The sequence below is a fragment of the Dromiciops gliroides genome, chromosome 1 (genome assembly GCF_019393635.1).
Source record: "Dromiciops gliroides isolate mDroGli1 chromosome 1, mDroGli1.pri, whole genome shotgun sequence".
Classification (NCBI taxonomy): domain Eukaryota; kingdom Metazoa; phylum Chordata; class Mammalia; order Microbiotheria; family Microbiotheriidae; genus Dromiciops; species Dromiciops gliroides.
In genome coordinates, this window is record NC_057861.1 from 597,632,682 (window position 1) to 597,882,168 (window position 249,487).

The 249,487-nt window shown below is 41.4% G+C and overlaps 6 protein-coding genes across 9 annotated transcripts; 4 read left to right on the top strand and 2 right to left on the bottom strand.

Moving 5' to 3' along the window:
• Positions 1-19,494: 19,494 nt before the first annotated feature.
• On the top strand, positions 19,495-40,563 carry PLK1 (polo like kinase 1). Its single transcript, XM_043979814.1, has 10 exons — positions 19,495-20,196; positions 20,689-20,857; positions 21,684-21,828; positions 23,154-23,247; positions 28,380-28,599; positions 38,120-38,275; positions 38,683-38,760; positions 39,216-39,370; positions 39,619-39,801; positions 40,064-40,563. Exons 1-10 carry the CDS (start codon positions 19,717-19,719, stop codon positions 40,268-40,270), a joined length of 1,887 nt encoding a protein of 628 aa, XP_043835749.1. The 5' UTR covers positions 19,495-19,716; the 3' UTR covers positions 40,271-40,563.
• Positions 40,564-40,843: 280 nt separating this feature from the next.
• On the bottom strand, positions 40,844-69,554 carry ERN2 (endoplasmic reticulum to nucleus signaling 2). The gene is made up of 22 exons (XM_043979813.1): positions 69,377-69,554; positions 67,065-67,173; positions 66,594-66,627; positions 66,043-66,115; positions 65,740-65,812; positions 65,251-65,373; positions 62,548-62,649; positions 61,994-62,264; positions 61,406-61,484; positions 61,161-61,311; positions 58,059-58,183; positions 57,715-57,882; positions 56,855-57,038; positions 48,271-48,361; positions 47,868-48,057; positions 46,163-46,262; positions 45,789-45,988; positions 45,044-45,191; positions 44,744-44,871; positions 42,074-42,197; positions 41,762-41,829; positions 40,844-41,636 (listed from the first exon to the last, which is right to left on the bottom strand). The coding sequence occupies exons 1-22, from the start codon at positions 69,434-69,436 to the stop codon at positions 41,412-41,414; spliced, it is 2,826 nt and encodes a 941-aa protein (XP_043835748.1). The 5' UTR covers positions 69,437-69,554; the 3' UTR covers positions 40,844-41,411.
• An 8,700-nt stretch (positions 69,555-78,254) lies between these two features.
• UBFD1 (ubiquitin family domain containing 1) lies at positions 78,255-92,291 on the bottom strand. Of its 4 annotated transcripts, none has more exons than XM_043979031.1 (7): positions 92,105-92,291; positions 91,347-91,661; positions 90,047-90,255; positions 87,811-87,876; positions 87,497-87,602; positions 84,817-84,899; positions 78,255-82,856 (listed from the first exon to the last, which is right to left on the bottom strand). In XM_043979031.1, exons 1-7 carry the CDS (start codon positions 92,127-92,129, stop codon positions 82,746-82,748), a joined length of 915 nt encoding a protein of 304 aa, XP_043834966.1. In that variant the 5' UTR covers positions 92,130-92,291; the 3' UTR covers positions 78,255-82,745. The 4 variants fall into 4 exon arrangements, 3 of the variants coding, with proteins under 3 accessions (XP_043834966.1, XP_043834965.1, XP_043834964.1); XM_043979030.1 differs by lacking the exon at positions 92,105-92,291 and adding an exon at positions 85,571-85,605 and having other exon boundaries at positions 91,347-91,947; XM_043979029.1 differs by lacking the exon at positions 92,105-92,291 and having other exon boundaries at positions 91,347-91,935.
• A 73-nt stretch (positions 92,292-92,364) lies between these two features.
• Positions 92,365-112,528, top strand: EARS2 (glutamyl-tRNA synthetase 2, mitochondrial). The gene is given in 9 exon segments (XM_043979028.1): positions 92,365-92,722; positions 99,141-99,296; positions 100,237-100,426; positions 101,608-102,080; positions 102,342-102,450; positions 104,060-104,213; positions 104,643-104,773; positions 110,576-110,711; positions 110,870-112,528. Coding segments are annotated over 9 exon segments (1,791 nt in total). The 3' UTR covers positions 110,954-112,528.
• A 10,476-nt stretch (positions 112,529-123,004) lies between these two features.
• On the top strand, positions 123,005-167,205 carry GGA2 (golgi associated, gamma adaptin ear containing, ARF binding protein 2). The gene is given in 19 exon segments (XM_043999288.1): positions 123,005-123,157; positions 135,834-135,918; positions 136,931-137,006; positions 143,206-143,268; positions 143,270-143,323; positions 144,919-144,954; positions 144,956-145,043; positions 145,599-145,702; positions 146,801-146,881; positions 148,341-148,478; positions 150,759-150,840; positions 151,972-152,109; positions 152,777-152,914; positions 153,355-153,410; positions 154,198-154,376; positions 159,515-159,678; positions 161,030-161,199; positions 165,432-165,542; positions 166,198-167,205. Coding segments are annotated over 19 exon segments (1,935 nt in total). The 5' UTR covers positions 123,005-123,096; the 3' UTR covers positions 166,309-167,205.
• Positions 167,206-170,332: 3,127 nt separating this feature from the next.
• COG7 (component of oligomeric golgi complex 7) lies at positions 170,333-240,909 on the top strand. Its single transcript, XM_043976024.1, is given in 21 exon segments — positions 170,333-170,901; positions 192,871-193,019; positions 197,980-198,096; positions 198,794-198,962; positions 204,004-204,086; positions 205,085-205,207; positions 211,645-211,843; positions 214,311-214,354; positions 214,356-214,389; positions 214,392-214,418; positions 214,421-214,437; positions 216,195-216,216; positions 216,219-216,348; positions 221,002-221,118; positions 225,310-225,375; positions 228,888-229,074; positions 230,339-230,479; positions 231,940-232,023; positions 234,851-234,965; positions 237,042-237,185; positions 240,470-240,909. Coding segments are annotated over 21 exon segments (2,646 nt in total). The 5' UTR covers positions 170,333-170,390; the 3' UTR covers positions 240,637-240,909.
• The last annotated feature ends 8,578 nt before the right edge of the window (positions 240,910-249,487 follow it).

A 249,487-nucleotide genomic window follows, 5' to 3' on the forward strand; every position in this document is an offset into this window, starting at 1 on the left:
GCCAACTTGAGCCAGACAGTGGCCCCTGATGCTCTTACCCCTTCCATTGGCCCTTCATGGCATGAAGGGCAAAATAGCCAGAATGAAGCAGTTTTCCTTGCTCAGATTGCCGAGAGTGGCTGGCATCTCATGACCAGGCCTTGCTATCTTATACTACCTGCTCTCCCTCTCCTCCTGAAAGTATAAGGACCTTTTTCATGGGTCTCTGGGTTTGGAAATCCATTGTGCTCTACACTCATGGGCCATCCCCCAGGGTGGCAGGTTTGCTACCCTGTTATCTCAGTTAAAGATGCTTTCTTCCTCCACTTATAACTTCAGTTTATTTCAGGATGACATTAAATAGTGGTAGTAGTGGAATTCATTGAAAATTAAATCTTTCGCAGTGCAGAGAGTGAGCTTCTAGAGACCCTGGTACCAGCATGGGTCCCTTATGTCCAGTCCTCAAGCCTCCTCCCCATTGCACCAGTAAGTACCTAATCTTGATTGAATTCAGACTCCCCATCTTTAATTGAGAATTGGCAAAAAGACCCATGGGCTTTAATTTGGGGTTCACTTTATCTGACTCCCCAAAAGGGACTGCATTCAGTCAAATGGCTTTGAAGTATTATTTGGATACTTGCAAGTTTTTGGAAATCATTCACAAAATCTGATCTGTAAAACTGTAGGCACCAATGGGGTTCATTTGATAGAGATAAAATTATCTACTTAAAAATGTTGCTGGAGAAGTCGGGGTCAAAAATCAAACACTCTGCAGCAGCTCGGTGGCAAAATAGATAAAGGACCAACCCTGGATTCAGGAGGACCTGAGTTCAAATCCAGCCTCAGACACCTGGCACTTAACTAGCTGTGTGACCCTGGGCAAGTCATTTAACCCTCATTGCCCTGCCAAAATAAATAAATAAATAAAACACTCTAAGAGAGACTCATTTAAACAATTGTTGTTAGAATCCATTAAGAGGAAAGCAGAATCTAGGCTTTCATCCCTCCAAGAAAACATTGAAAAAAATTCAAAATTGAAAAAGAGACTGACTCTAAAATATTTCTACTCCAGGAAAGATTAGATCAATTGGAATCTCAAGAGAAAGAAAATGAAAACCAAAATAGAATCTCTTGGGTGATATGAAGGATCTGAGGGAGATGCTTAAGAATTTGTATAATAGCCTAACATATGTGTGATATATATAATATAATATAACATGTATGGGCTACATATATCAACATATAAAAGTATACACACATTGATACATGTGTGTGTTTGTCCCAGAATTTGACCCAAAAAAGGACTATTTTGGGGGGGAGGGGTGGGCAATGAGGGTTAAATGACTTGCCTAGGGTCACACAGCTAGTAAGTGTCAAGTATCTGAGGCCGGATTTGAACTCAGGTCATCCTGAATTCAGGGCCAGTGCTTTATCCACTGTACCACCTAGCTGCCCCCATATACTAAATTTTTTTAAGGAAGGTGAAGCCTTTTGTTCATCTTTGTGGCATGTTAAGTTAAATTTGTATTTATATGTGTGTGACCAGAGACAGCTAGTAACCTAAAGTGAGATCAGAAGCCTGCCTATTATCAGCCCTAAGTTTGTTGATGTGTGTTTTCTCAAATACCTGTTTCAGCAGAGAGCCTCACAGAATAACATTTTAAATTCAAGCACTTCTGTGTTCTTTTCGTCATGTCATCTATGTTTAAACTCAAAGTAGCCTTTTCCTGAAGCCCCTATGATAAACCATTGAATGTTTTCTGTTTGTTTGTCCTTTAATCTGTAGGTCTGTTTGTGTGTTTCTCGGTGGGTTTGATAAAGAGCCTTTGTCAGTGTAATTGTGGCCACCCCCTGGGGAGCTCTGAACTTTCAAAAAGATCTTTCCTTTCACTCATCAAGTGAACTGAACTGGTCAACTTTGAAAATGTAAGGATTTGATTGATGAGAAAAATAAGCTTGTAAGGAAATGTTAGACATATTTATTGTATGCTTAGGAGTTTTGCAAATTAAAGAGTAGGGATCAATTTAGGAATAACTTTTGAATTGGTGTATTTTGAAGTTAGACATTTTGCTGTGAATTATATGAGAGTCCTACCCACTTTTATAACAGATTCAGATTTATTATTTTATAACTAAGAATAAAGGAGACTTCCAGATGTAGCCTCAATGTTTTGTGTCCTGTACCTTTAATTTTTAGTCTTAATTGATAACCTCCCACCCATCCTAAGCCATGGTGGCCCCCCTCAGGGAAAATTTCAGTTAAATTTAAACTAAATTGAAAGATTTACTAACAATTTTAATTGGAAAATAATCTTGAATACTAAAAGTTTACAAATCCAGGTTTAATTGAATCCCTAAACAAAAGAAATTGGAGAAGTCAGAACCCCACTCCTGTGTTTCAAAAAGACCATAAGCCACTGCATGCCTCCTAAGAGTCTTTGTAACTAAAAACATCTTAATGATTTTAACTTTAAAAGAGAATTTGTCCCACAAACTATGTCTGGGACTAGGGAAGAGGCAAGTACAGTGGAGGTCTTTTGATCCCCTAGATCAAGCCTGAATTGCAACCATAAAGCAACAGAGTATAATTATGATAGGTAAATTAATGAAGAAAATCTCCTAAATTGAAATTAACTATACACATTGGGAAAGGTTAGCAGCAGTATGTGCTAAAGTTATGAAGGAAATGTTTAGTAGAAAGAATAGTTTGAGATATATTTGAAATACAAAGGAAAGTTGGTAAGTTTGAGTAATGGATTTGGAAGATTTGGAAAGAGAAATAAAGACTTGAGGAAAAATATGGAAAACATAAGAAGGTTTGGGTCTTTGAACCATAAGAGAGAGAGGGTGGGAAAACGTTTGACTTTAAGTAGAAAGATTGAGAAGGAAATTTTTGTCGATTGATTTGAAAGTCAATAGTCAATGTTATAGAGGGTTAGGAGAAATTTGATAAGCAAGGTGTTCCTAAATGTAATAATTAGGGTAGATTATTGTTGCTTTTAAAATATTTGGCAGGGGCAGCTGGGTGGTGCAGTGGATAGAGCACCGGCCCTGGAGTCAGGAGTACCTGGGTTCAAATCCGACCTCAGACACTTAACACTTACTAGCTATGTGACCCTGGGCAAGTCACTTAACCCCGATTGCCTCACTAAAAAAAAAAAATATATATGTATATATATTTGGCAGTGGATTAGCTAGAAATAGTGAATCCCATAATATGAAATGCTTGGAATAAATAGCCTTGTATAAAATACAATATGAAATAATTGATATTATAAATTGAGATTCTGCAAAGCTATCTTTAGTCATATGAAAAAATCCTCTAAATCATTATTGATCAGAGAAATGCAACTTAAAACAACTCTGAGGAATCACCTCACACCTATCAGAATGCAAATATATATGTTGGAGGGGATGTGAAAAACTGGGACACTAATTTACTGTTGGTGAAGTTATGAAAGGATCCAACCATTCTGGAGAACAATTTGCTATCAAACTGTGCATACTGGGGGCAGCTAGGTGGCACAGTGGATAAAGCACCGGCCCTGGATTCAGGAGGACCTGAGTTCAAATCCAGCCTCAGACACTTGAGCCTTACTAGCTGTGTGACCCTGGGCAAGTCACTTAACCCCCATTGTCCTGCAAAAAAACAACAACAAAAAACCTGATAAAAGCAACTTTTAAAGAAACTGTGCATACTTTTTGATCCAACAATACCACTACTAGGTTTATATCCCAAAGACATCCCCCCAAAAGAGAAAAAGACCTATTTGTACAAAAATATTTATAGCAGCTCTTTTTGTGGTGGCTAAGAATTGGAAATCAAAGGAATGCCCATCAATTGGGAAATAGCTAAACAAAGTGTGGTATATTATGGTGATAGAATATTGTTGTGCTATAAGAAATCACAAGCAGGATGATCTCAGAAAGGCCTGGAAAGACTTCTATGAACTGATTGAATTGAGCAGAACTAGGAGAACACTATGCACAGTGACAGCAATATTGTTTGATGAAGAACAGTGAATCATTTAACTATTCTCAGCAATACAATTATCCAGGATAATCCCAAAGGACTAATGATGAAGCATATTATCTACCTCCAAAGAATGAACTGATATTGATTGAACACAGACTGAAGAATGCTGTTTTTCACTTTCATTTTTTTTTATTCGAGTTTTCTTATATAAAATGACTAATATAGTAATGTTTTACATGATTGTACATGTATAACCTCTATCTGATTGCTTACTGCCTCAGGGAGGGGGAAGGAGAGGGAGGGAAGGAGGGATAAAATTTGGAATTCAAAACTTAAAATAAAAATATTTATGATTAGAGAAAAAAATTTAAAGACTTTTATTCCTCAAAAAAAATAAAACAAACAAACAAAAAATATCATTGAACCACACTGTCCTAAAATTTAATGCAGTTTTGGCTTTAGTCTTCTATGAGTAAGGTTAGCTAAGCATCTGCCAGTTGTGTCTGCCCATCTTTCAGGATGGTGTGTAGGAAGCCAATATTATAAATCTAACGCCATATATAATTTTAGTTACAGTAAAAATATTGAGGAGGCAGCTAGGTGGTGCAGTGAATAAAATATTGGCCCTGGGTTCAGAAGGACTAAGTTCAAATCCAGCTTCAGACACTTACTAGCTATGAGAGAGAGAGAGAGAGAGAGAGAGAGAGAGAGAGACTGAACTTTATATATATATATATGTATGTATGTATATATGTATATGCCTATATGTATATCTATACACACACATATTGTGATCTGTGACTATTACATAGGACCATAAATGTTTCATTGTATTGTTCAAATTGAGAATTATTTAATTAACTCCTGTGAAAACTCAAAGGTTTCTGCTTGTGGAAAACGGATCATTCTCTGCCCAAGTCAAATCAAATTCCTTAGGTTTTTTTTGCCTTGGCCAAAATCCAGTTCTTCAACTAGAATTGCATATTTTAGCCCAAAACACTTTAAAACAACCTAATTATCACAGGTGTGAATTCAAATAGAGAAAGCTTTACATGTATTTCTTTTTCTTTTTTTTTTTTTGCGGGGCAATGGGGGTTAAGTGACTTACCCAGGGTCACACAGCTAGTAAGTGTCAAGTGTCTGAGGCCGGATTTGAACTCAGGTACTCCTGAATCCAGGACCGGTGCTTTATCCACTGTGCCACCTAGCCGCCCCCATGTATTTCTTAGTATTGTTAATGTAAAATTAAATATATGTCTAAATTGTGAAATTCGGTAACAACAACATAGGTAGAAAAATAGATTCTCTTTTAATTTGGATATTGTTACATCATACTTTCAGTGTAAAAAGTATTTTATTTTATATGGATTATAATAATGAAAAAAATTTCTGTGTTGTTTTTATCTGGTAAGATGTTTGAATGGTTATGTGTTTCAACTTTGCTGGTGACGTTATAAATTCTATAATAGTTAAACCTAAGAGCTACTGAGGTGAAAATACCTACTACCCCCAATTAAAATGGGAAAGTTTACAGATCAGTTGTATATAAGTTCCACTAAAATTTCTTCAGAACGATTTTCTATTCCAAGTAATTTAGAGGTACATTCATCTGAATTGAGATAACTAGAAAAGGGTTTTATGTTTCAAATCCATATTCTCATGTGTGATATTGTAAAGATATACTATTATGATAATAGTTTCTTTCTAATCTGGATGTTGCTACATTATGAGCAGAACTGTTAAAGGAAACAAAAATGTTTAAAAACTGTTAATATTCTGAAGCACTTGCCTAAAGTAAAAAGGATGTTTCACCTAAAATCATTTGGCTATCATTTATAAAAAAAATTGTAATATTAAGGGTTAATATAATAAAGCCAATCTAATTGGGTATATTTTTGGAATTGCTTCATGTAGAAAAGTGAATCCCTTCCTACATTGCAAACACTTTTTGAAGAGAGGGGGTAGTAATTTGGAATTTGTAGTATAAGACTTTATTGTGAATTGTGGAGTCTACACTGGAATTACATTTTAACCAACTTAGTCTTAACATCAAGGCTCGAATGAGAGATAGATATCTGTCAGATTAGAGGTTTCCAGCTATATTATTTCATAAAAATCTAATTATCTTTTTTTTTTTTTTTGGTGAGGCAATTGGGGTTGTGACTTGCCCAGGGTCACACAGCTAGTAAGTATCAAGAGTCTGAGGCTGGATTTGAACTCAGGTCCTCCTGAATCCAGGGCCGGTGCTCCATCCACTGTGCTACCTAGCTGCCCCTATCTTTTTATATCAGGATAAATTTTAAGTTGTTTTTGAGAAAGACAAATACTAGTAGAAAGGAATGTTAAGCAAAAATATTTTGTGTAATTGTTAGAAGGTCTGATAAATTTAATTTGTTATCCAATTTATTGCAACGGTCTAAGGCCGCATTTGAACTCAGGTACTCCTGAATCCAGTGCTGGTGCTTTATCCACTGTACCACCTACCTGCCCCCTGGGCCAACCCTTTTTTTTTTTTTTAGTGAGGCAATTGGGGTTAAGTGACTTGCCCAGGGTCACACAGCTAGTAAGTGTTAAGTGTCTGAGGCCGGATTTGAACTCAGGTACTCCTGACTCCAGAGCCAGTGCTCTATCCACTGCGCCATCTAGCTGCCCCTGGGCCAACCCTTAATGATGTGATGATTAAAAAATTTGAGAGACATGGTTTCTGGGTAATTTAATCATTTTATTAATAAGGCTAGCAGATTATTAATAAAAAGATGGTCATTTTGCTGTCTCTCTCAGAACAAAGACAGTCATGGTGGTAGGACTTATAGCATATATACCCTTAAAATAGAAAGTGGTTCATCAAACAGCAATCAGATCTAATTGGTTAATATAATTGGAAGTGGATTATATTAAAATGAAGGGCTATAATAGACCACCTATAGCTTTAGGCTGTCATTTCAAAGAATGTATGTCCTTTTCAGTGGGTGAACTGAGTGACCCCTGGATGGAGAAACTTTGCTATCTAGATACAAGGATCTGTCTCCACCAAAGCTTGAGTAGAACACATTGAGCTTCACCACCCTAGTAATATTAAATTCCTTGTGTGGTTGACCAAGATAAATAGAATTAATGCAATTTTATTATCAAGGGGAAACTGGGCTTTTAAAAAAACAGGAAGAAGAAGGGTAACTCTGAATCTCCTTAAGATATTGATTATTAATCATTTCTCACATTCCCTCATTTGATTCTTTAGAGGCATGACCTCCTCAATGAATTACTAACTGACATTACAAACACTTCATCAAGGGTTTCTGACTATGGAACTTAAGAGGGGGAGACAATGTGAGGGAGGAAAGGGAAAAGAGGAAAGATGGACTGTGCTTTGACAAAATCAAAGGGGGCAATTTCCTTTGATAACATTTTGATAAAATAAAAATAAAAATCTTTGATAAATAGACCTTACAGATGAATGGCACAAAGGGAAGAAGTAAACAGCAAAATAAAAAGTATAGATGTGTGGGGCAGCTAGATGGCACAGTGGATAAAGCACAGGCCATAGATTCAGGAGGACCTGAATTCAAATTTGGCCTCAAAAACTTGACACTTACTAGCTGTGTGACCCTGGGCAAGTCACTTAACCCTCATTGCCCCACCAAAAAAAAAATAGATAGATAGATAGATATAGATATATATAGATGTGTCTCCTGTTCTCTGGAAACCTCTAATGCAATCCTGTGGGTTCTGCTGTGATCTCAGAGCAATTCTCCAGCTCTCTGTCTTTTTAGACTCACTTCACTTGTAGAGATCCTCTTCCTCTGAAAATTAACTCATACCTTAAGTCTCTATTACTGGAAAATGAAATTTGGAACCTTTCAGACCAGGGAATTTACAACTTTAGGTTGTCCAATTATCATGTTGAAATATATATGAAACAGATACAAATTAGAACCCAATTTAAAAAAATGTATTTATTCCTTTTTTGTGGGGCAATGGGAGTTAAGTGACTTGCCCAGGGTCACACAGCTTGTAAGTATCAAGTATCTGAAACTGGATTTGAACTCAGGTCCTCCTGAATCCAGGGCCAGTGCTCTATCCACTGTACCACCTAGCTGGCCCCCAGAACCCAATTTTTATACTTGGCATTGAGCACTTCAAGAAAAATGCCAGTAGCTCAATGGGAATGATATTTGAGATCTAAGGCCACTGGATATCTGTACCTGGGAATAAAGTTGGGAGGGCAACCTTGGGAAAGCTAAAATTGGACTCTCTTAATTTATTTTCCAAACAAGAAAGCCATATTCTTGGCTGCCTATAGGCAGTCTGAGTCTTGGGCATAGGCTTTTAGGACCAGTATTGATGTGTTATATTCATATTGTAATGATTGGAATGACACCACCTACTGGAGACTTGCTGTGGGAAAGCTCCACCATGAGGAAAATGCCTCAGAGGCATTGTGGCTTTTCCTTGGCGTCAGGAAATGACGTTTGTTCATGGGTGCTGTCTATCAAGGCTACCAGCCAATCAACTTGAGGAGCCTCCTATGGTCTGGGAGGAGACAGGAAGGAGGAAAGGGAGCCTACGCAGAGAGCGCTGGGCCTTTTGGCTTCCTGACTTGATGGTGGTGGTGGTAGAGGACTTGACAGGAAATTTGAGGAAAGATAGGAATGCCAGGTTGTTAGAATTCTGTTCTCAATCTTTTTCTTTCTATTTTCCAATAAACCCTTAAAAACCTAAACTCGTTTTATCAGTGATTTTTAGTCAGTTTCCCCCAAACTGGGGGAACAGATTAGAATCCACATTTAGAATCTTAAATTACACAATATCCATGCTTCTTTCTCTAATAGCAAATATCTCTGAGGGCAAGATAAGTTGCGATTTTTTTTATGATGACTCTCTTGTTTTCAGTCTGATGCTATAGTCAATACTTGTTCTCAATGATATGTGACCCTCAATAACTGAATCCATCCAAACCTATGTTTATTGGAATTTGCTATTTGAGACCTTATGGGATGATAATTGATATTATTCTGAGACTGATTCCAGGTATGATCATCAAGAAATGCTATTGGGCCAACAATGCCAAGAACCCTATGGGTTGATATCTATGAACTGAAGTTCTCATGGGAGTAAGACTCTTGTCATGAACTGAGGTAGGATTCTCCTGATTTCCCAGTATAACATTTCCTTTTTGGCTGACTTTAAGCCTGGCTATGCTACCTATATGACTCTTGCCTGGGATTGACAATGTTAGGGAAGCATTTTTCCTTTATTATAGCTATGTCTCTATTCTCCTTTTATGGAAAATTTCTATAATCATAGCAGGTGATCAGTATAAAACACATTATTAGATCTTTATCTCATGGACTAATACTGGAACATATCTGAGCTACTATAATAAGATTCAGGTATAAGATTTGAGCTATTTAGCCTAGAATTTTAGTCCTTTCTATATTCTAAACAACTAAGTAGATGAGCATTTGGGCTTGTCATCTGCCTGTTACTAGTTATAGATATTTGTGTATAAATAAAGTTCTTAAATGTTTCAAAATAATGTAAAAATAATTGGGTATCAATGCAACAGTTTATGGGACCAAGCTGTTATTCTATTAATTATTATGACTAAATAAAAAACCAAGAAATTTTTAAAAGACTAAATCAACACCTTACATCTATCAGAGTGGCAAATATAACAAAAAATGGAAAATATTGGATGTTGGAGGGGATGTGGGAAAGCTAGGACACTAATCCATTGTTGGTGGAGTTGTGAAAAGATCCAACCCTTCTGGAGAGCAATTTGGAACTATGCTCAAAGGCCTATAGAACAGTGGCTTAAAATCATAGCCATTGGGGGCAGGTAGGTGGTGCAGTGGATGGAGCACCAGCCCTAGATTCAGGACTACCTGAGTTCAAATCTGGCCTCAGGCGCTTGACACTTACTAGCTGTGTGACCTTGGGCAAATCACTTAATCCCCATTGCCCCACAAAAAAAAAAAAAAAAAAGCAATTTTGTAAGAGATTTTAATAGAGAAAGGGATTCCTGAAAGTGACCTGAACTGGAGAATTAAATCTGTTAGAATCTTCTCTGAAACCCCCCCCCCCATTCCAGAATGTATAAGAGGAGAGATTTCCAGAGGACCAGAGGATTGTATTAGATGAATGAAACCAGATGCCTTTATGAGATGTCTAAGACCTAAGATACAATGGACTAATGAAATGGACAATGAGAATGGATTACCATTCCCCAATTGATGGGCATCCTCTCAATTTCCAATTTTTTGCCACCACAAAAAGAGAGGCTATAAATATTTTTGAACATGTAGGTCCTTTTTCCTTTTTTATGATCCCTTTGAGATACAGATCTAGTAGTGGTATTGCTGGATCAAAAGGTATGCACAATTTGATTACCCCTTTGGGCATAGTCCCAAATTGCTCTCCAGAATGGTTGAATCAGTTCACAACTACCCACAGTGCTTTAGTGTCCCAATTTTCCCACACAAAGAAGATTATTTTATGGTAAGTAAGAAGCAGAAGATGGTAGAATGTCAGCTACTAAAAGAAATTCCATGATGATTTCCAGGATGATTCCAGAGTTATGATTTTGAAGTTCAGAAGATTAAGAACAGATCTGGAAAGGGAGGAGGGATAGAAGTAGAAAATAAGCAATCCTGGGCAAGTAACTTGACCCTTTTTGCCTCAGTTTCTTCATCTGTAAAATGAGCTAGAGAAGGAAATGGCACAAACCATTCCAGTATTTTTCCCAAGAAAACCCTCAAAAGGGGTCACAGTCAGACATTTTTGTAAATGACTAAACAACAACCTTGTTTTGGGAACTTCTCCAACCACCTTCAGACCACAAATCAAAATACTTTTCTTTCAACAAATCGGAAAATTAGATTAGTGTGGACCTGGGTGCTTGTTGATCCATTCACATCTTATTGACTAGGAGGTATTGTCTCAGATAGAGTAAAAATATTGTAATCTTAAACTGCCCAGGCTTACCCCTCTATTCAAATAAATTCAAACATTTTTTTGTAGAGGATGCTGTACTTAGGGGATGGAGCTTCAGCCTAGCTAACCAACAACTTGGAAGTACGTAATACTTAATAGAACTATAGGGCAGAATATTGTCACAGTCTTTGATATGGGATGGATTTAGAGTCAAACTGATTGTGAGTCGAGTTGTCTCAAAAGAATTACAAGACTCAGTGATACTGTGAGTGAACACAGGGAGAGAACCAGAAAAGTGGAAAGGTATCTCTCAAATAGGGAAAGGAAAGACAGTTATATTTATAGTATGGATAAAGTGGTTATCAGTCTCATTATAATAATCTCCTCCTTAGGGATGTACAGGGGAGGGTTTATCCTAATTTGGAGTTCCTGGAGGCTTAAGCCAACCCCCGAGGTGGGTACCTTTTTCCATGGAGGTGTGTTTTGGGGGTTTACCCATCATAAGGTGAATATGGGGACAAATTTGGCCTTTTCTGCGCATTTCACCTTTTCATTCCCATGCCTAGTTTCAAAATATTTTCATTTATCAGTTAGAATTTCTATACCCTGTCTGTGTATCATTGTTATAGTTAAGGTCTCTATGACCTGCCTCTTTATGTTCTTGTTATGAGTGCTGATTAATGTGAGTGGCAAGAACCTAAGCCCTGACTTGTATTTTTTTTTTTTTTTTAGTGAGGCAATTGGGGTTAAGTGACTTGCCCAGGGTCACACATCTAGTAAGTATTAAGTGTCTGAGGCCAGATTTGAACTCAGGTCCTCCTGACTCCAGGGGTGGTGCTCTATCCACTGCGCCACCTAGCCGCCCCCCCCACTTGTATTAATGAAGATATAAGTCTTAAGTTATTCATTAACTGGGGTCTGAATGCCTCTTAGAGCTCAGATCTAAATTAGAGCTCAGGTCTTAGGTTTTTCTGTTAACCGCTTTTTTGCTTCCTACATCATCTTCATAGTACCAGCTAAGTAGTAGAGTAGAGATAGTTGTTGCAATAAATTAGTTAAGAAATAAAACTTATCACACAAAAGATTTTAACTTAACATTCCTTTCTACTAATATTTGTCTTTCTCAAAAATAGTTTAAAATTTATACTGATGTAAAAAGATAATCGTTAGACTTTCACGAAGTAATATAGCTGGAAACCTCTAACCTGACAGATATCTCTTATTCAACCCTTAATGTTAAGAACAAGTTGGGGGACACCTAGGTGACACAGTGGATAAAGCACCAGCCCTGCATTCAGGAGGACATGTGTTCAAATCTGCCCTCAGACACTTGACACTTACTAGCTGTGTGACCCTGGGCAAGTCATTTAATCCTCATTGCCCTGCAAAAAAAACAAAACAAAACAAAAAACAAGAACAAGTTGGTTAAAATGCAATTTCCATATAGAGTATTTTAGATATAACTTCATAATTCACAATAGTCACCATATATTCACTATATATTCCTAATTACCATAAATTCCCAAGTACCACAAATAAATTTCTAATTGTCACCACCCTCTTATCAAAAAGTGTTTGCGGGGGGCAGCTAGGTGGAGCAGTGGATGAAGCACTGGCCCTGGATTCAGGAGGACCTGAGTTCAAATCTGGCCTCAGATACTTGACACTTACTAGCTTTGTGACCCTGGCAAGTCACTTAACCCTCATTGACCAGCAAAAAAAGAAAAAGAAAAAAAAGTTTGCAATGGGGATGGAGATACATTTTTCTAAGTCAAGCAATGCCAAAAGTAGACCCAATTGGATTAGCTTTGTTATAATAACCCCTAATAATTTAACCAATAATCTTATAATTTCCCAAGTGATAGCTAAATAATTTTAGATGAAACTTCCTCTTTACTATAGATAAGGACTTCAGAATATTAATCGTTTGTAAACATTTTCTTTTTTTTTTAAGCTCATAATGTAGCAATATCCAGATTAAAAAACAACAACTGTGTTCCCAAAAGCATATCTGGACAGTATAATAAACAGTGTTATATATTTGAAACAAAACAAAATCCATTTCTGGTTGTTATCTGAATTCAGTTGAATGAATCTTTAAATTACTTTAAAGAGAAAATCATTCTGAACAAATTTAAGTGGAACCTACATAATTTGATGTCTAAGTTTCCTCATTCAAATGAGGAAATTAGGTGTGGTAGCTCTTAGGTTTAAGCATTATAGAATTCATAGCATGTCATCAGAAGAGTTGAAACAAACTTACAACCATGTAAGACAAACATCTTATCAGATACAAACAACCAAAAAAGTTATGTTTGTTATTGTAATCTATATAAAATAAGGGAGTTCCTGGAGGCATGCTTTTTTTGGCTATGGTTGGCTCCCACTATGCAGCGAAAAAAAAAATCTTTAGGCATGTTTTTCCTTTTTTTCGCCTACTATATATTACTTTAAATTTTAAGTACTTGATGTACATTTTAATTTAAATTTAATATTTATTTTCCCCAATTACATGTAAAAACAATTGATTAAAAATTTTTTATTTTATTTGTTTTGTAAAAACAATTTTAACATTAATTTGAAAAAATATTTGAGTTCCGAATTCTCTCCTTTCCTCCCTCTTCTTCCTCCCTTGTTGAGAAGGCAAATAATTTGATATAGATTATACATGTTCAGTCATGCAAAACATATTTCCATGTTAGTCGTGTTGTAAAAGAAAACACAAACAAAAAATCCCAAGAAAAATAAAGAAAGCATAGAAAAATTTTGCTTTGATCTTTATTCAGAATCCATAAGTTCTTTCCCAGGAGATGGATAGCATTTTTCATCATAAGTTCTTCAGAATTATTTTGGATCATTGTATTGCTGATGATAGCACAGTCATCCACAGTTGATTATCATAGAATATTGCCATTATGATGTACAACATTCTCCTGGTTATGATGTACAACATTCTCCTGGTTCTGCTCATTTCACTTTGTATCAGTTCATGTAAGTCTCCTCAGGCTTTTCTGAGAGCATCCTGCTCATCATTTCTTGTAGCACAAAATGGTATTCCATCATAACCAAGTATAACAACTTGTTCAGTCATTCCCCAACTGATGGACAATGGATGTCCTTTGTTAGTGTTTCAAGAATCCTTCCTGTGGGCCAGCTGGCTTAAGTGGCTATTAACTAATCTCATTTGAGATGGTAATTTACTCTAGAGTCTAAGATTAGGGGATGCTATGAATATACTTTATAAGTTTTGTTAAAATCTGGGTAAAATATTTAATGCTATTGCTGTGGAGAAATGTGAACTAGAAAAATTATACAATTAGATGGCTTTGGAAGTTATCAAATGACTATGCTCAAAGAGAAGTCATTAATTATTATTATTAAAAAAAATAGGGGGGGGGAGGCAATTGGGGATAAGTGACTTGCCCAAGGTCACACAGCTAGTAAGTGTCAAGTGTCTGAGGCTGGACTTGAACTTAGGTCCTCCTGACTCCTGGGCCAGTACTCTACCCACTGTGCCACCTAGCTGCCCCTAGTCATTAATTATTTGATGTCAATTTGCTAGTGGAGTGCCCAAGGGATCTGTGCTTGACCACAGTCTGTTTAATACTTTTATCAGTGATTTGCATAAAAGCATAGATGTTGTATTTATCAAATCTGCAGATTACAAAACTTGGAGGACTAGCAGTCATTTGAAAGACAGGGTCAAGATCTACAATTTCAAAAAGCCAGAATTCATTTAATAAAGTTAAATTTTAAAAGGACAAGTATAAAGACTGATACTTAGATTTCTTTAAAAATCAAAGGTAGGGGGGGGCATCTAGGTGGCGCAGTGGATAAAGCACCAGCCCTGGATTTAGGAGGACCTGAGTTCAAATCCGACCTCAGGCACTTGACACATACTAGCTGCGTGACCCTGGGCAAGTCACTTAACCCCCATTGCCCCGCAAAAAACCCCAAAAAACAAAAAACAAATCAAAGGTAGGGGGGCAGCTAGGTGGTGCAGTGGCTAGAGCACTGGCCCTGGAGTCAGGAGTACCTGAATTCAAATCCGGCCTCAGACACTTCTTAACACTTACTAGCTGTGTGACCCTGGGCAAGTCACTTAACCCCAACTGCCTCACTAAAAAAAAAGAAAAAGAAAAAAAAATCAAAAGTAGAAGTATAGGATGGAGAGACAAGATAAAACAGCTATTCCATCTGAAATATTCAATTCAATTTATCAACATGTTGAAGGGACAACATGATTCTCTGAGCAAAAGACTGACTTCAAGGTAGTGATCCCTGGCTTTAGAGAAGGAGAGCCATCCTTTACACAATTCTTGTCTTTGTTTAGACTTTGAGGCATTAATTATCTCTGGTATCTCTTAATATCCTTTTTTCTTCTCTTGGAGTCCTCACTCAACTCTACCCTTTTCAGCCCCATTTTCATCTATCTCTCCCATCCCCAGGTTTAAGAATCCCAAGACATTCAAAGCTGAGTCTTGAACAGTTGGACTATTTTTCAAGGGCCACCTGATATGGAGACAATTTTCTGATTGCCAATGACTTTGTCCCTCCCAATTATATCAAAGAAAACTTATTCTTCTTTGATAAAGGGATTACTAGGAATGGCTGGATCTTTAATATTTTACATATTATTATTGACCCCTTACTTTATTTTTTAAAAATAATATTTTACATGTAAAGACAATTTTTCACATTCTTTTTTTTTGGGGGGGGGTAAGCAATGAGGGTTAACTAACTTGCCCAGGGTCACACAGCTACTATGTGTCAAATGTCTGAGACTGGATTTGAACTCAGGTCCTCCTGAATCTAGGGCTAGTGCTTTATCTACTGTACCACCTAGCTGCCCCCACATTAATTTAAATTTTTTTTTTTTGGTGAAGCAATTGGGGTTAAGTGACTTGTTCAGGGTCACACAACTAGTAAGTGTCAAGGGTCTGAGGCCAGATTTGAACTCCGGTCCTCCTGAATCCAGGGCTGGTGCTCTATCCACTGTGCCACCTAGCTGCCCCCCACATTCATCTTTAATAATATTTTGAGTTCCAAATTTTCTCCCTCTCTTTCTCCCCCCTCTTTAAGTACAGTTAGCAATTTGATATAGGTTATATATGTGTGATCACGTAAAACATATTTCCCTATCAGTCACAACTGTGAAAGAAATGAACCAAAAGGGAAGAAAAAAAACGTGAAAAAAATGAAGTGAAAATAGTATGCTTCAAGCTGCATTCAGACTCCATCAGTGCTCTTTCTGCATATGGATAGAATTTTCCATCCTGAGTCCTTTGTAAATTGTCTGGGATCATTGCATTACTGAGAAGAGCATCATATAATATTGCTGTTACTATGTTAAATGTTCTTCTGGTTCTGCTGATTTCACTTTGCATCAGTTCATATAAATCTTTTCAGGTTTTTCTAAAATTCACCTGTCATTTCTGATAGCACATTCATTACATTCATATACCACAACTTGTTCAGTCATTCCCCAATTGTCAGGCATCCATATCTTCAATTTCCAATTCTTTGCCACCATGAAAAGAGCTTCTATAAATATTTTTGTATATGTAGATCCTTTTCCCTTTTTAAATATTTCTTTGGCACACAGGCCTAATAGTGGTATTGCTGGACCAAAAGGTATGCACAGTTTGATTGACCTTTGGGCATAGCTCCAAATTGCTTTCCAGAATTTTTGGATAGTTCACAACTCCACCAACAGTGCATTAGTGTCCCAATTTTCCCACATCCTCTCCAACATTTATCATTTTCCTTTTCTGTCATATTAGCCAATCTGATAGGTATGAGGTGGTACCTTGGGGTTGTTTTAATTTGCATTTCTCTAATCAATAGTGATTTAGAGCATTCCTTCATATGATTATAGATAGCTTTGATTTCTTCATCTGAAAACTGCCTGTTCATATCCTTTGACCATTTCTCAGTTGGGGAATTATTCTTATAAATTTGACTCCGTTCTCCATATATTTGAGAAATAATTGATATGATGGTCCTTTACTTTTTGTGATTAGATTCTAGAATTGGTCTCCAACTCTCCTATTGTCAGTCAACAAAAATTTATTAAGTGCCCTACCGTATGCCAGGCACTGTACTAAGTGCTATTTAGTTTACTGACAGCATATAAGATGTATACAAGCAAGGCAAGGCAAATACAAAGTATGTCTATAGAAAACAATATAAAGTAATTATTTGGGTGGGAGTCAAAAAAAAGATAAACATCCTCGGCTTTCAAGAAGCTTATATTCCAATGTAAATTAGACTCAGGGATGTGCTAGTAAATGTTTTTTGTTTTTTAGTGAGGCAGTTGGGGTTAAGTGACTTGCCCAGGGTCACACAGCTAGTAAGTCTGAGACGGGATTTGAACTCAGGTACTCCTGACTCCAGGGCCGGTGCTCTATCCACTGCGCCATCTAGCTGCCACTTTTTTTTTTTTTTTGGCTAGTAAATGTTTTTAACAACCAGCTCTCTGTGCAGGATATAAGCATGACACATTTTTCTTTATTAAAAAATTAAAATACTATTTTCCCCCCACACTTACATGTAAAAACAATTTTTAGTATTCTGTATTTTTAAAACTTTGAGTTCCAAATTCTATCTTTCCCTCCCTCCCTTCTCTCCTTGAGACGGTAAGCAACCTGATATAGGTTATACATGTGCAGTCATGTAAAACATATTTCCATATTAGTCATTTTATGGAAGAAAACTCCAACCAAGAAAAATGAAAGTGAAAAATAGTACCCTTCCTTCTTTATCAGATGCTATCAGTTCTTTTTCTGGAGGTGGATAGCATTTTTCATGATGAATTTTTTGGGATTGCATGACACATTTCTTAGTCTAATATGTATTATTATTTTCATCATCCCTTTTTAAATCAAGCTGCTCCGATTTGTAGCAATTGGGGATTTCTGAGGTGTAACTTCTCACACAGAAAATTTTAAATGTCTCTCTCTCTAGCAAATGTGAGCTGGCTCCAATATCTCAAGGATTAAATTATAAGTATATACTTGAAAATTTAAGGCAGGAGAAATCAGTAACAACCATGGGGATTCAAAAAAAGGTTTCTGGTAGGAGGCAGCACCTAAACTGAGTCAAATTAAGGATTATAACAGAGTTGAAGAGGCAGTGCAATCCGGGTATGTGGGATGAATTTATACGATTGCCCACACAAAAGCACTGAGGACTCGAAATGGGACCCCAGTCTGGGGAACTGCAAGTAGACCAATTTGGCTGGACTCTTTAAGTGCAATAAGTTTGTAGCGGGTTATGAAGGGTTTTTCTATATTCCATACCCAATACTAGAGTTACTAGGGAACCCCTGAAGGTTCTTTTTTTTTTTTTTTGGTGAGGCAATTGGGGTTAAGTGACTTGCCCAGGGTCACACAGGTATTCCTGAATCCAGGGCCGGTGCCTTATCCACTGCGCCACCTAGCTGCACCCCCCACCCCCCAGGTTCTTAAAACAAAGGGGCAACATTTTAAGAAGGACAAGCCGGGGAGGGTTCCAAAGGTGTCTGGGTTAGTGAAAGGACTGGTCTTTGTCCTACAAAGATGAATTTAAGGAACTGGGGGATATTTAGGGATTTAGAATGATCAACGGAAGCGAGTGGAAGGGAGTGGACGAAGAAAACTACTGCCTTCAAGTATTTGAAGGACTGTCTTAGCAAAAAGGCATTATTAGATTGTTCTGCTTGGTCCCAGAGGACAGAATTAGGACCAGAGAGGCAGATTTACTCCTGGTCTTAGGAAAGACTTCCCAGCAAATAGAGCTACACAAAAGTAGTACTGTTTTGCCTCCGGAGTTGGATATGTATGTGGATATATATGGAGGTGGATATGTAAATATGCATGTGTATATATATGTATTTTGTTGTTTAATCCTTTTTCAGTCGTGTTCGGCTCTTTGGGACCCCGTTTGAGCCTTTCTTGGTGGAGATACTGAAGATATTGGTTCGCCATTTCCTTCTCCAGCTCATTTTACAAATGAGGAAACTGAGGTAAGTAGGGTTCAGTGACTTGCTCAGGGTCACATAGTATCTGCGGCTAGATTACGTACCCATATACACATATATACCTATACACACTCACATAAGCACACGCAAATACACACACACACATATATATATATGTGTGTGTGTATATATATATATATATACACACACACACACAGTCTTCAAGCAACGACTATGGTAACACTAAATAGGAGATTCTTGTTCAGTACAGATTGAACTAACGATACGCAGCTCCTAGACAGTTCCTGGCCAATCATCCATTTATTTCCTCCCTCCTTGGATTCCTTCCTGGGCAGTCACAACCATAGATTGCTCCCCGTCTCGCTTTTCCACCCCTCCTTCCTCCTCTGCAGCGGAGCAGGCTCAGCCTCGGGGTTTCTCTAGGGGACCAAGCTCGTCTTCCTGCCCGCTGTCAATAAAGTTTGTTGAAAGCTTGGCTTGCCTTCGGAGTTGGGGCGGGGACGGAGGTGGGGGGTGGGGGGTCAGGGTAGAGGCGAGGGCTTTCCCATAGTGCCCCGCGGTAGGCGGGTTTGGATTTTAAATCGCTGCAGCCAATCGGCAGCGCGGACCGCTCGGTAACGTTCCCGGCGCTGGGTTTGAATTCTGGGCTATTTGCACTGATCCTGCAGCAGCGCCGCTTGGGGCTGGGCAGAGCCGTAGCCGAGCTGTAGCCGAGCTGTAGCCGAGCAGAGCCGAGCCGAGCCGAGCCGGAGCCGGAACCGCTGCACCGCGAAGCAGGAGGAGAACGGAGCGGCAGCCAGCGGAGCAGGGAGAGGCGCTAGGTCCGGCTGGGGACGGCGGCGGCACCATGAGCGCGGCGCCCGGGAAGTTGACCCTGCGGCAGCCCGGCGTGGGCTCCTCAGAGTCCCGGAGCAAGCCCGCCGTCGGTGGCGGCGGGGCCGGGGCCGGGGCCGGGGCCGGGGCCGGGGCCGGAGTCGGGGCCGGAGCCGGGGCCGGCGGCGGGACCACAGCCGCCCCTCCTACGGCCGCCCCGGAGATCCCCGAGGTGCTGGTGGACCCACGCACCCGGCGGCGCTACCTGCGGGGCCGTTTCTTGGGCAAGGGCGGCTTCGCCAAGTGCTTCGAGCTCTCGGACCTGGAGAGCAAGGAGGTGTTCGCGGGCAAGATCGTGCCCAAGTCCCTGCTGCTGAAGCCGCACCAGAAGGAGAAGATGTCCATGGAGATCAATATCCACAAGAGCCTGGTCCACCAGCACGTCGTCGGTTTCCACGGCTTCTTCGAGGACAGTGACTTCGTCTTTGTGGTGCTGGAGCTGTGCCGGAGGCGGGTGAGCACGGACGTGCGGGGTGGGGGAGACGTTGGGACCCCCCGGATGGCTATCAGAGGGGTGGAGGGCCCCAGCTTCCCTAGAGGGCCTGCAGGAAGGAAGAGAGGGTTGGGGGTGGGGCATGCTTTCTTTCCGATCTCCCCACCAAGCGGTCACCATAGAACCAGCATGGGCACTTAGCCCATGGGGTTGGGCCGGGCCACGGTAAACGCAGAAACTGACCCAAGGTTCTATCGTGTCCTCGAGTTCCCCGGTTCAAGGCCTCAATGGGCGTCTGAATCTTCCAAGTGCCTTCCAGGGCCCAGGCCTTGGTCAGGGTGGGCCACCAGTGACTTCTTACTTAAACAGGATCAGGGTGGAGTACCCCTCTGCCTGCATTTTTCCTCTCAAGATATGAATAGAGGCCTAAACCCAGACAACCCCCCCTACCCCTCTAAGAGAGTCTGAAACCCTTTGACTTGAGCGCTTATTTCTTCTCCCTGCCTTCCATAGTCCCTGCTGGAGTTACATAAAAGAAGGAAAGCAGTGACTGAGCCTGAGGCCAGGTATTACCTTCGCCAGATTGTCCTAGGCTGTCAGTATCTCCACGAAAATAAAGTTATTCACAGAGACCTCAAGTTGGGTAACCTCTTCCTCAATGATGACATGGAGGTGAAGATAGGTAAGACTGAGAATCTCTCATACCCGTAAAAGTGGACATAATTGCATGCCGAACATGCTGTATGGTCGCCTAGGACCCTTAAGCAAAAGTACCTGGGAATGAGTTACCACCTCTTTCTGGAGGCTTATTCTGAAATCTTTGGAGCCAGGGCCTTTTCCAACAAGCTAAAGGACTTAAGACAGTTTATAGGCATCTGTTTAGCTTTACTGTCAAGTAAGTTCTCTTGGCTGAAGTACATAGCTGAGCTTAAATGCACAACCTCATGGAAGTGAGCTATAGATTGGGGAAGATTTAGTTCTAAAATGCTTGCAAGAACAGTCTTTACCCAGAGTCATTTTCTCTTTCAGAGCTCCATGTTTTTTAGAAATGGGGGGTGGGGGGTGGGGACAGGAGGGGAGGGCAGCCTCAGGTTGGTCGCAGAACAGGTTCTGTAGAAACAATCAACAAACCATGCTTTTCTTTGTTTTTCCTGTGCAACAAAACTGGGGAACTGGGGGGAAAGACGTGGTCCTGGGTTTACTGTAAAAACCAAAAGGAAATCTGGATCTTGTTTCAAAAAAATTTGTAGATAGGCACCTAATATAGAAGGGAGGACATAACTCCTCCCCACACACACAGTGGGAGGAGGCAGAGGAAATTCTCTCTAGTCTGGGGAGATGGGATGGAAAAATTAGATTTTATTATTGTAGGCTACCATGGGCCAACTTTTTTGAAAGAAAGGGCCCCAGGCCAGAAGTGGTTATCAATATCAACCTAAATGGCAATATGGGTCAAACCAATCTTGATTCCTGAGAAGAAGAATGATTTGCTTCCTGACTTATTACAGGGGACTTTGGATTAGCAACCAGAGTAGAATATGATGGTGAGCGGAAGAGGACCCTCTGCGGAACACCCAACTACATAGCCCCTGAGGTGCTAAGTAAGAAGGGTCACAGCTTTGAGGTGGATGTCTGGTCCATTGGGTGTATCATGTGAGTAGTGGGCTAACTCAGTTTTTTTTAGGAACCCAACAGATTAGAATGGCAGAAGCCATCTTCCTTTAATGAATATGCATTGCTGGACTTTCCTTTTTTTTTTTTAAGCTGTTATCCTAAGGATTATTTTTGTCTCAAGGAAGAACAGAATATAAGTAAAGTTGATACAAGGAAGATGGGATTCTAGTGGCAGTTAGACATTCATGAACCCTGGGCTTTGGGGACAGCGAGAACGTGGGCAAGACACAAGGAAGGGTTGACTCCTGCTTTTAGTTGATGGTGGTTATCAGAAAAAAGAGCCTTAGAGAGCAGGAGGAATGGAAACTTGTCTCTTTTGATACCAACATCCCACTGAGTGCCTCTCCCAACCAAAGGGTAGTTTCCTACCTTTTGCTATTGGTTTGGCCTCAGGACCTGAAGGATGTTTTTCTGGATCACTCAACGTTCACACTTGCAAAAAATTGGCTTCAGTAGTACTAGACGATGGAGGCATGGTTCCAAAGTTTGTTTGAAAAAGCTCTCTTGGTATATTAATAGAACGCAAATTCAGTATTAGTCATTGGTATAATATGGGAGCCAAAACTAATGTGGTCTTGGGCTGCACTCCAAGACAACGCTTCCAGTGGGTAAGGAAGAAGGAGGTAATTATCTTGCAGTACTCAGGCTCCATCTGGGGTATTGTCTTTAGTTCTGGACAAAACCATTTAGAAATGACACTATTAATATGCTGGAGGGTATCCAGGGAAAGGCAACCTGGACTGTGAAGGGAAGGACCTGGAGTCCATGTAATATGAGGATCATTTGAAGGAATGGGGATATGGTTAGTCTGGAGAAGAGGAGAGCTGACTTTGAGTTTGGGGGCGGTGTGTTTTATGGGAGAGAAGGACTGTTCCTCTTGTTTGGCTTCAGAGGGAAGAATCAGGAACAATGGGTAGAAGTTGCAGAGGCAAATTTATGCTCAATGTTAGAAAAAAAGTGGAATGGGCAGCTTTGGCAGGAAATTAGTTCCTGATTAAAGATCATGGGTTTAGAACTGAAAGGAGAGGAGAGGTTAAATTATTTGCCCAGGGTTATACAACTAATAAGTATTTGAGGTGGTGTTTGCATGCAGGTCCTAAAGCCATGTTGCCTCTTGGTCTTTTAAGTAGTTTGGATGACCACTTGGAGATTGGGTTTGGACTGGACAGCAACTGTGGTTCCTTCCAACTCTTAATTCTGCTTTTGTGTTTTATTATTGGTTGTTTGGGATTAATTTGCATTTGAAGAAGGGAACTGAAGTCAGGCTCTCTCTTAGAAACAACTTCCCTTCTTTATCCTTGCAGGTATACCTTATTGGTAGGCAAACCACCCTTTGAAACCTCTTGCTTAAAGGAGACCTACATCAGGATCAAGAAAAATGAATACAGCATTCCCAAGGTAGGCTGAGCTTCCTGAGTATAACACTTAGCGAAGGGTCTTCTGAGCAAGCCATGGGGCAAGAGCTAATATGTGAAGGCTACATCTCTCATGTAGGAATGATCCCTTCATTCTTATAGCCACCACCTTACTTCAGACCTTTATCACTCCTTGCCTGTATTATTACACTAGCTTTTTAATTGGTTTCTTCTCATCCTGTCCTTCTTCTGTGTAATGCATTGTCTGCACAGCCACCAAATTGATATTCCTGAAGCATAGACATAACCATTTCACTTCCCTGTGAAATAAGCTTTAATAGCTCTGAATTCCTTTTAGAATAAAATATTACTAAGTCCTTTGGAATTTTAAAGCCCTTCAGTAGATACCTTATTGCATATTACACTCCAGACTGACCTGTTTGCTGTTCCCCTATCCAACAATATTCCATTTCTTGTCTCCATGTCTTTGCACAGGCTATGTCTGTCCCCCATCCATTCTCTCCTCACCTCCACCACCTAAAATCCCTAGCTTCCTTCAAGGCCCAGCTCAAGTGCGACTTCCTATATGAAGTTAGCCTTTATCTGCCAAGTTGCTTGTCCTCTTCACTCTGGAAATTAGCTCATTTTTACTTACATACATATTTATTTATTTAAGTTTACTTAGCTATGTTTGTGGTTTTCCCTCTCAGTAAATTGTAAGCTCCTAGAGAGCAGGAACTGTTCTTGGTAATTTTAGGCTCTAGCACAATGCCTAGCACAGAGTGGGTGTTCAATAAATGGCCATAAAATGAATGAGTTGATGCCAGTTATCAGGGAGGGAGGGAGGGAGGAAGAGAGAGAGAGAGAGAGAGAGAGAGAGAGAGAGAGAGAGAGGGAGGGAGAGGGAGAGAGAGAGGGAGAGAGAGAGAGAGTCTGTACACATGCACTGTCAACAGGCAATCACAATGTCATGAGACTTATGTGACCAGGTTTATTACAAGAGAAATAAACATGCATGGAAACCCAGTGGGCTCAAAATTTTTACAGAAGTTTACACTTTTCTAACAGTAAGTCAAAGGGAGGAAGAGGAGAATATGAGAAGGGGGAACAGTGTATCAGAGGCATAGGTCACCAAAACCATTTCCCATGGGGAGGAGCAGGATGGCAGCAAAGCTACATTCTTTCCCTTGGAAACTGCTAAACTATGAAGATAGAAGGGTCCCTTCCTCTGCAGAAGACCCCAGCTACACAAGCAGTGTCCCAGCCTGGCACAGACTGACTGAATGAACGCCTGTCTTGCCTCCCAAGGACACATAGGGAGTGCAGCTTAGAGACAACAACACATTGTCAGTTCAAGGGGAGCTTCTTCCTCACCACACTCAGGGCCTCCTGCATACAATGTTTCTGAAAAATATGACAACTCAAAAAGACAAGTTCAGGGAATCCCCTCAAAAGCCTTCAACAATACATATATATGTGTATGTGCAAAAACATTTTGGGATTGAAGGAGGGCAGTTGGTTAAGGGTATAGCTTTCAGAGTTCAGGTGACTGTCTGGACCAGCTGAATAGATTTGGTTCTTAGCTCATTTATGGCTAAGAATCTATTTTTGAATTCCGTATTAAATTGTTTTACAATTATTAGAAAAGTTTTTGAGGTTTCTCTCCCCTCTGGACCCTGTTGTAAAATATATAATTGCACTAATAGGAAAATCCCATCCATGAACTCTTTTTTTTGTTGTTTTGTTTTGTTTTGTTTTTGTTTTTGTTTTTTGCAGGGCAATGAGGGTTAAGTGACTTGCCCAGGGTCACACAGCTAGTAAGTGACAAGTGTTTGAGGCCGGATTTGAACTCAGGTACTCCTGAATCCAGGGCCGGTGCTTTACCACTGCGCCATCTAGCTGCTCCCCATCCATGAACTCTTAATTGATGATTTAGGAATACTACTCTTCAGTTATGAGGAGCTATACAAAAAATTCATCTTAATCCTGAACTGAAAGATTTCCTCTCTAAAACCTGAGGAAACTTTTCCCCACTCCCACCCTCCTAAAAAACCCACAAACATCTATGGAGATGAAAGCACCTTATCTCTGTAGATATGAAAATGAAACTTTTTAGGGAAGGTGACCTGTGTGTGTGGCAGTGAAATGGATTTTTAAGCAAATATTAGCTAGGCCTAGCCCATACACTAATAATGTACCATTTCTCAGTGCAAGTCATTACTGCTCATGCTGCCTATATTCACCATGTATTTTCCATGTCTCTGACATCCTGGCAGTCAGTCCATGATTTGTTGCTATATAGCATTAGCCAGGGTAGTACATTGGGTGAGAGTGCTAAGCTTGAAGTCAGGTAGTGAAGATTGGGTTCAAATCCTGACTCAGACATTTAATAATCTATGTGACCTTGGGCAAATCATTTAACTCTTTCAGTCTCTTCATCTGTAAAATGAGGTTGGATTTCATGGCCTCTAAGGTCCCTTCAAGCTCTAAATCTATGATCTTATGAATTTTGATGTTAGAGATGATTTATTCCGCCCCATCTCTCTTCCAGAGTGAGCAGTTTAGGATTATTGAAAGGAATCATCTGGAAAATGCTGTCCACATCCAGAGAAAGAACTGATAGAGGCTGAATGCAGATCAAAGCATATTGTTTTCACTTTACTTTTTTTCATAGTTTTTTTCTTTTTCTTCTGTTTCTCCTTATACAAGATGACAAATATAGAAATGTTTTACATGATTGCACATATGTAACCTACATAAGATTGCTTACCCTCCTAGGGAGGAGGGAGGTAGGGACAGGAAGGGAAAAAATTTGGAACTCAAAATTTTATTTTAAAAAATTAATGTTAGGGGCAGCTAGGTAGCACAGTAGATAGAGCACCCGGCTCTGGATTCAGGAGTACCTGAGTTCAAATCCGGCCTCAGACACTTAACACTTACTAGCTGTGTGACCCTGGGCAAGTCACTTAACCCCAGTTGCCTCCCCGCCCCCCCCCCCCAAAGAATGTTAAAAATTGACTTTACATGTAATTGGAAAAAACAAAATACTATTTAAAAGGAAAAAAAAATGAAAGTAATCATGATTTCCCAAAGGCAGTCTCTTTTTGCTTAGTTGTGGCCCATCTATAGTACTTGTTCAAGGGATACATTTATATGTACACGCATTTATATAATAAATAACATTACAGGGTATCTCAAAAGTCTTAGTGCAGTTTTGACCTTTAATAGTTTGAAACTGCACCAAGACCTTAGGTGAGCATACACATGCACATGCACACCCGCACACATTAATTTGTTAACCATTCAATGGCAAACCCTAATCTGGCCAGTATGGGTTTTCTATTCACTTTGTTTTTTCAGTGTTGACCAGGAAAACATCTTTTATATTTATGTATAGGGTGGGCCAAAACACACTATTCTAGTGTGGGAAGAAGTGTTATTCACTGATTAGGGAGCATCTTAGGGTCTGTGAATCAGGAGCAATATTATCTAATTACTGTTTTTGTTGTTCAGTTGTTTCAGTTGTGTCTGAATCTTTGTGATCCCTTTTGGGATTTTCTTGGCAAAGATACTGGAGTGGTTTGCCATTTCCTTTTCTAGTGCATTTTATAGATGAGGAAACTGAGGCAAACAGGGTTTAGGTGACTTGCCCAGAGTCACAGTGAATAAGTGCCAAATTTGAACTCGGATCTTCCTGACTGCAGGTTAAGCCCTCTATCTGCTCTGCCTCCTAGCTGCCCCTACTTAGTCTATCTAGGAGACAAATTACTTGACCCTTTCTGGGCTTTAGTTTTCTCATCTGTAAAATAATAAGATTGGCTTAGGTGACCCCAAAAGTCCATTCTGACTCTATATCTGTGATATTCAAATGGAGCTGGGGTGATCTCCAATGGATTAGGGCCTCTGGTAAACACTTTATACTGCCTCTGGATGGAACTGGGTAAGTCATGGCCAGTGGGGCCATGTCTTTTCATGTGCACAGGAAGTAAAATTAAAAATTTCATGTCTCTTGGCAGAAGAGGATTTCCTCCATGAAACACTGGCTTGCCAGCCTTTCTGTCCTTATCTCAGGGAGGGGTGTCAGATTTCATTCTATAGATTCTAGGGGTTGGGTTTCCTCAATCTAGCTCCAAAGACCTTTGATTATATTCTGTTATACCTTCTGTTAGCAAGGACAGTGCTAAGGCAGGTATTAATGGTAGGCAAACCCTAGGCTGTTGAGGGAGTTTCAGCTCTAGAAAATATAGCAAGAGAAGAAGAGAAAGGTATCTAGAGACATAGTAGAAAGGCTCAGGCCTAACCTTGGGAAAGGGCGATCCTTTGTGATCACAGCTCTCTCCATTTCTTAGAAACTGTCTTACGTACATAGCTCATGGTCATAGCTAAAGTGTATAAAATGGCTAACTAAATCTGGTGATGATGTGCACAAGGCCATGATCCTTTCTAAGATGGAGGAGAGTTGTCCTGGCAGCACATCAAGGTTTCTGTATGCTGGTGACCTAGACAAAAGCTGGTCCAATGGTTGGTTGTCTGCTACTGCTAACCCATTAGGCAGAAAGGTTTATTGGAGTCAGCAAAACCTGAGTTCAAATCCTTCAGTAGCTGTGTGACTTTTGGCAAGTCATTTAACTTTTCTGGACTTCAGGCTTTTCATCTATTGTGGGAATCAAGGGCTAGGGACTAGACCTGTGATTTTATATGGGGCATCCCTATATGAGGGGACTCTCTATGTCAGTGCTGACCAACAACTTCTCTGCAGCTTTACATGCTTGAGCGCAGCTAAGTGGTACAGTGGATAAAGCACCAGCCCTGGATTCAGGAGTACCTGAGTTCAAATCCAGCCTCAGACACTTGACACTTACTAGCTGTGTGACCCTGGGCAAGTCACTTAACCCTCATTGCCCTGCAAAAAAAAAAAAAAAACAATTTACATGCTTGAGAGAGTGGCTTAAAGCACTAGAGATTAAGTGACTTAACATATAGCCCCTGTCTCAACACACAGCCTGGGTCTTCTTGTCTCCAAGGCCAACTTTCTATTTACTATGTCAACACTGCCTCTGAGCTTCAAGTGAAATAACAGGTGTAAAGTACTCCAGAAACCTTAAAGTGCTTTAAATGATAGTTGTCAATATTCTTTGCCTCCCATTCATGGTTGTCTTCTCCCTTGGGTTTTAGCACATCAACCCTGTAGCCGCCTCCCTCATCCAGAAGATGCTTCGCTCTGACCCTGCCTCCCGCCCTACCATTAATGATCTTCTCAATGACGAGTTCTTTTCTTCTGGCTACATCCCTTCCCGGCTTCCTACTACCTGCCTCACAGTCCCACCAAGGTTCTCCATTGCACCCAACAGTATGGATTCTGGAGGCCGGAAGCCTCTCTCAGCTCTCAATAAAGGTACAACTCAGTGGGTAGGCTGGTCACCCAACCCCTAGGGTGTTTGCTACTTCTCAAAGAAGGTACTAGATGAATGAAGTGTCTTGCAAATGAGCAGAATTTCTCAGCCCACAGACCTTTTTTGTTTTTATGAACCCAGCCCCACCCTAACCCTTAAGGTGAGTTAGGGTCTCATTGGAGTGTCTGAAGGGGGCAGAGGTGGGGAACAGCTGGTGGTGGCTAAGTAATCCCTTTGCTGTTTGCAAGAAGAGGAGACTGGCCTGAGGTTAACCTTGAGGTACAAGGCTACTGGTACTGAGCTCAGGTGGCAGGGTGCACTACAGCATCTAAATTGGCCCTTAATTCCAGGTCCTCAGAATGCCCTAGCCTAGAAAAGTCACTTTCCATTGACTCTAAGCTTGGATAAATCAGAGCATCTCTCACCATTCAGGGACAGCTGCTCAGTTAACCTGGAGAATTAGAAAAACGAGAGTAAGTCACTGTTTGGAAATGTAGCTACTATGAAAATGATGAAACTCCCTCTTCAAATTCAAATCTTTTTACAGTGCCTTCTAAAAAAAGGCTATGTATAACTACTTGTTGGGGAGTTACTAGAAAGAATTCCTATAAAGTAAGAGTTCTTAATGTTTTTTGTATCATGGACCCCTTGGTGAGTCTTGGTGAGGCCTGTGGGCATTTTTAAATGCATAAAATGAAATACATGAGATTACAAAGCAAACCATTTGTGTTGAAAAATAGTCCATCAAAATAGTTTCTTGAAAAAATATCAGAGAACCCAGGTTAGGAATCCCTGCTAGAAAAATAGAGTTTGGATTAATTTGACCCCTGGGGATTCTTCCAACTACAGGTTGGTAAAAAACACACTTTGGTTCAATCAGATACCCAGAATACCCCACTACTAGGAATTAAGTGAAATGATTAAAGCAAAAACTCATTTCAAGTATTTGATAATATCTTCATGAACATTCTTCATAACTCAGAATAGGGAAGTACATACTCAATATAGTTGAACACACTGATTTTGTTGACAACTTTTTTGACCATCTTCTGGAGTGGCTATACCTGAACTCTAAAGCAGTGGGGGAAAGAAGAAGGATTTTTATCAGCTGGTAGGTACTATGATAGCAACTAATAGCAGAGAGACCTTATCAAAAGCTTATTTAACTCATTTCCAATATACTATACAGGATTAATATGCTAAATATCTGATAGAATAACTATCAGGCCTTGGGAGTGTTTTTGGTGTTTTTGTTGTTGTTGTTGTTTTTTTTGTTTTTGTTTTTTTTAGTGAGGCAGTTGGGGTTGAGTAACTTGCCTAGGGTCACACAGCTAGTAAGTATTTAGTGTCTGAGGTCGGATTTTGAACTCAGGTACTCCTGACTCCAGGGCCGGTGCTCTATCTACTGTGCCACCTAGCTGCCCCGTGTTTTTGTTTTTTAAAGAAAAAATAAGGGGTAGCTAGGTGGCTTAGCAGATAAAGCACCTGCCCTGGATTCAGGAGGACCTGAGTTCAAATCTGGCCTCAGACACTTAACACTTAACTAGCTGTGTGACCCTGGACAAGTCACTTAATCCTCATTCCCCCCCCACACACACACAAAAAAAATAAATAATAATAATAATAATAATAATAATTTAGTCTGCTAACCTGAGCTTCCAAATCTTCAGTTTCAGTTGCTGTTAGCAAGAGGCAAGCCTTTTCTTTTTATTTGTAAGCTTTTTTAAGTGACTTAAGCTGGTTTTACACATGAATCATAAGTAATGCCATTTATATTTCCTCTTTCTCAGTAACTACATATCTCCCAAAAAGATAAAAAGATTCTTCTCTGGTCCTTAGTTTCTTCAACAATAAAAAGCATTGGATGGATTAATATTAATAACAATTAATTTTGTAGTTTTTTGAGGTTTATAAATCTTTTTACCTCACATCAACCCTGTGAATTAGGTAGGACAAGTATTCCTATTTTCTAGATGGGGAAACTAAATTTCAGATAAAGGAAGTGATTTGTGGAAATCCTTTTTTTTTTGGCACCTGGAATTGTGTCCCACCCCCTTTGATTTTTCTGGTCATATCACTTTTATTTTTTAAAAATTATTTCTTTAAATATCACCTATAAAAAACATTTTAACAATCATTTAAAATTTTTGTGTGTTTCAAATTCTTTCCTTCCCATCCCTCTTTCCTCGATAAGGCAAGCAATTTGATATAGATTATACTTGTGAAATCATGCAAAACATGTTTCCATATTGGCCATGTTGCATAAGAAAACACATACACGCAGTAAGAAAAAAGTATGCTTCAGAGCTCATTGTCTTGATCAGAGTAGTTAAGACTTTCACAGTGGATCATCCTTACAATATTGCTGTTAGTGTATACAATGTTATCCTGGTTCTGCTCACTTCACTTTGCATCAGTTCATATAAATCTTCCAAGGTTTTTCTGAAACCATTTTGCTCATCATTTCTTATAGCACAAAGGTATTCCATCACAATCATATACCACAGCTTGTTCAGCTATTCCCCACTTGATGGGTATCCCTTTGATTTCTAATTCTTTGCCATCAGAAAAAGAGCTGCTATAAATATTTGTGTAAAAATAGATCCTTTCTGGATTGTACATATATAACTTCTATCAGATTGGTTGCTGTCTTGTGGAGGGGGGAGGAAAGGGAGGGAGGGAGAAAAATTTGGAACTCTAAATCTTACGAAAATGAATGTTGAAAACTACCCTTACATGTAACTGGAAAAAATTAAAATATTTGTTGCATTGAAAAAAAAATGAAAGAGTGAAAAAAAATAGATCCTTTCCTCTTTTCTTTGATCTCTTTGGGATATTGTAGGGTAAAAGGATATGCACAATTTTATATCCTTTTGGGCATAGTTCCAAATTGTTTTCCAGAATTGTTGGACTAGTTCACAACTCCACAAACAGTATATTAAGGAACCAATTTTTCTATGTCCCCTCCAAACATCTGTCATTTTCCTTTTTTGTCATGTTAGTCAGGAAATTCACTATAAAACGTTTTTCCCCAGTTTTCTGTTTTCTTTCTAATTTGGGGTGCATTAGTTTTATTTGTGCAAAACCTTTATGTAATATAATCAAAATCATCCATTTTGCATCCTGTTATGTTCTTTACCTTGTTTGGTCACAAACTCTTCCCTTATCCATAGATCTGACAGGTACATTTTTCTTTGCTCACCTAATTTACTTTTTTTTTTTTTTAAACGGGGCAACGAGGGTTAAGTGACTGAGACTGGATTTCAGCTCAGGTCCTCCTGAATCCAGGGCCAGTGCTTTATCCATTGCGCCACCTAGCTGCCCCCTACCTAATTTACTTTTGATATTGCCCTTTACATCTAAATAATTTATCCATTTGGACCTTATCTGGGTATATGGTGTGAAATGGTGGTCCATGCCTGGTTTCTGCCAAACTACTTTCCTGTTTTTCCCATAATTTTTATCAAGTTGAAGGAAAAGAATGTAAAGTGTTGTCTCTTCAGGCCACAAGACCTGTGGAAAGCTCCTTCCTCTGCAGTGTAGCAACAGGAAGGATCAGGAAAGCCCTACTTGGTCTTCATCCAATCAGTATAGAGCAGGGACAGAACTGCAGACCACAAAATAGGAATGTGAGCCAAATTAGCAGAACCAGCCCCTAGAATTGCTACCCCTAGCCATTAACTCACACACCCCTAGGAGGAGATTTTATATTATAATGAGACATGCAACGTATGAAGTGGGAGTATTGGATGTGGAGTGTGGATTCATGAAGTAGGATGGTCGTGAAGATTGTGACTCTCTAGTACTCCACCAATGAGGAATGAGGGGAGTAACCTTATGACAGGAATTAGGGATTAAAAGCCTGCTGCTACAGGCAGGGGGGGCGGGGGGAGGGGGCACTTTTCTGAGGTGTTTGGCCACTCTGCAGACCGCTAAATAAATCTTGTTTTTCTCACTACTTCTGGTCTGGTGGTCCTGGGGATCATTGTGGGGATATTTTTCTCATAAAGTGGTGGGTTCTTACTCTAAAAGCTTGGATCTTTAGGCTTATCAAACATTAGATTGCTATGGTCATTTACTATTGTGTGTTGTGTGCCTAATTGATTCCACTGATTCACCACTCTATTTCTTAGCCAGTGCCAGATTGTTCTGATGATTATTGCTTTGTAATATAGTTTGAAATCTGGAACTAGTAGACTACCTTCCTTCTCATTTTTTCCATTGATTTCCCTTGATATTCTTGACCTTTTGTTCTTCCAGAAAAATGTTGCTACTATTTTTCATAGTTGTATAAAATAATTTTTTGGTAGTTTGATTGGTTATGGCATTGAATAAGTAAATTGATTTAAGTAGTATTGTCATGTTTGTTATACTGGCTTAGTCTATCCATGAACAATTAATATTTATTTATCCAATTGTTTAGATCTGTTTTTATTTCTGTGAAAAGTGTTTTGTAGTTGTGTTCATATAATCCTTGGGTTTGTCTTGGCAGGTAGACTCTCAAGTATTTTACATTTTCTGTCATTATTTTAAATGGAATTCATCTCTTGCTGCTGGATTTTGTATAGAAATGCTGATGATTTATGTGGGTTTATTTTATATCCTGCAACTTTGCTGAAGTTGTTGGTTGTTGTACCTGATTTTTAGTTGGTTCTCTAGGGTTATCTAAGTATACCATCATTATATCTACAAAGAGTGATAGTTTTGTTTCTTCATTGCCTATTTTTATTCCTTCTAATTATTTTTCTTATTGTTATAGCTAGCAGTTCTAGTATAATATTGAATAATAGTGATGATAATGGAATCATTGTTTCACTTTTGATCTCATTAAGAATTCTTCAGGTTTATCTCTGTGACAGATAAAGCTTGTTCTTGTTTTTAAATTGATACTATTTATCATTTTAACAAAGGTTTCATCAATATCTATGCTTTCTGGTGTTTTTAACAGGAATGGGTGTTATATTTTATCAAGTGCTTTTTCTGCATTTATTGAAATAGTCATATAATTTTTTGTTGTTTTTGTTATGGATATGACCAATTATACCAATAGTTTTACTAATGTTGAACCAGCCCTGTGTTCCTATTATAAATCCCAAATGGTCATAGTGTATGTTTTTTGTGATAAATTGCTATAATCTCCTTTTTTAACATTTTCACGTTGATATTCGTTAAAGAAATTGGTCTGAAGTTTTTGTTTTTGCTTTCCCTGGTTTAGGTGTCTTTTAGGTATATTTGTGACGTAAAAGGAATTTGACAGGGCTCCTCCTATATTTTTTTTTCAAATAATTTTTATAGTATTGGGATTAACTGTTCCTTAAATGTTTGGTAGAATTCACTTCTAAATCCATCTAGCCCTGGGAATATTTTTCTTAGGTAGTTCATTGATGGTTTATTTGATTTCTTTTTCTAAGTTAGCATTATTTAAATATTCGATTTAATCTGGGCAGTTTATATTTTTGTAAATATTCCTCCATTTCACTTAGATTGCCTGTTTTACTGGTATATAGTTGGGCAAAGGAACTTGTAATAATCCCTTTAATTTCTTCTTCATTTTTAATTTCAGCTTTTCATTTTTGATTCTGCTAATTTGATTTTTAAAATAAAATAAAATCAACCAATGGTTCGTCTATTTTATTTGTCATAAAATCAGCTCCTACTTTTCTTTATTAGTTCTGTAGTTTTTTTTCAAATTTATTAATTTCTCTTTTGATTTTCAAGATACTCATTTTGGTGTTCAGTTAAGGATTTTTAATTTTTTCTTTTTCTTTTAGTTTTAGTTGCATGCCCACTTCATTTATCTGTTATTTTTCTGTTTTATTGATGTAAGCATTTAGAGATATAAATTCCCCCAAGAACTGCTTTGGATGCATCCTATAAACTTTGGAATGTTGTCTCATTGTTGTGACTCTCTTTAATTAAATTATTGATTGTTTCTATGATTTGAAAATTTTTAGAATTTGTTTAAAATTTTTAAAAATTCTATGATTTGTTGTTTGACCCACCTATTCTTTAGGATTCAATTATTTAGCTTCCAGTCAGCTTTTAATTCATGCTTCTGTGGCCCTTTTTAAGTGTAATTTTTATTGCATTATGGCTTGAAAATGGTGCGTTTAATATTTCTGCTTTTCTGCATTTGGTTGTGATGTTTTTATGCCCTAATATAAGGTTAATTTTTGTGAAGGTACTATCCACAGCTGAGGAAAATGTATACTCCTTTCTATTCCCATTCAGTTTTCTCTATCATATCTAACTTTTCCAAAATTCTGTTCATCTCCTTGACGTCTTTCTTATTTATTTTTATGGTTATATTTATTTGGCTCTGAGAAGGAAAAGTTGAGGTGCCCTACTAGTATAGTTTTACTGTCTGTTTCCTCCTATAATTCATTTAACTTTTCCATTAAAAATTTAGGTACTCTCATCTAGAAAAAAGAACTGTGGATTCCGAATGCAGATTGAACCATATTGTTTCTACTTTTGTTTTTGTTTTTTCTTTTTTGAGGTTCTTCCCTTTTGTTCTGATTCTTCTTTCACAACATGACTAATGCAGAAATATGTTTAATGTGATTGTACAAATATAACCTATATCAGATTGCTTTTTGTCTTGTGGAGGGGGAAGGAAGGGAGGGAGGGAGAAAAATTTGGAACTAAAAATCTTATGAAAACATGTAAAACTATCTTTACATGTAACTGGAAAATAATAAAATACTTTTATGATTAAAAAATAATTTAAGTGCTATGCCATTTTGGTGCATATATGTTTAATATTGATATGACTTCATTGTTTATGGTTCCTTTTAGTAAGATGGCATTTCCCTGCTTATCTCTTTTAATTAGTCTGATTTTTCCTTTTGCTTTGTCTGAGATCATAATCTCAGACATGATTGCTACCCTTACCTTTTTACTTCAGCTGATGCATTATAGATTCTGCTCCAGCCCCTTATTTTAACTCTATGTGTATTTCTCTTCCTTTCTTTTCTTTTCAATAATGCTTTTGTTTTTCCCCAATTATTACATATGGCCAATTTTTAACATTAATTTGGGAAAAAATTTTGAGTTCCAAATTTTCTTTCTCCTTCCCTCACTTCCCTCCCTCCCTGAGACAGTAAGCAATTTTATATTATACATGTTCAATCATACAAAACATATTACCATATTAGTCATGTTATGAAAGAAGACATAGACCCAAAAGGGGTGGAGGGGGGGCGGGGGAAGAAAGCATGAAAAAAACATAGAGAAAGAAGAAAATAGTCTGCTTCAGTCAGCATTCAGACTCCATCAGTTCTTTCTCTGGAAGCATTTTTCATCATGTGTTTCTGGTAAATAACATTGTTGGATTCTGGTTTCTAATCTGTTCTGCTATCTCATTCCATTTTTTTATGGATAAGTTCATCCCGTTCATAGTTACAGTTATTAATTGTGCATTTCTCTCTGTCCTTATTTTCTTTTCTTTATCCTTTTCTCTCTTTTTATCTTGTCTCAAGTTTATTTTGATTTTTACCACTGCCTTTTATCTACCCTCCCTTTTATTACCCCTTTCCCCCCCTTGTCCCCTTTCCCTACTCCTTCTCTGTTGGTTAAGATGGATTTCTATTACCAACTGAACATGTATATATTTCCCCTCTTAACCAATTTAGATGTTAGTGGGGTCAAGCATTGCCCTCCCCCTTTCCCTCCACTGTAAGAGTTCTTCCTTGTGTGCCTCTTTTATGTGAGATAATTTCCCCCAACTCATTCCTTTATACCTTCTTTCTATGTTGAATCCTTTTACCTTTTAACTGCCTTGATAATGGTAAAGTTCTTAGAAAATACAGTCTCATCTTCCCATGTAGAAAGGTAAACAGTTTAACCTTATTGAGTCCCTTATAATTTCTCTTTCATGTTTACCTTTTTATGCTTCTTTCGAGTAGTCTTATATTTCAAAAATCGCATTTTCTATTCAGCTCTGGTCTTATCAGAATACTTGAAAGTTTTCTATTTCATTAAATGTTAATTTTTTTTTCCCCTTAATGTATTATACTCAGTTTTGCTGGGTAGGTTATTTTTAGTTGTAATCCCAGCTCTTTTGCCTTCCAGAATATCATATTCCACTCCTTTAATGTGGTAACTACTAAATCTTGTGTGATTCTGACTGTGGATTGTTTGAATTTTTTTTTTTTTTTGACCTGGGAGCTTTGGATTTTGGCTATAATATTCCTAAAAGTTTTCATTTTGGTGATCAGCGCATTCTTTCAATTTCTGTTTTATCTTCTTATAAACCTTCTGGTTTGTAGATATTGGGACAGTTTTCCTTTACAATTTATTGAAACTTTTTTTGATCATAGTTTTCAGGTAATCCAATAATTCTTAAATAATTTCTTGTACTATTTTCCGGCTCATTTATTTTTACCATGAAATATTTCACGTTTTCTTCTATTTTTTCATTCTTTTGACTTTGTTTTTTGATTAGTTTCCACATGTCCAATTCTAATTTTTAAAGAATTATTTTCTTCAGTGAGCTTTCCACCTCTTTTTCTATTTAACCAATTCTACTTTTTAAGGAGTGAATTTTTGTATCTTTTTTTCCATTTGGCCAATTTTGTTTTTTGAGGTTCTCCCCCCCCCCTATTTTTTTGGTGCCTCTTTTATCAAGCTGTTAATTGTCTTCATAATTTTCTTCCTTTGCTTTCATTTCTTTACCTACTTTTTTTCTTCTGCCACTTTTATTTGATTTTGAAAATAGTTTTTTAAGCTTTTCCCAGGAATTCTTGTTGGGCTTATGTCCAAATCACATTTTTCCTTGAAGCTTTGCTTTGGCTTCATTGTCTTCTTCTGGGTTTGTTTCTTAAATCTTCTGTCACCATAGTGGCTTTTTGTAGTCAGGTTTCTTTTTTGTTGCTGTTTCCACCCTATTTCTTGATTTGGAACTTAATGTTAGACTCTGTTCTGGGTGGGGATTTGGTGGAGAGAGGCACTGTCTCAAACTTTAGGCTTTTTCAAACTGCTGTTTTCAGAACTATTTCTGGAGGTTTGGAAATTTTTGTTGCTTCCAAGGTAGTGTGATAGTCTCTGGCTCCTGACACTTGCCGCTTCTGTTGCCACCACCTAGTCCCACCACTGGTGTTTCAACCATGTAGGTGCCATCACATCTGTTTCCAACCTTCTGTGTTGTCTTGGGCTGGAAGAATGTCTCATTCTGATCTCTTGGCTCTGCCACTCCAAAATTTGATCTGAGGCATTATTTTAAAGTTGTTTGTGGGGAATGTTGGGAGAGCTCAGCTGAGTTTTCTGCCATCTTAGTTTTCTTGGTCTTCCTTTTTGTGAAAGAGGTAAGTCAAATGGATGCCTCCTTTTGGCATGCTGGGAGAGGTGAGGGTCAGAAAAACTTGGCCTTTATCTCCTGCTCTAGCCAAGAAAAGAAGGCATAGATTCAGTGAAGCAGCAGCTGGTCCATGTTGCTGGGCCTCATCTGAGAACCCCCACCTGTCTTTTGAGCCTATCGCTAGTCTGGTAAACTCTTCTATCCCCATTCTGTTCTTTGCCCAGGAATGGATAGCCCTGCCCCTGAGCAGCCCCCTGAAAAAGAAAAAGTGATAGTTCAGGAACCCCATGGGCCTGCTGACTGCTACCTCTCTGATATGCTACAGCAACTACTCAGTGTCAATGCAGCAAAGCCTTCTGATCGGAGATTGGTGAGGCAAGGTGGGTATTATCTCAAGGCACGATATGGGTGCTGTGTGTTGGGAAAAAGGGAAGATTCCCTCCAAGCTTTCAGGACTTTTTTATTGTGTTTCCAAATTGGGAGGGAAACGGAATTGATCTCCATTTCAAGGGCTATAAAGTAAATAAGGTATTGGGCCTAATCTTAGGACTGAATGGATGAAATTCAGGGGGCACTTGGAGAACTTGGAGCTGTCCAGTAATAGGAGGTAGTAAGCTAACTGCATTTTGGAATTGTTCCAGCAGAGGCTGGGTAGCCACTTATAAGGATGTTTTTAAAGGTATTCATGTGTTGTTGGGGGAAGGATTTACACTAGAAGGTTTATAAATTCCCATTCACTTATTGAGATTCTGTGACTTAATAATTTAATATTCTGCTTCCCTTCCAGAGGAGGCAGAGGACCCTGCCTGCATTCCCATTTTCTGGGTCAGCAAATGGGTGGACTACTCAGACAAGTATGGCCTCGGTAGGTTCTAGCCATACTCCTTTTGGCTCAATCAGGGGCTGATAGAAACTTCCTCATCTGTAAAAAAACCAAAAGGGTTATACTTGATGAGGCTGAGGGCTACCTCTCTCAAGAGTAGAGGTTCCTGCGTTGGCTTCTCCTCTTGGGAGCCTTACATCACTATGAATTCTGGCCCCAAAGCTATTTTACTGAGTTGAGATAGGTTGATTTTCTATCCCAAATGGAAAGTAAATGAGATGCTAGCTTTGACTGGAGGGTCCCTCAGGGAGGGTCTTCCTCTTCTTCTATCATCAGGCTCATGCAGACTTGGGTGCCCTTGGCTGGGTAGGTGGGTGGGCATGGTGTAAAAGCTCCCATTATGTCATATGACACACAGAGAAAGGCCTCCAGAGTTCCATGCTGATCAGTTATCTACCTGGTCCAAGTCTATGTCTGACTGTCCCTTTCCCGCCCAGGATACCAGCTCTGTGATAACAGTGTGGGTGTGCTGTTCAATGACTCCACTCGGCTCATTCTGTATAATGATGGGGATAGCTTGCAATACATCGAGCAAAATGGCTCAGAATCCTACCTCACTGTGCGTTCCTATCCTTCCTCACTAACCAAAAAGGTGAGATCACAAGTAGGTTGGCTTTCCCAGAAGCTGCTAGGGCCTGAAACCTCGGGGTTTGGCTGGGTTAGGAGCTAGAGGGAGAAATGACCATTCTGGGGAAGATGGGTGACATTTTGTCTGGAGTGTCTCATTGTTCAGCTGTCTTTGAGGGATTCCCACTCCGGCCCATAGCCCAGGAAGAACCTGGCTCTCTGGAGATTTAGATTCTAGGCTTTAATGCATCGCTCCTTTCCTTCCCCCACTAGATTACTCTCCTCAAGTATTTCCGCAATTACATGAGTGAGCACTTGCTGAAGGCTGGTGCTAACATCACCCCAAGAGAAGGTGATGAGCTGGCTCGCCTTCCCTACTTGCGTACCTGGTTCCGCACACGCAGTGCCATTATCCTACATCTCAGCAACGGCACTGTACAAATCAACTTTTTCCAGGTGAGCTCTCAAGTACTAGGGTGGAACAGGAGACCTGGACGGGGAGTGGTGTGCCAGTACGAAGCCCCAAACCGGGTGGAGGCACCATGGGTCTAAAGGCAAAGAACCTTAGTTTAAATTTTGGCTTTGCTTTTCTCTACTCCTGTGACTGTGATCGAATTGCTTAACTTCTCCAGGCCTCAGTTTTCTCCTCTATAAAATGGGCTTTTCCAGCTCGAGTCATTGCTCCTCTGAGCTCACCCCATCTGCCCCACCTCTCTAGGACCATACAAAGCTGATACTCTGCCCATTGATGGCGGCTGTGACTTACATCGACGAGAAGCGGGACTTCCGGACATACAAGCTCAGCCTTCTGGAAGAGCACGGCTGCTGTAAGGAGCTGGCCAGCCGCCTGCGCTATGCACGTACCATGGTGGACAAACTGCTTAGTTCCAGGTCAGCCTCAGCCCGCCTTAAGTCTTCCACGTAGGCTGCCTGAGACTTTGTTTGCTTCCTACCCTGGGCTCCGTGGATGTCTCCCCCTGCCCCTAGCCTTATTACTTAATGTGTCCTTGCCTGGCCTGGATGGATCTGTCCCCATCCCACCTCCCCACTCCCCCCAAAAAAAAGGAGAAACAAGAAAAAACTTGGAATAGCAACCATGACTCCCTCTTTTCCCTGTCTTTGTCTGTAGAGGAGGGGAAGTTCATGTGTAAGTTATTTGTACATGGTGGTGTATCTTAGGACCCCTTGTTCTCCTCCTTGAACTGTACAGAAATTTTTTTAAAGGAACTCTGGCCCCTTTGGCTTTGTAAACATTAAACATTAATTTGCAAATATTCAGGTTCTGTATGTAATGTGCTCCGGGGGTTTCAGGGCTGCCCCTGAGGATGTGGGCTGGGGGTGAGGGGGTGAGCCTGGGGAGCTCTCACTGTGGACAGCCTCAGATGACCGAGTCCAGTGGGTCCGTTCATGTGGGTCTGTGCTCATTCAGTCCTGTCCATGTCCCACTGCTTCCCCTGTAGTCACTCCACACCATGGGCCAGGCTGTGGCCTAGTGTTTTATTTGTAGCTGGACACCAGTCACTGGACCAGAAGTGGAGAGTAGGGGGTCTGGACTAAGGATATCCATGACAGACCAGCTCCCAGTACCTCAACCTCCCTGCCTGGGGAGGCAAAGTAGGTAGAGTATGAGTGAGTCAGGAAGATCTGAATTCTTTAAGTCATGTCTCTGACATGAACGGTACCTTTTTGAGCCTTAGCTTCTAATTTATAAAATGGAGATGCTACTTGTGATGCATAGTCTTCATCTCACAGTGGTGTTGTAAGGTTCAAATGAAAAGTCCCTTAGAATTATTAAGGGGCTGCTGAGAGGAAGCCAAGGGGGGGAGATAGATACACCTCAGCTAGGAAGAGACAGGTGAGGAATCCCCCAAGCCAACCTGAGGGAGGGGGTGTAGCTTGGCATGGATGGGCTCTGGCTCATGCATTTTGGATTTGGGAGAAACCCCCAGAATGAGAGTGATTTAGTGCCTTGGTGTTGTGGCTACTGGGCCACACCCTGGTGTGCGCCTCTCGCCCCATCCTCTTCCTTGGCACATGCCCTCCACAGGGCTGACTTCATCTGGGCCTTAGTCGGCTGCTTCCTCTGCAGTCTGGGGCCTTTTCTTTTTCGTCCCCATGCCCTCTGTCCTGTAGTAAGGCTGGAAAAGACTCTCAGATGCACAACTGCTCATGGCCTTGTGTGTGTGCAGGAGAAGCTGGGGAAAGCGAGATGTGAAGTATTGGACGAACTCCTCGGGCACCTGGCCAAGGGCCTGCCTCACCTCCATGGGCAGCTCCTGGTAGTGGTGCCTCTGTGGGGAAAGGAAAGGCAGACCCAGCCTCAGCCAGGGCCCTTGACTTGAGCAGAGGCCTTGAATCCGGCGACTAGTCTCCTCCATCCCTGGCCCCTTCCTAGGAATCCAGTGAAAACCCTTACCTTGTTCCTCATGGCCCGAAGAAGATCACGAACAGATGTCCCTTTGTATGATCGGAACTTTCTCAGGTCTGAGGGAGGTGAAAAGGAGACATGGGAGTTGATACGGTGTTCAGGTCTAAAGAAAAATAGAGGGTAGGAAGAAGGAGAAACAGCAAGAGAGGGATTAAGGCCTGTGTCAGCCTTAGCTGGGGGAGTGGGAAGAGAAGAGTCTTAAGGATAGGGCCTGGCCTCCAGGCCTTCGGTTCTCTGGATGAGAGAGGCAGGGCCAAGCAGCCTCTCTGTTCAGGCCTTCCTTATCCACCTCCTGCCCACCTGACTGCAGTGGTCCAGAGATGTGACTGTGCCAGTTTTGTCTGACCACCACCTTGCCTCTAGCTTCCAGGGCTGTCACCAAAGGCCCCTCTGCAGCCTCCTTCTCCACTCGGTCACTGACATCCTAGAGCCAACCAACAAGAAGTCATTGAACCCCTAGACTGGGACATAGAGTCCAATCCTCTTGCCTTTAAAGCATTTACTGTCTAGTTGGGGAGATAAGAAGACAATGTGAAGGCCAGTCTAAGACCAATACAGGACTGTAATGTTCTATTTGGGATTTGTTGCTATAGAAGTTAAGAGAGAAAGCAATGAGGCTTATAGAACTCAGGAGGTGAGACTGAGTTGAACTTTGTACAATTTGGATAGGAGTAGGAGGCAGAAGATGGCATCCCATAATGTGAGAAGTCACTTTAACCTAGTGATTACACTGCTAGACATATAACCCCAGAAGATCAATACAGAAAGATCTTAGGTGCGATGAAATATTCATAGCAGTATTAGGCTTAGTAGTAAAAAGCAGAGGGAGAAACGGGCATAAATCAATTGGGCCAAACCAATTGTGGTGTATCCATATTGAAATACAGGATGATAATAAGCTGAGGAATTTGGAAAACTATGGGAAGATTTGTATGAACTAGTGCAGAGTGAAGAAAGAACCAAGAGAATAGCATGCATGATAACTACGAAAATATAAATGATGATAAAAAGCAGTTGTAATGGCCCATTTCCTGGAGAACTAAGGAACGGCACCTTCCTCTTAGTGGAGAGGTGGGTACTATGGAAGTGGAATGTATTATCCACTACCAGATGGGTCAGCTGAGTTGGCCTTGTGTAAATGCTTTACTTTGTGGTTCATAGATCAAGATAAAAAGGAAATGATGTCTGAGAAGAAAGGATGAAAACAACAATAACAAAATACTTAAAAGGTCATTTGCACCAGAGAACCCTGAATAGAGATAAGGATTTATGTAGGGAGGTAGTGGGAATTTAATTCACCTAAAGTGGGACTAAATTGTGGAGGGCCTTAGCATTTAATGGCTGGGAAAAGCTTTCAGGGTTCACAGCCAGCCTCATTGTCCTGGCTTCTCTCCCTCTGTAGCACTAACTGACCTCTCTGTCTAGACCAAGGTGTGGAAAATGCATTTTCTCCATTTTCTTTCCTTCTGTCCTTCCCTACTTCCCTTCCCTCCCCTCCTCTTTCCTTCCCCTTCCTTCCTCCCTCTCTTCCTTTCCTCCCTCCCTCTTCCCTTCCTCCCTCCCTCCTTCCCTTCCCTTCCTTCCTTCCTTTTCTCCTTTACTCCTTCCCTCCCTCCCAGGATCACACAGCTAGTAAGTATCTGCGACTGAATTTGAACTCAGGTCCAACTCCAGGGCTGGTGTGCCACCTACCTGCCCCTCCCTTTAATGGAGAATGTTTAGCCACAGAGATTACTTTTCCTTTGCTCCAACCTGTTGTATGAGCTCCCCTCTAACTATAAATCATGATCTCCTACTTTGAGATATCTATCTGTCTATATATATATATGTATGTATGTGTGTATATATCTTGTAGGGGTGAGAAAACAGACCAATGTCACACAGGGTCAATTGAGATCAGACTTTGGCATAGTCCATTGTTATGTTCAGAATGGGTTTTTAGGCTGCTTACTTGGGTGGGAGGGTAGAAACTAGGCAATTAACAACCATACAGTGATGAGCTGAGTAGAAGCATCATGGGATAGTGGATAGAGAGCCCCAGAATTGGAGTCAAGAAGACCTGGGTTCCAATCTCACCTCTGACATTTAACTGATTTTGTGACAATTCCCCCCCCCCACCACTTAACCTTTCCTTCTCTTGGAAAATGGGGATAAAAACTGGGGTCTTCATGAGGATCAAATAACACGAGGGGGATATAATGCATTGCAAATTACTTAAAGTCCTAATAGAAATTGCAGCTGTCCTTGTGCCTGCTCCTGTTGCCTCTGGCTCTTCATCCCCACAGCCATCAACTTCTAAGCTCCTGGGCCCACAGGCCTGTGAAAGCTGGCATCCCAGTGATTGACCTTTTGTAACTAATGGGAGAGGGAGAGGGCTATATTCTGGGTAGTGGGGAATGAGACCTCACTTGAACCTTTCTTAACCACTAAAGGCAAATCAGAGCAGCCTTGAGGGGCAAAAACAATCACAAAAGAACATCAGTTGGGGAACTAGTCACGGAAGCTGTCCTAACCTTGTCCAAGTTGGCTTTTGTTGGCTGTGCGTCAGCCTCAGGGCTTTTTAGCACTGGGGCCCATCACTGGATTTTCTGGTAGGCTTTCCCCCCAAATCCTGGCCTCAAACGATACTCATCTTGAAGTGGATTTGAAAGTGGGAATATGGGGGCAGCTAGGTGGCACAGTGGATAAAGCTCCAGCCCTGGATTCAGGAGGACCTGAGTTCAAATCTGGCCTCAGACCCTTGACACTTACTAGCTGTGTGACCCTGGGCAAGTCACTTAACCCTCATTGCCTCACCCAAAAACAAAAAAAGAAAGTGGGAGGATGTCAGCCATTGCTGCTGATAGGAACTGTGACAGACCAGAGGCTCTTGGAGAACCAGGTCTAGGAAAATCCCAGGCCTCCAAAACTATAAAGACCTCCTTCCCCCAAGGATTCTTCTCTTCTCTTGGGAGTGGCCACCTCTTTTACCTGGAAGAATTGAAGCTCCTTGGCTCTGCTCCAAAAGAAGGGATGGGCCAGCACAGACTGGGCCGAAGGCCGGAGCTGGGGCCGAGGGCTCAACATGGCTTCCACCAGTTCTTTGGCAACTACCTTTTCTGCAGAAGGAATGGTTGTCAGAGCCCAGCGTGTTGGTCTTTCATCACTCTCCTTCCCTATCATCCATCCTCCACTCTCCACCTCAGATTCTCCATCCCCAGATCAAGAGGAGGGAGGAAAAGGGTACCATGGCTCTGGATGCAGTCTCCTCCCCTCCTGACCTTTCCTCACCATGTGTCTCCTCCTCAAAGTGGACCATGTGAGCAGCCCCAGCAAGAATGTTGGCTTGCTGATGCAGGCTGTCCCCAAATGGGTGCCCCCCGCCTGAGAGGACGTAGTAGAACAGCAAGCCTGCTGAGAAGATGTCCACAGCACAGGTCTGAAGAAAACAAAGCAAGGATGAGAGAAGACGAGCCCTAGCCCAAGAAAACCTTTCTGAGCTAATTCCACCACTGGTCCACACAGGGTAACATCTGTGGTTTCCTCACTTCAAGGCTCTGGACTTGCCCCAAAGCCTAATTCTGGATCAAGTATAGGATGCAGAAAAGACCGGACATATTTTTCGGTTATCTTTGAGGGAGAAAAGATAGAAAAGTTAGGAAGGATTGGAAGGACACGGTGGGGAAAGGTGTGGGAGGGATCCAGGAACCAGAGAGAAAATATAGCCTCTTTCCCTAACCCCCTTCATGTTAATACTTTCCCTTTTAGAGGTTTGTCCTGCACATATCTTAGTTGTAAAGAGTTGTTTGCACATTATCTCCCCATCAGACTGTGAGCTCCTTGAAAGGAACTGTATTTTGTCTCTCCATCCCCAGAGCTTAGCACAGTGCCTGGAACATAGGAGGGAAGACTCGTGACCCTGAGGCCAAAGGGGCCTTGGCTGAGTCCAGGACTCAAGCGTCCAGCAGTACAACCTGGGGTGCTTTGGGGGTGTCTGCCCTCCCTCTTGACTGTATCCAGGGTCAATTCCACTTACAGGACTTTCTGGGGGTTCATCCTGGAGGAGCTCTGGGGCAATCCAGCCCTCAGTGCCTGGGATGCCAGAGCAGAGACTGAAGGTGTGTCGTCCGGCTGGCAGCTTCTTGCAGAGGCCAAAGTCTGAGAGGACTGCCCGGCTCCGGCCCTGGCTGTCTGGTCCCGTGATGAGGATGTTACAGGGCTTCAAGTCTCGGTGGACTGGGGAACACAGGAAGGTACGATAGGAGTGAGGGGAACTGGTGAGGGCTGGTGATGTTGGACTGAGGTGAAGACAGGGCAGTTCCACTGGGGTTCAGAGGGCAGAGAATATTGATTCAGGTGGGGAGTGAGCATTGGGGCATTAATGCCCCCCTAACCCTTCTACCGCCATACCTATGTTCAGAGAGTGTAGGTGGACCAAGCCGGACGTCAGCTGGTATAACAGGGCCACTGGCTCAAGGCCCAAACGGTCTAGGGCAGGATTTTCAACATACTGAGGAGAGAGACATCAAAATCTTAAAACTATTATCATCCTCCATATTTTTATTTTCTTTTAAAAGAAATTTTACTGCACATTTCCCCTTACATCCACCTTCCGTTAGAAGAAGCCCTCTGGAACAAAGGAAAACATTGAAGCAAAATCATCAGACCCAGTGACCAAGACTCAGTGTTTACCGCATTCAGCATAGCTAGACCCCCACCTCCCAAGCTTCTCCCCTCCCTTCCCCACTTAAAACAAAACCAGAAACTGATTCTCCTGCTAATTGTGATCTCATTTAAATCATAGAGAGGTTCCCTTTCATTGCCGAGCTTCCTCATAGAGATTATGGGTATGAAATGTTCTTTTTTTTTTTTTAATGTTTCCTTGTATCCTCCTCTCTCTCTCTCTCTCTCTCTCTCTCTCTCTCTCTCTCTCTCTCTCTCTCTCTCTCTCAAGCAATGGGGTTAAGTGACTTGCCTAGGGTCACACAGCTAATAAGTATCAAGTGTCTTAAGCCAGATTTGTTCCAGAGGGCTTCTTCCCATGGAAGCAAGCTATGTAGCTATGCACAGGATAATTATGAAAAAACTAAACAGCGAAAGCACATGGTATCCTTTCAACGAAGTGTTAGCTTCTTCAGGCTAGAGACTTAAATAAAGTCTTATTTCTGTATCCTCGGTGTCTAGAATAGTACTTGACACATAGCAAGCCAGATCCAGACCCTTCCATCTCTATTCAAGTCATCATTTCCACCTTCTCCCCAGGAGAACTTTGGACTCCACTCCTGGGCTCTGAGAGGTCTACAGCTTTCACATAGTCTTACTCATATCCAGACCTCCACCTCACACCTTAGCCATCTCTACTCTGGGTGATTCCCCTTTCCAAGGCTTCCCTTTATGTGTTCTTTTCCATCATTAGAATATAAACTCCTTCAAAGCTTTTCATGCATGTGTGTCCCTAGCATTTAGCTCAGTGCCTGGCTCATAGTTCAATGCTTAGGAAATCAGCATCGTATCTTTTGTCTCCTCCCTGGGTCCAATCTGTGCCACCAAGTCTTATCTTCCTTCAAAATGGCTCTCATGAATTTCTTCCTTTCTCTCCATTCTTGCTAGCACCAGCCCTGGCACTCAATTTTCCATTCCTGAATTACCGTAAGAGCCTCTCAGTTTTTTTCTTTTTCCTTGCTGCTAGTATCTCCTTCAATCCTTCCTGGTGTGGGGGAATGATCTTTCTGTCCCTCAGGGGCAAGAAAGAACTATGCGGTGAAGCAGTTTAGTAGTCTGGGTAGAGAAGTGTAGAAAAAACCGAGAAGGGTGGGGTTCCAGTCTTGACTTCCACTTTCCACCCATGAAATCAAAGGCAAGTCAGTTAACCTATCTGTGCCTCAGTTTTCACAACTGTACAATAGGAGAATATCATGTCTTCTCCACCTTTCAGGGTTGTTGTAAGGGGCTGAATGAAATCTATGAAGGTGCTTTATCAACACAAAGCACTGCATCTGTGTCAGCTGATAGGGAAGCCCATCTTCCTAAACCCAACCTAACCTAAATCACTGGGGAGCTGTTTGGTCACCTGGAAAGGAGAAAAGGCTACAGGCCCTATTAGTGTCAGGCTCACCTCCTTCAGGGTGGCTATGCAGAGCTCCAAAGCAATGTAATGGAACTGGGGTCCCCGCTCAGTGCAGAAGTACCGTAACACTCCTGGGTGTGCGTCCGACTCCTGGAGCAGCTGCACCTCACGCTGCACCAGGCTGAAACATTCCCGAAGCAGCCGCTTTACAGCGACTGCCCGACCTTCAAACTGGCCCCTGGACAGAACACAAGCACAGACTTGGGGATGGGGAGGGATGGGGGGAGCAGGGAACTGTATGATCTCCAAGTGAGGGCTGGCCAGTACTCCTGCATACCCCAAGGACTACTCTTATCACCGCCTGAAGTAGGTTGGCCTCATTCTGGGCCCCGGATTAGAGTGAGGGCTGATGGGTAGGAAGTCCAGGGCTGGCCACCTAGCCCTGGCTCACCTGAACACAAAGGTGCCACCTGTGCCACGGCCCAGGACATCTTTAGGGTTGAAGGAGATCTTTCCCACCACAGTGAGCTCATCATCTGGGACTAGAAAAGACGGGGCAGGGTCTTAGGTAACACCTCCCGGTAGGTTCCTGCCTTCTGTGAACATAGTTTTCCCTTTCCCCTCCTTCTCTTGCTATAATCCTCACATTCTCTCCTCCTTCTCCCTCCTCTCTTTTTGTTCTCTTCACTCAACTGGGACCCTCTTCGTTTCCTTTTTTCTTACTTTTCTACTCCAAATATGTTTCCTTGTATTATTTTCCTCTCTCTCTCTCTCTCTCTCTCTCTCTCTCTCTCTCTCTCTCTCTCTCTCTCTCTCTGGCAATGGGGTTAAGTGACTTGCCCAATAAGTGACTTGCTAGTAAGTATCAGAGGCCTGATTTGAAATTCTGACTCCAAGTCCAGTGCTCTATCCATTGTGCCACCTAAACTGCCCCCTATCTTCTTCTTTTCAAGTTCTTTTTTACCAACCCAAATCTCTGGAATGTCTTCCTTTTTTTCCTTTCCCCTATGGCTCTCTCCATCACTTTCCTTTCTCCGTTCCCTTCCAATATCCCAAATAAAAAGAAATAAATTTAAGAAAATATTCAATTAGGTATTATTTATTACCTTGTGAGGTAAAGAAAATATTATTTCTATTTTACAAATTATGAAACTGAGGCTGAGAAAAATTAAGTGATCTGCCTTGGGTTGTCACATAGCTAGTAGAGTTATAGAGTGGTAATTTAACTAAGGTCCTCTCTTTCCAAACCCCAGTCCTCTTTCTACTCTAGCATATGAGATGAAAAGGAATCTGGAATAGAAGGAAAGGAAAGAGTAATCCAGAGAATGAAGGCCCTTTTATAATCCAAGAAGAATGGATTATTCCTAAAGTAAACCATTCTCCTCAAGTTAAATTGAAAGTTGACTGATTCTGCGAGCTAACAGGGCATTCGATATGTCAGAGTCCTCAAGAAGAGATCACTAGAAAAAAAAAACAAAAAACATTTCTGTGGGTTTGTGATTTCTAAGAGCAAAGGAGCAAGCCATAAGGGTAAGAAAAGAAGTTGTACTAGATCCCAAGGCCTCCCAGCTATGGAGAATGTAAACCTGTGAAGTGTCTAGCACTTTTATGTCTTAAAAATAGCTAAGTGGGAAGGGTGAATACAGTACTCCAAATACTGGTTCCCAAAATGATCCGAAATAGAGGCTATTTTTTTTTTTTTTTGCTTACCTGAAATCAGAGAATGAAGATGGGGCATACATAGCATACAAATTGTGTATCCTAGAGGGAGAAACTGAGCGGGATGGCCTAGAGGCTTCCTTTCCTGAAGAAAAGAGAAGCTCAAAGAGTTCTCTGCTCAGTTAATTGGGACAATGATGGAGAAGCAAATAGGAGGAACAATTCCCAGTCATGATTGTGTGGGGTCCTGGGGGGAGGGGAAAAGGAGTGTGTGAAACTAATAACGCTGGCAAACTTTCAGCCCCCCCAGGACCTGAATATGAATGGTAAAACAATCACCTTTTCTTCTATTGATGGAACACTTCAGTTTTTTTTTTAATGACCTTGAAAACTGTGCATTATGTCTCACTCTGGGGGAAGGCAAGAGTGGGAATTGAGAATACAGAGAGACAGTGAGTGGGTTTAAATGTATGGGAAATGCAGTAATGCTAAGCATATAACTACTGTTTATTGATCAGTAAATATTTTAAAGCACCTACTATGTGTGAGCCACTTCATTAGGTGTTGGGGATGCAATATAATGAATAAAACGTTCCCTACCTATAAGGAATTTACTATTGTTTTAACATCCATAAAGTAGACAAATTTAATCTTATGCTGAAGGGAACGGTTAGGATGCTTTTGGTTAATCACTATCATGATTTGAAGATTATCACCTTTATTATTTGTATATAGGAAAACTCCTGGGCCAACAATAGATCTCAGAGATAGGACTGTAAGTCAGGATTGAAAAAAAATCAAGGCAAAGGCTGGGAATGAAACATAAAGACATGTTGAGAAGATGGCATGGACCCAAAGGAACAAAGCAGCAAGTCAATTCCAAGCTAATATCAAGAGACAATATGGTGGAGACTGCCTCAGAGAGGAAGCCTTTTTTACTCTTCTATTAAAACTATTGGGGGGCAACTAGGTGGCACAATGGATAAAGCACCAGCCCTGGAGTCAGGAGTACCTGAGTTCAAATCTGACCTCAGACACTTAACACTTACTAGTTGTGTGACCCTGGGCAAGTCACTTAACCCCAATTGCCTCACCAAAAAAACCCAACAAACAACAACAAAAAAAAATATTGCATCTTATTTTGTTATATATGTCCACTGTCTGGTATGGGTAGCTAGATTAGAAGGATGCTTTGTGAACCCTTACCCATGACCACACTGACATATTTGTGATAGCTGGGGATAATAAATCCAAAGGACACCAATAAAAAGGCCCAAACTTTGGAGAATCAAGTGAATCCAGTTAGCTCTCTCATACTCGATGTTGGCTTCCTAATTTCATTCTGCTTTCCTAATTTCTTTTCTTTCTTTTTTTTTTTTTTAGGCAGGGCAATGAGGATTAAGTGACTTGCCCAAGGTCACACAGCTAATAAGTGTCACGTGTCAGAGGCCCGATTTGAACTCAGGTCCTCCTGAATCCAGGGCTGGTGCTTTATCCACTGTGCCACCTAGCTGCCCTGCTTTCCTAATTTCATACAGAGTCTTTCAGCTGTGACTCTCTACCTGATCAAAAATTCTGAATCTAGCCTTTCCACTCATTTCACCTCTGGATTTCAGGGCTCTGTAGACATCTTGTTATGAACAGTATGGCTTTTCAATTTAGGCTTACTCTTTTTTTTTTCACTTGGGCCCTGCATCCTTGGCTCTGGGTGAGGATTCTTCCTTCTCCCAGCCTCCTGGATCTTGTTCACCTGAACACAAAAGGTGCCACTTGTGCCATGGCCCAGGACATCTTTAAGGTTAAAGGAGAAGGCAGCTCCCCCATCCAACCTCATGGTCTACCTAATCACTGGAACATATTGGCTCTGCCTGGAGCGGGTGGAACAGTAACGGTAGAAGATCATCCAAGGCCATCAGGTGGCTGTGCAGGCAAGCTGGAACTTCATGGCTACGTTTAAGTCCAGCAGAATTGGAACCACTGCACCATTTCTGTTGCCCATCAGACAGGAAGACTTGGCAGTATATGGACACATGGGTCACCTGCCCAAACACAGCACACTAGCCCTCTGTACTATGTAGGTCTGGATGGAATCCTCTAAACACTAATGATAGCCCATAGATCAAAGTCCGTGGCACTTCCACAGTAACATCACCTTCTGATTCAGTGACACTGGCCATCCATCTCCTGACTGAGCACTTGCACTGGCTGTGTCCTCCATGTCCAGAATGTTCTTCCTTCTCATCTCTGCGTCCTGGCTTCCCTGACTTCATTCACATTCCAACTAAACTGCAGTTATCCCTTCCACATCACAGAGATTTTTGGCTTGGCACCCCTGTGATCTAGAAAAATCTCTGTATAAAATTTTTTGGCCCTCCCTTTATACCAGAGGAGAAGTCTGAATTTTTTTCTTTTTCTTTTATGGGGTGTTTACAGTACCTTATTTTTATTTATTTATTTATTTATTTATTTAGTGAGGCAATTGGGGTTGTGACTTCCCCAGAGTCACACAGCTAGTAGGTGTCAAGGGTCTGAGGCCAGATTTGAACTCAGGTCCTCCTGAATCCAGGGCTGGTGCTCTATCCACTGCACCACCTACCTGGCCTACAGTACCTTATTATAAAATTTGGGTTAAGTATTTGGTCATAGGTTCTGTGTCATCTGAGGGCATTTATGAGTAGCCTGCAGCTTCCACGACAACAAGAAGCTGCCTCCACAAACCCCCCCCACCAAATTCCCATTTAATTTCCTAATTCCCAATATATCAAAACTATGATGGGGCAAATGGCTATGTGGAAGGGATAACACCGATTGCTTGAATGCTGTTGTCTCCTTCATTATACTGTGAGCAATTTGAGATCAAGGAGTGGAATTTTTTTGTTTTACCTTTCTTTGTACCTCCAGCACTTAGCTGCACATCACCTGATGCATAGTAGGTGCTTGATAAATGCATGTCCACTTGACGTCCCAGTGTGACATTCTCTGCCTCCAGAAGTAGGAGAACTAGTTCCAGCTAGCCATTAGATAGAACTCTACTTATCATCAGGCACAATGATGGCTGAGTTCTGAAGGGAAAGTCTAGGGACACCACTGGCCCAGGAGTCAACACTGATTTTAGACTCTATCAAGTTTCTTAAGGTTGTCATCGATGTGTTCAAACCAGGGAACCACCAAAAGATCTATCAGGGATATAGTAGTAATAAAGGAACTGGTATCAGACTGTTGTCTGACCATTTCTATGATTATGGTACCTGCATGTCAGCCATAGGCAGACCTGCTGAGCTGGGTGAAGGTCAGATCCATATTAGCTTTTTTTTTTGGGGGGGGGTGAGGCAATCAGGGTTAAGTGACTTGCTCAGGGTCACACAGCTAGTAAGTGTCAAGTGTCTGAGGCTGGATTTGAACTCAGGTCCTGCTGAATCCAGGACCAGTACTCTATCCACTGAACCACCTAGCTGCCCCTCCTTCCTTCTTCCAAGATTAGGTGAGGTAGAGTGGAAAAAAATATGAGCATGGTTATCATATTTCTTGCCTTTTAAATTCAGTAGGGGAGGAAGGAGGCTAAGAATTTGGAACTGAAAAATTTAATTTTGAAAAATATAATCCTGCCATCCCAATGGGAGGGGGGAGTACCTGATGGGGCAGGAGGTCAAGAAATCTTGGATCTAGTACCAATTCTGCCACTTAAGCAAATCACTTCAAACTCTCTGGGTCTCAGTTTCCTCATCTGTAAAATCTGTATTCCTTGGGGTCAGCCAGGTGGCGCAAAGGATAAAGCACTGGCCCTGGATTCAGAAGGACCTGAGTTCAAATCTGGCCTCAGACACTTGACACTAGCTGTGACCCTGGGCAAGTCACTTAACCCTTATTGCCCAGCAAAAAAAGAAAATTTTATAAAAAAATCTGTATTCCTCATCTATAAAATGAATGAAACCAAGACTAAATGATCTCTCAATCTAAAACTCTATGACCAAAAGACTTTGGATATGTAGATGCCAGAGATCAAAATGAGAAACAAGTAGCCAGACAAGTAGTTAGAAGAAAAGCAGATACAGCAAACCCAAGAACCCCTACCCACACTGAAGGTTCTGCAGAAATGAATTCTTGAATATTCTTCTTTGTTAGTAACACCAATAGTTGACTTCTCAGAGAGGCAAGATCAGTGAGGAGGTTTAAGTTTCTGGAGTGGAGCAATTTGCCTCCTGGTCAGATTCTCTTGTCAATTATTAATTAATTAACTGATTAGTTAATTATTGTGCTCTCACCATTCAAACGTTTCTATAAGGAAGGAAAGTGAGAGATCCCTGGAGCTTAATTGAAGAGTCCAAAGAAGGGGAATTAAGAGCAGTATAAAACATTAATAGTAGAGGGTATATTAAGTCTTAGAGAGATAATTGAGTGTTACAAGAAATCCTGGCAGAAGTTCAAGAAACTCAGTTCTTAGAATAGAAAACGGCAATTTTAGGCTTTTCAAAGCTTTAACTAGCGATTTTGGTGCCTGAGGCAAGTAGTATAAATTGGGCCCCTGGCTCAATTTTGGAAATACATGATATAAAAATAATACAAGAAATAATTAAGACAAATTAGATGAGTGAGAAGGTTAATTAGTTATTGAAGTGACTCATAAATAGGTATTATTAACAATGTCCTTGTACCTATGGTAACAATGTCCTATTTTTTAAAACTAATTATTCTTGCTAATTACATCTAAATTCAGTTATTTCCAGCTGCTTAAAAAATGCATATGTGGGGCAGCTAGGTGGCACAGTGGATAGAGCACCGGCCCTGGATTCAGGAGAACCTGTGTTCAAATTCGGCCTCAGACACTTGACACTTATTAGCTGTGTGACCCTGGGCAAGTCACTTAACCCCAATTGCCTCACCGAAAAAAAAAAAAAAGTAACAGAGAAAATGTTAACAATGCAGATTAAATTTAAAAGTGGGTTGTACTCTTTGGAGGGCTGGTTGTTAAATATTTACCAGCATACTTCTGGTTGGAAGCCAGAATGTACATAATGCCACAAAATACATAGATGACTTTGCTCCTTTCTGTCAGGGCATAGATGAGTCTCTGAAGCTTCTCTAGGGGGTGGCTAGGCACAATTTGTAAAGTTGGTTGGATGGGGAAACTTAGCAAATATCAATTTGAATTTTCAGAGGTCAAACATTTGGGACACAAAGTAAGAAATGGTCTGGTCACTTTCTGGCAGCAGGGGCTCATGTTCATTCCCAGAGAAAGCTGTTGGTACAATGGATAGGGTGCTAGATCTGGAGTCAGGAGACCTGAGTTCAAATTTGGCCTCAGACAGTTCCGAGCTATGTGACCCAAACAAATCACTTAACCTCTTCCTCACTTTCCCCATCTGTATAATGGGGATAATAATAGCACTTACCTCAAAAAGTCATTGTGAGGATCCAATGAAATAATAATTGTAAAGTGCTTAGCATGGTGCTTGGCATATAATAGTGTTTATTATTATTGGATAAAATTAAAATTATGAAGAAGCAGAGGTACCATGGTATAGTATAGTTGGAGCAGAAAACTGTTGGCTTTTGAGTCCAAGAACTTAAATGCTGAACCCAGTGCCACTGATCATTATTGTAAGTGGGTAAGTCACAACCTCTCTGGGCCTCAACTTCCTCCTTGGTAAAACCAGGTGGGATACATTAAAAAAAAAACAAAAAACCAGGTGGGGTTGGAGTAGTTAGCCTATAAGTCCCTTCTAAGTCTAGATCATGAGGCCATTACTCAACACCTACAATTAACAGACAAGTCCCATCCTTTTGGGGATTGGCAGGATGCTCTGGAAGTCTAGCCTTCTATTTTTAAAAATTATTTATTTATTTATTCTTTTTGGTTCAGGGCAATGAGGGTTAAGTGACTTGTCCAGGGTCACACAGCTAGTCAGTGTCAAGTGTCTGAGTCTGGATTTGAACTCAGGTCCTCCTGCATCCAGGGCCGGTGCTTTATCCACTGCGCCACCTAGCTGCCCCTAGCCTTCTATTTTGAAATAATAGCAGCATGGCAAAGCAAATGCCACAAAGTTATCTGAACTTCAGAATGCAAAGAAAGTTTTGAAATGTTGGCACTGTTTCTAATTTCTTTACCAGACTTTCCAAAACACAAGACCATGAAAATGCAAACTATCAGGTCATAGAATTTATTAGGACATTATTGTCAAGAGAGAGAAATATGTATTGGATAGAGCGCTGGGCCTGGAATCAAGAAGACTCATCTTTCTGAATTCAAATCTGGCCTCAGGGCACTTAACCCTATTTACCTCAGTTTCCTCATCTATCAAATGAGTTGGAGAAGGAAATTGCACACCACGCCATATCTTTGCCAAAAAACACCCCCAAAACCCCAACAATCCCCAAATGGGAAGAGTCTGGCAGGGCTGAAAGCAACTCAACAAAAATTCCCCCAAATTGAACAAAGCGAGGGAAACAAATCTACAGGGACTTAGATCCCAGAAATTCATGTACATTCTAGGAAGTCTTGTTAATGTTAAGAAATCAGGGTATATTATAAAGGAACATTCTAATTAAGGTCCTGTATAAGTTTAGGCTTAAAGGATAAGAGAACACCTAGAGATAAGGGAGAAATAAGGTACCCAAATAGTACCGAGGGGTGTTTCTTTTTTAAAGCTGCTTAAAAGTATTACCTGTTTTAAATGTTGTTCGAGTTAGATTTTTAAATGATAAAATGTTCTACCCTGACATATAAAAAGTGAGAAATTCCTGTTTAAATGATGCTCATGCCCAGAGCCATTATCTGGTATCAGACAAAATACAGGTTGGTTTTCCTACTTGGACCAAGTGCATATGGTACACTACTGCCCTCTCGTGGCAGTGTACATTATTACCTGTTCAAGCTTTTCTGAGACAAACCCTTTATGAAAGCTAAAACTATAAAATTTAAGTGTTGAAGAGAAGACAAAAGTCACGGTTTCCTCTCTGCCTCTCCTTTCTCTCCCCCTTCCTTTGTATCTGTCAGTATGTTTTGCCTTTCTCCTAGAGAGAGCTGGGTGGCACAGTGGTTAGAGTGCTGGGCCGGGAGTCAGGAGGACCTGAATTCAAATTCATCTACACTTACTAGCTGTGTGACCCTGGGCATGTCCCTTCACCACCTCTGTCTGCCTCAGTTTCCTCATCTGTAAAATGGGGATAATAATAACGGCTACCTCCAAGAGGTGTTGTGAGGATCAGATGAGATAAAAGGGCACTTAGCACAGTCTGTGCCTGGTATATAACAGGCACTTAATAAATGCCCATTTCTTTTCTCTGCTTGCCTCACTGTTCCTTTCTTCCTTCCATTACCCAGGCACACCAGTTCTCCACCCTCCCTCTCAGAGGATGAATGAGAGTTCAGGACTAACCTTCGGTGTCTCCAGGCTCCTGGGCACTCTGGATGGAATGGACCCTGCGCATGGGGTCTGTGGGACCAGGGGAGGATGGAGAGATGGCAGTAGATCTCCAAGGGCTCCCTTGGCTGCTCAAGGCTGCCCCCTGGGGGCAGGGGTTGGGAAGCCCCAGTGGACCTTGACGCTTCTCTTGTATGCACTGTTCAGATAGCAGACGAGGGCTCAGCAACAGGGGCTTTAAACCTTGAGAGAGGCCCACATGGGCCCTACTGGGTCCCACTACTCTGACTGAGGGCCCCTATGCCAGGTGCATGAAACCGAGCCAGGAATGCCAACTCTTCCTCCCCTTTCCCTCTTGGAGAGAACTGGGAGGCTCTGGGGTTCAGAAGGAAGGTGGGAAAAAACTATGGAAGCCTCAGACCAAGGCCAAGGGGGCAGAGCTGGTGGTGCTGGGGGGAAAGGATTAGGGGGGCCGACAGGGGGTCCTGAGAGAATGGGAGGGTATGGAGCTAGGATTGCTGCGGGGGGGGGGGGATGAGGAGCTACAGTTAGGGGCCCTGGAGGGTAGAACATGGGGCCAGTCTTGGGGAAAAGGATGAGGATGCAGAGCTGAGCATCCTGAGGAAGAGGTGGGGGAGTAGAGCGGGGGAAGCCAGTGTTGGGGGAGAGACAAAAGATCAAAGCTAAAGCTCTCTGGTGTAAACAGAACTGGGGAGCCTGAGGGTGGGGCTGGGATGAAGGAGAATAGAATATTGAAGGGGATCCTGGGAGGAGAAGGGATATAGGGACAGAGCTGCAGGTTCTAAGACCTTTGTAGAGGAGTCTGAGGGCAGAACTGGGGACTCCCAGTCCTGGGGAAGCACATGTGAGCTTACCTGACACAGCAGAAAGATGATCCAGCCACCGAGCAGGAGAGTGGTGAGACTGGCTACCAGGATGTCTTGAGACCCAGACCCTGGGTACAGATCTTGGGGTCCCTCCTCAGAACGGGGCCCTGGCAGCCTCTCCAGACCCCACACCACCTCCTGGCTCAGGCTAAGAAGCTGGAGGGGCAGAGAGTCTCTTACCTTATGTGTAGTGTCCTGTCTTCCTTCCACTCAGGGCCCAGTGCTGCTGCTGCTATTTACTGACCACTCGGTGCTAGGGAATGTCTCTAAAGACCCTCTGAGCTTTCTCCTCCCCTCCTCCCCTTCCCTTTTCTTCCCCTCCAAAAACTGACCTCTTGGAAGAGGGTATGGGGTGCAGCACTCTCTGGGGGGCTGATCTTAGCCATAGTCCTGGCCCCTGAGGTGGGGAAGACTCTCAGCATGGTGGTGTGTAGAATTGGGGGAAGCTCATGGTGGCCTGGGGGTAGGGGGGACAACAGAGGTCAGAGAGGTCAGCTAGGGTCAAGAAAAGTCTTTAATAAAGCCAGATAGGGGCAGCTAGGTAGGATGGTGGATAGAGCACCAGCCCTGGAGTCAGGAGGACCTGAGTTCAAATATAGCTTCAGACACTTGACACTTACTAGCTGTGTGACCCTGGGCAAGTCACTTAACCCCAATTGCCTCACCCCCCCCCAAAACAAAACAAAACAAAACAAATAAAGCCAGATAAACCTCTGGGTCTGGGAGGTGCTAAAAGATGAGGGTGGGGGGTTGGGGAGGAGAGGGGAGTAGAGTCAAGGAATTTAAAGTTCAGTCTGACTCAATAGTGTGACATGGTAGCCCAAAATGCTGGTGGATCTTTAAGTTAGTAAAAACAGAGTTCAGGGGCAGCTAGGTGGCTCAGTGAATAAAGCACCTGAGTTCAAATCTGATCTCAGACACTTGACACTAGCTGTATAACCCTGGGCAAGTCACTTAACCCTCATTGCCCTGCCGCCCCACCCAAAAAAAAAGTAAAAACAGTTCAAAAAAGGAGTTGTTAGGGGCAGCTAGGTGGTGAAGTGGATAGAGCACTGGCCCTGGATTCAGGAGGACCTGAGTTCAAATCCAGCCTCAGACCTTTGACACTTATTAGCTGTGTGACCCTGGGCAAGTCACTTAACCCCAATTGCCTCACAAAAAAACAAAAAACAAACAAACAAAAAATCCAGCTTCAGACCTTTGACACTTATTAGCTGTGTGACCCTGGGCAAGTCACTTAACCTCAATTGCCTCACCAAAAAAACAAACAAAAAAAGGAGTTGTTAGTCATAGGATAATAATCATTAATAATAATAGAATTTATACAGAACTTTAAGATTTGCAAAGCACTTTCTTTACCTATGTTATCTCATTTGATACAATAACCCTATGAGTTATATACTATCATAATACCCAGTTTTACAGATGAAGAAAACTGAGACTGAGATAGGGCAAGTGACTTGCCCAGAGTCACACAGTTGGAAAATGTCCGAGGCAGGATTTGAATTACAAGTCCAGTGTTCTATATACTGTACCACCTTATTGCTTCATAGGATCACAAATTTAGAGCTGGAAGGGACATCAGAGGTCATCTAGTCCAAGAGCCTCATTTTACAGAAGGTGAAACTGGGGTTCGGAGAAGTTAAGGAATTTCCCCCAAAGTCACATAAGTAGTAAATGGCAGAGTTGTGATTTGAACCCAGTATGATTCCAGATTTCCTTGGTCCTGGTATATCTGGATAAGTGGGCTCAGCTCTAGGTGCCACTTCTTAGAAAGGACAAAAATAAATGAGAATATCTAATTAGTGACGCGCATGAATGGATGAACGAGATTCCCACTGTCCCTACCTACTATCTAGCGAAACCACAGCCAAGGGAACGGGCTTGGCGGAATCAGCGGGGGAAAAAAAAAAAAAGAAAAAAAAAAAGAAAAAAAAAATGAGAATATCTAGTGGACCAGATAACTGGAATGTGAAGAAACAAGGGTTCATACTATTTATGGAGAGATGACCTAGAGAGCTCTGAATATGCAGCCAGGAAAGTCAAGGATTCAAACTCTGCCTCTGGCTGTGTTAAGCCTCGGTTTCCTCTTCTGTAAAATTGGGAAATTAAATACCTTCTGGCCATCTCAACATCATGCCTTCTTTCATTCCTGCCATCTTCATTCTCTCTCTCTCTCTCTCTCTCTCTCTCTCTGGTAGGGCAATGGGGGTCGCATAGCTAGTACATGTCAAGTGTCTGAGGTCGGATTTGAACTCAGGTCCTCCTGAATACAGGGTTGGTGCTTTATCCACTGCACTACCTAGCTGCCCCGCCCCCTTAATTCTTTCTAGCCAGTTTTGGATTCGCAGTTTCTGATGGAGCAGATTTTGCTTTATCTTGCCTGAATCAAACCCTCTGGACCATGTCCACACCATGCCACCTCCCTCCACCCTTTTGCAGCTCCTTTTCATGAACTGTCAACCCAGATTAGACTGTAAGCTCCCTGAAGGCAGGCGTTATCTTGCTGGCAAGACGAAAGGGAGGGCAGTTCATTGGCACATATCACTAGCACTTAGCCTGGCACATAGAAAAAATTAGTAAATCTTTTAATCTCTCTATCTCGTACCTACCATACCAGGCTATTATGAGGATCAAATGAAAGTGTGTATATAAAATGCTTGGCAAATCCGGAAGTACTACATAAATGCTAATTATCATCATCGTAAGAGGTTGGAGGTCCTGGGACTATCAGGATGGAGAAAAGAAGACTGAGAGCTAGCTGTCTTCATGTATTGAATGGTACATTTCACATGGAAGCAGGATTAGATTTGTTTCTCTTGGTCTCAAGGGGAAGAACTGGGAGCGACAGGGAGACAGATTTTGGCTCAATGTGAGGATCACAGAGATTTCACAGACTTAGAGCCAGAAGGAATGTTAGAGGTCATCTGGTCCAACTGAGGAAACAAAGGTGTGAGTAGTGGCAGAATTGGGATTGGAACCTACATCTTCAGGCACTAACGTGGAGTGTTCCTTCAGTCAATGGGCACTTTTTGTCAAGCACTGTGCCAAATGCTGAGGCTACAAATACAAGTGGAAAGAAAGACAGTGCCTGTCCTCAAGGAGCTTACATTCTAATTAGACATAGAAAAGGAATTGGTGGGGCAGCTAGGTGGCACAGTGGATAAAGCACCGGCTCTGGATTCAGGAGGATCTGAGTTCAAATCCAGCCTCAGACACTTGACACTTACTAGCTGTGTGACCCTGGGCAAGTCACTTAACCCTCATTGCCCTGCAAAAAAAAAAAAAAAAAGGAAAAAAAAAAAAGAAAAGGAATTGGTGCCCTACCTCCAGGGGGGAGTGAAAGGAACAAGAGAGGATTTAAGAAGGGAGGAAACATGATGATGTGTATCATCACTGCAGTGGTTCCTCTCATCCCCAGAGTGCCTCCTCACCAATGAGTAGCCATGAGCTGTGGAGAGCAGTTATACTGCCCGGAGGGTATCTGACAGCCGTGCTAGGGGTGACCTCCCGCTCTCCGGAGTCACTTAGAGTCACTTCCTCCGTGATGGGTCCTTCCACTGGGGCCAGGGTCACTCCCCGGGGCTGTAGGAGGAGGGGGAAGGCCATGAAGGAAGCCCTGCCCCAACCTAGTCATTTGCCCCTTCTCCCCACCCACATCAGGGTTCCCTCTTCTCACCACCAGTGCCACACCCGAGTGGACCAGCGCACAGGAGGCATAGAAACTGGCTGCATGCTTCCCCACATACAGTGTCAGCCTAGGAGAGGACAAGAGGGAAAAGAGGAATAGGAGGGAATAGGAGGGTGGCCCAATTCACTTTAGGGTGAAGGTCATGTGGGAGGGGACCCTCACTTGGCCCTGGGCAAGGGAAGATTCATGATGGAAGGAACAAAGGGATGAGATCAGGGCAGGAGAATGGATGGGGAAGAAGGGGAAGGCAAGATGAAATGGAGGGCAGTTTATTGGCACATCATGGGGCTCTGGGCTCCTGATGGGTCCTCTATATCCTTGTCCTGGGTCATGAAGGGGTTTGGCCATTTCTAGTAGAATACAAATTCTACTAGGGTAGAAGTCGAGGACTGATTGTCATGTCGTGTTTCTTCCCCGCACCTACTTGAATGGAATTCTCCAGATGGTATGATGTGGCCTATAGGGGCAGCTAGGATGTCCCTAGGGTTCTTTCTGGTCTTGCCCACCCTCCTGCAGGTGGTGGCTCCCTCTGAGCCCAGGCTGTGCTGACTCCCCTGGGGACCACTGGGCACCTACAGTAACTGGGTCTCAGGAGTAGAGAAGTCCCTGCTTGCCGTTCCAGGGGGTTGGGTCCAGCGTCTCAGGCGGATGTGGTTGGAGCGAAGGGTGAGGAAGCGAAGGGTGTCCAGGGCCATAGTGAAGTGGGGTAGCCGGTGTAGACTGTCTTGGTGCCAAGCATAAATACCCGCCACAGGTGATCCATAGTCATGTGTCCAGAGAACCGCTCCATTCTCCTTGTCCACGGTGACCACCAGGCCCTCCCCGCTGGATGCAAAATGGCCCATCTCTGCAGAAATAGATACTGGACTGCAAGCCCCACTCTGGGCACACCTCTTGACCAATGAGGCTCCTTCTGCCCTTCACTACTGGGAGCTGGTCCTGGATATTTTGGGTAAAACTTCTGGATAATGCTCAAGGGGTGGAGGATACTTGAAGGCAAATAAGGTCCCTCCCCATCTCCCACTCAGGCAACACCCCAGGGGAGCCTCAGTCACTGCAGGAGGCAGGACTCATTCCTGGTAGTCATGGAAAAGACAGTTCATGATCGTCCTGAGGCAGGCTTTACTTACGGTAGCCAGGCAAGTGGTCAAGGAGGGGTGCAGAGTAGCCTCTGTAGGTGGTGTTCCATCGAAGGGCCTGGGACCTGGGGTCATACATAGTGACCGTGTACTCTAGAAAGTGGTCAGTGGAGTCATCTCTTTTCCTATGGCCCCCAGAAATGTCTTTTCTCCATGAATTTCTCCTTCCAACCCTCACCTCCCAAGCCCCTGCAGAAGGAAGCCATGGATCAGAGATCTAAAACTGGAAGGGAATTCAGAGGTCATCTGGTCCAACCCCCTCAGAGACCCAGAGAGGCTAAGCCTCTTGTCCAAGGTCACACAAGTACTAAGTGCCAGTGGTGAGATTTGAACCAGGTCTTTCCATTGTGTCGGAGCACCTGTCTATATGGGGAATAAGTTCCTTTTTTTTTTTTCCCTGGTTCTTTATCCATTAATAGCAAGTGTCCCTCAAGGCTTTGTCCAATATCAATGACTTCCTTTTGGACATCTCAAATTAGATGTCCTGCAGGCATCTCAAATTCAATACGTCTAAAACAGAACTGATGATCTGTCTTCCCTCTCCCTCCAGATCCTCCCCTCTTCCCAGTTTCCCTATTTCTGTCCAGAGCACTGCCCTCCTCTTAGGTTCACCATCTAAATCTTGATCTTCAATCAAGCTCAACCCTCATATCCAATCTGCTGCCAAATCTATTTTGGGGGGTGGGTGGGTGAGGCAATTGGGTTAAGTGACTTGCTCAGGGTCATACAGCTAGTAAGTGATAAGTGTCTGAGGTCAGATTTGAACTCAGGTCCTTCTGACTCCAGGGCTGATGCTCTATCCACTGCATCAGCCGGCTGCCCCAAATCTAATTGTTTTCTACCATCACATCTCATACATGGTGTCCCAAAAATATGAAGTTCTAAGCTCTTGAGGTACTAAGACTTTTGGGACACCTGGAAAATAAATCCCCTTTTCTCAACTCACACAGCCACAAACCCTTGTTTATACCCTCATTACCTTTGACTTGGATCATTACAATAGCCTTCTAATTAATTGGTCTTCCTGCTTTGAGTCTCTCCATCCTCCAATCCATTTTCTGCTAAGTCACCAAAGTGATTCTTCTGATTTTTTTTTGGGGGGGGGCAGGGCAGTGAGGGTTAAGTGACTTGCCCAAGGTCACACAGCTAGTAAGTGTCAAGTGTCTGAGGCTGGATTTGAACTCAGGTCCTTCTGAATCCAAGGTCAGTGTTTCATCCACTGTGCCACCTAGCTGCCCCCCAAAGTGATTCTTCTAAAGCAGAAGTCTGGCTATTTCACCCTATGCCTTGATGAGCTCCCTATTACCTCCAGATCAACAATAAACTCCTTTTTGTTTTGCATTTAAAACTCTTAAATAACCTGACCCCTTCTTACCCCATCTTACTTTTTACTCCCCTCCACACCTTCAATAGTTTTGCTCCCTCATGCCGGGTACACTCTGCCTATTCACCTTTAGTTCTTAGTTCTCTGGGCTTCTTCCCTTCAAGACTCAGTTCCAATCAGATAAACCTGGAAAGACTTAACATGAGCTGATGCAAAGTGAAATGTACTGTATACAAAATAACAGCAATATTGTGAGATAATCTGCTGTGGATGACTTAGTTATTTTCAGCAATACAATGATCCAAGAAAACTCTGAAGGACTTATGAAAAATGCAATCCATCTCCAGAGAAAGAACTGATGGTATCTGAATACAGATGGAAGCATAATTTTTTTTGTTAGTTCCTTTTTCTAAAGTTTTTTTGTCTCTTTTCTTTCACAACCTGACAAATGTGGAAATGTTTTGCATGACTACACATGTATAACTTATATTGAATTGCTTGAGTTCTTAAGGAAGGGGGTGAAGAGGGAGGGAAGGAGGAAGAGAATTTGGAACACAAAGTTTTAAAAATCAATGTCAAAATTTGTTTTTATATGTAATTTGGGAAAATAAAATTCTAAATAAAAAAAATTAAGACAGCTCTAAATCCGCCTTCTCTGCAGGAGGTCTTTTCAATCCCCTTAATTGTTAGTGCCTTCCCCTCCCTCATTTTCCATCTATTTCTCATATAACTTGAATGTACCTAGTTATTTACATGTTGTTTCCACCATTAGAATGTAAGCTTCTTGGAGCAGCTAGGTGGCGCAGTGGATAGAGCACTGGCCTTGGATTCAGGAGTACCTGAGTTCAAATCCAGCCTCAGACACTTAACACTTACTAGCTGTGTGACCCTGGGCAAGTCACTTAACCCCAATTGCCTCACTAAAAAAAAAAAAAAAAAAAAGAATGTAAGCTTCTTGAGGGCAAGAATCCCCTCCCCCCTTTTTTTAACTTTCTCTGTATCCTCAGCACTTAGTACTGTTTTTTGGACAATTGTGTCCAAATATAGTAAGTGCTTAATAAATGGTCATCTGGTGACTAACTGGATACATGCCTATATCTAGGTAGGAAGTACACTGCAAGTACATTAACCTTTCTTGGGAAAGGGTCCATTCTTCAAGTGGGCTGGCAGCTAGGTGGCGCAGTGGATAAAGCACCAGCTCTGGATTCAGGAAGACCTGAGTTCAAATCCAGCCTAGGACACTTGACCCTTACTAGCTGTGTGACCCTGGGCAAGTTACTTAACCCTCATTGCCCCACAAAAAAAAAAAAAAAAAAGACAAAGGGTACCTGGGTCTGCTCTGTGGGTAGAAGATTAACATTCTCACTCACGTGTCCGGCCAATGTATAGAAGAGGGGCCGAGGGGTAGAGCCCATCCCACGCCTCTGTGGACAGCATGGTCTGTTTCTTGCCTGACTTGGGGTCCACCATGAACCATGTATCCTGCTTCCTTCCTAAATGAGGGAAGAACAGCGGCCTCCCTTGAAATATTCTGTCCTCTACATTTAAAAACCTCTGCTTCTACATCATTGACAGTTATGAAGTGCCCCTTTCCCATCCTCACAGATAGAACTCACCCCCCTCAGATAAGTTCCCCTACTCCCTGTCCCAAAGTCAGCAGGAGCAGCCAGGTATGGTTAGAACTGTGGAGTGTGCGTGTGCGAGTGCGTGTGCGTGTGCGTGTGCATGTGTGTGTGTGTGTGTGCGTGTGTGCGTGTGTGTGTGTGTGTGTGTGTGTGTGTGTGTGTGTGTTGGAGTGGGGGAGAGTAGAATGGGAGTGTTAAGGAGACAGATGAGAACTGGAGGAGGATTCCCCCTACCTGTGTAGAGGACGCCGTCTGAGCTGCGGCAGGGGGAGGCATGTACCAGCTCTGGGATGGTGAATGGGAGTTTCTGTGAGGGAATGGGAAAGAGGGGGATAGCTCAATGTGGGATGACCAGGAAGGATCCTAAGGCTTTCTGACTATGCACTCTGCCTCCCCTTCATGTTCCAGGGGGAGGTCCAGGTCCTTCCAGTGTGGGAGAGTCTGATACTTCCCCTCTGTTTCAGCTTCAGATCCGTGTACCTGTCACACCCATTCCCTGTCACTTCTCCAAACTTGGTCTTTGCTGAGGGCACCTACCATGAGGCCCTGTTTGCTCTCCTCTCCTAAGATGTACAAGCTGCCATCACTTGGGTCAGGAAGGAAGGCTGGTCTGGGGAAGTTGGAGGAGTGGATGTTAGAAGTGGGGAGGAGAGAGAGGAAGGCAGACCAAGAGGGTTGCCACCAACCAGACCAACCACCCGTCCACCTTGCCTGGGGAAGGACGTCCCTGGGAGATCATGCTTGTAGCACGGAGAGGTGGGAAGACTATTTGATCAAAGTCCCCTTCCTTTTGCCTCAAATCCAAACTCCCTCCTCCATTTTCCCTCCAAAATATCAGTCACTCCCATTTATTCATCAAGTAAGCCTGCTCTTTTCTCCTCTCCTCTCTCCCTTGCCTTAGAACTTTCTTCCCATATCCTCAACACCTGCACCCCCAAACCTTACTTTGCTTTCTTATCCTTTACTGTCTGGAATGCCAACATTCCCATCCCCAAATCCTAAAAATCATATCCTCTTCCATCCCAGAACCTTGTTCAGCACTCTTCCTCATCACTGACCTGTCTCAGGCCAGTCGTGAGGATACTTACTCTGTGGCATACACAGGACCCTGGATGATGGGATCTGCAGAAACAAGGACAGTAAGTGATAAAGTACTAAGAACTACTGTCCTTCCCCTCCCCTCCCCACCTCCCCAAGAATACATACTCATATGGACAACAACTCTACTCCAGCCCCAAATTTTGGAAGCTGAAGGCTGAGATGGGGCATGGGGCCTCCTAGACTTACTCAAGTCTAGACCTGGGAACCTTCATTTATTTATTTATTTGTTTGTTTGCTTATTTATTTATTTTTTGCAGGGCACTGAGGGTTAAGTGACTTGCCCAGGGTCACACAGCTAGTAAGGGTCAAGTGTCTGAGGCTGGATTTGAACTCAGGTCTTCCTGAATTCAGGGCTGGTGCTTTATCCACTTCGCCACCTAGCTGCCCCCCTGTTGACACCATTATTACCACCATTCTGGGAGCATCAGTGGGCACCTCTCCCCCAGGACCTGGCTCACCATCCTTCAGGGTCCATTGGATGTCACCAGTCTTCTTGCTAACAGCATGCAGACTACCATCAAGAGTGGATATGAAGAGCAGGGCTTCAGGGGTGCTTCCTGTCCTTCCCTACAGACCTCAGCATGAAGAACAAAATACAGAGTAGGACACCATAGGAACTTTGTCTCCCATCTAAACCCCAGTGGTTTGAGGCCCTCCCTGGACAGCCTTCCAGGATCTTATTTTCCTTGGATCATTATCAGCCCTGGTTGGTTGTGAATCTTGTTATGGAGTATGGTTTTGTCCAGGTAGGCCCTGCTTATGTTCTTTTCTTTCTTTCTTTCTTTCTTTCTTTCTTTCTTTCTTTCTTTCTTTCTTTCTTTCTTTCTTTCTTTCTTTCTTTCTTTCTTTCTTTCTTTCTTTCTTTCTTTCTTTCTTTTTGTGAGGCAATTGGGGTTAAGTGACTTGCCCAGGGTCACACAGCTAGTAAGTGTCAAGTATCTGAGGCTGGATTTTAACTCAGGTCCTCCTGACTCCAGGGCCAGTGCTCCATCCACTGTGCCACCTAGCTGTCCCCTGCTTATGTTCTAATGAGGGAGAAACTTGTAAATGAATTGGTGCAAGATAGATATAGGCTAGGAAGAAGCGAATCCTCTTCCCTGCTCCACAAGGAATCCAACAAGAATTCATACAACAGAAGGGAATGGGGAAGGATGAGGAAAAGGCAAGGGAGACGGAAGCCCAGAGACATCTCTAAACTGATGATGATTCAGCGGGGATACCTTTTCCTTCCCAATTCCTTCTGACTCTCCTCCCAGCCTGAGGACAAAGACTTCTCTCCCCCTTGACAACATCTCTCTCTCTCCCTCTTCAAACTGGCCAGGCTGGTTTTGGTGCCAGGGAGCTAGTGGGGCCACGAAACCAAAATGCATGGAGCTTGGGAGGGGTGAGCCCCCTGCAAAGGCTCCCATTACATCCGGCCAACCTCCTGGGCTCGCCCACCTGCTGCTGCCACCACTGCCACTGCCACTCCCTGGACAAACAGGGCAAGGCTGAGCAAACAGCACAAGGAAACACACAGCCCCTCAGGATTAGCACCCTGAGTCTCCTCCCTGGGAAGGAACTCCATCCATCTCCTTGCCATCCACTTCCTAAGGCTATAACTGTTTTTCACTCTCAAAGCCGATTTCCCTACCCCACCAAAGTCCTGCCCTGCTCTAGAGGTAGCAACATCCTACCTCAGTCAAGAAACCACATCCTTCCCCTTATAGGACAGGTTTCTCCCCTTCCTCTTTGGTTTCACTCCTTGGCTGGCCAGGGTGGGAAAATGTCTGGGCAAGATGGAAGCAGACTAGAATGGGAATATAGAGGACAAGACGGGCAGGTGACATTGAGGCCCATGACCCTTGGGAGTGGCATCACTGGTCCATTCCTCATTGGAGTTCAGGGCTGCTGGGGGTGAGGTGGGGGCAGGGAGAGTTTGGGGGAGTGGTTCTTGGACTTTCTCCTACATTCTGCCTTGGTTACCCTGAGAATTTACTTAGCATTTCCTTGACTTCAAACATTTTTTTGGTCCTCTCTCCATAGGAGGAGGAAGATAGCCCTTGCTAAATCCATCTCCCCTTGCCCATGTCTCCATTGCTGTTTGGCGTTCCTCTGCTATTGGCTAGAGTCAGCATTCTTTGCAGTAATGGAATGGTGACCAATGCCCTCAGCCCGGGGAAGCTTGTTCTAACACTAAAGTAGAAGTAACAGAGGCAGGGCCCGCCCCACCCCACCAGCAGCCTCCTGCCTACCCCACATTCCCACCTGTTTCCAGGCCCAAGGCTAGCTCTCGGGGAAAGTGTAAGCCTCTGAAGAGATGGGGAGCTTGTGCAGAAGCTGAAGTGCCCAAAGGGAGAATAGTCACACTCCGCCCCCCCCACCCCGCTTGCCCCGCAGCAGGAAGGGCCCTCAGGGGATCGCCTGGAGCTAGGCTAGAGGCTAAGTTCTAGAGCTTGGATCCCCTCTGTCCTCACTTGTCAGTGGGATAGGGATTTGGCCGTACCCTCCACGTCTCATGCACGAAGCCAGCTGTGTGGTGGGGATATGGATACCCTCACCACCTCCGGTAACTGGCCCCGGATTTCTCAGCGGGACTGGGGAGGGCTTACGCATTTCCTTCCCTCACTTTGGTGGAGGTAGAACAGGAGTTGGAGCTGATGCTCCCCCCCGCCCCCGACCTCCCCGCTCCCAAACCCATCCTAGTTCATCTCTAGAACAAAGGCATTGCTCCCTGCGTGGAGTTTTCCCCGGGCAAGGCGGGTGCCCGGGGGCCTCGGTTCCATCTCACCTGCGGCAGGCACGGCCAGAGCAGCGCCAGGAGGCAGAGCGGGAGGCCAGCCTTCTCCATCGCGTTGGGCACCACGGGTGGCGTTGGCAGCAGCTGCCTGCGTGCCCGGCTGGCATGCTGCCCACCGCCAAGGGGTGTGTTGGCAGGACCGGACGCGGAGAGCTTTGGGCTCCCAGTGCTAGACCTAGCGGCGAGAGGGGCGGTGAGCCACCTCCAGCGGGGCGGATCTTGCCTTTAGCGCCCGCCCTTCATTGCCAGGCCAGGCTCTGGGGCCACCGGCCCTTCCCTGGAGCGGGTTGAGGAAGTGGGACGGTGCGGAACGGAAAGGTAGGAGGGTGTATGTCAGTGTAGGGACCTGGTGAGCCAGGCACGGAGCTCCGCCTAGGCTGGGAGGCACCGGGAAGGCTTTGGCTGAGCAGTATGGCTCCCAGGGAGTAGAATGCGGGACTTCAGAGTAGGGAAGACGGCTTCGAATCCCGCTTCGGACACTTATTAGCTCAATAACTATGGGGGAAATCAGGGAACTTTTCGGGTGTAAGATGTGGATCCTACTTGCACTACACACCTCCCTACTTCACAGGGGAAGAGGGACACACACGTGGGTTATCATTATAATGATGTTGTGTGGGTGACGTTCACCCCTCAGGGCTGCACCAAGCACGATTGGTTTGAGCCATCTCCTTAGAAGCTTCTCTTCCAGACACACCTCTCATTGGCAAATCAAGGGTGAGGGAAGCGTGGGAAAGGTCAAGGCAGTTCTTCCAGTGCCTGATGCTAGGTGAATGTGATGAGCAGCACTTCTACCCAGATTTAGAATTTGAAATCCCACCGTTAGGGTCAGTTGTCACAAACATGTTACCTGCAAAAATACTGATGATTAGAGAGGAGGTAAAGCAAGGTAAGCCACTTGATCTCCTGGGGGAAGGAGGGAGATGGAGATTGCGAAGGGAAAGTTCAGAAAAAGAAGAGATGGGGGGGCTGCTTGGTGGAGAGGCAGATTAAGTACTGGCCCTGGATTCAGGAGGACCTGAGTTCAAATCCTCAGACACTTGATACTTACTAGCTGTGTGATCCTGGGCAAAGTCACTTAACCCTCATTGCCCCCCCCCATCCCCCGCCCCCTCAAAAAAAAGAACATGGCGCTTGGGAAACAGCAAGTAAACCCGTTGGCTGGGCCTGTGAGAAATAATGCAAATTAAGTCTGGGAAGGTGGACTGCAGTCAAATTGTAAATGGCTTTAAAAGTCAAGCAGAGGAGTTTATATTGTATCCTAGAGAGGCAAAAGGGAATCACTAAAGATGTGGTCAGATTTCTGTTTTAAGGTTATTTTAGGGGGCAGCTAGGTGGCGCAGTGAATAGAGCACCGGCCCTGGAGTCAGGAGTACCTGAGTTCAAATCCGGCCTCAGACACTTAACACTTACTAGCTGTGTGACCCTGGGCAAGTCACTTAACCCACATTGCCTCACTAAAAAACAAAACAAAAAGATGATTATTTTAGAAGGCGTTCAGAAGATACATTGGAAAAAGGAAAGGTAGGGAGCAGGGAGTCCAATTAGAAGGCTACTGCAATAGTGTAGTTGCTGAGGACCTAAAACTAGGGACGTGGGCCTGTGAGCTTACAGAAAGGAAAGTTATATAAGTTATTGTGGAGGTAGAATTAATAAGACTTGGTAATTTATTGGATATGGGGAGTGAGGGAGAGTGAAAATTTAAGGAAAGAGAATAGATTGTGAATCTAGATGATTAAAAGTAATGGTATTTTCAATAGGAAGGAAACTGGAGGAAGGGCAGTGGAGATAACACTGTAGATGCTAACAAAACACTGAAGTGACCTCCAATGAGCTGTTGGTGATGAAGGTCTAAATTTTAGAAAGGAGACTAAATATATATTATACACCTAGGAGTTTTATCTGGATAGGGATACTTGACGTTTAAAGGCTTTGTAGAGCATGAGGAACATGTTCGGTGTAGGGCAGGATATGGATGTCAACTCAGAGTGGTCATTACAAGTAGGTGAACCAAGAGATCATAAAGTTGGAGAAAGCATTTATTTAAAGAAGTCAGTGCCAAAAACCAAAGAGAGCAAAGGTAATGGGTGAGAGTAAAGGGCAGATTTAGCAATTAAGAGATAATTGATACATGTGGGTTCTTTTCCCTTTTTTATGATCTCTTTGGGAAAAAGACCCCAAAGTGGTATTGCCGGGTCAAAGGGTATGCAGTTTTATAGCCCTTTGGGCATAATTCCAAATTGCTCTCCAGAACAGTTGGATCAGTTCACAGCTCTACCAACAATGCATTGGTGTTCCGATTTTTCCAGAGCTTCTCCAACATGTTTTCCTTTTTTGTCATATTAGCCAATCTGATAGGTGTCAGGTGGTACCTCAGAGTCAATAGTGATTTAGAGCATTTTTTTCATATGGGAATAGATAGCTTTGATTTCTTCAGCAGAGAAAACTGCCTGTTTGTATCCTTTGACCATTTCTCAATTGGGGAATGACTTGGATTCTTATAAATTTTTTTTTGGGGGGGGTGTTATTTTTATTTTTGCAGGGCAATGGGGGTTAAGTGACTTGCCCAGGGTCACACAGCTATTCCTGAATCCAGGGCTGGTGCTTTATCCACTGCACCACCTAGCTGCCCCAGATTCTTATAAATTTTATTTAGTTCCCTATATATTTTAGAAATGAGGCCTTCATCAGAAGTACTAGCCATAAAAATTGTTCCCCAGCTTTCTGCATCCGTTCTAATTTTGGATGCATTGCTTCTGTTTGTACAAAAAATTTTTAATTTAATGTAATCAAAATCATCCATTTTGCATTTCATAATATTCTCTATCTCTTGTTTGACCATAAACTGTTCTCCTTTCCAAAGATCTGAAAAGCAAGACTATTTCTTCACTCCTAATTTACCTATGGTATCACCTCTTATGTCTAAATCATGTACCCATTTTGACCTTATTTTAGTATAAGATGTAAGATGTTGGTCTATGCCTAATTTCTGCCATACTATCTTCTAGTTTTTCCAGCAGTTTTTGTCAAATACAGAGTTCCTATCCCAGAAGCTGGAGTCTTTGGGTTTATCAAACAGTACATTACTAATGTCATTTACTACTGTGTCTCCTATGCCTAGCCTATTCCATTGATCCTCCACTCTATTTCTTAGCCAGTACCAGATAGTTTTGAGGACTGCCGCTTTATAGTAGAGCTTCAGATTTGTTATAGCTAACCCACCTTCCTGTGCTCTTTTTGTGGTGACAAGGAATTGGAAATTGAGGGGTTGCCCATCAATTGGGGAATGGCTGAACAAGATGTGGTATATGAATGTAATGGAACTCTATTATGCTGTAAGAAACAATGAGCAGGAGTTCAGAGAAACCTGGAAGGACGTGCATGAACTGATGAGTGAGATGAAGCAGAACCAGAATATTATACATAGTATCACCAACATTATGTGTTGATCAACTGTGATAGACTAGATTCTTCTCACCAATACAACAGTACAAGAAAGTTCCAAAGGACTCATGATGGAAAAGGCTCTCCAAATTCAGGGGAAAAAAAAGGGAACTGTGAAATATGGATGCTGATTGGATAGTACTATTTCTTTTGTTTTTGGTGCTGTTTTCTTTTTTGAGGTTTTTCCTTTTTGCTCTAATTCTTCTCGTGTAACATGACTAATACAGAAATGTGTTTGATGTTATTGTATATAATATATATAATATATATATACACATATATACCCTATATCAGATTACCTGCTGTCTATGAGAGGAGGGAGGGTGAAAAATTTGAAATTGGAAATCTCATATAAACAAATGTTGAGGGGCAGCTAGATGGCACAGTGGATAGAGCACTGGTCCTGGAGTCAGGAATACCTGAGTTCAAATCCGGCCTCAGACACTTAACACTTACTAGCTGTGTGACCCTGGGCAAGTCACTTAACCCCAATTGTCACCCCCCCCCAAAATAAACAAATGTTGAAAACTATCTCTACACGTAACTGGAAAATAATAATAAAAAGGAGAGAAAATTGGTAATTTTGGCCGATGATTGGTGGGGCAGGAAAATAGAAGTAAACGAGAAGTGAGGTAACAGGGTCAGCTAGGTGGCACAGTGAATAAAGCACCAGCCCTGGATTCAGGAGGACCTGAGTTCAAATCCGGCCTCAGACACTCGAAACTTACTAGCTGTGTGACCCTGGGCAAGTCACTTAACCCTCATTGCCCTGCCCCCCCCCCCAAAAGTGACATAACAGAAGCAGTGAGTTTAGGAATGTGGCTGTGGAAAAGAGGATTGTAATGTAAGGACACAAGATGGTCAAGTAAGGGTTTAAAGATGGGGAAAAACCTGAGCACATGTATAGGAAGGAACCTGTAGACAAGGAGATATTAAAAATAGGAAGGGATCTATAAAACAGGCTCCTGGAAAGAGATCAAAGGACACAAGGCAGGGGGCTGGCCTTGGCGAGGATCAGAGCTGCCTGCCGACAGAATTGAACTAAACAATGAGGTAGGCAGCTCTGGAGCGCAGTAGACAGGGCAATATGGGATCGCCCCCCCCCCATGAAGTATGTGGGGAGCTCTTCAGTTGAGGAGGGGAAGTTTGTAACAGCAACTTAGGGGGAATTTGATGGAAGTTAGGCACTGTCCGAGATAAACCAGTTATTCTGAGGTTAGGTCAGGTACTACCAAGAATCAAACAGAACAGTTTTGCCCACAAGTTCCAGTCTACTGGCAGGAATAGACCTCAGGGAGAAGTGAGCTCAGAACCAAGGGGCAGAGGGTTCAGGGTCTCTGTCACTCCTCAGTCCAACTACCAATGGTCACTGAAGAAGAGGTAGCAAGCAGAGCCTCGCTGTAAAGGATGGAGGACAAAGCTCTGAACCTTAGTGACTTAGTCATCTTCCCAGACACCAGCATCCACACAAGAGGCCAAAGGGAGGGAAGATTTCAGCTTTGGTCCCCAGGGGCTTTCACTGTTGTCTAAGTGTTCCTTGATCCTTCACCCCACCAAGTCTCCTCACTCACGAGCCTCCTTGGTTCTTTAGTGCAGATGCCCCATCTGAATCTTGATTACAGGCTCTCCCCACCTTGATACTATTACCCGACCAAATCCATTCCTCATTTCCTTTTCTCCTTTCTACTCTAACCATAATTTCAGACCACAAGAAGGTGTTTTCTAGGATTTATTTATAAGGGAAAAGAATACATCAAGATAATTATCAGTACATAAAAATGAAAACGGTCCCAGATTATGCAGTATCTAAGCTTTTTTAACCTCATCTTTAAAGGTCTCTAATATAAGAATCCTCTTTGAGGATTTGAGTACACTGACTGGCTATATTCATAGCCCCAAATATTTCACTTTGCTCACCTCGGGCCTTTATGATGTGATTATTGGTCTACTTTCCTACCTCCACTTCGGCCCAGGCTGAGTCAATTAGGAAGCCTGATAGAGGGGCTGGCTTCTTGTGCCCCAATGCTCTATAGTCCTGCCCCTTCCCCCCAATTAGTTATTAAATCTGCTCTCCCCTTTACCCAGGGAAGAGCAAGTAAATAGTGCTCAACTCAATACCAATCACCCTTAAAGTTCACAAAAGATCTCTTTATAGGGAGAAAAAAGATTCATTCTCTGGTAAGAGACAGAATTAGAGCCTCTTGTGTTCCCTGACATTAATCTCAAAAATTTTGAAGGCCCTCCAAACATCCAGAGCTTTCCTTAATAACCCCCTCCCAAATCTGCCTTTTTATGATAACCAAACCTTTTTTGGGGGGTGGGGGGCAGGATGATGAGGGTTAAGTGACTTGCCCAGGGTCACATAGCTAGTGTCAAGTGTCTGAGGCTGGATTTGAAAATCAGGTCCTACTGAATCCAGGGCTGGTGCTTTATCCACTGCATCACCTAGCTGCCCCCACTATTAAGCAAACCTTCTTTAACTTACTGACATTTTTCATTTGACCCACCTCTTTGGGAACTGAGTTGAAGAACTGTTTTGCACTTACCCTCCTCAACCCCTAGGTTGGGCTCTCATTCTAATGCCTAGGATTCAGATATCTTTGTTTCCCCTTTCTAGCCTCTTCATATTACAGACTCTCATCCTGTCCCTTCAACCCCTATGGCTATGCAAACTGAAGAGGTCTCATCCCTTGAGTCTGTCCTTGTCCAATATCCACCTCCCATCCCTTTCCCTGTTAGTCACATTCGGAGACTGCTTCTGGTAATAAAGTGCTGCTAGCCGGCTGGAAGGGGTCATGCTGACAGCTCTGACTGACCTGGAAAGGGGGAAGGAAAGTGATTTTATTACAATTTGCAGCTCAAACTGAGATCCTTTCTTAACCTTGCATAGAAGCAGGCTGGAATAGGAGAGAAATGGAGTGGTGAGATCTTTAAACTGAAAACTAGGTACTTTTATGTCATGTTGGTATTTTTATGAAACCAAAGGTACCAAACTTCAATAAGCCCCTGTGTTCAGATGACTATGGCAAACAGCTATTAGCTGGCACCACTTGTGATTTCATTTACCCTACTGGTCCACAGGGCTCCTTATAAGGAGGAGGGCAGATAGAGGAAAGGAATGTTGCATTTCCCTTCTACATATGCCATATTTCAAGAAGATATGGGAAAGTTTCCTAGTAGTTATAAAAATATATATGCACAGGGTAAATTGAAAAAAGAATGTATCTTATCTTGGGAGAGAAAAAGAGACAGAGAGAGAGAGAGAGAGAGAGAGAGAGAGAGAGAGAGAGAGAGAGAGTGTGTGTGTGTGTGTGTGTGTGTGTGTGTGTGTGTGTGTGTGTGTGTAGAGAAATGAAGAGGAAACAATGAAAATTGTGGTGAGGGTCAGACAAAGAGACAGTTTTTCCACTGTCACCAAGCACAGATTGATTAGTAGACAGAAGAAACTGGAAAGGCTGAAGACAAGTTGATGAAAGTCTTTAATATTGGTGCAGTGGATAAAGGAGTCAGAGAGACCAGAGTTCAAATCTGGCCTCAGACACTTACTAGTTGTGTGACCCTGGGGCAAGTCATTTAACCTCTATTTGCCTCAGTTTCCTCATCTGTAACCTGGAGATAATAATAGCACCTACCTTTCAGGGTTGTTGTGAGAATCAAAAGAGAGAATATTTTTAAAGCTCTTAGCATAATGCTGAGCACATAGAAAGTGCTATATTAATGTTAACTATTATTCTTATTGGTGTGAGGAGGTTATATTTAGAAGTATCGGAGTGGGAGGAATAGAGTATGGCTGACAAAATATGAGGCTAAAATATCACAAAAATCCTAGAGAAATTTACCTGCCCCTTTTCATTCTGCAACCCTTTTAATCTTCTGTTCATATCTGGTATTTGGCCACTTCCTCCTAATTAAAAAAAGTTTCATAGATGCCATTTTTTTATCAGCCATTTCTCCATCTATGCCTCCACCTACTTCAAATAAGCCTTGCAGCAAAGAAAAAAAAAAGTTAAGTAAAACCAACATTATCATCCATGTCTGGTAGCATATGCAACATTCCTTACCAGTAGTCCCATAGCACTTCACTAAAGCCTACCGATCTCCTCACAAGACATTTTCAGAGCCATTTAAGACAACTAGGATGTTGTCTAGGAAAAAAGTCACATTCTCTTATAAACTGTCCCATGGGGCCAAAGAGAGAATCCCAGAATATTCTTTAGGTTTACACAGTGCTTGAAACTCACCTGACCAAGGAAAATTTCCTGACTAATCCCACAATGGGCTCTTCTTTATTTTGCATTCCAGTTCTCTTGTAGGCAGTATTCCACCACAAACTATGAGGGAAGGAGGGACTGTCACCTGAATCCTGTATTTTCTTCCCTTCCCCCAATAATCATTTGGTACACACAGATGCTTCATAAATGGCTGAATTATATGTTACCTTATAGTTGTTTCACATACATACACATTAAACACATTTTGGTGATCTATGATTTTAATTTTTATGTCCACCAAAGAGTTATGCACACAGGAGATGCTCAAATACTTGTGGAAAGAATGAAATCACAGGTCAAAAGCCCAGCTCTTCAGGAAATGCTTCAAAGATTAACTCAACCACCTCCCTTCTCCAATCCACTCTTGCAATTACTAGGATTGGGCTAGCCAACTTCAGAAGACCATTAAAAGTTAGTCAAGGCCAAATGATGTAATGTCACACTTGGAAATAAAGACCTTTGGAAAGAACAAGGGGAAAAAAAAGTACAATTACCAGACATGTGTTAAGTATACACTACGAATAAAAGTAAATGAAATTTAGTTGAAAGTAGTTGTAAGATAGTTTGAAAACTTGACTGAATAAAATTGAGGAGGCAGACTATATCTAGGCAGGGAGTTATTTTTCCATCTTACCTGAAAATAAGAGTCAACAAACCAAATGGTGTTAAAAGGCCTTAAATATTTTTCTCAAACTAGACTGGGTTCAAGGTGAAGCCAATCTGAAGACAGGCTAGATTCTATACAAGGGCCCCAAACATTTGGTTGGTCTTATCTTTCTCCTCTTAGCATCTAGTCAGACTATAAATTCAACAAGAAGAACAGTATCAATTAACTAGGCATCCCAAGCATCTAGTAGACATATATTAAAGACAATAAATTATACAGTACCTATCATATGGATATAGCTATCCTATAGCCTAAATAACGATCATGCTCCCATATTTAGATATAGATATAGATATAGATATAGTGTATTTCTCTTACTAGAACATGGTTAGTCAAAGCTGGCAAAAAGATGGCTCTCGCCCCATTTGTCTCCCTTGATGACTTGAATTGGACTCATTCAGTTGCTGGGAGAGTTTGATTACCAACAGAAGTACATCCAGTTTATTCCTCATTGTGGAAGATAAACAAACAAATCAAAGACACAGAATTAATTATCAAACTTTAATTGGTAAGACTAATCTTACAGAATAAACAATGAGATAACCAGTAGAGATTACACTTAAAAAATCCAGCAGTGCAAATCTAATAGACTAAATATTTTTCATTTACCCCCAAACAGGCATTTGATTATTTAAAAATAAAATAAAAATACCATCCAAGTGGTACTTATGTCTATTTCATTTTCAAATAATTCTGCAGCGGAAGTTCTTTTTGAGAAATAAAAAATAAGTTGCTTAGAAAGTAAGAAAGCAGTCAGAAATCACAATCACTGAAGCCACACCTAGCCTAGAAGGTAAAGCCATCAAGTGCTGCATCACCACAGCTCTCCTGACCCCCTAACTTCAGAGGAACCAAACCTATCAGGAGATGAATTTCTGTAAGCCCCATGACACCAAGGGAAAAAAAAAATCTCTCTAAGACAAGATGGATGAATAAGACCAGAGTTGAAAACAACAACAAAAAGAAACAAATTGTGAATGATGTCTGCCCAAAGAAATCCTGCCCTGCACTGCTTAATTGGCACACCAAACAAGGGGGAAGGGAGTTAGGACATCACACTTGGGTTTGCTTCAATAGACACATTTTAGAACTAGAACAAGAAGAAAGAGTTCTTGTTGGAATATGGCAACTTTTTACAGATGTGGCAATGTGGGAAAGTTCATCTCTTTGGCCCTTTTAATGCAAAGCAGCAACTCCCTAAGAAGTCCATGTAATAACGGCACCATACTCATTAGAGAGAGAAGGCTTGGCCTTCTGCTAATCCACCTCTCTAAGACTGTGCCCAAGCATTACAACAAAGTGCATCCTTAGCTTAGTCCAATTTCATTTAAATTGTGCTACCAGGAGAAGTTCCAGATTGGAGTAAGAGATTTGCTTGATATCAAAAAGCTCCAAATTTTATAGATTTTCTTGTTTCTAGGATGACTGAGCAGGCCAAGTGAGATAGAAAGAATAACAAGTAGCCAGCCCTCAGCAGTGATCTCAGTATCTTGGCCTCTTATAAAATGCCAAGGTTTTATGCCTGTAAGAACATATAGGAACAGAGCGTCAGACATTAATATTCTGCAAAGAACACAAAGTCCAGGAAGCATGTAACAATCTTTGAAATGAATGAGACATCAAGCTAAGAGCATCCAGTCTCTCAAATGATAAATGTGCTCTCCTTTCATTTCCAAGGAAATCAACTTATACGCTATAACTTTCACTATCTTCCCCACAAATTAGGGGTGGGGGAGGGAAAGCAAAACAAAATTTGAAGCCTGGATAGATTAAACTATTCTCCTTTCCTTAGGCTATTATATGCACCTCATCACAGTCAGGGAAATCAACCAAACTCAGAAAAAAGAAATTTCTTTTCTCATACAGATTTGGGGATGTGGGGAGAAGATCTAAGAATTGACTATAGAAATAATACTAAGATAGCTGTGTGACCCTGGGCAAGTCACTTAACCCCCATTGCCCTGCAAAAAAAAAAAAAAAAAAAAGAAATAATACTAAGAAAGGAACCATTACCCTAGCCCTAAGAGGAACTGTGGTTCCACTTTGTATATAAATTTGATTAAAAAAAAAATCCACGAGGCTGAATAAACCTGTTGAGGTCAGTCACAGATGGTAACACTTATGAGAGAATGCCAAAAGGGGCACAGACTTAAATCAAACACCTTTTTCATAGCTTCCTTTAAATTCTATTTCTATTCTCCCTGAGACAGATCTTTCCCCAGAACTACCTACAAACCCCTCATCCATATAGTTAGACAATCCTACCATGTTCTCTAACAAATACAGGAAGCTTTGTAATAGGCATCCTAAAACCTCTGGCTCTTATGTACAGCTCTATATGAAAAAGGTGTAACTTACATTATTCTAAGATAATAGATAATTACTTCTGGAGGAAAAAGCACCATTTCACTTAAAAAAAAAAAAAAGACGCACACACATATACACACACACACCCTAAACAAAACCACTCATCCAAACTTAAATCCTACTTTAGTGTAGTGGCCATAGGCAGATAAGCAGTTTGGTTTTCAGGAACAGGGTAGAATTATAGAGAATAACTTGAACAATTTTAATACTATGGCTCAGCTGGATGGAGGTGATACACCAGAGCATGGGCTATCCAAAGTATAAAGGGAAACAACATAGGTGATGCCATGGTGGCTCTGAAAGCATTATTTTGGGCAAGCAGGGTGGAGAAAAGGATTACTTTTTTCCCAGAAGAGGCAAGTGGGGTGGGTTTAACAAGGAAATGGAGAATACTAGGCTTTATCTATGACCTGTGAGGACAAGGACCATATTTTATCAAAGCTCCATATCTTATCCAGTGCTTGGCACAGTGCTCTACACACAGCATGGTTTTAATAAATGTTTGTTCAAATGACATCACTAGATGAAGGAATGAATACAGCGAAGAGAGAGAGTGAAAACGAAGACCGTGCTAATGCCAGAATGCTAGCTGTGATGTTACTATTTGGTCTGCAGAGCTGTACAATGCAGCACTGATGGGCTGCTGAGAAGTAGGACATACAGACTTTCCTTCATATACCATAACTGTCTCCCTGCTAGGGAAACTGAACATTGATATACAATTTGATATACAAATGCTGCAGTTACTGCTACTTTCAAAGGATGGAAACAAAGTTTCTAAGAAACTTCCAACACATATACAATATTTATGCCCTTACTGACGATAAAATGATTTTCCTATACATTAAATAACTTAGGGAACAACTGCAATATAATAAGCAGCAGATTATTCTTCCTGTGTGAGCTGGACTCCCAAACTACACATTAGACATGAAGGGTACAGAACAGCTCTCACAACTGGCTTACACTGCATAGTCATTCTCAGTCAAAAACACACACTAAAATATATTCTACACATTGGGAAGGGAGCCACCTAAAACCTGCAGGTCAGGTGTGCCGCTGCTGACAGGTTAAGCTTGGAGACCTAGCCCAGAGGCCTGCATCTGAGAGGAGGGGATTTCAAAGACAACAGCAAAGAGAAAAAGCACAGGAGTTTTCCCTCTAGCTTCAGAAGTTATCAATCCATCAAAAAAAGCTGACCAAGTATACCAGGAGCACAAGGGACATAAGTGAGAAGGGCGATTCTTGTGATGCTGGTCCAATGGAGTCAGTCTTGTCTTTTAAATATCATCAACTCATGGCAAGCACCTTTCCAGGATAGAAAGGGTCAGTGTGACTGAACCTGAGATAAAGGACACTTGAACTTAATGGCTGGTGAGCAGAATGACAAAAAAGAAAGAGGAAGCATGACTCAAGTTACAGCTAGACTTCCTAAGATTGTTTCTTAATGATGTCCGAAGAAAAATAGGAATGTTCATCACCACATGACACGTGAACCAAACCTGGTTATTTTTTACTCCAGTGGCCAAATGAACCAACACAATGAAGTGGTAGGCCATGTCAGAGAAAAACCTCCAGGACTCTTGGTGCCCATTTCTGCTATGAATTGTTATGACACTGGACCAATCATACCCAAGATAGTCTGGGGAACTTTAGGACTGATGCTCAATTCTGCCAGCCACTAAAAGGTGGCAGGTGATCTGCGTGGCAACCTGGAACCTCAGGGGCAAGATGCTTTGCCAAGAGCAGTAGGTTTTCAAAAAGAATGAGAGATGGGAGCGACTTGGAGGTCACCATGCCCCAAAATGAGCATCTGGAGGATATGACCTTTAAAACCCAATGGTGTGTCCCCTCCAAATTCCCTCTCGTCCTCCCTCCCCCATTGTGTGATCAGTCAGCATCACAATAGAAAGAACCAAAATGATCACAGGAAATGAAAAGTGAAGGGGTAGCAAAATACAGAGAAGAGGAAAAGTAAGTCATCTTTGGATTTACAAATAAAAAATAAAAAGCTCAATTTTGGGGGGGGGGGGCGGAGAGCAGGGAGAAGGTTGAGAGGGAGGGGGAAGTTTCAGGTCAAACCTGAACCAAAGGCCAGAAAAATATGGCTTACTAACCCCCCTCCAACTTTGCATACCATTTACAATTTATATGTAGGAAAATTAAAAAAAAAATGTGCCTCAAACTCTGTCACAACAAATCAGCCCAAATTAACCATTTGCAACCAAAGATTTATGAAAATATTTTTAGTTCAAATCACATTAAAAAACCCAGATATATATTTTGATCATTTTGTTTTAAACGAAATTGGCAGATCTACTCTCAGAACACTTAAGAGTATTCCACACAACGCGTTCTGAATTAAGATTTATTGATTTCCACCGTATTCACTTTAAATATGTTTTGAAGCTGACTGAAGGGAAGGGATTTTGCAATTTTAAGTTAAAAGTAAACTAATGGTGAAAGTACATCACCTCTGGCTTCAGTCAATATCTCCTCAGATTTGAATTAATAAAAGTTCCAGGACTATGAAATCCGGGCATGTTGCAGGCCTCTCCCAGCAATGTCCTTCACTTTGGGTCAGTCTCCTGTGCCAGAGGTGAAAGTGCTTTCAAAAATACTGCCATTTTCCCAGCACAGTGTCTTTGATTGCATCCACATACTGAGTTGGAACCCAATACACCCAGTAGTAAGAGGCTTCGGTGGGACCCAACTGAAATGCCTGAAAGGGAAAAAGGAAACCAAGCAGTACTTCAGAGCCAGGAGACCAAAGAAGCAGGATCCTAATACACTGTGGAAAAAAATTTTCTGACTAAGCACTAACAATGAATCACTCCTCTTCCAGCAAAATTCAAAAAGGGCAAATTCCTTTAGACCTGTGATTTCATTCTAGAAGAGTCTTTCTTGGTTAGATAAAGAAAGGTAGAATTCTTGGGTCAAATATAATGCTCAAAGCAGCAAGAAAAGAATGAAGCCCAGATTTAGGGTTTCTCCATGGTAATAGACAATATTTTTAGGCAGGAATGACCCATTTGGTGTCATTTAGGTTAAATTCGAGTAGGACTTCAACCCTTCTTTGAGAAGCTTTTAAAAAGCTCATTTAAAAAACTCACTTGAAAAGCTACAAAGGGCAGTAGTTCTAAATCAATTCCCTGATAAGGTGACAAAGTTAATTATGGGCTCTTGCAAATCACCTGGTAGCAAGTAATTGGTCAAAGGTCAGGGGGAGAGGAGGGGTGGAAACCAAATGTATGGTCTGGGAAGCTCAATGTAAGCTCTACTCTTCTTCCAGTGTTATGGTGCCAGTGGAAGCTGGAGGAAGATAGAGAGAATGAAAGCAGAAAGCAGTCATGGTATGGCTGCCTGGCTGCAGGCTAGAAACATCTGTTTTCCTTTCATCCTTAGAATGAGAAGGTGGCCAGGTTGCACTCCTTACTCCCTCTCCACAATCCTACAATAAGCAGATCAGTCTTGAATGTGAATTCATAAAGAGCATTCCATACTGAATCACATTTATGCCCTTCCTAATCCCTTCAGAGGGGCAGGGGCTAATGTTGTTACATTTATGATGTGACAGGTGAAAAATCCTGAACAATCTCCACAGTTAAGTCATATGAAGATTTGCAGACAAATTTTTAAAAAATCTCCCACTGTTACTTTGGTCACATCCAGTGACAAATGCCCAAGAAATTTAGAGAAAACATTATTTAAAGTCGGCCTTTTTTCTCCCCACACTCAGTTTCCATGAAGAATGTAGTATGTCGGGGCAGCTAGGTGGCGCAGTGGATAAAGCATGGGTACTGGATTCAGGAGGACCTGAGTTCAAATCTGGCCTCAGATACTTGAAACTTACTAGCTATGTGACCCTGGGCAAGTCACTTAACCCTCACTGCCACCACCCCACCACCCCCCCCCCCCCCCCCCCCGCCAAGACCATAACATGGCTCTGTGGGCATTATTTCAGTGGCCTTCCTTCAGACCATTTCTGTAAAAGAGAAGGATTTGCTAAATTAGCCACAGGATGACTTCATCCTTCACTTCAGTCAGTGTAGTCTTAGTTATGATTCCTTCAAAGAAACCCATTTGGATTCAAAGAAGGATTTAAAATTAGTATCTGGGTACAAAAAATACGGATCTGCAGGTTTGTTTAGTGCCCCCCCCCCCGCCCCCAAATCACATGAAAGCACACTGCTATGCATTTTTAACTCTTACAGCAACATCACTGTTGTCCGCAGATTGCAAAAAAATAATAGACATACCTTACTTAGCAGCATGCAAAGAGTTGACTGCCTGAAGTACTTCCTTATACCAAACTAGTATTTTATTTTTGGCTCAAACTTGAAAGTGAAATCCCCAAGCCAATGCTACTCTTCACGTCTATTTTATTTGGTCTTAAAGCAAAATTGTGCAAATACAAGGGTTAGTAAACACATATCCTAGGAGACAAGTGGAAAAATCTGCCTATTTTATACCAACAGGACTGAAGCCCACGTAGGGGAGAAAACAGAAAATGATCTGCTCTGGGACAAGTTTGTGAAGTGGGATTATGTGAAACATAAGGACACCGTAGTGGTACATTCTGAGGACTCAGTTCTCATTCTTTGCAGACAAAAATTCCAAGTGTCAATTTGGTGGAATTAAAGGCTGAATATATTTTGTTACTAAGCCAGCAGCTTACTTACCATCATGTGGTAATCTTCATGTCCTTCAATAGGTTCACTGACCACATTTTTAATGGAGCCCATGGGTAATTTTTCAGTTCGCTCTAAGTTAAAAGGAATTATGCTGATTATTAAATGACACTCCAATTTCGGTACATGTGACATATGATTCTCTAACAATACTTGTGGTTCTAATACTTTCCCCTCCCTGATCTAGGGAGCCTATCCTCCACCCATAAAAGCTTGTCCTTACAGCCTTTCTCTTCTCCAAGAAAGGTCAAATAGAACCTTTTCATCAAATGTACAAAGTAATGCCTTATTTAGAGAAACCCTCTAGAAACAGAAAACTGCTCAGTTAGCTCATCTAAACACCAGGTAATGAACAGGTTTGGCAATATGTATTTAGTCCATCTTTGTAAAAACAAGGACAAAATTTTCTCCAATGGAATTTTTAAAAGTTTTTAGTTCAATAACCGAGTACTGTTTGCATGCTTATTGCATAAACCCAATGATGTGTGATGTGCTTCTACTGCCTGGGGCAGGTTTGGTCAGGGAGGGGAGGGGAGGTAGGAACAGGTGTTTTATTAAACAGTTTAAACTGACACAGACCCAAACTTCCTAAGGATGTTCATTTAGGGACATCTCCCAATCATTTCTTCTCCTCCTGCCCTTAAAACCGATCTTATTCTATTCAGAAATATGCCCCAGGCAACTGCCTCCCATTCTTCCCTGCCTCCTCCCTACCCCTGACATGCACACACACATTAAAAATTACCTTAAAAAATCTTTCAGAGTTCATGTAGCACACACCTGCCAGATACCATGCATCACACATGGGCCAAAGACGTTTTATGGCAATTTTAGGAATGGTGGTCAAATAGGAGAAAAGAAGAGGGCAGTGAGTGGCAACTGGAGTAAAATGAGGCTATACAAAGGTAAGCCAAGTAAGGACAGGAGCAAGTAGGATGGCAGGAGAGGAAAGGCAGGGCAGTGAAGAAACATAATGACAAATATTCGAGAGGATGAAACAACAGTGAAAAGAGACCCAGAGCACATTGAGTATGTGCAGACAGAGACAGACACACAAAACATTTATATAATAGCTGGAGACAAGGGGAAAAAATGATAGGGAAAGACAGTAGAAAAACTAGGAGTCAAGAGATCTGGGTTCTAAGTCCTGTTACTAATTAATTACCTGTGTGCCAGTGGTAAAAAAAAAAAATTACTTTGGACTTTGATTTCCTCATCTATGAAACGAATGGGTTAGAATAGAAAACTTCTAAAGTCCATTTCAGCTATAACATTATTTTATATTGTCTAAATCAGTTACCATCGAACACATTTTCCCTTCAAAAAGTTAGTAGTGGGGCTCTGATGTTATTGAATGGACTTAACAGAATTAACACTCGACTAGGAATCAGAGAATCCAGGTGTGAATCCCAGTTGTCTCTTACTGGGCATGTGACTTTCAACAAGTTACAATTTGAGCCTAAGAGTTCTCATCTGTAAGCTAGTGCTTGCACTACTCTATCTTACAGGCTGTTGGGAGGAAAATAGATTATAAAGCTCTACATAAATATAAGCTTCCATTCAAAGTGAGATAGTTCTGTAGAGTGGACAAAGCTGGTCTTGGAGTATGGAAGATGTGGTTTCAAGTTTGGACCCTGCCATATACTGACTAGATGACCCTGGGTACCCACCCACCTGTTTCTTCACAGGGGAACTGTCTACACTGATGAAATCAGTTTTGAAGGAAAAACATTCCATCAAGGTATGCTTTGGAAGGTCAACTGCTTGGGGAGTGACCCCAGACTAGGAATTAACAGTATGATGGTATCTGGCACTCAATTTGATGTCTAGGATCACCCAGATTGAAATCCAATTATTTTATCCTGACAAGTTTACAAGATGGGGCAGCTGATGCTGTGTAATAATGGAGATAGCTTCCGAAGGTTTCTATGGCACAGTACAAGGCACCTTGGTTATGATCTGACCTGACATCAAATGATGCTATTAGACCAATAAGGCTTGGTCTAAGGGCACTCATAATAGCCTAGGGCCATCTACTTTGACAAAAAGGGGTTTTCAGTATCCTAGGGATCTCCTAGTCTCTCCCCAATCTCTTCCTCCTGGGACAACTGGGAGGAGAGCTGCCATGGGATAATCAGTGTAAAGGAGGTATTCTTTATTTACTTAAGGATCACCTGTGCAAAGACATAGTTTAAACAGAATAATGCCAATAATTAATAGTAGCTGACATTTATAATGGTGCTTTTCACATAACCTCATTTGACCCTCACAGCAAAAGCAGGTATAACCCCCATTTGACAGATGAGGAAACTAAGGCTCAGGGATTTTAAGGGACTTGTCTATGGTCACACAAGCTAAGTGCTGGAAGCAGGATTCAAAGCCAGTTCTCACCTGAATCCAAGTCCAGAGTGCTTCCTGTTATATAGCACAGAAGTCTCACTCGCTTAGTAGGCAATTTAATAGCCCTAGAAAGAAAATCCTTCATCGGGAGGCACTAACATGAGGTTGAAAAGATAACAAAAAAGGGTACAACTGAACTTGTGTGTAAAAGAGTAAATAAAACAATAATATCTAGAGTACAATAAAGAGAGGTTAGTTTAGAACAAGGGTCAGATATGCAACAGAAACAATTTGATTCTGAAGAAAGAAAAACATGTCAATAGCAGATTACCTTTAGTGCCAATCCACAACTGATCTTGTTCTAATTTAAAGGTGAGTCTCACTTTTCCTCCTGTCTTATTGTACATGCCTGATAAAGGTACTGTTGGCAGTCGTTCCTGGAAACATAAGAAAACTGTTGTAGCAGTGAAAACTGTCATAGATAAAAGGAACAGCAAAGAAGGGACCAAGCTATAGAATGTAGGCAATGAAGCCTGTTCTCCTGAACAGTGAGGGGAGGAAGAGTTTGGAAAGCTCAGGAAACCAAACACAGTGGACTGGTCATGATTTCAGAATGACCACAATGGGTCAAGGGGCTTTGCTTACCTGGGCACCCTTAACAGAAGGCATCACATCTTCAGGTTTCCCTTTATCTAACACTTTTCTGTGTTGCTAGAACATAAATCAGAAATTACAATGCAGAGAAACATGCCTGAAGTGAGGTATTTACTTCTTCATAGCTCTTACAATCCCCCAAATGTAAAAATGTATCACTTTGAAATTCCTGGATAAGTCAAATGTAAAAAAAAAAAAATCCTAATATTTTGGTCTAAAAGGACTCCAGAACAAAAAACAAAAACAAACAAACAAACAAAAAAAAAAAAAAGGAAAAAGGGGTGGCTAGGTGGCGCAAAGGATACAGCACTGGCCCTGGATTCAGGAGAACCTGAGTTCAAATAGGGCCTCAGACACTTGACACTTACTAGCTGTGTGACCCTGGGCAAGTCACTTAACCCTCATTGCCTAGCAAAACAAACACACAAAAAATCCCCAAAAAACAAATAAAAGGACTCCAGATATTAGAATACTTGAGAGTAATTAAAAAAAATTTTTTAGTATCCTTTAAGGCTAGCCCAAGTTAACTTGGGTTCCCTGACTCCTGTTTCACTGCTCTCTCTTCTCCCTCAAGATAATATGTATTTATAATATGTATATTTTACACACACATACACACACCCACCCACCCAGAGTTAAGTATCAGGAAAAACGAGCATATAAAATGTGTCTGGCTGAAACAAATACAAGACGACCATAGTATGACAATTCCAAACTTTGCAAATTAAAGACTACTACAAATAACTAAATCTTACTTGATTAAACCTTTAAAAGTATGGAGAAAGTCTCCTTACAAGTTGAACTCAAGTCCATGGTTGGATTTTGGGGGGGGGGGGGGAGGGAAAGTGGTTTGCCTGTCTTATTTTTGGACGGTTTAATGTTATGACAGACTTTGGAGGCAGGTATAATGGCTTTAATATGAATTAAGAATACTAATCTATAGCCTGGAAGTCAGAGAAAGCTCTACCCACCCACCAACACTTTAAGCTTGTTCACATAATGCTTACTAAATGAGTCAGAAGACACAATGCCTCACCATTCCCCCTAAGTCATCTTTCTTCCATTTATTACTTAAAGTACTTGTCAACTAAGACAAATCTTCAGAGTATGAAAGAATCTAACCCTAACTATGAGCAGCAAGGATGCCAGAATAATTATTTTTCATTCCTTCTCAGTTTTTATATGTTTGAGCTTGACATTAACATATTCTTAAAGAGAATGAAAAAAAGTCCAAGGGTTGGGTTTTTCTCACTAGGCAATGTAATGCCTCATAACTTGCACCAGGAGAGTAAGTCAGTATGTTCACAGCATAACTGAATCATGCTTCATATATACCTTTTGAAGGTTACATTATGGGGAAAAGCTTTAGGCTTATTAAGTCAGCGTCAAAAACACAAACCTTGTATTTAAGGGAATACTGTGCTCACAAAAAATACATGTTAAACATAAACAGGATTAGAGCATTAATTATTAGGAGTGTATGTGTGTTCATGGATTTACACATTTTTATGGCAAAAAAGATGCAGAGAAGACATAGGACAGACAATTAAATAAAATGAACAGAGAGCTAGGAGAGTACTGAATTAAGGACAGACAAAACCTACCTAAATGTAGTTTTAAATGGCCTTCTCCTGTCAGTCTAACAATTATCAAGGACAAAGAACTTTTGATTTACTTTGGTCAGGTAAACTCTACAGTGTATGTACATTTCTAATACACAAAGTTTCATTTGCCTCTTTTAATACATCTGGAACTTCACAGTTTTAGGGAATGTCTTACAGAAATGAAAGCTATTCTTTCTGGCTGCCAGAACTCTGGGTATTTTACCTAACAAAGCAAACCTGGGTCTATTTACTTCCAGTTGTTTTCATGCTCATCTGAAAAGGCTTGGAGGTCACCAACTCATTTTTTTGTAAGAGTCATGTCATGGTATATTAGAAGACATCATTACTCCCAGCCCAGAGTGCCACAACACAGAATGTGAAGTTCCCTTATTTTATATGATTTGTCCTTGAAAACACTAATTATAACTGAAGAAACAATGATGCAAAAGTCAGTTTCAACTTCACTTTAGAGCAACATGTCCAAAATGCAATTTCAGATTTTTATAGTGGATGATAGCCAAGAAAAAGCTTATTCAGGGAAGAATGAAACCAACAGGCCAGGCTCCAAGAAATGACACAAATCCCAAATTCTTAGCACCAGCAACAATCAATAAGTCACCAACCTTTTGCCTACAAAGTGGCTCCTTCTTACTCTCTTCAGCTTTTGCTTCTTGTTGTGCTGCATCTTTGGGTGTGTTTACTGCTAAAACATCATTTATTGTAGATCCAACCACCATAATCTTGGCACCACTGGTCACTTTGATTTCCCGTAATGTTTTCTCCTCAGGTAGAAGTCCCTTAAACATAACTTTCTGCATGGCAGGTGGTAAGCCTTAAGTATGGAAGAGAAGAATAAAACCAACGGTGAATTTATTTGCATTTATCCAATTTAATTAGGATTTTTTTGGGTGGTGGTAGATGGGAGGACAAGCTGGTGATTCCATTTCTTCAGGGAATTCCCTTCACCCATAAGATTGGCATGTGGGGGACACAATGGATAAAATGTTGGGACTCAAACATCAGTAAAACCTAGGTTTGAATCCTGCCTCACATACTGATGAGTTGTGCAATGCTGGGCCAGTCTATTAATGTCTCTAAGCCTCAGTAAAATGAGGATTCAAAACTGTATCTACCTCATGGGTTTTTTGGGGAAGAATATTAAATGAAATCATTTTTGTAAAGTACTTTGCAAACCTTAAAGCCAGCTAAAAAAAAATTAATTATAATTATTGTTAGCAAAGGTTACTTGTTTTAGAGCAAGGATTTCTAACCTTTTTGGGAGAAGTCTTTGACCCTTCTGACTAGTGGGTGAAACCTATAGATCTCTTCTCAGAGAAGAATCCCTCTCATAATAATGTTTTTAAATGCATAATATACATAAGATTACAAAGGAAATCAATCATATTGAAATAAAGACGTGTAGACAGACACAGGCACACAGTCATACATAGGCCCAACACATAGGCATGCTCTCAAGTACCCAGACCCCAGGTTTAAGAAGCTTGGTTTAAGGAGCTGTCCCAGGGCCAAAGCCAAGTTGCCCACAGCGCCCAGGCCCTGCCAGAACGTGAAGTTTTTCACCCTGGAGGCAGCTAGAGGGCAGTAGAGGGCACAGTGAACCCGGAGTCAGGGAGTCCTGAATTCAAATTTGACTTCAGCCCCTTTCTAGCTGTGTGGGCCTTGGAGAGCTGCTTAACCGCTCTCGGCCTCGGTTTTATCGTCTATACAGTGGGGACCGTAAACCCTCCTCTCCCCCGGCTCCACACACACACACACACCCCTCCCGGGGCCGTCGTGAGGGTAGAATGACATATTTGTAAAGTTCTTTGCAAACTTTCAAGCCGCTACCCAACGCGACGGCTATAGCCATCGAGAAGCTCCCCTGTCGGCGGGTCAGGCGGCTGTCCGGAGGCGGACACCCACCTGTAATGGAGTGGATCTTGCGCTTCAGCTCGGCCCCCGTGCTGTCCAGGGGCACCCGCACGTCGTACTTGTTCTTGTTCCAGATGATCTTCAGGTCCACCAGCTCCTTCTCGGCGTCGGTGTCGTCGCCGTTGCTGACCGAGGCCTGGCCGCCGGCGATGCCCCCCTGCGTCTGGTCAGCCTGCGGGCTGCCCTTGGCCGTGGCGTCCGCAGCCGAGGACGAGGAGGAGGTGCAGGAGGAGGTCTCGGCCTCGGCGTCCACGCAGTTGAGCTGCAGCTTCTGGGCATCCGTTTCCATGCCGGGCTCCTCGACTTCTAAACACGAAACGAAACCCACCGGAGTGCGAGGCAGGGGCGGCGGCGGTGCTGGCGCCCCGGCCTCCTGCTGCTCGTCGGAGGGACGGACGGACTGAGCCGAGGCTGGAGGAGGCGGCGACGGCGACGGCATCTCGGGCCCGGCGCGCGGCTGCGGGCGGGACGCCGGGGGAGGGGCGGGGCCGGCCCCCTAGCCTTGCCTTCCCTCGGCTCCGCGCAGCCCGGGGACGCCCGCCCGGGCCCAGGCTCAGGCTACAGGACAGGCCCCTCGCGGGGAGCCCGCGGCGCCGGCCCCGGTCCCCTCCCTCGCGGGCGGGCGGTCCGCTCGCTCTCCCTCCCCTCCGGGGCTCCGCCGCTCCCTTCCGCCCCCAGCCTCCTCAGCCCCCGCTCCGGGCCGCCCGCCCGCCAGTCCTCTCTTCCCCGGGCTTGCCCCCCGTACTCACCATCCGGGGCTCCGGCCGCCGCCATGATGATTGTGTACAACACCCACCGTAGCGAGGGGGCCGCCGGGAAACGCCGAGCAGACGAGATTGGCCCCCGTCTCGGCCCGTACTCTCCCCCTCCCCACACACATACGTACACACACGCGCACACATACAGATACACATACACATACACACACGCCCACCGGAAACAGGTGGAGGTTCCTATAGAGACTCACCAGTTCTCCCGGCCTCCCCTTTCGTTATTCCCCAGGAGGCTGATGGCAGCCCGCCTCTCGTTCGGGCCAAAGGTGTGGGAAGTAACTGTCTAGTGCCGATCAGTATGCCCAGCGAAACAGAGCAATGATTTTCTAGGACTGGGAGAAAAGGGATCCTGTCCTTTTAAAGGGAGGCTCCGCCTATTCTAGAAGGGAGGAGCGGATTGGCTAGCGCCCCTCCCGGAAGTGAACCTGTTTAGCCACGTGTGCATTCAGTCCCACATGGCGGCCCGGCTACTGGGGCTGCTCCAGCTCCGCTTGGCCCGAGTGCTCTGTGGGGCGGGGCGATGGCGCGGGTACTGTGGGGGCCCTGCACCGCAGAGCTCTGCCGTGAGAGTCAGGTTCGCCCCGAGTCCCACAGGTAACTAACTGTCCATCAGCACTAGGTAGAGCCACTGGGCCGGTCTAGAGGCGGGGGTAGGGGGGGGTAGGGGGGAAGAAATAAGAAGAAATGCACAATGTACCGGGGAGGGGGCGGGACTACGGCAAGGGGAAGGGATCACCTCGGGACAGGTTTTTTTTCCTATTGCTACAGTAAACTTTTACCAAATAGCTTTTCATACTTGCAGATGAACTTGTACAGCATTAAGCTGGTGGAGGCCCCAAATCGTATCTCCTCCTTTATTTTTGGATGGGGAGTAGGTGCATAATAAGTGCTTGAGTGAACACCACATTCCCATTTGAACCTTGCAACTTCCCTGTGGGGTGGTTAACATAGTTACTGATACATCCTGTGTGAGGAGCTCAATTTTCATAAAAAGAGTTTTATTGATAATTTTTTTGGGTGTTAATCTTACTTCCCAAGTGAACCACCACCTCTTAGTAGAAACCCTGCTTGTAACAAATTAGGACAATAGAGCAAACAAATTAATGCATGGGCCATGGCTGAAAATGTATATCTCGTTCCTCACCTATGATCTACCACCTACCTCTCCGTCAATAGGTTGAAGTCATGCTCCTATGATGAGATCTTTGGAAGTCATGTTTGGTCATTGTGTTGATGAGTGTTCTGAAGTATTTTTTTTTAATCATAAAAATATTTTATTGTTTTCTAGTACACGTAGAGATAGTTTTCAACATTTGATTTCTACTTCCTAGTTTTTCTCCCTCCTGTGAAGGGTAAAACTAAATGTATGTGGTCACCTTACCTGTCCCCTGTGTGGGGAAAGCTAACTAGGACAACAGTTTAGCAGTTTAGGTATTAAACATTTATTAAAATATATCAGAGGTTAACAACAAAAGAACAAGAATAGGAAAAGCCTAACTACCTCAACCATTCCTGGTTCTGCTGCCAACCCCATGAGGTTCCAACCACCAACTCCCAAAACCAACTTACAGAAACCAACTGCCTTACACACTGCTTCAAGCTGATTGGTTGAGGGTGATGCCATGCTTACACAGCAGGGGGCCCCTGTAATATTAATAATATTCTCACACTCCCCCCTGTGCTTCATTAAGAAACAGAGTTTCCTTAAATGAAGCAATAACATTACATATGTTTATAACTAGCAATGTAAAAGGAATAAAAAAAAGAGAAAAGAAATTGAGCAGCACATTGACAAAAACTAAAAGAGGCACTCCCTTTAGTAGGTGAACGTTACAAATAGTGTATACAATGGGAAAAGGAAAACAGGAAAACATCCATTTAAGTCTTTAGAAATCTTTTCTCAGATGATTCTTGGGATGTCCCCTGGTATGGTTCTGAATTCTGACTCTGGATCCTGGGCATGGTCTCAGGGGTGGTTGTAAAAAAAATCTCTCAGGTGTTTCAGAAATGATGATCAGCTAGAAACTCTCAGCTGGAGAGTTTCCTACAAAACTGATCTTTTTTTTTGGGGGGGGGTGATGTGGTGAGGCAATTGGGGTTAAGTGACTTGCCCAGGGTCACATAGCTAGTAACTAACTGCCAAGTGTCTGAGGCCGGATTTGAATTCAGGTTCTCCTGACTCCAGGGCCAGTACTCTATCCACCGTGCCATGTAGCTGCCCCTACAAAACTGATCTTAACAAAACTTTAAATAATTTTGCCAATAACCAAATCAAACAATGAAAGTTCTCAAAAACATGACTAAGGAAATTCAGAATCTTTTAAAGATATAATAAAAACAAATATTGAATTCTTTTTTTTTAGTTAATATTACTGTAACCCCCCTGTGGAGAATACATTGAGAAAACAATTGTGATATTAATTAAGAAAAGAATTTTAAAAAAATCTTTGTTTCATTACTTTTTGCATCATCTGCCTAATTATCCTCATGCCATTATGAGAAATTAAAGAATCTAATATAACTGATAACAGATGCTAAGGCCAAATTCAACATTGTATCCGTCATGACATCTGAGATAATTATGGAGTTACCATAAAAGGACAGAGAAAGAAAAGAAATGAGTGTTATAATGGGTAAAACTAGATGTGTGTAGTTACCCTACCTGTCCCCTTGTGGGGAAAACTAACTAGGACAACAATTTAATAGTTTAGGTATTAAACATTTATTAAAATATATTAGAGGTTAACAAGGAGAGAACAAGTGTCTCTGAAAGAAAAGGGGAACCGGGTTCCTAACTACCTCAACTACTCCTGATTCAGTTGCCAACCCCATGAGGTTCCAACCACCAACTCCCCAAACCAACTGATAAAAACCAACTACCTTACACACTGCTTCAGACTGATTGGTTGAGGGTGGTCACATGCTCACACAGCAGGGGGTCTATATGGCACAGTATCATGCTCATACAGCAGGGGGCCCCTGTAATACTAATAATATTCTCACGTTCCCTTCCTTCCCCCTCCCCAAGACAGCAAACAATCAGATATATATGTATATAAAATCATATTAAACATTTCTGCATTAGTCATGCTGTGAAAGAAGAATCAGAACAAAAGGGAAAAACCTTAAAAAAGAATGTTCTGAAGTATTTCGAGTGGTTTTTGTAAGTGATGCCATTTAGATGTAACCTCAAAACTTTAGCATTATAGCCATTTTTTACATACTTTGGTATTAATTTCCCACTTATAATATTAAATCTGTGAAACTAACTTTAACATTATGTTGCCTAGGCCTTGTTTATTATGGACTCGTTTAAGGAGGTGTGTCTGTATTCTCATCAGATGAAACAGGCAGAGGGAATATGGAGCAAAATGTGCGTTTTATCTCAGAATTGCCACTTACTGTGTCCTTGAACAGTCACTAGTCACACAATGAGCATTTAAAGTCTATGCTTTGTGCCAGCCACTGAAGATATTAAAGACAAAAGACTCAGAAATAGCCTCTGCCCTGAGCAGTTTACATTCTGGACTAAGGGAGGGGGACAACGTGTACATCTATAGACATTCACAAAATAGATACAAGATAAATTTGGGGGGAGGGAGGAGCACCAGTGCTGGAGCAATCCGGAAAAGCTTCAGAGGGAACATAGCATTTGAACTGAGATTTAAAGGAAACTAGGGGTTCTAAGAAGTGGGGGTGAGAAGAGAGTGTACCACATGCACCAGCTACATACAAAAGTACGGAAACAGGAGATAGAGTCCCATGTCTGAGGAACAGTAAGAAGGCTAGTTTGGCTGGCTTCATGTCGAAGGGGAATAATGTGTAATAGGGCTGGACCGGTTGTGAAGTACTTTAAATGCCACACAGGAATTTTCATTTGATTCTAGAGGTAATAGGGACCAATTTACTGTGTTGAGTAGGGAAGTGACATGGTTAGCCTTGTGGTTTAAGAAAATTGCTTTAGTGCCTATGGAGAATGGAATGGGGTAGAGAGATGTTTGAGTCAGGGATACCAAGTAGGAGGCTGTTAAAATAACCCCCTTCAGAGGTGATGTGAGCCTGCACTAGTATGGTGGCTATATGAGTATAGAGTAGGAGACAGAAGGGAGAGATGTTATGAAAGTAGAAACCCCAATATTTAGCCAGTTACCCTCACTGGGACTCATTTTCCTCCTCACATCTATGGTCCTTTTCAGCTCTTAAATCAGTAATTCAATGAACTGAGGCCCAGGATATTTAAATAATCTGTTCAAAGCTTCCCAGTTACCTAGGCCCCAAGCCCTTTTTCCGTTGCTTCCTGGCCTACCTTCCAGCCAGGCATCTTTTGTTGCTTAGTCATTTCTGTCATGTCCAACTCTTTATTACCCCATTTGGGGTTTTCTTGGCAAAGACACTGGAGTGATTTTCTATTTCCTTCCTCAGCTCATTTTATAGATGAGGAAACTGAGGTGAACAGGGTTAAGTGACTTGTCCAGGGTCACACAGCTAGTAAGTATCTGAGGCCAAATTTGAACTCAGGAAGATGAGTCTTGACTCAGGCCAGCACTACTCCACCTAGCTGCCTTAGCCAGGCATCTATCTACGTAAGCAATTTTCTATTGGCACAAAAGTGCGCCAGGTTTAAGAGTATCAACAAGTATCCTTAATTTCATTTCCCTCTTCATTTACACAAATGATAAGTTTAGTAGCTCTATGTACATAATTTTTAATGGCTTTTTGGGGATTTTACGGGGTGTTTCCACCCACTTCTTGAAGCTTTATGGGCAAATCATGGATAGGACAGCAGTAGCTGGAATGAAGCTGATGCAGCAGATCCTATATTGTTTTCATAGAAGAGAAAATGTGGCATTATTCAGAAAATGTGCATTGATATTTTTAAGTCATCTCTAAAGACAAAGTGGAAAAATAAAATGTCGAGGGAATGAGAGCTTAGCCAGTACCTCGATCAAGAGAAATGTCATTCTGATTTATTTGCATTGGATGAAAATCTGACATTTCAAGTTTCCAGGAAGAAATGCTTGTCACCTCAGCCTTGCCAAAAGTAAGTGATTTGACACAGGTTGGCTAAATGAAACGTGTGAGGCTGCTGATAAAAGAAAGAGAATTTAAGAATTTGAGATTCCAACAAGCTGGGGACATTTTTTATTCCTAGTCAGAGAGACACCCCCCCTCCCCCCCCCCCAGTCTCTCTCTTTTCTGCTTGAAGATATAGAACTCTTTCTCCCTGCAGTCAACTGCACAGGGCTGCCTTGGCCCCTTCAGAAGGGAGCTGGTATGCTTGCCACGTATGGAGAGACTACCAAACTTAGAATTATGAAGACCTGCATTCTTACACTCCTCCTGTCACTTACTAGGTGTTTGACCCTGGGCCAGGGCTCGGGGAATCTTTCCATTTGTAGTGTTTTTGTGGTCATTGTGTATGTTGTTTCCTGGTTTGTCTTTGCCTCAGTTTCCTTGATTTTAAAATGGCGAATATAAACCTATTGTTATCACCTGTGCTCTTGCTACATGGTTGACTTGTTGGATTCTGGTCTTATGACGCATGCCAAATAATCAGCAAGCAAAATTTATTCAGTACCTAGTCCTGGCCTCAGTGTTGGGGATACAGATAAAAAGAATGAAACCATCCCTACTCTCACAGAGCTCACATTCTAATGTGGTGGTGGTGGGGAGACAATAAATATACATATAGGCGTGTGTGGAGTAGATATGAAGAGAATGAATACAGATTGTTACAAAATAGTTAAGATCGGGGTAGCTTGGAAGCGGGGGCAGTACTGGCCATTCAGGCGATCAGGAAAAAGCTTTATGTAGAACTTTAAGTTGAGCCTTTGCAGGAAGAAGGAAATGGCCCCTAAAAGGGGAGGAGGGAATGGCCAGTACAGAGAGATCCATAAAGTCAGAGCAGGGCTGATGTCTTGAGAAAATTCGGGAGGTTAAGGAGATTGGAGGTCTCTGTGAGCGGCAAGAATAGGTTTAGGAAGGATGTGGTATAGGGAGAGTTGGAATTATATCAGGTTATGATCAAATAGAAATATGTAGTATTGTTGGGAGTTTGACAGCTTGGGTCCTAGACTTAATGGGCACCTTGTATGCATTCATTGTCCTCTGAGGTTAGTTAGTAGCACCTCTATTGGATGTTCAGATTTCTACCAGTGACTTTGCTGTTAGCTTTTCAAGTCTTATTCACTTTCCTTTTCAAAAACAAACCAATCTTGTTTTTACTTGCCTTTCATCCTAGAAATAAATATAACTGGGTCGTCTTTTAAGTTTACTTCCAGGGGGCAGCTAGGTGGATACAGTGGATAAAGCACTGGCCCTGGATTCAGGAATTCAAATCCAGCCTCAGACACTTGACACTTACTAGCTATGTCACCCTGGGCAAGTCACCTCATTGCCCCACAAAAAAAAAAAAGTTGCCCTAGTTCTATGGTGTTATGATACCTCCTCCCTTTCCTTCATAGAAACCCATCTCTCATACTAGTGAATGAAAAAAGAAAATGAAGGGAAAAAAGCATTTCAGTGAATCTAACACATAAGCTAAGTCTGACCATATATACACTGTTTCACATCCATGAGCTCTCACCATGGCAAAGAAGGGAGCAGGGTACATTTTCTCTTCTTTTTGGGCCAAGCTTGATTGTTGTAATTGCACAGTGTCTAGTTAGGGCTTGGGGATCTTTCCATTTGTAGTCTTTTTGTGGTCATTGTGTGTTTTCCTGGTTCTGCTTACTCTGTATCCCTTGTGAGTCTCTCCATGTTTCTCTGTAGTCATCATATTCATCACTTTTGAGGTTGAAGTGATACTCCATTCCCTTTATCTGCCACAGTTTGCTTTGTTCTTTGACATTCTATGGGTGTCTACTTTGTGTCCAGTTATTTGCTACTACCAAAAAAAAAAAGTGCTGCTGTAAGTATTTTGGTGTGTGAGGGGTTTTTCCGTCTTTGACCTCTGGCATATATGCCTAGGAGCATGTTTAAACAATTTAGTCATTGGCTTTCTTTTAACTAGGCTTCATGCATTTGGGAGGCCTACGCACTGCCTTGTACAACTATATCTTTGCCAAGAAGTACAACGGGAGTTTCATCTTAAGGTTGGAAGACACAGATCAAACCCGTCTGGTGCCCGGGGCTGCAGAGAACATTGAGGACATGTTGGAGTGGGCAGGTATGCCCCCAGGGTAATGGGGCCAACTTCCTCCAGGGCCCAGTAAGAAAAGTTTTCTTTTTCAGGGAAGAACGTGGTAACTAGCTATGAAGCAGGCTTCCATCCAGACCATTTGGAGAAGTAAAAAGCACCACAGGAGGTCTTCCTGAGAGCGATAATTTAAAGAAAAATAACTTAATAACTACTGTGAGGAAGGAGTGAGGAGGATGCTAGATGTGTTGGTGTCCTCGGTAAGGTCCTCAGGTTAGCAGATAGCTCTCTGTAGAAGGGGAATGAAAGAAAGGTTTGGCTGAACAGTTTCCCAAGTATTCAACCCTGGAGAGGCCTCAGACTGTGCCATTCACTGAGGTCTAGAGAGGCTTCCAAAGCTATTCCTTTCTTCTCCCAGGTATTCTGCTGATGAGGAAAGGGAGGGATGGAGATTGAACAGGGAAGGGAAGGACCTTTTGGAAGAGCTGTCCCAGTGGATTGACTCCGATGCTCTTGGCTTTGGGAAATGCCTTTGATTTCTGGTCATGGAAGTGACAGGATTATAATAGGGAGGCAGCAGGAAGATGGCAGTGGGTAAAACAGAATAGAGTTGGCCATTTGTCAATTTCCATTTCATTCACTACTCATTTGGGACCCTGTGTGTTCTGCCTTTTATTTTATTTTCAGGCGTGTCCTATCTCTTAACGACACGATCAGCCCTGTGAAGGCATGGGAGTTTTCTTATATTTCTTTTTATTCCCAGTATCCTACCAGTATTGGGGAGTGTTTGTTGATGTGAATTTGTTCTCTGGGACCAAAGTGAGGCAGGCTGTGGTTGGGGGGGGGGGGGGCGGGGCGTTGTTTTGCCTCTGATTTCCCCAGTAGGCTTTCTCTCCCAGCCCTTTGGGTGGCTTCCTGAGGGGCCAGGCCTTTCCAGGCTAGTGTTAACTTCGTTTTCCCTGTGCTCCAGGCATTCCCCCTGATGAGAGCCCGCGTCGTGGAGGCCCTGCCGGGCCCTACCAGCAATCTCAGCGCCTTGAGCTATATGCCCAAGCCACTGAGGCCCTGTTGCAAACCGGAGCTGCTTACTATTGCTTCTGTACCCCCCACCGTCTGGAGCTGCTGAAAAAAGAGGCCCTAAGGAACCATCAGACACCCCGGTACAACATGTGTCCTTGAGAGATGACCCCAGAAGTCTCTGACACTTTGTCATTTGGCTCTCATAGTGTGAGGTTTTTCATTGCTACGTTTGTTTTTTAAATAGATTTTTATTAGATTGATATCTTTTGTTTTTACATCACCCTCTCCATTTTCTCCTTTCCCATATTGCTTATAACAAAGATTTTTTTTTAAAGAAGGAAAAAATGAGCAAAACAAATCAATACATCAAAAGAAAAAAAACCTGATGGTACATACCTGTGTAAACCCACCTTTACAAAGGAGGGGAGGCAGTGACAGGATGTCTTTCCATCTCTCCTCTTGGGGCCAAGCATGTTCTTTCTAATTTTGCAATGTTCTGTTTTGATTGTTTTCTGGTTCTTTCCATTTCTGTGATCATAGTTGTCATGTATTATGTTTCCAGATCCCAGTTCTATACATTATCTTTTTCTTTTCTTTGAAAAAATTATCATTATTATACTTTAATTTAATTTAATTTAGTTGTTTCTTAAGGATATATAACTTCAGAATTGCACAAAACTCCTTCCCAGTCATTCAAAACCAAGAAGCCATTGTATAATGACTGTGCTCTATAATCTGCTAAGTTTTAGCAACATTTTTTCAGGTTACATTCACTTGACTCTGTAATGAGTCCTTGAGGATTTATAGAACATTTGCCAAACTAGGAGAAAGCCTAATACTCTTGGTGATATTTTATTTTATTTTCCAATTACATGTAAAGATTGTTTTCAACATTCATTTTTGTAAGATTTTGAGTTCCATATTTTTCTCTCTCTTTCCCTTCTGTTCTCCCTCCCTAAGACAGCAAGCAATCAGATATAGGTGTTATACATACGCTCACAAAATCATATTATACATATTTATGTATTAGTCATCTTATAAAAGGAGAATCAGAACAAAAGGGAAAAAAACCACAAAGAAAAAAATAACAAATAAAGTGAAAATAGTACACTTTGGTCTGCATTCAGACTCTGTAGTTCTTTTTCTGCATGTGGAGAGCATTTTCCATCATATGTCTTTTGGAATTGCCTTGGATCTCTCTACAGTTTTTATGATGTATAGCCTAGCCTAGTCTAACTGATGTTGATCAGTTCAAGCTCAGTTAGGGTGTCCTGGGCTTGGGGTTTCTGGACTGAGAATATTTTCTGTGAAATTTCAATAGGTATGATAATCGGTGCCGGCTTTTGAGTCCCGAGCATGTGGCCAGGAAATTGGCGGAGGGTGCCAAACCAACTGTCCGCCTCCGTCTGGAGGAGGGAGCTGAGACTTTCCATGACCTGGTACACGGCTGGAACCGACATGAAGTGGCCAGTGTTGAGGGTGACCCTGTGATCCTGAAGAGTGACGGCTTCCCCACCTATCACCTGGCCTGTGTGGTAGATGACCATCATATGGGCATCAGCCATGTTCTTCGAGGCACTGAGTGGCTCGTTTCTACTGCCAAACATCTCCTTTTATACAGGGCCCTGGGTTGGGAGCCACCCCACTTTGCCCATTTGCCTCTGCTTCTTAATAAGGATGGCAGCAAGTTGTCCAAGAGGCAAGGGGACATCTTTCTGGAACACTTTGCTTCGGCTGGCTTTCTCCCAGAGGCTTTGTTAGACATCATCACCAATTATGGCTCAGGGTTTGCAGGTACTGTGGTGATGGGAGACAGGGGAGGCAGGACCTTTCTAAGAGTCTGAGAGGCCCTTGGCACTGCTCTGCAAGGAGCCCTTAATTACTAACAGCCTGGCCTGAATCCTTGGCTTGGGGCTGTGAATGGGAACCAATAGGAAAAGTTGGATGAATCTCAGCCTGCTCTGTCTTGGTAATCAGTCTACAATTTAGGAGGGGGAAAGGAGCCTGAGTCCCCAGGAGGAGTGTGCAACCCTGACAGGCCTGATTGATTTGCAGGGAACCAGATGGGAAGGACTCTGCCAGAATTGATAGAACAGTTCGACCTAACTGGGGTCAGCACGCATTCAGCCCTGCTGGATCTGGAGAAACTTCCTGAATTCAACAGGTGGGTGGATTAGATCTGTTTTGGGGTCCCCATATAGGAGGATGGCTCTTCCTCAAAGAAGAGCTCCTCTTCCCTAGTTCAGAATGTTATTCCAGTTGCTAACTGGCTTTGTGTTTGAGCCAGACCTCGGGATGACGAGATTTATTTATTTTTAAAATTTAAATATATTTGCAACTAACAAGCATTTATTTTCTCTCCTTCCCCCTTATCCCATTGGGTGGGGGAGAACCCTTATAACAAATCTGTGTAGTCAAGCAAAATACATTCCTGCATTGCTTACATTGAAAAAATATCTCTCATTTGATCAGATTTACTTAAGGACCCAAGAATCTCTCTTGTTGTTGTTGTTGTTGTTGTTGTTGTTGTTGTGTTTTTTCCCCCAGCTAGTTCATGAACACCATAATTTACCTATTTTGAATTTTGCTTATTAAATCTCTCAAATGGTATCTTTCAACTAAAGACTTCTGGGTGCAAGCACAATATAGATATTTATTAAATTATTTAGATGAAATAGCAATAACAGTAAAAGTGTCAGCAGGATGCTATGTATTCTTTATTGTATGATGTTTAGAACAGGCCACTTTCAGAAGACCAGTAGCCCCTGAGTATTAAGAAGTGGTACTCTAGGGACAGCTAGGTGGTGCAGTGGATAGAGCACTGGCCCTGGAGTCAGGAGGACCTGAGTTCAAATCCGGCCTCAGACACTTAACACACACTTACTAGCTATGTGACCCTGGGCAAGTCACTTAAACCCAATTGCCTCATTTTAAAAAAAAAAGAAGTGGTACTCTGGGCTTGCCTTCTCTTCCTGGGTCTTTCTTGCCTTTCTTGTTATTGTTGCCAAATCACAAGAAGGATGGGTCTAGTCTAGCCAAAGTACTAGCGAAAGCTGATTCTGGGAGGGGGTAGGAATAGTTCTGGGGAGGAAATGAGGATGATATTTGACAAAGCAATTATAGACTTGCTATTGACACTCAAGGCTCCTAGCTCCCAGTTGCACATTTTGATGTTGCTTATTCATAAAGGGGCCTCTCAACCTGATTTCCAGGACATTTTTGTCATCTTGAGTCACGAAAATCCTTGTTCTCAACCATGCCCTTGTAGTAGCCAGGGCCTGTGATTCACCCTGTCCTAGGAGACAAAAAACCAGCAACCCTAAATTCTACTTATACTTACTTGAAAATGTCACTTGGGGTCGGCCGGGTGGCGCAGTGGATAAAGCACCGGCCCTGGATTCAGGAGTACCTGAGTTGAAATCCAGCTTCAGACACTTGACACTTACTAGCTGTGTGACCCTGGGCAAGTCACTTAACCCCCATTGCCCCGCAAAAAAAAAAAAATTTTTTTTAAATGTCACTTTATTGTATGGTCCTTATTTTTCCATCTGTAAAAAGAAAAGAAAGTCCTTTCTCCTTCTTTGGACAGAGAGGGATAATTCAGTACCCCAGACTAAATTTTTTTTTTTTAACATTCTTTAGTCTTTTCAACTCCCACTGTGGGAGCTGGTAGGCTTCTTCTCTTCCCACCATCTTGTCTCCCCTCCCATCTCACTACCTTCAGATTCCCTTTCTCTTGCTGGAGCAGATCCGTAACTTCAACTCTCCTGCAGGCTGCACTTGATTCGATTGTTGGATGACAAGGCTCGGAGGTTCCAGCTTGTGAAGAAGCTTCGGGCCATGGTGGAAGAAGTGCATGGAAAGCAGCTGGAGGACAGGGATGTCCTCAATGAGGACTACATCGAGAGGATCCTTTTGCTGGGACAGGTATGTTACAGGTGTGCATTTGTAGGGACCTGGGTAAGATAGGGTGTCACCAGGGATCATATAGTCCTTTCCCATCCTCTTCATTGTGCCCCAAGGCTATACAAAGAAGCCCAAGGCCATTCCCCTCCCTGCCCACCCTGCCCATATTTCCTTGGAGAACCTTTCCTGAGGTTTCTCTCTGACAGCTCTATAATTGTCTCTCTTCAATCCCTTTCTTTTTCATAAATTTATTTGTTTGTTTGTTTGGTGGGGCAGTGAGGGTTAAGTGACTTGCCCAGGGTCACACAGCTAGTAAGTGTCAAGTGTCTAAGGCTGGATTTGAACTCAGGTCCTCCTGAATCGGGCTGGTGCTTTATCCACTGCACCACCTAGCTTCCCCCTTTTAAATTTTCATATATTTATTTATTTGTTCAATCCCTTTCTTAATAGGGCCGCATCAGTCGTTTGCAGGACTTGGTCTCACCAGCATATTCCTACCTGTGGACTCGCCCTGCTGTGGCCCGAGCACACCTGCAGACCATCTCAGGAGAAGTGGATGTGATTGCTAAGCTGGTCCTGGGGTGAGTTCCCACCTTAGCCTCCAGGCACTCATTCTTTATCCCTAGTTTTGGGACAGGAGCATCCATCAGCACAGGGGCAGATGGCGAAGCTATGAGGTTAACAAAGTGGCTTTATTTGTCCTTAGGGGCCATGGGCACAGGCCATGCTCAACTTATCCAGAATACCTCCGAACATCCTGAGACACATGGCAAGTAGAATGATTCTTGTGGCCCAGTTCGAGGCATTAGAGTTCAATGTTAGTGGCTTGTTCAAGGTTGGAGGTTGCTGAAAGGGGTAGTTCCTAGAGATCAGGCCCCCTGACTCCGAAACCAGTGCTGGTCACTGACCTCTATAATGTGGTTGTATTTCAGAGGCTTTCTGTGACTTCTACTCAGACCCAACATAGTGAACACACAAATGTCCAAAACCAAGAAGTTCCCTAAAAGTTCCTTCTGTCTGCATTCTATTTTCCAGCCTAATCTAGCATGTCCAAGACTTGGTTCAGGTGTCTTCTAGAGAAGTGGCAAGACAATTTCATTTTTGTCTTTGGACAGAGAGAGAGAAAAGGTGAGGAGAGGAGAGAAGGAGAGGAGATAAAGAAAAGAGAAGGGGGGAGGAGAGAGAGCACAAGCCCATGGGAAAAGTTGCTTAATTAATACTTCTTGAATTAAATTGAATTAAAACCCTAGGGAGAATCATTTGAGGTAGCTGACTCATAAAATCCAAGATTAATTTTAGAGGTAGAAGGAATGTTAGCAGTCACCCTATCTGCCCCCTCATTCTATACATCAGAAAACTGAAGTGATTTGCCTGTGGTTATCCAGCCAGTTAGTAGCCGAGTGGGAATTGGGGTTAGGCCTCTTGATTTGTAGTCAGGTGATCAAGTCAGGTCAACAAGCTTTTTTTTTTTTCTCCTTTTTTGGGCAGGGCAATGAGGGTTAAGTGACTTGCCCAGGGTCACATAGCTTGTAAGTGTCAAGTGTCTGAGGCCAAATTTGAACTTGGGTCCTCCTGAATCCAGGGCTGGTGTTTTATCCACTGCGCCACCTAGCTGCCCAACAAGCATTTCTTAAGTACCTACTCTGCTCCAGGAACTGTGCTAAGCACTAGGCAGAAGAAGAATTCAATATGCAAACCACTAAGTGGAACCAAGAGGTATATACATGATAAATTGGAGGTCGTCTCAGAAGGAAGGCACTAGCATTAAGGGGACTGGAAAAAGGCTTCTTGGAGAAAGTAGGATTTTAATTGAGACTTGAAGGGATCTAGGAGGCAAGGGTGATATGGGGCAGCCAGTGAAAAATGCATTGATTCAGCAGATGGAATGTTTTGTTCAAGGAACAGCAAGGAGGCCAGTGTCCCAGGATCATAGAGTGCATCCAGGAGAATTGAGTGCAAAAAGATGGGAGGGCACAGGATGTAAAGATTTTAAAAGCCAAAGAGGATTTCCTGTTTGAATCTGGAGGTAATAGCAAGTCTCAGAAGTTTAGCGAATAGGGTAATGACATGGCTATAGCCGTGCTTCAGGAAGATCCATTTGATAGCTGAGTGCCTATGGACTGGAGAGAAAGGCAGCAGGCCAAGCAGAAAGCTATTGTAATTGTTGAGGAAGGAGAGGATGAGGCCCTGCACCAAGGCTGTGGCAGTGTTCAGAAGGGGGCAGAGCTGAGAAGTGGCAACTGATTGGGTATGAGAGGTGAGAGAGAGTGAGGAGTCAAGGATGACCCCTAGGGTGTGAGCCAGGCTAGCTGGGAGGGCGCAGGTACTTTCAACAGTAATAAGGAGTTTATAAAAAGAGAGGAGGAGTTTGGGAGGAAAGATGAGTTCAGTTTTTGGCTTTTTTTGAATAAACATTTTTATTTCTTTTTGAGTTTCAAATTTTCTTTCTCCTTCCTTCCCTCCCCTCCTCCCTCCCTGCAGTGGTAAGCAGTCTGAAAGGTTATACATGTGCAATTATGTAAAACATTACCTCATTAGTCATTTCATATAGGAAGACTGAGTCAAATTTATAAAAATACAAGTCATTCCCCAATTGATAAATGGTCAAAAGGTATGAACAGGCAGTTTTCAGACAAAGAAATTAAAGCTATCTATAGTCATATGAAAAAATGTATAGTCAAATGAAAAAATGCTCTAAATCACTATTGTTCAGAGAGAAATGCAAATTAAAACAACTCTGAGGTACCACCCCACACCTATCAGAGTGGCTAATATGACAAAAAAGGAAAATGTTGGAGGGGATGTGGGAAAGCTGGGATGCTAATCCACTGTTGGTGGAGTTGTGAAAAGATCCAACCATTCTGGAGATCATTTTGGAACTATGCCCCAAGGACTATAAAACTGTGCATACTCTTTGATCCAGCAATACCACTGCTAGGTTTACATCCCAAACAAGAGAAAAAGAACTATTTGTACAAAAATATTTCTAGCAGCTCTTTTTGTGAGTTGGAAATCAAAGGAATGCCCATCAATTGGGGAATGGCTAAACAAGCTGTGGTATATGATGGTAATGGAATATTATTGTGCTATAAAAAGTGATACGCAGGATGATTTCAGAAAGGCCTGGGAAGACCAGTATGAACTGATGTATAGTTAAGTGAGCAGAACCAAGAGAACATTGAGCACAGATACAGCAATTTTGTTTGATGAAGAACTGTGAATGACTTAACTATTCTCAGCAATACAGTGATCCAATTTAATCCCAAAGGATTAATGATGAATCATACTATCCGCCTCCAGAGAAAGAACTGATACTGATCGAACACAGTCTGAAGCATACTACTTTTCAATTTCTTCCACTTTTTTCATTCGAGTCTTCTTATTTATTATTTTTTAATAATAAACATTTTTTAAAAAGTTTTGAGTAGGGGCAGCTAGGTGGCGCATTGGATAGAGCACCGGCCCTGGAGTCAGGAGTACCTGAGTTCAAATCCGGCCTCAGACACTTTACACACTTACTAGCTGTGACCCTGGGCAAGTCACTTAACCCCAATTGCCTCACTAAAAAAAAAAAAAAAAAATTTAATTTGGGGCAGCTAGATGGCGCAGTGGATAGAGCACCGGCCCTGGAGTCAGGAGGACCTGAGTTCAAATCCGGCCTCAGACACTTAACACTTACTAGCTGTGTGACCCTGGGCAAGTCGCTTAACCCCAATTGCCTCACTAAAAAAAAAAAAAAAAAAGTTTTGAGTAGGGGCAGCTAGGTGGCGCAGTGGATAAAGCACCGGCCCTGGATTCAGGAGTTCCTGAGTTCAAATCCGGCCTCAGACACTTGACACTTACTAGCTGTGTGACCCTGGGCAAGTCACTTAACCCCATTGCCCCGTTTAAAAAAAAAAAAGTTTTGAGGAGCAGCTAGGTGGCGCAGAGGAAGTTATAGAGAGGCAGCTAGATGGTGCAGTGGATAAAGCACTGGCCCTAGATTTGGGAGGATTTTACCTCAGACACTTGACACTTACTAGCTGTGTGACCCTAGGCAAGTCACTTAACCCCAATTGCCTCACACACACACACACAAAAAAGTTTTGAGTTCCCAATTCTATCCCTCCCTCCCTCTCTACCACCTCCCTGAGGCAGTAAACAATCAGGTATAGGTTGTACATGTGCAGCTATATAAAACATTACCTCATTAGTCATTTTGCATAAGAAAACTCAAATAAGAGGGAAAAGAAGGAAAGTAATGAACTGAAAAATAGCATGCTTCAGTCTGTGTTCAATCAATATCAGTTCTTTCTCTGAAGGTGGGTAGTATGCTTCATCATTAGTCCTTTGGGATTGTCTTAGATCATTGTATTGCTGAGAATAATTAATTCGTTTACAGTTCTTCATCAAACAATATTCCTGTTATTGTGTACAATAATTCTTTAGGTTCTGTTCACTTTGCTATACATTAGTTCTTTCTAAGCCTTTCTGAAATCATCCAGCTTGTCATTTCTTATAGCACAATAATATTCCATCACCATCATATACCACAGCTTGTTTAGCCATTCTCCAATTGATGGGACATCTTTTTGATGTCCAATTCTTAGCCACCACAAAAAGAACTGCTATAAATATTTTTGTACAAATAGGTCTTTATCTCTTTTTTTGGATGTCTTTGGGATTTAAACCTAGCAGTGGTATTGCTTGAACAGTTTTATAGCCCTTTGGACATAGTTTCAAATGGCTCTCCAGAATGGTTGGATCTTTTCACAACTCCACCAATAGTAGATTAGCATCCCAGTTTTCCTACATCCTTTCCAAAATCCAACATTTTCTTTCTTTGTCATATTAACCACTCTGATAGGTGTGGTGTGGTACTTCAGAGTGGTTTTAATTTGTGGTTGTCTGATCAGTAGTGATTTAGAGCATTTTTTCATTTTGACTATAGATAGCTTTGATTTCTTTGTCTGAAAACTGCTTGTTCGTATCCCTTGACAATTTATCAATTGGGGAATGACTCGCATTTTTATAAATTGACTCATTTCTCTATATATTTGAGAAATGAAACCGTTATCCAAGATACTTGTTGCAAAAATTCTTTCCTAGTTTTCTGCTTTTCTTATAATTTAAATTGCATTGGTTTTGTTTGATGAGTTCAATTTTGAAGATGTTGGTTTAAGATATCTATGGGACAGGGGCAGCTAGGTGGCGCAGTGGATAGAGCACTGGCCCTGGAGTCAGGAGGGCCTGAGTTCAAATCTGGCCTCAGACACTTGACACTTACTAGCTGTGTGACCCTGGGCAAGTCACTTAACCCCAATTGCCTCACACGCACAAAAAAAAGATATCTATGGGACATCCAGTTTAAGTTGACCAGTAGGTAGTTGGAGATGTGAGACTTAGAAATAAAGAGAGAAGTTAGAGCTGGATAAGTAGATCTTAGAATTGTCAGTAAGATCTCTGAGCAAAATGGTATAGAGGAAAAAGAGAAGAGGACTCAGGACAGAGGCTCAGGGGACACTCATGGTTAGTGGTTGTGATTTGGATGAAGGTTCAACAGTGGAGATCAAGAAGGAGCCAGAAAGATAGGAAGAGAACCAGGAGAGAGTGAAAACCTAAAGAGGAGAACATATATGAAGGAGAAGAGAGTGATAGAAAAGGATGAGGATTAAGAAAAGGCCATTAGATTAGGCAATCAAGATCACAGATAACTCTGGAGAGATCAGTTTCAGTTGAATCATGAGCTTGGGAGCCAGATTACAGAGAGTTATGAAGAGTGTGAGAGGAAAGGAAGTGAAGGCGTTGACTGTTGATGAACTTCTCAAGTTGTTTAGCCACGAAAAGGAGGGTTGGGGGGTGGGTGTTTATGAGAAGATAGTTATTATCCTATGATGTGCCTCAGAGGAGACCTTGTGATGAGTAACCTCTGCGGTCTTTGCTGACTTTTGGTTAATTTCTGCTTCAAGTAATTCACCAGTAGCCTTAAACCTTCTGTCATCTAATTGATTTACTACTCTACCCTGAAGTCCTTACAATTTTCTGATGTCCTGGTGGTGTCCCTTTTTATTTCCACTTGCCTGTATAGAAATGGATTCTTTTTCTTCTCTTTGGTCACCCTGTTCTCTACCTTTGGAAGATGGTAATCATTTACAGAAGATTGTCTTTTCCTGGGTTCTTCTTCTAGAAACTTTTTCATACTTGACCAGATTGGGTTATGTCATAGTAGGTTTACTCTCAAAGTTGTTCTGTAGTTTGACAGTTACCATACTTTGCACTATTGCTGAGTGAGAGCCTTCTGGGAAATTCCCTTCAACTCTGCATTCTTTCCCTTGGGCCTCTCTTTGAAGAGAATCCCTCAGAAGTCTGTGGGAGATCTAATGAATCAGTTTGGCTTCTTCTAGGTTGTTGGAAACACCTGGCTTATCTCTCACTCAGGAGGTGCTGAATGGAGAGCTGAAAAGACTATCAGAGAAGACAGAAGGTGTCGAGTATGTCAAAATGATGAAGCTGCTCCGCATGGCACTCAGTGGGCAGCAGGTCAGCTTGGCTCAGCTTCTCCTCAGAATCCTTCCCCTGGGCTCCCCATACCTTGTCCTGAGACACCACAGAGTGGTCCTTTCTAAATGGGAAGGCAGGTGGGAAGATGCCTCTTGAACATTTAGGGATCTGATCCCAGGATTTCTCCTTCTTTTTAGCGAGGCCCAACTGTTGCAGAGATGATGGTGACCTTGGGACCAAAGGAAGTTCGGGAACGGATGCAAAGGGTGCTCTTAAGCTAGGGAGAAGATTCTCAGGATGGATGGACAGGGACATATGGTGATGCACTTTCCTGGAAACTGCTACTGGGACATCAGGGCTGAAACCAGTGTTCAACAGGAAGTGTGTGGTGTTAATGTGAGAACTACATTTCTGATTGTCCATGGGTGAGCATGAGTGACACACAGTATGTCTTGATGGTTTCCTGATGGCTCCCTCCCCCAGACTTATCACTGTGACCTGGTTTAGGGCTAGGAAGAGCCCACCCTACCATCTCATTCCTTTCTATTTCCTTGTGTACCATGTGATGTACCAGGGGATTGGGATTGGTTCTTGTTTCCTGGAATCTGGTTCCCATCTGAACATCTGGCACTGCCATAGACCTGTAGGCTCACAAACAGGACTCAAGATTTCATTGTTTGAGCTTCGTTACTCTCTGGCCTTGTGGCTCTGCACTGAGCCCTAGTTTGGATTTTGAACAATAAAGAATGAATAATTCTAGGAAGTCCCAAGAATGAGTAAAGTCACCTAGGCTTAACTAGGTGGGATTTTGAAGGATTTCCCACCAGTAGGGTAGGCAAGACTGAAGGGACTCTGAGGTCTGTTAGGACAGTGTTTCCTGCTTTATTGCCTGAGCACTCTGTGAGTCCAGCATCAGGGAGTATTTTCCAGATAGAGATGGAAGGCTTTTCAGATCCTTAGAGTAGAATTAATCCTCCTGAAGTCCTTTATGTAACCAAAGACCAACCTTATCATTTACCTGTAATTGCTGTCTTCTAATTGGAAAAAAAAATGGGGGGAGAGATAATAGGGAGGTTAAAAAGTTTATCATTGTTTTCAATACCTTTTGTTTTCACTTCACACTTGTTTCAGAATATATCTCCTCCACCCCTTACTCTTACCCTGTAAACCATCTCTTGGAACAAGATTTTTTTTTTTAAAGAAGAAAAAAGCAGTTCGATAAAACTGACCCTGTCTGACAGTATATGTAATATTTTACATCTATAGTCCTGCTTCCTCACTCTGGAGAGAAAAGGAAGTATATTTTCTCAGCTCTTCCAGACCAAGCTTGGTTGTTATAACTATGCAATGTTAGGAAAGAGATTTTTTTATACTCTGTTCCTCCATCATAATTAACAATAAAAACCCTTGCAAAGTCCCAGAAGGGCTGTATGCTTACTTCAGAGACAGGGGAGCTAGGGAAAAACTGGGCCTACCTTCAGTGTCACAGTGGGCCAGGAAGTTGCATATCAGAAGAAATAGGTACCATGTGTCATTGGAGAGGCAGAGCAGGGAAGCCAATTCATGGGACCAGTAGAAGAAAAGAAAGGGTGATTTAGGACTGAGATATATCCCTGAGGCACAGTACCAAGAGGAGGTCCCATACACTGAGCATCCTGTGCCTCACAGTCTTCCATCTTCCCCCTCCACTGGCTTTCCTATTCCTTAGCCTAGAGTAAGAATTCTTAATTTGGAGTCTATGAACCCCCCCCCCCCCAGGGCATTGAGGGTTAAGTGACTTGCCCAGGGTCATACAGCTAGTAAGTGTCAAATGTCTGAGGCCAGATTTGAACTCAGGTCCTCCTGCATCCAGGGCCGGTGCTTTATCCACTGCACCATCTAGCTGCCTCTGAACTTGTTTTTTAAAAAAACATTTTGATTATGCCCAAAGGGCGATAAAGCTGTGCATACCCTTTAACCCAGCAATACCACTTTTGGGTCTTTTGCCCAAAGAAATCATGGAAAGGGGAAAGGGACCCACATGTACAAAAATATTTATAGCTGCTCTTTACGTGGTGGCAAGGAATTGGAAGTTGAGGGGGTGCCCATCAATTGGGGAATGGCTGGACAAGTTGTGGTATATGAATACAGTGGAATACTATTGTGCTGTAAGAAATGATGAGCAGGAGGAGTTCAGAGAAACCTGGAGGGTCTTGTGTGGGCTGATGATGAGTGAGATGAGCAGAACCAGAAGAACATTGTACACAGTATCATCAACATTGAGTGTTGATCTACTGTGATGGACTATATTCTTCTCACCAATGCAATGGCGAGTTCCAGGGAACTCGTGATGGAAGAGGATCTCCAAATTCAAGAAAAAAAAAAGAACTGCAGAGTATAGATGCTGAATGAACCATACCATTTCTTTTGTTTTTGATGCTGTTGTTTTTTTTCTATTTTGAGGTTTTTCATCATTGCTCTGATTTTCTTCTCTTATAACATGACTAATGAAGAAATAGGATTAATGTTATTATGTGTATATGTATATATATATATATATATATATATATATATATATATATATATATAAAACCTATATCAGATTACTTGCTGTCTAGGGGAGGGAGGGGAGGGAGGGGAGGGAGGGAGAAAAATCTGAAATTGTAAAGCTTGTATAAACAAAAGTTGAGAACTATCTTAACATGTAACAGGAAAAAAATAAAATACTTAATTAAAAAAAAATTTTGATAACTGTACTTCAGTATACTTGGTTTCCCTTGTAATCATTTATATTTTATTTTAGGAATTTAATCACAAGAGTTTGTAGACTTTAGCACACTCAAATGATAAAAAGCATTAAGAACCCCTGTCCTTTAACCCTACCCATCTTACCATTGCTCCTGACCACTCTGCGACCTTCAGGAGCCGTTGCCCCAGTTCATGGAAACCAGCATCTATGGTTTAGATGTAGTGGAGTGCCCATTTCCAATTCCAAAGCTTGTCCCATCCACAGTTCTGCTTCTTACTGGGGGGTACCAAGGCACGTCTCTCACAGGAGGGAATGATTGGCCGCCATGATGCCAACCTCAAAAGCCCCAAAGCCTTTGGCTCAAGGATCAACTTGGGTCAGTGTCTTTTGGATGTAGTCTGGGATGATTCCTGGGTGTTTTTCTTGAGTTCTTCATTGATTTGTGTGAGCTGAGAACACTTGCCTTGCCCTGTAGTTGTCCACACTGAAGTTCACCTGCTGTTTTTGTGTTCCCTTCCTGAAGCCTCATAAGACATTCCTGCTGTTTGTTTTCCATCTGCCTGATGTAAGAGCTCCATTTCATTGGCATACTTGGATATTTCACTACGCGTTTCCTCTTCTTGGACACTTACAAAATTAAAATGTGGCCTGGCTTGTACTTGGGAGATGCCCAGTCTTTACATTCTCCAGATATTCTCTGCTGACTGCAACCTTTTTTTTTAGATTATATGCCAGCTCCCTGCTCTTAAAAAGACTTGCTCCATGGTGATTCCAGTTAGTAAGTAGTCTTTAGTGTGGAACTTTACCAGAAGCTTTTTTAAAGAGTCATCAAAGGGAGAATGATGTCCACTGGATTTCCATTAGCCATATATTTATTTATTCTTCTGCCTCACCTCCCCCCAGCCCCTAGTAGAAGAGCTCCAGCAAATTAGTTAGGCATATTTTCCCCTTATAGAAACCTTGTTGCCTATTCTAGATGTTCAATCCTTTATTAAAGATTCTACCAGTTTTTGAGGGATGAAGATGAAACTCAGATCTGTAGTTTCTAGAGCAAACCTGGAATCCTTCTCAAGGCTAGAAGTGTAGAAATATTTTGACTGACTGGGGCTACATTTGGCGGGGGGTGGTGGGGGGGCTAATCTGACTGGGGTACTTAATCTGGGACTTTTGACAAACTGGCTATCTGACTGCTATTAATTTAATATGGGCCATTTATAAAGTTCTACCACACTGCTCCTAAATTGATAAGCAAAATATTAAGAAGCCTCTTAACTAAATAATCAAAGCAGAGTTTATTTATGAGATACTATTTAAACATAAAAATACAGGGAAATAAAATGTATAACCTGACCGTTCTGGTGCTTCCACCTGCTGCCCCTGGAACTTTTTTAATACAATAAGGGCTGTAGCCGCTGCCTCTTGCCTTAGGGTATGTTCCACTTTTCCCGCTCAGCTACTTTCTAACTCTATGACCCTTTCACTTTGTAAATCCCCCTGCTTCTAACTTTCCTCTCCTTACTGCCACTGCTGAACCCCTGTGTTTCTCTCTCACCGACCTCCTTCCGTTCTCCTAGTGCTCCAGTGTCCTTCTGTTCTCTTGATCTTCGCTTTCTCCAACCTGTACCCTGTGCTGACCGCTTCTGTGCTCTCCGCTGCCTCCTGTTCTGTCTGTCTGTCTGCTCCATCAGTCTGCCCTCTGCCGCCTTTGCAGCCCCATCCTTCTCTGTTCTTCTAATCTTGTCAGTCTCCTTTAATTTTGTTCTTCTAATCTTGTCAGTCCCCCTGAGTCTAGCCCTTCAGCCTCCTTTTCTCTTGTTCTTAGCTTTTTCTCCTTCCCCCGTCTCTTAGTGCTCCAGTCTTTCTGCTCTCTTAATCTCATCAGCCCCCCTTAATCTTGTCTGCTGGCCTCTCCTCTGTTCTGTCCTCTGCCGGCCTCTCAGGTCTATATATATTTTCCTTTTCTCCACTCAAATCTCGGGGCTTTTTGCACCCCCATACACACCAAGCTAGTCTGCCAGCCAGGGCTGCAGCTGGGGGGCGGGGACTCAGGTGTCTCATGTATACCACACCCAGGGCTCCAGGGGCCCGTGCCTCCTGTCGTGCACCCAGGGACCTCTGCACGGGTTATGCCAGAGAGCCCAGCCTGGATGAGTCTAGGATCTCTGAGGTAGATTCTCTCAGGGTGGAGGGAGCTGGGGCCCCCTCCCCTCAGCTGTCCGACTTGGCATCTTGTACAGCCCACAAGGCTTTTTGGCTCAGCTGAAGCAGAGGGGGAGGGGCACCAGCACCTCCCACACAGAAGAGACCCTGAGGGCCTAAGGCTTTCTAATCTCAGCCCAAAGGTAGTGTCCCCAAATCAAAATAAATTTCCACAGAGGCAACATTGATGATGCTTCAGGCCTTTAGGGATGGTGACCATTTTATAACTATAGGCTATCTACTATGGCCAGCAGTTCCATTTTGTTCTGGAGTTCTGTCAAAATTCTGGGGTGGGTACCATCCAGTCCAGGGGACTTACTTACTGTTGATTTGAAGATTTCAAAAAAAAAAAAATCAGGGCTGGAAAAAGCCTTAGATATGATCTGGTCTACTCACTTTACAGGGTGTATGGGATGTTCAGGGAAGTCTTGCTGAGCCCTTTTCTGGGCTGCTTATCCACCTTTGATGTTCAAGCAATACCTGATTCTCCTGTGGCTCCAAGAAGCTGTAGCATGCACAGCAGTCACACCCCAGTAAAATCATCTGGGCGGAAGAGCTAAATGAGGTTGAGGGTAACCGACAGGCCCCCCAAATAATTTCTAAAAACTATATGCAGTTTTGAAAACTTATTATATGTCAGGACCACCAGGTTACATTTTTGTGGGTAGAAGAGATATCAGGCTTCTTTCTTAGCTTAAGCCCCTATCCAGAAACCTGGCCTCTTCACTAGGTTGACTAAAAAGCAAGCATCGGGCAGCTAGGTGGCACAGTGGATAGAGCACCGGCCCTGGAGTCAGGAGTACTTGAGTTCAAATCTGGCTTCAGACACTTAACACTTACTAGCTGTGTGACCCTGGGCAAGTCACTTAACCCCAATTGCCTCACTAAAAAAAACAAAAAAGCGAGCATCAACTTCCCACTTACAAGCAAGTTGACCACAATGTATCAGAGAACAGGAAAGGGAAGGAACAAATGCTGTCTATTATGTAGCAAACAACTCTACAGAAGCCCCATTTGGGAACAAAGATTCCATGATGAGTTTCCAAATGTGATTTGGAATCCCATGGAAGAGTTCTCATCCCGGCTTCCTTCTTGAGTTGCTCCCATTGTATCCATTGAAGAGCTGCATTCCCTTCTGCCTTGGAAGGATCATAGATTTAGCATGGTAAGGGACCCTGTCACATCCAGAGGAAGAAACCAGACCAGAGTGGGTAAATGACTTGCCACCCAAGGTCAGCCATGAAGTAAGGGAGCCACAGGTCCTTTGATTCCAAATCCACCCTTCTTTTCACTATGCCAGTGGTGCCTCTTCGGGCAGAGACTCAGCCAGAAGCAAGATCTCGATGTCATTGCCATAATGTGATAATGTCCGTCTTTGTAAATTTTCCTTTCAAGTTTTGTTTTTACTGGTGACATACCAGGTCTGGAGTCAGGAAGACTGTCATTCAGTTTCAGCTTCAGACACATATTAGCCGTGTGATCCTAGCCATGTCACTTAAGCGCCTTGGTTTCCTCAACTGTAGCATGGGGCTAATTATAGTACCTACCTTCCAAGGTGGTTGTAAGAACCAGATGAGAGATTTGTAAAGGGCTTTCCAAAACAAAGTGGTATGTAAATGTTACTCATTATTATTATTAATCCATCCTTCACAGAATAGCCAAAATACTGCTTCAGAAGCATACTTCTGACCATATACTCCTCCTTCACCCACCCCCAAAGCCTTCAATGGTTCCTTTTTGTTGTTGTTCAGTTGTTCAGTCATGTCCGACTCTCCATGATTCCAGTTGGGGTTTTCTTTTTCTTTTTTTTAGTGAGGCAATTGGGGTTAAGTGACTTGCCCAGGGTCACACAGCTAGTAAGTGTTAAGTGTCTGAGGCCAGATTTGAACTCAGGTACTCCAGGGCCGGTGCTCTATCCACTGCGCCACCTAGATGCCCCTAGTTGGGGTTTTCTTGACAAAGATACTGGAGTGGTTTGCCATTTCCTTCTCCAGCCCATTTTTACAGATGAGGAAACTGAGGCAAACAGGGTGACTTACCCAGGGTCACACAGCTAGTAAGTGTCTGAGGCCAGATTTAAACTCATGAAGATGAGTCTTCCTGACTTTAGGCCTGGCACTCTATATACTTTGACACCTCAGTGCCCTTAAGTGGCTCCTAATTGCCCCTCAGATAAAATAGCATCTCCTTGGTTGGGTCTTACACAATTAGATCCAGCTTAGTTTTTCCATACTTATTTCACCTTTCTTTCCTTTGCATAGTCTGAGTTCTGGCTAAATTGGCCTAGTCGTATTATTCAATACTGCATCTTCCTTTTTAGTGTCTTCCCACAGGCTAGCCATCCTCCATACCTGGACAACACCTCTTCCTCACCTCTGCCTCTTAGAATCCTCTTCTTAAATCTCAGGTTTCACCTCCTTCAAAAAGATTTTCCTAATTCCACTTGTTAGTGTTATCTCCTTCCTCAAATTAACTTGTATTTGTTTGCTTTTGTATGTGTTATGCAAACCATTAGAATGTAATCTCTTTCAGTGATAGACCGAATTACCAAGAGGATACTTTATGTAACTGGAAAGAATAACACAATTTATGTGGAGGATATTGCCAAGGGATTACTTTTTAGTTGGGCAAAGTAATGGAACTCATCTTGAGGAATAAAAGGTCAAGAATACCTAGGAAAGGAGCAGCTAGGTGGCGCAGTGGATAAAGCACCAGCCCTGGATTCAGGAGGACCTGAGTTCAAATATGGCCTCAGACACTTGACACTTACTAGCTGTGTGACCCTGGGCAAGTCACTTAACCCTCATTGCCCCTCAACCCCCCCCCCCAAAACCAACCAAAGAATACCTAGGAAATAATGAAAAGAGTAGGGATGAAGTTGGTTTGGTATTGTCAGATCTCAAGTTATCAAAATAGTAATTAATAAATTTGTTAAGTATGGGGTAAAAAAAGGGAAATCTTCTATTTATTTTTTTAATCAAAAAAGTATTTTATTATTTTCCAGTTACATGAAAAGATAGTTTTCAACATTTTTAAAGTATTTTATTATTTTCCAGTTACATATAAGGATAGTTTTCAACATTTGTCTTATTTTTGTTTTGTTTAGTTTTTTTTGGGGCAATGAGAGTTAAGTGACTTGCCCAGGGTCACACAGCTAGTGTCAAGTATCTGAGGTGGGATTTGAACTCAGGTCCTCCTGAATTCAGGGGTGGTGCTTTATCCACTGTGCCACCTAGCTGCCCCATAACATTTGTTTTTATAAGATTTCTAGTTCCAAATTTTTCTCCCTCCCTCCATTCCTTCCCCCCTCTGCAAGACAGAAAGCAATCTGATATAGGTTATATATGTACAGTCACATCAGACATACTTCTGCATTAGTCATGTTGTGAAAGAAGAATCAGAACAAAAGGGAAAAAAACTTCAAAAAAGAAAAAAAAAGTAGAAACAGTATGGTTCAGTCTGCATCCTGATTCCACAGTTATTTTTTCTGGATGTGGAGACCATTTTCCAGCATGAATCCTTTGCAATTATCTCAGATCATTGTATTGCTGAGAAGAGCCCAGTCCATCACAGTCGATCATCACACAATGTTGTTGACACTGTGTAAAATGGTCTTTTGAAGGGGCAGCTAGGTGGTGCAGTGGATAAAGCACCAGTCCTAGATTCAGGAGGACCTGAGTTCAAATCCCACCTCAGACACTTGACACTTACTAGCTGTGTGACCCCGGATAAGTCACTTGACCCCCATTGCCCTGCCCCCCCCAAATGTTCTCTTGGTTCTGCTCACTTTACTCAGCATCAGTCCACTTAAGTCTGTCTGAAATAATTTCTGAAATCATTTTTTTACAGCACAATAATATTCCATTACATTAATATACCCTTGTTCAGCCATTCCCTAATTGATGGGCATTTGATTTCCAATTCTTTGCCACCACAAAAAGAGCTGGTAGAAATATTTTTGTACATGTGGGTCTTTTTTCCCTTTTTTATGATCATCTTGGGATATAAGCCCAGCAGTGGTGTTGCTGGATCAGAGGGTATGCACAGTTTTATAGCCCCTTGGGCATAGTTCCAAATTGTTCTCCAGAATGGTTGGATTGTTGGTTTTGTTTTGTTTTTTTTGGTGGGGCAATGAAGATTAAGTGACTTGCCCAGGGTCACACAGCTAGTAAGTGTCAAGTGTCTGAGGTCGGATTTGAACTCAGGTCCTCCTGAATCCAGAGCTGGTGCTTTATCTACTGTGCCACCTAGCTGCCCTCTCCAGGATGGTTGGATCAGTTCACAACTCTACCAACGATGCATTAGTGTTCCAATTTTTCCATGGCTTCTGCAACAACAACAAAAAATCTTATCAGTGGAATATATTAACTAAGCAAGACTTAGAAGGAAAACCATACTGCCCTTTAGTTTTTGATGAACAAAGAACACAAAAGTTTGGAGGGAAATCTCCTGGGAAACCTGGTTAGTAGTTTGGTAGCAAATAGGTTTAGACCTGCCTGTTATACCATATGCTGCAATACCAAGCAGATAAATTGGTTAGATAAAAAAGTTTTATCATTAATAATTTTGGGGAGAAAGAAGGACAATCCTCTCAACTCTAAGGAGGGGATGAATTTGTAACCAGCTTTCATGAAGAGAATATTATAAAAGATAAAATAGACTACTTTGATCACTTGAACATTTGTAGAGTTTGTAAAAGTCTGAAATGCAAACTCTATTAGGAACTTCCACAATATGATTAAAAGCCATTCTACAGTAGGAAAAAAAATAATGTAATCTCAAGGGTAGAGATTTTATTTTATTTGAATAACCTGGAGAAGAGACAGTATGGTCAGGACATGTGGGCTTTCTTCTAGAATTTGAAGCTATGTCACATTAAAGGGGAGTAGGATTGACCTGGTTGAACCTAGAGAAAAGAACCAGTAACAATGGATGGAAGTGGAACATTTCATTTCTATGTATTGAAAAATTTAATAACCATTAGATCTATCTCAAAATGGATACTCTCTTTGTGAGCCAGTGAGTTTCTTATCCCCAGTGGTGTTTAAGCAAATACTACATGACTACATATTGGGAATATGGTATAGGATTTTCATTATTTATGTAAGGAGTTTGGACTTGGATAATCTCTACAATCCCTTCTAATGTTGAGGATATTCCAGAAATTGTATTCAAATGAAGTTTATTTTTCAGGGAGTGAGGGAAGGGTAGGGTTCCCCCCCCACTCCCTTCCTCCCAGCTCTTTTTCTAAAGACAAATGCTTTCTTTATCTCACATTGTGGAAGACACTAAATTTGTACCACTTCATAACTTTGTTCAATTCTAGTGTTGGCCATTTTTTTCTCTTTTCAGATTTTTATAGAATATATTTACAATATAGAAGCCCACTTTTCCTATATTGCCCAAAACTAAGATATTAGATTCTGTAAAAGCTGAGTAGCCCCATTTATAACAAAAATAATTTCAAAAGATCTCTGATTTCTTTGATGGGTGTGTACTCCCATTGCTAATACAGATTGCAACTATCCCACAAGTCAGTGAGTGACATGATGAGTTGCTGTAACCAAGAATTAATTCACCATCTGATGTCCTATGGAGTCTCTCCAAACTTGGCCAGGCTGGTCCTCAGATAACAGAAGTACTTTTATCACCAGGCCTGTATTAGAAGCAGAGGCATAAGGAGGAATCCTAGCTCGAAGAGCAAATTGAGCTTTGTTTTGGGAGAAGAGGTCTAAGGTTAATCATTTTGCGCATCTGAGCTAAGACGGGAGAGAGGAACAGGAGAGGTTAAGGAAGTTGAACTGGGAGGCCAGGATTTTCATAGTGGGACTGGGGTACAGAAGGCTGATTTGAGGGCTGAATTAATTAGGCAGGCAGGGAACTGACAGGAAAGGTCATAGGTAACTATGAGAAGGATCTGGACTGTATGGAGTGAACTTTAAAGGAGGCTTTGAGAGCCTTTACAATGACTATTGGAGATCAAAAACTATGCTAACAGCTCCTGACCATACGAATCAGGAAGTGTGAGACTAGCAGCCAGCCTTGGAGAAGGGAGTCCAGGAGAAAACGAGGTTTCGTGAACACTAGAAGCTGGCAGGAGAACTCCATCTTTAAAAATATATGTGTATACATCTACATTGTTGCTGATTTTGCATATAATTTTTATTTGTAAAGCGTTTAGCATGGTATCTGGCACATAGTAGGCATATTATAAATTACTATTCCTTCCCTCTCTTCCCTTCTCCTCGTGAACCTTCTCATATAACAAAAGGAAAAGTTAAGTAAAACTACCAGACACAGAGAATGTGTTTGACAGTTTATGCAACATTCCAAGCCTATTGTCTCTCACCTTTCCAACAAAAGGGAGAGAACCCACAGTTTTTCAGTTTCCTCTTCGGGATTCTTAACCGTATAAGGTTAAAAGCCTATGGGTTTTTCAGGAAAAAAAAATTAAATGAATAAAACAAAACACGGGATTACAAAGGAAGCCAAAAGTTAGTGAAAATAAAGATGCAACTTTCCCCCCATACAAGTTCATGGGCGCTCTGAAATCTACTAAAAAAGGGGTCCCCAAACCCCAGGATAAGAACCCTTGCCCTAGACTTCGTCTCTCTAAGTTGGCCTGACGTTCTGATAGCAGACCCGGGGTTGAAATGAATATTTCTAGCCAGCTCCGCGGCCAGGGCCGGTCTAATAGCGAATAAGTGGCTCTACTGCGCGCTCAGCATAGCACCATTACTCAGATTCTCTGCAGCCCCGCTCGTAAGTAAGCGAGGGGGCCGCGGGCGGCAAGTCCGCCTTACGGGGCAGCCCCAGTGCGCCGGTGCCTCTGGTGTCCGAGGGCAAGCCACCAGCCCTCGCTGATCCCAGCTAGGGTTTTGATGACAGCCAATCTGGAAGCTGGCTGGAGGGAGCCGGCCCCCGGCCGTGGGGCCCACCATGGTGGGGCCTGAGCTGGGGGTGGGGGGTGGGGGGAGGGCGGAGAGGAGGAGGAGGAGGAGGAGGAGGAGGAGGAGGAGGAGGAGGAGGAGGAGGAGGAGGAGGAGGAGGAGGAGGAGGAGGAGGAGGAGGAGGAGGAGGAGGAGGAGGAGGAGGAGGAGGAGGAGGAGGAGGAGGAGGAGGAGGAGGAGGAGGAGGAGGAGGAGGAGGAGGAGGAGGAGGAGGAGGAGGAGGAGGAGGAGGAGGAGGAGGAGGAGGAGGAGGAGGAGGAGGAGGAGGAGGAGGAGGAGGAGGAGGAGGAGGAGGAGGAGGAGGAGGAGGAGGAGGAGGAGGAGGAGGAGGAGGAGGAGGAGGAGGAGGAGGAGGAGGAGGAGGAGGAGGAGGAGGAGGAGGAGGAGGAGGAGGAGGGGATTCCCGGTCCTGGGTGGGGGGGAGGCTCACGTGTCCTAGGCCAGGGCCCGTCACGCGCTGCCCGCCCTGGGCTTGCCGCGTCACCAAGTTCCTTAAAACGCTGGGACAGCGGCGCCTACACCTGACGAAGCCGGGGAGCGCAGCTAGATGGCGGCGGCCAAGACAGCGCCGGGGCCCGAGGGGGTGGCAGCGCTGGAGCTGTGGCTCAGTGAGTACCGCGCGGGGACGACGCCCGCCGTCCCAACCCTGGCCGCGCCGAGCGCAGAGGGCTGTGCCGTGGGACCTTGCCCCGCGCGCCTGACGCAGGGGCTCGTGCCCACTCGGTGCGCCCGGCTTGGCGGACCGGGCAGAGCAGCCGGGGCCGGGCCAGGCCGGGTCAGGCAGGGCCCGGCCGGCGGCCGAGCCCGAGCGAGCTTGCCGACTCCCTTTCTTTCTCTCTCTCTTGGTTGGTTGGTTGCTCCTGGCTCTGGGCTGGGAGGCGCCGCCCCGCCCCACTCCGCTCAGCTTCGGGGATCCCTGGGACACTCAGGTGCTAGAGACTAGGCTGACCCTGGCCTAGGAGGATGTGCCTGCGCCCCGCGCCCGGCTTCCTAGGCTTCTCCCTCAATTGCCCCTCGTAGTCTGGAGTTTGAATTCAGTTTTGCTTTTCTGGTTCTGGAATAATATCAGGTTTGGGGAGGGGGGAGGGGGGTGCCCTGAGGATGCAGGGCAGCTAGCTCAAAGTCCCAAGGTTGTCTATTCGAGACCTATGGATGCCAACACTTGGAGTGTTTGACTGCTCTGAATATTCGTTCTGTAATTTGAATATCCCTCTCAAAATACCCCCATCTCTTCTCAGGCTTCCTCCTGCTTAGGGGTGGGCCTGCAGAGGCCCAGAGGCTCCTGGTAAATCCCAAAGGAGAAAGGCTGGAACCCTGGGATCTAGAATTTTTCTTTGCTGGAATGACAGGCCTGGATATTTGGTTTAGAGGCCACTAAACCCTGTGGAATTAGGGATAGTTTGGGGGCTTCTCAGGTCCCGTCTATGAAGCCAAGGGTGTGGACCAAGGGAAGGACAGGATACTTCTAGTTTTTCAAACCTAAATAACAATTAGATCTTTGATGAACTTTCTGGTACTCAAATATCTGGAAAATAGGCTATCTTGGAACTTTACCTTCAGTTAAGTTGTAGAGGGAATTGTTTTAAATGGATATGTTGGAGTAATTGGCCATTGAGGCCTTTTCTGATTCTGGAATTCTGTTAGATCATATGGTTCAGATCATATCTCACCCCCACCCCGCCTAGCTCCCCTTGCGCAATGTCACAAACCTATTTGGTAGAAGAACTAACTAGTACTAGAATATTGGCTTCCTGATTCTTAACTATTTTTATGCTCTATTACACTGTGAAAGTTAAAAGTCACCTCTTTCCCGTAGCTATTACATTTAAACAGTTTTAACATTGATGAATACCTCTCTGGCTTATTACTTTAAAACAAAATAAACCTGGAGTGATGAAAGTCTGAGCCTGGATGGAATGCAGGTATTTCTGGGATCAATAAGCAGGCTAAACCCTCCTTTTATTCCTTGGTTGTTCTTCCTCTCTTTCAATGCTGGGTTGTAAGAGTCACCATATCCTAGAACTCAGAAGTTTCTCTAACTGATCCTGTAACCCTGAGGTAACCTTGGCTTGTCTGTCTTTTGTCCTCTGTAGTACCAGCCACAAAGCAGCCCATCTTACCCTCTCCTCCCACACCCCTTCAAATCTCACCTTCAGGCAGAAGTTATAGCTTGGTATGATTGGGAAGGATAAACAGGAGGTACTTTTTGCAAACTTATGAAGATATGATGTGATATGAGTGTGTTGCTTAATAGCAGATAGTGGCCTTTTATCCTGCCAACTCTGAACCCCAGCCTTGGGATCTGGGCTTGTTTGCTGCAAGAATCCCACTGGGTATAGAAAAATTCTGTAATCTAGCTACTTGTAGAATCCTAGAGTAGAAAGGGGTTTTATAAAGTTATCTCCTCTGACTCTACCCTTTTTGAAAAGTGGCTGTTGAGTAGGCGTGGTGGCACATGCCTGTAATCCCTGCTTTTGGGATGGACAGATCACTTGAGCCACAGGAGGGCTAAAACTAACCAGGTGTCCTCATTAACTCCAATACAGATATAATGAAATACTGGTAACTGGTGGCCACCATCTGGGAAGGATGAATTGGCTCAAGTAGGAAATGGAGTAAGTAGGTCCGAGCTCCTTGTGTTAATCCAGAGTGGGGTCTGGCACTTGAGTGGCTGCTGCATGTCCAACCTGGGTGAAATTGGAAGACCCAGTTTAAAAAAAAAAGTTGCTGGGCTTGGAACACATTACGCTATAATATAAGCCATTTCATTTGGGGTTGGCCTTAATCATAAGGAATTTCTTCTTTTTTATAGTCTGGACCTGTAACTTCATCTGTGTAGGGAACTGCTAGTGAGGAAACTATCCATGCAGATGGCAACTGTTTCTGTAACCTATCATCTTCCCCCCCCCCCCCCCCCCCGGGCCATGAGGGTTAAGTGACTTGCCCAGGGTCACACAGCTAGTAAGTGTCAAGTGGCTGAGGCTGGATTTGAACTCAAGTCCTCCTGAATCCAGGGTCAGTGCTCTATCCACCGTGCCACCTAGCTGCCCCCTGTAACCTATCATCTTAAGAGTTGCCTGGGTCACTGAGAGGTTAAGTGCCTAGCCCAGAATCACACAGCTGGTGTCAGAGGCTAGACTTGAACCATCCTTCCATTGGCTGACTCAGAAGCCATCTTTCTATATACTATGACTGCACTGGAGAACTTATTACCTTACTTGCCCATTTCATGTCGGTGCAGTACTAATTATAAGTAACTTCTTCCATACATTAAACCAGTGTCCATCCTGCTGACTTTGACCTATAAGTCTCAGTTTTTCCTTCTGGAATGGAAAACAAGTCTAATCTCTCTAATCTCTTCCCAAGGAAGTCAATAAGCATTTATTAAATGTCTATTATTTGGATTTTATATCTCTTACCCCTTAATTCTCTGACTCCTTGAGACACTCCCTCCTTCTGAGTGATGCCCCTGAGCCTAAAGGATGAAGTTCAGTACACACATACTTTGTTAAGTCATGTCCAACTCTTTGTGACCCCATTTGGGGTTTTATTGGCAAAGATACATTTCCTCCTTCAGCTCAATTGACAGATGAGGAAACTGAGGTAAACAGGGTGAAGTGATTTGCCCAGGATCACACAGCTAGTAAATGTCTGAGCCCAGATTTGAATTCAGGAAGCTGATTCTTCCAGACTTCAGGCATTCTTCCCATTCTGCCACCGAGATCCTCACGTACAAACTATGACAATTCATGTCCTAGGTGGGGCATAGTGATAATAATACTAATAATTGATATTCATATGGTGCTTTAAGGATTGTAAAGTGACATATGTATTGGCTCAACATGATCCTGTGCAATTAAGTGCTTACAGATATTGTTCTCATTTTATAGGTGAGAAAACTGAGGCTTAGAGAGGTTAAGATCTCTGGAGGGATATTCACAAGTTAATTTGTATGAAATTATCTTCTCTACTCAGTGAATATTGAATTGATCAGCATTTGCATGTGAACTTTTATCTCAGTCTCATACTGAAGTCTTATATTGGTGTGATCTGTTTACTGAATGCATACTTTTCTGGTGGATTTATTGGTACCATGCTTATTAATTGTGTGGATTATTCTCATCTTCCAGGAAGACTCTTCCCTCTCCCTTCCCAGAGTGTGTATCTTTGGACTCTCCATTATCTGTATCAAGTTAGTTTCCTTGCCCTCTGATAGCTATTGTGAAATGACTTGATTTTGCTAGTAGGAGCTTATGTGATCAATCCCTTACTGTTGGAGACACAAGCTCCTTCTTTAGCCCCAGGCCCAAGCCTGGAGGATTGCCAGGTAGAGAAACAATCCTGTCACTTTAACACATCCTTGGGAATGAGCATTTAAATTTTCTAGCAACCCTGGACCACCACTGCCTGCCTACCGAGGAAGAATCTTTGTGACAATTTGAGAGATCCAGTGTACCTGGAAGAGTAATTATTCTCAGTGCCATAAATTCTGATAAGAGAACCTTTAGGGAGGGAAACTGCCCCTCCAAAGGGGCCCCTCATGCTTCTGCATGCAGCTCTGTCCTGCCTGAGCTTTAGCTGTGCCTCAGAACCTCTGCACATCACATAAATTTCTTGGAGGGATCATGCCGTGAGTTCCAAGAGCTTACTGTGCCTGTGTACTTTGTACTGACTCTGAAGAAAAGTCCATCACATACATTTCTGCTGTGGACTATTCAGGTGCATCTCTGTTACTGTCATGGTAGAATGACTTATGGACATGGGCTTGGTTAAGCTTACAATTTTCCAAAACTCACCTCCAGCCAGAAGATACCCATTGACTGTACTGGGGAAGGAGGACAGCAGCAGTAGTTAATGGCTACAATAGATGAGGTTTGAGCCCCAAGGGAAGATGGGGGCAGAAACTTGTCTGTCTATTTCTGTCAAGAACAAATTTAGATCAACTCCTGGAGTCACATGTGTGGGCTGCTCACTATCTACTATTTAGGACTCGAGAATTCTCTTATTTCTATGGCCATTTAAATGCTTGGTTCACCCTAGGACAATTGATTGTCTGTATCTAAAGGAAACCGAGTAATGGAATCCTCAGGGGATTGGAGACTAAGAGGAGTCACCTTGGCCAATAATCAACATATGGGAGGCACAACTTTCCCTTTTGAAAATTTTAATTTCAAACAGACTGTTTTCAGTTTGGATTCTCTTTCCTTGCTGAATGTTTTGGACCTTGGTATAGTCTGTCATCTGCAGGTCTGAATTTCTCAAACTCTTTTTTTGTGTTTTTTAAACGGAAGTACCTTTTCCTGTGTTGCTTTCTTTAGATGTTAGGCCTGGGCCCTGGGGCCATTGTCATCAATGGTCTACACTATTTTGTCTTTCTGTTTCTTTTACAAGTTTTGGCAGAGCACAGATGTATTGGGTTAAAACTGTACTCTTCTGCTCAGTCCACTACAGCCAGGATCACAGGGGCCTAGTTTTACAGATGGAAGGGACCTTAATGATAATTCAATCTAGACTCTGGCTTTAATTCCCCGCTCCTGTGGCTCTCTCGCCTTCAGGATCCGTTACAAAATCTTCTGTTTGGTATTCAAAGCTTTTCTTTTTTTTTTTCTTTTAAGTGAGGCAATTGGGGTTAAGTGACTTGCCCAGGGTCACACAGCTAGTAAGTGTTAAGTGTCTGAGGCCAGATTTGAATTCAGGTACTCCTGACTCCAAGGCCAGTGCTCTATCCACTGTGCCATCTAGCTGCCCCTCAAAGCTTTTCTTAACCTAGTTCCCTCTCCTACCTTTCCAGTCCCTAACAGACAGGTACTCTTCCACCCAGTGACCTTGGCCTCTTGGCTATTCCACTTCCTGACTCAGCATTTTCTCTGGCTATTCCCATGCCTGGAATGCTTTTCCTTCTTCATCTCCTTCTATTGACTTCCCTGCCTTCCTTTAAGCCCCTTCTAAAATCTCATCTTTTACTGGAAGCCTTTTTCAATTTCTCTTAATTCTAGTACCTTCCCTCCATTATTTATTTTCTATTTATCCTTTCGATAGCTTGTTTATGCTCGATTTGCTTGTTGTCTGTCCCATTAAATTGGAAGCTCTTTGAGAGCAGAGACTTTTTTTTTTTTACCTGTATCTGTCCCCAGGGCTTGACACAGTGCCTGGCACATGGTTGACATTTAATAAATGTTTCCTGACTGACTTCCAGACTGTTCATTTTACAGAAGAAAGGAGGGCAGTGACTTGCCCAAATGATATTAAGTGACCATCAGGATTTGAACCCAAGTCCTCTGATTTCAAATCCAACATTCTTTCTACTGGACTCTCTATTATTGGGCTTTTCCTCTCCCCTTTTAACAAATCCTTTTTAATGCTACTTTCCTTAACAATACATGAAATGAACTGACTGGACACATAGGAGATTTGGAGTTCTAACAAGTAACCATTGGGGGCTAAAGTGATTTTCTTAAAGAACAAGTCTGACCTTGTCATCCCCATGCTCAATAACTCCAGTGTTTGTTGATCTCTAGAGGATTTTAAGATTTAGAGCTGAAGGGATTAAAGAAGATTTAATCCCATTCCCTCTTTGTACAGATAAAGAAACCAGGGATAAACTGATTTGCCCAAGGTCACATAGGTAGTAAGTAGTTGGACTGGGATTTTAATCCAAGTATTCTGACTCCTCTTCCTGTTCAGTCATGTCCAACTCTTCAGTGACCCCATTTGGGGTTTTCATGGCAAAGATACTGGAGTGGTTTGCCATTGCCTTCTCCTGCTTATTTTATAGATGAGGAAACTGAGGCAAACAGGGTTAAGTGACTTGCCCAGGATCACACAGATAGTAAGTATCTGAGGTTGATTTGAACTCAGGAAGAGGTCTTCTTGGCTCCAGGCCCAGTACTCTATCCCACTGTGCTACCTATCTGCCCAGAACAAGAGCAAAATTCCAGTGCCATTTAAAAAAAAATGAGATTGGATCTCTCTATTTCTTCCAGGCTAAAAGTACAAAATGGCCACTCACAGCCTATGTGGAAGCCTTGACCTACACTATTTGGGGGGGGGGGGCAGGGCAATGAGTGTCTGAGGGCAGATTTGAACTCAGGTCCTCCTGAATCCAGGGCCACCTAGCTGCTCCAAACCTGCACTATTTCTAACATGGGTTGTTTCACCCTTCCTTAAGCAGGCTAGTGCCTTTTCTTCTTCTTCCTTCTCCACCCCCATTGTATTGATACCAGTCCTAGTGCAATCAAGTTATCAGCCATCCAGTAGCTCAGAACTCCTGAGGTAGCTCAAGGGATCAACCAACCTCAGCCTCTCAGCTAGCAGGGATTACAGGTGTGTGCAGCCAATCTGAGCAGTGTTTTTTGTACCTTATTGTTTTGAGTAAAAAATTATAAAAGTATATGACATGGTCTTTGCCATGAGGCATCTTATAGTCAATTTGGGGAAACAGAGAACACTTAATGCTATACTGATTTTTTTTTTAATCTTTTCTTTTTTTAATGAGGCAGTTGGGGTTAAGTGACTTGCCCAGGGTCACACAGCTAGTAAGTGTTAAGTGTCTGAGGCTGGATTTGAACTCAGGTACTCCTGACTCCAGGGCCGGTGCTCTATCCACTGCACCACCTAGCTGCCCCGCTATACTGATTTTAAAGACCTTGGAGGCTTATAGATGAGTGGGATTGGTGTGGGCTGAAATAGCCTAAAGAATTTGTTTTGGCCAGGAGGCAGTAGGGAAAAGGTTGGGAGGACAAGCCCCACTTACATTTTGAACAAAAATTTGAAGATGAAAGGTTTTGCAGGGTCTAACTGGAAGGTGTGTATTTGTTATCCAGCAGTATTTATTAATTGCATACTGTGAGCTAGGTGCTGGGAATATAACAAAAGGAGGAAAAACTCCCTCTCTTCCCTTCAGGAACTCACACTCTAAGTGGGGGAGGCCCACAAGTATGTATGCACTAGCTAGATACTGAACAATAGAAAGATAATGATGTGGGAGGTGGTTTAATTGATCAGATTGATCGTGAGGCATCCCAAAGAATTACAAGACTCAGTGACTCAGTTTCCCAAGTTTTATTGCAATACATCGAGTGACCACCATGGAGGAGGTGTCTCTTGAATAGGGAAAGAAAAGACAGTTATATATATAGTATGGACAAATTGATTATCAGTCTCATTATAATAATCTCCACCTTAGGGATGTATAGGGGAGGACTTATCCTAATTTGAAGTTCCTGGGGGGCCTAAATCAACCCGTGAGGGTTTCCTTAGAAGTATGTTTTTGGGGTTTATGTGTCATAAGATGAACTTAAGGACAAACTTGGCCTTTTCTGCACATGTTCCCAAAGACATGCTTAAACTTGTCAATCTCAGAGGGTCTCTGTGTTTATGGTATCTCTTTACTTAAGATCTGGTTTCTAGATGTCCTGTCATCTAGGAATGTTAATGACTATTAATGGTCAATGGTCTCTGTTGATAGTAAGGGTTGATAGGGACTGAACTCTCTTGGTTACTTGTAAGAACACAAACCTGTTTCTCTGTTAACCCTTTTGGATACTATTGATAGCTACTATTGTCAGGTTATCTGTTAACCCTTTTAGCCTCCTCCATCAATAGGAGGCAGAAAGTGGAATTGAAGCTGAGTATTGAGGGAAGCCTGGGAAGCCAGCAGGCACTGGTTAGGCAGAGCTTTCCCAGTGTGGGGACTGCCCAAAAAAGTGGGCAAGGCTGTAAAAAGGCAAGTGTCTGGATTATAGAGTAGGTGGAGGGGCTACGTGTTAAAGATATTTGGAAATGGGAAGGGTCAGGTTATGAGGGGCTTGAAAAGGCAAGCAGGATTTTATATTTGACAATAGGAAAGTACTGGAGTTTAGGAAAATCCCTTTGGTATCTGTATGGAGAATGAGAGACTTGAGGCAGAGACCAACCAAAAAGCAATTGATTGTAATAATCCAGGCAGAAGCTGATGGGAGCTTGCAGTGGTGATTGTTAGTAGAGGAAAGGAGATCTGTACAGGAGAGAAACTAGTAGAGTACTGGGAGGAAGGTACCATATCGGATGTACTTTGGGTATAGTTGGTAAATTAGGAGGTGGCTGCTAGCTCCAGATAGGAGGGACCCTTAGAATTTGTGGGCTCGGCCAGAAAATGCCATTCTTTGAAAGCTAATTAGATGTGAAAAATATGTTTTGCATGACTTCATGTTTATAATGGGTATCGTATTTCTTGCCTTCTCAGTGAGTAGGGGAGAAGGCAGAGGGAGGAAGAGATTTGGGGAACGAAAACAAAAATTAAAAATTTTAAAAATTGAAAAAAAGAAAGCTAATTAGAGTCAATGGATTTGCATAATGGTACATGTATAACCTATATCTGATTGCTTACCCCCCTCAGGGAGGGGGGAGGGGAGGGAAGGGAGGGAAGGAGGCTACCATTAACTAAATAAGTGTTCAAATGGATAATTTTAAGCTGCTGCAGAAGTAAGATAAGACACGGTCACTATCAAAGTTATCCCTAGGAGGATGAAGAGCCCAGTTTGTAAATGTGTTTCTATAAGATGCTGGAGAGCTCCTGTCATTTAATCAATCCCAAATCTCAATCAGAGACTTTCTAAATGTCTTAGAATCTTAAAAGAGAGCCAGAGAAAGGCTTTTTTCAAGCCTTTTTCTCTATCCCTCCCTTAGACTGTGCTGGATAAACACTGTATTTGTTAGACTTTTCTGATCACAGGAAAGATATTCATTAGAGTGAGGACAGATTCTACCGCAGCCCTGATGGAATATCTCACAGGACTTTTCTCCTTTTTTTTTTTTTTTAAAAATACTACCCTGGATTTTAATTTTTGAAAAATTGATATCTTTTCCAAATATCCCTTTTCCTCTCCTACCTTTTCCTCCAATCAGAGGACCATCCCCTGTAACAAACAATAAAAAAGAAAGAAAAAAGTGTTCAGTAAAATGAACCTATCAACTGGGTCTAACAGATAAACACCCCTAGTTTCCTGCCTGTAAAGAAAGGAGGTAAATTTTCTCTTTAATTCTGGTTCCCCTTGGTCCTTTCAGTTATATAGCTTATACTGTTGTTGGCATTTCCATTTCCATTGTTATGGTCATTGGGTGAATGGTTTACTGATTTTATTTATTTCACTTTATATTATCTGTTCATGTGTCTTCACATCTTTCTCTGTATTCTTTATATTCATAGTTTGTTATGAATATACAGTCATTATTTCATTGCATTCATGTACCACAATTAGTTTAGTTACTTACCAAATGACAGGTATCCACCTTGTTTCCAACTTGCTGCTATCACAAAAAGTACTGCCAGGGATGTTTTGGTATATATGGGACATCTTTTCGTTTTATCTTTGATCTCCTTGGGCTATGTGCTTGGCAGTGGAATCTCCAGGGTCAAAAGATTTACACTCTTAACCGTGATTCCAAACTGCTTTTCACAATGGTTGGACTGATTTACAATCTGGATTTTAATTTCAACCAGATTTTCCCATTATGGCAGGTGACTGCTTTTTCCTAGGCTCTACATTCTTTTAGGGATGGTTTTCATAGTGACAGTGTGAATTGAATGAAAGAGGTGAATAATAACCAAGTGACAGACATTTAAATTTTTTTTTATTTTTTAAACTAATAAATATTTTTATTTATAGTTTTGGGTTCCCATTTATATTCCTCCCCCCCCCCCAGGCGGTAAGCAATCAGATGTAGGTTATGATTATATAAGACATTACCATATTAATCATTTTGTATATGAAAACTTGAATAAAAGAAAAAATGAAAAATAGCTTGCTTCAGTCTGTTTTCCATCAGTATCAGTTCTTTGGAATGCAAGCATTTTAATCCACATTTTGGAGGTGGATAGTATGTTTCATCAATTGGTATTGTCTTAGATCATTGTATTGTTGAGAATAGTTAAGTCTTGCACAGTTCTTCATCAAACAATATTGCTGTCTCTGTGCACAATGTTCTCCTGGTTCTGCTCACTTCACTATACATCAGTTCATATAAGTCTTTCCAGGCCTTTCTGAAATCATCCTGCTTGTCATTTCTTATAGCACAATAATATTCCATCACTATCATATACCACAGCTTGTTTAGCCATTCTCCAATTGATGGGCATTCCTTTGATCGCCAATTCTTAGCCACCACAAAAAGAGCTGCTCTTTTTGGGGATGTGACAGAGACATTTTGGAGGAAGAAGTGACAAGTGATAATGACAGACTCGACAGAAAGGATGAAGAGGGAGGAATCAAAGATTATAGATTTAGAGATCTGAAAGGCCATCAGAGGTCATCTGGTTCACCACTTCATTTTACATATGAGGAAACTGAGTCCCTTAAAGTTAAATCTTCTCTGAAGTCATATTTAGTAAATAGAGTTTAACCTAGGCCTTTGTCTTTGTCCTGCTGATGGCCTGGACATCCAGTTTCTAATCTGGAGGAATATTGGTAGGACAATTGGGTAGAGGAGCTGGTTTGACAGGGGAGCTTCAACTCAATTCCACAAATATGTATGTATTTACAGATAAATTCATTTCCAGGTGACCCCAAGACACCCAAATGTGATTTTCTATGACACCTCTTTGAAATATTAGTTTGCATGTTTGTAGCACTTGATGAAGTGCTTTCCTCATAGCTACCCTATGAATGGACATTGCAAGTATTATAATACACTTTTTTTTTTTTTTTTTTTTTTTTTTAGTGAGGCAATTGGGGTTAAGTGACTTGCCCAGGGTCACACAGCTAGTAAGTGTGTGTTAAGTGTCTGAGGCCGGATTTGAACTCAGGTACTCCTGACTCCAGGGCCAGTGCTCTATCCACTGCGCCACCTAGCTGCCCCCTATAATACACTTTTTACTTCTAAGATAATGGAGCCTCAGAATAGTTAAGTTGGCTACTGCTACATAACTGAGAAAGGACTAGCTATGGGTCTCCTTTCCAAATTGGTCAAAAAACTAATAATGGGGGGCAGCTAGGTGGCGCAGTGGATAGAGTACCTGCCCTGGAGTCAGGAGGATCTGAGTTCAAATCTGGCCTCAGACACTTGACACTTACTAGCTGTGTGACCTTGGGCAAGTCACTTAATCCTCATCGCCCCGCCAAAAACAAAACAAAACAAAACAAACAACCTAATAATGGTCTTAGAGAAGAGATAATGAAATATATTCCACCCTGCTGTTCCAAAGGGAAGTGGTAGGGACTGCTAGGACAGAACATGGTATACATTGTCACTGAGTTGAATGGTTTTTTTTCCTATTCAGGGCCTAATAGGTAAAAATGGTTTATTGATATCTATTAATTGTAATTGTACATCATCTTCCTTTCCCAAAAGATCCTTCCCTCCCAGGGTATTTTCATTTGACTTTTTTCTTACAAGAGAGGGTTCTGTTCTGAGGGGGGAGGGAGAAGGAGAATATGGAGCTGTGGTCTATAAACAAAAGACACATAAAACTTATTTTTAAAAGTTGGATTAGACCTGTGATTTCATTGGAATAAGAAACTCCCTATGCTATTGCAGATAGCAATTGTTCTTTAACTTCCTGTCTTAGAAAGTTACTTAGGACCTCAGTTCTCAAGTTTCTCTCAGTTTTCATCTCAGGACTGCTTTAGTTTCTTAAATTATTGAGGATTCCCAGAGAGCTTTTGTTTATGTAGATTATATCTGTCGATATTTAGTGTGCTTGAAATTAAAATATCTTGGTTCTGTTATGAAAATAGTTCTGCTCTCAGGAACCCCAAGCACACACTTGGAGAACCCCTGACCTAGGCCATTAAAAGGTTAAGTTACTTGTCTAGAGTCACACTGTCAGTATTTTTCAGTGTTGAAACTGGAACCCAAGTCTTCCTGACTTTGAGACCTGCTTTCTCTTCTTTGCGTCACACATATTGCTCATAAAAAATAAAAATGAAATTTAGATCTGAGGGATCAAATGGAAAATAGATGATACAGTATTTCTGTGAAGATGGAGACTGTATATATCTCACACTTAGGGCCGGAAACCCACCTGAAGTGTGAAGGAAAAAGACACTTATGACTCCACCTCCCTGCCAAAAATGAAAGCAGTTTTGGGATAGTTAGCTTAGGACGAATTTGTACAACATTGCTGTTTTATCAACTCTACTTTGAATCTCAGTGTTCTATGCCAGATGATTTTCTCCTTTTATAACTTCCCAGTGGACCACTCTGGCCATGCAAGAGCCCATTTGTCTCCGGAGCTGTGGGTCTCTACTTTGTCAGTCTTGTCGTTGTCTCTATTTTCTCATCCTGCCCCCCTTTCTTTCTTGGCAGATAAAGCCACAGATCCAAGCATGCCTGAGGAGAACTGGTCGTGTATCCAGTGCTTCTGTGACCAAGTAAATGCTGATCCCAATGGGTAAGATGAACCTTATACATTCTTGCCTCAGTGGTTCTTATAATCTCACACAGACTCTGCGATAGACACACAGCAATTTTTTACGTGTCAGGCATCAAGGATCCTAAAATTTAAAGGGGCAAATATTTTGTGAGGTTGTTTTTGGGGTTCTTGCTGTGGGTTGAGGGGCAGAAGGGCAAAGAGAAGAGATGGGATAGGAACCTTCATTGGGGTGGTATGAGAAGTCAAGGGGGGGTGAGCAGAAAAGCTGATGTTCATAAGGGATAATAACTTTGCTTTCCAGCTCTCCTGGTTAGAACCCACACTGGCATTTTTGAAAGGGTTGGAGGCAGGGAAGGCCAATTGAATTCTCTGAGTATTCCAGTCTCACTTATTCTCTGCTACAGGTTCAGGCCCCCTGCTCCCTTGTTTTGTAAGTCCCTCTCTGGAGAGGAGTTCCCAGGAAACTTCTTGGATCCCACCCTCCCATGGAGGCTGATGCAGTGGCTAGGGTGCTTTCCTGCTGGCTTTCCCACCTCTGCCTTGGTCACATTGTTTGCTCATGACCCTGGAAGAGGAAGCCCTCCTTTTCATCCTGACTCAGCCTTTTCGAAGGCTCTGTTGGTTCCTTCTTTGGTATGCAAACAGAACAGGTCCCCGTTGGCTAGAACCTTTCCTGTCTCTCTTCTTTTGATGGAGGCAATTATATGATATGCTGTGTTTGGGGAGTTTGCAGGACCTTCACAGATACAGAGCTTCTGGGAAAACGTAGCAGCATTCTCACAGCCTCATCACAGCTGCTTGGAAGGATTTTGATCCTATCCTCTTAGATCTTTTTTGGTACTCTTGCTGGCGGGGAAGCCACATGATGACTACTGTGCCTCTGGCCAGCCTCTCCAGGGTTCCTAGGTCAGCAGCAGTAACAGGATATTATTGTGTAATAAGCCACGCCCCCTCCCCTTTTCTCCCTCTGTCTAGAGGGAACTTCTCAGTCCATGCCATGCCTAGTCTTGTCCTGTTTCTGTTTCCTCAGCCCATCCCATGCACCCTGGCTGTTGGCCCACAAGATCCAGTCCCCGCAGGAGAGGGAAGCTCTTCATGCCTTAACAGTGAGTTGGAGTCCGGTTCTCCCTCTAGGGCCTTTCCCCTCCCCCCTCAACATGGTAGAAAAGGACACTAGAGACTCTGTCTGAGGGCTCCCCTTTGACTTTCCTAAAGGGAGCTATTCAGACTTTAGGCTTTGGGGGAAAGCAGGATGTGGGGTGAGAGAAAGGGGAGGGGAGGGGAGGGCTGAGCCCGAGGCGTCGCATTCTGAGGACTGGCTCTTAAAGAACAAGACCAGATGCTTTCACACTAGATGAGGGAGGAGAAGGTTCTACTTTAACCCCTCTTGGTTTGTGGTAGGTACCTCACCATTCACATAGTGCAAAGAGAGAGAGGGCTGGGAAAAGAGAAAGAAGCATCTGGCCAATCAAAAATTCAGGAAGGGAGGGAGGGAGGGAGAGAGGGAGGGAAGAAGGAAGGAAGGAAGGAAGGAAGGAAGGAAGGAAGGAAGGAAGGAAGGAAGGAAGGAAGGAAGGAAGGAAGGAAGGAAGGAAGGAAGGAAGGAAGGAAGGAAGGAAGGAAGGAAGGAAGGAAGGGAGGGAGGGAGGGAGGGAGGGAGGAAGGAGAGAGAGAGGGAGAGGAAGTAGTATCTGGAGATACCCTGGATTAGCCATTCTTAGAGAGAGGCAAGAAAGCCTTGGGTTAGGACAAACCCTGTTGCGTACCACACATCCCAGCAACTGAGAGGAACTCACCTTAGAGGGATTCCACAAAGGAAAAAAGACAAAAAACACATTTTGCTCACTTTTACTTACCAAAACGTGCCAGCCATGTTCTACTTGCTGTAAAGACACAGACAGTCACAGTCATCCATAATAACTCTTTCCTGGATCCTGGTCACTTGGTGATTAGCTCCTGTGAATTCAGCTATCATCTTTTTGTTTGTTTGTTTGTTTTGTGGGGCAATGAGGGTTAAGTGACTTGCCCAGGGTCGTGTGACTGGCTGTGTAGCCAGTAAGTGTCAAGTGTCTGAGGGTGGATTTGAACTCAGGTCCTCCTGAATCCAGGGCCAGTGCTTTATCCACTGCACCACCTAGCGGCCCCCCAGCTATTATCTTTTTTTTGTTTGTTTTTTGGTGAGGCAATTGGGGTTAAGTGACTTGCCCAGGGCCATACAGCTAGTAAGTGTCAAGTGTCTGAGGCTGGATTTGAACTCAGGTACTCCTGACTCCAGGGCCGGTGCTCTATCCACTACACCACCTAGCTGCCCCCAGCTATTATCTTTATGCAGATAATTCTCAGATTTATTTGTCCAGCTTTAACTTCTCTGCTGACCTTCAGCTTTTCATCTTCAACTGCCTATCTTAGATATCCTGCCTTACAGCCATGTCCAAGTCCAACTGGACATCTCAAAGTAGATATCTCAGACAGCTTTTTTTTTTTTTTTTTAGTTTTTTTAGTGAGGCAATTGGGGTTAAGTGACTTGCCCAGGGTCACACAGCTAGTAAGTGTTAAGTTTCTGAGGCCGGATTTGAACGCAGGTACTCCTGACTCCACGGTCAGTGCTCTATCCACTGTGCCACCTAGCTGCCCCTCTCATAGACATCTTAAACTCAATATGTCCACAACTGAACAATTCCCCCCTCCCCCACCAAAACCTTTCCCTCTTCCTAACTTCCCTATTATTACCAAGGGTACCATTCTCCTCCTAGTCACCCAGGCTCTAAATTGAGGTGTCATTCTCAACTCCTCGCTCTCACCTCATCCCCCAAATCTAATCCATTGCTAAGTCCTGTCACTCCTAACATGTCTTCTCTATGCCCCCTTCTTTCCTCTAACACTGCCACTACTGTGGTGCTGGTCCTCAACACCTGACCCCTAGTCTACTGCAATACCTTGCTAGTTGGTATCCCTGCCTTGGGTCTCTCTCCACTCTGGTTCATCCTTCACTGAGCTGTCAAATCGATCTTCCTAGAGGGTAAGTCTGAGCATGTCACACCCCTCCCCATTCAGTCAACTCCAGTGGCTCCTTATCACTTTTTCTTTTTGTTTTGTTTTTTTGCGGGGCAATGAGAGTTAACTGACTTGCCCAGGGTCACACATCTAATAAGTGCCAAGTATTTGAGGTCGGATTTGAACTCAGGTTCTCCTGATTGCAGGGCCGGTGCTCTATCCACTGTGCCACCTAGCTGCCCTCCTTATCACTTTAAATCAAATAGAAAATCTTTTTTTTTTTTTTTTAGCTTTTAAAGCCTTCCATAACCTAGTCCCTCCCTCCCTTTCCAGTCTTCCTACACTTTAGTCCTCTCCATGGACTCTGTGATCTAGTGACACTAGCCTCTTTGCTGTTCCTTTGCACAAGACACTTCATCTTCCAACTCTAAGCATTTTCTTTGACTGTTGCCCATGATGCCTGGATCTCTCTCTCTCTCTCTCTCTCTCTCTCTCTCTCATATATCATCATCTCTGCCTCCCAGCTTCCCTGGCTGCCTTCAATTCCAGTTAAAATCTCATCTTCTGCAAGAAGCCTTTCCTGATCCCCGTTACTGTCAGTGCCTTCCCTCAGCCAATTATCTCCAGTTTATCCTGTATATATCTTGTTTGTACCTAATTGCTTGCATATTGTTTCCCCCATTATACTGTGAGCTCCTTGAGAGAAGGGCCCGTTTTTTGCCTTTTTTGTATCCTCAGAACTTACCACAATGTCTGACACTTAGTTGGTGCTTTCAGCTAACTGATTAACTAGTGACTTGAAGACACAGATTATAGGCTTATCTAATTTTTAGGTGACACCAACCTGGGACAGATAGCTAGGATCATAGGGTTAGAGTTGGAAAAGACTTTGGAGATTACTGTGCGGTCCAAATTCCTCAATAGATAGATGAAGAACTTGAGGCCCAGAGAAATTGACTTGCCCAAGGTCACAAAGATGATAGGAACAAAATCCTGGTGGATTTTAACAGGCTGAAATTGACTGAAATTTGTAAGATGAAATATAACAACAACAATATCAAGTCCTGCATTTATGTTAAAAAAAGAATCAACTTCAGAGTTACAGGACTCAGGGAGACCTGCTTAAATGGAAGTTCACTTGAAATAGTTCTAGAGGCTTTAGTTGACCATATACTTTTATATATCTTTTTTTTTTTTTTTGGCGGGGCAATGGGGGTTAAGTGACTTCCCCAAGGTCACACAGCTAGTAAGTGTTAAGTGTCTGAGGCCGGATTTGAACTCAGGTACTCCTGAATCCAGGGCCGGTGCTTTAACCACTGCGCCATCTAGCTGCCCCCGACCATATACTTTTAATGTGACAGATGTTAAAGGCAAGAGTGCATTTTCACTGGGAGTAGGAAGAAATGAGAAGGAAATACATTATTGTTCAGTACTAATACAATTATGGTGCCTATATCATGGGAAATAATGGTTGAAAGATAGCATAACATAGTGGTTAGAGTACTGGGCTTGGAGCTGGAAAGACCTGAGTTTGAGTCCAGCCTCTAACAATAGTTGTGTGTGACCTTGGGCCAGTCACTTAACTTCTGAGTCTCAGTTTCCTCATCTGTAAAATGGGGGCAATATATACATGTAGTGCTACCTCAGATACTTGTTTTAAGGCCCAAATAAGATAATATGCATAAGTAAAAGTTCTTTGCAAACTTAAAAGTAATATATAAGTTTCAGTTACTAATAGTTTGATATCTGTCAAGTACTGTGTCCAATTTTGGTTGTTATACTTTAAGAGGGACTTGGACCGGGGCAGCTAGGTGGCGCAGTGGATAAGTACCAGCCACTGGATTCAGAAGGACCAGAGTTCAAATCCAGCCTCAGACACTTAACACTTACTAGCTGTGTGACCCTGGGCAAGTCACTTAACCCCCATTGCCCCGCAAAAAAAAAAAAAAGAGGGACTTGGACCAAGTGAAGAAAAGAAAACTTAGGAGAGGACATGGTAACAGTATTCATGTATTTGAAAATCTACCATAGAATCTTGGAGTTGGTAGGGACTTTAGAGGTCATCTGGTTCAATTCACTTAATGGTCCATTAATCTCATCCATATACATGTACACATAAACATATGTGTATATATTTGACAAATGGCTATCAAAGCCAATGCAAACAATAATAATATAACTCCCTAAGTTTTAAATAAAGTTGTGATCATATGATCACTGATTCACAATAATAACTCAGAGTATATATATATATATATATATATATATATATATATATATATATATTATATATATATATATATATATATATATATATTTTTAAGGTTTAGAATAGAGTCAAATCTACCAAGCAATAAGCATTTATTAAGCACCTACTATGTACTGGGCACTGGGAATATAAAGGTAGGCAAAAGACAGTCCTTTCTCTTAATGCTCACGAGCTAATGGGGAGGAGAGGAGACACCAACTAGAAATCAGAACATACAAGATAAATACAGATTAGATAGAAGGTAACTATGGAAGGTACTATAGAAGGTAAAGATGGATAGGCACTAGCACCAAGAAAGTCCTGCAGAAGGTGGGATTTGAGTTGCATCTTGAAGAAAAGCCAGAAACTTAGAGATAGAGATAAAATGGAGGCATTGTAGGTGAGGGGGATAGGCAGAGCAAACTCACAGAGACAGAGATGGCGGGGCAGGATTGTGTTTGAGGAACTACAAGTAGGCTGGTACAGCTGCCTTGTACAGTTACATGAAGGGGAGTAAAATATAAGAAGACTGGAAAGATAAGGGGCCAGGTGTATAAAGAGCTCTAAGGGCCAAACAAGAATTTATATTTGATGTTGTAGGTAATAGGGAGCCACTGGTGTTATTGAGTAGGAGAGTGACATGGTAAGATCTCCATTTAAGAGGATCAGTTTGTCAGCTGAGTGGAAGATGATTTGAATGGGAGAGTCAGGCAGCAAGGAGACCAATTGGAAGACTTTTGCAGTAGTCTGGAAAAGAGTGAAAAGGGCCTTAACTAACATGATTGCTGTGGAGTAGAAAGAAGGGACATGTGTGTCAGAGATGTTGTAGAGAAAAAAATGACAAGATGGGGTAGGTGAGAGAGAAAGAGTAGAGGATCACATTCAAGGCTGCAGACCAGAGTAAAGAGAGGAGGGTTTTGATTCGTCCCATTGACAGTAACTGGGAAGTTCAAAATAGGGGCACCCTTGGTAGGGGAAGGATTGGTGCTCTGAGGCTTTGTTTAATACCTAAGTCTTCATAGAAATGTTAGCTCCATCTCCCAGAGGAAATTGCAAGAGTGTGTGTAACAATTGGAATGATGCCACCTGCTGGAGACTTACTGTAGAAGAGTTCCGCCCATGAAGCGAAGGTCTTTGAGGCAAGACCAGGAGTCTTTTCTTTGGCATCAGAAGTGACGTTGGGTAGTGGGAGGAAGAAGGAAGAGACTAGAGCTCTGGTCTCTGGCTTTCCTTTGGACTCTGGTGGAGAGCAGAGCTAGAAATGGGCTCTCCCTTTAATAGATAGGAATCTAGGCCTTTCTCACTCTCTTTACCAATTCTTATTCTCCTTAATAAACTCTTAAAAGTCTAACTCTTGCTAAGCTTATAATTTATTGGCGGACCACTCACTAGATATTTAGCAGTTTTGCTAGAATTTTAGCCTTAACAATTGTGTGTTCACAGTGAGTGGTTTGGTTCTTCCTTGTTTTGAAAGGCCTGAGCTCTACAGGATTCCACAAACAAAAAAACAGTCAATCCTCTTCTGATTTCTTCTGCAGGAAGTGCTGTCATGGAAACTGATTTTATTTATTTAGAGAGTTAGGCTTCTGTAGGACTGTCCCGGAACATAAGCACAAACATAGAGGCTTTAGTAAGATGATACAAAACCATCATGGTGCTACCAATACGGAGATTTGATAAGATACTGGCCTGGAAATGGCACTATTATTAAAAATGACGCCATTTTTAGTGGCCTGAAAGTTGAGCATCAGTTGGATTTCAGGAATACAGGCAGAGACTAGATTGGGAGCCCTTTGCTAGACTAGGATTGGGGCTGTGTTGGTCCTGTTCTTTTCCTTCTGATGGGGGCTGTGTGGTCAGTAAGATTTCTGGGAAATTCTTGGGACCAGAGAAATGGTCTATTCTCTCTCTTGGCTTCCATAGCTGTTTCTCTGGTGCTTCCTGAAGGAGGGAGCATCTGAATTAGGTGACTCACAGATGCTGTCTCTACCTGCATCTGCCGTCCCTGGCCCTATGGGTGGGAGCCCAGTAGACATGAGTTCTTCTCTTCCTTGTGCTGAAAGCTAATTGGCCTTTCTAGGTGCTGGAGGGTATGCATGAACTATTGTGGAGAGAAGTTCCATGACTGAGGTGGCCAAATTCCGCTTCCTGAATGAGCTGATCAAAGTGCTTTCTCCAAAGGTGAGTTACTTCCCAGGGACACCTCATGTGTTTGGTTTTCCTGAGAATCGGGTGGCTCTGGATTACATTCCCTTCCTTGAAGAGAGGCTGAGGCTGGAGGACAAATCCTAACACCTAGCCTGTAATGATTTGCATGTGGAAATGCTTTGAGGAGACCATAAGGCACTTTACCAGCAAGAAGTGCTGTTACTGTTACATAAAGAATGGACAAGCAGCTGATCTTTGTTCTTTGCTTCATTTCCCAGTTTCCCCGTGTATTGTAGCATACCTTCTAATACTAAAGTTCCATTTCCACAAGGTATTGTGCAATGGAGGTGACCCTGAGTTTTTAAAGACTCTATTAGTGTAATAGAAACTCTAGCAGGTCCTACAAAAATGTCAAGGCCCTAAGCAGCCTGGATGGTAGACTGTATGCCTATTGCCTGAGGAGCAACTTAGCTAAATTCAGAGAGGCCAACGATCAAAGGGTAGCTGATGAATTTCTTTGGCCGAGGCAACTCATCAAACCATCAACAAAAGGATGGGAGAGTTGTGACCTGACTCTGTAGGGGGAATCTTTGAAGTGGTGAAGTGTGATATAATGCCTGCTGTGCATGACATTCTTCCCTCCGAGAGGCACTCGAAGGAGAGGGGTTCTTTAGCTTGGGTGCTGTGTTTGGAGTGACTGATGCAGACTTAGGTTCAGTTTGAGCCTTGTCAGTGTTTGTCCCATCCTAGTTTATTTCCTTTATTTTGACTTTTTGACTTTATCTTCTTCCTTTTAGTACCTTAACGGGCATCCTTCTCATTCACGGTGGAATTAATTAGCTCTGATTAAGCCTGAGTTAGAGAATGAGGCATCAAAGAAGCCTGTAATCTGGAGCCAGTATAGTATGTAGTCAGTAAATGTAGGTGGACTTTGGGCTTATATCTGTCATAAAAGTATCTTATTATTTTCCAGTTACATGTTAAAGATAGTTTTCACAACATTTGTTTTCATAATATTTTTAGTTCCAAATTTTTCTCCCCCTCCTTCCCCAAGATAGAAAGGAATCTGATATAGGATATATATGTACAATCACATGAAACATATTTCTGCATTAGTCATGTTGTGAAAGAAGAATCAGAACACAAGGGAAGAAAAAACCTAAAAAAACTAGCCCAAAGTAGAAACCGTATGGTTCAATCTGCTTCAGAATCCACAGTTCTTTTTTTTTTTTCTGGATGTGGAGAACATTTCCTACCATGAGTTATTTGGAATTATCTTGGATCATTGCACTGCTGAGAAGAGCCAAATCTATCACAGTTGATCGTCACACAATGTTGCTATTACTGTGTCAATGTTCTCCTGGTTCTGCTCACTGGAGCTTATATCTGAAACCCTACCTTTTTCTGCTTAGTGTTTAGTGTAGTATTGTGTAGTAAAAAGGACACTGGACTTGGGAGCTAAGAGACTTGGAAGGCAGGGGGAAACAGTTCCGGGGATTCCCAGGGATCTGACATAGACTGTTTTACTTAAATTCTCTTGGTATTATTTTACTAAAGGTTTTCAACTAGACTATCTCTCTGATTTCTTAATGGTCTAAAATTCCTTCTTTCCAATTTTTGCTTATCAGTATTTTGGATCCTGGACCACAGAGAAGGTCAAATCGCAGAATTATCGAAATAATGTTCAGCTGGACAGTTTGGTTTCCTGCCGATATCAAAATACGAGATGCTTTCAGATGCTGAAGACAACAAGGTCTAGCTTATGTTACTTCCCCATTTGTTTAAGTTAAGAAGTTGGCTGTTCCCTCCTTCTCTCCCCCCTGACACAGATTTTGGGAGGTTAGTCAGGAACTCATTCAGTGACTGGTTGAGACCCGGGGGTGTTTCTATATGGGGATGTGATGTATTTGCCCAAGATGACCAATGTGGGCTTTGGGTGGTGTACATTCGAAAGCTGGTTGGGCTCAGGGTTAGGCTCATACTGATTACTCAGTAGTAGTTACATGGTTGTATCTCTGAAGAGTCCCTGACTCCTCTGAAGCACTACATCCTTGCCTTGATGGTACTTCATAGGATTTTCCCTCAAAAGACAGTGTAGAATTTCATGTCTCTCCTTAATCTGGTGTGTCCTACCTTAGCAAATGCCCTTATTTGTCCCTTACAGGACACCAGGGACTAAGTATGTCAGATTCTTTGCAGAGGGAGCACTCTTTTACTATAAGATTCTTGGATTCAGTCTGTGGTCACCAAGACCCCCATGAGGGTTGGGCAGAGGCAGCATTTGATATCTAGGTGTTGCATGTTTCAGGAATCATTAAGCAAGACCCCAAATTACCAGTGGACAAAATCTTACCCCCACCTTCTCCCAGGCCCAAGAGCTCCATCTTTGATGCTGATGAAGAAAAATCGAAGGTAATTAATACCCTTTTCCTTTACCTACCCTTGTCCTGGAGGTTTAACCTTTCCTCTCCATGGTCTGACTGCCATGTAACACTCATGGAAGTTTGTTCATAGATTGTCTGTGGGTCCTTGTGTCCTTCTGGAAGATCCTCAATTATCCAACTCAGTGGTCTATAAGCCTCTGTGAACTCATGCAAGAGATAGGAAGGGGACTGACTTCTGGCGACAGTGTAGTGGTTTTGAAAGAGGCTAAGGGGAGATTGTGTGTGTGTGTGTGTGTGTTTGTACACAGCCAGCACATACTGGGGCTCCTGGGAAACATCTCTACCTGATGAGTTACCTCTAGACCATTTAGCAGGGGGGGATGAGGCTGTGCAGGGACCCTAACCCTAGGACACTTTTCTTCATATTAAAATGAATACATCAAGGACATTCTTGATGGAAGGAGGATAAAAGGGGTAGTCTGTGGGGATGTTGACAGTTACATTCAGCCTGAGGGATGGGCCAACTCTATATCAGTCTGGTGACTTTCTTTTAAGCACTGTCTGGCTGGATCAAATCCTTTTATCTGCCAACATTTGGTGTGGGAAGGGATAACTATATTTCCGGGGCTCCCAAAGGTCAAACCTAGTGCCCTGTTTCACTGAAACCTAGAGATATTTTTGTCCATCATCTTTAGCTGGCTGACCTTTCACACTCTGGGATGCAGTCCATTTGACCACTCCCGAGGCTCCCCTGGTGGAACAACAAGGGGAAATGACACAGTGGTTTGTTTCTTTGACCTTCTCAGGAGCCTGACTTTGGAACAATGTCAGTGTCAGGTCTCAGTCCTCAGGGCAGCCCCATCCTGCGTGCGGAATTATGGGGCTAAGTGTTGTCTTACCCTTTTCCTTTTCCACATTTCCGGCAGTCACCCTTCCCCCACCCTTGAACGATCAGGACCCACAATGAGAGCATTGCATTGTGTCATGAGCTACTCGTCATTTAGACCCTGGTCTTGTCCGGTATCCCAGAGGATAACACTGAGGGGACGCTGGGGTAGAGTGGGAAGGAAAAGGTCAGAGAGGAGGACAAAGATAGTCTCACTTTCTCATGGAATCTCTTCCCCAGCTCCTGACAAGGCTTCTGAAAAGTAACCACCCTGAAGATTTACAGGCAGCCAACAGACTGATCAAGACCCTCATCAAGGAGGTGGGCAGCAGCAGGTTTCTCACTTCTTTTGGGAGGGAAGAGAGCTCAGGAAACGGAACCAGTTTCTGGAGTCCAGAACTTGGGAGTTTTTAATAGTGTTTTAGTCTCTTTGAATTTGGAGTCATCCTTGGTGTGTTATGATAGATATATTGGGTTCTGCCAATGTTGGATCCTTGGGTAGAAGACGATAGCACAGGCATGATGGCTGTATGTATAGCGGTGTAGATAGACAGACTGGGTTTCCTCACATGTAAAGTGGTAGCATTGGGTAGGGTAGAAGTTGATCCAGCCCAATAATACTTTTACTGTCTGCTTCACAAAGTTGTTATGAAGATAAAAAGAGATAATGTATCCAATGTGTTTTATAAAATTCAGCTACTATATTAACCATCTCGCACAAGTTTTCTGGGTACTTATATTTCTCTTTCATTCACTGCACATTGTGGTAGCAATGGTGTTAGCTCTTTTTTTGGGAGGTTGGGGTATGGAAGGAGACTGGATCTCCTTATCTTGCCCATTCATGGGCTGGACCACCCACTACTGATTGGCATGAAATCTTTGATCTGGTCTGTTTCTTTCTTTTTTTTTTTTTTAGTGAGGCAATTGGGGTTAAGTGACTTGCCCAAGGTCACACAGCTAGTAAGTGTTAAGTGTCTGAGGCCGGATTTGAACTCAGGTACTCCTGATTCCAGGGCCGGTGCTCTATCCACTGTGCCACCTAGCTGCCCTGATCTGGTCTGTTTCTAATGTGGGCTGGTTCCTTAGGCAGCCTAGTTGTTCCCCTTCTCTGAGGGCTCACCATACTGGTGCTTGTGCTTAGTATGGACACCTGATCGGCTTTATCCCTGTCAGGGCATAGAACTCCTGATCCCAAGGAGTGGGGATTACATGCTCATGCTCCTGTTGTTGTTCAGTTGTGTGTCTCTATGACCCCATTTAGGGTTTTCTTGGAGTGGTTTGCCATTTCCTTCTCCAGCTCATTTTACAGATGAGGAAACTGAGGCAGATAGGGTTAAATGACTTGCTCAGGGTCACACAGCTAGTAAGTATCTGAACCAGATTTGAGTTCAGGAAGATGAGTCTTCCTGATTACAAGCCCCTTGTTTCATCCATCTTTGCTCCCATATTGTTAGTTCTCAAGCAGCTGTAGCTTGGAGTGTTCTGCTCCATGCCTAGAGCGGCAGTTTTTGGTGACTCATTGCCCGTGAATCTGCCTCATCCTGTATCCCTGTCCTTTTTTTTTTTTTAGTGAGGCAATTGGGGTTAAGTGACTTGCCCAGGGTCACACAGCTACTAAGTGTTAAGTGTCTGAGGCCGGATTTGAACTCAGGTACTCCTGACTCCAGGGCCGGTACTCTATCCACTGCGCCACTTAGCTGCCCCCTTTCCCTGTCCTGTTAAGGCTCTAGTGTAGGGTTTCTGTTCACTCACCTCCTTTCTTCATCAATTCTTTTGGAAGGAACAAGAGAAATCTGAGAAGGTGTCCAAGAGGATCACCACCATACAGGAAGTCCACACCAATGTAAAACTGATGAAGGAGAAGCTGAACAACTGTCAGGGACTAAACTTGGAGCAACCGGACATGAAGACCCTACAGGTAACCCTAGGTCTGGGTTTTCAGCATGTGTACAGGGAAGCCCTCCTCTTGTGTTCAGTGAAGAAAGTCTGATGGCTTTTTCCCTCTCCCTTTCCTCTCATTAAAGGGGTGTGTTTCTGTGTGTGTGTGTGTGTGTGTGTGTGTGTGAAAGAGAGAGTAAGAAATTGTGTTTTGGTATGTATTTGCCTTTGCCCTTTTCAGCATCACATAAAATAATCATCCCAAAGTAAACCCAGCATTGAGTTATTGCCTGTCCTCCCCCATATGGTGCTAAAGCTCCCCAGTAAATGTCATGCACTGACGTAACTGAAAGGCTAGGGGTCACCTCTGGGAACCATTTCGACCCAATATTCCCATTGCCATGACATGCCCTTCGGGAAGGTTGGGGCACTTGTTTCTCAGGCTTGGCTTTGGGAGATGTGGCTACCATGTCTACTAAGTCCCCAGAAGGCTGAGTTATTTCCATGGGATTCTACTTTCTTTAAAGCCACTCCGATATTATCAGTCGTCAGAAGTTTGGGGAGGGCAACTGTGAGGACTAATTTGACTTTCCTTAGGGATATGCTTGTTTTATATAGGGAGCAGGGTGGTCCTGGGCTATTCTATTAGACTCATAGAGTGTTAGAATTGGGAAGGTGTTTAGAGAAGTCATTTAATCCCAAACCCTTATTTTACACTTGAGAAAACTGAAGTCTAGAAAGGCTGACTGACACCTTATAATTTCACATAGCAAGAGAAGTCAAGAGAACATGGAGTCCAAGGTTCCTAGTCCCCCACTTGTGTCTCTTGGTTCCTTGAGGTTCCAGCTTGAAATATTGTGATAGATTCCTTTTTTTTTTTTTTTTTGTGAGGCAATTGGGGTTAAGTGACTTGCCCAGGGTCACACAGCTAGTAAGTGTTAAGTGTCTAGATTCCTAATTGGTTTCCCTGCTTTAGGTGTTTCCCCTCCAATCCATCCTCCACTCAGCTGCCAGTGGTACACAGGTCTACATTGAGGAACTCCAGTGGTTTTTTTATTACCTCTATGATCAAATATAGGCTCCTTTGTTTAACATTTAAAGTCCATCATAACTTGGCTCCAGTCTGCTTTTCCACCCTTATGCTATGTCATCCCTTTATGAACTCTTCCATCCAGCCAACTAACTTTCTTACTATTCCTCACAAGCAACATTCTATATCCAGTCTCCATGCCTTTGAATAAGACTGTACTCCTAACTTGGAACACACCCCCTCTTCTTAGAATTCCTAGTTCACCATCCTTTATGTTGAAACATTTTTTTTCAAAGAAAAAGAGGAAGAGAAAAATATTTAGCAAAACCAATTAGGACATCAGAAACATCTAGTGTGATATACCAGAGGTGTCAAAACATGAGGCCTACTCTCTGGTATGGTGTCTGAACCAGATTAAAATGTAATTAGGAGGGGGGCAGCTAGGTGGTGCAGTGGATAAAGCACCAGCCCTGGATTCAGGAGGACCTGAGTTCAAATGCGGCCTCAGACACTTGGCACTTATTAGCTGTGTGACCCTGGGCAAGTCACTTAACCCCCATAGCCCCGCCCCCAAAAAATGTAATTAGGAAATGCTTAACAAAATAAATAAAAATACAACATAGGTAATGAAACATTATACAGGCCATGGGGAATCCATTTTTATTTGAATTTGACACCGCTGGTGTATATGATGTTCTACATTCATGGACCCCAAACTTTGTTAGAGTAGTTGAGAGAACTGTTTTCTCATTTCTTTGGGGCCTGGTTTGTTCTTAATGAGAATTTCACAACATTTAGTTTCCATTGTTTCGTGGTTTGTGGGGGAAATATACAAAGTTTAGATGAGAGGCAATTCCTGCTCACAGCCTAGTAAAGAATAGGACATAAATATGGATAACTATATATGCAATATTATGTGGAAAATCCATTAGAAAGTTGCAAAATAAAATACTATATGAAGTTCAAGGGACAAGGTCATTCCTATTTGGGACTTCCTTTCCTTCAGAGTTGAGATGCTTATTTCCTCTGAGTCTAATAACTGGTTTTGGTTTTGAAATATATAGTTAATTAAGCCTAAGGGACGAGAACTTGGGTGGGTCAGTGCTGGGGAATGGTTATGGGCAAGAGAACCTTTTTCATCTCTTCTGTGGCTTGAATCGTCAGCTCCAAGTTCGAGATTCTCACTGGTCATTGGGAGAGGTTCATGCCGACAGACTGTGACACTTTCTGCAGCTCTGACAGCCATTGGTGGAGAATTCTCTAATGTATTTGGTCTGTTTGTCATCCCAGGACCTGTATGAGAAGTGTGAAAAGCTGAGGCCCACTCTGTTCCGGCTTGCCAGTGATACTGTGGATGATGATGAGGCCCTAGGTAACAGGTGCTAGGGGCATGAGGCAAACATAGGCCCTGGTCCTATAACATAAGAGATAGTGGTGACTGGGGTTTGGGTACCTGGCTTGAATTGCCCAAAGATTGATTTTTTTTTTTTAGTGAGGCAATTGGGGTTAAGTGACTTGCCCAGGGTCACACAGCTACTAAGTGTTAAGTGTCTGAGGCCGGATTTGAACTCAGGTACTCCTGCCTCCAGGGCCGGTGCTTTATCCACTGCGCCATCTAGCTGCCCCGATTGATTTTTTCTTAAGTGATGAAACTTTAAGGTACATTTTAGTGGAGGTTAGCACATGGTCTGAAAATTATAGGAAGAGAGGTAGAAAAAGCTAGAAATTGGAGAGGGGAACAGAAGACCTGAAGAAAGACTGAAGGAACCAGTTAGGCAAAGATTGGCAAGGAATAATTGATTCTAGTTTATTGGGAAAAACCTCTTTTTACTGTTTTTGAATGAAGCTGTGGCTCCGAGGTTGGCATTCAAGCTCTGCAGGGAGCCTGGTGAGGAGGAAAGTATCTGTTTTACACGAGATGTGTTCAGCTCTCCATGACATGTGGTGCTGGTCTCTCCCTGCCAATATTTCTAGCTTGTTTTCTGTGCCTTCTGCAAGCTGCTTGGCCTGACATCCTGGCTGACTTGGATCAGCTATCAACCAAAAGGCAGACACTTATTGGGAAGGTCCTCTTGGTCATTTCTCTAGTCTGAGCCACAAGTTCTTTTGAGAGGTTAGAGTCAGGGAATGGATGTATACCCATGAGGCAAATTTTAGAAGGTTAGTGTTGACTGGCTCATGCTTTTTGGGGGAGGCTAAAAGGTCTGTGTCTCAATGGTGAGAATAACTGTAAGAGTAGGTACGGTTCTGCACATTTGTCCTGTGGCAGGAGGGCTCATCGATTCAGCTGGGATCCTATGAGCCTATTGGAGCCAAGCGAAGGGGAAAAGTCCTACCCTTCTGATTGAGGGAGAGAGTGCAAGGGCAGGTAGTTAGGTTCTGTCGGGCAGAGGTTTCAGTGGTCAGTGGACCTGGTATGAGGACTACTAGCTAAAGTAAGCCTAGGATTGGAGACTACGGCTTGACTAGGCCAAGTGACTTGTTTTTCCTTTTGTTTTTGCAGCAGAGATTCTCCAGGCCAATGACATGCTCACTCAGGGTGTTCTCCTATATAAGCAGGTGGTGGAGAGTCAGGTCAGTGCTGGGAACATGCCCAGAATAGTCACCAGCAGCACCCAGGGAGAGCTGCCTGCCTCCCAAGGTAACTAGAGAGCAACACACCTCTCATATTCTGTGTGCTTTCCACTTTGGGGGATTTCCTTAATTACTTGTTTAAGAAAAACAACTCATGGGTCATCAAGAATTGGGTGCTATGTTCTCTTGGAAGTCTGAGGCAGCATTTCTAACTTTGGCCTAGAAGGTGTCCCCTCTCTGCCACTTATACCCCTCAGACTTTCGTGTGAACTGGAGACAGAAGTCCTAGTCTGTCCTAGTCTGCTGACTTCCTTCTGTGAGAATGCAATTTTTCTTGGGGCTAATTACTGGGTGTTTGGTGAGTGGGAAGATAGAACACTCTGATATATGGTGAGGGACTACAGCTCTTGGGTTACTCTCCATGTGACATTTGACCTGTTAGTGCTAAGATCTGTCACCTCCCCCCCAAAACAACAACAACAACAAACAAACAAAACCAAAACACAAAAACCCCAATAACAATAACAACAACAAAACCATACAAACCTCCTTCCACCCTAGGCTAAAATAAGATAGAGGTGGTGATGGAAGGACAGTCTCAGGCAGCTAGGTTCTTTCCAGGGACCCCATGGATTGAGGGAGAAAACTGATATCCCTTATGAGGGGATGTCCAGATTTGGCTGTGTTTGGATGATGGTCCTCTACTCTCAGAAGATAACTATGTCTTTCTCTAGCCTTGCAGGATAAGGAAGGCAGCATCAAAAGCTACTCCCTGATTGACTTTTCTGAACTGGATTGTGAATCTGGTGACTCTTCCCAGCAGCATGAGCCCACATCATCTTGTCTTCTAGAGAAGGAGCTGGCTATTTTAGGTGAGTGCCCTAAGGAAGCCTACATGACTTAAGGAGTCTTGTATGGGTTACCCTTTGGGAAAGAGTATTGGGGCAGCTAGGTGTCGCAGTGGATAAAGCATAGGCCCTGGATTCAGGAGGACCTGAGTTCAAATCTGGCCTCAGACACTTGATACTTACTAGCTGTGTGACCCTGGGCAAGTCACTTAACCCTCATTGCCCTGCAAAAACAAAACAAACAAACAAAAAGAAAGTATTCATGCTTCTGGTAGAGACATGAGGGTGTGGGCCTTTACTTGGAATTTAGAAATCAGCCATTTGAAAGAACTATACTTTGCCATTTGAAGAAGGGGAGGGAGGGCAAAAATATTGGATACCTGACCACTCTCAGGGATGGTGAGGATAAGAGTGTTCTCTGACTTGGTAACTGCTTTGTGTCATGCTCTGCTTGTTATCTGCAGGTCTCAGTGATGGCCCAATCACACACAAGACATACTCAGACTTTGATGCTCTTCAGGTGAGGATGCCTGTCCCAGGGCCATGAAGGAAAGATGGTTGTCTTAAAACTCACCTTCATGGGCAGCTAGGTGGCGCAGTGGATAGAGCACCGGCCCTGGAGTCAGGAATACCTGAGTTTAAATCCGGCCTCAGACACTTAACACTTACTAGCTGTGTGACCCTGGGCAAGTCACTTAACAACAATTGCCTCACTAAAAAACCCAAAAACCCCAAAAACCAAAAAAACTCACCTTCATGGGAGTAGTATCTCTAGTCGTAGAGCAATGTGACATGGAAATAACCTGACAATTTTAGTTAGAGCCCTAAAATCTTTTCAGACTATGTTGCTCAGCTAAAATTCTGGGGGATTGGTCCCATAAAATAGCTCTTGTTCCTGCCTTTCTCTTTCTCTGGTTTATACCTCTAATACTTACTATACCCCACCATTCCTGTCTGCTTTTGAAGCAATGATCAGGAGGCATGGACCCCATTTACTGATGACTAATGTGTCTTGTGAGTGAGTGAGAGAGAGAGAGAGAGAGAGAGAGAGAGAAACAGAGGGTGTGGATGTGGGGGTGGGTGGGTATGTGTGAGTGTTTCCCCAGGGGGCAGATTTAGTGAGCTCAGAGCTGCAGTCCTTTGGCTGAGATAAGAGAGCATCTGCCTGTTGACTGTTTGGCTGAGTGGGACTAATGGCCAGTGTCTCCTAACACAGGCCTCCCTCTTTGTTCTTTGGCATGCATATTTCTGGCCTTGGTTTTGGGAAAATGCTTGTTTTCTTACTCCAAGTGGTTCTGGTCTCACAGGTTGCCACAGAGAATGGTTGCCAGGAGGAGGGGAACTTCTCCAGCATATTGGCCAAGAAACCCTCACCTAGCAGGGCTGACCAGACAAATAGTTCCCAAGGAAGCTCTCAGGAGAAGAAATTGTTGTCTGGCTTGTCTACTCCCCAGACTCCTCTAATCCCTGACTTATCAAGCACGTTGTAAGTACACCAGGGAATGGATGGTAATGAAATCTTAGAATAGAGAGAGTCTGTACTTGTTTTCTTGTAGTCCATTCTAGTGGTTGCATGCACTGCAGGGGCGGGGGGAACTAAACAAACCCAGAGAACAGGCCTCCAAGAGCAAAATATACCCCCTCATTATAGAAAAATCTTTACATTGATAATTTATCCTGAGTATGTTGCCTCTTCCCTCATCCCACCTATGCTGCCTTGATACTATTGCCCTCCAGTCTCTGCCTCTTACCCCTAAGTCACCTGCAAAAATGTGTTTTTTTAGCCTTTCTGGGACCTACTGAGAGAAAGCAGGGTCAAACTTCAGATTGTGTGAGAAAGAGGAGGAAAGATGGTTTTCACTGGCTAAGTCCTAGAGCTGTCTTCTTGGGTGTTTTCTCATGCTTTTTTCTACTTCCAAATGTGTTAATTTCTATATTTCAAAGCAAGGAGTCAAAAACCATTAGAACTTTTTGTAATTCAGTAAAGTGATGAATACAAATTCATGGAGTAAGGCTGATGAGCTCAACTGAAATGAAATTTAATGAGAATAAAGTAAAGTTCTTCACTCAGGTTAAAATCAATTGCAGAAAAATGTTGAGGTGCTTTAGTTCACTGCCAAGTTCATTATGAGTCAACAGTTTAACACAGCTGGCAAAAAAGTTCATTTCATCTTAAAATACACTAATTGAACTCTATTGAGTTGGTAAGGCAGCCAGAATGGTGAAGAGACTCAAAATCATGACACAAGAGAAATGATTGAAAGAACTGACCTGAACAAGAGAATTAGGAAGGGGAAGGAATGTGAAATATTTGAACGACTGCCTTTTGAAAAAGAGGATTAGGATAACTGGTACAAGTTACAATAAGGTAGATTTTTGTTTCATATCTTTCAAATCAATTTTTATTGACATCTTTTATCTTTACATTGCCTATATTTTCCCCTGTATCCCTTTCCTCTCTCTTTTACCTCTCCCAGAGAGCCATCCTTTTTAGCAAAGAATTGTTTTTTTAAAAGAAAGAAACAGAAGAAAAAGAAAAAGTGAAACTGATCAACCCATTGAAAAAAATCTTGAGATTACATGTAATGGTCTACCCCTGTGGGCCTTGACCTCCATAAAAGGAGCAAATTGAGGTGTCTTCTCATTGATCTCTTCTTTGGGTCTAGTTTGCAGTATCATTTTGACTATTTTGTGGTTATTCTTTCCATTTCCATTTTTGTAGTCATAGTATATATTGTTTTCTTGGCCTTGCTTACTTTGATTCCTTCCTCCCCTGGTCTGCCCCCCCCCCCCATTTATTTATTTATGTGTTTATTTTTATTATGGCAGTTATGAACACCAACTAAAATAAAGTAGAACCAAGTAGAATAGAAAAAGAGGGTAGTACGTGAAACTGTCAATCTTATTGTGTAAAGCATGCTTTTAAGTGTATAATAATAATAATTAATAATAATAACTGACATTTATATGGCACTTACTATGTGTCAGGCACTGTAATTGCTAAGCACTTCACAAATATTATCTCATTTGATCCTCACAACAACCTTGGGAGGTAGGTACTATTATTATCCCTATTTTATAGATGAAGAAACTGAGGCAAATGGTGTTGAAGTGACTTGCCCAGGGTCACACAGCTAGGAGGTGTTTGAGGCTAGATTTAAACTCAGGAAGATGTCTTCTTGACTCCTGGCCTGGCACTCTATCCACTGTGTTACCTAGCTGCCTTCTATTAAATTATATGTTAAGTAAATTTACCGCTTAATTTTCAAAGCTCTCTTGCTTATCTGTGATTTCTTCTGTTCTCTTCTGAGCATAAAAAGACCCTTTTTCTGTTTGAGGTGGGTAATCCTATTGTTAGCACCCCCATTAAAAAAACAACAACAAACTTTGCATCAGTTCATGTTGAATCTTTGATTTTCTATTCATTGTGCTTATGATTTCTTAGACAATAGTATTTTAGTATATTCATGTATCATAATTTGTCTAGTTCCCCAGCTGATGGATATCTACTTTTCTTCTAGTTCTCATTAGATCGTAAGCTCCTGGAGAGATTTTTCCTCTTTTTGTATCACTAGAGCTTAGCCAGTGGGCTGGCCCATACTAGGCATTTAGTAAGTGTTTATTGGTTGATTCTTTGCTACTGCCGAAAGTGCAGCTAAATTATTTGGGTGTATATGGGGCCCTTTTTTGGTCAGTGACTTACTTGGAGTATATGCCTAGCAGCAGAGTCTGCGGCATCAAGTTTATGGACACAGTAATTTATTTGTATCGTTCCAAATTACTTTCCAGAATGTTTGTACAAATTGACAGTTCCACCACCACAGTAGATGAGTGTGCCTTTTTCTCCAGTACCTTTCCAGCATGAACTATTTCTGGCTTTTGTTGCTGCCAATTTTTTCTGGGTGTGCGGTACAACCTCAGAGTTGTTTTGATTTGCATTTTTTTCTATAAGTAATTTGGACCATTACTTTACATAGTAAAGAACTTTTACACAAATAACAGTAGTCCAAAAATATAACGGATTGTCTTATGAGATAAAGTAACCTAATCTATGGATACAAGTTGACTACCTTCTTGTGAAATCCAGTGATGTTTTCATATACTTTTAATACTTTCTCGTACTTTTGGTACTTTCTCTAGTATTTAACATGTAGCAACTCCCAACTTGACATTGCCTTCTCTTGTTTATATGACTTTGCCCATATAAGTATCCAACACTAATGGGAATAGTCAACAGAAGCTAGCATTCACTCTCAGTTCTATGATTCTTTCTATTGGTTGTAGTGAATCTTACGAAATTTATACCTATTCTTTACTGACACACATCTGTAGTGTCTGTTAAAGCATTAAAAAGGCTTTTTAGGGGTCAATTAATAAATATCCAGCCCAACTCTCTCCTATGCTGCAGTCCTGTAACAAGTCCCTCTTGGATATTTCCAACTGGATGTGTCCCATAGGCATCTGAAACTTAACGTCAAAACCAGAATTTATTCCCTTTTGAACCTGGATGACTAGGAGGATGCCTCCTTGAAGGAGGTAGCAACCTGAGCTCCTTGTTCTCCTTTCCTCCACAGTTCTATCAGTTGGGAAGGCATATGTTTGTAGCACCACATCTCTTGCATATGTCTCTTTTTGAACACTCATTCAGACACCCTTCTTTTTTTTTTTTTTTTTTTGCAGGGCAATGAGGGTTGTGACTTGCCCAGGGTCACACAGCTAGTGTCAAGTGTCTGACTCTGGATTTGAACTCAGGTCCTTCTGAATCCAGGCCTGTGCTTTATCCACTGTGCCACCTAGCTACCCCCAGACACCCTTCTAAACTAGGCCCTCTTCACTTCTTCCTTGAACTATTCAAAAGTCTTCTCGGTCTTCCTGTTGAAAATCTCTCCTTTCTCCAGTCTATCCTTCATAGAGCCACCAACATGATTTTCCTCAAGTATAGGTCTGACCATATCACTGCTTCCCAATATTATCCAGCATTTAAGTTCTTTGTGGCCTGCTTCTTTCCTCCTTTTCCATTATTTTTTTGTTTTGTTTTGTTTTGTTTTAGTGAGGCAATTGGGGTTAAGTGACTTGCCCAGGGTCACACAGCTAGTAAGTGTGTGTTAAGTGTCTGAGGCCGGATTTGAACTCAGGTACTCCTGACTCCAGGACCGGTGCTCTATCCACTGTGCCACCTAGCCGCCCCCTTTTCCATTATTTTTACATGTTATTCTCTTCCACTTACTCTACAGTCAGTCATACTAACATGTTTTCTTTTCTTCACACACTATATTCTGTCTTCCATACACATTTTTCTTTCTTCCTTTATTTTTTTTTGTTTTTGAGAGGCAATGGGGGCTAAGTGACTTGCCCAGGGTCACACAGCTAGTATGTGTTAAGTGTCTGAGGCCGGCTTTGAACTCAGGTCTTCCTGACTCCAGGGCCGGTGCTCTATCCACTGTGCCACCTAGCTGCTTCTGTCCACACTTTTCTACTGACTGGAATGCTCTCCTTCCTCACCAGTCAGTGTCTCCTCTTAGAACCCCTGGATACTTTCAGAATTAAGCTGAAGAGCCTTTTTCTACATGAAGCTTTCCTCATTTCTGCTAGCTATTAATGCCCTCGCTCCCCAAACTAACTTCTATGCATTTGTATATATTCATGTATGTACACATTGCCTCCCCTATTAGAATGTAAGGACCTTGGGGATAGGGACTGTTTCATTTTTGTGCTTGTTTTATCTTCCTGCACTTACCACAGTGCCTGGTGCATGTTGTTCAGATGTTTCAGTCATGTCCAGCTCTTTGTGACCCCATTTGGGGTTTTCTTGGCAAACATACTGAAGCAATTTGCCATTTCCTTTTCTCACTGGGAGATAGTAGGTGCTTAATAAATCCTTGTTGATTGATAATATCGATAATGTAATGATTGGAATGACGCCACCTACTGGAGACTTGCTGTGGGAAAGCTCCACCATGAGGAAAATGCCTCAGAGGCATTGTGGCTTTTCCTTGGTGTCAGGAAATGATGTTTGCTCATGGGTGCTGTCTATCAAGGCTACCAGCCAATCAACTTGAGGAGCCTCCTATGGTCTGGGAGGAGACAGGAAGGAGGAAAGGGAGCCTGTGCAGAGAGCGCTGGGGCTTTTTGGCTTCCTGACTTGATGGTGGTGGTGGCAGAGGACTTCACAGGAAATTTGAGGAAAGATAGGAATGCCAGGCTGTTAGAATTCTGTTCTCAATCTTTTTCTTTCTATTTTCCAATAAACCCTTAAAAACCTAAACTCGTTTTATCAGTGATTTTTAGTCAGTTTCCCCCAAAACTGGGGGAACAGATTAGAATCCACATTTAGAATCTTAAATTACACAATAACTTACATTTTTAAAGCACTTCAAGGTATGTAAAGCACTTTAAATGGCTTAATCTTCGCAATTTAGTAAAACTTGGGAACACATACTTGGCCGGCTCTTTTCTATTGGCTTCCCTGTTTCTCAGCTCCCTCGGGAACATCTGAGAGTATGAAAATAGATGTGTGTGTGTGTGTGTGTGTGTCTGTCTGTCTTTCTCTCTCTCTCTCTCTTTAGAGAGAAGAGAACCTTTTTTTTTTTCCTTATCTTTTCTTTTAAAATTATTTTCTTCCAGGAATTTCCTTCATCAGAAAACACTCCCCAAAGACTCACCAGTGGGTACCAGTTCCTTCCCAGAACAGTCTTGGGAGATAAGACCTGGAGATATCCCTTCCCCATCAACACCCCTGAATAAATCTCTAGCTCAAATTTTTGTTCCACTAGAATCAATTAAGCCCAGTAAGTACAGTCTATTTTCTTACCAATCTTGTAAATAGACAATGAGACAGCTTAGTTTTAATTAAGAATATAGACCAAAAAATGTTGAGGCAGGGGGTGGAGGAGAAAGGAAATAACTGTAGAGTCAGTAGCTCAATTAATTGGGTGCCTACTATGTGCTAAGCCTGTGCTAGGTAATATGAGAAAGTTCAAAGAAATAAGACAGTGTTGCCTAGAGCAGTTGGGAAGATTTCATGAAGGAAGCAGGGGTTGAGCAGTACCATGAAGAATGATAAAACTTCCAATCGGTTGAGGGGAGGAAGAAAGAAATTTCCAAACAGGAATACAACATAAGTAAAAGGCAGAGGCAGGAATGAGCATGGACAAGGAGTGGGTTATAAAGAGATTGATATAAGAGTTCATGGAAAGGATTAATGAATTTGAATCAAGATGCAGTGGAGAGCCAATCAAATTCCTAAATACAGCCATAACATATAATAACAGTATATTTTAGGGAGAATAGTTTGGTAGCAGTATTTAGAATGGATCAGAAAAGGGGAACACTAGAGATAAGAAGATTGGTTAGAAGACTTTTGCAATAGTCCAATAATAAGTTGATAGCAGTAGGAGTAGATGGGAGGGGAAGTATTTTAGAGGTAGAATTTATAGGATTTGTTGACAGCTTGTATTATACAGAGGAAAGGAAAAAGAGTAAAAAGTGACTACAAACTTTATAGCATGGTGGGGTGGGGTTAGGCAAGTTGGAAAGGAAATCTAGTTTGGAGGGGAAGAAAAGGTTAGTTTTGGACACCATGAGGTGCCAGTAGGACATCTTATTTGGAGATATTCCATAGGCTTTTGCAGATGCATAATTAGAGCACTAGTGAGGTGCTATGGCTATAAATATATACTTGAAAATCATATTTGAAAGTCATTCATATACTAACTGAAGCCATGAGAGTAGATGAGACCTAAGATTAAATATAATGTCTCATTAGTTCTCACAGCCTAGGAGGGGAAATGACACAAACATAGACCTACTTCCCCATCTTTAACCTTTTCCCTTCTAAGATTAAGTGCCTACAGGGAAAGAGTTAATTTTTCTTATTCTATAAAGTGGACAGTATAGGAAGTTTGCGGTTGTTTAGTCATTTTTCAGTCATATCTGATTCTCTGTGACCCCTTTTGGGGTTTGGGGAATGGAGATGGAAATGATGGAGACATAGAACCCTTTAACCTTCAGTATAGGAAGCAGTTCCTTAGTCTAGAATCTCTTACAATGAATTAATCACTTTATTAATTCCCTTTGAGTATTAAGGTATTAGAGGAATTTAGAGTTGTTAATCTTCCTAATTGGGTCCCTCTCCACCAGGTGACCTGCCTCCCATCACCGTGTATGATCGAAATGGTTTCAAAGTCTTGCTCCATTTTTCCCAGGCTGGGGCCCCAGGTTTCCCAGAGGTACAGGTATTGTTGCTGTCCATGCTGAGCACAGCGCCACAACCTGTCTGGGACATTGTGTTTCAGGTGGCTGTGCCAAAGGTGAGTAGTTAGTAGAAACTTTTTTCCTGGAGGGGTACTTCAACACCTGAATCCTTTTTTCTGAACCAGTAACAGTCTGGGCTTTAGCTAGAAAGAAATCTGTTTGGAACTAGAGGCCCAATGAAAAGACTGTATGAAAAAACAAGTATGTTTCTCTGAGGGCTGCTTCTCAAAAGGGTTATAACTCATATTGTCAGTTACTTGAGCTCTTTAGTTAAAAAAAATTTTTTTAGGGGGGCAGCTAGGTGGCACAGTGGATAAAGCACTGGCCCTGGACTCAGGACGACCTGAGTTCAAATCTGGCCTCAGACACTTGACACTTACTAGCTGTGTGACCCTGGGCAAGTCACTTAACCCTCGTTGCCCTGTTTCCCCCCCCCCAAATTTTTTTGAAATATATTTGTATTGTTATTTAGATTTTTTCATCAACTACATTTACTACTGTATCTCTTCCCAAATGCCTTCCAGAGAGCCATCCTTTGGGACAAAGTATAAAAAAGACAAAGTATTAAAAAGTTCAGCAAAACTAACCAATATAATAAATCTGATTTCATTTACCTACTTATAAAGCTCTATCTTAGCAAAGAATTGAAAGGAGGTATCTTATCTCTTTTTGGGATCAAGCTTGTTCATTATTATTTTGTAGCATTTACCTTTTTTTTTTTTTTTAAAGTGAGGCAGTTGGGGTTAAGTGACTTGCCTAAGGTCACATAGCTAGTAAGTGTTAAGTGTCTGAGACCGGATTTGAATTCAGGACCTCTTGACTCCGGGGCCAGTGCTCTATCCACTGCACCACCTAGCCGCCCCCTTAGCATTTACTTTTGATTGGTAATAATCTAGTTTCAGAAAATGAAATTGATTTAGCTGTAAAGGAACTCCCAAAGGTTGGATTTTAGTCCAGATGAATATACAAATTGTATCAAAATTTTTAAATAACAATATCTGTACTTCATAAATTACTCTAAAAATTTAAAGCACTATATCAAAGCCCATATATGAGACAAATATAGCCCCAATACTTACACTGGGGAATGAGAAAACAAAGAGAGAAATACAGACTAACTTCACAGTGAATATAGTTTCAGCAATTTAAAATAAAATCCTGGCAAAAAGATTACAGCAATTTATCCAAAAAATCACTCACCATTATCTAATTGGACTTAATGTAGGAACATTAGGATGATTCAACAGTAGGGAGACAAAAATCACATTTTAAAAAATCCAAAATGTGATTTATCAATACATGCAGAAAAAGCCTTTGACAAAATACAACATTCAAGTATGAGAGAATCCTATGAAGTATAGGTATTTTGTTATTGTTTAGTCATTTTTCAGTCATGTCTGACTCTCCATGACCCTTTTTGGGGTTTTCTTGGCAAAGATACTAGAGTGGTTTGCCATTTCCTTTCTCCTGTACATTTTACAGATGAGAAAACTAAGGCAAATAGGGTTAAGTGACTTGTTGGAGGCTGGATTTGAACTCAGGAAGAGGAGCCTTCCTCACTCCAGACCCCGTATTCTAGTTGCTAAACCAACTAGTTGCCCCCAAAATATAGGTGGTATAGTGGGATCTTTTATAAAAAATGTTATTAAAAACATATTTAGGGGGCAGCTAGGTGGCGTGGTAGATAAAGCACCAGCTCTGAATTCAGGAGGATCTGAGTTCAAATCCGGCCTCAGACATTTGACACTTACTAGCTGTGTGATCCTGGGCAAGTCACTTAAGCCTCATTGTTCCGCCAAAAAAAACCCTCAAAAAACAAAAAACAAAACCCTCAAAAACAACAACAGCAACAACAACAAAAACATATCTATATGAACATGCAGCTTTCTAAAACCAAAAACTAATATTATATGTAATGGGGAAACCCTGGAAGCTTTTCCCAACAGTACAGGAATAAAGCAAAGATGTCTCTGTTTTCCTCACTTTTACTTGATGCTCTGTGATAAGAGAAAGATATTAAAGACATAATGATAGACAAAGAAGGTTCCAAACTATCCGTATTTAGTGATGACATGATAGTTTAGCTAGAAAATCAACAAAGAAACTATTTCTTTTTCTTTCTTTCTTTTTTAGTGAGGCAATTGGGGTTAAGTGACTTGCCCAGGGTCACACAGCTAGTAAGTGTTAAGTGTCTGAGGCCAGATTTGAACTCCTGACTCCAGGGCCGGTGCTCTATCCACTGCGCCACCTAGCTGCCCCCAAAGAAACTATTTCAAATAATCAATAACTTAAGTAAAATGATGTGCTACAAAACAAAATCATAAAAGTCGATAGCATTTCTATATAGTAAAAACAATCCAGAAGGCAAAAGTAAATTCTACTGAATTTAATTTACAAATTTAATAATAAACCAATCTACTTCCCTAAGGAATGCTTTTTGAAAGTTAGGCAAAATAATAGAACAAAAGATCAAGGAAAATAATGAAAAAAGGAATGAAGGAGGAATAACATATTTTAAACTATAGCATAAAGACATTTGGTCATTAAACATTTATTAAATGTATACTATGTGCCAGGCACTGTGGTAAGTGCTGGAGATACAAAGAAAAGCCAGTCTATGTTCTCCATATTCAAACAATTATGTACAGGCCAGACATATATGCAGGAGGCTGATAAAAACTTCCTATAGAAGGTAGGATTTTAGTAGGTACTTGAAGAAATCCAGGAGGCAGAGATGCATGAGGGACAACCAGTGGGAGACAGACAGTCCTGTGGGAGGAACAGCAAGGAGACCAGTGTCACTAGATCACAGAGTATGTTGGGGGCCAGGTATAAGATGTAAGAAGACTAGAAATGTAAGAGAGATCAAGTTATGAAAGACTTTGAATGCCAGAGGGTTTTATATTTGATAGGGTACCACTGGAGTTGACTGAATGGGGTGAGGGAGTGGGATAGCATGGTGAGAACTGTGCTTTAGTAAGATCCCTTTGGTAGATGAGTGAGGGATGGACTGTAGTAGGGAGAGATTTGAGGTAGAGAGACTGACCAGCAGGCCATTGTAATAGTCCAAGTGAGAGATGATGAGGGGCCTGCATCTGGCTGGTGACTATGTCAGAGAAGAGAAAAGGGACATATAGGAGAGAGAGTCCAGAGGTAGAATTGTTAGATCTTGGTAACAAATTGGATATAGGGGATGAGAGAGAATAAGGAATTGAGGATGACAACACTGTGTGCAGGGGTGTGCTGGTAAATGTTTAAACATTTTAAACATTAGACATACTTTTAAAAATTTAAAACATTTTTAATTTAATTTAATTTTTTTGTGAGGCAATTGGGGTTAAGTGACTTGCTCAAGGTCACACAGCTAGTATCAAGGGTCTGAGGCTGGATTTGAATTCAGATCCTCCTGACTCCAGGGCCAGTGCTTTATCTACTGAGCCACCTAACTGCCCTAGACATATTTTTAAGTTTAATCTTCATTAATATGTCCTCCATAATTTTCTTAGATCTAGATAATCAACAAAATAATAAATTGTTGATTTAATAGTGTTTGCTGAAAATTTAGCAATCAGCATCCTGGTTGTGAGTCTGGGTGACTGGGTGGGTGATGGTATCCTTGACAGTAAAAGGAAGGTTAGGAAGAAGGGAAGGATTTTGGAAAAAGTTAATGAGTCCAGTTTTGGATATGTTGAGTTTAAAAATGTCTGTTTGTTTTGGGTTTTTTTTCAGGGCAGAGAGGGTTAAGTGGTCACACAATTAGTAAGTGTCAAGTGTCTGAGGCTGGATTTGAACTCAGGTGCTCCTGAATCCAGGGCCAGTGCTCTATTTGCTGCACCACCCAGCTGCCCCTAGAATTTAAAAATGTCGACAGCACATCCAGTTCATGCTGTCTAATAGGCAGTTGGAGAATTGAGACTGGCTGTCAGCCAAGAGGTTAGGTCTAGATAAGTAGATTTGAGAATCATCAGCATAGAGATGGTAATTGAATCTATGGGAGCTGATGAGATCACAAAGAAATACCGTAAAGAGGGAGATGGAGAAGAGATACTGACTGTTAGCGGGCATAACCTGGATAAAGTACTGAAGAGCAATGAGGTAGGTAGGAGGAAAGCCAGGAGAAAGTAGCATTCCAAAAACAAAGGGAATAGTCAGCTCCGGAGCTACTGGTGGAAAGAGGGGCACACTAATAATGCCCTGTTGGTAGGCGAGCTCTTTAACACAGACCTGGGAGACTGGATCTTTATCTAAGCCAGGGTGTCATTGTCACTTTTTTTTTTTAACCTGGCAGGCAATGAGAGTGAAACTGCAGCCAGCCTCCAGTTCTAAGCTCCCTGCATTTAGCCCACTGCTGCCACCCGCTGTGATCTCTCAGGTTCTACTGCTTGCAAATCCACACAAAGTAAGTACTGGTGGAGAAATCCAGCTCTTCTGCTGACAGTGTCCCCACCCCATATCTCTGGGAACCCTATAGACATTTACTAAGTATTGCTTGGGGTCATTGAAACTGTTGGAGCAGCTTCTGTTGTTTTACCCTGTTGTTATTAAAATGCTTGTGTTGATTGTGACTTCTCCATTGTCTTTGTAGTACAAGTGGTCTAGGCTAGAGATGTTACAGCTTCTTGTCCCAAATTGCTTTTTACATCAAGAAATGGGTGCTGTGGGGCAGATGCCTAGGTTGAGTGTTCCTTGTTTGGGAGACTGCTGAGAACACTCCCTGGACTTTGAGTTGATTGGAAACCTTTTGGTTTCTTTCTTTTCTTTTTTTTTTGGCGGGGTAATGAGGGTTAAGCGACTTGCCCAGGGTCACACAGCTAGTAAGTGTCAAGTGTCTGAGGCTAGATTTGAACTCAGGTCCTCCTGAATCCAGGGCCAGTGCTTTATCCACTACACCACCTAGCTACCACCAAACTTTTGCTTTCTTAAGGGTTAAATCTCCCCTTTAAAGGGGCTGATTTTTTCCCTCTCAGACTCCTTGGGGGCTTTCCCCCCCCCCCCAGTACTCTTTTTATCCTTTGGAAAACTTTATATTTTTTTATCTTTCTTTTTTTCCCTAGGAACCTGTCAGGCTAAGATATAAATTGACATTCACTCAAGGTGGGAAGCCCTTCAGTGAAGTAGGAGAAGTGAGTGATTTTCCAGACCCAGCTCTCTGGAGTACAGTCTAACCTGAAGATGGACTCTCCTGGACCTTGCCATGAAGTCTTAGCCCATCTTTGTTGCTCATTTTTGCCCAGGACTGACTAGGGGTTTTGATATGAAATGGACCGTGTGGGTTCTGCTGTTTGGAAGGCATATGAGCCATGTACAAAATGCATCTGACACCAGTCTTTGACATTACCTAGTCTGCCCTCATCTCTGATGCCTGTGAGGTGATGGACTGCCTAGTGTCACTGGAATTTTATAAGCCAAAGCTTACAGCAGAGGCCGATGTTTCAGGGAATCATTCTGAAGTGGAATGATCTTTTATGAATGTTGCCTCATTGTTCTCACTCTTGTGCCTTGTCATCCCTCAAATGTGTTGGGGCTCCCAGGCTGCTCCATTCTCAGAAGCCTTGGAGACATTTAGTTGGTCTTCGGTATCTCTTTGCTTAGGAGACCCTCTGCCTGCCTGACATCTTTAAAGGGGATCCTTGTCTCCATTTTTATACAGACTGCTTACAATTGATTGAAGAAATCTTCCCAATGGAATGCTCATTGCACATACCTCTAGATTAGAGGGACACATCGTAGCTCATTTCTACCCATAGTATTTTCCACCATTATGCCTTATACCTGCCCTAGATGGACAATCTTCAGGTAAAGGAAAAGAAGAAAGTAGTTCCATATCTCATTTAGGTCTTCAGAGCTTTTGCCTAGACCCTCTACCTCCCTTTTTCGTCCTCATAGAAAGCTTTTTTCTATTTGCTTATTTGAGCATACCATTCTAGGCATTGTACAACACGATTAAGGTAGACATGGTTCTTGTTTTTTAGGAGGTTTATTGATGCAAAAAGACATAAAAGGTACCTAATAAAGTTTTGAGTGAATATGTAAAGCATTTACATTAAATAAACACAACAGGAACAAGTGTATTTTTGTGGTGTTGATCTGGGGGACATGCATACATTTCAGAGATTGTTACGTCTCCTAGAGAAACAGAGAAGCCATCATAGAGATGGGATTTCTTTTCTTTTTTTTCCTGGGGCAATGAGGGTTAAGTGACTTTCCCAGGGTCACACAGCTAGTAAGGGTCAAGTGTCTGAGGCCAGATTTGAACTCAGGTCCTCCTTAATCTAGGGCCATTGCTTTATCCACTGCGCCACCTAGCTGCCCTCAATAGCCATTTGAATGAAAGAAGAGGGTTTGGTCAACTGGGTAGATCAGAGGGAGGCAGTCCAGAGGAAATAACATGAAGAAGTATAGCATAAGTCTCCCAATACAGTCCCTCTACAAAGATTTAGAAAATACACCAGACTGAGTAACTAGGATGCACAAGTACAACTCTGTGCAACAAGGAGGATCGGGTGGGGAACAGGCTACACTTGAACCTCAATCTCATCCACACTGGTCAAAGGAGAAAAGAACACACACACAGAGTTGGGTATAGAAATGCATTTTACTCAACCAGAAAACATGAGAGAGAGGGAAAATAAGAGGGAGGGCAGGTTAAAGGGGGGATTAGTCATAAGGAAAATTGGGTTAGAGTTGGAGTCTGGGTAAGACCAGAGGGTATTCCAGGACTATATATTAGGCCCAGAAGAGGATATTAAGTAAATTTGTTTGGGTGGAACAGAGGGAATAAAGGACCTGATTTTGAACTAGGGTAATCTGCTGAAGGGGCTTAATTACCTTCCATTTGTAAAGCACATTATACTTTACAAAATGCTTTCACAAGATAACATTTGATCCTTCAAGTAAACTTCGGTCATTATCTGAAAAATGGGAAATAATAAGACCAATTTCTTACCAAATTCACCATAGAATTTATTTAAAAGAATACATTTAGGGGCAACTAGGTGGCACAGTGGATAGAGCACTGGCCCTGGATTCAGAAGGACCTGAGTTCAAATCCAGCCTCAGACCCTTGACACTTACTAGCTGTGTGACCCTGGGCAAGTCACTTAACCCCAACTGCCTCACCAAAAAAAAAAATAATTAATTAATTAAAAAAAAAACTAAGCATGGCTCCAAAGGAGACATATGAAAAAAGAATACATTTAAAAGGTGATATGATTTACCAGAAATATGTTGGGACATATCTACTGCTTAAAGTGAGATACTCATATCAAGACAATTTTCTGTATTTTGAAAAACTAATTTACAATTGAATAAGGTGATTGATGTGGGCACAGATAATACTGCCAGAAATAATCTCAAAAGCATTATTAGAGATTATGAAGTTAAAGGCAAGAAACTGGAGACTTTAGGGACATAGGTATTGTTTTCATCACTACTGCTGTTCAGAGGCAAAGATTTAAGAAAAAGATAAAGGAAGTGAACAGCTGATTAAGATTATATTTGAAGGGGCAGCTAGGTGGCGAAGTGGATAGAGCCTTGGACTGGCCTTGGATTCAGGAGGACCTGTGTTGAAATGCGGCCTCAAACACCTGACACTAGCTGTGTGACTCTGGGCAAGTCACTTAACCCTCATTGCCCCGCCCCCCCCCAAGATTATATTTGAAGATGGGTTTTGATTTCTGAATCCTGGTTTAAAGTGTAGGAATAACAGAATGTAGTACACTTAAAAGGCCTAGTAAAAATGTTTTTTCTTAGACTTAAAAATCTATCAAAAGTTTTAAACTGAAAAAGTAAGCTGCCTACTTAAATATCTATGAAGCCTGATACCATAGAGAAATCTACCTACAATGTAGGAAAAATGCCCAGTAATAGCAGTAAGATGAGATTTGAACCATAGATGCAGGAAGGGACCTGAGAGGTCATCACCTCATTTTATAGATGAGGAAAATGATTCTTGGAGCCATTAGTTGCCCAAGAGAAGCCCCCAACTTTATAGGAGACAAAATCCAAGACAGACATGGCAATAAAATACATGGCCCCAAATGTTCACCTACAAAAGTACAAAGTATGGATAACAAGCAAGGTAAACTCTGGAGTGGAAAATCTAATGAAATGGTAATCATTGAAACTTGGGGCAGGATGGGATGCATAACCATAATGTTTATGGAAGGATAAATATTCTATTAAAAAGGAATGTGATAGGCCAAAAAAAAAAAAGGAGGTGGGGAACAAAGCAATGCTATATTTTTTCCCAGCTTAAAAATCATTGATGGTAATCCTTTTTGGATATATGCACAACTCTATCCCTCCTCATCTCCTTTATAACAAAGGAAAATACTTAGAGAAAACTAAAAGATACAGTGATTATATCTGACACTGTATGTCATCTTTCATAGTCCTCTACCTCTCTCCTGAAAGATGGGAGTTGTGTTGTGTTTCTCTGGGAACACCAATAATCATTACAGTTACTCACTTTGGCTTACTTTTAGTTTTCTTATCTTTTACATTATTGTAGTCACATGTATTGTTCTTATGGTCCCACTTATTTTCCTCTGCATCAGTTCATAGAATTCTTCACATTTATCTGAATTTCTCATTTCTTAGTGCAACAATATTCTGTTACATTCATAGACCATAACTTGTTCAGCGATTCCCCAATTGATGACTGTTCATTTTGTTTACAGGTTTTTTTTTCTACTAGGAACCCTGCTATAAATATTTTAATACATAAGGCCCCTTTGTCTTTGACTTCCTTGGGGGTATATGTCCAGTAGTAGAATCATTGGGTCCTGAAGGATATGGAAAGTTATTGATTGTTCAAAAAGTAGCATTGCATTTTAGTAAGATTTGAGGTAAATGAGGAGGGAGCAAAGGGGAGGGGGAAGACATAATGAAATTGGAAAGGATATTAGAAGTCATTTAGTATTGTGTATATATATGTATATGTGTATTTATATGTGTATATGTATATATGTATATATGTGCATGTATGTGTGTATGTGTATGTGTGTATGTGTATGTATATATGTACGTGTATACACATACATATACACACGTCATGACATCATCCCGATGTCATGGTCTAAATACAAAGCAGTTTGGGAGGGAAGGCACTAGCAGTTTAGGACACACACATACACACGCGCACGCACGCGTACACACTCACACACGGGGCGGGGGCGGGGAGAAGGGAACGGAGGAGGTAAGAGATCACCCGTTGCTACGGAAACTGCCAACTACTTCCGGTAAAATGACAGCTCGCTTTAGCGCCGCTGGTGGATGCCCTGGGAAACTCTTCTTCCGAGAGTTGGGGGAAGAATCGGCGACTCGGTCCCCAGCCGAGCACAGGGGCATCGGCGGCTCTACCGAGGGGAAGTCCCGCCTCCGGGAAGAGCCGGTTTCCGGGAGCGCGCGGACGCCCCGTCCGCTTGATTTCCATCCCTGCCCTGGACAGTATCCCCGTCGGGTGTCCCCGCCGCCCCTCGGGACGCTGACGAGCGCCCGAGGCTCGGGCCTACAAGACTGGGAAGGGGCCGCGGGGTTCGGTGGGCCCTGCGTGCCCGGCCGTCTGGGCCCTTTGGCCCTGGGGAAGGCGATGGATTTCTCCAAGTTCCTTGCGGATGACTTCGAGGTGAAGGAGTGGATCAATGGGGCCTTCAAGGCGGTCCCCAAGGAGGCCCCGGGGAAGGTGGACGGGCATGCCGCCACGTTGGTGATGAAGCTGCAGCTCTTCATCCAGGAAGTCAACAACGCCGTGGAGGGTGAGCACCGGGCCCGCGGCGTCTTTTCTTTCCTTCGGGGGAGGAGGGGGTTAAGTAACAGCTGCTGGGGCCGCGGATCGGGACCCGGGGTTACTTCTGATGACATTGTTCAGGCCCCGAGGTGCGAATTATTGTTAGTTTTTCGTTCTGTGTGTGTCAAGTCAAGTCTATAAGACCACGATTACTCAAAGTGTACCAGCCTGAGGGTGCAAAGAAAGGCAGAAGGCAGCCCTTGCTCCCAAGGAGCTCACGGTTTAATGGGGGAGACAGCAGGCAGATAACTGTACGAACAACCTATGCGCAGACCAAATGGGAGGCTTCTTGAAGAAATTAGGACTTCAGATGAGATTTAAAAGAAGCCTGGAGGCAGAGATAAGGAGAGAGAAGAGAGAGCATTGCAGGCATGTAGGACATCCAGTGAAAAAGTCTGGAATCAGTAGTGAGAAACAGCAAGGAGACCGGTACTTTTTATTTTGTCAGTTCTTACTCTTCATGACCCCATTTTGAGGTTTTCTTGGATTTTGAGGATTCAAAAATCGAATACAGGGGGGTGGCTAGGTGGCGCAGTAGATAAAGCACCGGCCCTGCATTCAGGAGTACCTGAGTTCAAATGCGACCTCAGACACTTGACACTAGCTGTGTGACCCTGGGCAAGTCACTTAACCCCCATTGCCCCGCAAAAACAAAACAAAAACACACAAAAAATCGAATACAACTGAACAAAACAATAGCTTTAAAAAATACATGTGTATATGTATATAAGTATGCAGAAGAAATATAAAGAGAATAAACACAAAATAGTACCATATGCCAGGTCCCACTAAATTTAAACCTTGATTTTAAAATCCTCGGATGTTCTTGCTCTGGACCAGAGATGTGCAGATACACTTCATTTCTCTTATTAAAGACACTTATTAAGACTAGACAAACAACATAGCAGAGTGGATAGAGAGCTGACCTCAAAGCCAGGAAGACCAGGTTTCAAGCCCAGCCTCTAACCATACTGGCTATGTGACCCCTGGATAATTAATAATTAATCTTTTTTTTTTAGCCGGGCAATGAGGTTTAAGTGATTTGCCCAGTCACACAGCTAGTAAGTGTCAAGTGTCTGAGACTGGATTTGAACTCAGGCCCTCCTGAATCCAGGGCTGGTGCTTTATCCACTATACCACCTAGCTGCCCCCTAAATCACTTAATCTTTCAATGCATGAGGCAACTCTTTAAAACTGAAAATTCTAGAGAAGGTGCCAACCTCCTTTGGTAGAGGGAATTTCCTCACCATAAGTCACTCATCAACATTTATTAAGCACTTACTATATACCAAGGACTAAGGTAAGTCCTGGAGATAACAAAAGAGGCAAAAACATCCTGTGCCTCAAGGATCCCAGATTCTTAGGGGGGAGACAAATATGAAAGTAACTAGGTATTTTTATAAGATGTAGGCAGAGTAGATAGAATGACATCTCAGAGGGAAAGACATTAGCAGCTGGGAAGACTGGGAAAGACCTCATGCAGGAGGTGAGATATGTGTTGAATCTTGAAGGAAGCCAAAAGGCAGAGTTGAGGAGAGAACATTTCAGGTATGGGTGTGAGCCAGTGCAGAACAACAGAGATTCTTGAGAAATGTGGTGTCACCTAATAGGTTAGCTATTTGAAAAGCTAATATGGCTAGTTATAGAGTGCATGGAAGGGAGTAACATGTAAGAATATTGTAAAGATAGGAAATGGGCCAGGTTGTGAAGAGCTTTAAATAACAGAGAATTTAGTTTTTGATCTTGGAGGTAATAGGAATCCACTGGAATTTGAGTAGGGGGAAAAACTTTAGGAAATTCACTTTGGCAGCTGAGTAGAAAATGGATTGGAGTAGGGAGAAAAATGAGGTGGGAGGACAGGTAGAAGTAGTCTAAACAGAGGTACAAGGACCTGAACTAGAAAGGGAAGTATGAGATAAGTTGAGAAAGTAGAAATGACAAGTTTTGTCAGTAGATAATAATAGTTAGCATCCAATGGATTTTGGACATTTTGGAGTAAGAGTAACAAGCTGAAAGTGACATCAAGGTGATGAGCCCGGTTATCTGGGAGGGCGGTGGCACCCTCAAAAATATTAAGGATGTTTCAAAGAGAGATTTAGGGGAAAGGGTGATGAATTCTGTTTTGGGCATGTTGAGAGTAAGTTGCCCTTGGACATCTATTTCTAGATATCTAAAATATAATTGTTGATACTCAGGAGAGAGATTTGGGCTAGATATATAGATCTGGGAATCATCTGCATACAGATGATAATTGAACCCATGAAACATGATGAGATCACTAAGTGAAGTGTTATAGAGGGAAAAGAGAAGAGAATCTAGTACAGAACCTTAGGGTATACCCATGATTATTTGTCATGATCTAGATGAAGATTTATCAAAAGAGCCAGGAAACAGTCATCAAAACTATCTGGTACTGGCTAAGAAATAGAGTAGTAGATCATTGGAATAGGCTAGGCACAGGAAATGCAGTAGTAAATGACACTAGTAATGTAGTCTTTGATAAACCCAAAGACTCCAGCTTCTGGGATAGGAACTCAGTATTTGACAAAAACTGCTGAGAAAACTGGAAGATAGTATGGCAGAAATTAGGCATAGACCAACATCTTATACCTTATACTAAAATAAGGTCAAAATGGATACATGATTTAGACATAAGAGGTGATACCATAGGTAAATTAGGAGAGAAAGGAATAGTCTACCTATCAGATCTTTGGAAAGGAAAACAGTTTATGACCAAACAAGAGATAGAGTATATTATAAAATGCAAAATGGATGATTTTGATTACATTAAATTAAAAAATTTTTGTACAAACAGAAGCAGTGCATCCAAAATTAGAAGGGAGTCAGAAAGCTGGGAAACAATTTTTGTGGCCAGTACTTCTGATAAAGGCCTCATCTCTAAAATATATTGGGAATTAATCAAATTTATAAGAATCCAAGTCATTCCCCAGTTGAGAAATGGTCAAAGGATATGAACAGGCAGTTTTCTGATGAAGAAACCAAAGCTATCCCCATATGAAAAAATGCTCTAAATCACTATTGATTAGAGAAATGCAAATTAAAACAACTCTGAGGTCCCACCTGACACCTATCAGATTGGCTAAACTGACAAAAAAGGAAAATAATAAATGTTGGAGAAGCTGTGGGAAAATTGGAACACTAATGCATTATTGATGGAACTGTGAACTGATCCAGCCATTCTGGAGAGCAATTTGGAATTATGCCCAAAGGGTGATAAAGCTGTCCATACCCTTTGACCCAGCAATACCACTTTTGGGTCTTTTTCCCAAAGAAATCATGGAAGGGGGAAAGAGACCCACATGTACAAAAATATTTATAGCTGCTCTTTATGTGGTGGCAAGGAATTGGAAGTTGAGGGGATTCAATTGGGGAATGGCTGGACAAGTTGTGGTATATGAATACAATGGAATACCATTGTGCTGTAAGAAACGATGAGCAGGAGGAGTTCAGAGAAACCTGGAGGGTCTTGCATGGGCTGATGATGAGTGAGATGAGCAGAACCAGAAGAACATTGTACACAGTATCATCAACATTGAGTGTTGATCTACTGTGATGGACTATATTCTTCTCACCAATGCAATGGTACAGAAGAGTTCCAGGGAACTCATGATAGAAGAGGATGTCCAAATCCAAGGAAAAAAAAAAAGAACTGCAGAGTATAGATGCTGAATGAACCATACTATTTCTTTTGTTTTTGGTGCTGTTGTTTTTTCTATTTTGAGGTTTTTCATCATTGCTCTGATTCTTCTCTTATAACATAACTAATGCAGAAATAGGATTAATGTTATTATGTGTGTGTGTGTGTGTGTGTGTGTGTGTGTGTGTGTGTGTGTGTATATATATATACATATCAGATTACCTGCTGTCTAGGGGAGAGGGGAGGGAGGGAGAAAAATCTGAAATTGGAAAGCGTGTATAAACAAAAGTTGAGAACTATCTTTACATGTAACGGGAAAAAAATAAAATACTTTATTAATTAAAAAAAAAGAAAAAGAAAAGAAAAAGAGCCAGGAAAGAGGGGGACCATGAGAGAACAGTGTCATAAAATCCTAAAGAAGAGTGTATTTAGGAGGAGAAATTGATCAGCAATGTAAAAAATGTGACAGAGAAGTAAAAAAGAGTGAACTTGAGAAAGGAAATCTGATTTGGCAATTAAGAAAGCATTGGTAACTTTGGAAAGAGCAGTCTTAGTTGAATGATGAAGTTGTAAACCAGCTTGGAGAGGATTAAGAAGAATGAGAGGAGAGAAAGAGGAGGCACCAAGTGTAGGGGACTTTTTCCAGGAATTCAGCTGAGAAGGGAGAGTGATAGAATGATAGCAGTTGGAGACAGTTGGATTGAGTGAGGGTTTTTAAGGATGGGGTAGACCAGTGTGTGTTTGTAGGTAGCAGGGAAGGCGTTGTCCACAAGGCATAAGGAGAGAATGAAAATTAGAGAGAGAGAGCAGGGATAGTGGGGGAATTCTACTGAAGGAGATAGGAGGCGATAGAATTAAGGAGGGTGTATGTAGAAGGCTTTGCCTTGGTAAGAAGAAGGCCCACCTCTTCATGTGAGATAGGAGTGATGGAGGAAATGGAGTGGGACTGGGGAGGAAGAGATGTCTGAGTGATATAGATGAGGAGGAGGGAGAGAAGAAGGAGTTTTCATGAGTGGCCTAAATTTCTTTAGTGAAGTAGGAGGTGGAATCTTTAGCACAGAGGAAGGAGGAGAGATGAGAAAGTTTGAAACAGCTGCTGGGGAAAATGTTAGGGAATTGTTGAGGGAGGAGTTGAATGATTGCCTTACTGTACCAAAGGCCCAGTTGAGAGTAGGTAACTTTAATCAGTGATTAGTTCGGCACGGTTTTGTGATTTTTCTCTAGCTCTGTTTAGCAGCACTTGAATAGTAGTGAAGGAGGCAGATCTAGAGGGATCTAGAGTTGGTTCTTGGCAAAGTGTGATTGGCAAGGGATTTGAGAGTATTTGAAAGTATAGTGTGGATTTAGTAAGAAGTCAGGAAAGGAAGGAAGAATGTAGTGGTTGTAGCCAGTGAAAGAACTGAGGTGTGGAGGGAATGGAGTTCACAGTAAGGGCAAAGAACAGGGCTAAGGGTTGTAAGGCATAGAGAAGGTGGAAGAATATTAGTTAATAGTTAGCATTTATATAGAACGTTAAGGTTCACAAAGCACTTTATCCATGTTAACTCATTTGCTATTCATGACAACATTTTAAGGTAGGTGCTATTATTGTATTAATTTCACAAATGAGGAAACTGATGCACAGAGATCTCATTCACCAGAGAGGTTGACTCACCTGGGAACTAGGGAGTATCTGAGACAGGATTTGAACTTAGGACTTACTGACTCCTGTCTACTGTACCACCTAGCTGCCTGAGAAGTAATAAAATATTATTGTTGTTCATCCTTCATTCTCAAAAAGGACTGTTGACATCTCGAGGCTAATGTCTTGACTTGGAGGTGAATTGGATTTAAGTGAGGCAGAGCTGTGCAAAGTTGTCAGCCTCAGTCTCTTAGAATAAAATGTTGTCAGATCAAATATTTTTGAGTTTTTGGACCTAGAAATGAAACACTTTGGGTGATGGTAAATTCAAGAGTAGGACCATCTCTGTGTTCAGCTGAAGTGAAATGGAGATGAAAGTGATGGGAATTCAGTAGATTGAAGATGGGGGAGTTTATGGTATTTGAAGAAGTATCAATATTTAAATTGAAGTTCCCTATCTGAAGGCAGGAGTTGTGGAGTGAAAGGCTGTGAGGCAGGTGCTGAAGACATTGAGGAGGAAATGGAGGTCTTGATTGTTGATCATATATAACAATAGATAAATGATCTGGATTGGATGATAAATTTGGATTGCATGAACCTCAAAGGAGGAGAGGTTTTTGAGTAGTAATAGCAGTAGAGGGAGAGTGTAGAAATAGTAATGTGGGGCAAAGAGTATACTAATTTCCTCACCTTAGCGAGTGATAACCCAGGGGCATGAGAGAAAGTGTAGCCAGTACTAGAAAGGGTAGTGAAGGAAGCTTTGTCTTCAGGAGGAAGCCAGTTCTCAGTGAGTACCAGTATTTGGAGGGGTCATGAAAGGAAGATTCTCTTTTTTTTTTAGTGAGGCAATTGGGGTTAAGTGACTTGCCCAGGGTCACACAGCTAGTAAGTGTTAAGTGTCTGAGGCCGGATTTGAACTCAGGTACTCCTGACTCCAGGGCCAGTGCTCTATCCACTGCACCACCTAACTGCCCAAAAGGAAGATTCTTAAGATGAAAAGAGAGTTTGGTATTTTGGGAGCAGCAATTCCAGAGAGTGTAGTAGAAGAGGCTGGTAGATTTGGAACAGGACATTGGCCAGGTACAGTTGAAAGTGATGGGAGTAAAGGATAGCGTAGTTGGGGGAAAAGAATTAGATTTGTACATTGGCAACTGAATGTTCAGAATTATTGAGATGGGGAGGGCACAAAGAACTGGGAGTATGCTAACCATTGGTGAATGAACCTAGGAAGAGTATCAGTGGTTGGAGAGAAATTTTTTGAGGGGAAGCAGGTGAATAGTTTAAGGACTGTTTAAGGTCCTCCCCAATGACCTGGCAGAAGAAGTCACTGGGAGCCAAGATGGAAGCTGGGCTGTGAATGGCAGGGTCTTATCCTGGGACTGACTGCCTAGAGAAGTCCCTGGACACCAAGACAGAAGCCCAGAAACTGGGTGGTCAGGGTGGCAGGGTCTCGTTTGTGGGTAGCCTTCTGATGTAGACATTTCTGGGGTCCAAGACAGGAAACTAGTGGTAGAGTCTTGTTCCTGGTTGCTGCCTGGGCCTGGATAGAGAAATAACTGGGTGTGGACAGGTTCAGTTCCTGTTCTTATCCTATTAAGAACTGTAATAATAGTAGTTGACATTTGTAAAGGACTTTGTCAAGCTATTCATTTCATTAGAACTCCATAACAACCCTGTGAAATAGGTACTTAGACATATTATTTCAGAACTTTGCTATTGTTTACTCATTTTTCAGGCCTGTCTGACTCTTTGTGACCCTATTTGGGATTTTCTTGGCAAAGATACTAGAATGATTTGCCATTTCCTTTTCCAGTTCATTTACAGATCGGGAAACTGAGGCAAACAGGGTCAAGTGACTTGCCCAAGGTCACACTGCTAGTAAGTATTTGAGGCCAGATTTGAACTCAGGAAAATGAGTCTTCCTGATTCCAGGTCAGGCACTCTATCCACTGTGCCACCTAGCTACCCTGTTTCAGAACTATCTTCTCCTTATTCCTGGAAGTTATGACTGTTAATACAGCCCTTGATCACATTAGCTTTATCAGCTACTGTATCAGACTTTTAATTCATTGAGCTTGAAGTCCATTAAGACTGCTTCTGGACAGTTGGGCATGAAGTGGCTAGAATGCTGGGCCTGGAGTCAGGAAGACCTGAGTTCAGATATTGCCTCAGACACTTAGAAGATGTAAGACACTGGGCAAGTTACCTAACTTCTTTTTGCCCCAGTTTCTTCACCTGCTAAATAGAGATAATTATCACTATCTCCCAGGGCTATTGTAAGGATCAAAAGAGATAATAATTATAAAGTGCTCAGTATGGTGCATGGTACATTGTAAGCATAATATCAATGTTAACTATTAATTATTTTAAATTTCTGTTTGCTAGAGAGGGGGTCACATCTTACTAGTGTAGGGGCCAATTCAGACAATACTAAATCAATCAGGTGGGACCCTTGGGCGTCTGCCAAATTCCCTTATTTTATCACACTAGAGAGGGAACCAACTTGTTGTAAGGCAGCTCATTTCATCACATCAGTAGCTTTGATTGTTAGGAACATTTTCCCTAATCTAATTATCTGAAACTTCTGCCCACTGTTCCTAGTTCTACTTTCTGGGCCCAACTCTAACAAGTTCAGTTCTTCTTCCACATGACATTCCTCTAAATACTTAAAAACAGTTATATCATTTTTCAATCTTCCCTTCTCCAGGCTAATTATCCCAACCAGTCTTCCTTTGGCAAGGTTTTAAGTCCATTCTCCTTTCTGGTCACTGTACCTCAATACACTATGGCTTGTGAATGTAGTTCCTAAAATGTAGCACCCTCGAAGTGACCATAATATTTCAGATATGGTCTAACTAAGGAGATTAAGCAAAGCTATCACTTCTCCAATCTTGGACCCTATGCCCCCCCCCTTTTTTTTTTCAGGGCAGTGAGGGCTAAGTGACTTGCTCAGGGTCACACAGCTAGTAAGTGTGTGTTAAGTGTCTGAGGCCAGATTTGAACTCAGGTACTCCTGAATTCAGGGCCGGTGCTTTATCCACTGTGCCACCTAGCCACTCCTCATTATGCCGTTCTTAATGTAGATAAAAATTTGTATTAGCTTTTATTGGCTAAACTTGCCGTACTTGAAAATCCACAGATCCTATTCTTATGGATCATCTTCTAGCGAAACCTTCCCCACCCCCAACTTGCAAAATTGATGTATTTAACCCAGGATTAAGATTTTATATTTATATCTGTTAGATTCCATATTCTATTTGGCCTATTATTCTAGCCTGTTGAGATAGTTTTATATAATGACTCTGTCATCTACTGTGTTAACTATCCCTGCCAATTTTGTGGCATCTGCATAAATTAAAAATATGCCTTTTATTCATGTATCAAAATCACTGACTAATCCTCCAGACTGACATAACTCCATTAATGCCTACTGTCTGGGTCTGGTCATTCATTTAGTTCTGAATCTATCTAACTATGCAATCAGCACTTATGGAGTATCATGTTCAGCTCTGGATACCATGTTTTAGAAAGGACATTGATAAGATGGAAAATTTCAAAAGGAAGGTAACCAGGATGAAGAAGGACCTTAAACTTATAGAATGATTGGTGAAGAAATTGGTGATATTTATCCTGGAGAAGAGAAGATTTGGGGTAAGAGGTTATCATGGAAGAGAGATGAAACTTGTACTCTTTAGCACCAGAGTAAGTAGCAGGAGTAAGAGGTTCTTGCTGCAAAGAGACATATTTAGATTTGAGGTCAATGAAAACTTTTTTATAAATAGAGCTATCTTGGAGGGCGGAGCCAAGATGGTGGAGAGAAGCCAGTGAGTTGCTTGAGTTCTCCTTCTGTTCCCTCAAAAAGAACATTAAATCAAGCCTCTGGATAGATTCTGAAACTACAGAACCTACAAAGAGACAACCAGAGATAAGCAGTGCAGCAAGTCAACAGGAAGCTGTGGGCCACAGCCGAGCAACTGAGGGCCCTGGATCCTGGCTCAACAAGCTGGTGGTGCAGCAGGACAGTGGCAAAACCCATCTGCACCAGACGAGAGGGCAGGCTGCGAGCTGGAGGGCCAACCACAGGACAGGCATGACCAGGCCTACCAATCCCAGTGCACAGCCAGCAAGCCCAGGGTGTTAAATCCATAAACCATAGAGGTCTCAGTGTAGAAATCAATGACACAGCTCCTATACCCCAGCACAAGAAGCTTGAAACAGGGACCTTGGTGCCCCCAGAGCAGACCTCAACTTAAAAAAAAAAAGGTGCAGTAGGAGTAAGAAACAAAAAAGAGCTCTCACCATTAAGAGCTTCTGTATCAACAGGGAAGAGGCAAACACAAACTCAGATGAGGACAATACTCCCAAATTGCCTATATGTGATGCCTCAAGAGGGAAGATGAATTGGTCTCAAGAACAAAAAGCCTTCTTGGAAGAGCTCAAAAAGGATTTTAAAAATCAATTGAGAGAAATGGGGAGAGAAATGAAAGCAACACAAGAAAACTATCAAAAAAAGAATCAGCAGCTTAGAAAAGGAAGCACAAAGATTGACTGAAGAAAACAATTCCTTAAAAAATTCATTTGGCCAAATGGGAAAAAAGTGCATAATCTCCCTGAAGAAAACAATGCCTTAAAAATTAAAATTGGACAGTTGGAAGATAATGACTTGATGAGACACCAGGAATCAGTCAAGCAGAATCAAAAGAATGAATAAATAGAAGAAAATGTGAAATACCTCATTGGAAAGACAACTGACCTGGAAAACAGATCCAGGAGAGACAATTTGAGAATCACTGGACTGCCTGAAAGCCATGATCAGAAAAAGAGTCTAGACACCATATTCCAGGAAATTATTGAGGAGAATTGCTCTGATATTATAGAATTAGAGGACAAAATCATCATTGAAAGAATCCACCAATCACCTCCTGAAAGAGATCCCAAAAGGAAAACTCCAAGGAATATTATAGCTAAATTTCAGAATTATCAGATGAGGGAGAAAATACTCCAAGCAACCAGAAAGAAGCAATCTAAATATCATGGAGCCACAGTCAGGATTGCTCAGGACCTGGCAGCTTCAGCATTAAAGGATTGCAAGGCTTGGAATATGATATTCCGGAAGGCAAAGGAGTTTGGATTGCTGCCAAGAATATATTACCCAGCAGAACCGATCATCCTCTTTCAGGGGAAAAGATGGACATTCAATGAAATTGGGGACTTTCAATGTTTCCATATGAAAAGACCAGAACTGAATAGAAAATTTGATCTTAACATACAAGACTCAAGAGAAGTTTAAAAAGGTAAACAGGGAGGGAAAAAAGTTACTCAATAAGGTTAAACTGTTTACATCCCTACATGGGAAGATAATACTTATAACTCTTGAGAACTGTGTATGTATTTGGGTGGAAAGAAGTATTATACACAGAGGGTGTAAATATAAACTTTCTTGGATGTGATGATATAAAGAAAATTAAGGGGTTAAAAAGGGAGTTTATGGGGAGAAGAAGAAAGGGGAGGTGGAATGGGGTGAATTACATCATATGAAGAGGTGAAAAAAACCTATTACAATAGAGAGAAAGAAGGGAGGGGTGAACATTATTTCAACCCTACTCTCACTAGATTTGATTCAGAGGGAATAACATATATGTTCATTTAGATAAAGAAACTTAGCTTATTCTTTTGGGGGGGGGCGGGAAACGGGTTAAATGACTTGCCCAGGGTCACACAGCTAGTAAGTGTTTGAGGCCATATTTGAATTCAGATCCTCCTGAATCCAGGGCCAGTGCTTTATCCACTGTACCACCTAGCTGCCCAGCTTATTCTTTAGGGAAGTAAAAGGGTAAGGGGAAAGGGGTAGGACTGATAAAAGGGAGCGCAAAAGCAAGGGAGAAAAGGGTAAAGAAAAGGGAGGGGGGTGATAAAAAGGGAGGGCAGATTGGGGGAGGCAGGGGTAAGAAGCAAAACATTGGTGAGGAGGAATAGAGTGAAAGAAGGGTGGGAAAGTACAAAGCGGGTAAATAGAATGGAGGGGAATAGACAGTAATAATAACTGTGAATGTGAATGGGATGAACTCTGCCATAAAATGGAAGCAAATTGCAGAGTGGATTAAAAACCAGAATCCTGAGGGCAGCTAGGTGGTGAAGTAGATAAAGCACCAGCCCTGGATTCAGGGGGACCTGAGTTCAAATCCAGCCTCAGACACTTGACACAACTAGCTGTGTGACCCTGGGTAAGTCACTTAACTCTCATTGCCCTGCCAAAAAAAATCACCAAAAAACCCAACCCAGAATCCTACAATATGCTGTTTACAAGAAACACATTTGAAGCAGAGAGATACACACAGAGTAAAGGTAAAAGGCTGGAGCAGAATGTATTATACTAATGAATAAATGTATTCAGCTAAAGTCAAAAAAGCAAGGGTAGCAATCCTTATCTCAGACAAAACAAAGGCAAAAATAGATCTAATTAAAAGAGATAAGGAAGGAAACTACATCTTGCTAAAAGGTACTATAGATAATGAAGTAATATCAGTATTAAACATGTATGTGCCAAGAAGTGGTATATCATCCAAAGGAGAAGTTAAATGAGTTAAAGAAGAAATAGACAGTAATACTATTGATTGAATACTATGGATACTAGTGGGGGATCTGAATCTTCGCCTCTCAGAATTAGATAAATCTAGCCACAAAATAAATAAGAAAAAAGTGAAAGAGGTGAATAGAATACTAGAAAATTTAGACATGATAGATGTCTGGAGAAAATTGAATGGGGAAAGAAAGGAATATACCTTTTTCTCAGCAGTACATGGCACATTTTCAAAAATTGACCATGTATTAGGGCACAAAAACATCATAGTCAAATGTAGAAAGGCAGAAATAGTAAATGCATCCTTCTCAGATCATGATGCAATAAAAATTACATGGAATAAAGCGCCATGGAAAGGTAGACTGAAAATCAGTTGGAAACTAAATAATGTCATTCTAAAGAATGAGTGGGTGAAACAACAAATCATAGAAACATAGAATCCAAGAGAATGACAGTAATGAAACAACATACCAAAATCTATGGGATGCAGGTAAAGCAGTGCTTAGGGGAAATTTTATATCTCTAACTGTTTACATGAATAAAAAAGAGAAAGAGGAGATCAATGCAACTTAAAAAGCCAGAAAAAGAACAAATTATAAATCTCCAATTAAATACTAAATTAGAAATCCTGAAAATTAAAGGAGAAATTAATAAAACTGAAAGCAAGGAAACTATAGAATTAATAAAACTAAGCTGGTTTTATGAAAAAATCAATAAAATAGACAAACCATTGGTTAATTTGATAAATAGAGCTATCTCAGGTTAAGATGGTTGACTCTGGATGTGGCTAGTTTCTCCTCAGTGTAGGTTTTCATAAAAAACCTGGATGATCTCTTATTTTGTTTATGTAACTAAATTTTTTTTTGTTTTGATAAGTAACTTTTGTCAAAGATAGGGGCTTTAACTTTGAAATGATGACTGTACTTTTCCTTCTCTCAATCATCTTTTTATTTCCTTTTTTTCTTTCCTTAGTTGCCTGAAGTTGTTTACTAGATCTGGAGGACTTACACATTTATATTCTTTTGTTGTTAATGTTTTCCCTATTCATGTATCTGTTTGTGTTCAAGGTCTGGGTCTTTTTGAATTTCCTGAGATCTTTGGTAATTTCAGTCTCTTCCTCCTGCCCCACCTTTAATTTTCCCATATTCACTTTTTGACTGTCCCCTCTAATTGTGGCTTCCTGGAGACTGAATCTCAAAGCCTCTCAGCCTCTTCCTACATAAGGCAGTTCGTGGTTCAGCTGCCTAGGTTTCTGCCCCAAATGACTTTTGGGTGGTTAGAACTGGGACCAGCTGAATGCTGTTGCTGTGCTCTTACTCTCAGGCCTAGTTGAGTGCTGGAACTCTCTCTCTTCCTGTTTCCACAGACACAGCATCTTATCCTGTTTCCTCTCTTCCTTAGTTATCTGGCCTGGTACTGCTGCATCACTGGTGCTGTGGAGTTGTCTGCCCCACACTGGCAGTTCAGAGCTTTAAAGTCCCGGTGCTATGGGGTTGTAGCCCTGCTGGCCCTTTCTCACTGCTGCCCAGGCAAACTTCTGATGCCAGGAGCCAGGGTCTCTGAAAAGAGGGAAGGGAATAGGGTCTTAGGCTGGGTTTTGTTGTAAGTCTTTGCCCAGTCCTTGGGTCTGCTAGTGCAGCTTCAGTGCTGCTACTGTGGGAGGTAGGAGAGGGGTGCATAATTTTTGTTGTGGAGAAGTTTGAGAGGTTGTGGGCAATTAGAGAAAGTGTCTAGTACTGTATCTCATTGCGCACACAATCTGGATTCCTTTTTTTCTTTTCTTTTGCTCTTTTTTTATCTTCAGTTTCTTCCTTTCTTTCTATTCCTCTCATGCCTACAATGATGCTGAGTCCTCACCATTTTATTTGTTTTTTTTTTTTTTTCTCTTTTTCTCTCTGTGGGGCAATGGGGGTTAAGTGACTTGCCCACGGTCACACAGCTAGTAAGTGTTAAGTGTCTGAGGCCGGATTTGAACTCAGGTACTCCTGAATCCAGGGCCAGTGCTTTATCCACTGTGCCACCTAGCTGCCCTGAGTCCTCACCATTTTAAAACAACAACAACAAACCTTCCCTCAACCCTGTTACCCCCTCAGGTTCTTGTTTTATACTGTCCCTCTTCCACTTCTAAATATCTAGAGAGAGAGAGTAGTCTATACCTGTGACCTCCATTTCCTCATTACCCACTTACTTGACTTACTTGACACTCTGCATTCTGGTTGTTGAAGCATGTTGCTGAGTTTTCACCAACCTCACCAAAGACCTTTTAATCATAGGCTAGTAGGAGTTAGATCTGTAAAGGACTTCAGAGATCATCTGGTCCAGATCTCTCATTTTACTTCACCTTTCCTCAGTCCAATCCACTTTTTGTTGCCCTTGATACTGTTGATTTCTCTCACCTTTGAGATGCTCTCTCCTTGACTTCTTTTATGACACTGTTCTCTATAAGTTCACCTCTTCCTACCTGATTGCTCTTGGATTTTTTTTGTTTGTTTTTTGGGGGCAATGAGGGTTAAGTGACTTGCCCAGGGTCACACAGCTAAAAAGTGTCAAGTGTATAAGGCCACATTTGAACTCAGGTCCTCCTGAATCCAGGGTCGGTGGTTTATCCACTGTGTCACCTAGCTGCCCCCGTGATTGCTCTTCACCAATTAATTTTCTTTACTTTTTTCCTTTTTTTTTTTTTTTTGCGGGGCAATGAGGGTTAAGTGACTTGCCCAGAGTCACACAGCTAGTAAGTGTCAAGTGTCTGAGACTGGATTTGAACTCAGGTCCTCCTGAATCCAGGGCTGGTGCTTCATCCACTGTGCCACCTAGTTGTCCCCCAATTAATTTTCCATCAACTACTCCATAGGTGTAGTCCTCCAGAGGGCTGCTCTTGCTCTTTTTTGTTCCAACACACTCTCTGTCCCTCAGTGATTTCATGTACTCTTATGGCCACAATTATCACCTGTGTAATTTAAGATTCTAAATGTGGATTCTAATCTGTTCCCCCAGTTTTGGGGGAAACTGACTAAAATCACTGATAAAACGAGTTTAGGTTTTTAAGGGTTTATTGAAAAATAGAAAAAGATTGAGAACAGAATTCCAACAGCCTGGCATTCCTATCTTTCCTCAAATTTCCTGTGAAGTCCTCTGCTGCCACCACCACCATCAAGTCAGGAACCCAAAAAAGTGAGAGCTATCTGCGCAGGCCCTCTTTCCTCCTTCCTGTCTCCTCCCAGAAAATAGGAAGCTCCTCAAGTTGATTGGCTGGTAGCCTTGATAGACAGCACCCATGAGCAAACGTCACTTCCTGACGCCAAGGAAAAAGCCACATGGCCTTGCCCTCTGAGGCATTTTCCTCATGGAGGAGCTTTCCCACAACAAGTCTCCAGTAGGTGGCATCATTCCAATCATTCCAATCCAAATGATTCACTGATGTATATATCAGTTCATAATCTCTTCCTTAAATTCCATTCTGGATATTGTACAGGATCTCAAACTCATGTCCAAAATTTGAGGAATCTGTATATGAAAGTGTAGAAGGGTTGTCATCTGTACTGGGAGAGGGAGTAGCCACACTAATGAATCTGCAGAACCTTTGTGGTATCAAAAAAGGAAGAACAAAGAATTGAGGTCTTTCTTTAAAGTCAAATGTATGTCTCTGCTTGGCACATGATTGTAATTTCAGTGACAAATTTCCCATACCTACAGACATATCTATAAACTTGAAGAATCTTAGTGTCAGGGGAGACCTTAGTGGTCATTTAGCCCAACTTGCACCTGGACAAGAACCTTCTTTACAACAAAACTGACCAGTGCTCATGCAGTCTCTGTTGGATGACTTCTGCTAAGGGGAAACCCCCTCCTTCCTAGGCAGTTCATTCCAATGAAGCACTCTCCTAAAATGGGACATGATGATAAAATGAATTTTTTTTCTTTAGCACAGGGTTTCTTTTTTTTTTTTTTTTTTGGCGGAGCAATGGGGGTTAAGTGACTTGCCCAGGGTCACACAGCTAGTAAGTGTCAAGTGTCTGAGGCCGGATTTGAACTCAGGTACTCCTGAATCCAGGGCCGGTGCTTTATCCACTGCGCCACCTAGCCACCCCTAGCACAGGGTTTCTTAACCTGGGACTTGTGAATTTGTTTTAAAAAATTGATAACTATGGGGCAGCTAGGTGGCTCAGTGGATAAAGCAATGGCCTTGAATTTAGGAGGATCTGAGTTTAAATCCAGCCTCAGACACTTGATAGTTACTAGCTGTGTGACCCTGGGCAAGTCACTTAACCTTAATGCCCTGAAAAAAAAATATTGATAACTATGATTTTATATAATTGATTTCTTTGTAATCCTATGTATTTAAAAACATTATTCTGTGTAGTCCATAGATTTCTCTAGACTGCCAAAGAGGTCACTGATAACAAAAATGGTAAAGACGTCCTACTTGAGCATTTTTAGCATTTCGATGAGATAGGAAAGTCTATATGAGATTGCATTCTTAGTGTTCTTTTCCACCAGCTAACAATTTAATGTTCAGAAGTTAATTAGTTGGGGCAGCTAGGTGGTGCAGTGGATAAAACACCGGCCCTGGATTCAGGAGGACCTAAGTTCAAATCTGGCCTCAGACACTTGACACTCACTAGCTGTGTGACCCTGGGCAAGTCACTTAAACCTCATTGCCCTGCACACACAAAAAAAGAAGTTAATTAGTTAATGGGGCCACAAATGAAACAAGTGAGCAGATGTTTCCATATGATGTATTTCTATCCCATGTTGTGATATATCTATTTGAAGTCTTATTATCATTGTTTGTAGACATTAATATAACTTAGCCATAATACCCATCAACTCAGTCCCATCAGCTATTTCTTAAATTCCAAAGAAGCTTTTGGTAGTGTGAGATTTAAAATTAGACATTAGATCATAAATCTCCCCTCTTTAACCTTTCCCTTAATTTATCTCCCAGACTAGTAACAGTAGCATGGTACAGAATTGTGGTGTTTCAATAAATTGACTGATTTGTAAGTATTCAAACCTCTGTTGACTGTTTTCTCTATTAGTTTATACTTAATGAAATAATGTGCCATTTCTTTTTTGTTTTGTTTGTTTTGGTGAGGCAATTGGGGTTAAGTGACTTGTCACACAGCTAGTATGTGTTAAGTGTTTGAGGCTGGATTTGAACTCAGGTCCTCTTGAATCCAGGGCCGGTGCTCTACCCACTGCGCCACCTAGCCGCCCCATAATGTACCATTTCTAACTAGCAGATGATGATAATGATGGATGGCATAGTGGATTGGTCATCCAGTAGTTAAGACTTGTGGATTTATGCTTTGTTGGAGGAAATGTTAGAGGTAAGAGAATGCTTTGATGTTAACTTGTTTTTCCATGTGTTCCATTAAGTTAGCCCAGATGTAAGAAATGGATTTGATGTTAAGTAGTTATTTGTGGTGTTATACTAATTCTTTTATATAGACTTCTAGTGATGGGAAGAATTTATCTGTATATTAGGATTCTCCCCCTGGACATTTTGGTACATTATTTGCTGTAACCAGTATTGATTGCTCTACATTCATAGGCATTTTGATAGAATCTAAGATCTGAGGTCCCAATCCCCTTTTTTTTTTTTTAAGTGAGGCAATTGGGGTTAAGTGACTTGCCCAGGGTCACACCCCAATCCCTTTTTATTTAAGTATAATCAATTAGCATCAGAAGAACTAGATTTGAGTTAGAACTTTGCTGTTGGCCAGCTTTGTAACTGGGCAAGTCAACCTCTCTGAACCTTGATTTCCTTAGTTGTAAAGTGAAAGTAATAATACATTATCTGGTGGAGTTTTTGTAAGGAAGGTGCTTTGTATAAAGATCTTTGCAAATTTAAATTGCTTATTTTATCTCCAAGAATATCACTGAAAATCAGTCAAATATTTTGCTGAACTAAAGGTTCATCGTGTTCCTATAAGAATCAAATGAAATAACATTTGCAACGAACTTTTTAATCATAATGTGCTAATACATGCAGTTCTTCATTAACCTTCTAGCTCTTCTGTTGCCCCCCAGATAAGGATAATAGTTATATATTAGCCCAAATATGTTTCAATTCCCTCTCAAATTTGGTTTTTATAAAACCTGAGTTTGGCTTACTGTCAGTGTTATTTTTTTCAGTGCATACAAACATAAATATTGGTTCTATAAATGCTAGTACACCCCTCTAAGGTTGGTTTTTTGGGGGGTGGGGTGGGACAATGAGGGTTAAGTGACTTGCCCAGGGTCACACAGCTAGTAAGTGTCAAGTGTCTGAGGCCAGATTTGAACTCAGGTCCTCCTGAATCCAAGGCTGGTGCTTTATCCACTGTGCCACCTAGCTGCCCCCTGTAAGGTTGTCTTGTATCTCTTTTGTAAGTATCTTTTATATACCTATAAAAGTACATATTTGTACATGTTAGAATGTAATATATCTATATGTATATGTATAGAGATATATAGATATAACCCATATCAGATTACCTGCTGTCTAGGGGAGGGGTGGGAGGGAGAAAAATCTGAAATTGTAAAGCATGTATAAACAAAAGTTGAGAACTATCTTTACATGTAATGGAAAAAATAAAATACCTCATACATTAGAATGTAAACTTCTTGAAGGCAGGGATTGTTTTCACTTTTTCTTTGTATCCCCAGCATTTGACACAGACTTTGGCACATATTAAGTTCATAATAAATGTGGTTTTTTTTGTTGTTGTTGTTTTGTTTTTTGAGGCAATTGGGGTTAAGTGACTTGCTCAGAGTCACACAGCTAGTATGTGTCAAGTGTCTGAGGCCGGATTTAAAGTCAGGTCCTCCTGAATCCAAGGCTGGTGCTCTATCCACTGCGCCATTTAACTGCCCTTCATAATAAATGTTTGCAAATTAACTGACTGACTGCCCTCATTAATATCAGAAAATGTGAAGAAAATGAATTAGCATAGGACAGAGTAAGGCTCTTAAACAAGATACATCTATACAACAGAAAAGACATCAGATATTTCTTTTGTAAGTTTTTTAGTAATTTTCCCCATTTTGATAGGTTGTCTTGACCAAACCTTCTTAAACTGTTTCTTAACAGAAGCAATTCTGTACGTTATACATGTGTAGTCATGCAAAACATTTCCATACCATCAGTTCTTTCTCTGGAGATGGATCACATTTTTCATAAATCCTTTAGAGTTGTCTTGGATCATTGCATTGCTGAGAATAGCCAAGTTGTTCACAGGTGATCATCTTACAATAATGCTGTTACTTTGTATACAGTACTTCTCACTTTGCATCAGCTCATGTAAGTCTTTCCAGGTTTTTTCTGAGAGCGTCCTGTTCATCATTTCTTACAGAACAATAGTGTTCCATCATAATCTCATCCCAGAGTTTGTTCAGCCATTCCCCAATTGATGGGCATCTCCTCAATTTTGAATTCTTTGCATGAGAAAAGGGCTGACATAAATATTTTTTGTATATATAGGTCCTTTAACTTTTTGTTTTTTATCTCTTTTTGAATACACACCTAGTGGTGGTATTACTAGCTCAAAGACTATGCAGGGTTTTGTAGCCCTTTGGCCATAGTTCCAAATTGCTCTATAGAATGTTTGAATTAGTTTACAATCCACCAACAGTGCATCAATGTCTCATTTTCCCCATATCCCCAACAACATTTGTTGTTTTCTTCTGCCGTCCTATTATCCAATCCAGTAGATATGAGGTAGTACCCCAAAATTGTTTTGGCTTGTATCTCTCTAATCCATAGTGAGTTGGAACATTTTTTTTTCCCCAATGGCTATAGATGGCTTTGATTATTTCATCTGAAAACTGTTCATATCTTTTGATCATTTATCAATTGGGGAATGGCTCTTATTTTAACAACTTTGACTCAGTTCTCTATGTGTTTGAGAAATTAGGTCTTTATTAGACAAACTTGCTTAAAATTTTTTCAGTTACTATTGCTAACTTAATTTCCCTCCATCCTTCTCCTTCCTCATGCCATTTACTCTATTCTCTAGCTCTTTTCACCCTTTTCCTCCTTAAAGGTGTTTTGCTTCTGATTGCCCCCTCCCCCAGTCTGCCCTCCCTTCTATCATTATATGTTTATAAACATTTCTCAATTATCTGTAATCTGGTCTGGGCTGTACTCTGAGGAACCTTTAGGGCCTGTAGTCTTCAGAAAGGGAGCTACTGAACTGTACACAAGGATCCCTGTGCCTATATATTGACTTAGAAAACCCTCACTTAAATCCAGTTCACTGCAAGTCACTAGGATGGATGGTGGCTGGGTGAGAACAGAGGAGAGGCAAGAGATGTTTTAGAAGTAAAAATGATGACACTTAGTAACTGGTTGGATACTGGGGAAATTCTCATATGGTTAGTGTAATGTTCTTTAAATTAGGGGCCAGGGTCTGACAAGTGATATGTAATCAATGAATCATAGGGAGAGGCATATAGCCAGTTATGGAGCTTATCTCCTACATAGTTGTTCCTCCCTGTATCTCCCAATACTCCTCAACTTTGCCCCTTCCTTCCGCAGTACAATTTCGCTCCCCCACTTCCCCATTTCTTTACAGGAGTCCAGTGTAGGTACTACCTGGGCACCATCAGCAGCAGTTGCACTGGTGCCATTGGGAAAATTCCTTTCTCACAACTTTTGGGTCCCCCCCCCCCCCGCCCCAGTACATCATGGCTAGAGCAGGGCTACCTCAGAGGGTAGAAGTTGGTAATATAAATAGTGTACACATCTAACTATGTCATTCCTCTATTCAGTAATCTTTAGTGGCTTCTTGTTGATCTAGGATCATATTTTTTTATCTTTATCCTTTTATAATGTTTCTTTTTGTATTTTATAATACACATAATTATTAGTGTAGTAATAGACCTAAATAATTCATGAACAAGTGAATATACATGTATAGAGTGCTTTTACTAAGAGGGATATACAATCAAAAAACTTTGGAAACCATTTAGTATAGACCAGGAGTTCTTAAACAAGGGTTGTTAAACTTGTTTTTAAATACAAATACTTTAATACAAAGTATTAAAACATTAAAAGTTTGAATAATTTATATTCAGCCTGTATTTAGGGTCATCACACTGGAGTAATCTTTCTTTGTTCCTGAGGGAACAGCTAGTTAGTTTTTACATTGTTCCTTTGGATAATTATATTTCTATGTATTGTCATGAAAACTTTGAATAAAAAGACTATGAAATTGAAAAAATATTTTGATAGTAATATTTCAATGAAATTATTTTCCTTTGCAATCACGTGTACTTTATTTTATGCATTTAAAAATATTATTGTGAGAAGTGGTCCATAGACTTCACCACACTGACAGAGGGGTCCATGACACAAAAAAGGTTAAGAACTCCTGGTCTAGACCATTGCAGTTAGTTCCAAGTGAGTATTTTAACAGGAGCCATTTTGCTAGTGAATCATTCATGACTTGCTTCTGAATTCCATCTCAGCCTTTCAAAAAAAAAAAATTAAAAGCTGAAGCTCTTTGAAGTTTAAATAGAAGAAAGTTATTTTTCCTCAGTTTTATTTGCCCCCTGTCTGCCATCTAAATTCTGACCACAAACTCTTTTTTTAAAAAATTATTATTTATATTAAACATTAAAAAAAAATTTTGAGTTCCAAATCTCTTCCATCTGCTCATTGCTCCACCCACTGAGAAGCAAGCAACATGTTATCAATCACACATGTGAAATCATGCAAAATATATTTCTATATTAGCCTTATAGCAAAAAAAAAAAGGCAAGAAAAATAAAGTGAGAAAATGATACTTCAGTTTGCATTCAGATTTCATCAGTTCTCTCTTTGGAAATGGATAGCATTTTTTTCATCATGAATCCTTTGAATTTGTCTTAGATCATAAACTCTTGATGTTAGAATAAAGAGATCATAAACTCTTTAACTGAATGGATATTGTAAATAGTACAACCTTTTAACTTGGTTAGCAAGTATTCTATCTCATTTTGGATTGTTTTAGTAAAGATCCTTATCTGGCTTTAGGGTTCTTGAATTGTATTTGCTTGTGGTGGCCAGTTTTCATCTACTTATATATATTGCCTCTTTGATTTTTTTCTACAGAAACCAGTCACCAGGCCCTCCAGAATATGCCCAAGGTTCTCCGAGATGTGGAAGCCCTTAAACAGGAGGCATCTTTCCTGAAGGAACAAATGATTCTTGTCAAGGAAGACATTAAAAAATTTGAACAGGACACGGCTCAGTCAATGCAGGTATTCATAGATTTATAGAAATAATTAAATGTAAGAGCTAGAAGGAACTTCAGAAAATAGTCCTTAATTTTACAAATGAGGAAACCAGAGCCAAGATAGGTGAGCTAACTTACCCAAAGTCACACATTTGGCAGAGCTAGGACCAGAACCAATCTCTTCTGAATCCCAGACTAGCTCTCTTTCCACTCTGTCTCCCCTTGAAAAACCTAAAATACCATGAAAAGACAGAGATAGATGAAATTTCTTTTCTTTTTTTTTTTTTTTTTTAGGCAATGGGGGTTAAGTGACTTGCCCACAGTCACACAGCTAGTAAGTGTCAAGTGTCTGAGGCCGGATTTGAACTCAGGTACTCCTGAATCCAGGGCCGGTGCTTTAACCACTGCGCCATCTAGCTGCCCCCGAAATTTCTTTTCAATACAATAAATGAATTAGTTTTCCAAACTTTGAAAAAGAATGTATTATATAAATGAATTATGTCTTCCAACTTTGGAAAGAATAAATTGCTATGCTTTGTCAGTGATGTTAATGAATTCTGGTATTTTCATTCCTTGAATAGGTTCAGTTTAAGGTCATCCCTTCCCTTATATTAGATACATTATCAAAGCACTCTAGGAATAGCAGAATAGGGTAGTGGAAAGAATGCTGGACTCACAATTGGGAAATTTGGGTTAGAATTTTCTGCCTTATGCCTTGCCTCCTACTCCTTGCATCAAAATCTCTCTTCATCCTTCCCCAGTCTTTGCTTTTTTTTTTTTTTTTTGGTGGGGCAACAAGGGTTAAGTGACCTGCCCAGGGTCACACAGCTAGTAAGTATCAAGGGTCTGAGGCTGGATTTGAACTCAGGTCCTCCTGAATCCAGGGCCGGTGCTCTATCCACTGTGCCACCTAGCTGCACCCAGTCTTTGCTTTTTGATGAAGTGGGCACCTCTTCTTAAAAGCTAACCCCTACACTTGTGATTTTGTTCTGATCCCTACCTGTCTTATCTAGGGGTTTTCCCTGTGAACATCCCCTCTCTCTCTCTCTTTTTTTTTTTGTGGGGCAGTGGGGGTTAAGTGACTTGCCCAGGGTCACACAGCTAGTAAGTGTCAAGTGTCTGAGGCCGGATTTGAACTCAGGTACTCCTGAATCCAGGGCCAGTGCTCTATCCACTGCGCCACCTAGCCGCCCAACCCCCCCTCTCTTTTTCACATCTTCAATCTTTGCTTATCTATTTGGTTCTTCTCTACTGCTTAAATATTTGTCCAGGTCTCCTCCACCCTTAAAAAACTCATTTAACTCTGACATTCCTGAAATACTGTTGTCCAATAGCACTTTTCCCTTTTGCAGCCAGACTCCTGGAAAAGAGTTTGATGCAGTCATTGTCTCATTTACTCACCTCCCACTTTCTTCTTAGTTCCTTGAATTCTGCCTTCTAACCCCACTACTTGAGTAAAACTTCCTTCTCTAAGATCTCTTAATGACCAGGTCTGATGACCTTTCCCTTTCCCTCATTCTGCTTGATTTCTCTGAAGCTTTTGACACTGTTAGCCTCCCCCTTCTTCTAGGTGATCTCTCTTCCCTTTTGCTTCCATTACACTGCTCTTTCTTGATCTTCCTCTAGCTGTCTGAGTACACTTTTACTCTTGTTCACATCAATGCTTTCACTATAAATATCGGTCCTGGGCTCTCTTTTCCATGTTCTTAGCGATCTTATCTGCTCCACTTTGTTCCTCTATCATCATTATGTAGATGATGACCAAATCTTTATATCCACCCCTCATCTGTCTCTCTTGAATTCCAGTCCTGCATCATAAACTTCTTGCTAGAAGACTCCACCTGGATCCAGGTTCTGTAGGCATCTTAAACTCAGAATGTATAATGTGGAACTCATATTTTTTTCAAACCTGTTCCTCTTCCAAACTTCTCTAATTTTATGGATGGTACCACCATCCTTCAGGTTTATAGCTTTGGAATCATCCTTGACTCCCCCGTGTTCAATCAGTTGCTAATGACTTGTCAGTTCTACCTCTACAATATCTCTTGCATCACTGAAACAGAGATAGGAGGTAGCATATCCCAGGTGAGTCAAACCCATCTTGACCACCATCTTTCCTTAAACCTTACTGGAGCCATCCCAGGATCCTGAACCCAAATGCTCTGGGAGTTCCAGTTCCCCACAGACCACAGTCCCAGGTTCCAGCCTGGGCTCACAGCCATAAGGGGAGCAGTCACTGAAGAAGGGGTTCATCTTCATTACCACTACCACCACCACCACCATTATCTGATGACAGATTGGTAAGCCCAAGAGATCCAGGAGAGACACTACCCCCCAGAATTCTGATCCTTCTTCCAGCCCAGCCTTCAATACTGCCATCCTGGGAAACAACTCCTGTGGGGAGAGTTTCTGGCAACTGCTTCTGCAGATTCTGAGGCCTGTAGCTTCCAAACAGCAACAGCTACTGACGACACACAAGAGAACATTCTTGCCACCAAAGGCCTTGCCACTATAAGGTGGTTTGCCATCATACACAGATATGATTTTTCAGTGGAAATTACATGAAAAAAGATGTATTATCATCTACTTTACTCTGCACCCTAAGGAAGATGGGACCTTTCTATTTGACTTGCTGCTGAAACTTCTATTCTGTGTTTTCTCCTCCATTGGAATGTGAGCTCCTTGAGAAGAGGGCCTGTCATTGCTTTTCTCTGTATCACCAGCACTTAGCAGATAGTAAGTGTTTAATAGGGGTGTCTAGGGAGGACTAGCACCTCTGGTATGAGGGTTTGGCAAGCCCTTTTCATATCTGCTTATCCACCTTTGGTATCCAACAAGACATCCAGCTCTCACCTGTGGGGCCAAGAAGCTATAGCATGCACAGTGGCCACACTCTGACAAACTGTTGGTGAGTTAGGGGGATGTCTACCCCAAGCATGTGAAGATTTCCCCTTGTGGAGTGAGAGGATGAGAACAGTTTGTACCAATGGCCATGAAGGTGGCTGAAGCAGGTGCTATGGAGCACTTAGAGTTTGGTTAGACAACAAAGATGCCAAGGTCATTCACTGCATCCCAGGCCATCTTCTGGAAGATGGGTCCAGAAAAATTGCTAGATTTTCTCCTAATTATAATTTTATATGTGTGTGTGTATATGTATATATACACACATACATACACATACATATATGTATATATAAATTATATATAAATTTTATTTTTTGAAATAGGAATTTATTGCAGGTTTTTTACCTTGAATAATGGAAGATTCTCTTTATTGGTTTGCCATGTTTATTGGATTGAAAGTGTGAGGGCCAAAATTTGATATACGGGGCGTTATTTGGGTAACTCGCCTTAATATTAGGGTCCCAGAAATATGAGGGACCTTTTAGGTTCACCCTCCCCTCTGAACTGCCCTTTTTAGATATTTCTCCCAAGCTAATAAGAAAGGAACCTCTAAGCTTTAGTTCACAAAAGGATCAGATTTTATTACTTGGGAATTAACAACAAAGGTGAAACTAATAAACTAATAAAGGTAAAACTAATAAAACTAATAAAAACTAATAAAAACTAATAAAAAACTAATAAAAAATCAAAGATAAGGAAATAGGAAAATAGAAATACAGAGAAATGCTCTTAACTCTAAACTTAACCTATGCGATACCTCAGACTGTTTCCAATTAAGCTAGTTCAAAGGAATTTAGGGTTTTCTGTAATTAACTCACTGAACCTGAAAGTTTATAGTTGCTTGCAGCTCCAGAACAGCAGCCACCAGAGACAGAGCGATCATGTACCACCACCACCACAAGGGCCAAGCACGAAAAGGCCGAGTCCCGGAAGACACCTAGTGTTCCGGAAGCACCCTCCACCTCCCTTCAGGGATCATTCAATCTTTCTTTCCCCAAAAGGGGAGGTCCTTCAAAAGCTGCCTATGGAGAGTTCTCTAATTTTTACCACAAAAGGATTCATTAGTTTCATCTTTATTGTAATTCTGATAAATTGTACTTTTTCTCCTTAAGCTTTTGTTTCTTGGAATATTTTGACTTTGGCTGAACTTTGCTATGTATGAAAAAAAAAAGCTGATCTTTTGGTCATTAGGATTGTCAGAAGCTAGAAGGGGAGATCAGTGAGAGAAAACCTTCCACTGATTAACTCATTCTCAGGAGACATGATTCCTTCTTATCATTCCAGAGTCAGAGAAACCCAAGTTTAAGTCCTGGTTCTGATACTTACTTGCTGTGTGATGATGAGCAACTCTTTTAACAATTTTGTGTCCTTGCCATTGTTCACACTTCCACGTTGTCTCAAGCTTTGCGGTATACAGTTCTCATCTACACCAAGAAGGTGTAGGAAAAAAAAGAGAAGGCCTGGTTAAGCGGACTAGGAAGCAATAAGCATTTACTGAGCACTGACTGCTGTCAAGTGTAATGATTGGAATGATGCCACCTACTGGAGACTTGCTGTGGGAAAGCTCCACCATGAGGAAAATGCCTCAGAGACATTGTGGCTTTTCCTTGGTGTCAGGAAATGACGTTTGCTCATGGGGGCTGTCTATCAAGGCTACCAGCCAATCAACTTGAGGAGCCTCCTATGGTCTGGGAGGAGACAGGAAGGAGGAAAGGGAGCCTGCGCAGAGAACTCTGAGGCTTTTTTGGTTCCTGACTTGATGGTGGTGGCGGCAGAGGACTTCACAGGAAATTTGAGGAAAGATAGGAATGCCAGGCTGTTGGAATTCTGTTCTCAATCTTTTTCTTTCTATTTTCCAATAAACCTTTAAAAACCTAAACTCATTTTATCAGTGATTTTAGTCAGTTTCCCCCAAAACTGGGGAAACAGATTAGAATCCACATTTAGAATCTTAAATTACACACAAGCAAGTAAATTATTACTAGGCTACAGTGGACAAATTCTATAACATAATCCCCGACCTAAAGTAGTTTACATACCAAGTCCCTTTCTCTAGTTCACTTCCTATTCTTCTATTTTAGGTGCTGGTGGAGATTGACCAGGTGAAATCTAGAATGCAGCTTGCTGCAGAATCTCTTCAAGAAGCAGATAAGTGGAGCACCTTAAGCGCAGATATTGAAGAAACATTTAAGACACAAGTAGGTTGTTTATAGGGGGTTATTTGAAATATTGTGGAGAAAGGCCTAACTAGAGAGGTCAGAAACTTCTGGAAATCAAATGGAAGAGGGTGTGACCATAAAAGATTAACAACTCTAGTTAGTGGACTATAGGGATAGTGGAAACATAGGAAAGGGAAAATTTGTAACTGTCTGGAGTACTTCTATTGTCCTGACATTGGAACCTACAAGCATAAAAGTGTTTTCTTGGGAAAGCCCAAATAAAAGCCTTTAGGGAGAGCAAGCTGTCTCTTCCCATATCACTACCTGTTCCATGATAAGTGTAGGCGAGGCTGAATTTTAATACCTGTAAGAACCGTATTTGATTTGATTCTTGATTATATGTATATGACAGAGGAGACATTTGAAATTGCTTTATCCTTTGTGATATTCATTTTTGTCTTTGTCTACTGAGCACAGTGCCTTCTATGTAGCTGACATTTAACATAGGATAGAAATGATAATATTAAATATTGTTTAAATTAGGCACTATCTACTATGATTTTTTAAAAAATCTCATTTCCCGCCTGGATCATTTCTCTTGAATGTTTACACACTCTATAGACGATGCTGACTTCTTTGATTTAGATGTAATTATGTAGCTTGAAGTTTGTGATTTTTGAGAACATAAGTTTTTATTAATGCATATCCCATGCACTGTCTTCTGATTTTGTTAAAGGATGTGGCTGTGATTTCCGCTAAATTAACCAGTATGCAGAACAGTTTGGCCATGCTTGTAGATACACCAGATTACTCTGATAAATGTGTGCACCTTGAGGCACTGAAGAACAGGCTTGAGGCCATGGCCAGTCCACAGATAGTGGCTACATTCAATTCTCAGTCCATAGGTGAGTGCAAGTCTTTTCTGTCTTTATGCACATTTCTTCCCAAAGCAAAGGCATCCTGCCTGCCTGGCTGATCATTACTGAGAATGTTGCCAACCTGGATTAGGATCATGGGACCCATAGATTTAAAACCTGAAGGGATTGGCCCCCTTGTGTGTGCGTTGTTTGGGTTTTTTTTGGGGGGGATAGGGGTGGGTGAGGCAATTGGGATTAAGTGACTTCCCCAGGGTCACACAACTAGTAAGTGTCAAGTGTCTGAGGCCGGATTTGAATTCAGGTCCTCTTGACTCCAGGGCTGGTGTTCTATCCACCGCACCACCTAGCTGTCCCAGCCCCCTTGTTTTTCAGAAGATGAGACAACTGAAGTGATTGGCCCAGGGCAGAGTGCTCACCTCACTAAGGTGAGTGCATTGGAGATGCTCAAAACTGCCTGGAAGGCCAGCCACCCTCCCACTTTTTCCCCCTGCACTGTAAAGGTCAGTTATACAAAGGTCAGTTTTTCTATTTGACCTATGAATGTGGATGTCCCGCACATATCTGTCCTCTGCTTTATCCCCGCTCCCTTCTCTTTGTTATACTCTCTCCTTTGGCAATTTTGTCCATTCTCATGGATTAATTTATTGCTTCTGTATAGTGATTTGAGGAAGTAGAGGTCCCCACCTCTATATGTTTATGCTTACTCTTTCCCCTGAATTCCAGTCTGACTGTCTGCTGTATAGGTTTCCCACCAGCACCTTATACTTTACAGATCCAAAATTGAACTTAGCAGAGTCTTCACTGAACTGATTCCTTCTCTCAGATTTCTCCTTTATGTTCTTGATGCTCAGGTTTGAAGTCTCATAGTTGTCTTTGACTCTTCCCTCTTTCTTATTGCCCACATCCATTCAGTTACCAAGTTCTGTCAGTTCTACCACATTTAATATTCCTTTCTTTATTCATAGGATCAAAGGGTCAGAGATTTAAATCTGGAAGGGATATTAGAGGCCTTAAGGCCCAAACCTTCATTTTATACAAGAGAAAACTGAGACACAGAGTAATTTACTCACGGTCTCACATCCATTAAGTGTCTAGGGCAGAATTTGAACCTATGTCTTCCTGACTCCAAGCCCGGTGCCCTAACCATGATGCCACACTGCCTTGCATTAAAAATAAGATATTCATTAAACGTTTTTCATCCCCTTCTTGATACTGTCACCACCCTCTTTCAGGTTCTCATTAGTTTTTGCCTAGGCTCTAATAATAGCCTTGTAACTGGCTCCTTGTTCTCAGTTCTTCCCTCTCTAATACATCAATCATCCTTTTCATAGTTGCCCCAAAAATCTTGCTAAGGCAAATGTCTGATGGTGTCACTATTCTGCTCAAAAACCTTCAGTGGCTCCGTGGTGTTTATAGGGGACATATAAAATTCTCTTAGCCTTTAAAGCCCTGTCTAGTCTTATTTCACATTACTACCTTCCTCACTCTACATTCTATTCAAACTAGACTGTGAACCACTTCCAGAATCACTGGCTGCCTGATTTCACCTCAGTGAAATCTCTCATATATACATACATGTGTGTGTATATATATGTATATGTATGTATTTATACATATGTACACACACACACATATATATATCTTATTATTTGTGATTTAGAGGAGTCAAAACATGCCACCCTTGCATGTAAACAGTCTCTAATACCTAATCAGATTAAAACGTAGTTCCTGTCATATTTTAAGGTGTTAATATATTAATAAGAAAAAATAAAAAATACACACACATGCATATGGTTTTCTAAGTCAATATGTGATTCACAGTAATCCTTATGTCCTGTTTAATGGTGCACATTTATATTTGGGTTTGATACCATTGATTTTAGTGCATTTTTTCTCATGGTTATTATTAGCTTGCTTTTCTTCTTTTGAGAACTAACTTTCCTTTCCTTTAACTGTTTTCTATTAGGGAAAGACTTGTTCTTATATGTTTGAATCAGTTCCATATATATTTTGGATATCAGACCTTTATCTGAGAAATTTGCCCAGCGGTGCCCCCCCACCCCCCCTCCCGCCACGTTACTCCTTCTCTTCTCATTTTAACTGCATTGATTTTATTTGCGCAAAACCTTTTCAACTTTATATGATCAAAGTTGGCCATTTTATTTCCTCTAATGCTCCTTACCCCTGTTTTAATTAAGAATTTTACCTCTATTTAGAGTTCTGAAAGCTATTTCTTTCCAATTGAATTCAATTTAGAAGGACTGCTAGGTAACAACATTTAGTAGGATTACCTTGGAACTGATTAATGCCAGCAGGTGGTGCTATACACCAGGGATATACTTGTAGCATCTTTTAACAATTTAATAATATGTTGGAAAGCAGCTGTCATATTTCCTCATTTCATTTGCTGTACATGAAATAAATGAGAACCATCTTAAAATAGGATGGGAAGATTGGTACTTAGAGTGTGTGCTCTGTCTGGAATAGTGATATTTACAACATGATTATTATTGGTGAGAACAGGAAAATGTAGAGGATACAGGTTTTTTTAAAAAAATTCTGTTGATATTGGCAGTTTCACAGAATGGGGAGGCTTTAACCAGAAGCTGAATTTCCCAAGGGAGAACTTTCAAAGTTACTATTGATCATCAATGTTATTTAAAATTTTCTCTAAGTTTTATAATAAGCTAGTTGACATATAGAACCTACAGTGTTCCTGCTAGAGTGGAATCTTAACATTTTAGAACTGGAAGAAAGCTTAGGGACCATTTAGTGTAATTTTAAAATTTATATATGAGGAAGCTGAGAACCAGAGAGAATTATATGATTTTGTAAAGGTTACAACTAGAATCCAGGTTTCTGTGACTTCCAGTCTTTCGTCCTCTATATATTACACTATGCTATGTATGTTATAAAGGGAGATTGTGGACTTTTCAAGGTTGTATTTGGATCAAATTTAACAATCCTCCCTGTGCTCTCTCTCTCCTCCCCTTCTCTACATCTCCCCTGCTCTTTTTGTTTTTTGATGAGGCAATTGAGGTTAAGTGACCTGCCCAGGGTCACACAGCTAGTAAGTGTCAAGTGTCTGAGGCCGGATTTGAACTCAGGTCCTCCTGAATCCAGGGCCAGTGCTCTATCCACTGCGCCACCTAGCTGCCCCTCCCTTCTCTACATCTCAAGACCCTTGACTTCATTCCACATTCTATCTCCTTTATTCAATTTCTGAATAATGAAGTGACCCTTTTCCTTTCTAAAGCAAACCCCTATCTTTAGCCACCCCTCCCTAAAATTTAGTTTCTTCCTACTTACTTGTCCTTCCCTGATACCTACAGATATGCCCCTTTCCCCCATCCTTAAAAAAGATAAGGCTTGATTAGATTTTATCATACTCTCAATATTGTGTCTTTCCTCCTAAACTCCTAGAAAAAGCTGTTTGTACTAATTTGAATTCTGGTTTCTGACCTCTTCGCTCATTTAAAAATGCTTCCTCTACAGTTAATACTAATCTCTTAATTGCCAGATCTGATGATCTTTTCTTAGTCATCTTTTTGTATCTTCCTGTAGCATTTACAGTTGATCACCCCCTTCCCCTGGATACTCTATCTTCCCTGGGCTTTTTTTTTTTTTTGATGCTATTATATGCTGGTTGTCTTCCTATCTGTCTGATTGTTTCTTCTCAGTCCCCTTTGATGATTTGTCTCATCCATATAATGCCTTGAAAACTGTATATGTACCACATGTCTTGTGGTACATGTCTTGTACCCTCTTTGTTCAATGATCATCTGATTATATTAAGTTCTAGAATATCGTAGAGCCTCCTAAATGAAATCCATGACAGATCCATAGATCTCTATATGACAGATCATAGACTGTCTACCTTGCTGCATATTTGTAGCCTGGACAATGGTTATTCTTCATCACTTTGCCTTTAGGTTGAATCCTAAGTAGTATGGATTTCATTTACAGTGTTCTAGAGCTACAGGTAATCATCACAGTGTCATTTACAAATGAACAGCTAGAGGACCTCACCATCTCTAGGGAATCCCTCATCCATTGAAACTTCTCTGGACATCCTTTGTGACAGTGGCAAATAACTTTGGCTAACATGTCTCCGTGATTTCTGTTTTGTTTGCTATTAACAATCAGAGGATCATTGAACAAAGTTGTCTCTTTTCTTTCATCTATAAATAAATCTTTAATGATCTTAACCTATGCATGAGAACATCGCATTGGAGGAAAGCTTTTAAAACTGCATTTTGCTTAAAAGAATCAAATGTCCAGTACTCAACATGGTGGGATCCTGTCTTCTCCGTACTTTTCAATTAGTTGTGTACCTACAAAGATGTGGTCTGCTGTAAAATATTTAGTATTAAAAACTGTCTCCATTTCATATTTTCAGCAACAATGTCCTTGATTTGTGTATAAATTATTTTCATAAGGATTTGTAGAGATGAGAGAGTAAAGCATATTGGATTGGTAATTAGTGATATCTTTTCTTTTGGGGGTAGTAATAATATTGATTTATTGTACCTGCCAATGTAATTCATTTCCATAGAATTGATATAGTTTGTTCCAATAAAATGTAACATTGCTCTTTTTTTTTTTTTTTGGTGGAGCAATGAGGGTTAAGTGACTTGCCCAGGGTCACTAACATTGCTCTTTGAAAGCAGTGACTGGCATATGATTGTTTAATAAATATTTATTGATGGGTATAGTAGCCATAGCTATATATTGTGTATACTCTAATTATATAAGTAGTTGTTTTTCAGTTGCCTTTTGCATATTGATCATTTTCATTACTATTATTACTAATAATAACAATAGCTATAGGTGCATAGATTTAGAGCTGGAAGAAACAAACCTTAAAGGTTATCTTGTCCAACTTCTTCACTTTATGATTATACTAAATCCGTTTATTCATAAGCAGGGTGAGAACTTCAGATTATTAATTTATCTCTTTAGGCCTATATTGAGGAATGGTAAATTCTTTTTATATTGAATTATATCTATAGTAGGACACCTAGTAACTCTTCTGTGTATGTTTGCTTCATATTTTTTGCTATTTCAGATCAGGCCAAAGTATTTGTGAAAGTTTTTACAGAAATTGACCGGATGCCCCAACTTCTTGCCTATTATTTCAAATGCCACAAGGTAAGAGATTGTTGGATAACTATGATTATGTAATGACTATCACATTTTGGTGCAGTGGAAAGAATTCTGGATTAGAGTTAGAAGACTTGAGTTCTGGTCTTAGTTCAGCTTCTTACTAGATATGTGTCTGTGGACAAGTCATTTGATCTGAGTTTTCTCATATGTAAAATGGAGATATCATCATCTTCCTCCTCCTCATCGTCCTCATTGTCATTATCATTATCACCTCACAATATTATCATGAGGATTAAAAGAGACTAGGTGTGTAAGGTGCTTTGTAAATGTAAAATTCTATATAGACATGAGTTGTTACTATATGAAATTATAAATCTCCATCCTTTTTTTGGAATTTTTTTCTTTAGATTTTCCTATCCAGTAGGGGGTGCTCTAGGCCTAGACTTTCAATTGGTTGCGTTTTAAATCATCTTCCATTTAAAATTTCTTAACTAAATATATGATGGGATATTGGCAAAAACATTCCTAAAGGAGTTAATGAGTTGATGTGTCAGAGACAAAATAGTTTGATCTATCCCCTTCATCTACTTGAAAACGTGTTTGTTTTTTTTTTTCTGTTTTTTGTATTCTCCAATTGTAGTTGCTTCCCTAAACTTCATTACTTAATATAATTGGAATTTGGTAAATATTTTGGTATTGAAATTCGATATCAAAAAAATTTGAAAGTTGTTAGCTATAACCCTAATCCCTTCAAATCCTATCCTCAAGTGGCTTTTAAGGATTAGTATTTAAAGTATTAGGACATGGAACTTTCAAGACTTTTAGTAATTGGGAATCATTTTGTGTGTGTGTGTGTGTGTGTGTTTCTATATAAGCTGATAAATGTACAGGAATACTTTTTCTCTGTGGTATTGTTTCAGAGAATGCCACAGAATGGTAAGTCCTTTTTTTCTGCCAGTCAGAGAATGCCGCAGAATGGTTCCTTTTTCCTGCCAGGAGGGAAAAGCTAACCCATTAAAATATCCTTGGTTTCTCCTTTAAAGGCACAGCTTTTGACATCCTGGCAGGAGCTTTGCCAGAGTGACCTACCTTTAGACCGACAACTGACTGAATTCTATGACACTTTGCTTGGGGCCTGGCACACCCAACTCCAGTGGTCTATGCAGGTAAGTATCTATGAAGGGAAAACAGAAGAAGATCAAGGCTACTTGAGAGGGGTATCCTCACATTTAGTTTCCAAAAAAGTCTCAGAAATCAGTCAGTCTCCTTGGAGAGTTAAGCCATTTACTATCGCCAAGGGAGTTAAAAGATCAGCTTAGAAATTCATGTCTGTAGTGCTGTTTGGTTGCTATTAAATTTTTTTTTCCCCATTTTTTGGGGGGGAGGGGAGCAATGAGGGTTAAGTGACTTGTCCAGGGTCACACAGCTAGTGTCAAGTGTCTGAGGCCGGATTTGAACTCAGGTCCTTCTGTGGTAAAAAGTTTTAACAGTCGGTTAGATAATGGAGAGACGCCAGTTTTTTTTAGGACCACCCTTTTGGGGAGGAGACCAACAGCATGAGCTATGCACACCAGTCCGCCTGCAATGCAGGCCAGATTGCCTGCTGAGCACTCGATTTCCAGGGTGCGAGCTTAAAAGGCAAGGAGAGAACGGAAGTGGGGCCTTTTTTTCCTGCTCTGCTGGTCTCCTGGCTGCGCTGCACAGACAGACGTGGCCTGGAGTTTGACTCGGCCCGGCTCTCGGTTAACAGCATGCGCTTGACTCGGTCTCTCTCCCCAAAGGTGGCCTTCAGTTTTTGGTGAGTTTTATACAGAATATAGACTAAGCCTAGACTTAAGACAATTTGTATTGTATTTCTACTTTCCTTTCCTTCTAGTCAACATTACCTTGTGACTACCATACAATAAAAGCTCTATCTAGAAAACCAGAAGCTTCTTCCATTTACTAGTCTGGGAGATAAATTAAGGGAAAGGTTAAGTAGGGTAGATTTATGATCTAATATTCAATTTTAATCTCACACTTCTGAATCCAGGGCCAGTACTTTATCTACTGTGCCACCTAGCTGCCCCCGCTGTTAAAATTTTAATTTTCACTTTTATCTGTTTAGAATCTAATGTGATGTGTTGTACTTTGTTTAGTTAGAGAGCATGTAAAATTCCTGAATGTCATTCTTCTGACCTAAAAGCAAGAGGAACTCAATCAGGTAGTGTTTGACTGCTGTTTTGTATATTTACTATGGAGTAACATTCTATTGTCTGGAAATTTCCTACATTATCAATATAGCCGCAAATAGTAGAAAAAATTTATTTAAATGTACTATGAAATTGACCTTTGTTGAAGGGTGGGGGTGGGAGGGAGAGTTGAGGGTTATGTATTTCAACTTAAGACAATCTAAAGTTGCTTTTCCCTAAACCTTTAGTTTTTAAAGCCATGAAGAATGACCATTCTCTTCACTGGAAACTTTTAAGATGCAGGATATTTTTGTCATGGGCAGCTCAGTGGTACAGTGGATAGAGTGCTGGACCTAGAGTCAAGAAGTCTCATTTTCTTGAGTTCAAAGCTGGTCTCAGACACTTACTAGATGTGTGACCCTGGACAAGTTACTTAACCCTGTTTGCCTCAGTTTCTTCATCTATAAAAGGAGCTGGAGAAGGAAATGACAAACCACTCCAATATTTCTGCCAAGAAAATCCCAAGTGGGGTCACAAAGAGTCAGGCATGACTGAAAAACAATGAATATCCTAGTCATACACGAGGAAAAACTGACCCTACTTTACTTCAGTGTCTTGCAAGGCCTGTTTAAAACATAGCTATTTTTTTCTAATTAGTTATGAATCATTCTTCAGGTGTTCAGTCATTCATTGGTATGTGCTGTACAAAAGGCTAACATTTTTTAAAAAGAGCTCACTGTACACAATAATGTCATTCACTTATATTGAAGGACTTTTCCCTACATCAAGCCCCTTTTCTTTGTGTTAGACCAAGGCATTCTTGTGTATGGTTTTTTAAAAAAATTGTGGGTACATATCAGTTTTCACTTGGATATCACACTACATTGATCCTATGCACACTTACTTATGCCACTCCACCCCTTCTACTACTTCCTGTATTACTAGAATAAAAACACCAGCTCTACTTGTATCCAGATAAACTTAAACAGCTCCCACTTATATAAATGCCTGTAACAGTCAAAGAAAAGGGAAGGAAAGCACATAGTAAAAAGCAATGTTTTCATTCCTTGTGTCAATTGAAGATGAGTAGAATTTAGAAGAAGCACTGAAAGGAACAAGGAGAAATGCATTTATATCTCCAGTTTTTAAAATGTACTATTTAGATATCTTTATAACCATGTTGATGAACTTAATGTAATTTGAGAAACTTTTTATTTTGTTGTGGTCAAATTCAAATAGAAACCGGGGTCACTAAGCTGTACATAAGGGCCACATATTAAGTCAAGTCAATAAAGGCAGTAAGCATTTATTAAGCACCTACTAATTGCCAGGCACTTTGCTAAGCACTAGATACACAAAACCAGAAAAAGACAGTTCTTGTCCTCAAGGAGCTTATGTAATGAGAGGAGACAGCATGCAAAAGGAAGCTGAGAAGGTGAGGGAGGTGGTATCTAACACTGAGGCATGATAGAGAAATCAACCAAAGTCCCAAAGTAGTTCATCCAGGTTAGAGATGAGAGGATGTCTGAGCTGAGCTCTCTCCTTAAATGGAGATTTGGGGTTCATGGCCCAAGAGGCAGAAGGTTAGTGATGAGTATGCTAAGATTTTACAGGATGATGAAGTTATCCCAAGAAAGAGCTTCCTAGGGCATGGTGAAGAAGTCAGTCAGAGAAGTCCCAAAGTATTAGAGCCAGGTGAGAGATGAGGAGGTATATTAACTTTGAAAACCACATGAATATTCTTTGTTGTTCATTTGTTGTCTCTTTCCTATTGTATTTTTCTCCATTTTGTTAAATATTTCCCAGTTACATCTTAACTTAGTTCCATGGCACTTGGGAATGTTGTTTGATATTTCTCATCTAGAGCAGTTGCCTATTAATTTGATTATATCTATCAATGTGCTAAAAACTCTGAGAATGTAAAATGTGGTTATTGAAGCATAAGTGGAAATAATGATGAAAGTTCATTACCACTCATATTACCTAACAAGAGTTCCAGAACAGAAGAAAGTTAATTAGTAGTCTTTACAACTCTGTTTCTTCTGACTAATTATCCCTTTGAAATAGCTGGTCACCCACTTCCCCCAACCATTTAAATGTATTTAAAGGATGAAAACAAGGTAGACATGCCTTTTCTGTTTAAGCTGTCATCAGGATTAACATAAAGAAACGGCTTTCTGATTTTTGGTCAGAGTCACTTTCAGATACTGTACTCTTGTGTTTTTTCTCTATTTTTTCTTTCAGTATGATGCCTTTTTTGACTTTAATCAGGCTGTGGAATAGACACTATCTTCTCAGAATTTTCATTCCTTACAAGGAAAAGTGGCTAGTGCCCTTCATCCATTAAAAACCTTTATTGTTAGGGCAGGTAGGTGGCGCAGTGAATAGAGTACCGGCCCTGGAGTCAGGAGGACCTGAGTTCAAATCTGACCTCAGACACTTAACACTTACTAGCTGTGTGACCCTGGGCAAGTCACTTAACCCCAATTGCCTTACAAAAAAAGAAAAGAAAAAAACCCTTTATTGTTAAACTTCACTGACTGCCCCCAGCAGTTACATCTGGTGATGTGATCCTAGTTGATATGAGTAGATTTTCATTTCAGCTATCTTCTAAAGGATAACTTTAGGCATAAATTTGAAAGTTATATGCCTTAAGACTTTCCTTAACTACTAATAATGCTTGTCAGTAACGGTTATTCTCAAAGAGAGAACATTGTATAGTCTTATCTGATTGTCTCAACCATAACAAAGTCGTCATTCTATTTCATGGTTTTTTTATTTAGAAACTATAGACCTTCTATGTTATAAATACTGGGAGAAAAGTAGCTATCATTTTATGTGAACATATAAATAGAAAGAATAAAGAAAAGTAAAGGGAAGTAAAACTAGTCATTCTAGAGCATAAAAGCACTCAAGGAAATCTAGAATTAAGATCATCAGATGGTAAGTACAGATAGTTAATACAGGAAGAAAGATGAAAAATGAAAATATCCTTAAGTACAGGAAAGGGTGTTATTGTCCTATATCTAATTCATTAATTAAGGATTTATTGATACCTGCTATTGGAATTATAGGAGAAATATTATAGTCCTGGTACTCCAGGAGTTTTTCTCCCCTGACTGGGGAGAGAATACATGAATACATGTAACTAGTAGCCATGCAAGTGAATCTGTCATTTAACTTCCTACTAGACTTAATCAGTGTGCATTTATTAAATGCCTACTATGTACCAGCCATTTTGTGAGGAGTTGGGGGTACAAAGATAAAAATGAAATAGTCCTTAACCTCAAGGAATTTACATTCTAGACAGGGAGACTGTGATCTCACTGTTATGGGAAATCTGGTGAGAAAAATACTTCTAATATATTCTCTATTCTGTATAGAAAGTTGTATTCTATTAATATAGCTCTGCATCTTCTCTGTAAGTCACAGTTATAAAGCTGCCTGGAGCACCAAAGGGTTAAATGATTTACCCAGGGTTACATGGCATTTCTGGCTCTGAGGCTGGTTCTTCATTCATTATGCCACTAGTCTCTCTTATATGTGTGTGTAAATATATATGAAAAAGATCTGGAATAAATATAAGGCAACCTTCTTTTCTTTTTTTCTTTTCTTCTAACAGTTGGAGAGACAATAATTTCCACGAAGGCAGGGGAAATGGCTTACCTAAATCTTCCACTGCTGAGTTATTGCTTTGTAGACAAGAGGTGCTTAATAAATGTTTGTTGAATGCTTAACTGAAAAATTGAATCATACAGAACATAAATACAGAGGCGTATGAAAGAAAGAGGAAATAATTTTGGAATAGAATAGTGAGAGAAATTCTTATAGAAGTAGTAGGGCTTGGCCTGAAGGGTAGGATGTAGATAGGTGGAGATAAGCAAAGTGGCAAGAGAGTACTTACAGATAGAGGATTGGAGTTGGAAATAAATATGGCATGTTTAGATAGTGAGGATATTGGTCTGGCTGAAGTATAGGGTTTATATCGGAGTAGATAGGTAGAAAGGGACCAGATGAAACAAAGCCTTGAAAGCCAGATGTGGAAGAGACAATAGATTGTTTTGTGCAATAATCAGATTGATGTGTTAAGAGGATTTTAGTTTGGGATGGATTCATAAAGGAGATACTAGAGAAAGGTATATCCATTAGGAAGCTGTTGTATTCAAAGTAGAGTGATCATCCCTCTGGATTGTGTAGCAGTGGGAATGGAGAAAGGGCCTCATGGGCCAAGAGATACTTTGAGTGAAGAATCAACAAGTCTTGAAAGCAGATTAGGTATAGGGCATGAAGTAAATGAAAACTTCAAAGATAACAAGTTTCAAAATGGGGGCAGCTAGGTGGCGCAGTGGATAGAGCACTGGCTCTGGAGTCAGGAGTACCTGAGTTCAAATCCGGCCTCAGACACATAACACTTACTAGCTGTGTGACCCTGGGCAAGTCACTTAACCCCAATTGCCTCACTAAAAAAAAAAAGAAAAGGTTTCAAAATGTGGTATAATAGATGGAAATGTGGACCTTGAGAGTTGAGTCATGATTGAGAGACAGGGAAATGATTATTTCACTTTTGGATGTGTTGAGTTCAAGGTTGTAGTTGATATCCTGTAGACAGGGGAAAATATGGGACTATAGCTTAGGTGAAATACTGGGGCTAGAAATGCAAATTTGAGAATCATCAGCAATTTATCCATTTGGTAAGCCATTCTATTGTTATTCAGATTTGTTTTATTTCCTTCCCACTCATTTTCTTTCAGACTATAAATAAGAAGACCCAAATTCAATCTAGCAATCAGATTTGTAGTTTATCATTTGTGGTTAAAGTATCTTTTTATGGAGATTTTTAAAGAAAATGTAGAATTTTGACATATGGATTGGGTTGCTGATTTTTTTACTCTTTCTTTCTTATCTTTAAAAAATACTGTTATATGAGAGCTCTCTGTGAGGGAGAGGGGAATGGATACTGGAAAAAACCTATGAGGATATGAAAAAAGATCAGTAAAAATGTATTAAAGTAATATAGAAAACCATCCGTCTTGAATATATCAGAAAGTAGCTGGCTATACTGGGCCCTTTTGAAATTGCTTTCAGCTTTGAGTCAGTGCATGATTATTCCTTAACACTAGTTCTTTTGTATATGTATATATATATATAAATATATATATATATATATATATATACATATATATATATATAGTATATATATATATATGCACATATTTTAAGTGAGGCAATTGGGGTTAAGTGACTTGCCCAGGGTCACACAGCTAGTAAGTGTTAAGTGTCTGAGGTTGGATTTGAACTCAGGTCCTCCTGACTCCAGGGCCGGTGCTCTATCCACTGTGCCACCTAGCTGTCCCCAATGGCTACAATTTTAAGCCACTTGTACTTATTGGGATAGAGGGCTTTTTTATGAAACTAGTATATTTCTTTCACAGGTCTTCAAGAACCCGCATGAGGTGGTGACTGTGCTTCTGATTCAGACGTTGAATGCTTTGGTACCCTCTCTGCCAGTCTGCCTAGATTCTGGAGTAGAGAGAGCAGGGCCTGACACAAGGCTCACAAAGCTCCTGGAGCTCTATGACACCACTGCTCACTTTGCCAAGGCCTGGGAAGTAGCGCTTCTCTCACACTCCCGTAAGTAGTTTCACTCCCGCTCTCTTGCAATTGTATGCTCTCTCTCTGTCTCTGTCTCTCTCTCACTCTCACTCTTTCTCCCACTCCTCTCTCCCCCTACTCTCTCTCCACCTCTACGTCTTTCTCCTCTTTCTCTCCCTGCCCCTGCACCCTGCCCCCTTCTTTAATGCCTGTTTCCCTTGTTCTTTTGGAGATTGCAGAGCCTGACTTTGCCTTCTAAGATAACATTTAAGAGAATAGAAGAATCAACATTTCTAGTCTCAATAGGTAATTCATACTTTGGCATAAAAATGTATTGCAGTTTTTAGTCCTTTTTGGGGTATCCATCACTCGGTCGCAACCAAAGGTTAGTTGCATTTTTCTTAACCAAGAAAATCATGTTTGTTTCTCAGTGGCTTTGAGATTAAATGAGTCTAGTAAAGAGAAGAATTGGAAGCATGTGCATCATGTTGCAGGTATATTGTTTCTTCAAATCTTCTTGGGACTTCAGCTAATCTGAACTAAAATTAGACTTGGAAGAAGAAATAGGCTTAGGAGTAAGGAATCTCATCTGACCTCTACAGTGGCACTAGTATCCTTGGAGAAAGCAGAAATCACTTTTAAAGTATCAGCTATGTAAATAGCAAGATATGTATTGTCAACTACCTAGTGAGAGAATCCTCCAGAGCAGGGATGAGAAGCAGTGGCTGATCAGTGGCGATGAAGGCTGTTCATGACTAGGGGTTAGCATGGCTGTAGGATCATAAATGTAAAACCTAGAAGGGTCCTTATGGGTCCCAGTAAGGTTCCCAAATAAGTATGGGCTATGGTGGCCATTCCCCTGTTTATCAGGAGCAGAGAACTCTTCATTCTCTTTTGGGCAAACAGTACATAGTATGTTGTTTTCCTAGTCATTTCTCCATCTATTTTAAAGTATCATAAATTTTTAGTTACATGAACCTTGTGACGCATATTGGTGTCAAATCCGGAATTGCCTAGGTAGACCTTGTTCTGCCATTTGGTTGGTGTGTGTCACTGACTTGGTTTATTTAATAGTTATTCTCTTTAATTACATTTGCTTATAATTGCTTGTACATTCCAGGGGAGTGTTTATTGTTCAGTTTCTGGTGATTCATAAGGTATTCTTGGCGCACTCACTGGTCAGGCTTTAATTATGGGAGGCAGGAGATCCACTTTGGATATTGCAGAGAAGTAATCTCCAAAGGAATGGGATACAGTTGGCACCAGAATTAAGAGTTATGAGGTTGAGCATGCTGCTGAAGACAGGGTGGAGTGAGGTCAGAGGCAGATGAATCAGTTGCATTCATCTGAAGTGGCACTGGGTATTAGAGAAGAAGAAATCTTTTAAATATCAGCTATAAAGCCATTTTTAGGTCCTGGGATCAGAATACATACAGACAGACATATAAAGTGCCTACTATATCCAAGTTCTGGGGATACAAAGAAAGGCAAAAGACAGTCCCTACTCTCAAAGGTGCTCACTTCCTAATGGAGGAGAAAACATGCAAACAATTGTGTACAAAGGAGATACATACAGATAAATTGGAAGGGAATCAACAGAGGGAAAGCACAACATTAAGGAGGCTCTTGAGAGGCTTCTTGCAGAATTTAGGATTTTGTCTGGAACTCAAAGGAAGTCAGGGAAGACAGGAGGCAGAAGTGAGCAGGGAGAGAATTCCAGGTATGGGAGACAGCCTGTGAATATTCCTAGAGTCCAGGAATTGAGTATTCTGTTCAAGGAACAGCTTGTTGACTTGACAGATAGATATACACATGCACACATCTATATGTATGTATTTGAATACTTAATGATAGAACCTACTGTTTTGTTTTTCCCCCCAAAGCCAACAGGAAAGCACCAGAGACTAGAGGTGTACACCTGTATGCAGAGCTGTTTCCTAGTATAGCCTTATAGTAATTCACTTGATGTAAGGGATTTAGGGATGCCTAAAAACAGTAGGTTGTGAGGTAAGGAGCTGTTCTTTTTAACAGGCTCCTAGTGGAGAACAGGCAAGGCCTATGTTACTTAATAGTTTGTATTTGCAAGCCAGGGAGTTTATTGAAATGTTTTTAGAAATGATTGTTGATTGAAGAAGCCTCCATGACAGAAGAACCAGGTGACAAAAGCCAGGTGACATCATTTTAGAATTATTAGAGCATTTTTCTCTTTTTCTTTTTCTTTTTTTTTTGGGGGCAGGCAATGGGGGTTAAGTGACTTGCCCAGGGTCACACAGCTAGTACGTGTCAAGTGTCTGAGGCCGGATTTGAACTCAGGTACTCCTGAATCCAGGGCCGGTGCTCTAACCACTGCGCCATCTAGCTGCCCCCTATTAGAGCATTTTTTCAAGTATTTGAACACTAACACAGCAGATAGGAGTAAAAGGAAAGTTGCTTACCTACTGTTTTCCAGAAATTTGGTTTTAAATTTCTAGTTGACTTATCTTTTAAATTGCTGATATCCTTATAGGAGAACACAACTTGGTGAAGGTCATGGAACTGGTGGAAGCTGTGGTATGGCCCATACAAACCCTATCAGCTACGGTATGGAGAATGGAAGAGAGTCATCTCCTCATTCAGATAGTGCTGTCCCTTTGGTAATGGAATAATCCTGTACATTAATCATCGTATATTTAGTATTTATGTACTAGCTGTTTTGGTAGGGGTTGTGAGGGCTACAATACAGAGTCCACTTTTCTTTTTTCTTTTTTTTTTTTAGTGAGGCAATTGGGGTTAAGTGACTTGCCCAAGGGTCACACAGCTAGTAAGTGTTAAGTGTCTGAGGCCAGATTTGAACTCAGGTACTCCTGACTCCAGGGCCAGTGCTCTATCCACTGCGACACTGAGTTGCCTCTATTTTTTTTTTTTTTGGTGAGGCAGTTGGGGTTAAGTGACTTGCCCCAGTGACAGCTAGTAACTGTCAAGTGTCTGAGGCTGGATTTGAACTCAGGTCCTCCCGAATCCAAGGCTGATGCTTTATCCATTGCACCACCTAGCTGCCCCTCCCAGACTCTACTCTTTGTTTTTGTGAGGCAATTGGGGTTAAGTGACTTGCCAAGGGTCACACAGCTAGTAAGTGTTAAGTGTCTGAGATTGGATTTGAACTCAGTTCCTCCCGACTCCAGGGCTGGTGCTCTATCCACTGCGCCACCTAGCTGCCCCCCAGACTCTACTCTTAAGGGGATTTACAATATGTCAATGATAGAACAACAATTTCCTATTTAAAGATTCTCTGGCAAATAAGAGGCTACACATTCTGGAGAAACTGTTGATTTCCTAACAGTTATCAAACCTCTTTTAAACAAGCTATTAATTATAATATTTATAAAAATGAATGTAGATAAATAGAACTCACAGGCTGTCCTGTATGCTCATTGAGTGGGCGCTAACAGGAAAGCTATATCATTTCAATTTAGAACCATATATTGTTTTCGAGTGTCTAATATTTTTGACAATTTCAAAAAATGATCTTAACAGTGGTGGTCTTAATTTGCTATTTTTTATCTTCCCAGTATTTTCTCATGAGTGTTTTTTTGTTGTTGTTGTTTTGCCACTGGGCAAGAAGAGAATATTGTCATTGAGTGTATTTATTTTTCTCCTAGAGAATTTGATCACCACTAGAAATCTGATGTCAACTATAAAAAAAGAATTTGATCATGAGCTAGAAATGTGATGTCAATTTATTTTATTTTTTTTTTTTGGTGAGGCAATTGGGGTTAAGTAACTTGCCCAGGGTCACACAGCTAGTAAGTGTCTGAGGCCGGATTTGAACTCAGGTACTCCTGAATCCAGGGCCGGTGCTTATCCACTGTGCCATCTAGCTGCCCCTGTGATGTCAATTTAACTATAAAAAAGGAGGAAAGAAATGCTTTTCTGTCAGAAATTTGTTTCCACAGTCATACTGATATCTTAAGCTTATCTTCTATGGTTATGATTTCTAGGTGTTGCCACAGCTTTTGAGTATGTTCCTCTTAAATGACTTGCTTGCTGGTAGAATTTAGAGGTCCTAGAATTGAATTCTCTATTTTATTCTCCCTATATATTTATAGCATTGGTTAGTCTAGATCAGAGGTGTGCCACATTTGCATATGCAGCCAGTGGGCTAAATCCTGGCAGGCAACACTCCTGAGTGTAGCTTGAACCATATTAAAATGTAATTGGGACATATTTACCAAATAAATAAAAATGCAACAGAACACAGTATGTGGTTTTCTAAGGTTAGTATCAATATACAGTCCATAGTGATCCATATGCATGATTTAGTGGCCTTGATTTCTGTTTGAATTTGGCACCACTGATCCAAATGTCCAGTGTCTAATGCAACTTTTGTTTTGGCTTCTTATTTGGTCACCAGGAACATTGGGAAGTTATTGACTGTGTCAAGAGCTGAGCCATTCAGTGAATAAACTCTTTGGTTTGGCCTCAGGAGCTGTGGATAGATGCATCAAATTCACAGATGGATTGGGGACTTGTGGGCTTCTGTCATCCCTGAAATCTCTTTTCACAAAGTAAGGCAGTACTATCCCATGTGGAGAAATTAAAGCAGGAAGGAGCCCAATAGGTCATTTGTTCTAGTTCCAGCCCTCTAGGCAAATGAATGCCCAAGTCATGGAATTCTAAAATCTTGATAACTTATTCCAGAGTGAAATTGCTCTCATAGTTAGTATATTTTTCTTTATGTTGAACTGAACATTCTTTTGTTGTAAATAAGATTAGGGAGAGACTCCTGATCATCCCAGAATTTCTGAACAAGTTATTGAGAGTTCTAAAGTTCAGAAAGAGGGTTTGGTGACCAAGAGTGTGTCAGTGCCAGGTGTGGTTAGAGGATTGTTAACAAATTAGAAGAGATCCTACTGTGTTTTTAAAAATTATTTGTGCTAAACTGTGTTTTCTAAAATTATTGCTATTTATAAATTAATGGCTAGTGCATCCATTTTGGCAGTAAGCATTTATTATTAATTAATATTATATATTAGTAAAGTATTAGTAGAGAATTGACCGCGTGTCTCTCTAACTTCCTCATAGTTTTAAGCATTCAGGCCTATATACCTTAGAGCGTGCACCAAATGACAGCATTCAGAGCCAAGAGTGAGAGCCAAGATGGTGACCCTCACATGGTCAAGCCTTTTTATCCTCTTTTGATAGATACAGGTCATTATACATTGATCAGAGCTAATTGGTTAGCATCATTCAGTTCCATTGCTTGACATGACTTAATGAGGAAGTATGCAAAAGACCATGTTGAAGTGCTAAGGCAAAGTCCAGGTGTGGTTTAATCCCATCAGCTCAATTTAGCTAGAGAAAAAAATCAATCTCCATGTCTTTTGTACTCTTGGGTTGGCCTGGGGTCACACAACTAGTAAGTGTCAACTGTCTGAGGTCGGATTTGAACTCAGGTTCTCCTGAATCCAGGGCCAGTGCTTTATCCACTGTGCCACCTAGCTGCACTGAAATGATTGCTTTTTTGCAAATGATATGGTTTACTTTGAAAACCCTAATGGGTCAACTAAAACTTAAATAAAACTATAATTTCAGCATAGTTGCAGGATATAAAATAAAACCACATAAATCATTAGCATTTCTTTATATTCTCAACAAAACCCAGTAGAAGGAGAAATTCTATTTAAAATAACCCCAGAATGCATAAAATTTTGGGGAATCTGCCTTCCAAGCACAAATAGGAATTTATGAATATAATTACAAAAATATTTTTTGCAGAAATATAGAACTAAATTATCAGAGAAATTTTAATTGTTCATAATTAGGCCAAATTAATATAATAAAAAATGAAAATATCACATAAATTTATTTGGAACCATACCAATCCAACTACCAAAGGATTACTTTATAGAGCTAGAAAAAGTAATAATAAAATTAATGTGGGAACATAAAGTTAGGATTTTCAAGGGAAATAATGAAAAAAGGTGGAAAAGTAGGAGACCTAACAGTACCAAACCACGAACTATACAAAACAATAGTCATAAAAATGATTTGGTGCTGGTTTCAAAAAACCAAAAAAAGAGAGAGAATATAGTAGGTTCAGCTGCTTTAAAATTTGAATCAGTGAAGAGAGAGCTTTATTAAGATTTCTGATAGCACTTAGATTTAGTGGGACTGTGAGTTTAGGGCAATCCAGAAGTACTCTTTTTAGGAAAAACCAATTTAATTTAAAGTGAAATGACAAATCTAAATTAAGTGACCAGATAAATACAGATAATATTTTTATGAATGCTAGAGACCTATAAATATATAATAAAATATAAATTTGCTGAGAAGGTATCCATGATCTTTACCACAACCCCTCAAAAAAGAAATAAAGGGTCTAGAACAAAGGGATGTGGAAAGTTACTGAAGTGGTTAGCACTGGGTCAGGTTAGTCTGGGGCAAACTAAGAGAAGTAATAGAAGAAAGGAACATTGTTTGATGGAAAGAAGAGTGGATAGGAGGGAATTCTAGGCTAGGAAAAAGGCAGGTGTAATGAGTCTGTGGTGAGAGAGAGTAAAGCACATGAGGGAGATATGAATACCCTTTCTTGTCTGGAGCAAAGATTGTGAGGTGGAATGTAGCAGAGGATAGGAGCAATTAGATGAGGAGAGGGCCTCAACACAATGGTGAAGAGTTTTAATTAGGTAAGAAATTGAGAGCCATTGGAGGGTTCTAGGAAGTTAAATTATGTGATTAAAGCCACACAATAGGAGGAAACTTTTGTTATGAAATGTCACAGTATACTTCTTTTGGGGGGGAGGGCAGGGCAGTGAGGGTTAAGGGACTTGTCCAGGGTCACACAGCTAGTAAGTGCCAAGTGTCTGAGTCTGGATTTGAACTCAGGTCCTCCTGAATCCTGGGCTAGTGCTTTAGCCACTACGCCACTTAGCTTCCCCCTACAGTATACTTCTGTAATGAGTATGCTCACTATTACTAAACTTTAAAATGAAATTAGTGAAAAATGAAAATTGCAGAAAATTCCTAACAACTAAGGCTAACTTGAATTCTCTCTTCTAAAATTAATACTGGCAATTTGTTGATATTTTTTTCCTTCTTTTTTTGTGTGTGTAACAGATTTTATTTAAAAATTTTTGTTATCTTTTGTTTTTATATCACCTTAATTTCCAGATAGATCATTTCCCCATTCCCTTCCCAGAGAGCTATCCCTTTTAACAAAGATTTAAAAAGAGAGGGGGGAAAAAAGCAGTTCAGCAAAACTAGCCAATCTATCAACTGAGTCTGACAGAATATACAGTATTTTACACCCATGCTTCCCCAGTGCTGCAAGGAAGCGACATTTCCCCCCTTTTCTCAAGGATTAGTTTGTGATGATTCTTTCCCAGAGACTGACTTAGGAACTGTCTAGAGACTGTCATTGCTTAATTATCTTGCACATCTTTGACGCGTGAGGTTTGAGTACTGCACATGAGTTGTTGTATAGTATATCTTGAAAAATACATATTTGTCATAGTTGCAGAGGTGACAGTGTCATTTAGCCTCTTACAGCTAAAATATACAATGAAAACTACATTCCCCCACATTCCACTGCTGGTTGAAGATTCCCTGCCTTTCCCCAAAGTCCAGGAAAGTTGTTAACCTTTCTTTGGTTTAAAAGAAGGGACTACAAGTGGAGTCTTAGCTTCACAGCTTTCCTTTTTTCAAAAACTGGTTTATAAAGGTAAAGGGGAATCATGGGTAGGTAAGAGGATTTTGAAAAGGGAGTTATATGTCCCTTGTCATAATGATAGACTTTCTTTTGTGTGTGTGTGTGGGGGGGGGGTTGCTTTTGGGGGGGGGGGCAATGAGGGTTAAGTGACTTGCCCAGAGCCACACAGCTAGTAAGTGTATCAAGTGTCTGAGGTCGGATTTGAACTCAGGTCGTCCTGAATCCAGGGCTGGTGCTCTATCTACTGTGCCACCTAGCTGCCCCTTATAGTGATAGACTTTTAAGCAGTGTTTCCCACCTGGGCTTTTAGGCAGCTTCTCTCCCCTCTGCCTTCAGGATTTGAACCAAGAGGAGCTGTTGTATACTTCAATCATTTTAATGTTTCTTCTTTGAGTAAGTTGTAAGAGTTTTTATTGTGTAGACAAATATGTTAGGGTACTTCCTCACTTCTAGAGAACTGGAATAGCCCACAGGGGACACATGGCTCTTCTTTCTGTCATACAGACATTCTTGTACCAATACTGTCTTAACATACTTTATACTTTTGAAAACTACTTTAATGTACACTATTATCTTATTTTTTTTTCCTTATAAAAATCCTGTGAAGTAGGTAGGGCAGTTATATTATCTTCTTTGAACTAAGTGATATGGTAAAGTCCCTGATATATCTAACATGTTGTGATTTATGAATTAGTAGTAAGGCAATAGGTATTAGATAGGGATTGGACTCGGGATTTCATCGGTTCAGGGAATTCCCAGTAAAGAATGTCCCCCTTCTGCAGGATGGGACCTTCTCTATAATTTGTAGTCTTAGAAAGTGGCCTAGAATGCCAAGAGGTCACACGGTTTGTGTGGGCCGGAAGCAGTACCTGACCCAGGGCTTCTTGGCTCTGAGGCTGGCTCTCTGTCCGCTCTATCACACTGCTTCTTGGAGTGAGTCTGGAAAATTAAGAAATAGACGCAGAGATGCTAAGGGGGTGGTCCCAGGACAGAACAATATGCCAGTAGGGAAACTGGAATTGAAAGCACAGTCTCCTGGCCTCTACTTCAGTGCTCTTTCCACTCTACCACTCTAAAGTCATATGGAAATTTGGTTCCTACCAGCCTTTGGCCTCAGTTGTTTGTTCTTAGCCTGCATCAAAGATAAGAAAGGTCTCTGAGGCTTCTTTCAACTCAAACATTCTGCTAATCGGTGAGTTTAGAGCAGTCTAAGAACACTCTGTGCTACAGGATAGGAAACAGAAATGCCCTGGTCATACAGGTCACCAAGTCCAGCCTCCTCATTTGTACTTAGATGAGGAAGCCGAGGCCTAGAAGGGAGAAGTAACATGACCCACAGCCAAACCAGGTCTCCTGACCCTTAGTACAGTCCAGTGCAAGTTATTAAACATTTATTTTAATCAACATCTAAAGAAATGCTCTTTGATCAGGATCATGTATTTATTTCATATGTCTTCTAGATTTGAGGGGTTTACTGAAAACTTGTCTTTTTCCTTTTTTCCCCTCAAAGGTATGTATCTGATTTCACCAACACCCTCCAGTCAATCCGAAAGAAGTGCAAACTTGATGATATTCCTTCTAGTTCCTTTTTTCAAGAAGATTGGACGGCTTTTCAGAACTCTGTTAGGTAAAATGGGAATTGGGATTTAAAGAAAATGATTACAGAAAGCACAGAGATCTGTAGTATGTTTTGTGTAAAAATGCGTATGGATTATAATTTTTCTCTTTCATTGCCTTTCTTTTTTTAAAAGCAAAATGAATGTCATAGACAATACAAAAACTTCTTTCCCCATTATCCTCCACTGTCCATTCGTAGATTCCTGGAAGCTTGGAGTTGGGGTGGGGATAAGAAAAAGTTCTTTTGAATTCCCCTTGAACTTTAATGATGAGGGCAAAGCCAAGATGGCGGAGGAAAGGCAGTGACTTCCCTGAGCTCTCCCTAAGACCCCTCAAAATACCTTCAAATAATGCCGTAAGACAATTCCTAGAGCAGCAGAACCCACAAAATGACGAGGTGAGATCATTTTCCAGCCAGAGACAGCTTAGAAGGTTGTCAGAAAAGGTCTGTTGTACTGGGGGTAGAGTAGAGTGCAGCCCTGTGCAGCACGGCAGAGATCCAGCCCCAGTGTAGGCTGTGCCAACAAACCAGGCATCAGGAGTTTCTGAATTGGCTGTGGTGGCAACTGCTTCTGGAACTCAGCCCATGGACGGTGAAGAGGTTGAGTGGTTGGCTAGGGGGAAATTATAGGGGTCTCTTTACTGGAGCTGAGGCAGGACTCTTGTTTTGCCCATGCTCTGGTCTGGGTTGCGGTCTTGGGTGGCAGCCCAGGCAGGGGAGGGGTGCAGGCATGTTGGAGCTTGTAGCCACAGTGCAGCAGGATTCTTTTCTGGGTTGGAGGGCAGAGAAGCAGGCCAGTGGTTGCTTCTAGACCAAAGGATAGGACAGGGGAGTGGTGAACGTTCCTCTCCTTGAATCATACCACCTTGGAGGAACTAGGGACTTGCAGGTTCCTGGAGGTGTCTCAGAGAGCAGCTGCTCAAACCCCCTGAAGCTTGGGACAGTGCGCCCTCCACCCTCAAGCAGTGCCCCACTTTAAGAAGGAGTTAAGTCAAAAAACAGGCTGGGAAAATGAGCAAACAGAAAAAAATGCTGACCCTAGAAAGCTTCTATGGTGACAAGAAAGATCAAAATACACACTCAGAAAAAGATAACAAAGTCAAAGCTCCTACATCCAAAACTTCCAAGAAAAATATGAATTGGTCTCAGGCCATAGAAGTGCTCAAAAAGGACTGAAAAAGCAAGAGGTAGAGGAAAAAATAGAAAGAGAAATGAGAGTGATGCAAGAAAACCATGAAAAAAGTCAACAGCTTGCAATGCCGAACTGGCCAAATGGAAAAGGGGCTACAAAAGCTCTCTGAAGAAAATAATTACTTAAAAATTAGGATTGAGCAAATGGAAACTAATGACTTTATGAGAAATCAAGACACAATAAAGTAAAGTCAGAAGAATGAAAAAATAGAAGGCAATGTGAAATACCTCCTTGGAAAAACAACTGACCTGGAAAATAGATCCAGGAAAGGTAATTTTAAAATTATTAGATTTCTTGAAAGCCATGATCAAAAAAAGATCCTAGACATCATCTTCCAAGAAATTGTCAGGGAAAATTACCCTGATATTCTAGAAGCAGAAGATAAAATAGAAATTGAAAGAATCCACAGATTACCTTCTGAAAGAGATCTCAAAATGAAAACCTCCGGGAATATTATAGCCAAATTCCAGACCTCCCAGGTCAAGGAGAAAATATTGCAAGCAGCCAGAAAGAAACAATTCAAGTACTGTGGAACCACAGTCAGGATAACACAAGACTTAGTAGCTTCTACATTAAAGGATCAGAGGGCTTGGAATATGATATTCCAGAGGGCAAGGGAACCGGGATTACAACCAAGAATCACATACCTAGCAGAACTTCAATGATGCATAATAGTTTTTTTAAAAATTTTGAATGGATTAATACTTCTTTATCCCCATAGCCAAGTTTGTATAGAACCAAATGTATTCTTTTAATTAAAAAACAAAACAGTCCAAAACCTAATTGATTTAGCCCAATACTGTCTTCTGTTATAATCGAGTTGTTGAGTATAGTGAACAAACAAATTTAATAGAGTGGAAGAAATGAAAAGACATTTTCTTGTTTGGAAATCTAAATTTCTTTGTTAAGAATTGGGATAATTAATCATAAGGGAACATTGCATTGTCTGGAAACAGCAATGTGAGAGAGGAAGTGATTTGCCAAAAGGACAGTCAGGACTAGAACCTGTGTTTGATGAAATCTCTTTGGCTAAATCTTTAATATGATAGTCATCAAGCCATGCACACTGACACACATCCTCAGGAGTCTGGTTGGTTCAGGAACATCTGTTTAAAAAGCCTCTAAGTGATTTCAGCCTAGATTTGGCAAGGAGATTTGGGTCTGCTTGGAAGATGTATAGAGGGGGCAGCTAGGTGGCGTAGTGGATAAAGCACCAGCCTTGGATTCAGAAGTACCCGAGTTCAAATCTGGCCTCAGACACTTGACACTTACTAGCTGTATGACCCTGGGCAAATCACTTAATCCCCATTGCCCTACCAAAAAACCCCCACAAAAACCAAAAAAACTGATTTCGGGGGGCAGCTGGGTGGTGCAGTGGTTAAAGCACTGGCCCTGGATTCAGGAGTACCTGAGTTCAAATCTGGCCTCAGACACTTGACACTCACTAGCTGTGTGACCCTGGGCAAGTCACTTAACCCCCATTGTCCCACCAAAAAAAAAAAAGATGTATAGAAGTTAGCAGGGAACCATTCTGGTCTAAGTCTCCCTTGTTACCCTAGAGCAGACCCAGGCCCCTGCTATAAAGACCACAGTGGCCTAACATGCTAACATGTTTTGCTTCCCCTTGGTCCACAGTTTCTTAGTGTACATTGAGATGGTGTATACAAGGTAGTTGTGTTGTACCTGAAGGGTGATGGAATGTTTTAGTTCTCATAAACCTTCCTTAAGATGGAATGCCTAGATACCCTGGTGATAGGCATTTTGAGAGAAAGTTAAAAGTTAACCAGACTTGGGATATTTTTAATCCCCAGCATCTGTCCTGACATGAATTTGGTGTTAAAGGGCTCACCTGTTGAAATTTGAAGTCTGACATGAGAACCCTTGAAAATCAAAGGACTACTAAATTCAAATGTGACAGCTTTAGCAACTTATCTTTGAAGAATGAGTAGATTGTTTCTCATTGGATTCCGATGAAATCAGAGACAGAAAACTCTAAAATACAACCTTAGTAGTATCTAAGTTTTGTATAGTGCCTCAACAAATATTAAATAAAACATTCTGATCTTATAGAACACTCCCCCCCCAAGTATTTTATTTTTTATTTTATTTTATTTTATTTTATTTTTTAGTGAGGCAGTTGGGGTTAAGTGACTTGCCCAGGGTCACACAGCTAGTAAGTGTTAAGTGTCTGAGGTCAGATTTGAACTCAGGTACTCCTGACTCCAGGGCTGGTGCTCTATCCACTGTGCCACCTAGCTTCCTCCCCCCCCCCCCCCCCCGCCCCCAAGTATTTTAAAAAATGTTTTGTCAGTGCTTTTTTTTTTTTAAACACTTACTGTCATTTTCCCACCAACATCCCCCTTCTGCCAGCCATCCATTGTACCAAATAAAATCTCTCTGCTGAGAAGTTGAAGACATGCTTTCAGCATCAGAGCTCTGAAGTCATGATTGGATACTGCAGTGACAAGAATTTTGAGGTCTTTTAGTGTTATTTTCCTTTACATTATTGTGTTCATTGTGTAAATTATTTTCCTGGTTCTGCTTATTTGATCCTGCATTTGTTCAAACCAGTCTTTCTAGGTTTCCCTGAATTCTTACCTATCATTTCTTACAACACAGTGACATTCTCTTACATTAATATACCATAATTTGTTTAGCCTTTCTCCAATTGATGGGGACTTAATTCTTTCTCTTTCTCAAGATGAGATTCCTGAGGCAACTCTGTTATTTATTATTACTGGAACTCCCATAGCAGGGAAAACTGATCCATGGCAGAGAGGCTAGGGACAGGAAGGACCTTGTAAATAGACAGCATTTACCTTTTGTATTAATTACCAAAGGAGGAAATGCTTTCCATCAGGTCATTAAATAGTTAACTTTCCCCTTGGACATAGCATTACAAAATGTTGTGAATAGTCAGAGTTTTTTGTTAATAAGATAGTGTTTGGCATGTAAAATGTCATCATTCTGTGTACTTCAGTGTTTTAAGTGCTTTTTGTTTTGCTTAGGATAATAGCCACCTGTGGTGAACTTTTGCGGCATTGTGGGGACTTTGAACAGCAACTGGCAAACAGGTAAGGAAGACTGCATTATGATTTTCTGTTTAGAAGGAAACTTGATTTTAAAAAATGTGTTACATTCATTACAAATCTATTAGATCCAAAATGTACAATTTAAGACCTGCTGATCTGTACCTGGATTTAAAAAATCTATTATTGTTGTTTTCATTATCATAATCATTTCTGTCTTTATCAAACATCAAGCACCAAGAGAGGCCTTTGTTATATATAGTGCTAAAGTAAGGGTTAAGAGCATAGTTTTATTTAGTCATGGTCTTTACAGTCAGGAAGTCTTTAGGTTATTTGAGAAAACAATGTAGAAATTCCTCATTTAAATTCCAAAAATTTCATTTTTAACTAAGTTGCTTAGACCTCTAAACATATTTTTCCATAGAAAGAATATTATAAATAGTGGCCATGTCAGGCCTCAAATATATTGAATTCACAGTGTAGTCAAAGTATGGTATATGTCTGAATTTTAAGTACTGGGAGCAGAAGAGAGAAGAAAGATAGTTTCCTTGGCAAAAATTTGAGATAGGAAATTTTTACATTCTCCTTTTTTTGCCCTGATGCCCATCTCAGGAACTCAGTGACTTCATGCTCTTTAAGCCCCTCACTTTTGTACCTCAGCCAGGTCTGCCTTTCTCAAAGTATTTTATGTTCTAAAATTACTCCCCTTCCCTCCCCCCAAAGAAGCATTCCCTCAGTGTCAGTGATAGCTAGATGTTAAAGAAAAGCAATATGATTGAATTCACACTGATGTATTGATGACTGCTAACTTCTCAGTTATTGGCATTTCAAAAGAAGATTTTTTGCTAAGGTTAAAAAGTTTCTAATTGGTAGAATTTAAGGCAATATAAAAGTGAAATGGAAAAAAAAATGGAGCAGTATAGAGTGTGAGAGGGGAAGATGTTTTTGGATGGGAGAAATACCACACAGACCATTTGCTCTTATTTCAGATTCTGTCCCTGTGGTCAATTCCTTTAATCTATTTATGTTTTTCATATCTTCTCTCTTTTTACTTATGAAAGCATAATTCTTACAAAAACGCAGAGTTTTTCATAACTGATTTCATGGTAGCTACTTTGTTATTGGGGAAATTGGGACAGGTCAGGGGTGACTGTAGGTATGGTTTGTTCGTAAGTTGGGACTATCTTCATAGATAAACTAAGAAGTTATGTGAATAAATGGATTCACAAAATATTATGTGTATGTGCAATAGAATATACAAGTAACAGAAATGAACATTTACCATGAACATTGTTGACAATGAATGAGATAGAAATCAGATTCTGATCTCTCAGGTAAGGTTTCCTGGAAGAGATAGATATTTAAGGTAAAGTCCTAAATTGGGACTAGGTATTTCAAACATAGGGAAATCTGAGTAAAAGATTTGACTTCTCAGAGTTTGAAGCAGGGATTTCCTGTGAGTTGCAGGCTATCATGAGTTATTCATGACAAGGTGAATTTTGGTGATAGAAATGGAAAGGAACAGGCAAATACAAAATATTGTATGCTTAGTCTGCGATCCTATAAACATGGAGAATTGGAAGGAAAGACAATAATCTACCATGTGTCCTCTCTGTTAAGGAGAAAAAATGAGTGACACTGGGCTATAAAGCTTATCTTATCTCCCAATCTATCTAAAATATGGAACACAGACTTCTAACAAAGACCACTCCCTTAAATAACAGAGGCAGCCCCTTGGAATACTATGGAATTCATTTCAGCAGCAGGCTTGGAATTTGTCATCAACCTCTTGCAAGATTGCTATATTGTAGAAACTGATCATTTAATGTTTTTGTAGTGAGTAAAAGTGGGATTATATAGCTGTTAGCTGAAGGATTTGCCGTATATGTATGTGACTCAGATATGTGAGGTGTATGTTTGGTTTTTTTTTTCTGCATTGAAATGTTGCTAGTTCTTGGAAAGTTGTCCATAGACTAAAATGTTGGGGACTTATGTTAGAATCCTTTTGGAGTAGTTTAATAGGAAAACCATACTTTGAGATCCCATGTACTATGGGCCAATCACTTAACTTCTTGAAAGCTCAATTTCCTTATCTGTGAAATGGGTATGCTAATACTTAACATTAGCCACCTTGCAGGATTGTTTAAAGAGCAGCTCTTTGTAAATTACAGAGTGCTTTATGAATATAAACTGTGACATTCACAAGTTTTTACGGCCTTGATGAATTGCTGACAGCTTTCTTTAAAATTAATTGAAGGGGCAGCTAGGTGGTGCATGGGGCAGCTAGGTGGCGCAGTGGATAAAGCATCGGCCTTGGATTCAGGAGTACCTGAGTTCAAATCCAGCCTCAGACACTTGACACTTACTAGCTGTGTGACCCTGGGCAAGTCACTTAACCCCCATTGCCCCGCAAAAAAAATAAAAATAAAAAAAAATAAAATTAATTGAAGAAATGTGTGAAACAAAAGTATACATTTCAGTTAATTACCACAGGAAATCAGGTTATTTGAGATCACAGTACTATTGATTAACATCATATGAAATCAGATGATAAATTGGATTTTCTGATACTTCTCTAGGAAAGAAAAAGTAAAATAAGAGGAAAATGCCCACATCTTTCTTTGGAGACTATGCAGTACTTTACTTAATGTGATTTTTTAAAAAAATTGCCATCTTTTATGTTTTAAAGAGTTCTAACTCTACACTGCTCTTCAGTTTGAACAGTAAGATGATATATTGAAGTCAGTTCTATTGAAATGATTGAGGCTTATGTTACAACAACTATGCAAAGGAGGAATGGCTACCTGAAGAGCAAGGGAGGAAACTAATTTCTCATATATCTGATCTTCAATATCTGACCACCCCATACATTGCATATAGATTTCTTGTCTTTTTCATAAATGAGGCCTAAAACTTCATTTTCATTCAACTAAAGGGGAAATCTTTGAAGCATAAATCTAAAGGTACAAAGATCCCTCCTATACCTTCCCCCCCGCCACCCACCCTGGAAGTTGTTTGTGATTGTAATGGTTCTTGAAGACAGTCTTGACAACTGTCTCATCACACTTGAACCTATTCCCATTTACTCATGTGAACTTTTAGGGAGGCAGCAATGTGGTGGAAAGAGCACTAAATTAGGAATAAGAACATCTGAGGTCTTCAGTTTCAGTAAACATTTATTAAATATTGATTATGGCAAGGTACTGTGCTAAGGCAGTGGGTATACAAAGACAGAAACAAGATAATTCCTGTCCTGAAGGAACTTATATTTTAGCAGGGGAAGAAAACCCATAGAAAACCCATTCATATTTCTGTAGCCTTTTCTCCACAGTCATCCATCTTGTCCTGTTGAATTTAGCCCTTGTATGGCTTGTGACTGTGGGAAATTGCTTCACCCCCAGTGCTTTCATTTCCTTAGTTCTAACATGGAAATTGTAATAATCATTCCCTACTTGCTTCATGTTGATCTACTGGTGTCTCTCACACACACACACACACACACACACACACACACACACATTATGTCATAATAATAATAATACTCATTCTTATTATAGGATTTTGTCCACAGCTGGGAAGTATCTTGCGGACTCTTACAGCCCTCGTAGTTTGACAGGCTTTCAGGATAGCAACCTGACGGATAAGAAGACTTCTGTTAAGAACCCATGGCAGGAATATAATTATCTTCAGAAGGAGAATCCAGTAGAATATGCCAGTTTAATGGAAGTACTTTACACTCTTAAGGTATGAGGCCAGACGACAGAATTCTTAGAAACAAAAGCTTTTCCCTTGGCCTTAACTCTGGAGGTTTTTAGGGTCTGATACTCCGCCTCTAAAATAGTTGTTCTTGTTCATTGTGTGAGATTTATGTTGCTGCTTGCCCGATGGCATTGTTCTTTCCTATTTATACATTGAATCTCACTTAAGTCTGTCTACCTGTGTTAACTCTGAAAAATGTTCTTAGCATTTGGGGATAAGAACCCTTTCAACAAAAAGGGTGACGCAAATAGTAAATTGTGGTTTATAATGTGAATGGTAGCATTGATAATGTGTGGCCTACCAGTTTTATATCCAGAAATGTTTTCAGAAAATTTGGTATAAAAACTCTGTACCCATCTTGTATTGAATCTTGTCCAGTGAATCTTGTTACATGTTTTTGGCCACATGTATCCCTATGCAACTTAGTCAATCATTTTCCAGGCTACTACATACTTTAGGGCAGGATCAGATCTTAATGCTGGTGTGTCATCTTTATGGGCTTACCTGCTCTCTATAATCTGACCCCCTTAACTGCCTGTGTTTGAGCCTGACACATACATTTCTTAAAGTAATTCTGTAAATCCATTCATCCGTGTTTTTGTGATTAGGTTAAAATAACTTTGTTTATCTTTATTGCTAATCTGATTTATGTCTGTTTGTCTTAATTGACTAATTCATAATAGCAAAGCTAAGGTTACATTTTCTGTTGTGGTATTTTCTCAGGCTATTTAGAATTCCTTGAGACTTACACAAGCAGAACATATGCTGGCTTTTAGTTAAGTTTTATTGACTTGAATTCCTTGGAAATCATGGTCATGTTTATGTATTTAGTGTACATAGATGTTAAGCTAATCATTTTTTCCCTACCTCTTCCCCTGTTCCCTGGATAGCCAGAAGTTGTATAAAGATATTCCTTAAATTCTGTTATTTTTTCTGTCATTTTTCAAAAAGTTTTGCCACTTCATGTCTTTTATGGCAGTCTTTGTATAGAACTTTCTTTCTTTTTTTTTTTCTCCTTTTTTGGGGGGGTTTAAGTGACTTGCCCAGGGTCACACAGCTAGTAAGTGTAAAGTGTCTGAGGCCAGATTTGAACTCAGGTCCTCCTGAATCCAAGGCCACTGCTTTATCTGCTGCACCACCTAGCTTCTCCCCTGGATAGAACTTTGTATTCAGAGATATTATGTCCCATACTTAGTAAAAATTTTGCAATATTTTCTGCTTATTAATATGACCTTTTATTCTTACTTAGGAAAAAAGCTCAAGTAATCACAGCCTGCTGTCTACCTCTCGAACAGCCCTAACTCGCCTTAATCAGCAGGCTCATCAGTTGGCCTTTGACTCTGTTTTCTTGCGCATCAAACAACAGCTCCTACTAATTTCCAAGATGGAGGTGAGTTTTTGGAAGTTTCTCCCAGGGACCCATTATGATTTATTTCAGAGTCCTCTTTCCAACAGGAAGCCAACTATCTTTGGAACTCCCTTGGCTCTGCTTCTCATAGAATTAACATTCACCTTTTCTTTCTGGAGCCTTTAAGGAAAGTCCATCTTGAGTATCCTAGAATCTCATATTAAGGGCTTACTTTTCTTCCATAAGTTATTATTTAATATGATTTCTTGAGTTAATACCATTAACTTGAATCAGGTTTGTGTCATTCAGACCAAAAGTGAAAGATGAAAGGAAGAAACATTGTGAGGGAAAAATTGACAGCCTTTTATGCTCCTTGGGCCTCTGTTTCTCATCTGTAAAGTGAAAGGGTTAGACTGAATGGCCTCAGGGGTCCTGTCTAGTTCTAGATCTGTGATCCTCTGGCACTTTCTCTTATACTGCTTTGTAATATAAGCATTTATCTTACGTTCCCTATTAAACTACTTGAGGAAGGAAGAAGAGAAAGAGCATGTGTTTTAAATATCCTTTTGCCTTAGCACCTAGAACGGTGCTTTGCATGTAGGAGACACTCAGTAAATATTTGTTGAACTGAAAGAATACATATAGACATTTGAAATGTTAATTTGTAGTAAGTTAGAAATTGACTGACAGAAAGGAAAACATTGAGGACAAAGACATATTTGAAATCAGAGAAGGAAATTTAGAGCAGAAAGTGTGAACCAGGACAAGAAAACTCAGGGGCAGGGGTAGAGAAATAAAGAAACCTCCTCTATAAAGAAAGAGTCTTTCCTAGAAGGGGAAAAAAAATCAAGAGGAGTAGGTCAGTTCTTGAAGAAAAATAATATTAATAATAATGGACATTTATAGAGTGCCCAGGATCATAGGATCATGGATTTAGAGCTGAAAGTCATTTACAAAGCCCAGTCCTCTCACTGTGTAGTAGAGGAACTGAGACCTAGAGAGGTTAAATGACTTTCCCAGGGCCATCTCATTAATAAGTGCCAGATTTGGAATTCAAACTAAGGTTCTCTGCCTCCAAATCCAGTGGTCTTGCCATTGTACCACACTCTTTTAAGGTTTACAAAGCACTTTACATACATAATCTTATTTGAACCCATAACAACTCTGTGAGGTAGGCAGGGTGGGTGTTATCACTTCCATTTTACAGATGAGGAAACTAAGGCTCTTTGTGCTTAGTCCATGTGCACACTGATATGTCCATAGTCACATGGCTAGTTCTGTGTCAGAAATGGCATAGGAACTCAGGTCTTTCCTGGCTCCACTATGCCAAAGCAGAGCTTCAGGGTTACATTCCAACATATAAATGATCTTTTCTCTTTACTTCATCACTTCCTCACTTCCTCAGCCTAGCTTAGGTCCAATTAAGATTGGGTCATTGATGGACTCAGATGATTGATTAAAACAGAATTATTTAATAATATTGGTTTTTTCTCCTTTTTCAGAGTTGGAACACAGCTGGAATTGGAGAGACTTTGACAGATGATCTACCCACATTTAGTCTTACCCCTCTTGAATATATTAGCAACGTAAGAGACATAGCATATGGATTTCTCTGAGACAGCCGCAGCAAAATAAAATAGCTTTTGTTGTTTTGGCTGCTTGACATTCTAGGTTAAGTGGCTGTTTATCCCAGTTGTGTGTTTTGAACCTTGACATTTACAATGTCTGCATTTAAGTCACATTCTTTAAGGGAAAACTTAGTTTAAAAGGCTTTGGAAAAACCTAAGATAGCTAAAGGATGAAGGTGGAGTCCATCAACTGGGGAATGACTGAACAAGCTGTGGTATATGACTGTAATGGAATATTATTGTGCTATAAGAAATGACAAGCAGGATGATTTCAGAAAAACCTGGACTCATATGAACTGATGTACAGTGAAGTAAGCAAAACCAGGAGATCATTGTACACAGTGACAGCATTATTGTTCATGAGAAATTGTGAATGACTTAACTACTCTCAGCAATACAATGTTCCAAGCCAATCCCAAAGGACTAATGATGAAGCATACTATCTACCTCCAGAGAAAGAACTGATATTGATTGAACACAGACTGAATCATACTATCTTGTGCTTTCTCTCTCTTTTTTTTAACTTGAGTCTTTTTATATAAAAGGACTAATATGGTAATGTTTTACATAAAATTTTTTAAAAGGATGAAGGTGGAGTTTCATGAAAAGAAAAAAAATTAAGATACATTAAATACATTGATTTGTGAGAAAAGCTCCAAGATTAGAAGTTGGTGATACCCTTTTGATTTTTTTTTTTTTTTTTTTTTTTGCGGAGCAATGGGGGTTAAGTAACTTGCCCAGGGTCACACAGCTAGTAAGTGTTAAGTGTCTGAGGCCGGATTTGAACTCAGGTACTTCTGAATCCAGGGCTGGTGCTTTAACCACTGTGCCATCTAGCTGCCCCGTACCCTTTTGATTTTCTCAGTCCTTCATAGAAATAGGGAAAGTGTTGGCAGCTTCAAACAAATGAGCAATTTTTATTATTTTCAGTCTTGTTTCAGTCAGGTTATATAAAAACTTATTTGAATCAATTGAAAATAAATGCTAATTTCAAGTGTTCTGCTACCTCTCTTGGAAGGAGGGTAAACTCATAATGTTTCTCATAGTCCAGTGAACTGTTTGTACTGTAGCCACACCGTTGCCATTTATTTAGCACATCAAGGACCAGGTCCTTACAGATAAATTGTGTTGTCTTGTATCTAGAGAACCCAGTGAATAAGCAAGAAAGCAACATGTGGATTCTAGTTTATTTTCTCTTATTCACACCTGATTGGATTTCTTTTTTTCTGTAAAATTAGCACGATATTGACAACTTTCTAGAGATAGTGAGAGGTTTAATGAGATTCCATTTACATAATAAGTGCTCTTTGGAAAAAAGGTACTAGAAATGTATGATCATTGAATTAACTAGCACTGTAGATCATCATTGTCTCAGTAAAAAGAAGTAGCTCCTGTTTCTGTAGTCCTTCAAGGGTTATAAAATGGTTTAATATTTACAAAGCAGGTTATACCCATTATCCCCTTTGATTCTCTCATGTGAGGTGAGGGGGAGGCAAATGTTACTGTTCCTGTTTTAACAGAGGAGGAAAATGAGGCTCTGAGAATGGGGTGGAGAAGTGGGAGAAGTCTGAGGGGGTTAGCAGTGGTCAGTGCTGTATACAGTAGAACACGAGTTTCATCTCTAAGACTCTGTTTTACTGAGCTCTCAGAACCACAGTTTTGGTTTTTATACACAAGGCCGTAAAGGCCTATTTGTCGTTGTTTAGTGGTGCTTGATTTTTCATGACCTATGGACAATACTATCCATGGGGTTTTCTTGGCAAAGATACTGGAGTGATTTACCATGTTCTTTTCCAGTAGAGTAAGGCAAACAGAGACTTAAGTGACTTGCTCAGAGTCTCACAGCTAGTAAGTGTCTGAGACTAGATTTGAACACCGTTGTGAGCTGCCAAGAGAATAACAATAATGGGGTACACTAGCACTCATTGTCCGAAGCTAGATATAGAACAGCAATGAATCTCAGAGGCAGAGTTGCATATAGCACTGGGATCTGAAGTTATTACTGAAATCTTCTACTCAGAGAATGGTATTTATGTGTAGGCAGCAGGGAAAGGCCCATGGGTCATCTCTTAATCTTTTAAAATATATCTACACATAAGAACAGCAGGAAAGTCAAGAGTGCTGTCTGAATACAGTGATAATGATTACACAAACACACATGCATACACATAAGTCTATCTATTGCATATGTAGAATATCATAGGCTTAGGAAAGTCTGTAATAGTCAATGTAACTAAGTTCTGGAAAGAAATTGAGGTCAGAGAGCTCTTGTATTAGGATATTTTGTCTCTTATTTTCCTTTGAATAAGCATATTAGTATATTATATAATTGCCTGAATCCTGCCAATACAAATCAGATATGACAGCCAAAATCCAAGTAGATAAGCTGTCAGTTGGAAATACAGGACTGGAATACAGGTGAGATCTCTGGGCGAGAGGTAATGTAGATCTGGTATTCTACCAAAAAGAGATGATAGCTGGAGAGTCTCTTTTGTCCTGAGGGTGAATGAGATCACCAAGGGAGTGAATATTGAGAGAAAAGAGCAGCTAGGGCGTCTTAGTGGTTAAAGCTGTTGTTAACTTCAGCTCAAAAATGTACAATCAGATTTTTTTAAGTCTTTGAGTTTAAGTTGAGTAAGGACTTTGATTAAGAAAGAATGCTGATTTCCTTTATTTTGCTACCAGTTAGAAGAACAAACTAGTAACCTTTTTTTGTGGGCTAGTAAAATGTTTGTACTTATTACACCTGGACCTTAATAATAATAGTACTTTATTTTCTGTTTAGATTGGGCAGTATATCATGTCCCTCCCACTAAATCTTGAGCCATTTGTTACCCAGGAAGATTCTGCTTTGGAATTAGCATTGCATGCTGGAAAGCTGCCATTTCCTCCTGAGCAAGGTAAGAGAATCACTTAGCTATTATTGCACCTTGGGAAAAACACTGATCCAGATATTTCTAGCCTTGTGAGAAAAGAATACTGAATGTCACAGGATCATAAATTTATAGTGGGAAAGAATAGGTTATCTAGTCCAAAGCCCTCTCTTTTCAGGTGAGGAAACTGAAGCTCCTAGAGGCTAAATGATTTGCCCAGAGTTGCAAGGGTAGTAAGTTTAAGAGTGGAAATTTGAACTTGGGTCCTCTGACTTCTAAATCCAGCACTCTTTGTAAAATGCCATGCTGCCCTCCTATCAGTGATGCACCTGTCTGCTTACGATATACCCTCTTCCGAAATAAAAACTAATAAAATGTTGCACTGGATGGAACCTTAGATAGTCTTTGGAGTATTTTATGGATGAGGAAACTTGAGGCCAGAGAAAAGAAAACTCTTACCTCAGGTCTAGAGGTTTAATTCAGATTAGAAGCCAGTTCTTTTAATTCCCATTTTACTCTTCTTTTTATACCCCTCTTATCAGTGAACTAATTCACTTTAATAGAATTAACAGTGTTGGATCAACAATTGTCAAAAAGCTACAACAGTGGAATTGTGAGTGCATAGTAAGGAGAAAGTATTCACTGAGATGTTTAACACTGTTGATGTTTGTTACTCTGATGGGTATTTATAACAGAACAGGTGAGGGCTGATAGTATATATCGAAAAGCAGAGGGTGATAAGTTCAAGGTTCTGGAAAACTTTGCCTCAAATGGAGGGTCAATTGATAGGCACAGGTTGGTCACAGGCCTAGAAAACAAAGATAAATATTATGGATCTCAAGGGTGGAACATCAGAACATTCATGTTCTCTTTGAGTAAAGTCAAAAGTCCTTGGTGTAACTTAAGCAAAAGCATTTCTATGAAGTAGCTGCTATTAAAATTGAGGAAGATTGAAATAATTACAAGTCTTTCCACTGAAACCAAATCCAAAGTTAAAAGATATTATATTGCTGCTGCTGTTCAAAAACCTAGCTTTTCAACATCACTTTTTGAAACTCTCTTCCCCCTTGGCTTTTGTGATAGTTCTTCTCCTTGGTTATTCTCCTGCTTCTCTGACTGTTCTTTACTGACTCTTCTTCCCTGCCTCTTGACTTAAGAATGTCCTCCAAAGGGGTGGCTAGGTGGCGCAGTGGATAAAGCACCGGCCCTGGATTCAGGAGTACCTGAGTTCAAATCCGGCCTCAGACACTTGACACTTACTAGCTGTGTGACCCTGGGCAAGTCACTTAATCCCCATTGCCCCACCAAAAAAAAAAAAGAATGTCCTCCAAGATTCATCTTGCCCTTCTTTCCTTTCCTACAGTCACTCACTCATCCATTCTCACAACTTCAACTATCATTCCTGTACTGATGACTCCTAAATTTACATCTCCATCCCTGATCTTCTATTTGTGCTTCATTTCTCTGATTCCAGCCAACAATAGAAAATGTCCATTTGTATGATCTACTGTCATAGCAAATTCAGCATGTCCAAAATAGAACTTATTTTCTCACTGCTCCTCCTTCAGGACAGTTATTCCCCATTTATGTCAGTGGTTCCACACTTCATCTAATCTCTCTTTTGTAATGTCCCAGAGCAAGAGTTCTTAAAGTGGGGGTGGAAGGAGGGGTATTGACTAGATTTTACTGGGTCCAAGGACTTGCATGGGGAAAAAGATTATAATCTGGCCCCATACTGCAATCTAACCTTATTTTCTACTGCTCTATGGTATTCATTCTTCACTCCAGGTTCTCAAACATGCCATGCTCATTTCTTCTTTCATGTGTTATGTTGACCCATGTAATTTCCATACTTTTCATCTGCTCCCACACTTCCACTACTACTTGGAATACATTCCCCATTCTCTATCAAAAACTAATGTTTTGGGGGGCAGCTAGATGGCACAGTGGATAAAGCACTAGCTTTGGATTCAGGAGGACCTGAGTTCAAATCTGACCTCAGACACTTGACACTAGCTGTGTGACCTTGGGCAAGTCATTTAACCCTCATTGCCCCACAAAAAAACCCAAATCAAAACAAAAAATATTCTTTCTTCATTTCAGGGGATGAGTTGCCTGAGCTGGACAACATGGCCGACTACTGGTTGGGTTCGATTGCCAGGGCCACAATGCAGACATATTGTGATGTGATCCTTCAGATTCCTGAGCTGACCCCACACTCCACAAAGCAGCTGGCTACAGACATCGGTATGTATGGGGCTTAGGGTGGTTGCTGCTGCCCCAGTGGAGGTTTCCTCCATTAAATGCTTTCCCTCAGTAACTATGGTGCCATCTTTCTGGTCCCTAGGGGCAAATACATAGGGGTTAGATTGGAATGAGCAACACTAACAAGTCTGCTTCTCTGCCCTCTTCATTTGGGTCACTCCAGAACTGTCCTTATGCCTCTGACAGGATAGACTAGCTGCCAGATCAGATATGGGACTTGCCTCCTTTTAGCATGCCCAATGTAACGATTGGAATGATGCCACCTGCTGGAGACTTACTGTAGAAAAGATCCACCATGAGGTTTCTGAGGCTTCTGAGGGCAAGCCATGTGGTCAAGGTCCTTGGCGTCAGGAAGTGACGTTTGCTTGTGGGTACTGTCTATCAAGGCTACCAGCCAGTCAACTTGAGGAGCCTCCCATTTCTGGGAGGACACAAAGGAGGAAACAGACGCTGGTGGGATTGTGCTTGCTCTTTGGCTGTGAGACATCGGCATGGTGGCAGGGAACTTCAGAAGTGGGAGATTAGAAAGGCTAGGATTGCCAGGTTATAATAAATCTCTTCTCAGTCTTTCTTTTTCTTTTACTATCTTTCAATAAACCCTTAAAAAAATTCTAAACTAGTTTATCAGTGATTTTAGTCAGTTTCCCCCCAAAACTGGTGGGGACAGATTAGAACCCACATTTAGAATTTTAAAGTACACACCAAGCATGCGACAGAGCCTGAGGTGTGCCCCTCTGCCTCTTTCCTGAAAGGTGATAGACCAGCCTTCACCAACACAGGACACTAGAGAAAGAGAGCCTTTCAATCTCTCTTTAAAAGTCTGGTTTTTGTGTCCAAGCTATGTTATACAATGCAGATTCTCCTTAGAGGACATGAAGATACTTAAAGATACCTGAGAAGCTTCGAATGTGTAATGTTGCCTGGTCTCTACAGAAAGAGCCTTTTGCAATAGTTTTCTGAGGGGCAGCCCAAGTGTCCTGTTTATTCCTTGCAGTAAAATCACCCTGCCAGCCCAGGGCACTAGATAGCAGCAGTGCCTAGATTCTCATCTGAGTGCCTGACTGATGTTCAAAAAAATCTTTTCCACAGTGGCAGAGAGGGTGAAGATTAAACCTTCAGCGCTAGTCACTTTCATAGAATCATAGAACTATTGAGTTGGAAAGAACTTTATACCAAGAAGTCCAACCCCTGCATTATACTGATAAGGAAACTGAGGTTCGTTCCCAAGGGAAAGTTCATTCCCCAAAGTTGAACAGCTAGTTAATGGTAGAATTGGAACTAGAACCTGACATTCAAGTGTTTTTTCTGTTATGGCATATTGCCTCCCATGGACTTAGTCTAAATTCATAGACTCTCAGAATATTAGTACAGAGAGAGACTATAGAGTATAACCTCCTGATTGTATAGGTGAGGAAACAGGTCTAGGGAGCTTAATTTATTTGTTTAGAGTTACATAGCTAGTTAATTGCAGACCTGGAACTACAATCCAAGTGTTCTTATTCCTATTCCAGTGGTCTTACTTATTAAGCTGTCAGTATCACATTGTAACCATCTACCTTTTCCTACTTCACTGGGCATATTTTATTTAGGGAAGGAAAAAGAGATGAAACTAAAATTCATCTGTGTTACTACTTATTATTTAATTGTTCTAGGTAAAAGTCTTGGTGAGAGGGCAGCTAGGTGGCGCAGTGGATAGAGCACTGGCCCTGGAGTCAGGAGTACCTGAGTTCAAATCCAGCCTCAGACAACTCACTTAACCCCAATTGCCTCACTTAAAAAAAAAAAAAAGTCTTGGTGAGGAAGAGAGGCTGAAACCTTGAGATTTGGGGATTCTTTGTAAATTATAATTATCTGTGTTCTTCCTTTTCCCACTTATTTTATTTAAAATTTTTTTTATTAAATCATAAAAGTATTTTATTATTTTCCAGTTACATTCAAAGACAGTCCTCAATACCTGTTTTCACAAGATTTTTAGTATCACATTTTTCTCCCTCCCTCCATTCCTTCCCCAAGACAGAAAGCAATCCGATATAGGTTATATATGTACAACCACATTAAACGTATTCCCACATTAGTCATGTTGTGAAAAAAAGAATCAGAACAAAAGGGGAAAACCCCAAAAAAGAAAAAAACAAAAGTAGAAACAGTATGGTTCAATCTGCATTCAGAATCAACAGTTCCCCTTTCTGGATGTCTCCCACATATTTTTTTTGTTTTGTTTTGTTTGTTTTTTGTTTTTTAGGGGCAATGTGACTTGCCCAGGGTCACACAGCTAGTAAGTGTCAAGTGTCTGAGGCTGGATTTGAATTCAGGTCCTCCTGAGTCCAAGGCCAGTGCTTTATCCACTTTGCCACCTAGCCGCCCCCTTCTCCCACATATTTTAAAGGGACATCCAAGGAGTCATTGAATTCTAATCAGCTGAACAGGCTATTTTAGCAGTTAATCTGGTGCTTGATTTGGTGTGTTTATTACCTAGGCAGCATCTTTGGGAAGATGCCCAGTATGATAAGGATATAAAATCAGTTGTGCTAGGAACCACAAAGTAGAGAACAATTAAATGCATAATATAATCAAATGCCACATTATGTAGTACAAATTTTTAATCTCATATGAACTTAGAGAAGGGAAGGAATGAAAGAAGGGAGGAAGGAAAACATGGAATTGCTCTCCTGATTTTTATCATACCTGTTTACAAGGTCATGTTTAACTTCTGTGTATGTTTTTTTTCCTTTTAACTTTAATATATTAAAAAAGCAAACATATTTCCTTGATGCTTCAAATTATTGTAACTAAGTCACTGGAATGGATGCAGTTAATAGTTAGAATGATACCCCTTTACAAGACTGGGGTTAAGGGATGTAATTCATACTTCAGTTATAAATGCTGTGATGGAATTTTACTAAATGAAATTATTTTTTTAAATGTATGGTTTGACCTTTGGCACATTTGAATTCATGTACTAATGTATTATGTTATAAGGAGTTTTATTGTGTTTAGAAAACCCTCAGACAGAATTGTAGGATATTTTCTCTTTAAATGGGGGGCTTGGTTGGGGGGGGGAGGTGCCCTGAACTTTTCTTCATGTGTTTAGTGGCCTCGTTCAGGTTGTAATGCTGTGGTTGTTCTTTATTTAGGAAGAGGATGTGCTGGCCATCTTTACTTTTTGTACTGAGTAATGTTTGTTTGCTTTTAATGTGATTATCCTTGCCTGCTTACAGAGAAAGATCTTGTAAAGATGTATTTTCTTTTTCCTTTAAACCCTATAGACTATCTGATAAATGTGATGGATGCCTTGGGCCTCCAGCCATCCCGGGCCCTCCAGAACTTGGTGACTCTCTTGAAGACCAAACCAGAGGATTATAGACAGGCAGCCAAAGGTCTCCCTCGTCGACTAACCACCAAAGTGGCCTCCATGAGGAATGTGAATTACTGATCTCACTATGCAGACCTTGGAATGGGGGTGAGGATGAATATTCTGGGCCAACAGCTGTATTCCCATCTGGATGGGGAATATTTTATCAACTTGGCCAGGAATCAAGGCATCTCCTTGAACCCGAAGAGTTCCAAGAGTCATTTGTATAATCCTCAGAGGGTTGTGGGTAGGGACATATTATTTATTAGGGTAAATAATCTTTTTCTGGAATGATCTGATTTTTCAAATGGAATTTGCAAAGAAAATAAAGTGAAGAAAGAAACTTAAAAAAAACTAAACTAATCTTTGTGTTAACATGCACATCAAAATGTTGAATTGCCAAAGTGGCAGGTCTTTGGGAACTATTTAGACTATTGTGGCTTATTTGGATATTATCTTTTCTTTGGGTGGGTAAAGGCAATATAACTAGTGTGATCTGTGTTACACGATTGGCAGCTTGAAGCTCCTGGTTCTGCTTAGCTGGGAGACTCTCTGCACCTGATAGCTTCCATGGACATGTAGCGATAAAAGTAGGAATAACTGTCAGGTCTTTTGGCAGGGATGCTGGGGGTGGATTGTTCTCTCTCTTTTTTTTTTTTTGGTGGGGCAATGAGGGGTTAAGTGACTTGCCCAGGGCCACACAGCTAGTAAGTGTCAAGTGTCTTGAGGCCAGATTTGAACTCAGGTTCTCCTGAATCCAGGGCTGGTGCTTTATCCACTGCACCACCTAGCTGCCCCTAGTGTGGATAATTCTTATAAAATCTTATGCATTTTCCCTTCTTGTAAGAAAAAAGGGTTATTTGGGAATATCTGAAGGGTATATTGTGGCATTGGGGGGGGGCTGTGTTGGAATACTGGAGGCAAAGGTAGGAGTGCTGGCTCTTTGGGATGTTTCCAATTTTTAAAAATTTAAACGATGGGGGCAGCTAGGTGGCGCAGTGGATAAAGCACCGGCCCTGGATTCAGGAGGACCTGAGTTCAAACTTGGCCTTAGACACTTACACTTACTAGCTGTGTGACCCTGGGCAAGTCACTTAACCCTCATTGCCCCTCCCCCCAAATTTAAACGATAAAGTGAATTTTGTTAATATGAACATCATTACTATTATTATTACCATCATTACTACTACTACTATTATTATTATTATTAACAAAGAGAACATCGCTCTTCTTGGGCTGCCCTTTCTATTATTTTAGATCCATTCTCATCAGTAATACTGCTTTCATTTGGTTCTCGTCTACCCCACAAACATGAAGGTGGCAGTACTAAATGGAATGTCAGTATGGGGTTCTCATACATGTTCACACTATTGTAACCATTTTGTCTGACACTGGCACAGCCCCAGCTGGGAACCTGAACCAAGAAAAATATTTCAGTTTCTTATGTAGCTGAGCACACACTGTCCCTGGCAGAAGCTGAGCCTGTGTTTGGGGACTGGCCACTGGGCAAAACTGCTTTGAATAAGCAAGGACAGATTCACATGAGTATCCAAGAAATCTAGAGGGGCAACCCTGTGTTTATTTAAGCTAGAAAGTTTTGTGGGTTTAGTGACCTTGTCCTCTTCCCAAAACCCCTATAGTAACCTTTCTATGTGACATAATTCATCATTTTCTGAGCAATTCACCTTTTCTTTTCTTTCTTTTTTTTTTTCTGGGTGAGGCAATTGAGGTTAAGTAACTTGCCCAGGGTCACACAGCTAGTAATTGTTAAGTGTCTGAGGCCAGATTTGAACTCCGGTCCTCCTGAATCCAGGGCCGGTGCTCTATCCACTGTGCCACCTAGCTGCCCCGCAATTCACCTTTTCAAAATAATGCCCAGACATGGCATTTTGGTCTCTTGCTTTTCCTTTCTACATGAACCTGAGAAGTTGGGTCCTCTCTGTGTCTCACAAAATCTATTATTTCTCTGGTGTCCCAACTATGATTCTTTGTAAAGAAATGGCTCCAGGGAAGGATGTGGGAATAACTTGCAATGGAACTGCAAACCACCTTACCTATGGTTATCTTTAATTGTCCTGAATTTCAGAAGTATTTAGCTAGTGACTTCTCTCTCTAACAGCCATCCCAGCCTTGATATCTGGAGACCCAGCTTCTCCCATTTCTTATGGCCTGTCTGTGTGAGAGTCCGCATTTTTTTTTCTTCTTAGCTGGAGATGAAGGTTTTTATTGCCCATTTTAAAAAGAACTCCATTAGCAACAAATATAGTCATAGATGGTTCAGATTCAAACCTTAATAACCCCTTTAATCCCAAACTAATTATCATAGACTTATCTCTATGTGAACAGCTCCCTTGATTCCCTGGAGAGGGCCTGCTTATGATTATCCCTCATCAATACCTAACCTGTACTAGCTGTGTGACCTTGGGTAAGTCACTTAACCCTCATTGTCCTGCAAAAAAAAGGGGATGTGTACAGCGAAGTGGCACAGTGGATAAAGGACCTGCCCTGATTTCAGGAGGATCTGAGTTCAAATCTGGCCTCAGACACTTGACACTAGCTGTATAACCCTGGGCAAGTCACTTAACTCTCACTGCCCTGCCCCCCTCCCCAAATACATAACCTGATTCCTTTTCTTTTCTGGCTTCCAAGTTGGTAGCCCATGTTGTACCATCCACCAAATTCTGATAGGCCTTATTTTTTGTCCTACTTGAAAGGTAGATAGCTTTACACCTGTTTCAGCTTACATGCTAACTCTGCCCACCTCCTTGTTCCCAAATTGATTAGTTGTTTGTTCCCAAGGAAATGCTGATCTGACGCATAGTTGCTTTTCTTACTTCCTGTGCCAAGTCCTAGAGGTGAGATTCTAGGGATGGATCGTGAATAACATATAGAATACAAGTCAAAGAACACACCTCCTAAGCGGCCACTAGTCCAACCCAAACCTTGTGGGTGGGAGAAATTATTGGAAGCAGCCAGTTGGGGATGGGAGGAGAGCTAAGGATGGGAGATTTAGGAAAGACTTTTTAGCCCAAGAGCCCTGGGAGGGAGTTAAAGAATGAAAAACATGACTTGGACAATGGCTTGTTGGGAGAAGTGATTGTATAAGAACTCTTTCAGGGATGGGAGGGAGAAGAGAGGTGGGCTGCATGTTGCTATAGTTCCATTCTTTAGTTGTCGCTCAGAGCCCTAGTGAAGTATGGGGGTGGAATTAGGGCCAAGTGATTTTTCATGGCATGAAGTACTTTTTCTAAGGTCATCTAACTAGTCATTAGCAAAGATGAGACTAACCCTAAGACATCCCACTTCTCAGTCTAGTGCTTTTCCTCTCAGATGAAACCACTGAGATAAGATGAGAGGGCTCAGGAGGGAAATGGGAAATAGAAATAAATAAAAGGGGAATCAGTAGGGTGATAGCAATGCAGGAAAGGGAGAGAAGCTTACAACTGGTGGACTTACATTGGGTTATCTTGGGTTTTGAGAGATTATACTTTCTGCCATCTTTCCACTAGGTTTTGGAGTGTCTCAGCTGGAACCAGCTCTCCTTGTACCCCACCCTAGAAGCCTGTGACTCTTGTACCACCACACCCACCTTTTCCTTGGGTACACCTTGTTCAGTGGGGAGCCATATAAAAATCCTAGCACTACCTGGATATACTTCCTTATTTTTAGTCTCCTGTCATCTGCTTCCTCTAAGCTCATGAGTTTCTGTTTTTAATCTTTCCTGGTGATGGCAGCTCCTGGTGGCTGCTACCTTCACACAGGTTTGGATTCCTCCCTTGTGGCCTGCCTCTGTTATAGCATTATCTTGGGATGTGGGGAGAAGGAAGAGCTGGTTTTCCAGGGCCTGTTTCGGGCTTAATTTTGTCTTTGGAAATAACCTGAGAGAGACCTCTTTAACTCTTAGACACAGGGTTGAGTTTGGTCATGGCATTTGGACAATTTCTACATTTACAATATTCTCCACTTGTAGAATAAAAAGTATGCAGGAATGAAATTCCACCACTCACAATGACACTGCCATTATGTCTATTTTAGGGACCTCTTGCAAAAGGCAATCTTTTCTCCTAGATCAGTTTCATTGCTTATTTGGAGCATGATGAAAAATGAAATTCCTTTACCCTTTTTTCATCTTCGTTGGAATTGTACAAGTGAATTAGGGGATATGGGGATATAATGGAATTTTTGTCCAGAGCTGTTCCCCCTCACCTAGTTGGGTATGGACACTGCTTTGAGAGGAGAGGTGCTTGGAGATGCTTCTGTCTTGGGAGAAGGTCCAAAGTCTTTTCTTTTCCCCTTTAGGCCTAGCTTGTGGTATCAAACTCTTAGTTCCGCAGACTCCTCCTTCACTCCAGATATGAGTGTTTATTCCCAGGTCCCACTGTGGTTACTAGATGGAATGGCGGGTAGCGACACCCCCAAAACAACTTTTGTCTCCTGGTTTTGCCTCAGTTTTTTTTGCCCTGAGGTGGATGTTGGCACTGAGCTTTGATCCCAGCTCCACAAAATAGGATTTGAGAGGTCTTAGGTTGTGATTCTGCAGGCCTTCAAGTGGCTTACCGAGTCCAGTTCTGAGATCACCAGATCTGAATAGTCCTGGTCACTGCTTGTGGCCCAGCCTTTGATAGAGACCTTTATGGTTCAAGGCCTGGGAAGAAAATGAGGCTCTCATTTGTGGGTACACAAAAGTTTTGCCCTTGCTTGACTGTTTACAGCTTTCCTTTCTACACCCTCCTCCAATAGTCTACTTTAACCACAAAAAGAACTCACCAACCTGCTCTAGCCTGAATGATCTAGGCACATCAGAAATCATCTTATCCCCAAAGGCTTTGAAATGGTTCCAGTACTGTTCTGTCTGTGCAGGACAGGCTGGGATTAGTGGTGATTTTGGCTGAGGGATTATTGAAATCCTTTGTATTTCCCTTCTTTCATTAGTGCCTTTAGCAGAGGGTGGAAAAAGCAAGGAAGTTCAGGTATTTTGTCCCCTATTGGCAGCACTCTAATTCAATAGATGTTTATTAAGTGATTACTATATACCAATTACTAGGCACTGCGGATACAAAGATAAAAAACAATAAACACACACCTTATTCTCAACAAGTTTATAATTGAATGAGAGGCAGACTGGAATTGCTCAAAGTGAAGAAAAAAGGAGGAAACAATTAAGAGTTAATACCTGTGTTATTTGACATATATAAAGGTATGGCTAAAGGTAAGGTCTACACAGAATGATGGAATTATTGGCTAAAGGGTGGCCGTTGGTATGATTGTATGCATACAAACATTTGTGGATTGAGTGATCTGTATATACCCTTATGTATTTCCCCTCTTACTACAGTGTGCTTCTCATTTATTATGAGGAATGAGACTGAATTGAGTTCTGACTGCATGTACACTTACCCACTTTAAGGCCTCACATTAGAAGAGATGAATTTGGTGATTATTGCTCTTTACTTCAGTCAGTGGAGGATATAACCATCTCCTCTTTTTAGCTAGGACAGGGAGTCTCTTCTGTTTTTAGCTCCCCAACCTTCCTTTGCCAGACAGTTTTTTAATAAATATTTTTATTTAAAGTTTTGAGTTCTAAATTCTATCCCTTCTTTTCTCCCTCCTTTCCTTCCCTCCCCCCTCCTTGAGGTGGTAAGCAATCAGATATAGGTTATACATGTGCAATTATGTAAAACATTACTATATTAGTCATTTTGTACAAGAAAATTTGAACAAAAGAAAAAAATGAAAGAAAGTGAAATAGCCTGCTTCAGTCTGTGTTCAATATCAGTTCCTTCTTTGGAAGTGCATAGTATGCTTCATTAGTCTTTTGGGATTGTCTTGGATCATTGTATTGCTGAGAATAATAAATTCATTGACAGTTCTTCATCAAACAGTGTTGCTGTCATTGTGCACAACATTCTCTTGGTTCTGCTCACTTCGCTATATATCAGTTCATATAAGTCTTTCCAGGACTTTCTGAAATCACCCTGCTTGTCATTCCTCATAGCACAATAATATTCCATCATCATCATATACCACAGCTTGTTTAGCCATTCCTCAATTGATGGGCATTCCTTTGATTTCCAATTCTTGGCCACTACAAAAAGAGCTGCTATAAATATTTTTGTACACATAGGTCTTTTTCTCTTTTTTGGTATAGCTGGATCAAAGGGTATGCACAATTTGATAGCCATTTGGGCACAGTTCCAAATTGCTCTCCAGAATGGTTGGATCCCTTCACAACTCCATCAACAGTGGATTAATGTCCCAGCTTTCCCACATCCCTTCCAACATCCAATATTTTCCTTTTTTGTTATATTTGCCACTCTGATAGGTGTGAGGTGGTACCTCAGAGTTGTTTTAATTTGCATTTCTGCCAGAAAATTTTTCCCAAAGGTAGCTTAGGACCAGGGAATACATGGAGGCCCAACCACCGTTTCTTCATTTTCTATTGTAAAGAAAGATTTCCTCCAATAGGCAATATAAGATGGAGCCTTGGAGTAGTCTATGATAGGGTAAGATCAAAAGTGGCCGAATGATCTTACTTTCCCAAAGCCCCCAAGCTGGGCCTAGAGCACATTGGGATCCATATACAAATCAACTAAAGGAGACTTTTTTCTAAGCCAGTTCCAGGAAAGGTCTATTTCTATGGAGCAAATATTAAAAGACTGAAGGACTCTGTGAACTACTATATTATCAGCATAACTAAAATGATCATTCACAAAGCAGTTGACAACAGTTTATGGTTTATTTACATAGAACTTATGTAGAATGAAGAGCTAGAAGGGATTTTAGAATTCAGTTAGCCCAACGCCCTCATTTTATAAGTGGGTAAACTGCAACATAAAGAGGTTGTGACTTGAGAAAGGTCACATGAGAAGTAATTGGCAGTCAGTATTTGAATACAGGTCCTTTGATACCAAATTTAGTGTCCTTTCCACTACATCACATTTGCCATCTTAACAGACTAAAGGAACCTCAAGGTTGTAAACAAATTCAATTGAATAATTATTCATTAAACCCATTATGTGCAAAGCACTGTAGTAGGCTGGAGATACAGAGACACAAATGAAAATAGTCCCTGACCTCAAGAAACTTACATTCCAATTGGGGGAGATAACATATAAATTGGAACATACAATATAAAGATATGATAGATAGAAGATAATTTGGGGAATGGCACTAGCAGTTGGAAATGCCAAACAAGAAAGGTCTCCTGGACAAGGCATTGCTTTAACTGAGTTAAAGGAAGGCAGAGATTCCAAAAAGTGGAAGGGAGAGTTTACAAAGCATGGAGAACAGCCAGTATAAGGATGAGTGGTGGTGTCCTGTCTGAAGAACAGCATGTTGGCCATTATGGTTGGATTGTAGAGTGCATTGAGGAAAATAGTAAGTCTAAAAAGGTAGGAAGGAATCTAGTTATCAAGAACTTTAGATGCCAAACAAAGGACTTTATTTTTAAATTTTATTTATTTTTTTTAGTGAGGCAATTAGGGTTAAGTGACTTGCCCAGGGTCACACACCTAGTGTTAAGTGTCTGAGGCCAGATTTGAACTCAGGTCCTCCTGACTCCAGGGCTGGTGCTCTATCCACTGCACCACCTAGCTGCCCCCAAAGGACTGTATTTTTGATTCTGGTGGCAAAAGGAGCCCCTGGGGTTTGGTGAGCAGGATAGCATGACATGGTCAGACCTGCACATCAGGAAAATCATTTTGACAGCTTTGTGGACAATGGGTTGGAATGGGGTTAGAGTGAGGCAGGAACACACCAATTACAAGGTTATCATAATAGTTCAAGTAAGAAGTGATGAGAGCCTGGGTGGTGGCCATGAGAGTAGAGAAAAGGGGAGGTATGTGAAAAATATACTAGAGAGAAAATTACATCATTTGGCAATTGATTGGCTATGACAGGTGAGCAAGAAAGAGGAGTTGAGGATGACATCAAGATTTTGATCCTCAGGAACCGGAAGGATGGTGGAACCTTCAAGAGTAATAGAAAATAGATTTCAGTAGAGGGAAGGGTTTTGGGGAAATGAGTTCTGTTTTGGACATATTAGATATGCCTTTAGGACATGAAGTTTAAAATGTCCAGTAGGCAGCTAGTGATGCGGAACTAAGGACAGATAAGAGAGCTGGCTAGTCGCCTTCCTAGAGGTGATAACTACACTTGGGAACTGTTGAAGTCATCAACTGAGACAATATTAGAGAAGAGAAAAGAGGGACCAGGAGAAAGCTTTGGGGAACACCTACAGTTAGTGAGTATGACATGGATAAAGATCTAGCAATAGAAAAAGAGCAAACAAGTAGAAGAACCAAGAAAGAGCATTCATTAAAAACCCAGAGAGGAGAAAGTGTCAAGGAAGACAAGATGGTCAACACTGTCAAATGCTATAGAGAGATTAAGAAGAGTGAAGAATTAGAAGATACCATTGAATTTGACAAAGAAAAGATTGTTGTTATCTTTGTAGAGAAAAATGTCAGTTGAACGATGAGGTCAGAAGCCAGATTGTAGATTGCTTAGAAGAGAATAGAAAGGAGAGGAAATTGAGGCACCTGTTCTAGATGGCTTTTTAAAAGAAATTTTGCTGGTAAGAGAGAGATATAGGATAGTTTTTAGGGTGATGGTCAGATCAGGTGAGAGTTTTTGAAGGATGGGGACACTTGGGCTTTGTTGTTGTTTGCCATGATATCAGGGTGATGTCATGACTTGCAGTGAATTGGATTTAAGTGAGGGAGAACTGTGCAAGGTCACCGATCTCACTCTTTCCTCCTGAGCCATCTGGATCCAGTGGCGAGATACATATCAGGATGACTGGAGATGGTCTCGGATGTTTAAGGCAATTGGATTTAAGTAACTTGTCCAGGATCACACAGCTAGTAAGTGTCTGAGGTGAGATTTAAATTCAGGTCCTCCCTGACTTCAGGACTTCCACTGTGCCACCTAG

Excerpts from the sequence above, each read along its gene's own strand:
- PLK1 (XM_043979814.1), top strand. The coding sequence starts at position 19,717 with ATGAGCGCGGCGCCCGGGAAGTTGACCCTGCGGCAGCCCGGCGTGGGC. Across the intron at positions 28,600-38,119 it reads TCTCTCAGCTCTCAATAAAG|GAATGGATAGCCCTGCCCCT; the intron begins GTACAACTCAGT and ends TTCTTTGCCCAG. Across the intron at positions 39,802-40,063 it reads TACAAATCAACTTTTTCCAG|GACCATACAAAGCTGATACT; the intron begins GTGAGCTCTCAA and ends CCACCTCTCTAG.
- ERN2 (XM_043979813.1), bottom strand. The coding sequence starts at position 69,436 with ATGGAGAAGGCTGGCCTCCCGCTCTGCCTCCTGGCGCTGCTCTGGCCG. Across the intron at positions 62,265-62,547 it reads TGACCACTTGCCTGGCTACC|AGATGGGCCATTTTGCATCC; the intron begins GTAAGTAAAGCC and ends CTATTTCTGCAG. Across the intron at positions 44,872-45,043 it reads CTTTGAGGAGGAGACACATG|AAAAGGTAGTTGCCAAAGAA; the intron begins GTGAGGAAAGGT and ends TTCCTTCTGCAG.
- UBFD1 (XM_043979029.1), bottom strand. The coding sequence starts at position 91,794 with ATGCCGTCGCCGTCGCCGCCTCCTCCAGCCTCGGCTCAGTCCGTCCGT. Across the intron at positions 87,603-87,810 it reads CTTCTGTTAAGGGTGCCCAG|GAACGACTGCCAACAGTACC; the intron begins GTAAGCAAAGCC and ends TTATGTTTCCAG. Across the intron at positions 84,900-87,496 it reads GTTGTGGATTGGCACTAAAG|AGCGAACTGAAAAATTACCC; the intron begins GTAATCTGCTAT and ends CTTTTAACTTAG.